A 254765-nucleotide genomic window follows, 5' to 3' on the forward strand; every position below is an offset into this window, starting at 1 on the left:
CCAGCCCACACCGGGGTGGGAGACAGCAGAGGAGATGCTCCCTGCTGCGGCATGGCGGCAGTCAGCGGCTCGCGATTTAAGAAACAGATGAATATGAACCGCGTTGGAATGCCTTCAAAAATCTGCTAGCACTCTCCTCCCTGCAGAAAGCCGAGTAAATCCCTTTCGCATTTCAGGCTCCTAGCGAGACCCTGAAATATTATCAGTGCTCTTTGACACTCTACCTGCCCCTCATCCCACCTGGCTTTCTACAAAACACATTTCCTCTGCTCTCAGGAAGAAAAAAAGTCAGGTTCATTCAAACTCTGACACTTCACTAACACCGGGGTGATCGAGTGTCCTCCATTTTACTTTTGGTATTTTAATAGGGTTTCCTTTTAGACCCTTAATGAGTTTTTATTCCCCTTTGTGTATCAGACGCTTCAGCCTGACCGACAGTTTTACTCACCCCATGTGCAGTAATCTGAACAGCCAGGACAACCTCTTATTCCTGTGGCAAGGCTTCCTCTGCCAACATTCCTTGTTCCTCGCAGCCAGGAGGATATTTTGACCCTTTCCTTGCCGCCATCCCATCCATCTCCCAGCCCCAAGAGAGGATCTTCCTGGGATGCAGCAACAGGAACATGCCCAGTGCACAAGTGCATGCAGCTCTAATCAAGGAAGGGAAAAAATAAATGAGATACATGTAATAAATAAATAAAATATGTGATTAAATTACTACGTTGTTTATTATTAACACATTTTAACAAAACAAAAGCTCAGATGATGTGTAGGCTGGCAGCCATGCTGGGTATGTTGCAGCTTGTGCAATACACATTAATGAGCAAGGTCCAGCTGCAACAGCCCCATTTATTTCTGACACATCTCAGAGCTCGGCACAGTGTGAGAACAGAATGGGGATAAAGACATGAGCCCGAGCTGCATGGGAACAAGGCTGTCCCCACTGGAGCTGGCTTTTTTGCTGTCCTTTATCCATGGGCTCGAGGGATGCCACGGTGAGGGCTGCAGGACCCTTGCTGGGATGGGTACTGAAGATGTGTCCCCTGGGTGCCAACCTCTGAACAGTTTTTTTGCTCAGTTCTGCATTTGGGGACAATCTCAGTGCCCTCTCCCATCTGCAAGGTAAGTGGAGTGGTTTTAGGCATTTCTTGTGCTTAATTACACAGGTCCAGGAGAGTCATATAGTTTAAAAACATATGCCATTAAAGGTTACATATTAAGCATGGCCTTGGTTTTTTGATGTTGCAGAAGGCTTAGCCTCATCTGCTTAGAATTAGGAGGTTATTATTCTGCGGAAGCTAATCCAAATTGCCTGTTATCCATAGGCAGAAAATTAAAGGAATATTTAAGCCCATTCTGCAGATTACAAACTTGGTGGCATAGCTCTGCAACCAGTAGTATTAGTATCTTGCATTTGATAGCTGCCAATAACTTAAGTCAACTGTTTAACATCTGGCATTACTATATAATGTCTGGCTTAAGCTGTAACCTTTTTTTTTTTTCCCCCTGCTTTTAGAAAAGGTTTTTCTGCTTTGAGAGTCTTTTGATTACTAAAGCCCTTCCTAGGACAGATTTATCCCGTGATTTAACATTTTGTGATGGAATCTCATTTTGAATCCGTTGAGTAATTGGCAGTGACTTCGGTATTAAACTGATTCATGATGTACATCCAGGCCCTGAAATAATTCACCGTTACTGTCTTTATAATCGAAGCTCCTTTCGGCCCATTAAAAACTATTGGAAACAGCCTCCTGATCTGCTTTGATTAAAAGTAAAGCGCAGAGGATTGGTAACGATTACGGATGGCCTGCCTTCCCCGTGGGCTCCTCGCGATCCTCCTGATTCCCGCACAGTGCACATCTTAAATAACAAACAACGAGTCTGCGGGGCAGGAGGCAAACCTGGAGGGCCTCAGTGCAGGTGGTAAAGGGGAAACCAGCACTAGCAGCCCTGGCACCCCATGAGCAGAGCCCTGGGATGAGCCTCTGGGAGGGCTCGGCATCCAACCCCGAGCTGTCCGCTTCACACCTCACTCTTCCCCCGGCCCTTGGCAGGGGCTATGATATAACAGGTTTTGCATAGCTGCTAGACATCTTCCTAATAGTATCCCCTGTGAATTCTAAATTTCAGTCACAGCCTCTAAATTTTCATTAAGAGCAGTCACACAGAGAGAATGATGGATTAGATTTTATTGTTGGAAAATCTCCAGATAAAATTAAAGTGCTTCTTTCTTTTCTGAAACCTTTACCTTCCCCCTGTGGTGCCCTATAAATAAGGTATCAAATAATGTTTGTCCTTTTGAATTCTGCCATCTTACATGTTTCACGCTCGCTCCTGACCGCTTTCCTTCAGCGCCGTCACTTGGCAGCTGCAGCCCATGGACACGCTGCCTCGTGGACCTCGCTGTGTAACAAAGCAGCCTGGCATTGTGCTCCAGTAGCATTTCAGGGGCAGATGGGTTCTCCCAGCCTGAAAGGTTCTGCCTCGCCTTGCTGAGAAGAGGAAGGGTTTCCAAGAGGGTCTTGGTGAGACACAACTGCCCTACGGGCTAGTGCCAGAGCAAAGACCCCCGGCTGACTGTCACTGTCTCTGTAACTGTTTCCCTTCTTAAAAAAATCCTCAGAACTCTTCTTGTGCTGGTGGAAAAACCATACCTCAGCCAGGAACCAAACAGAACAGGATCTGAGTCTCATCCTCTCTGTTGCATTGTAATGTCAGCCCAAAGGAAGCAGTGCTGCCTTGGCCACTTGCAGCAAAGGAAAGAATCGTCGCGGAGTTTATTGGCAGCTTTTATTGGTTTGTCTGTGCCACGTTTTGCAGGCAGCTGTGCCAAGAGAACGCTGGGGCTTGCCAGAGACGAGGCCTCAGCAAGGTAGAGGTAAGCCCAAGAGAAGAGTGAAAGGCTGAAAGGAGGAAACCTTGTAAATTTGGTACCAGCGAGGATGGAGGGGGGCCAGAGCTGACCAAAATCTGCCATGAAATGAACGAGATCGCAGCCTTCCCTGTGCAGGAGTCACAACACCCACAGCTGGGAGAGCGGCCAGTGTTATTTTTGGGCAAGCTTTATCCGAGCAGAATCCAAGCAGAGTCCCAGTGAAGAGGAAGCAAGGGGGAAAGGTGAAGGCTTCTTTTTAGTTTGGAGAATGTGGAAATGAGAAGCCATGGAAGTGCGATGCAAAGAGCTGGAGCAGCTCCTGTGGGCCTGAATACCTGTGGGGCATATGGATGAAGCAGATTCCCCACCTGGCTGTGGGACAGCAAGGCCAGCATTCTGCAAATTCTGCTCAGCAGGGCTGGGGGCAGGATTTGGCTGCTTCCCATAAGGTCCTCCAGGAGGCGGGGAGCAAGGGGCATAGGCTAGTGCAGGACCTTTAACTCCATTTCCATTTGGGAAGGAGGTGTTGACATTTTAAATGCCGTGAATGATAGATAATTGGCAGTGTCTTGGATTCATGAATTCACTGCAAAGCCAAAAAAAACCCTGCTGCTCTAGTCTGTCCCTATCCCATGCCCAAATGATAGGGTGGTGGAGCAGCTGCAGTCCCACATGTTGGGCATGAAAGCCCTCCTCTGCCTCCCTGGGCTGCAGTGTTCTGGGTGAGAGCTTTGCACGTGGGGCTGAGCTCCTCACTTGTGCCAGGCATGAAAAGCCCCGCAAGGATGAGGCAGGAGCAGTTCCCAAATGCAGCGCTGAGCTTTTAGGGCTGCCCCATGCCGTTGCTCAGAGCTGTGAAGGCAGGAAGTGGTCCTGCCACAAGAGATTCACACCCTGTGGATTATGGAGCAATCTGCAAGTTGTTTTGCCAATAGATCCTAATTTTCTCTCTCTCAGGCTAATCTGAATCTGAGTTTCACTTAGATAAGCCTCAGGACGTGATACTGAAAGAAACAGTTCAAAGAAAGCATGGCCTTATCTCCACCCTGCATTCATTAGAATACATCTTTTCCAAAGGTACTTTACATAAATACGTTAAGGACAAAACTTGGCTCACCTATAGGGACTCCATGTTATCAGTGAAGTCAGCAGGAGGCTTTTAGCTGGCCAAGAAGAGCACTGCTGCTGCCCTTAGGGGAATGCACTGAGAGCCAGAATCCTGGGATTCTATTCCAGCAGTACTCCACCACACCAGCCATCCTGACATTTTCCTGTTCTCAAAACCCAAGTGATCAATGCTGAGTAACCGCGGGGGGATTTCTCAAGCTGCTGTGAAAGACCTGCTGCTTACTGACATGAGGAAGTTCACCTTGGAGAACGCCAAGTGAACGCCGTGGTGAGCGTCGTGCTCTAAGGGCATATTTCAATTCGAATAGAAACTAAATGCTTCACAGCAATAGGGAAATTATCTTCAGGAAAACCATCAAACTGAAGTTATGCCCAGGTAATTAGCTGGAGCTGTTGCATTACTGTTTTAACGTGGAGATTGGCATGAACCTAGTCCAAAGACCACCATGTATTGCTATATCAAGAAGAAATATCTTTCCTCTGGAATTCCTGATGGACTTTGGAAAAAAAAAAAAAAAAAAAGCAACACAACTCTTTAAGAAAAACCATCCCAAAAATGTACTTCCAATTTTTTTTTTTCCTTCATCCAAAATAAGGTTCTGATTTTTACCAACAACAATAATGCTAAAAAAGACCTGGATTACCTCGAAAGCGATTTCGCTTTCACTCCATTCCTTTTGCCCCTCCACAGGGAAATCCTCAGTGCACTGCTTCCAAACATTAATGAACACCAGTCCTGTCTCTGTACCTTTCAGGCCCCGATTCACGATGATCATCCATAAATATTACTTTAAAAACTTTCCCGAGGAGTTCCCAGGGGCTGTGAGAGCAGCCCATGTCAGGAAATGTCAGATATTTCTCCCTCTCCTCCCTGAGATGCTGGTAGCATGGTTGGAAAAGAACAGATGCGTTAAATGCCGGGAGATTTACAGCCCCCCCACCACACGGGAACCATAAAACGACAATTTGTTCAATTTCAAAAGCAGACCTCTGCCCGTTGCAGGACCTTTCATCACTGTTTATAAAGCTAGGCTTAAAAAGCCCAGGGTCTTTTATGATAAAAAGAACCCAAGATTCGTTTTTCAAGCTTTGCAGTGCTGGCAGGATGGAGACGTGCAGCTGCAGGAGCATCCTGCTCTGGGCTGGCTCCTCCCTCCCTTGGGCATGGAGGTGTGACTCCCTTGGGCAGATTTTGGGTAGCGGGGCCAAGAGAGGTCAGAAATCCTGGTGGGGCAGGCTGAACACACACCAAGGTTGCTCCCAAATTCTGTGTGAGCCTTGGGTGACTGAGGCAGTCGCATGACAGTTTGAAGAACTGCCCAAACACTTGTAGACTGGAAGAACCGTCCTTCCTCCTGACCCAGGTCCTCCACCACCTCTATGACCACCACCATGTAGCCAGGATGCCATGCAGCTTTCCTGAGCCCTGTACATCCCCAGTCACAAAGCAAAAGGAGATTTTAGTGGCTTACTCAGATAGTTTCCTCACCTTCCCAGAGCCCCGTGGGGTTTAGATTTGGCCCCAGACCAAGCCCTAGATCACCCCATGTCCATACCTGAGGCGTGTGGTCTCTGTAGCATTGATTTGGCTATGAATTTGGGGCTGAGAGTTCTGGCATCTCAGTCAGAAGCCAAGCAAGAAGTGAAGCTGGGCTATCCATGTAATGGATGAACAAGAGCAGAGCTCTGCATTTATTGCTTGAGCAGTTTGAAGTGATTGTAATGCAGCCAGATTTATTTCTAATATACAGTGGTGGGCTTATTAAACTTCCAAAAGAGCTCTTAAAGTTGTCCTCTGGGGTTGAATGGCTGAACACAGCTACCTGCTTCTCCCAGGCTGCCGTGGACCAGCCCTCCTTTCATGCACTTGGTCCTTCCTCTCAGAAAGAGAAGATTCCCCAAAAGCACTAAGGGTTAAACCTATGGCCTGCCTTGTCCAGTCCCCCTCCCTTCTCCTCCAGTTTGCAAATGGTAGAAAGGAAAGGATTAAGGAGGAGAGATTTATGGGGTAGCCCATCATGGAGCCTCAGTTCACACTTTGATGATGGGGGACAGCCCCTCTCCAACAAAGGGGCCGTAAAGCATGCCCACCAGTGAGCTATCTACTGGGGAGAGCCAAATCCCTCCTTGGATTATTAAGGGCTCTGTGAGTCCTTGGAAAGAAAGGCTGCACTTTTTTTTATTGCTGCGTTATTAATAAAGAGCTGGTGAAATACTTACTGCTGCTCCGTAAATCTTCCCGGGGCAGCAGTAGGTTGCACAGACATTTGGGCTGGAAGGAAAGGGAGGGGCCACTGGGTTTGACCTACAGCCCCTATCCCAGCTGTGTCCAGTGCTCAGGACAGCCCAGCTCCACTCCTAGCTGTGCACAAGGAACTGTCCTCGAGGTGTCTTCTCATCCCCAGGATGCCAGTAAAGGTCTCCACCTCAAGCCTTGCTGGGCTACGGGGTGGCCCCAACCCAAGGGTTCTTGGAGCCAGTGCGGAGGGCTGGGAACAGCAGAGCAGCAGGGACCAGCATTGGGGATGCAAAGCTGGCTACCAAGCCCCAGTCAGTAACAAACACCCAGCTCAGAGCTGGGACTGTTATCTTGCCCTATGCAACTCATGCCCTCAGAATGCCACCAGATGTGGCAGCTCCTTAGGTTCAGTACAGCTCACCCAACAGCGAAGAATAGGATGGCTTTAAAAACAATTTTTTACCCTTATACATATGTGTGATATGTATGCAATTCGTATATGTATAATATAAATATTATCTATATATACACACATAAACAATTATATATACAATTATATATTTATATCATATATTTTGGCAAGAGAGAGAGGAATTCATGGGCAAACACAAGTACCACCTTTACAGTGAGAGATGGCAAACACTGAGGTCAGCCTGGTACCACCCAGCAGCTGCTGCTCACTATGGGCTCAAAGCATAGAACCCTAGAATCCTAGAATCATTCAGGTTGCAAAAGACCACTAAGATCACCAAGCCCAAGCCCAAAGCATCCCCACCATGCCCATCAAACCACGTCGCTCAGTGTCACATCACACCAGGGGGCTTAGATGTGGACCTCTCACTTTACAGATGCTTTGCTCACATCGTGGGACTGACCCAAGCCAGCACCTAGGATCACTTACCCCTGCAATGAAATGCATTTCTGTCCTCTTCTGAAACAGCAATGGAATCTCTGCTTGCAGGAGGGTGACTGATGGAGCATGGCACATGGTGCTGCCCCCACGCCAGCACCTGCTTGGAATGAACACCCCCAAAAAGCTGCCAAAACCTGGAGTGCTGGCTGCCTTTGGGAAACAACAGAAATGAACAGAGCCTCGTGACTACCACTGCCATCCAACACATGACAACAACAAAAAAGTTTCCTTCCTAATTTCAGCTTCTGGTCGTAAAATTTTACTTTCATGTAACAGCATGAAATCTGCACAACAGGAGCAGGGGATTTTAATAAAAGGCAGAGTTGATGTAATACCCAAGCCAAGGTGTTTTTATAAGCCAGAAGAAGAGAGACAGAAACACAGAAGGAAAATAATTTTCTTGAATTCCTTCCAGAAAGGAATTTTATTTAGATTTGCTTTAACCATACTGAAATTCTGCTTTTTCTTATTGCGTAGGTTTGCTCCACTTAAAAGCTGTCCCTCTTAGCCTCTCCATTAATGCCAGCAAATCCCAGCCCCTCATTTCTCTTTGTACCTCAGCCCCAATTAGTTTAAAATGTTTGCAGACCGGGAGCCATTGCCAGTGCATGTGGGGCCGTGGCTCTGAATTGCCCCAAATCCCAAACCAGTGTGATGCAAAGAGAGGTGCAAAGATGCAAAGTGGTAAGGAAAGATGCACAATACTCCTGGAGGAGCAGGGAACATTCCATTGGGTGTCCCAAAATATGAGGCTGGAGAAGAGAATAATGCCTGCTGAAGGGCCAGGAACAGCTCTCAGCTCGGTGAAAAATGATTTCCCAATGCCCCCTGCTCTGGGGATTTTATGAGGGAAGATGGATCTTCCTATCTGTTTTCCTTTCTTCTTCATTTTTCAACTCTTGACCTACACTGCGAACAGAAACCTCCCGAGTGCAAACCTTCAGCAGAGGAAATGCTTCCTCCAGTTCATTTGTCTTCAGTGCAGCTGAGATGCACGGGGCTGCAGCGATGCACTCCCAGCCCTGCATCATCCCACATCCTCCCTATTTGGTTTGCAGCACCTCTAACTGGGATGGAAAACAAGAATCAATGCAGACATCAGACATGGGTTTTAGGTGCCTTAAAACCCATGATTCCCAGTTCAAGGGAACATACTGCCACAAGGTGCCTTGCTTCCAGCATCACTCATGGTCCCTGGAAACCAGCACAGCAACAAGAGGGATGGGGACAGCACAGTGTGAAGTGCAGCAGTCGGGGAGTTATCCCAAACTGGATGGTTGGGAACCACGGCTTCTGCAGGAGGAAATTTCTGCCTAGAATTATGTTTCAAGTGGAAATAAGTAACATGCGTGAATCTTGTATAATTCTGATCTGTGGTAGGCTCTTTGTTGCATTTTAGGCAGCCCCAAATAGACATTGTCCTGGGCGTACAGAGCAAGGATGGGGCAGGAGGGAAGGGGAAAAAAAAAGGCACGTCCAGCCCCAGCCTTTCTCCTCTCTCCCTGTAGTTTCCTCCTGTTTTTCAGCATGGCAGGGCTCAGGCACCGCTGGGTGGCACTTACACAGCATGAATTTCAAGCTGGATGCTTTGCTGTCCATGCAAAGCAAAACTGCTCGAGCTGTGGAAATGGCCACAGCAGCATCCCAGTTGCTGTCCCCCTTTCAGCAAGATATTTCCCTTCGGTTTACAGCAGCCCATGCTCCAGGGGATAAAACAACAACCACCACTGTTATTCTTTATGAAGGCAGCGAGAGGGCTGAATAAGACAGGCTGCATCCAAAGCACAATATGAGATGAAAAAGACATCCAAGCTCCATGGCGCTAGATAAAACAAAGCGCACACAAAAAAAGAATCAAATGCTGAAATATGTATTACTTGTGGGTATGAATAGAACTGTCTATGTTTGCCTTGGAGACAGGGGGAAGGAGGCCAAGCAGTTTCATCTCAGCAGGTATTGCTTTTCAGCACAGAGGCACTGAGTGCTGCAAAGCCCTCCTGCCAGCCCTGCAGCCCCATGTGCCGATGGGGAGAGGTCACGAGTCTGTGCCCACATGGAATATGAGGTGGGTCCTCACCATTCTGGGGTTGGGGGCTTTGGACCTCTGAAAGCAATGGGACGACATAAGGTAAGATAGGGTGATTGGTCTTTGGGTGAGCTGGGAAGAGCAAGGAGCTGGAGAGCAGGTAGCTGTGTTAATGCTGGAGCACACAGTGTGCTCAGGAGGGGGCACATCATTATAGAGGAGCTGAGGTGCAAAGCTTTGCACCTTCGTAAATGAACAAACACCAAGAAGAGCTGTGTTTTCACTCATGGCAAAAGTTGATGTGGAAATGATTAAAAACAAAAACAAAAACAAAATAACAAACAACAGATATTTCAATGATGAAAACGGAAGAGGCTGGAAATCCAGTGACTCTCAGAAAATGTTCTTTTAAATCAGTTCAGCATCATTTGCAGCCACCTCCCTGGCTCCAGATATGAGCCATCTCCCAGCCTCAGCCACATGCAGAAATCTGGAGTCTGACAGTGATGGATCGTGGAAGCAGCTGATGAATGTAACTGCCTGTGGGAGGAGTGGGAGATGCTTCCTCGTGAATCCCTTCCTCCTGAACCAGGCACAGGCCACGCCAGGGTCACCTATCTAGTGGTTTGGGTCCCAACCTTGTGGCTGCTGACCAGTGCTGCAAAGCCAGGTGGTCTGAGGGATGTTCCTCCAGCACCACCACCGTGTGCCTCGTGCACTGGGACTGACAACGTGGCTTTAATGATATGGCCATAAATCATTCTGCCTATGGCAGCTGACATGAGCAGTGGTGCTGGGAATAGCATTGAATTTTCCAGGTGCAGAGAAACCTACAAGGTTGACCCCTTGTTGGCCAGCTGCATAGCAGCTCCAGTGCCACCAGCCACATCTCTATCAGTCCACATCTTGTAGCACAGAAGTGGATGTCAATGAGACCCAATTGCAATAGCCACCACTGGATGAAACCCCCAGTCCATGGAAGTTCAGGGATCTCTGTGCCACAGGAGATGCTCTGGGGGCTGCAGAACACCCAAGGAGAAGCAATTGGGCAGCAATATTATGCAGAAATGGGATACGTCTTGTGACATATCAAAATGCATCCTGTTCCCCAGCCCTAATAATTCGGGAAGCTCATTTGCAGTCCTGGGAACAACTAGATAGCAATTTACAGAGCCTGAACACACTTTTCTGCCTGCTGGCCTTCCCCAGCCTCAGGCATCCATCACTCTCTCATCTCTCTGCAAGCAATGCTGCAATAACAGACAGGGTCCTGCACCAGCGTGAGTACTAAGCTGCACACAGGGATAGTGCTCCAGCAAGGAACCTGACTGGGATGGATTCTTCCTGCTCCCATGGAAGGGAAATTCATGTTTTGAGCTTGGAGGGCTCTGGGATAGGGAAGGAGCTCCTGCAGCAATGGGCTGATGGCTGCAAGCCTATTAGAGCATCACCCATCCCTGCTGCCTGTAGCTCGCGTTCAGCCTGCTTGCATTCACCTTTTCCACCACCTATTGCATCCAGCAGCAGCAAGACCTAGTAAAAAAAAGGGGATAAAAACCAAAAAGACACATGCCAATGCCCCATCATCAGAGCACAAGGCCTGCTGGCTGCAGATCGAAGGCTTTTGATCTTCCCTGACCGTTCCTTTGTCTCTGCAATAGCAGTGACAGGAAAAGCAGCTGGGCAGTGCGGGACTTTGCCTGATAGAGGGGTTTCACCTGATGCTGGAAACAATGCCATCCATAGAAGCCCACATTGTTACCTTGACATTTGGAAGCAATTACCTGCATGTTATGTAAAACTTTTATTAAACGACTGGAGAAATTCGGTAATGTGTTAATCATCGGTTGAATGACATCTGCTTAATACCAGAGATTTTTGAACTGCGGGAGAAGGGTTCAGCAGTTCAGAATGATTACCAAAACATATTGCTCCTTTTTTCGTTCTCCTATGTGTTAATTTTTCAGATTTATTATCTTAGGCTCCCGCGTCTCGTATTTTCACTACATGTCAACATCTGTTATATCTCTGCGTTTCGCAGCTCTTTAGTCCTTGCCCCATGAAGCCTCAGGCACTGGGATGAGAGATGCAGCCAGCCCTAGCCCAGGGCTTATGTAATTTTCCAAACCAATCCTGAGGACAATTAACAGGGAAGTTTGGCTGGAGGAGGCAATTCTGGTGTCCAGAGGGGATCGGCAGACAGACTCAAACTCAAGGAAACCCTTGGGTTTAAAGAAAAGACCTGGCTGTCAGGATGAGTCTTGGGAACAGCAAACTAGTTCTTTGAGGAACGTGGTGGGTGGAAATGTGTCATGGAGAGATGCTCACACCTCTCCCACTCCTTTCCTTTGATCCAGCAGACCTGGAGTCACTGCGATTTCAAGGCACACAGCAAATCCCTTCAGGGATGCTCATCTTATGGAGATGCAGTCCAAGGGAAAAGGGGGGCTCTGTGTGAGCCAAGGGTCTGGTGCCGATGTGTCTGTGGAGATCTGGAGCCTACAGCCTGGGTCTGGCAGGGAATGGCTGCCCTGTGCGGATGGGAGACTGTCCCCACTGCCACTTCTGCTGTTGGTTCACCAAAGCCTCCATCCAGTCCTTGGCCTCCTCTGGGCTGTCCTTCTGCCATCACTCCCTACATGGGTGAGCTGCCCTGGTTTAACACCTCTCTAAGGCAACGCTTTACTTTCTGACGACTTTGCAGATTGTGCCTTGTCCCAGCGGCACTCGGGTCCAGGCCAGATCCCAGCCAGATGCCTGCTGGCACTGGGATGGCAAGGGGCATCCCTTCTTCAAAGCTGTACATTCTGGTAGTGACATTGCTCCTTCTGGCTGTGATGTTCCTGCACACGTCCAGTGATGGAGGGTCTTGGATCCATCTGCAGTGCTGTTCTATGGCACACTGCATCTTTTCCTGGGTAAATGCCAGTGGCTGCACGAGGCAGTGCATTACCTCATAGCCTAAGGCAGTAGAATGGAGACCAATGCCCAGCTTTGCTGGATGGGTGCAAGAACGGGCAGCTGCCCAAAAAACATCCAGATCGTTCGTAGGGAGAAATACAGAGTGTCTCACTGGGTTTGTATTGGGCGTAGAAGATGTACTGGCCCTTCACTGTGACTTTTATCCTGCCTCTATGAAATATATGGACATGCTAAAGTACAGCAGCACCAGGTGCTTGCTGTGGGATGTGGTTCAGCAGTGATAGGAATCAAAGTGCAGCAACGACAAAGATGGATATCCATCTTTGAAGCTCTTGTAGGGAGAGTCCACTCTAATATGGTTTCATAGAATGCCTTTTTGCAGGTAATTTCCATGCTCTGTGCTGGGTCATGTTCCACAAGATATGTGCATTATATATGAGCAGAAAAACTTTCAGCTCCCAGCTATCAAGCCACGCTGCTAATTTAAGCTTTTTTTATTATTATTTTTTTCCCTCACCCATAATCTGCTCCTTCCCCAGTAAAAATTACGGATTCCATTTATCTTTGTTTTCTGAGGGCTCCTACACATCCCTGCGCCCTGTCTCCACATAATGCTTCACGTAATGCAACCTTTCCCTCTGCCTTCCTGTGTAGTTTGGGTTATTTTTGTAACCTTATGTATTCTATTTGGATGGGTGGGAAATAATAAAAGGCACATCTTGAAAGGCCAGCCCTGTAAAAGACCAGGACCTGAGCACCTGATGGAGCAGTAGGTGTCCCTTTCATTGCTGGGAGTTGGACCAGATGGCCTTTAAAGATCCCTTCCAACTCAAACCATTCTATCATTCTGTGGTTCTCAACTCCCTCCCAGTCCCTGGGAAGACAAAGCAGTTAAAAGAAGTCATAAAACTGCTGGGAGAGCTGTACATCCCCAGGGCCGTAGCCTAGGATCCATCTTCAGACAGCAGAAGGGTGCTTTGGAGGGATGTGCAGGAGACTGCAGCACCAGGCAGCTATAGCTAGGGATGCCATTCCTGCATGCTGCTATTTGTTGCATTTGTTGAAAAAAACAAAAAATCCCACTTTTTTAATGTTTTAGAGGGCAGTAAACCAACTGCTCAGAAAGATTTCCCATGAACAGGAGAAGTTTCCTCTAGAGCACTGCGTGCCCCCCAGCTCACAATTCAAGGTCTGACCTCCCTTACAGGACCATGGCCCCTCTATCCTGCAGCATCTCCAGGAGGAAAGCACAGCTCTTTCAAAGCCTGAGAAAGAGTACAAAGAAGGAAGATTAACACCTATGTAAAAACTCAGCCAATGGCAAGAGTTTCTGGGAGACTGCAGTTCAGCCTTTCTTTTTTTAAGTCTAGCCCTCAAGGACGCTGCTCCTCACTTAGAAAGGATTTTAGAGCTCTGAGCTCTGGCAGTAGTTCTCCTAATGCACAAATGTTTGACCTTGGATGACACCGACCTGCCAAAAAAGCACGAAAAAAAAAAAAAGGTGTTGCTGATATTTATTTATTTTATGCTCTGATTCCTCATTCATCATCAGGTAAATTCGCTCTTGGCAGCACCGGCAACTTCCTTAAACGCAGCCAAGGTGACCACTAAAATTAGCATCAAATCCCAGCGACGCTTTACATCACGCTCACGTTATTTTTCACGGGGTGTTTTGCTCTTGTTGCGGCTCCGGGGGGAAAGACCTTAATGGGGGCAGTGCCCCTATGGGGACTGAGTGACCGGCACAAGCAGCCCCCAGCATCCCCACAAAATTCCTGTTCCACTGGAGATGTTCTCTCGCCTCTTGCCAAGCTGCGTTACGAAAACGTCTGAAGAAACAGCATCGGCTCAGACCTCAGACAGTAAAACACGATTTTCTTTCTCTCTCATAAATTTTTGCTTAATGAAAAGTCCTTGAGGAGCTCATTTCTCTGTCGGGGCCAAGGAAAATAACCATGTGCGTGGCTGAGCAGCGCCAATAGCCATGAACGTGAGCAACGCTCTGCGTGTCCTGGTGTTACTGAACATCTGCATCTGAACTCCTCAGAGACCTCCAGAGAGGGGAGCAGAGGGATGCAGAGCACTTCACACTGGCTGTCTCTGATGGTGCTGTCCTTGGAGCACCCAATGCTCCATTGCCATGCTTTTCCCATGGGCAGAAAGCACAGACTTCTCAGCAGACTATCATCTTGTTTGGTTATGGCAGCAAGCAGTAGGGATATTTGGAGAATACGGCCCAGGTTGGGTGGTGCTGGGTGGATGGACACATCCCTCTCAGGTTTTGAGCTAGAGAAGCCAGGCAGGTGATGCTATTCTGCATTGTAATTAAATGTCATGGTCTAGGAGTAATCACAGCTCATTGAAACACAGTCCTGGTAACAGTGAGTGCTTTGCAGAGCTTCAGGGCAAGTGCAATGCCCCAGAACCTGGCAGCACAGTGCCAGGAGGAGTGGTTTGGGATGTGCCCAACGGCTCTGTAGGCCTCTGTACAGTCACAGCCTCACTGCTTTATCCTAGATTGCATATAAAGAGGAAATTGTTCATGCTAAGGGTGGTGAGGAACGGCACAGGGTGCCCAGACCAGTGGCGGTGCCTCATCCCTGCAGGCACCCACAGTCAGGCTGGACAGGGCTCTGAGCACTGATGGAGCTCTGGGTGTCCCTGCTCAGTGCAGGGAATGGGACCAGATGGCCTTTAGAGGTCCCTTCCAACTCAATTCTATCATTCCTCATCCTCTGAGGAAGTTGCAAGCACAGATATACTTAAGCTGGGAAACAGAAGAGGGTCTCTAATCATCCCTTGCTGATTCCCCCGGCTACATCTTCCTGCCCAAGGATGTGGTGGGGGTGGGTTAATGGTTGGACTTCATGGTTGGTATTTTCCAATCTGAATGATTCTATGATTCATTCTCCCTTGTCCTATCTCTGTCTGCCCATGTAAAAAGTTGTTCTTCCTCCTCTTGTTTATAAGCTCCTGAAGGGCTGCAATCAGCTCCCCTTGGAGCCGTCCTTTCCCCTGCTGAATAACTCCAGCTCCCTCAGCCTTTGTAGCAGTGACCCTTATTTTTCCATTAAAAAAAAAACACAACAAAAACAGACTAAAAAAACCCAAAACCAACCAAAAGAAAAAAAAAACAAAAACAAAAACCAAAAACAAGGAAAGAAACATTAAAAAACCCACCAACCCCAGCATTCAGCCAACAGGTACAGCCGCACTAGAGGGCAGTGCTGCCCGCCACAAGCAGCGGTGCAGGGCATCACTCTCCTCAAGCAATAGGCAGAACTAAATCGATCATAAAAATAATAGAAGCTCCTTTTGCTAAGCTGCAGCATGACTGCATAAGAAGTGCAACAGCCAAGCCTCTGTCTCAATATTGCAGTCCTCATGCACAGACAGCTTCCCCTCACCTTGCTGCACCACCCCGCAGAACCTCATGCTGGCTCTGCAGCTCCTGTCCCACTGCAGCACCCCAAAACATCCTGAGGATCTGCAGCATCTCCCATCCTGAAAGGTGAGGGCATCTCCCCTTCACATAGCCTTGTGCTGGGTATGAACGCAGCCAGGGCATTTCTTGGGCTGGTGATGCTCTGAGCTTTCCTGTGTACAGCAGGGCTGTGTCTCTCGCTCTGGGTTTCTCTGTTTCAGGTGTGACTTTTCTTCAGTTTCCTTTCACCAATAGATATCTATTAGGAGAAGAAGAGGGAGAATGTTTTCATTTCCCTCCCTGAAACCATGACTTCCACCAGGACCTCTGTGACCCTAGTGAGGTCAACGAGGGGTGGGGGTTCATGGGCTCAGAGCACCTCTCCCATGTGGCTCACACCCACCCACCCACGGCAGTGACAGAGGGACAGACCTACTCTGATGTGCACTGTGCAGACACTGCACGTGACTGTGTGTCCCCTGGCAGCCAACTGCCCCATTGCAGATTTGGGACCCAGGACAAACAGCTCCATGATGTTTAACCCCCGCCCTCCTGCTGCACTGCACAGCCCCCACGAACAGATCCTATCTGCTGGAGATTTATTTCCAGTCTTCTTTTCAAGACATGATGTCAGGATTACAATAACCTGACTAAGGCAAACACTGGATGGAATTACTATTGTGTTTATCAATTTCCTACTTCTTTTCTTGTCCTGATTAATCATGGGACGGCGCGATGGAAAAGTCCCGTTAGAGCAACCTGTCCCCCAGCCAAGGCAGGGCTGATCTGTCCATCCACCACCATGTGTTTCATCCAGCCTATTTTTAAACAATCCCCAGCGACAGGACTTCTTGAATCACAGGAGCGAGAAATGGAAAAGACCTATTAGCTCATGCTGTCTGTCTCCTGGCCAGTGCAGGCTGTTCCCTGCAACCCCATTTGCAGTGTTTCAGCTTCCACCTTTCCTTCCCTTGGGAGAGCACTCTGCTGGCAAGCAGCTCGCACACTCAGGTTTGCTTGATGTCATGCTGGAAAGCACAGATCTCCAGCACTGGCCTCAGCTGATCAACTGCACTTTATTCCTGAGTAGGGTAAGCAAGTGTGTGCGCTGCAAATAAAAGTCAAATGCATTGTGCAACAACAGCAGGGTGATGCCACCCCACATCAATGCCCAGTGATGGGCAACAAAGGGGCCTCATGGAGGAGCCCTGCTCAATATGGAAAGGGATGGAAATGTGCAGCCCTGCTTGGGGCAGAGGGGTGCTTGCACAAAGCCTGCACCCCAACAGCCCAGCTTTGTATGCACCCAACAGCTCAGCTCTGCAGTGTGATGGAACATCAGCCTCCTTCTCCATTCCTCACCCACCATGAGAATGGATTCTGTGCAAACAGATGACAAAAAATAATTTGGAAGCTTCTCAATTCCTTGCCTGCGCTGACTGCTGCCAGCACTGCTGCACCAACAGGACCTGGCATGGCTTGTGCCAGCTGCCAGGACCTGCCCTGCTCAACCCCCCCACTTCCTAGTGCTGCCTCCATTCTGAGGGGTTGCAAGCAAGACTGACAGCCCAGCCATAGGCAGGCTAAAGAGCCTGCTAATTGGTTTTTAAGCAGGAAGAGCACACACCTGCCTGCAAACCCCACCAGCTTGCCTGTGGTACATGTGTGTGCCTGCTGCATCCTCTGTGCCTGCACCGCTCATGTCTGCAAAGCCCCCTGCAAAACACTCAGACCCACAGTGCTGGGGGCTGACATGGATGCTAGGGGCTCACATAGGTGCTGGGGGCCGTGCCCTGCAGCCGTGGTTCTCGGAGCTGCCTTATCTGCTTTGAGTAATCAAAAATAATTGGTTGCTCTCCAGTGGACTGATCTAATAGCAGTACGAATAAAGTTATTTTGAACAGTTGTTCATGAGTTCATCTCCTGGAAAGCCTCAGCACCAGCTGTTGCTGTGCTTTTGATTAAAAAAATAATATATATATTAAACTCAAACTGGGGATTATCAGAGCTAAGCACGTCTCAGCCCTCCCTCCTCCCAGTGTCAGGTGCCCAGCCAGGCTATAGACTGCTCTTTGTGTGCAGCTCCTTCACCCCTTTCTCTGTGAGCTGGCAGCGGTGCAGTGCAGATTTGGCTCCTTGCAGTGTGCTGGGCAAGGGATGCTGGCACAGCCCTGGGTTTGCCAGTGCCTGGGGCTGGCATTCATGCTGATGCAGAAGGTTTATCATGCAAATGGTCCCCGAGGCCTCCGGCCAAGTCCATTTGTTAATGGTCAAACTATGGGAAGCTGGTTAGGGAGAAGCAAATTGAATTAAGCACAACTGGGGAAAGGGGGGGGAAGAAGGGGGGGTGAGGAGTGAGATGTTTGTGGAGGTTGGAGGGTACATGGGGACAGAAGGAGACCTGCACTGGGCACCCATGCAAGGAGGTGCAAAAGGGCTGCATGAAACAGGGCACATCTCTGAAGATAAACAGGGCATCCTCATGTCCTGGGTCACTCCATCCCTAAGGAGCCCCAGCAGCGAGACAGCAGCCTGGACTGGGGCAGAACAAAGAGAGTAGACATGGGGGGAAGTTCTTGCTGAGATAATGAGAGAGAACCACAAAATCACAGAGCATCCTGAGTTGGAAGGGACCCATAAGGGTCACTGAGTCCAACTCCTGGCCCCACACAGGACCACTCAAAAATCAGATCATAGAATATGGACAATGAAGATCTAGACAACAAAGAAGAGTTTCAACTCAGCTTTCCATACCTAATCAGTTATGCAGGATCAGTTATCCCCCACATCCACTCAAGGAGCTCCCTCCCTTTGAATAAAGATAGCTGTAAAAGCAAAACGATGAACACGCACTGATAATTGTGGCAAGGTCAAGAAAGCAGTACTCAGTGACTGAGAGGTGATAAAAGGAGAACTGGCAGAAAAACATCTCAGTGGTAACAAACGCTGAATACATTCAAGGCTGAACATCCAGTCTTGCAGCAACGCTGTGCACTTGTATGGAAGGGGATGTGCAGTTGGACCAGCAGTCCTTGCAGTGCTCATTGAGTTAAGATTAAGTCACAGTGTCTCAGTTTTCTCAACTCCTTTCCCTGACTGCAAAAGCCAGGCAGCAGACCCAGCTCAGAGCAGGTTTCTGGATGCACATTTTGCACCGCATCCCACTCCCTTGGCTTTCTCTCCGTGGCTCTTATTTTCCTTTTCGGCATCAGCATCTAAACATCTGGGTCACGGCGGAGCTTAGAGCTGGAAGCGACACAATATTACGAGAAAGGATGTTTTTGTACTACTTCCAACCTTCCCAGAACAGAGAACTGCAGAACCCCCTCCACAAAGGCTGCTTTCTTCCTCTGCACTACTTTGAAAAGATGGGTGAAATCCTCACTTATCGCCTCTACCACTGGGGACGAGACAGAGACGATCAGAAAGGAGGGGGAAGGAACCATGAAGAACACAGCCAAGTGCTTTTCTTTCTTTTCACTCTCCTGTGTGTTTACTTATTTTAGCTTCTTTGGGTTCAAGCCACATATTTGGAGCGATTCCCACCTGCTCTGTACTTGGGGACCATTCTACAAACATCCCCACAGACAACTTTCTTCTGTTTCCCCCCTGCTAAAATGTCGGTATCTTGCTGAAGTGCTGAAAGAGAACAAATCTGAGGGTTTGTAGGGATGTTTTGCTGCCCAGCACCCCACAGGCCAGGTACTGAGCATCGCTGCCCACCCAATGGGCACAGGGATGTGTCCTGACCTGCACTCCTCCACTCAGGAGGGTTGGGGCTCATGGCACTGTGCCGACACCAGAACCGACACAGGTCTCATCTGGCCACCTGCGGTCCTTCTCTTGTCCCCTTCTGGGACCAGAGCTCACCTCTAGCCCGACCAGGACACACTTTGAGCCTTTATGGAGGTGTTGCCAGCTGGAGTGTTGCTGCTCGTAGCAGGAGGGATCTGTGCTGTGCAGCCCACACCAGTGCCTGGCCCATGCTCAACTATGCTCCATGCATCTGAGTGACGGCAGCCCTGTGCTCTGCCCCTTCTGCAGACCCCCACAGCTAATCCCCAGCTGCCCAGGGCAGGACTCAAATCAAGGATCTGAATCCTCTCTACCTCTCCCCCCTTCAGCCCATTTTTCCAGCCTTGCAGGGAAAGCCTTCGGGGTGCCCTCATCTCTCTGCATTCACTCTGTGCTGCACCAAGACCTGCATGTCCCCACACCTTGTGCAGCTCCAACTATACTGCTCTGCTCCTGCATAGAATCATAGAACCATTCTGGTTGGAAAAGCTCTCTCAGATCACCAGTCCATCCCCAAGCCATCCCACCATGCCTACTGACCATGTCCCTCAGTGCCACACCTCCACTTCAACACTTCCAGGGTGTAGCAATTGGACAGATCAATATGAAAAGGTTTTTTACCAGAGGTGCAACAACAGAAGGATCAGCACCATACAAAGGTGTTATTAAGAAAGGGAAGAAAATCACTTACTTGTATCAGAAGATTCAAGGTTCACAGGGGAAAGCTTCACCAGGGAGGGATGTCCAGAAAAAGACCCCTCCCCAGTGGCAGTCAGCCCTTAAATGGGGTCTAAGAGAGCTGCAGCCAGGTTCCACCCCGTCTGGTCACGCAGCTGAATTGCCTTCGCCTCTGCTCCCAGGATTGACCAGGTCCTTTCCCCAGGTGCTCAATCAGTGGTTGATGCTGTGATTCAATAGTTCCCATACACAGGGACATTAACCCCTCCCTCCCACCTGCCTGGGCAGCAGTGCCAGTGCCTGACCGCTGTTGGGGAGAAGCAGCTTGTCCTAATAAGCCTTCTCCCACCTCACTGTCTATCATGGGGTAAAATCCCATGCTAAGAAACTGGAAACACCACATTCTCTTGTCGTACAAAGCTACATCCCAGATCTACTGAAATCTGTCATACAATCACATAATGGTTGGGTTGGAAGGGATCTCCCAGCACCACCCCTGCCATGGGCTGGCTGCTCCCCTCCTTCCCCCCCTCTCCAAGCTCAGGCTGCCCGGAGCCCTTCTAAGGCCTCAGGGACTTCTAGGGATAGGGCACCCAAACCTCCATAAACAGCTACAAGGAGATCTGCACAGCACAAATAAAGCCATGCTGAGCTTTTTGCTGCTTTCAGCATCCTCACAGTAGTACCCACAAGCACAGCATCCCACTGCAGCCCAGCTCCTGCCGTGACCCCATCAGCAGAGAGGGCAGCACCGTGCATGTTCCTCCCTGTGGTTTCCATCTGTACAACTGGGATCAAACGGGGCAGAAGCCTCAAGCCCAGCCCTGCTCCTGTCCCATCAAAGAAAACTGTCCCAGGTATGGGTGAACCACGCAACGTTCCTATTGCAGCACATCCCTTCTGCAAGCAGCCCAAAAGAGAGAGTCAGAAGAACATAGTTTATCATATACATAATCTCAAAAAAAAAAAAATAAAAAAATAAAAAAAAAAAACACAACAAAACAGCCCTCGTCTTCTAGATTCCCAGACAGTACACTCAGCATCCTCATGCTACTGATGTAATCTTGGAGGAAGGTCCTCTGGGCCCACACTCATGGAGCAGGAGCAGTGCTCGGAGCTCAGTGCAGCCCTGCATGGAGATGGGCACAGCCCCAGCCCTGCACTGGGAAGGTCCCAGTCCACCTCCACAGCTGCTGGTGGTCTGAGTGCTCTTCAGTGCCCCTGGGAACAGGCAGAGTTCAGTGCAGCTCCTCGTGAATGTCTCTATCCTCTGTGCTCAGCTGCAGGGAACGTCAGCCAGGAAGGAAAATGTCATCATCACTAATAGGAATAAAAGCATCCAAGCAGGTAACAGCACAAGCAGTGCCCACCCTCAGCACTGAGCACTCTGCAGCCAGCTGAAAGCGCCGCAAAGCAAACCTTGAGCTGAGGTACAGCAAGCAAAGCACGAGATAAGGCAGTGGAGTTTTGCCAGAGTGTATATTTGACCCAAATTGTTTCGGCTGCAGCTGGGTGGGTGATTCACTGCGTGCAGCTCCATCAATGGGCTTGGCCTGGCTCTGTGTTTGTGACTTGTCTCCGGAGAGACGGAGGGTTTCTGTGTTTTGTTTGTATGGATGCCTTGGTTATCCTGGGAACCGTGACACGCGCGGTGGGAACGCTGGCTGCCTGCTCCTGTGGATGATGCACGTGTTGGGCCCGGCTCAGACCTGACTGCACAGCCAGCCTGGAGCCCTCCTGCCCACACCTGACCTCAGCAGCTCACAGCTTCACATCACCCGGCCCTGAGCCTCAGCTCATCCAGCAGCAGGAATCACCAGGAGAGATCCTTGTGGTGCGTGGATGGAGAACGCAAGGGCTGTGCTGGATCCCAGGGATCCCTCAGTGCGCTCTGTGGGAGGACAGGAGGAGACAGGCATAGATAGGGATGCGTGAAGCTGGACACCCAGCAGTACTTGTTCTGCCTCAAACTCCTCTTGCCCCCGAAGGAAGCAGGATGCAGTAAGTGAGACACCTGGTCTATCCATGGGCAGAGAATGGGACAAAAATGCACCCCAGGACAGACCGGCCCCATAAGGACTCACATGGAGAAGTGCCTGCAGATTCTGTCCATACAAAGCTCAAATATTCCACTCCCAAATATTCCTCTCTCAAGCGGCTCAAGCACGGCCTTTCTGCTTTGGCATTCCAACAGCTCAAACCCCAACATTTTGTTTTCCTGACCAGTAAGTCTAGAAGTATCTTCTGCAGCATGGTGAGATGGGGACAGCAGCCACCATGGCTGGGATGCACCCCGTCACTCCCAGCTGTTTTTTGGGGCTCTCACTTTCCCTCCAGCACATCACCACCACCACCTTCCCATTGCTAAGGCAGCAGACGGCAAACAGACATGAAAAAATGCTGAAAATGCAACAAAAATGCCACAGAGTTGCTTGTCCTTTTGGATTCAGTTTTTGGTCAACTAAATTGTTATTGAATGAGAAAAGCTTTGTCAAAAATGTACTCTGATGAAGTGCAGCAGGGGCTCTGGCACTGTTTCCTCAGATCCATGGAGGTTTTAATCCCTGGGTTCTCTAAGAAACTGAGTGACACATGCTTTAAAGAGAATATATTTGCTCCTTGGCATTTCATGGATGTCACCTTTTAAAGGCTGCTGCCCGCTTTCAGCCTGAGCTGCTGGTACTGCTTGGGGATGGGGTGGGTCCTTCATTACAGAATCACAGTCATTCAGGTTGGAAAAGCCCTCTCAGATCCCACCATGCCCACCGACCACATCCCTGAGTGCCACATCCCTGTGGTTCTGGAACATTTCTGGGGATGGTGACCCCACCACATCCTGGTGCAGCAGCGACAGTGCCTGACTGCTCTTTTGGAGCAGAAAGTTTTCCAATGGGATCAGGGAAATCTGGAGCTGCCCTGGAGGAGGAGGGCAAGCAGGCACAGCTCGCTGCAGTGTGCTGCTCATGGCATTAGGGAAATACACAACTTATTTACTAAAAACTCAGTGCTATGCCCAATTTTATCCATTTGCTGCAAGCAACAGAAGCAGGGCTCCTATATATGCCCTGCTAAAGAGCCTGGAAAAAAAAAAGCCCCAAACCAAAACTGTGGCGGGCATCCTTGTGGCAGCTGCTGTCTCCAGCCTGACTCCGGATGCGGAGGAGGATCCCGGAGGCACGAAGGACAGACGCTGCTCATCAGCCCTTCCTTATCTCCTGCTAAAGTCCTCTCTGTTTGGATAAGCCAGGGCTGGAGAGAGCAATATCTGCGGCGGCGAGGAAAAGCCGCTGGCAGATCTCTTCTGGCCTGGGAGAGCCTCGCTCAGGGAGATATTAAAGGCTTTTGTTTCCAGGAGCTGTCAAAACCCTCACCTTTCACAAGCACTAAAACGACCAGGGGAAAAAATATATGCGAGTGGAATAATAATTTTTAACTCATAAATTTGAGCTCGTAAATCAAGGATTGAAGGAGCAGTCGTTGTAATGTCTCGTGAGTTAACATTCGAGGTTTTCTTTCACCTGAGGAAAAAGAAAAAAACACCCGGCTCTCTGCCCTTCCACTCCAGAGTCGGCCATAAATCTCGTTAATGTTACAGCCCTGCTCTTAAACAGACCCAACGCATGAGCATGGGGAGCAGATAGCGAGATGGGGCGATTTCAGAAGCATGGCACAGGGAGGAAAGCTTTAAAAAGGCAAAAATCCGACAACCCAGAGCCAGAGTGATCCCTCTCCTCTTGGAATGGCAGAGGGCACATCCTGACCTCCGAGCAGCACTTTGCAGCTCAGGTGGTGATGAACCATATGGGTGAGCTGAGGCACCTCCTGGAGACCCCACATTTTGCTCACGCTAGGGCCAAAAGCAGAAAGGAAGCTCCTCAAGCACTGAATGTTTTGTCAGCTTATCTTCATTGCAGGTGCCTCCACTGCTCTGTCAGTTTGAGACCCTGTGCCATGCATGCAGCTCCAGCAGTGCACTGGGAGGAGGGAGGCTGCAGGAGGAGGAGGAGGAGGAGGAGGAAGGCATTGGCATGCAGAGCACAAGTGTGTGCGGGGCACTCGTCTGCCTAATCCAGAGTGTTCAAAGCGGCGGGCGCAGCTGTGGCCGTCTGAGCTCCAACAGGTGACGGCTCAGCTGTGCTTCCCTCGGGCTCTCCATCAGCCCCCGCGCACACTGCTGGCTCCAGGGGGGGCTGCTCCCCACGTCTCCGAGGGGCCATTGGCTCCTTCCTGCCCTGCGAACCCTTCTAAGCGCAAATGAGGGCTGCCTCCTGCCCTGTGCAGAGCAATGGTCCTAAAAAGTGCTGGAAAGAGCTGCTGGAAAAGCAGGAGGGAGCTCCTGGGTCGTGCTTACGGAGCAGAGGTGGTGAGCAGCATGCTCCTGTGCAGCTGGGGAAAGGGCAGGGGATGGCTGGGGTAAGGGCCAGCTTCGTGTGAATCCCCGTGGCTGTAATGCAAGGACAAATAGCCAGAGCAAATCCACAGCTCTGCTCAGCCCCTTCAGCTGGGAAGTGCTGTACTCCAGGTCACTGCTGCAAGCTCCCAGTGCACCCAGCAGCAGGAACACAAGAGGCTATTGGAGCAAATGCAGCCATGCAGCATGGCTGGTGCAGCCAGAGGGATTTTTTGCTCTGCTTCCAATTGCCCATTTGCTATCTGGAGGTTGCAGCAGCAGAAATGAGCATTTGGCAGCCAGGATGCTTCCAGGAGCCCCTGGCTTTGCCCAGGGCATCCCAGCCCACACCTATGCCTGCAAGGCCAAGCGGTGGCTGCTGGAATAGGAAAATGTGGGGCCAAATTATATACCTGTGCATGGCTTAGTGGAAGTTGCACACTGATGCCACCCCAAGAGAGACACAAATTTCCCTTATTTATATATGAAAAAGATGAAGCACAGCTTGAAATATGTCTGCCCTTGACACGGCTCAATGCAACCTGCCAGATTGGCGGTCCTGTGAAAATACCACTTAAAAAATAAAACAGCCCCTGAGCCATCCCTTTCCCTGTGGTGGAGGTGGTGGGCAGGTCTGGGGATGCTGCCATCACAGCAGGGTCCAGTGCTGACCCCCTGCCGCCCCTCCAGCCCTGTAGCAATGCAAGCAGCCCGCTGACATCCTCCTTAATCCCTCGAGCTGCGACTGTCTGAGCAGCGCCGTTATTCAAGTGGCCTCCAGACCCCTTCCCCACTGCTAATTTCTACTCATCTGCATATTTTATTGAAAATTAAAATCCTTTTGCATTTTTCCCAGGGCTCAGTTGTGAAAAATCTTTTAACGGAGCCCTACTTGACTCCAATTAGTTGGGATAACAAAGCTTCCGCTGTTTGAGGATTATTGACAAATGCACGAGGAAAAGAATGCCGAGAGAATAGCCTATTAAAATGACAGCTTTTTAAGCCTGGAAACAAAAAGCCCTGACGATTAACAGTGCTGAGGAGGCACAGGAAATACCGAGCCTCAGTTTTTTGCTGGCATTTCAATTGATTAGCCTGCTCGAGCCATTCCTTTGTGTCCCACTCCTTAGTGGGTTCTTAGTGGGGGCCAACTGGTGCCCATTGATGTGCCCAGAGCCCGGTGCCCATACGTGTGCACAGCTGGGACACAGAGTCCTAGAATCACTGAATCAAAGAATGGTGTGAGTTGGAACGGACCTCTAAAGGCTGGTCTCACTCCCTGCACTGAGCAGGAACACCCACAGCTCCATCAGTGCTCAGAGCCCCGTCCAGCCTGACTGTAGGTGTGTGCAGAGATGGGGCACCGCCACGGGTCTGTGCACCCTGTGCCGTTCCTCACCACCCTTAGCATAAATTTTTCTTTATACACAATCTTAATCTCCCCTCTTTTACTTTGAAACCATTTCCCCTCATCCCATCACAGCTCCTCATCCTGAATCCACCCAAACCAAAGCTGGCAGCAATCCGGCTGCCCACGGGTGAGCAGTGCCAGGGCACAATGACACCAGCGATGGCTTTACCATAGCAGCGAGGGGAATCTGGGTAAGAAAATGCATCCACAGCAGTGATGCAGCCCCCGCCCTGCTGAGCCCCTGCTGTGAGGCTGCCCCCAGCCGTGGTTCCCATGGGCGCCCGCAAACCTGTGCCGTGCAGCTGCGCCCATGGCACAAAGGGACTGAGGAGCATTGAGAGCGGCACAACTCTTTCGCTGATCACTCCTTAATGGTGTTTCATATTTCCACCCCCCCCTCACCCTTCCCTTATTTATTTATTTTTTTTTAATAAAAGAATAGTGGGGTTAAAAATGAAGCGTACTTGATAAACGGCCGTGAGTGTTATCCCCAAATAAATAAATAAATAAATAAGCGAACAGAGCTTTTTTTCTTTCCTAGGTGGCTCGGACAGCTGGCTCTTTAAATATTAATCAGGGGCTCATTGATATGCAAATATGCAAAGAGCGAATAATGCAGCCGCAGCTGCACAGCCCCCAGCGGCCCCGGCAGTGCTGGCCTCCTCTCCACCATGAATGGGAATATCTGAGGACACAGGTGCAGGGAGCCGACCGCGTGCTTAATAAGGTAATTTGTGAGCGATGCTCTATAGAGATGAACCGGAGCAACGGAGCAATCTTTTACCACTCGACAGTATCTGACCACCAAACAAGGTGTTAATCTTATAATTGTGCTGTTGACTGTTCCCTAGCACGGCGTTCCTGGCCTTCTGCCCTGACACTTGGCCAGTTAAAATCAACTGAACTGACACGTCGGAAGCGTGCCAACCGATCGGCGATAAATTATTTATTGTTCTATTTCCAAAATAACAAGTAAACAGGAAAGGCAGGGCATCCCACGGAGACAGCCCGCTGTGTCGGAGTTGGGCTTGGCTGCTCTCTGTGCCCTGTCCCCATGCACTCACCTCCTCCTGCTGGGGAGAGACCGTGTCCCGTCCCATCTGATATCCACTGCAGGGTCCAGTGGTGCCACCCCGTGTCCACTGCAGCAAGGCGGGCTCTGTTTTGGGCTCACACCTCTTGTGCAGCTCCCAACGCTCACACTTCTCCAATGAGCTGGGGACCAAAACTGCAGAAGCAACACCAGTGCTTGCAGTGGACATTGCAGCAGGTGGCTGCTGGCTCCCTCAAGCACACGGAGCAGAGAGGACAAGAGGGTTGGGGACATGAGCTCCAGTGCAGCACTGTGCTCACTGCCATGCCTTCTCTCCCGTGCAGCTAATGGATGCCCACAGTAGGGATCAGAGGGTCACAGGGCTCAGTGCTTTGCAGCATTTCCAGCCCTGTTGGTCCAGGGCACCGTGTGCTTGCAGGGCACAGCAGGCACATTTTGCTCTCTCCTGGAGTTCGCTATAGCAGAGGTGCTGAGAAAGGGACACAGTGCCTGCACTATGGCATCCTACCCAATCTCGACCCCATCCCAATGCAGCCTTTGGGACTGGCCCTTCATTCCCCATTTCCACACTTCTCGCTCTGCACGGGGAAGGGATACACATCCCACTGCCTGGAGCAGTGCTGGCCCCGGCCTCAGTGGAGTCCTCGATGGGGCTACTCTATCCCATCAACACACGAGAACGCTTCCTGCCCCAGCGGGGAGCTTTGTCACCCATCTCTAGCAGCAAAGGGAAAGCAGCTCAGGCAGCAGATACAATAACCACAGTCCGCATAGCGCTTTAAAATTTGCCTCCTGTGGTTGCCGTCCTCCTCTTCCCTGCCAAGCTTCCTCACCCGGTGATGAATGACCTCGTCTGGGTACCGCCGGTACCAGGCGAGCGCAGCTGCGGGGCTGCTTTCCAGGGCGGGCGCTGCAGATGGCCGCTCTGCACCCACAGCACAGCTGCACGCTGGGGCTGCCACACCATGCCACAAAGGGACAGAACACAATGAATGGGAGCAGGGGAACGGGCAGGGAGGGATGCTGGGGGGTCTCCAGGAGTGGGTCTGTGTGGTGAGGGCTGCACACACGGCATGGTTGTGCCCAAAGGGCTGCATGGAGATGGGGAGATGCTACTTACAGAAAGCGACAGCTTCTCATCCTCCTGGCTTCAGTTCTGGCTTTTCTGGTGCTGGTGCTCAGCCTCTGGTTCCAAGTCAAGAAGCAAGCTTGCATTGCCTATAAGCAGGTCTGTGTTGGAAATGCTGCAGACAATGCCCTCCCAACAAGATATTTTTTTTGGAGAAAAACCTGCTTGAACAGTAAACCTCAGAACTTGCCCAATTACTAAGCTAAACTGGAAGCAACTCCCAGTTTCCCATGGGGAAGGAGACACAGAGCTGCCCCCACCTGCAGCCTGGCAACATTCAGCCCTCCCGTCCAAGCCAGGAGTTCCTGCACTGTGAATCCAGGGCAGAAAATCTGCACCCAGGCAGCACTGGATGGCTGCAACAGAACCAAGGGCGTGATGGGCTGCACCTTGCAAAATCATCTCAGACTGAAGTCATTTATACTCATTGTGCCACCTCAGAATTTAGTGCTTTGCAAAACCATCTCAGCCTTTTACAGCGACTATTCCAAGAGGTGAGAACACTTACTGATTTGCCTTTTGTTTCCAAAGCCTATCTACCTCCTTCAGGATTTCAGCACTACCATAATTGTTAGCATCTTTCACAGAATCACAGAACCATTCAGGTTGGAAAAGACATCTGGGATCCTCAAGCCCAACCTCAACCTATCCCACTGAATGTGCCCCCAAATGCCACATCTCCATGGTCCTTGAGCACCTCCAGGGATGGTGACCCCACCACGTCCCTGGGCAGCAGTGCCAGTGCTTGGCACCGTTCTTTCAAAGAAGTTGTTCCTCTTACCCAACCTGAACATCCCCTATTGGCAGCAAAACTGGGTCAAAAGCTGCAGCGTGGAGACTTCACATTCCCACATAGCCCCTGCCCATGACTTCAGAATGGCCACAGCCATGGCTGGCCCAATTCCCACTGCGAGCCACCTGCCCGATGTATTGCCACTGGAAATATTGGGAAGGACTTAAGCATATACATCCCTAAATGCTTTTTCAGCTGACTGGATTTTGCTTGGTTAATCCAAGTTTGTGCGTGTACGAAGAGCAGATATCGGCCAGACACAGTGCATACGGATCTATTTGCTCCTGTGCATTGCAGGGTGCAGCTGCTGCCAGCAGCCCCCATGCTTGGGCTCCTGAAATCCACCTGCAAATATGTGCCCAGTCTCTCTGCCTCAAGTGGGCAATGCCTGGCTGTGGCACTGAGCTCCCCAGGATGCACTAAATGACAGACTGTGCTCCACCGTCTCCTTTCAGGGCTAAAATAGCTCTTCTCAAAGCAAGCAGCAAAACATGCACATTCAGCCCTAAAGCGTGGCCTGCCTCTGCGTCTGTCAGCCCAGCACCAGGGCTTCCTCCTGCTTCCCCATAAAGCTGAAAAGCACCCGGCCTGGCTGCTCCATGCTCGGTAACGAGCAATTATTTCCTTCTAAAGTAAAATGAAATAGGAACCATTCCCATAATCACCTACTGGATTTTATCAGCATGTTTGGGTTATGCTTTTGCCCCTTCGGCTAATGCCTAATTGATTCTTTAATCTCTACAACGCTTTTATTGACTGATACAAGAGCGATTTGGTCGATTGGCGGCAGGAAAGCAGGCTGCAAACCCGCCGAGACTCACGACATGGTGCTGGGATGACCTCATCCGAAGCGAACGCTTTATTTGATAATCTATCACTTATTTATTATTCTAACTAACCGCTTGCAGGTGGTGTGATTTTAACATAATTGTCTCAGCAATAGTTAACACACGCGGAAAAGCTCAGCGACATGCAAGCTTATCCCGAGCAGCTACTGCAGAGGAAATCGGGGGAGCGGTGTGTGGGGCAGCACTGCATCCCACAGCTGCTGCACATCCACTGTGGGCATGAGAGCACGTCTGCGGGGAGGAAACCGGAGGCTGCAGAGGATGGGGGAGTTGGAGGTCGTTGGTTGAGTGCTTTGCTGCTAAGAGAACAGCCCCGAAATCCCCCCTACAAAACAAGATGCCTGTCTGCAGTATTGCTGTGGAGAGCACAGGGTCTGCCATCAGGTATAAAAGGAAACTGAGGCACTGCTGGAGCACAGCCCGGCTCCAGCAGCGCTGATGCCACACGTCCAGGGCTGCCCTGTGCCAGGTGCCCCCTGGACAAAAGGCACCAGGAGGGGCAGAAACCCCAGTGCTGAGGAGAACATGTGGCTCTGCAGCCAGCTCCCTCCTCCCCATTGCCCTCCTGCAAAAACCTGACCCTGCAGAGCGTTTTTGGCAGTGACACGTGAGGCAATGGGACATGGAGACAGCTGGGTGTCCCCTCACATCCCTACATGTCTCCATGATGGGACTGCCAAGCAGAGCAGCACGAGGGCACAGGGAGACCCGAGGGTTCAGGCTGGCACAACCCATACGAAATCCTGCACAAACAGTGCGGGTTTGGGGGTCATTTCTAGAAGCCACCACGTTGCTTTTTCCCTCAAACTGTGGCATTTTGAGTGGCAAGTCTCCACAACCCTCCCAGCCCCAGACTGACAGAAGGCACAAAGAAACCCTCACTGCTTCATTTTTAATCTTGTCTGGAAAAGTAAGGGGGGGGTGGGGAGGTGGAGAAATAATTTTTTCACTAAAATAAAAATTGATCCATAATGAAAATAGATTTCTAATGGGAAAAGTTTAGTGCAAATGGAAGCTTTTAAAGATCCTTTTGACTGACAATAACCTGAAGACCCTCCAGGAACTCCAGACCCAGAATAATCAGATTAAATGAAAACTAATATACGATCCTGAAATTCATCCCATGCTGCTCTAAACTTATAGCAGCTGGGTAATTTAGCCTACAGGTTTCTGCCTCATGCCCAGCAGTTCACACTGAATTGTTTAGCCAAACTTAATCTACTGGGAAGGAAAAAAGCTCTTTCCTTTAATATGTGTTAAAGCAAAGCCAGCTTCTAAAGGCAGATTGGAGCAGGGGAGGTGTGCCGATAGATTTTCTGTGGGATTTCATAGACTGCAGCTTGGCTGTTTTAAAGCAAATAACCACAAGTTATACATGAAGGAGGAACGTGAGCTCTGTTTGGAGCACGGAGCTGTCAGTGCAGGTAGCACAGGGCTGCCCCTGCACAAAGCACTGGTGCTCGGCGTTACCTTGTGCTGCTAATCTCGGCAGAGAGCTCAGCTGTCCTCCAAAGCGACCTTTCTTATGTTTGGAGACAGAACTTCAAACTATAAATCCATCATTAAAGACTTTCCAGCTGTCTGAAATTCCCGTGGGAGGGCGAGCGCTGCGTGTTAACACACGGCACAGGTTTCCATCTCACCTCCAGAAGACAGCTCTCCTGGAGGGCCTGGAGACAGGAGGGGATCTGTAATGATGTGAGAGCTCTTGCAGCTTTGTATTCAACAGAGCCTGAGCCAAAGCTTCATATGGCTATAACACAACCAAAGTGCTCCTTTCCTTTGGGGACCCCCGACAGCCTGATCCATCCTCCCACATCCCCCTCCCTCGGACACCTTCAGCTCATGCTGAAAGCCCCACTGCTGGGTTTTCCCAATGACTTATCCACTGGGGCAGCGGGAGCCCCAGAATGCCAGGATGTGACAGGCATGCAGCAGCTGCACCAACGGCTCTGGTGGGACCTCAAGAAGGAACAGGAGGGAGGAATGGGATTAGATGTAACCCCAAATCAGGGAATGGGCCAGAAGAGCACAGCAAAGCCAAAAGAGCTGTGGGGGCAGCCAGGAGCTGCCACATATTATTGTCCAGATCCTAATCCTGGGGCCATGAGGTTGCAGACCCCTGCCCATCCCCAGCAGCACCCAAAGGACCTGGCAGCAGCGGGCTCAGAATTATCTCTCAAGACGGATTTACGGTGTGCTGATGTGGGAATGCCACAAAGCTTTATGTCCAGCACATAGCTCAAGGAAAGTAAAAACCTCTCCAAGAAAACTTCCAGTCAACAGATAACACAATGTGGTTCCGATTTCCTAACCCCCACAAAATAATTGTTTCTTTTCATTTTTGAAAAGTTTTGTCCAAAGGGAAACGTTTCTAATTTAATCCCCTGCATCCACCTTCCTCGCTGCCTTTGAATGTATATTATCTTCCAGCCAGCACTGCAGCGTGGAGCAAGAATTTTAGATTTAAAAAAAAAAAAAAAAAAAAAAAAGCAACCTTTAAACAGCACAATGCACAGCAAACAGGAATGTAAATGACGGTCTGGGTTCCATTATCCCTGACCCAGAGGTTGGAAACCAAAAGAAATTAATTAAAGCGGGGCGGGGGGCACCCTGCGTGCTGCCGGCGAGTGGCTGCAGTGCAGAGCTGCCGCGTCCCTGCGCCCTCGCACCGTCACTCACCGGACGGACCGACCCTGCTCGTGCAGCTTGTTTGCATTAGGGCCAGCGTGGAGGGGAAGCAGCCAGCAGGGCTGGGGCAGTAAGGGGCTTTTAGAAAAAAGGAAGCTTTGGATGGAATGAATGAGGAGGGAGCGCCGATGGCTGCAGCCATGTCAAGGGAATCTCCAATGGCCAGAGATAGGCATAGATCAGGCTTGATGCCAGTGTAGCCACTGTGGGCTCCAGGTGTCCTCATGTCCCCAAAATACTGCCACGAACACAGTGGCCATGGGCTGCCCGAAGCCCCCAAGATAGGATGGGCTCCAGCCATTCCCTGAGCATCCAGCCCCAGTGCTGAAATTAAGCCATGTGAGAGCTAGGAAAACAAGAGGTGAAATGCTTCAAATAACATCTGGCAGGGAGGTAGTGCAGGCAGCTCCTGTGCTTGCACAGGGCACAGGGATGCTCCACAGGAAGCTCTGCTGTGCTGGCAGTCCCTAGGCAAAAAACTCAGTGCTTTCTGGAGGGCCATTAGCTATAGCAGGCACTGAGAGATGTGAAACATCCTCCGTCACCCTGACCTCAGCAAACGCAGTGCACATCACTGCCCTCAGCCCTGTTGCTGTGCTGGGGGGGAGGAGTGACACTGAGTGACACGGCATCTCAGCACTTACCTGTCTTTCTGCACAGTAATCCAAACAAAACGTTCTCCCTATTGTTTGCAGAGGAATATCAGGTTTGAACTGGGGCAAATATTTAGGAAAACACAACTGAGTCATAAACATTATTTACTGTTTGGAAAGTGCTATCCATGGCTCCAAGCACTGGGCAATGGGCTGTGCACCTCCACAGTCATAACCCTGACCAGCTGCAAGGGACTGCGGGGTGGGGTGAGACCTGCTGCAGTGTTGCGCTCCCCTTGGTGACAAGGGGAGGTGGGAGCACGCGGTGTCCCCACAGCATAAGCTGTCCTTAGCCTCACCATTTCAGTCACTGTTGGTTCTGGGGCTCAGCAAGGCATGTCTGGACACCACAAGACGCTGCTTCAATTTTTAACACTGTTAGGTAAAAAGTAAAGATGAGTGAGGTTCCCTGTGCTGCTTTCTTCAAGCCTTTTTCAGATCTATGTGCTGAGTAGTGCCCGTTCAGTACACGTGGTCCAAAAGTGGGTAGAAAGGCGTGATGCAGTGAGCCTGCAGCCACAACCTGTGCAGCCACCCCCCTGCCCTGTCCTGGTATGTGGGTCAGGCTTGCCTGCACATTTCTGATGTTTTTCCTTCCAAACTGCACTCGGCCACAATGCTGAGCTTCTTGTGTCAGGAGGGGACAGACTGGTCTGGATCAAATGAGCTCGTGGACAGCGCAGGGACAAAGCCGCCATCAGTCCCCACACGGCCTTCATGTCGGCCACACGAGCGCCGATCTATTTCAGAGCCACGCTCATCCCTGCGCCCGTGGCTTGCGCTGACCCCAGCCGGGTGGCTGAAAGCCTCTTTGTGTCCTGCCACAACCCCGACCCAAAGGCACAGGCTGTGCAGCTCCAGGCACACAGGCCATGCAGGCCACAGGCTGCTCCCCGAGCACAACACAGCCGGGTCCTGAGCTCCACCAGCGCCCAGAACGAGAGAAAGGGCCCGTTATGAAGCCCTGGGCTAAGCAAACAGGAAAAGCAGCCCAGCGCGGCCGCGCTGCCAGGCCGGGACCTACTCAAACAAAACCCGTTTGAGCGCGGCCGTGCTGGCGGCAGACTCAGCGACTCCAGCCGCTCCTAAAAGCAGGCCCTGTCTCACAGCCAGCCTGGGCCCGGCCGGGCGCTGCGGGCTGCACAGGGCTGTGCTTGTCCTGGGGCACAGCCGCTGACTCACGGAGCCCACACAGCACGGAGCTATTTCGGGTTTCTCAGCAGACCTGCGGTTTTTCTGCAGGCAATCCCAGGGCTAGAGATTTTATGCGTTGCGCACGTCACTTTGAACTTTTTTTTCCCCCCTTTGAGAAGAAGTGTCTGCAGCAAAATGTGCTAACAAGAAAGCAATTATTGCCACAACCCGTCGCTTCCAGCTGTTCACGCTCTGCTTGTTCCCGTCTTCCCCCCATGTCCCTGGTGTGGGCTCACCGAGTTGCACCCACATGGTCAAACCACTGGGGGTGACGTTAAACACAAAGCAGGATGAGGGCACGCTCAGGAGCAAAGAATGGGGAATGCGGGATTGCCCCATCTGCCCCATCTGTCCCACACAGGATTCTCCCAGCCCAGGAACGTTTTCCCTCTGTGCTGCAGAATCTGTGGCTCCAGATGCAGATTGCTGCCTTCTGATCAGGGGGTGCTGAGCAGGACCTTCCCAAGGACAGGAATGTCTGGAAGAAAGCAGCTTTAATGGCTCAGTGAATTGCCTGAGGCTGGTGTGAGCTCTGTGCCAACAGCACATGTGGAAACTGCAACTGGATGGTTTGAAATGGGATGGGATATGGGAATGAGCATGGATTAGGATGGGACAAGAATGGGGACAGGGTAGGATGAGGGGGATGTGATGGTGAAGTGCCCTGTGCCAGCCCAGTGCCTCCTCTAGGCGAGGTGCATTGAAAAGGGAATGGCTCCTCTCACAGCTTCACTGTCTACATTCACACTGAAATCGCCATCAGTGCAACAAGTGTCTTAAAATGCACAGATTTACATCTGTATGAGTCTTGAGTGTGGCCCTGAGAGCTTTTTGTAAAGTAGACAGCACTGAGAAAGGGGAGGGAGGCTTTACTTTTACCTAACCTTTCCCCCTAACATACATTTGATAATTTTTGTCCATTTTGGGTCTGTCTGGCAATAAAGTGAAATTCCAGCATCAGCAGAAGTATTAAAATCCACTTCACAAATGCTTGTTGCAAATCTGAAATGTGTCAAATTGGACATATTAACTTGACTTAGTATTTGTTCATCTTTTTCCTGACTCTAGAGCTGATGATTTTCTAATGGAGCAGCCTGACAAAAGAAATCAATCATCAGGCAAGGCCACGAGAAGAAAGACAAACAGAAAGGAAGAGAAAGATGAGAAAAACCAGACCACAGCAGCAGGTGGACAGGTTGTCTGGAAACCTCCTGTAAAATATGTGTAAACAAGGATATGTGAAAAAAAAAAACACAGAGATAGGGAAGAAGTGTGATTTATAAGGGAGCTGACGGCTCTCCCAGCTGGTCACTCTGAACCTGTCTCACTTCCCTCCATCAGTCCCGCTCTGGGTACGGCCAATTTCTGTCTTCATAAAACTTCCTCAGCCCCTGGAGGTTGACAGGGGGGAAGTAGGGTCCGATCCTCTTCCGAATCCACCATTTGCCCTGTGCAGCATGCGTTCCTCCAGGCTGGCTGAATTTGTACTTGAAATGTTCCCCTCGGATCCACCTGCAGGGAAACAAAGCAGAGGGTGGTAGGAGGGGCTGGGCACCAGTGCTGTGGGTGATGGATTGGATCCGCATTTATGTAACTTCCCTGCCACCACCATCAGTGATGCCAGTGCTGACCCCGCTGGCTCCCTGGAATGCTATTTGAGGATGATGCACGGGAAAGGAAAGCCTTCACACACCATCACTGTGTGCATAATCCAACACCGCACCATGCTCCACACCCCTCTCTATGACCAAGTTGAAAAAATAATAATAAGACACCAATACCATTTCTTTTTCTTTCCCGAAAGCACCTATGAAATATTTCTGCTGGGAAACCTGTGGCATGCACACTCCCCATGTCCCTCTGCCCCAGCGAACGGCTGCTCCCTTTGCTCCACTGCTTATTAGCAGGGCTCTGAGCGCATCTGTTTTCTGGCCGCCCTGGGAGTTGACAGAAAAGGAGATTTTAAAGCAGTGCAGAAAGAAGCATTCATCAGCCTCGCAAAACACGTTTGGAGGCTAACCATGCCGCTTGGTGCAGGAGCTGTGTCCCGCTTGATGTAGGGCATGCTGACAAGGGAAGGAGTAACACCCCAGTCCTTCAGCATCGGGGTCCCTGCTTGCAGAGTGCATCGCCGCATTCACTGGATAAGTTCATAAAATAACCCACAATATAAAAATGTCAAAGTCATGTCAGTGCTCATTTAAACCCGCTTTGCTTCACTACTAAAATACAAACCCTGCTACTGAGCAGGGCACTGCGCTCACGCAGCTGCTCGCTCCCGGGCTGCACCTCGGGACGCCATAAAGTCAGCTCCTACTGCTAAAATAATTAGGGACGACTCCTGTACATTGGCCATTAGCACTCACCTGTGTAACACACTCACATGGGAAGCAGGGGAGATTGCAGACGGCTGATAAAACTACAGACCAATTAAAAGGTCTGCCGTAATCACATCTTGACATCTCAATTTAAACCTTGATTGGCACCCAGATGAGCAATACAGAAATGATTCTGCTAACAAAACACATTAGCATGCAGCTGTTCACCACTTGCTGCTGATGGATCGTCCCCTGGCTGTGCCAAAAGCAGAGCAAACACCTCCAAGTTTCACCCTCCTGCAGGCAAAAAGGAGTGACCCAAAGTAGCCCAGAGCAGCGCATTTGGAGCTGCACAGAACAGCCCTCACCCAACAACTGATAGGGACTGGGAGACAAGGGATGACGGTGGTGAAGGTGTGCCCCATGGCACCCCTGGTTCAGGGATCCTGCAGCTGTCCACTCTGTTACTGCTATGGCTGTTTTTACACCTTTTTTTCTGAGGCTGCTAAAAGTCAAATGGAGGCTGAAGTGTTACTCCCACAGTGTTTGCTTCTCAGGAGCACAAAATTTCCTGTTAATAATTAGAGCAGGAAGGTTTATGCAGGCTCAGTTAGCCTGCAGACTCCTGTCTGAGACAGATAGGAGGTTTAACAGCTGCGATGCTTGGTTGCTTGCTTGAATTCACAAAACACATCTACCATCCCCAAACCTTCATTCTACCATCACTGGCTGCCTAGAGAGGGGCAAAAGCAGCTGCTCTAATCCTGAGCTATCATCATTCCAGGAAGCAAACCACTCATACTGCTCCTCTCAGAAACCTGGCAAATAGCACCAAATAGAGGCAACTATGTTCCCTTTTTCTTGCTGGGGATGCAGAGTGTGCAAGACTGAGGGCTTTGTCTGAGCGCCCTGGGCAGGGCTCAGACACCTCAGTACTGCTTGGACCCTAAAGTACCTTCCCCTACACCAAGGTCCACCCAGGACCCTTCTGGAATGAAAATCTCCTTGCCCCTCCTGAATGGGCCTGCCTGCCCAAATTAAGCAATATCTATCATCTGATTTGGTATGATTTTTCCCATATGTTCTCTGTCTATTAAAATGTTTGCTATCAAAGGGATCGGCATGTAAAACTAGAACCGTGTGAGCATTAAAGCAACCACACACAACTGAAGCTGCATTTTTGTGGCAGAAAGTTTGCCTTTCTATCTGAGCATGTTTCTAGCCCTTATGTTCAGAGTCCAAACAAACCTGAGAGGTCTCCGTGAGCCCCAGCCCCAAACCAAACAGCCCATTTGTCCCACCGTATCCCACCTGCATCAGGATGCACAATAAATCCTGAGCTGCTCACAGCCTGTGAAAGCTGAGAAACTGCAGCAGAAAAACCTCTGAGCACAAAACACCAGGACATCAAGGCAGAGCATCCACTGCCCGTCCTCCCTGTGCCTTCCTGGGGTAGGGGAGAAACACAGAAAGCTTGTAACCATCATCAGTCTTGACTCGTGAGGCTCACTGATGTAAAAACTGCAGCATTTAATACTCACTGGAGCCCCTCGTTTCAGGGCTCATAGAGTTTACAAGCTCCCCCACTATTTATAAGCTACCTGGGTGCCTCATTTCCGAAGTTTCAGTTTGCAGTCTCTATGTTCCCTCCTCCCTAATGCAGGGAGCAAGAACACCAGGGACCCACCAAGCCAGGGCTCACAGTTTGCAAACATCACCTGGTGACCTGCACAGCTGCAACCCATACAAACCTCATGCACACAGAATGAGGAACTGCTATGGGCTGCAGTTTGCCTTACAAAAAATGTTAGTTTTTTGCTTCCTCCCCCCCCCTCAACTTTGGGGCTCATGCAAAGACCTTTTGGGGTAGTGGAAGGAATCCAAAGGTCCCTGAGGCTCCTGTGAGTGCAGGACAGTGCCAGCTTGCAGAGCCTTGCTGCTCAAGGGAAACATCTTCAAGAAGTTTATGAGGAAGCTGCTTGATTTCATCTTTGTTAAAAGGAGACTGATGCCCTCTGCTCATACCAGAGGGATGAGCAGTGCTCATGTTTCAGAGGCAGTCAGGAAGGTCAGGGAGGCCATTCCTCGCTGCAAGCACTTTCCCAGGATTTACCAAGTGAACACAACTCGAGCTCTCTCTGACCTGCTGGGAAGCAGTGGCAGCAGCTACACGGAGGAGGCATCCAGCCGAGCCCAGATGAGGTCCAATAGGAGACACCAGAGCAAAATCATCCCATGAAAAGCGTGATACGGTCATAATAAAGCAAACCAGACACTCCTCCTCCAGGAGACTGAAAACCCACTCTGCTATGACAACAGTAGGATGCAAGACAAGGGAAAAGAGCATCCCATTGCCAGCTCCACTGCAGAAGTGAAGCAGCCACACGTGTCCCTGTGCCATTGCCTCCTGGGTGAGCACGTGCCCTCCATCGCTGCCCGCACCAGGCAAGGCTTCAGCCCCGGGAAGGGCAGAGAGGCTAAAAATACTTTGCATTATTTTTTAAATCAATATATTCATCCCAGCAGATGCCTGGTAGCAGCTGCGCTGCAGCACTTTTAAGATTCGATCATATATCAGCCTATTATGACATCTTCCAACTGTACGTGTTAAAAATTAGCAGCAATATTGGAGTTGTTGCGAGGGAGGGCTAAATCTCCCAGACAGCTGTAATTAGTTCCAGAGGGTGCAGCTGTCTCCCTGCAACAGCTGAGGGGTTCGAGGGAAAAAACCAGAGCCGGTGTTTTCTGTTAGAATTAATGGCCTGACAGGGCAAGCCGGGGTGGGAGAGGGAAGAAAGAAACCAAAACACGAGGCGTCCTTTCGATGTGTTGGTTTTTTTTTTATCTCAAGGTTCCCCACTTCACTGTAAATCAGTGAGCAAGTGGCAGTGGAAAGTACAAATTCATTAAAGCAGCAGAGCCTCCATCACTGGCTCTCCTGCTTGTTCTAGCCCCATGAGCAGCAGCGATCATAAATTCAACTCAGCCCACGAACCGCTCGCAGTGTAAGGGCAGTTTTATGGGTTGTTTTTCCATGTCGCTGACTTCTCTTTCTCTGAGGTTCCTGAAAGGTCTGGCCCTTGAGCTGGAGCATCTCATCCTCAAAACTCTTGGGAGAGGGCAAAATGTCTTGTTTTGCCTCCATCTGACAAATTAGAACATGATGTGATAGGGACACGCTCTGGTGGGCACGGTGGGGATGGGTTAATGGTTGGACTTGATCTCAGAGGTCTCTTCCAACCTTAGTGTTTTTATGACTCTGTTCTATGATTCTTAGCAAAGCAAACCTAGTGGGAAAGGAACGTGGGTATCTACCAGGCTTAGGCACTGCCTGGATTCCCCTGGACATGGGGCCAGCACACAGTCTCTGCAGGTGCAGGCATGGAGCAGATCGGTCCCCACCATGGAGGTGGCTCTGTTAACATTGTCCCCGTATGTAGGGAGCAGCAATAAAACCCAAGACAGCCAAAAGAACATGTTGGGACTCTTTCACCCCTGAGAACTGCATCACTTCCCAGGACAGGTCTCATCGCGGGTAAACGGCTTTTCATGGGAAACATACAAAAAACATCTTTTCCTTGCAGAAGACACCTACAACACATACTTTCCCTTAATCCTCTGCTTCCTGCCTTCCTTCTGCACCACACTCATTAGTTACAGGATGACTGTTGCCCCTGTTGGGATGGACTTCTGTTTGTTTGTCCTATTTAAAAAAAACACACTTTTTGGTCTTTTACTCTAAAAAAGCACCACGACTTCCATAGTGTTCCTAAAACCAACTCGACCACCCCAGGGCTGAGCCCAGAGCCTTCCTCCTCCCACGCCATCCTCTCCCCAAGGTTTTGGGGAGGTCTCTTTTCCTGCACCCAAGGGAGCAGCTGCTGGTTTGCATAATTTCTGATTCTCTTCTGTGCTCATCAGGGCTGTAAATAGATAGTTTAGGACACAGCCCTTCCCAGTCAGGTAGCATCAAATTGGAAGCACTGCCACCATAAATAACACCGCTGCGACAAATCCAGGGCTTCGGCTGCACGCTGGGGCTCTTCCAACAGAGCGTGACTATAATTGGAATAAAAGTCCTTAAGTGAACATGATTTAATATCAGAGACACTGAACACTTCAGGTCCAAAATAAAATCGATACTTTTTTTCCTCCCCCTGTAGGCAAAGCCCCGTTTTTGTTTTCTCTCGTTGTTGCAGGCTGTTTCCATGACGGTGCGTTAAACACTTATTAATTTCTCAGCCAAAGCCCCACCATTCAGATTTATGACGGCGGGTGTTTTATGAACTATCCGCTGCACAATAATATTTTGTAAATCTACATTCCACAAACATCACTTTGCTTGAAGTAAAGCTTCACACTCAGCTAGGCCGGGTGCTCAACAATGCCCTCATTTTTAATCAGTCACCTGTTTCTCATTTTAAGTTTATCACACTTGAAAAAATACTATAATTTCTAGAGTTGTAAAGAAACCTACAAACTTTGGTCTCAGAAATTTCATTTCGAAGGCATTAACTCATTTTGAAAGTCCCTTGGCTATTTAAGGTGTAGAGTTTCCATTAACAGAATAAACTCCGCGGAGTATGGAGCGTAATGTTCTTATGGAAAACAGTCCCTTCCCCTAATTATTTAGTCTAGCAGGGAATGAAAATAATTAAGTCTCAAAATTCCCCTTAGAGTGGAGGGGGAACTGGGAGGAAAGCAGCTACTGAAGGGAGTGGAGTGGCGATGGCTGGAGGTGGGCATGAGCAGCATTAAGGTTTGCAGTGACAGCCCCACACCACCCAGCGCAGCTTTGGACCCTTCCATAGCCCAAGAGCTCTGGAATTCTCTCTTCTTCTCAAGTATTACCATTATGGCTCAAATTTAAGGTCGTTGCTTGCGACTCGAATGAAATTACACCACCAAAAAGGCACTGAGAATCTGCACATCCAGTGCTCAACTCAATGCTGCTAAGGAGTTGAAATTAAAAAATAACTGAATGGCTTGGGCTAGAAAGGTTCTTAAGGATCACACACTGGATGCCTTGCTTATAAAATCACAGAATGGTTTGAGTTGAAAAGGACCCCTGATAATGCTTAATTAATGCTGTCTGGTCCCACTCCCTGCACTGAACAGGGACACCCACAGCTCCATCAGTGCTGAGAGCCCCATCCAGCCTGACCGTGGTGTGTGCAGGGATGGGGCACTGCCACCTCTCTGGGCACCCTGTGCCACTTCACACCACCTGTGGCATAAAGACCTTCTTCCTTATAACCAGTCTAAATCTCCCCTCTTTTATTTTGAGGTCATTTCCCTTGTCCTACCATAACAGACCCTACCCTGAGTCTGTCCTGTTCTCCAACTGTTCTCACACCACAGTGTTACCCATTATGGACAGCATTCTCTGGGTGGATGGGGGTGCAGGAGGGACTCTGCTTCAGGGAGCTTAAAATCCAGTGAGGAAATGGCATTTCTGAAATGCAGGAAGAAAGCTCCAGCAAGGCAGGGAGGGAGCCTGCCTGAGCAGAACGAATGCGGGAGCAGAAGGGGCTGCCAGAGCTGCTGGAGTGTGCCGGCCATGAATGGCAGAAGTGTAAACTCAGCAGAATTGGGAAGGGGCATAAAAACTACAAAAAAAAAAAAAAAAAAAGAAAAAAAAAGAAAAAAAAAAGAAAAAAAAGAAAAGCAAATGATCAGTTTCCATGTGCTAGCAGGAAACAATAATGGAAGAAGCACAAATAACAAACAGGGACTAAGTCACGTCCTCACACCTGGGTGCAATGCAGGGAAGCCAGCTCAGGTATTGGGGTTGGCCCACTCAAATCAGAAACATGAGCAGCAAACAGGGTGAAGCAATGCGTTGGACTCCAGGCTGGGCCAAAAGGAGCATTTGTAAATTGTTATTTTTATTTTAAGCCACCCAAAAATACACTAGGCCCATGAAAAGCTTTTAAAGCAAAAGTAATGCCAGAGCAAAGGCAGCTGACACATAAAACCAGCACTGGATGCTGATCTTTTCCTACTATAAACTAGCTGCTAAGGAGTGAAAACAGAGTCTGAGCATTGGTTAGAGCAAGGTACTGCATGAATCAAAGCCCTGTTTGCCGAGATATGGAGCACTGTGTGCAGTACACAGCAACACACTGCTCTGCCATCGCTGACCTGCCTGTGCCCCTTGAAAACTCGGCAGTCACTATCCTGTAAGTGCTAACAAAGATAAAGATTTGCTGTATTTTCATTTTAAATTCCTGAAAATACAATTTCCTCACCTGTCACAGAACACACTAAAAACTTATAAGCTTTTTATATGTTTTTAAACACCACCGATGCCAGAACACACAAAAGAGGTGCAGACCTTTGTGGCAAAGCCCTGAAAGATGTGATGCACGTCTCATTTCTGAGCTGCTGTGATGTTTGTAGTTCCGGCTGCGGTGAGAAAAGGGAGCAGCACTGCTGGCACTGGGCAATAAACAGCTCTGGGATTACGGAGAGCTTCTGTCGCCGCCGAGCCCTGCTCACTGCCAGCTGCCACCAGATGGTACCCACATCTGGCTGCTGGCACTGGGGGACACCCAGCTCCAACTGGGGGCTCTGACACAGGGCCAGCACCATACAGGCCTCCAACGGCTCCTCCAGCACTTCGTACCCCACCATGATCTCCCAAATGCTCCCCAGAGGAGTCCTGCAGGTCCCAGAGCAGCCCTCTCCCAGCCAAGCAGAGCTAAAATCCCTCATAAACGGTATCAAAGTTGTACCCATCCATGCTAAGGGACATGCTGGTATCTCCCAGCACGCCTTTTGGAACAGTAGTTAACACAGGCTCTCCAAGAAATCTCCTGGGCTGCAGTCAGGATGTAATCATTTGTGTGCATAACCTGCTGCCCGTGCAGCCCAAGGAGCCATGGCACAAAAACCTGGACTACACACCCAGACACAGCATACAGGGAGGGCTGCACTGAGAATATGGGCTCTGAAAAGGGAATCCATACAAAATCCCAAATAACTGATCTTACAGCAGTCTCAGCTCCTAACTTTGGAGGGTGTCACCATCAGCCTGCAGTAATGCTCTGATGGGGCACTAGTGCTGCACGAGACCATTCTGGCTGCTTGGGCATCCTCAGAAACGTGGTTTTAAGAAATACTCAGTTGGGACACTCACTGGTGTCTCAAGCTGTGTATCTTGTGGTCTTTTCTGTATACATACATATATACAATCTCAACATATACTGAATCCCATATCCAAGAGAAAGCACTTTGGTAAAAGGTGGAAAGAAATTCTTAATGTCTAAGCTAGAAAAGTCTCCCCATAGAAGATTTTGGGGACACACTATGTTAAAACTGAAAAGCACAGCTCTGCTTCAAAAGGAAGCTCACTTCACATGGTGCTGGGAACCTTAATCCCTGTTTGTAATGCATCATGAGAACCTCAAATGGAAAACATTAGCAAGAGCATAATATTACTTGAGTTGATCCAAAATTCCCTTAAAATATTTTTTCAGCTAAAAATAACTTCATCAACAAAATAGACACTTTTGTGTAAAATTTCCTTTTGTACAAAACCTTGTGGTTTTCATCTGTGCTTTGCACTTGATGATGTTTGCTTTGTCACTGAAAATGCAAACAATTCCAAGACAAGTGTCAACAAAAACAATTATTTTTGCAGGACTGTTTCATCTTTGAAGTATCCCAATAGGCTGCTGGAAATGGTATTTTTGATCTGACCTTGCAAAGAGATCATGGCAAAAAATCTGAGGCTGTGGGGCAGGAAACCACCGTGGTAGGTAGGATCCATGTCCAAGAGAAGCAGTGCTGGGCGCTGGGAAGGGGCCAGCCATGTGTCCCTTGTCCCCATCATGGTACTGAGCACCAGATCTCTAGGGAGACAAGTTATTTAAACTGCCCTATTAAATACCACCCGCGTGGCATCAAACACAAAGAGCAATCAACCAACAGGGATGGTGATTCAACCACCTCCTTGGGCAGCCTGTTCCAATGCCCAGCCGCTCTTTCAGAGAAGAAATTTCTCCTGATATCCAACCCGAAACGCCCCAGCACAATTTGAGGCTATCATCTCTCATTCTGTGGCTGGTTACTGGGAGACCGACCCCCACCTTGCCATAACCTTCTTTCCAGTTGGAACGCTTATGCTGAATGTGCAGCCCAGGTGCTTTCTACCAAGAAGCCTGCCCCAAGCACTTACCGTGGGGGATCCCTGTCCGCAAATGGGTTTGCTGCTATCAGAGACAGGGCCTCCTCCTCCTGAGCCAGCAGCTTCCCAGCCAGGTGGATGATCCACTCGTTCTGCTCATATGTCTGCAAGAAAGAGGATGAAATACAGATGTGAGGCACCTTTTAGCTTTAATTAAAGAATTAAACACATCTGTGTGATCACTGGGCAGGGAGTATAGTTGTTGCAATGGCAAATGAGAGATTTGCTGGTGCTGCACGATCAGACCGTGCAGGGTCCAAAACCTCAAGGCTGAGACCCACTGAGAATTCATCCATCACTTCAAAATATGTTGCTTTCCCTGTTGTGCTATCAGACAAATAATAGAAGTGAATTCTCTATTCCTGGATTCTCAGCTACCTAGACTACCTCCAACATCTGTGCCATGCCCTTTTTCCTGCTACCACTGAAACCAAATAAATCAGCCCTAGAATGCTGCAGCCCACATAGAGCTGCCAATTTTGATTCCGTATTTACCTCCCTCCATGAATGACAGCTCCTCACCCCCTGCAAGGCTCCATAAAAAGCATTTCCCCTTCTGGTGACTTTCAGTGCCTTATACTCATTTTTTCTCCCTTTTTTAATGTGCACCTAACTGGATTTTTTAATGCAAGCAGTAGGGGACACTGTGGGAAAGCTAAACCCAGCATTTGTACCTGCAAGAGTGTGACTACTGCAGAACATCAATGCAAAGTTACTCTGCAAATCTTTTACAATGGCAGTTTGTTATTTCCGTTGCTAAGGGAAATGGCAGAGAAAGGAGACGCAAAGCCCCAAATTCTGGTGGGAAGCTCCATCAAGCAGCAGTGCTACCTCACAGAGCTTGTGACCTGTGCTCATCACAAGCTAAGAGGAAAGCCTCAGATATTTCAGACTACAGCTTTGTAGAAAGTTTCCTAGTGGCACTGCCTGATATGCAAGGAACCTGCGGGTGAGAAGCCAGAGCTGCACAGAGGACCTCAATTCTTCAGAGCCTGCTGCAAACCCACAGGGCTCGGTGATGGCGGAATGGGCTCCTTGGCTTGCCCGCTCTCCAAACCATTAATTAGCGGCTCCATGCGCACGAGAGTTGGACTTCTGGTTTGTAAAGTGTTTTTCTTATAAAATTTACAGCATGTCTGGCCCCAGCAAGGTCTGCGGTGAGAAATTTCCACCCGGCGCGGCCCCCCCTGCTCCCCCGGCACCACGGCCTGGATACGGCGCGATGCTGGGAGCACTGGGAGCAGTGGGGCTGTGCTCACGTCTGTGCTGCTTTACTCATTACCCAGTAAAGTGATACGGTGGTGAAGGGGGAAAGAAAGAGCCCAGGTGATTTGGGCTCCATCCAGGGCAGCATCGTGGAGGTGACAGTTCCTCTCTGTGGCTCCACTGGGAGCAGACTGAGCAGACTCTGTGCTGAGCTGCTATACCTATCTGTGATATTTTGGATGGGAGGGACTCACCTGGCACTGAGCAAAAACGGAAGAGTCAGAGCTTGAACCACCAAAAACTTTAAATACAAGAAGCCAGGAGCTTCTTGTATTTAATGACACTAAGATGTGCATGGTGGGTCCAGCTTTTGGTTTTGGATCTTTGTAAGTGGAAATCCTACAGCATCCCTGGCCATTTCAGGTGGAAAAGCCAAGGGCAAAGCACACCCCCAGGCATTTTCCTGCTGTTGTTGGGACAGGAACACTGGCACTGGGACCAGCATACAACACCAGCATCAACACAATGAAAAGGCATGAGAAAAGCAGCTCCCTGAACCAGGCTTTAGGCAGAACACATCATTGGGACTGGATTTGCTCCTTGTCCCCATCTGTGTGCATCGCTGCAGCCTCCCCATTACCATGCAGCAATGCTGCACCCATATTTCTCTGTAACCTTTTCTATTCTCCAGCATCTCCATAATGATTTACATCCACCAGCTTCACTGTTTTCACATTTTACCAGTGTATAAACACAGAATTCTCACCTTGAATGCATTCATTTACATACAGATGTATTTCATAACCCTATAGGACTTTAAGCCCAATTACCACTACTGCAGCAGCAGCAGCAATGAAATTCTGCAGAGATAATGTAAAAGAGAATAAAATAATCACAAAAAATATATTAAAAAAACCCAACACGCAGCACTACAGGGAACACATTCCCAACTGAAATAATAATAATAAGAACCCTTTTCCTCCAGGTTTAATTGGTCATTTAATGGAAAAGGACTGTGGATTAGTGTGGCATTTTATTGAATCTCAGTCCTGGCACAGGCGCACAGGAGGAGGTAACTCTGAGATGCACATGTGGAAACAGCTGGAAACTTGGCATTGGAGCCCTGCATTATGATTTTGCATGGTTGGGAGCTCTGCATGTTCTCACATTGGGTGGATGGCGGGGGAGTTTGCATTTCCAGGCTGTTGTAAGGGGCATTTCTGGCACCACAGCCTACCCATATTGTGGATGCAAAGCAGTAACTCCACCACTGGGGATGTTTTCACCCAACACTCATATTTCTGCTTACACTGATGTTTAGGAGTGACCTCAGCACTCACTATTTGGAGAAGCTGAGCTATCAGCTAGAGGAATGAACCATATCGCACAGAAGGAACAGCACAACCAACACAAAGCTTTGCTTTCTTAGAACTCCATCTCAGTGCCTGCTGCCATCCTTCTACCCAAGAGGATTAACCAAGGAAGGCTAAAGGCTACACCATGTCCCACCAGTTCCCATCACCTCCCAAGGCCAGGTTCCATCACCTCCCATCAACTCACCCTCTTCCTAGGAGTTCCCCAAAGAGGCAAACCATTCCTCTGCAGTACTGTTCTCACTGTACCATTTAAGTGGGCATTTTCCCCAACCCACCAAGAGCCACCCCTTAAGATGCTTTCCCCTCCAGGGAAGCGTCCCCAGAGGGAGACAACTGACCCCAGCGAAACAAAGAAAATATAATTCCTACATTCTGCACATAGACCAAACCACCTGAATGTGGCAATGGAAAATGGAAGTCAATCGAAGTCTGTGTTTTTAGGAGGGGAAGGAAAGGAAATGTAAAAGGCTGTGCCTAGTGCACTGTGCATGGGGTTTAGGTTTTACTGCCCTGCACACACCTCCTTCTGCACGTTGCTGCCATGCAGCGTTTTCCTGTACCTCCTGGCTGGAAGACCCAGGTAACAGACACTGGAATACAGTATTTTATTAAAATATTCATCTCCCTTCTCTCCATATCGGGTTTCTTTTTCTCAGCTCTCCCAGTGCGTGCAGGAAGGTGAAGCCTCCTTTCCCAGCTCCCCTGTCCCGCTGCTCACATTTCTGTTCTCTCTTTGGGAGTCAGCTGAGTTGCACCCATAAACTCATCCATCACATCTGGCAAACACACCTTTCTCCTAGGTGCCCCACAATTGCTGTCATTTAGTGGTAGTACATGCCACTTCAGAGGGCTTTTAGGACACGGTGATGTGCAATCTGAAAGGCACACTGGCATCCTGTGCCCTGTACTCAGTTAACACGAGGTAACACAATTCCCAGTTCACTTCTTCACAAACACATGAAACAAAGTGATCTGAATTTTAGCTGCACACCTTCTGCACAAAAACCATCCCGACACCTGGATACTTTTGGAGTCACTTCAAGGTATAACAGAACACTGAGCTTTAACAAACAGCGCTGAGATGGTGCTGGGGTTGTTATTTTCTGTCTGGTTACGACCTGGTGAGCAGCACAAGCATGTTTCTGCACTGGCCAGACGCAGACCCCACTATGGAAAGCTTACACAGTCTAAACAGAAGAAATATCCTTCATGCCACAGGAAGGAGAGAAGAATCCCTTCCTTTGATTTTTCATTATTCAGAGCACTGAAAGCTTTCCACTGCTGCCCAATGGTGAAGAACACGTCTTGTTCTACAAACAAGGTGCTTCTGCCAAGCCTGAGGCATCCTGCTACCAGGAAAAGTGACCAACTCAAAGCCCCTGAAGCATGAGCAGTATTTTGTTTTCTGGTTGTTACTTCTGACCGATGCTGAACCCACCACAGGCTGCTGCAGATCTGCCCACAGTGCTTTCTGTACCAGTAGCACAGCATGGCTCCATTTGGGGTTGTGGTGATGGAGCCCCTACGAACACCCACCGTAAGTCAGATGATTACAGGAGTGCTGCCATCAGCTGGAGGGCACACAATGCTTGAACAATCTCTTTCCAGCAAAATCGAGATCTCTGCATTAAAACAACCAGTTGCAGATTCTGCCATTGCATTATCTTCCTGTTGGAAACTTTTTTCCTACCGCTTAACCTGAATTTTCCCGAGATTAAATCATATTCTGCCACTTAGCCCATTATTTCCTCCCTTCTCCACAGGGACCCAGAAAACAGATTGTTACTTTCCACTTTGCGGTAGGTTTTCCTACATCCCAAACCTGCTCTGCTGCCTTTCCTCCTGCTCCCAGAGCATGCAGAGCTATTCTCATGGTCGCTGTGGAATCAAGATTCTGTAGGCCCCTCTGTTGCACCCGTGCCAACTGGCTGCATCCTTCCCAAATTAGGATGCTTGGCTCAGGAGGGGGGCTTTTCACTTCTATCTGCTCAGACCCAGACCTGCAGCACCACTGGGGGCTTTTAGACCTCTTCCTCAATTGTAAATGGCATACTGTATTTGAGTAATAAAATTAACATCACAAACATTGCTTCCTGGAAAATAATGCCACGTTACATTACTTATAATCAAGGCACTCTGGTAATTAGCAGCCAACTGCTAATTGCAGCTCAGAGCAGGGCAGCATTGGCTCTCCCTGGCTCCCCCATAGTGGGCTCACAGCACGTCCTGCAGTTACAGCCAAGGTGGGAGCTGTGCAGGAGGACGGCGTCGTATGTCAAGCGGTGATGAGGTGCAAAGAGGAACCTGTCAGGAGCAGCACAAAGGGATGGTAAATACCTTCCCCCAAACTCCTTGGACTTTTCTGCAGCCTGTCAGAACGGGATATGGCAGGTCCTTAAGCGGCTGCCTCCAGCACCAACCCCGCGACGGCGGCAAACAGCGGGGTGAAAAAATCCAGAACTTCTAAAAACAAATTAAACCTAATCCAGAGGCTGAAGGAACTTGGTTTTATGGACTCCATAAACTACTGTATGGGCTTTGTGGAACTCACCCGACTGCACAAACTTCTGCTGGGCTTTTGGCTTCTGGTTCCTCATCCTTCCTACTGCCTTACCAGACTCGATCTGAGCAGTGAGAAAAGGGGCAGCCAACAGAGTACTGGGCTGCATCAGCAACGGGTGGCAGTGGGGCAGGGAGAGAACTGTCCCCCTACTCTGCTCTGCCCTTGTCCAGCCTTGGGGTCCCTGGCACCGAGAATTGTGGAGCTGATGGAAGGGGTCGAGAGGAGGGCATGAGGACACACAGGTTGTGGCACCTCTCCTACTGAAACAGGTGGGGAGCCAGGGGTGTTCAGCCTGGAGACTCCATGGACACCTCATGCAGCCTTGAAGTACTTGAGGAGAGCTTATAAACAGGAGGAGAGCAACTTTTTATATGGGCAGATAGTGACAGGACAAGGGGGTATGGCTTTAAACTAAAAGAGGGGAGATTTAGATCAGATATTAGGGGGAAATTCTTTACCAAGCTGCAGTGGGAGGCCGTGTGAACACCCACATCTTGCTATGGAAAGGATCTGTGGCCTCGTGGCAACCTCGCAGCAGGAGGAGACAGCACATCTCCTGTGCACGAGCACTAATTACTGCTAATCAGCCGGTGCGGACAGACGCCTTTGCATGTGCACGGCCCAACAGCCCCCAGGCTGATAGGTGCACTTCAGGGAACCTCCTGGTGCATTAAAAAAATAATCATAAAGATGCAAATGAGGCTGTGTTATTTCCTCTTCCTGCTCGTCCCCAGGCTGCCCCATACATCACTGTCACTCAGTGCACAGCTGCTGCCCGCCGACAGACAGGGCTGGTGCGTGGCAATGTCTCTCAGCACCAGCACACACTTGCCATGATGCTGTAGTATCAGTGCCTTGTGCTTATTTGGGCTCCTCGGGCCGTGGGCATTCTGATCTGGTGGAGGCATCCAGCCCATGGCACGGGGTGGGGCTGGGAGGGCTGTGAGGTCCCTTCCAACCCAACCATGCTGTGATTCCATGCTGGAGTGCTCTTGAAAAGCAGGAAGCTTTAAACCAACAGCTCCAACTTCTGCACCGTCATTTAGTGCTGAGCAACGCTGCTGGCCAGAGCTTTAACCTTTGCTGTCGTCTTGCTGAGGGATAAGCATACCTAATGCAGATTAAATGAAATTCCAGCACACAAAAAAACTAGCGGGGTAAATATAAAACCATAGCCAAAGAGCGATGTTATGTCATCACTGAGGAATCTAAGAGGCATCTAAATGAAAATACCACAAAGAAAAAACAGTGAAGTTCGGGGCAGGGGGAGAGAAAGAGGAAGAACGCCGGGAAGGAACGTGAAAACAAGGGAAGAAATGGGGCTGCTCACACCACTGCCATGAGCCCCAACTTTGTAACACTACTCTACATTCTCCTGGTCATGCCATTTTGCAGAAAAGGCTACTGGATGTTAACAAATTAATTTACAATAATTCCCCTCTTCTCTTCCTTAATGGAGACCCATTTACCTGTCTGTGGCTGCCAGGTGAGGATGCCACGTCCCTATGCTGAACAGAGAGCAATGGCTGCCCACGTCAAGGACAGGCACTACCTCCATCTCTTTAACTCTTGTTATTGCTGAGAAACAATTAAAAAGCCTCACAGCAGCAGACATCCTTTAGGAATACAATTTTTTTAAAAAACGTAATTAAGTTAGCTGAGGCTTCAAATATCCACCACCCCCTGTCCCAAGCACATTGTAAATTCACATGGATTGCTTTCCCTGGTCCAGGGGATGCACGTACCTGGAAGGCCGCAAACCACATCAGCCAGTCCAGGCGGTAATGGTAGGGTGAGATGAAGCATGGCCTTCTCCACAGGTCCCCAGGCTTGCACTTGAAGTCATACTCCTGCCAGACAGCAGCGGGGTCATTGGGGTCTGGGCTGGACGTTCCCTGGAGGATGACTTCAGTTCTCTCCTTGGTGATGCTGCAGAACACAACATCAGGTCTGTTATCTGTCTCAAGTCAAGGGTAGACGTAGCACTTAGGGACGGTGTTTAGTGGGTGTGGTGGTGATGGCTTGGGGTTGGACTTGGTGACCATACAGGTCCTTTCCAGTCCCAATGATCCCGTGATTCTATGACTTTCATTCTCTTCGTGGGCCAACTTCTCTCTTTGGCATAGAATCATAGAACGGTTTGAGTTGGAAGGGACCAACTTAAGGCCATCTGGTCCTACTCCCTGCACTGGGCAGGGACACCCACATCTGTGCTCAGAGCCCCCTCCAGCCTGATCGTGGGTGTGTGCAGGGATGGGGCACTGCCACCTCTCTGGGCACCCTGTGCCATTGCTCAACTGCCATTAGCATAGAGCTTCTTCCTTATATCCAGTACAAATCTCCCCTCATTTAGTTTTACACCATTTCCCCTCATCCTGTCACAACAGACCCTGCTAAAGAGTCTGTCCTCTTCTTTCTTACAGCCCCCTTCAGATACTGGAAGGCTGCTAGCAGGTCTCCCCAGAGCCTTCACTTCTGCAGTTGGCTCTTAGGGCACCACCACCACCAGTCCCTATGCTCCTTCCTGGTCACAAGAGAGGTTTCACAGAGCTATTCCTCAGCAAGAGAAGGAGGTACTGTATGAACTGCTGCAAATCAAGCCAAGGAAAGCAGAAAGGAAAAAAAAAACGCCCCTGAAACACAGTAGACATTTTGAATCTGCGCTGAAAAGCACTCAACCTTATGGCAAGTCACACGCATTCCCTCTGCTGCTGGGTTTCACTTTCTCTGCACAGCAAGGTGTAGGACAGTGCAGATAGCAAACTGTCCAGGCCATGCTAAGCCCATGTGAAAACACGACTGTTGAGTTTCCAATGAGCTGGCAGTGATGCTCCATCTACGCAGAAGAGCTGATATTCCTCACAAACACAAACTCTGCCTTATCCAAACCATGCAGCTCCTGACACCCTTTCATTTTTCATTTCTTTGGTCCTTCCCCCTACAGCCCTAAAACTGAAACTCTGGAAACACACAGACACCACCTTCTCCCTCGATGTTTTCCAGTGATAGATGCCTCCAGCCCACAGAATGCTGCGCATCTCAGCTTATAATTGTTACCTCCGTTTAATAGATTTCTGGATTCTCCAGCCAAGTTCCATATTGTACACTGGGCTGAGTTATGAGCTGTGGCCAGCTGCCCAATGGTTAGAAACACACTGTAAATCAGGGACACCAAATTACTAATAAAAGTATGTTCCTACTGTGCGATTCAAAATATGTCAAGTTTCACATAATCGTATATTCATTATAAGCTGCAATCCTCTTTTTATTGGTTTACATAGGCTGGAATTACAAACATATTACAGCAGCATTTCATCACATGCTCTTTAGGTTCTGGTAACTGCTGAAGCAGAAACCATAGACTGAAGAAGAAAACTAACAACAACCCAAAGAAAACAATCTCCCGTAGCTTCACCGCTCCAGCCTTCAAAGAGGCTCAGGGGTTGTTTCTTTCTCTCTGAAAAAATGGAGAAACTTCAGTGTTTTCCATAACCTTTTAGCACTGGTATTTTTAATTTTTTTTTTTTTTTTCCTCTAAGTTTGTTATTTTTCCTATAATGTCTGCAGTTCAAAACATCGGAGACAACAGCCTATCCATGTGATGTCCTGCAGGTGTGCTCTGCACCTCCAGAGCTCACAGGGGGCTCTGCTCCTCCCAACCTGATGCTCTCCTAAAAGCCTTATTACTGCTGCTCCTCCTACAAGACCTGCTCACAGCCCACCAACCCAGAGCAGCCCCTGGGGAAGGAAGGCAGCAGCACAGCCAAACCCAAGATGCGTGCAGAAAGAACTGGCTCTGTTGTCACCTCTGTGGTGGCACATAAGCCATTCTGCTCATTTCACCTTGATGCCCTTTGCCTTGTGTTCCCCAGCTGCAAGCTTTCAGGACAAGGTTGCCTTACTCTGTTGGCTAGTTCTCCATAAGCATGAGGTGTTTCTCAGCATTTTCACAGGTGTTTTGATCAAGGAGAGGCAGTGGGACAGCACTCACCATGGACTGCAGGTTGCCTAAGCTTGCTGGCCTGTGCTCCAGAACCCAGACTCAGGTTCCTAATGCAGGTGGAGGTGCTTCCCCTGTCCAGCCCCATCTCGCAGCCCTCAGTGGGATTTCCTGAGCTGACAGCAGCAGCCAGACTGCTGAGCCTGTCCTCTCCATCTGTCTTGCTCTTTTTTTTCTTTGAGCCCATTTATACTTTTGTCTCCGCAGTTTCCTGTAGCAATGAATTCCCCAAGTCACTCGTTGGAAAAAGCACTTCCTTTTGTTGGCCTTAAATCTGCTACCCAACAGCTTATGTGAATATTTACATGAGGGACAGCGAACGTGCGCACGGGAAGAGAAGTTCACCATAAATAAAGTGGGCTGGTGATGGTGAGGAATATCCACTGGATGAACTCTCTTATGGATATTTTCATCCCGCTATTACATCTGCTCCATCAGTATAATGAGCTCACTAAAAGTAGCTCAAAGAAAACAAATTATAATTCAGTGGGAAAGAAACCTGCTCCTTCTTCTCTTTCTCTCTCATAAACAGATATTCCAAGTCTACGGCTACTGGAAAGATTCCTGTTTGGATTTAAGGCTATTGGACCACACTTCTTGCTGCTGACAGTGGAGAGCTATATGACCCTGCTGGAAGGAAGCTCTATGAGAAGGACATGGGAGTCCGGGTGGCCAACAGGTGACTGTGAGCCAGAAGTGTGCCCTGCTGGCCAAGAAGGCCAATGGGACCCTGGGGGGCATTGCACAGTGAAGCCAGCAGGTGAGGGAGGTTCTCATCCCCTCTGCTTTGCCCTGGGGAGGCCACAGCTGGAGCACTGCACCCAGCGCTGGGCTCCCCTGTCCGAAGCAGACAGGGAACTGCTGGAGAGAACCAAGAGGTCTACAGAGATGGTGGGGGCCTGCAGCACCTCCTGAAGGGGAAAGGCTGAGAGAATCAGGGCTGTTTAACCTGGGGAAGCGAGGGATCTCATCAATGCTTAGTAGTATGAGGAGTGGCCTTATAAGGAAGGACATGATTGGGCACGGTGCGGATGTGTTGATGGTTGAACTTGATCTTACAGACCTTTTCCAATCATTTTATAACGATTCTATTAAATATCTAAAAGGTGGGAGTCAAGTGAATGGGGCCAGGCACTTTTTGGTGGTGCCCAGCTACAGGACAAGCATCACAAATGAACGCAGGAAGCTCTATGAGAAGTTTCTTTACTGTGAGGGTGACAGAGCCCTGGAACAAGCTACCCAGGAAGGAGGTGGAGCTTCCTTCTCCACAGATATTCAAAACCCACCTGGACGTGTCCCATTGCAATGTGCTCCAGGGAACTTGCCTTAGGGAGAATTTGGACTGGATGACCCTATGGTTCTGTAGCGTGCCATTAAAATGCAATACCTGCCAAAAGCTCCGTAGGTGTTGACTATCCTGAGGGGGTTGAAGGACGTATTCATAACCTGTCTGGAGCTGAGCAGGTTGATGACGACAGGCACGCTGAGGTAGGCGATCAGGAGCCCAAAGGAGATGTTCACCACCCTGCGGATGTGGCATCCTGGGGGGACACGAGAGCAGAGCAGAGGGATGTGAGTGCTGCCCACAGCCAGCTCTGCCCCGCAGCCAGGAGCAAACAGCCGGTGCTGCTGCCAGCTGCTATCGCTGAGCAGATCTGCCTTTCTCTAAATAGTCTGAGAAAGGGCTAAAAAGAAAAATGTCTAAAATGTGAGATTAATCATTGCCTTGGAAGTGGGGAAAGAACACAGCTGGCACCTGCACCTTGCTCAGCATCATCTCCTGGGCTGTATCTAGCTCCTACCACCCAGACTCGTTTCTGCCTTTCCCTCTCTGTCCTTATCCAGACCCCTCTCCTCCCTATGTAGTTCCTTACCCCTTATCATTAATGCAGGAGCAGTGCTCTGTTGGCCGGGCTGCATTCACGTGGCATTTGGAGTTAGGGAGAAACCTGCTGCAATCAGACAAATAAGCAGCGGTGACCTCTGAAGAGCTCCTATGTTTATGGCCGTTTTTAATTTGTTTAACATTAACAGCCAACGGATCAGATTCAAAGCAATAGCACACAGCTTTCCCCTTATCTCTGCAGGAGAGGGATGTTTATTTGAACCCCTCTCAGAAGCTATTAATAATTGTTTAGTCTGAGAACATTTCTGGAGCAGCACTGGATTTGGAAAGGAGCTCGCCAAGATGCCTCCCCCCATCACTCTGCTCCACTGTGGGGTGCTTGGGCAGCATTTTGTCTCTTCAGTGAACTCTGTAGCTGCAAGCAAGGATCAGGCTCAGCCCCAGAGCACTGCACGATCCCTTAACTGTGACCCAGCTCCACGAGTCAGTTTCTGGCCCTACACACTGCTTGTCCTCCACCTCCTGCAGTTAAAGGACTCACAGGACCCTGCCCTTCTCAGTCCTGATGCTGCAATTGTCACTGTACCTATGGGGTGACAGCAACGTTGTCACAGAAGGAAAAGGGCTTACTACTGGAGAATACAGCGAGGATGGAGCAAGACTTGGGAAAGGCCATGAGCCAACAGGGTCTGGATGAGCAGATGGGAGCCAAGCACTAGTGGTGGGAATTGGAGCTCCCAGTGGGAAATACGCACATGAGGATGTAGTCAGATCCTGTTAAACCAGGTCACAAGTGGGACACCCTCCTGTCTTCTGCTCTTGTGACCCAGGGGTGAGAGTTCCTCTAAGCCTCTTGCCACACAGCCCATCAGTGCCAGCTCAACAGCCTCTGCTTTGTTTGCAGAAAAACATGCAGAAAACCAAATTCACACTGAATATTTATCCATATTGCTTTAAAATTCCTCCCCAATTTTTTTTTGTTTGTTTTAAATTCCAGCACAGGGACACATTTACAATCCAATCCCAACCAAATATGTAATATAGGACACAGAACACTTAATGAAGCTACATCAGCCTTGTGGGAAGCATTGCCTCTGGCCAATAAGCTGCATTTCTTGGTACGGGAGAAAGGACTAGAGACAGATGCTTTGTCTTGTTGACATTTTTCACTCCTCTGACAGATGTTCAGTGTATTTAAAAATGAGCATCTGTGATTGTTGTTGATATTACAGGCAATTTGTCGCTAGTAAGCGGTTTACAAAAACACTACAAATAAAACTGTACATCTGTTACACAGCCCCATGAAAAATACCCCCGTGCTGCTTGTGCACCTCCTGAAGCCAGGCTGTTTGAAAACTCCCTCCAGAGGGAAGCATCACAGTAACATGAATCCCTGTTGGTAAGCTACAAACCCCCTCGTATTTGCTTTCTTGTGTTCCTGGTATGAACAGGAGTTTGCCTCCATCCTACTTCTGGGGAATCTGGGATGCTCTGGGGCAATTCCCTCCCTGTAGGCATAGCCAGGAGCAGCTGCTCTGCTCTCCTTTCCCAAGCAGGATGTTGAGCTCTCTTTTCAGCCCGTGGAAGAGCTGCTGGCCCCACAGTAAATCAATAATCAGTTCTGCTCTTCCTGGAAGTCCAGCCCCATCCTCAGTTACTTATGCTCTGATGCCCATGGGCTCCTTGCCCCAAAACTGCACTGGGTGTTTCATCTTTGACTTTAAATAGTCAAAATAAAATAAAACAGATCACAAGTGAAATGGTGCAATTCTACAGTACTTATTTCAAGTTGGAATCTGATGCTGGCTGGTGAGCACAAAGCCAGGAACCCAGCTGCGTTCCCTATGCAGGCAGCACTGTACCTGCACTGGGACATGCCCTCTAGTGGCACCGACACAGCACAGATTTACAAACCAGCTGCTGGCTTTGCACACATCTGTCAGGAGTGCAACGTTCAGATAATATTCACATCCCAGAGGGAACCGCGTAGGGGGCAGAATTTTCTCCTTGTCCACTCACGTTTGTTCCAGAAAGAGAGGATAGAAAGCCTTTGAGCTAAGCACACCTCTTTGCCACTTCCCTCCTCCCCAGAACTCACCTAGCCCTATGGGGGGTTGCTCACTGCTGCCCTGCAGCTGCAGCACACGCTCCTTCACCCCCCCACGCCCAGAGCTGAACAGGAAGGCCAGGCTGTGGTCATCAAAGCAGGCGATGCTGGGCACGATGGTCAGCCAGTTGAGGAAGCTCAGGTTCCCACTGATGATCAGCAGCACCTAAAGTGGAAAGAAGGAAGCAGACGGTGCTGTAGAGTTTGGAGGACGCCTCAATAGCTCCCACCTCTTTGAGGATTTGTTGAATGCAACTCCCTTAAAAACAGCTTTAGAAACGCTTGGAGTGGCTCCGGTCCTCAGTCCAGCCTGGTCTGAGCAGCCCTAAACACACAGCAGCAACCAAAGCTCTCCCCTTGGCTGAGCTGGTGCTCCTCTACCAGGGGAACTCAAGTGCAAGTGTACTGCAATGGGAAAGTGGCACAAGACCCCCTGCTCATCACACAGCTTTGGGACAGGTGACCCAGACAGGTCTCACCATGCCATACCTCAAGGAGAAAGCAGAACTCCTCCTGCTCCCAACCCCACACAGCAACAAGGGCTCATTCATCATCCCCATGATGTCCACGTATCCATGAAATCAATGTTTCTGAAACCCTTCAAAAGGAAATATTGGACTTTCTAATTAAAGAGCAGCTTTAAATATAGAAGCATGCTTTTTTTTTTTTTTTAAGAGGCGTTTTTAATTTTAGCTTTTATTGCCCATTTATGAGAACTTTCTTCATGTGTGAGGAATAGAAAGTGGAAAAATGTGTGAGCCTCTGGAGGAGTCTCTGTAAATATTTGTGTACACTGGAAAAAAGACCTTTTGTAGGTACACATTACTTCTTCTTGCTATTACAATGTCTTGAAAAACAGAAGGAACCTTCTTGCACCCTAGTTCTCCAGCAAGTCCTAATGAGTGCACAGCAGTGGTGTTTGGGCACAGCCCATTTGGCCTTGGCCATGAAACATCTTCGCAGCATATGGCTTCATTTTGCAGCCTTCCCTCAGCTGCATGATGTCACTTCCTTGCCATTTCCATCCATGAGCTGCAGTGAAGATGCAGCTGCACCTCTGCTCAAGGTACACCCCAAGCTCCACAGAGCCCTTCATTGCAGCCCCATAAACCAAGCACACAGAACAACTGCTGGTTCTCCTCTGCAGCACCCAGTTCCTATTGCAAGCAAACCATGCACACAAGTCTCTGTAAGCACAAGCAATTTCCCCAAGCACAGCGCAGAGATTTTTGCTCCTTATCAGAGGGTGTGCTGCCCTACATGTCATGTTCCATTCTATCTGCCCCACTGAGTTCCTACAGCCAGCAACCAGTCCCATGAAGATGCTGAGAGCTGATCCAAAACTCTTTGCCAGCACAACAGCCACCAGTCCAATCCTTTCCTTGCCAGAGTCTGACTGCCTTGCCATCGAGTAGGAATGTGCTGCAAGTAATGCAGGGTGCTGGTGTACAGCAGAGTATGGGAACCCACACATAGAGACAGGAAAAGCAGCTGATGACTGCTCAGGACTATTTCAGTTTTGAGAACTATCTGGATTCCTGTCCCATAAGTCACATTACTTAGAATTTAGCCCTGGCTCTGCTAATTAACTAGCTGCTCTTCAGACGTATTAAAACAAAAAGGAAAAAATAAGAAAGAAGAAAGTCCCATCATCTTACCCACAAAAAAAAAAAAAGACAAAGCTGACTTCATGCATTACATATTGAAAAATAATGCTCTGATGTAATAAAGCCATTGAGTTTGCAGACTTCAGAGCAACTAATGAGAACCTCCCACCTTCCAGCTGGGCTGAAAGCTGTAACTCTGATTGGTACCATGATCATTCTATTTAAAGAACACTTCTCCATTACACAGCTGAGCTTTATCCTCTCATGAACTGTTCACTCATGATTTTTAGTGCATGTAGTCAAGGAAGACTTTTCAAGACAGCAGGAACAACGATGCCCCAGCAGCGGGGACCATGCTGCTGCCAAATTGGGGTCACCACTGCCTGCCCTCAATCTCCCACCAGTGAAGAAGTGATGGAGTTTTGGGGGAATTCTGAGCACTGTGGACACACGGATACCCTGCAGAGGAGACCCAGTGAGGTGACCCAATGATCTGACCCAAAGACAAGCAGACCCAAATGGGAGTTGGACAGGGACCTTTAAAGGTCCCTTCCAACTCAAATAGTTCTATGATTCTGTGAACTGTAGACAGCTGGAGACTCAAGGGAAACATCAGATGACTGCTGGTGAGCTGGAGACCATCAAAAACTTCCCATCTCCCCCACAAAGCACTCCTTTGAGTCTGCCTTCTTAACATACACAAAACCCCACGACGAACACCACCAAAAAGCTACAACCCAAGTGGTGGCTCCTTGGCTGAACCCTGGGAGATACCATGAAGGCTGCAATGTGTTTTATGCACATTCCTTCCAACTGCCCTTGGCTCTGAGCGAGGCATCTCTTTCTGAACAGAGCTCTTCTGGGACTCATGGGGAGCAAGGGCTCTGTGGGAGCTCCACAGCCTTTAGGGATTACCCAGGGCTTGTTATCAGGATTTTGTTACACTCACATAACATGAAGAGGCTCTACTGCAACATGGACCAACACAGTTTGGATTTGCTAGGCCCCGTGGTAAGACACAGTTCCTGTTCTGAAGAAATCTAAATCTAAGACTACAGGGCAAATAAAATTAGAATTTAAAACAGCTGTGTAACAGGCAGTGAAGGGAAGAATTTTAGCACCTAATTTCAACAAGTCTCTCTGGGGAATCACCTTACAGAAACTCAGTCAAGATCACCTAAGGACTCTTGCAGCAGAGCCCAAAACAGGACCAAAATCTCCCAATTACAAATCGAATGCCTTAATTACAAGTCACCCCAAAATACCTACATGCCCAAATGCTAATGCCCTACGGTTTACTCTTGAGGGCTCTTGCCCAACGTGCCCAGTCCTCCCGTGAAAGAGGCTCATTTTTGTGTACTTGGTATCCTGTTGGGGCCCTATGCTTGAAAATAAGAGGTGGCCACCCAACATACAATTCTACAATCCAAACATCACTAACACACTCAGTTCTGACCTGAAGACTTTCAGCTTGCATTGTATTAAAAATATGTACAAAAACTAATAAAAATGACAGCAAATAAATGTTAAAAACCTTATCATTTATGTCCCTTTGAGATTGGCACTTTAAAAAAAAACAACACAGTGACTTGCAAGTTACAGTTTGCCAAGGCCCTGGCAAGAATTTGCAGCAGCAGGTCCACATAATCCTTAAAAAAAAAAAAAAAAGAAAAAAAGAAAAAGAAGAAAAAAAAAGAGATCTGACCAATTGCAGTAACAAAAGCCCTGAGCATTATTTAGTAAAAACAAAAATAAATTAACTTATTTATCCTGAGTTGGATAATTATCCAGGACTATGAGGAGGAAGAAAGCATTTAAATCTGAATTACCCACACATGTTGGGTCTTGAACGTAACATGTTGTACTCAGAAGAGTAAATAAGCTCTGCGTTCCCCCTGTGACCCGTACGCAGTTTAGCTTTCAGTTCAATGCATGTTAATCAGCCTGCATTCATTAGCACACTTCTCAGTTAGCCACTTTGTTAGCGAGCCCCGATGCTTTATTTCCCATTTGATTTGCCTCGCACAATCACAGTAATATCAAGAAAATCGGTCTCCACTTTGTCACTTCTGCTGAGGATTGCTTTACAGCTTTGCACGGAGCGACTGGGTGGTCCAGCAGAGGCTTTGCTCAGTAGTGATTCACCTCTTTATTGCTTGGAAGTCAGAAGCAAGATATCTTATTTCCACCAGCCCTCAAAAGCAGGGGATTCAAAAATAATACAGGTTTGGTGATTTCTGGTCTGTGGGTGGAACCACGAACCCGACACATTTTTAGCTGCAGCTCTCCCAGCCTTGAGCCAGAAGGCACAGTAATGCTACCCCTGCCTGAGGGGGTACACAGTGACTCCCAGAGCTCTGTGCAAATAAATTCCAATGGCACCCCTGCTAGGAAGCTGATGACCAGGAAAACAGTTATTCACAACAAGGAGGGCTGGCTGTCCCACCAATGTTCCATAGCAGGATGCAGGTGGTGGCTGTGAGATCTGTCCAGCCAACATGAGGGCTGAAGTTCTGCTGAGCAACCACTGCTTTCTGCAGCACCCCAGGGTCAGCAGATCATTTGTGATTCCAACCAGTGCTTGCTTTGGCTAACAGTACCCACTTACAAAAGTCTTTGTTTTCACCATAAAACGCCCTTAGCCTCTGTGCCCTGCCCTCCTTACTGTGGCAAAGCAGAGCTGGGTCTGTTCCTGCTTGCTCTCAGGAATGTTGGAGTCTATCTGCAGCACAACTCATGGTAACACGGTTCAAAGATCTCTAAGAAGGGAAACAAAAAGCACGCATGTTCAGTGCTGGCCAATTTGAGGCACATCCCCAAGCTTCCCAAGATTTTACTTCCCCACGGACCGAGCACTTGAATCTCTGGCAATCATAGAATCGTGGAATGACTCAAAGGATGGTTGGGTTGAAAGGGATCTTAGAGCCCACCCACTTCCAACACTCCATTGTGTGATGGCTGCCCCCCACCAGCTCAGGCTGCCCAGGGCCCACCCATGGCATCGGGCACCTCCTGGGATGGGACACCCACACTTCTCTGGGCAGCACAGCCCGAGCCTTGCTGCCTCCGAGGGAAGAATTTCTCTTCAACATCTGACCTAAATCTCTACTCTTTTAGTTTAAAACCATTCCGCCTCATCCTATCACTATCAGATCATATAAGAAGTCGCTCTCCAACTTGTTTCTAAGCTCCTTCCGAATACCAAAAGCCCACAGTGAGGTCTCCCCAGGGCCTTCTATTCGCTCCACAGCAGAGCTGTGCTGCAGCCTCCAAGAATCTTCATGCCTTCCCCTGAATCCATTCCATCAGCTTCAGGAGATGTTCAGGAGCCACGGGGCTGCAGGGCACAGCAGTGCTGCTGCTCCACTGCTGATGTGTGCAGTAACTACAGCCTATATGCACTGTGCATCATGCTCACACCAAGCCAGGTACATTTCTATGGAGAGGTGGGAAGGTGGAGGACAGGCTGTGATCTCCCAGTTCTGCTCTGATTCCTGTTTACCAAGTGTCCTTCTCTTGCTGGAAGATATTTAAATGTGCAATTATAACAAACAGATGGTATCAACCCCTGTGGTGATTTTTAAAAATTTTTTATTAAAGCACAGTATTAATCACGGTAATTGGGTAGGAACTTTAAGGTTATAAAACTACAGCATGTCTAATGAGCGAGCTCCTTATAGGAGGAACTGAGGTTTTTAATCTAATAATGTCAGTTTTATGGATTATGACTGGAGTTTTATGAAGTGTGATATGAAATACTGTGGATTCATGGCTCTCACTGGATTAATTTGGAAAAGTAGTTTTCCTGGTTCTAGGCCCAAAAACAATTATTCCTTACATTTCTGTCCCCTGCACTGTTACCAAACCCCTCTGTCAGAAAATGGGCACCTACACCCATAACTTTTTTACAGGTTAGACTTCTTTGTTTGGCTGGTTTTTATTTTTTAAATCACGGATTGTTACAAACACGCAGTAGGTATGAGAAGCTCAGATTCTCTGCAGCAGACTGTATGTTGGTACAGAAGGAACAACGGGCTGCACGCCACTAAACACGGTTGAGGGCTGTTAAGTAACGGGCACAGAAGAGCAAGAAGTGAGGTGCCCATAAAGAGTATGATTTTTAACAGAAGAAGCTACCCAGCCTTTTCTGCTATCCCAGGATAGCAATGCAACAGAATGAACCAATCTCTTCACAGAAGCCCAGCTCACTGATGGATCCAGAACCACAGTACCTTGGTCCCAGCAGGTCCCCAGGGTCACACCTTGTAAAGCTATAATGGGTTGAAAAGTACCACAATAGTAGTGGGGTGACAAAGCCTTCAGCTACAGCAAACAAGAACAAGCCCAAATGCAGCAGCCACAGAAATGAAAGAAAAGAGCTGCTTACCTTTTGAAGGCCTCAGGCAGGGATCTCCAGCAAAATCCCCTCATCTTCACTGCCAACCCTTAAATGAGGTCTGGGAAGGGGTGGATCCTGGCTGCACCCCTCCCAGTCACTCAGGTGCATTGCATTGCAATGCATGCACCTGAGCTTCCCTGGGTTGGCCCTGCCTTCCCATCAGGTGCTCAATCACTGTTTCAGGTTGTGACTTAGCATTTCTGCTACATAGGTGGACCAGATCAGCAGGTCAGGATAATGATGACCCCTCTATCTACTGGACATGCCACTGGATCTCCAAAAACTAAGACTGCTCTTCAATGAACTTGCACGTCACCAAGAATAACTTAGTTGTTAAAGCTAGGCTGTATGGCTTTATGAAGGATCTGAAGCAAAGATGAACCATGCTCCCTGAACCAGCTGCATTTGCTGCAGCAGGACCAGCTGGTCCCCATCCCTATCTCTCATTGAGCACACTGTAGCTCCACAGCTACCTGTTCCTCTTCAACCCACAGCTCCACCAGCAGCCAACCTCCTGCTCATACAACAGCCTGAAATTCAGAGCACTGAAAGCCGGTCCTTCCTGGAAGAGATAGGGAGGACAAGCCTCAAAAGGCAAATTTGGTTTTCATGTGCCTCCAGTTACTTGCGTACCGTGAAAACACAGCCTCCCACAAAGAAAAACAGGCTATCATTTCCCCATCTGGTTCCAGTTTGAAAAATACTTATATATGTAGTTTTTCCCAACAGTTATTGTAGGCATAGGCAAAAAATTCCCAATAAATGACAACAGCAAGAACATTTAATTTTCCCTATTATTAATTTGATCTCTTGTTAACTTCTTAACTCATTATTTGGAGGAGGATTTAATCTCTGCTTTGCAGAGCACAGAAAAAATACACAGGAAATAATTACCTGTCCATTTGCTCTCTTTTACACAGCAGAGAAAACAGTTTTGTGAATCCCAGAGAAATTCAGAAAGCTATCAGGAGGACCAGGAGAAAAAGAAGCAAAGGGAGCAGTGCCAGTAAGATCAGACAGAGCAGCGGCTTGCCTTCAGCTTACTTTTGGACAGGCTGTGCATTAGGTGATCTCAGCCTAACGCACATTATGAAGCACAGCCCACGTGCATTTCTGTTTTTTCTTTAAACACAACCTGCTCCTGCTTTCCCAGCAGAGAAAAGCCAGTGAATCACCCTGAGCAAGGGCACGGCGTGGGCTGCGCTCTCACTGCAAGCACCTCCAACTTCCTCCTCGTAGCAATTCTGACAACCAAGATCTATGAGTTCGTGCTTTTTTTTTTTTTCCTTCCCAAACACAGGGCTCAAGAAGCCTCAATGCACTTCCTAAGCTCCAAACAGATGCTCTCCCTTTCTCCATCCCTTACCTGCTGGGAGCACACCTAACCTCAGGACACTGGGCACCCCTCAGACACCTCTGCCAACAATTCCATCGGCCAAAAAGGGCAGAAACACCTTCTCAGCTCACTGGGAATACTGTGGAGTCAGGAAATAGCCCAAATTTGCTATCCCAAACATGACTTCATAGGCAAAGGCCGTGTGTTTCCTTCCCACAAGATGACAGGAGGGAACCCACATATTATTACCACATTTAATACAGAAATATGACAATAATAAACCTCAAGCCATGCCTTGCACAGTTGCGCAAACGCCGTGCACCTCCAGTTGGTGAGCGATCCCTCTGCATTATGCAAATAATTCATTTAGAGCCAGAGCAATTAGCTAGAATTCAGTGTAATGTATAACTCGTACACACAGAGATTTTTATTTTTCTGAGCAGCCAAGACTGGGCCTTAAACAACTAAATAAAAAAGACCAAGATTTATGCCTAAAAAAGAGGCACATATTTATAGTGTGTACAACCACTCAACAGTTTGGCTCTCTCCTGAACTTATAAATGTATAATGCAAATATTGATGAATAAACTAAGTACATACACACAAATGGAACCCTGCAGCAATCTTGACTAAAACCTGTCCGGGAGCCGGGGCAGATTTTGATGCATTCCAAATTGTGCTGTAAGGGTTCTGCAGCCCCCACTCAGCACCTGCTCTGAAGTTACAAACAGAATTGTGCAAAAGCAATTGGGAACCCAAACCTTCCCACTCGTGCGACAGACGTGACATTTGTTCTTCATCTCTGTGCAAGGCAATAGGAATGCTTCAACCCATACTCACTTAATTTGCAGCCATTTGAACCACCTACTGCAGTTCCCACCGCTGATGGCATCTGAGGGCAGAGCGTTTCTAGGAAGAAACACAACTTCCAGACTTTCAATGGAAAGTATTTTAAAGAGAGGCAAGAGAGTTGAAGAGGAGTGATGGTGTTCTTGCATACGGCCCTCCCCAACAGCCTTGCAGCAGAACGTACCCCGAGCTCAGCACACGGCCCCTCCAAGACTGGGGCACAGGAGGGAAGCCCAGTGCTGAAGGGTTAAGTTAAACAAGCATCTTTTATCAACAGTAAAGCGCGAGGACTTGGACAAGTTTGCTTTTCTGTTCTGGGAAATTTTATACATTTAACTCAATTGCCAAAGAACTGTGTGTGAATTTGGGATCGGTTGCTTGCTTTGGGTCTGAAACACACCCTGCCTCCCATCCTGACCCGCGGAGTTGGGATGCCTCTGAATTTCTGACTTTGACACATTTATTCTGCTCCGCAGCTTTCTTATGTAAAATACCTCTCAGCGTTGCTCCATCCATCGCCTCTTTCGCTGCAGGCTACAGAACTCCCTGTTAATACATTACAGGCTAAATCACTGCCGAAGGAGTGTTTATGCAGAGTGTTGGAACAATATAAAATGAAAGAATAATTTTACAGAAGGAGGAAATTTTTTGCTACTCTGCTCTGAATTATCAACATCTTTCCATCCCTGACGGTAAAGTTACTTCCTAAAGGGGGAAGCTGTCAAAGATACCCAATGGCAGAAGCCTGTCAGGACCTCCTCTCACTAAAGGGCAAAGAGCAACAACAAGCAGCAAACCCCAGCCAGCGTTCCAGCAGCATCCTACAGGCAGAGGACCCATCTCAGCTAATTCCTTCCTGATTTTACTCTAATTTGCTCCAGAAAGCTGACTTGACTGGCAGGTTCTGCTGGGAGGAAGGAGGGCTCTCCAAGGGGTGAAGCTGAGTCCTTCAGGTCTCGGACAGAGTTCCTGCATGGAGGAACCCGCTGGTTTGCACCAGCATGAGATCATGATCTGGCCCTGATTCAGTGCTGAGAAAACCATATGAGCATATAATTACGGGGCCTTGTGCGGACACTGAAACAGGACGCAAAGCCGAGTTCCTGATTACTTATGGTCATAAAGGAGACCATGGAATCTTCTGCAGAGCGGGGTGCAGGAGGTTCAGGGCCCAGGGCCCAGCCAGGATGGGGCAGCGAGAGCCCTGCAGCATCCACAGACCCCACAGAGCTCTGCATGGCTCTGGGTCATGCTTTAGGATCCATCCACATGACAACAACAGCGCTGTGCAAAACCAGAGAATTGTTACTGCAGAGCACGCCTGGATTTCTTCACTCAGCGCTCACGCAGCGCTCGCTCCGATTAGCTCATTTCATCAATAAAGTCAAACAGCACGTTAAAAAAGTCCTACGTCTATTAACGGTCCAAGCATTTCACTAACCAGCTCCGTCCTGCTCATTAAAAGTGCTTTTATAGCCCACATCGTGCTGAAGTCCAGCCCCAGCGTTATCTCCAGATGAGTTGTGCTGGATGGGGACAGCGGGCTCTGCTGGTGCAGGATGAGCAGAGTGGGGAGAAACACTTCCAATCAGAACTGGAGCATCTATCGAAATGGGATGTGGGACAGACCCAGCTCTGGGCACCTTCCTCAGGAAGCCAGGTCTACCCTGCTGCTCCATGGCAGCGTGAGCAGCTCCAATCTGGTACTCAGCTCCGTCACTGCTGGAGGCACTCTGACACAAGATAAAACAAGGGAAGTAAGCTGGAAGCTGACCCCATAAAATAATAGAATTATTTTTTTTTCCCATTAGCACTGTATGAGGCATTCTTGGAGTGCAGCAACAGAAGCATTTAATGAAGAGCTCCTGCCTGCTGTGGTTACCAACCAGCATCTGGTTTGCACTATGGGAAGCGAGTTTCTTACTAAAAGTGATTGAAGAATGCATCCATGAGAAATTGTTTCATAGCTTCCTTTCAAGCTGGTTTCGGATTTGTGCTCGCCACCTAGTAAAGAGCATGACAGCTTTAAAAAAACAGCACTAAATATAACCACGAATTTTGGATAGCGCCGGGCTGGGCGATGCTTGCCTAGTCAAGTTGTTCTGGGAGCATTTTGCTGCAGGTTTTTATTTTTCCTCTCTGCTGAGGTCTGCTACAACCTCGAATATTAAGACATCATAAGAAAAATTCCAACATGGTAATTCATCATTAAGAGTCACAGTTTTCCATAAGGTGCAAATTTAAGGTTATAAAACTGTCAAAAAGGCAAAAAAGTTACATGGGCTGCTTGTTCTGCTGGCTGGATGCACTTCTGGAAACGGATGCAGGCTTTGGAGGATGGAGAGCAGTGCACGGCTGCAGGAGGACCTTCCCATCAGCTGCAGCAGGAAGCTGATGGCCCTGCACCCAGGCACTGCACGGACAGACCTGCACCACGGTGTGCTCTGGGCAGATCACAGGTGTCATTTCATTTGCCATTTCTATTGAAGAGCCAACACGATGTCCTAATGTTAAAATACAGGGAAAAAAATATTCAGCAAAAGCGCTTTTTGCTCCAGAAGAAACAATCCTTGTTTGGGCTCTGTCTTCATTTTAATAGCAATCTGGAATAGGCTGTCAATAGGCATAAATCCCTAAGTTGTTCACAAATTACATGGTGAAGTCCAAAGTTCCACTGTGGTAGGTGCTCGATGGTTACTTAATCATCACTGATGAAGTAGGACACTATGAAGACCAGAAAGTGAGTCCTTTTTCCAGAATACTCTCCTCTACTAATTGGGAGATTCTCCATAGAGATGTGTGGCTTCAGAATTCCTTCAGCAAGAAACAATCTGATTTAAACCCTGCTCCCTCAAATCTTGGATCAGTTTGAAGTCACATGGAACTGTTTATATTCCTTGATTGAAGGAATGCTAAAATACTTCTGGCAAAAATACTTCAGTTCCTTTTCCACACACAGTTGCTGCCGGCTGCTTTGAACTTTTTTTCTATGATATTTGGATGAATCTAACCACTGCAGAAATAAGAGTGAACCCCACCAGAGAAGGAGAAAAATCCGTTGTGATAGAGAACTTTGGTACAATAGCTGCCCAGGTCCTGATAAAATATGGATCAAGTTGTACTGAAGACAGAGTATGGGGAAAGCAGTGTTCTTTGGAACTAATCTGGATGGATGGGCTGAGTACCTCCAATTTCAGACAGCCCTGGCACACGGGGATGGGAGCTGTGCTACAAATCCCTTTCAAAACGATTCAAATCCAAGGTTTTGGTTTGACCAATGCTGGAGCCATAGCAGCCAGCTGCAAAAGCTAGACTGGGGCTCCGCTCCCTAAATTCAATGCATTTCGGTCCTGACATTGGATCAAACTCATCTCTTCCTTTGAAAGTAAAGAACACGGCCACTTCCTCAAGCACAGGGAAAAAACCAATGAAAAAGTCAAGGAGATGTCACATCTGATCAGCTTGACGCTATGGCGGAAAACATTGGTGGCTTCCCTGATTTATATCTTTCTGCAGCTACTTTCTTTACCTCATTAAAGCGCATAATTTCGGTAACTCTAAGCTCTTAGCAACATCTGAAGTAAAATATTTGACTTGGGTTGGCTACTCCGTGTCACCGGGAGCCAAGGCTGGGTGTATTTCAGCACGGGGGGATGACCTGGGTTTTTCCACCCAACCAACCCCTCTCAGCACGTTCGGAGCTCTCACGCACCGCACCGCGCCGAGCGCTGGGCTGTGGGCTTCTGTGAGCTCAAGAAAATAGGAAACAGTTGTGGTGTGAAAACGCACTGAGAAGAAATAATCCAGTGCCTTGTTTGGGGCTGGTGACCATTTGATTTTAATAAAGGAAACCTGTAAAAGCCTCGGGGATAAAAATAAAATATTGAATGGAAAAGCTTTGGTAGAAATGATATCTTTAATAACATGGAAGAAAAAAAGGAGGAATGCAAGGAAGGTGCAGAGCAGTGCCTTTGCATCTCCATCTGTGAAATGGAGATTGCTGTGTATGAGCCTTTGCACCCAGGCACCGCTGACGTGCAGCAATCCTCCATTCCTACAGCTCTGTGCAAGGGCTCTGATGAGCCACAGCTCGGGTCCTCTGCTCCAGAACACTCTCAAATTGTCAGCATCCACACTGGCAGCTCCTGGTTCTGCCAGCAGACAATGGGTTGAGAATGGTGACAAACCTATGGTGTAAGCAGGCAGCTCGCTGACACGCTGTACCGCAGACCTCAAATCAAACCCAAAATGCCCCAGTGCTGAATGCAAAGCCTTTGTTAAATGTTTAGAGGGCAAAGGAAGGAGGAGGAGAAAAAAGGCATTTTGCTCATGTTGCAGATGGTAGCTTAGCATCCACAAGCTGTCAGTGGTAGGGACTTAAGTAAACAGCAAATGAAATGTACAGTGGGCAAAACCAGATACGCTTAAGAAAACACAAAATGTGTTAAATAATGTGTTAAATAACACTTTTTCGTGCTGCCATCTGCAGCAGTTTCTTTTCAGCTTTTGGGTGCCTTGCTTGTAATTTAGGTGAAAATGGGAACGAGGTGTAAATGATGAAATGATCAAAACAGATGAACGTGGAGCACAGGACCGCATCACAGCTGGGGATGGTGGGCAGGAGGGAGCAGGAAGGGCTGCAGAGCCCACGAAGCTGCTGGGTGCTCCTATAGCCACGCTTGGATTTTGTTTTGTGTGCATCTGTGTGCCTGAAGGAAACTGCCATAAACTTCCCGCAGAGGAACTGTTTGGCACTGGATAGTCATAAAAAACACGTAAAAGAAGCTGCAGCCCTGTATTTTGCCTTGTAGGCACTGAAAAGATAAGGCTGTCAGAAGGAACATACGCAGAAGAATAAAGTTTGCACCATTTAACTGCGAGGTAGCTGCATGCACACATGGCATACTGGGGTTTCAAAAGCTGCCTGAGGAGCCTGTCTCCTACAGGGAGCTTTGAAGATCTCAGCCCTAAGGAGGCTGGGGCAGTGGGTATTTCCTGGTAGTATCACACTACTTTTCCCAGCACAGATTTGGCTGCTGTCAGATGGGATCACATGAAATGCGGATCCCGAAGGATGCTGGAGAGGAAGCAGAAAATGCCACCCACTTTCAAGGTCACAGCTGCAAGGGGATCCTTGCTCACGCTGCTGCACTGATCACTTACATATGAGATGAACCTTGGAAGAGAAATAAAAATATACATCTATTAGAATATTCCAGGAAGAGCTGTTGCAGGACAGCCACACTGCTGGCAGACTAATGTGGCAATGAGCCTCTGGATTGACAAGAGCCTAATGGCAGCTGCGCTGTTATCAGGGAAGGATGCACTCTTGGAAAAAAAGCTCCTTGAGCTTTTCCAGCTCCAAATAATCTCCAACAGAGGATGAGATACAGCTGCCTGTCCATGAGTAAGTTCCTATGCTCCAAAGTGACTCATTAACAAAAAACGAGTGCAGCCGCAGGGATGATTTTAAAAGGTTACTCATTATTCATCAGCAAATTAGATTTGTCAACAGACAGTGAGAGTAACAACTCGGTATTGCCTGGTCCTGTGATTCAAACAACTTCATCCAAACAAGTGGAATAACATGCTCCTTTGAGCTAGGTGTGGGGGGGGAACAAGATAGGGCATGAAAGAAGCCCAGAGCTGATGGAGTCTGAAATTACAGCCATCAGAAGGGTGCACTACATCAGAAGCAAACAGGATCCAAACACGGCAAGCTGCATGGAGCTGAGAGATGTGTGGAGCTGTGCTGCTCCAGGTTCCTGCACATCAGCACAGCACTCTGCTGGTGTTGGTGCCAGGCTGCAGCAGGGTTGGATGTGTTCAGGAGGAAAAAAAGACACCCGTGTATGCATGGAAGTAAGGAGAGAGCCTGGCCCACATCCCCAGAAGGCCCCGGGCTGGTGGATACCTACACCTTGACCCTATGGACATCAGTCTGACATCGTCTGGTTGTTTTTAGTGGGACATCATAGCTTAATTTTGACTGACAGTGAGAAGGAACTCTCAGGGTTACTATAAACTGAAATGTTTCCAAGGGAGTGCCAAACACTGAGAGCAGCCTCCTAACAGCCAGCTCCACTGCTGCAAAACCGGGTGGCTGAGCAGAGGACATGCCACAGGGCACTGATCTCCCAGTGCACAGATAGCCCTGACATCTCTCCATGACGTGCACCAAGGAGTGCAGGCACGGTCAAGGGAAGTTTAACGAAGCAGCAAATGACAGCTCTGCCCATGCACTTGCTGTGGGCTCCCTGCTGGGTGTCACCGTGCTGCTGTCATCCCGTGGTGGCACTGATGCTGTCACTCTGCTGCTGACACCATCAGCAGGACATGAGCACTGCCAGCCCAGCACTACAAAGGGATGCAGCATGGCTCCCAGCACGCTGTGAAGCAGCTCCTCGTGGTGTCCTGTTGAGAGCCACACAGCTCCTGGTTTATCCCTCTGACAACAGGTCTGTCCTCAGCTTGAGATATCTGTGCATATTCATTACCACATCATGCATATGTGGGATTTCTCCAAAGGTTCCCTTTCAGGATCTCCACATCCCTTCTAGGACAAAACACAGAGAAGAGCATCTCTATACAGAATTATCTTCCCCATCAGTCACCGATACTTTAAATAATGGCACAGATTATTTTGACAACCACTGAATACACAAAGGTTTCCACTCCACTGCACAACGCATCATCCTGCCAGGAGGAGAAGCATCAGAGAGAGAAGAGTACGTCCCAGAGCCACCAAGTAGAACCATTGCAAGGACTCTTATCGGGCTCTGGACATGTGCAGCATTTCATCTGGCACTCACTGGAGCTCTCATAATCTTTTCCTTTATGATTAATATTAAACAAGTCATATTCCTTATGGAATTTCCTAACTGCGTCTGTTTATATTTTTCTTTACATCATACTCAATATTCTGAGATTGTCTCTCTTTTAGTTTTTTTCTCACATTCATATGTTTTTTCTCATTTTATAAATTGGGTTTCTTGTTTAGTAGTCATGACAACATCTAACTGTGGTGGTTACATCACAGCTTGGTGTTTTTTTTTCTCCCCAAGCTGGCTTAGAAAAAAACATATTCTTTAAGTAATTAGAAGTATAAAGTAAAAGGTGCAAGTTCAATATTGGCTCCTCCTCCTTTCCCTCCAATGACCCACTTCAACGGGACTTCCCAGCACGGTGGGTGAGGACTCATTTGGCTTTCATCCTGTAAAGTCTTATCCACTTAGTTAACTTCAATGGGAATACTCAGAGCACATCAAGTGAAACACATATGTAAGTCTTTAAAACCTTGAGGCCTGCGCCTGAAAGGCGGAAAGCAAAAAGCTGGAGTTGCATTTTCCTTCCGGGCATTGATCTTTGCATAACTGCTCCAGGGTTGGGATGCCAGGGGGATGAAGGCAGAGATGTCCCCCTCTTTGGGTGAGGATGGGGGATTGCCACGAGATGCTGCATTTCACTGTTATAAGTTGCATAAGACTGCGTCACAGCCCACATTTGGGCACTAATGCTGTGATGATGCTCTGTTGTTGGTGATACAACATCCCACAATACTCAGTAGCAGATAGAATCAGTGTTGGAAAAGACCTCGAAGACCACGAGAGCAAAAGGGAAGAAAGGAATTCAGACTTTCGAACAAATAGGAACGTGCTAAATTTTAGTCTCCTCTCACAACCACGCTGAATGGCGATGGGCAATGGATTTGTGTTCATCAGTGGCAACAGATAACCGAAATTCAATCATACATTTTACACACTGGATATAAAACATCAGTTACAGAGAGGGCCTGCCACACTGAAAGCAACGCTCAACCAAGTAGAGGCAACGAGGAAGGGAAAAGGCCGGGAATGTAACAAAGGCAGATGAACCTTTAATACGGCAGAACCTCTGGGAGCCCTGAGACACTGAGTCCAGATGTTTGGAGGTCGATGTAACCTGACTCCAAGAAGGAAGAGGATGTATTTCTTAAAATTCCCTGTTGTGCTTTAATTTACTGCAGTCTTGCCGAGGACGCATGTGGTGATCACAGGTGGAGTTTCAGATTGACCATAAACATGAAGCTGGGGGCAAAAGACTGGAGCCATTTAGGTTTGGCTGCCAAGACGGTTGAGGTACAGATTTCCATAAAAACATCTCCCTCCCCTTGCGCTGCACTCCAGTCATCAGTAACTGGGGCCAGAGGAAAAGCCCTGCAGGCACCAAAAACCCCCTGCATGATAGTGACAGGGACCAGAGGCATCCCACAGCCCCAGGGGTCTCCAGCTGCTCACTTCTTAGTGTTGGGTGGAGAAGGGGATAGGCAAAGGGATGTAGGATGGATAACAACGTTTTTAAACTGGCGTTCGTATCTACAGTTGTATTTTTTCTCAACAGCCATTGGAAAATGATCTCCATCCTTCTTTAGGATCTTTTTGCTGTCCCTAAACACTTTGTGGAGACACAAGCCAAATCTTGGCCCTGTAGTATCTCTGGCCCCATCCCACCTGCCAACCAAACCAACAAAACAGGGCTAATTTGGGTGCACTGGGTCTCACAGTGCTCCCTCCCCCAGATCCTGACCCTTCTACCTTGGCTTTGCTCCCCTCTGAGGTTTCTGGCCCCAGTACTGACCAGCTTTTGATTGAGAACTGGCAGATTTACTGTTGTGACTACACAGGGATTTGAGTGGGGATTAGAACTGGTTTTCAAGTGTTGGTTATGGAATAAATGACATTGTTGATGCAATAAAAGCAATCCCTGCCCCTTCCCATTGTCCACTCCTGCCATACTAATTCCCAATCCAAACAAACAGTGCAGTACAATTTGTTTTTATGGAAGAAATTTTTAACTTTATGTTGACTGCGCTCTGAATTTGTTACTTCGTTGTTGTCTGCATCCTCACCCTCCTCTCTGCTTCCTTTGCTTGCAAAGTGAAAGAAATCAATCCATGGCACCTAGCAAAACCAACTGCTATGCTACACAGGCCATAGTTTTGTACTGAACATTTCCAAACTGCTCTAAGGAGCTAGTGTTCATTTCGTGTGCACTCCTGATAGACTTTCTCCACAGTTTCCCACAGTTCTACCTTGGGTAGAAGGCTTCTGCAATTCTGTGCTATGCACACATGGCTGTTTCAGTTACCTAGCATCAGCTCAGTGACAACATGTTTCAAAGATAGGAACAAGCTTTTCAAGCTTTAGAGGGCTCAGATCCTTGGATATTTATTAGCTGAATGAATCAGCCTCTGGGATTTTCTCTTTCATCTCTTATAAGCAAAAGTCAAGAGAAGTGCCAATGTGATGAGCAGGGAACATTGTTACAGGCCACTAGCTGTCTCAGTCTGCAAAACTGGCATAACTCTAGGGTTTCTCTGTCCTTGCAAGTTTTTCTAATTAAAGTAGGGTGTAAACTTAAAGTGCCATTGCTCTTTCTGAATAACTCCATATGGAGACACCAATCTCAGAACAAACCTATGTTGCTCCTGTTTTGCTTAGCCCATCTTCAAAGTGGGTTGTATGCATGAAAAACACCTCCTGCAGACAGACAAACCTGTGTGCTACTGGGAGAGACCAAAGCAAACCCCAAGAGTCTCTTGGAGGACAGCAATTGCAGCGCGGTGCCGTGACACAAGCACTGGCTGGGGCGAGGTAATGTGGAGCTTGACATCAGCCACTGACTCAGTTTATGGCAGCAGACAGAACCTGTCCTTTTGCAGAATGCCAACAGCATTGCAGTCAGGGAAAGTGAGATTAGGGGCTGCCAAGTGCTGGAATTGCTGCTGACCCCATCGTGCTGGTGGGAAGCTGCCAGCCAGGCACTGTACACTGGAGCATCTCGCACCAATCGGAGACCGCTCTGACTCACTGGCTCCAAGAAAGCCCTGTTTTCACAGGAAGATGAAAGCACTGAGTGACACAGGTTTCCTGCAATTTCTAGCTGTTGCATCTCCGAAGAGATAATGCCTTTGGAGGTGCCTGGGGAATCAGATAAAACAGCTGTGTAAACTGCGTGTGGGCTAAAGCATCTCAGGGCTGCATCCTCATCCCAACACTTCCAAATCAAAATAAAACCTCTCTGGAGGCAGCATCATTACAGAGAAACATTAAAGCCAGCAACTTGGCCCAGAACAAGCTAATGAGTTATTTTCACCGAAGCAGGTCACCATGAAATCCACCCTCAGCGCTATCCTTAAGCAGTGTGGACAACACGTTTCAGCATTTTGTCCTTAAGCTGGAAGTGCACAGGATCCATTTTAATGGTTTAAGTAAAAGCATGCACTCTTTGTGCAAGGGATACTGGTAGGACTGGTGTCCCTGATCAGCTGATGTAGGGTGTATATACACAAAACTATCCACATAACCTCAATGCATAAAAAACATCCCAACTTAACCTGGCAGAAAACAACTTACTTTAATTTGCAAATTAAGAACAACAAAAGAATTGACGACCTGGGAAGATAGTAGGTATCATGCAGGAACACAGGATGGTCTCAGTGGACTTGGAGATACACCGGTTTCAGCCAAGCGAGCTGCCTGTAGCTGTTAACTACACTGCAAAATCCTTCTCAAACACAAGAAAATGCACCAAAAGCAACAGCCCACTCTCCACTGCTTCCACTTATCAAATGGCACATTCTGTCTTCACGTGTCTGCATTTGACACTATTAAATGACTCTTCAGAATACATCTATTATAAATTCCCATTAAAAAAAAGTTCATAATCTGCCATCTGTTTCCAGTTAGACTATTCTGATGCCTCCTCTTTTTTTTTTCTTTCGGATTTCAATATAAAACATTATTTAAAGGTCCTTGCAGTCTAGATGGCAGGGGGAGAGAAACCAAAACCCCAACGCCACCGCAGTTACATCGCTGAAAAGCAATGTGACAATTAGCAAAGACCTGGTGAGAGCTGAGGGCTGGGAAGATGCAGTGTGAGTCGTTCAAATCAGGAATACAGCACAATGTGATTAAACTTGGAAGAGCTTAAAGCCATTACTCTGAAACTGTATAAGTGTACAGCTTAAGTAGACATTTGACACGTATTAATGGGTGAGTGCTTTGGCTTGTGCAACGTGATGGATCATAATGATTTAGTTAGCATTAGCAGCTACACCTAAACAGAAATAAACAATCATCACTGGAAATGTAACAACAGAACATGTTCAACATCGTGTCATTGAGCACAGTAATATCTCTGGTTTACAGCCAGTCTGGCTCTTATTAGACAATGCTTTATACGTACCTTACACATACATGCAATCACATGTGCAACACATCCTTTATCTCCCCTCCTTGTTTGGACACAAATGCTGCAGCATCGTTCAGAGTGAATCACATCTGGAAAGTGCAGATGTTCTGAACCTATTGCAGCCTTGCCAACTCATATAGTTACACTGACAACATCACCGTAATTGATTTTTCTCTTCAAGCCCAACCACCTGGAATTCTGCTACAGCACTGCAAACACAAGGATTCTGAATCTCAGAGAAATCTTAAAAATCAAATGCAAAATTAGAACAGGAAAGAAAAACAAAAACCAAGCCTGCCCTAGAGCCCTGTGAGCCTAAGTGCTCCACAAGCTCTTCCCTTGGCAAAGGCAGGCCCACATGTGTGGATGTCAGCCATGTCATTTAATACGGCTCTGGAAGGTGTTCATGTAGTGCGAAGAGAACAGCCTACACAGCAAATGGGAACGAGCACCCTGACAGGCTGTGAGGCAGGATGAACACAAAGGGCAACCACAGTCTGTCGCATTATACTGAAGCAAGCCCTGCAATTTGGGGTTTGATTTGTGATCTCTGAATGCAGGGCAAGGCTCAGCAAGGCACCTGACTACAAGGGCTACCTCTGCGGTCCCCAGGTGCTTGTAGCCTGGTGTCACCATGTGTGTAACACTGACAGGGCCGGCACGAAGAGTCCGAAACAAAACTGAAATAGCCCTGCTGTGGGGAAGCCAAGTCCTGTGAGCAAACTCACGCTGATGTGAAACACAAGCAGGGCTTCTGGATGGCCAAGCACACTCAAGCTCTTCCTGGCCCCCAAACCAAGAGCCCCAGTCAACAGTGAAAATGAATACGGGCCTTCCTGCTGCGATTTTATAACCATGGTCGCACTTCACATCGCTGGGGCCTCCCATGCAAATCCGATTTCATAGCTGGGTGTAAAAGCTGCCTCTCAGGTTTAATAAGCAAAACCACTATCAGTAGCAAAGGTGAGACAACGGGAGCCTGGGCCATCCCAATGAGAGCCTCTGAGACAGGCGCAGCCCCGCTCTGCACAGAGCGCGTCTCAAGGACAACCGAACACAACCGAAGGCTGACAGCATCCCGAAGAACCACATTTTATTTTCAATTTAAAAAAACAACAACCCACAAACCCAAGGCTGTGGGATCCCTCCAAAGCTCCTCTCCGAGTGCCAGCAGGATGACTGATGGTAAATCACACCAGCTCCAGGGCTCCGTGTCAGACCGCTGCCAGGAGACTCCGCCTTTTGGAGTCACTGACGGTCCCTTTTCCAATTAATCAAGTTCCCATACTGATTAACAGCATGATTCATGTCTCTCGTTAGGCGCATTCTGTAACAAACAAGGCTGTATTTCAAGGCCGCTGGCTTAATGGTTAAAATAAATACCTTCCAAATTTCTATTTTCAAGTAGCTGAACCTTTTCCACCTTTACAACTAATTCAGACTTCCTTCAAATTATTTTTCTAAGTAATATAACAATTTGTTTTTCATTAGAGCTTGTCAAAGCCGGCCTTTGGTTTATTTTGAGAGAAACCAGCGCTCTCCAGAAACTGTTTAGTACAATTTGAATGACGCCCAAAGGGGTTATTGCAGCCACAATCAAAATAGAGTTTACAGCACTGGCTAGGGGTGACACTTTATTTAATGATTTAAAAAAAAGAAAAAAAGAAAAAAAAAGAAAAGCCCCCAGCCCCCTGAATCAGAAGCTAATTAAATGCACTCCTATGGCTAACAGTAAGTGTTTCTAAGTCACTCCGACTACTGCAAAATGCAAGAGCTAAACTTGTTGCTAACTAATACCAGACACCATTATACGAGCAGTGTTATTTACTGATTTGGGGTGGTAGGCACTGGTATTCTTGTGTCTGGTATGGCAGCCTCGCCTTGTGATAGATATTATTATTTCACATGGATGTGAAATCAAATATAAGAGTGATTAAATGGTTTGGGTTCTGCCTAAGTTGGATCTTTTTTTTTTTTTTTTAAACAGCTTGGTATTTAATTTAAGGGGGTTTAAATGCAATGGAAAATCTGGCCTGCAGCTCCTTTGATTTCCCATGCCTTTTGTTTTGCTGTTGCTCGAGGATGGGGACGGAGGGGATAGGGATGGGCACACAGGGCCAGTCCCAGGGACCTGGGGCTGCAGCAGTGACTGCCATAGTCCCAGCACAGAGCTTCAGGGTTCCCAATAAGTTTTTCAAATGCTCTCCCTTCATTCTCCATCTCAGACCCAAATCCAAGCCAGATTTTAAAACAATTGAGCTATAAAACTATTTTCCAGCGGACCATTTCTCCCCTAGCAGCAAACTAATGCTCTATTGTTAATTTTCCTGGGACGTTTTCTGTTTCTTGTTGCTTTCTAAACCACAACAAAATCAACGCAATTTGGACTTTCGGGATTACACATCCACCATCTGCCTGCCCTGCTTGGGACCGCAGCCACCAGCCTGGGGACCGCGCTCCCTCACACCTGACCTCGCTGGAGATGTGCCACCACGGAGCTGCTCTGCTGCAAGTGAAATCAGGAGCAGGCCTGGGGACACCTCATGGAGAAATACTGTCTGCATCTCTTCTGTGGTCTTCAAGCTGGCTCATGTTGCCGATCTGCAGAGCAGATGTCCGAGTTTTCTGCCTCTTGTCCACATCATGCAGCAGCCCTGGCGTGGCACACAGGGCAAACGGGGCAGCAGCTTTATTTTCACACGCACGGTTCCTACAGACATCATACAGGCACTACTTTATGCCAGTAAATACAAACAACCTCCTGAGCAGTGCAAATACCCTATAGGTGCGTAACTAAAGCAGAAACGAGGGCTCTGATTCTTCTGACGCAAGCCTGGGGTTTGTGCAACCCTGACAGTCCTCCTGGAGACACATCTGACTTACACCAGCGTAAGAAAAAGAACAAAACCAAGCTCATATCTGACAAGTGAAAACAAACACTGATTCAGACACTTTCTGCAGGAAAGGGGTGGGGGAGCTGTTTAATTTTTGTTCCTTCTATCTGGGCCGCTTCTGTGACCTCTGCTACCTCCTAACTTAGCAACACAATATGTTGCAGCTGTGGCACTGCAGCAGCCTGATTTAATTTGTGTGTGTGTGGCTCGAGGGGCTGTTCATCCCTCTAAGGTCTCACAGCATGGCAGTGGCAGTGGTGGGGGGGCTGGTCCTCCCCAAAAAGAGGGGAAAAACCCCTGCTTCGCTTCCCATGCACAGCTTTGGAGAGGAGATGGGAAAAGGATCACCTGCATCAAAATTACTAGAAGGCTGAGATTTGTCCAAGCTGAGAAAAAAAACAGAAGAATATAGATATTTATTCAACAACTGTTTTCTGCTTTAAAATAATAAAAATAAAGACAGGAAAATGATGAAAATGCCTTTCTGTCCCTCTCTGAGTGTCTCCATCTCAGACAGGGCCACATGTCCCAGTGCAGTGCCTAGCAGAGCAGCAAGCAGGGTGCTTTCCCAGTTCTCTGGTGGGGCCCTGGCCCTCCCCCAGCACGTAAAGCAGCTGTTTCCATAATACAGCACTTCAGACCGACCCAAGAGCTGTGCCAGGAGTTTAGTTGGTCAGCTCTCTGAATCAGACTGAGGGGTTTGGCTGCTGAGGGCTTTTATGTTTCCTTTCCACAAGCTTGGAATTCAGCTTTGCTCTTGGCATTGTCATTTCTGCCTTTCACACATGGCTCCTGCTGAAAACACCCTCGGACAGCCCTGAATTACACCCACTGCCAAGCCTTTGTGGGATGAAGACTGGTGGCAGCTCTGAGGCCCCAGCAGGACTTCTGCTTTACTCCAATCCCCTCCCAGAACCGATGCCCCTGGCACCTCCTGAGCCCCCAGGCTGCACGAGGACGCTCCATACACGAGGTGCCAGGAGTTTCCAGGGGCCATGGAAGAGATCAGGCCCCCAGATCTGATTTGAATCCAAAGTGATTTGAGGTCTAAAACCCTGGAAATCCCAAACCATGACTACTACCCAGAACAGCTCCCTAGAAGCAAAGGAATGACCCTGCTTTTCCAACAGTGCTAGCTTTATACTTTCCACTTACTATTTTTTTGTGTGTAATAAACTATATATTTATTTATTTTACCGTTGTGATACTGAAGCTCCTTCCCACCTGGCACAGCTGAAACTGCTCCACGGCTGTAGAAAACCTCAGCCCCTCCTGTGCCGGCCCTACAAGCACTCGGATCCAGCACTACCTGCCAGCTCATGGGGGCAAGGTGGCTTTCTCCTCACTTTTTGGCTTCCCTCTAGCTTCCCCTCATCAATTCATTTGCCAAGCAGTGTAATTTTACAGCCTGCCTTAAGGAGCCAAGAAATACGTTTGCTGGTGTAAGCTGTGCGTTAGACATCATGAAAAACATGCAACTTCAGGGTTTTAGGAGCCAGCGACGCAGAACAGCGAAACAACCGCAAAGCAGCAAGGAGACGGTTTTGCACCCTCTCTGATTTCACTCCTGGACCCTCGTGCTTGATGCTGGCCGTGGGTGGTGAGCAGAGGGATGGACCCATGGGGGTGATGGGTGGTGGAAGGGTCCTCTACCTGATGGCACCTGGTTTGTGAGCAGGTTGTGAGCCTCCCCCACCCTGCCTTTCCTCTCCTCATTCAACACTTCCATCCTCCTTTCCTTAAAACAATGAGCTCCTTAGGGCTCTGGCTTGATGTCTTACAGAAACTAGAATGACAGTGTCCAAACCTCACCTGTGGCCTCCAGAAAGTCTAGGACCGTTTCTAAGATCTCTTCTTGGATATAAGAAAGATTTTCTTTATGCTAAGGGCAGTGAGGCAGTGGCACAGGGTGCCCAGAGAGGTGGCAGTGTCCCATCCCTGCACACATCCACAGTCAGACTGGATGGGGCTCTGAGCACTGATGGAGCTGTGGGTGTCCCTGTTCAGAGCAGGAAATTGGACCAGACACCCTTTAAAGTCCCTTCCATCTCAAAGGAGTCTATGATTCTACAGTTCTTCCATCTCTACACGCTAACAATCACATTTTGGTCGTGATTTGTCATGAACTTTGGGGTGCTTCAAATCTACATGTATATATTGTTGCTCAGGTCCCAACACTGCTACAAAATCAGCCTACTGATATAACAGGACCCTGAAAGAAAGAACCATCCGTTGAATTTCACAACTGTTTACTGGCAGCTGCTCCAACCTCGTGCAGCATTCCCATGTCCATGACACGCAACAGCCTCTGCTTTCTGCCCACCTTGTACCAACTGTACAGTGAACTTCCAAACATCTGGAGACAACTGGATTTCCCCAACTCTTGCACTTCCAGCCCATGAAGTGACAACACATTCAACAGTCACCATGCAGGCACATGCAGTGAAAACAAGTTCCTCTGTGTGAGTTTAGAGAGGGTGTCTGAAACCCTGAACTGGGTGCCGGAAGATTGAACCTAGTAAGGTTAGGTTTGAACTCCCAACATGAGCATCTTGATGCACAGTCCTGGCTCAAAATGCGTCCGTGCTCTCCACAAACACCACAATAAAAGGCAGCAAAGAGCTTTCAGAATTCAGTGAACTCTCACAAACTCTGAAGACTGTTGGTTATAATGTGAACAAGAGGCCAATTCCAACTTAGGCATACTTGGAGGTTTCTGAGGCTCAAGCTGGACATCTGCTGCAGACCCAAGCAGGGAGGAGATGAGCTGTAACTCTCTCCTCCAGCTTCATTCCTGGCAAAGACAATTTGCAGCAGTGTTGCTCAGTACATCAAATCTGGCTTACGAAGCTGCTTACAATAAATCCCCAACGATACTGAAAAGTTAAATGCTCATATAGCAGCAGCACAGGGGACAAACTGCTGACAGGGCCTGGACATGCTGCATTGAGTGCTTGGATGATGTTTTCTCTCAGCTCACTTTTGATCCTGGCAAATGTGCTCTGGGCACTGTGATTTGATCCAGAACGTCTCTGAGTACAGATGTCCTGTGAAAGCTGCACCCATCACAAAGCTCTCTCTCTCTCCAGCCCAATGATTAGCAACAACAAACGATTTTTCAAATGGGAACTGGCCAGCACTCAACATACTCCTTGATTTTGAGATCAAAAAAGCAGCCAAATGGAAGATTTCTGGAAATTCAAGTTATGGAGGACTCAGATGGGAAGAAGCAGACCCAAACCACACTCCTACTGACAGCACTGAGTTCCCAGCAGTACCAGTGCACGTGGAGCAGCAGCAGGACATGCTGAGCCTGCAGCCTCATGGGCATAACTGCACAGCAATCCACTGAGCCTTCTACCTTGCAAAGGTGAACTGGGAAAGAACAATAAGTTCACACTTGGAATTACAAAAAAAAAAAAAAAGAAAAGTCTTTTTAAAAGCACAACTTCTTCTGGGCTCCTGACAAAGCAATATTCTCCGGGCCAGTTGGAATCTGGAAAAATACACTTACTCAACCTAGCCACCATGACTCCAATAACAATTATAAAATGTCCAATAAAACTTGCATGTAATGTCAATTCAAATCTTGAAAAGCAGAATTAAGTGGTATATCAACATTAAACTTTATTGCTTCCTTTGCAGAGCAGAAGTATTGTCAATAAAAGTCATTCTGAATGAAGAAAAGGGCAGTAAATATTAAATAAACAGGTTTTTGTTGAAATGCTATAAATGCACCAGAGCTGCATTTTACACTGGGACCCTTTTTTACCTTTGCAGACTCCACTCGTGATAGAATAAGTCAGTAATTGCAAACTATCAATAAAGCACCAATTAAAGGGCGGTCAGATGCATGCATTTACAGTATGTCATTATGAGCCTCTATTGGATGCAGTTTGCTCTCTCAGATCCCAGTGGCTTCGCCTGAAGTCCTCAGCACACAATCAGCAGTGCTGCTCATTAGGGTCCCGCAGCACAGGACCAGCCCAGCGCTGAGCAGCCAAGGAAGGCATGAGCGAGCAGCTCAGGCTTTGGGAAAGCAAGTTTCACTGGCAGGGATGTGAAGACAAAGCAGCATCGTCACAGTCCATTAAACTACTATTTTTCTATCAAGGCAGAACTGAGCAGAGCAGAGCAGAACAGCTCTGAGGCTGCATAGCTGTGCCAAAGACTGCAAATCTTTGTTTTCCGAGAGGCCACTCACCGTGCTGCACTCTGGTCCTCTCTGAGTCTGTTTGCCTTGAGAAAGAGCCACTGTCATCCTCCCTACACTTCTTCGTGTGCAGAACTATTCCTACTTGCAATTCCGGTTCACTAATCCAATTTCAGCAGCTATCTCCCCCACCCTCTGTTCCCTTCCGAAGGAGCAGCTGGCAAAGGATGTGTTGCTCTGCCCGTGGTGCAGAAGCAGCTGCCCTCACCTTGCCCCAAGCCCCCACTACAGCAAAACCTGGTGTCAAGAGCTGTGCCAAGCAATCGAGGTTCTATGCTGCTTGTTTGCTGGTACCCAGCTCAATACTATGAGCTTGGGAAGCAGGGGAGCTGGCGGGCTCCTCTGCGAGTGCACAAATCCCGCAGCTTTTATGTCAGCCCTTTAAAATCTGATCAGCATTTTTGTGGTTTACCAATAGAGTTTATAAGCTGTTCTCCAGTTTAATCATCACACGTATTTACAGGAAGCAGTAACAGCTACAGCATATGAATTTTACGACGCTGGAGTGATACTGAACAAAGGCTGCAGTAAATGGGAGCTGTGCTGCTGCACGTCAGCGCCGCTTCGCTTGGGGCTTTCAGTTATCCTGGAGCTCAGAAGGGAGAAATGAGATGAGGCTTTGGAAAGCATGTGTTCAGAAGCTTCTTTCCTCTAACTTTTGCACATTTATTTATTTCATGTGAAAAAAAAACAAAACAACAACAACCCACAACTGAGACATGAATGCCATTAATCTCTGAAGAAAGGATTTTTGCTATGAATCTAAGCTCAGTAAACCTGATGGTTGTAAAAAAACAGGACAAAACAGAACAGCCCTTAATCATTAAATATGAAACAAACAAACAAACAGAGAAAGATGTCCATAAATATCAACTTTCAGAGAAAATGCAAGTGTTCAAGCTCCATCTCTGGAAGCGTTCAAGGCCAGGCTGGAAGGGCCCTGGGCAGCCTGACCTGGTGGGTGGCAGCCCTGCTTATGGCAGGAGTTGGAACTGGGTGATCCTTGAGGTCCCCTCCAACCTAAGCCATTCTATGATTCATCCCGACCAACCACAGCCTCCTGGCCACTGCAGGATCAGCCCCTGCACACTTGTCCTGCGCCAATGTTTCTCTGCTGTTCACATGAATGGGAAATGAAGCAGAGGCCAGGGAGCACCTCTCCAGCAATACACCCAGGGCAGCCCCACCAGCGCGAGTCACCCCAAAGCCAACTGTGAGAGCTCTGAATCATTCTGACTCACTGGAGCCTGAACTCCTGACCCGGCTCTTGCATCAGTTCCTCTGCTCCAGTTTGGAAACATGGGTACAGCAACCACCTCGCTGCCACCCAGCGTTCCACTGCAGGTGGTGGAGTGGTGCAAGGGGTGAGGCTGCAGCTCACATGGAGACCCTGTGGTTTGCTGGGAGGAGATGCGACCTTAGGAAGCAACTGCAGGAACATCTTACCTGGAAAAGGATCTGCAGAACGCCGTGCACCATGCACATCCTTCGTCCCATGAAGATGAAAAAGGGCACCACCAGCTCGATGAAGTGGTTGAAGAGGGTCTCAAACTGATGAAACCAGCCTGGCGAGCGGTGCATGAAGTAGGCGATGGGGTTGGGCACTGGCTGGGTCTGAAAGATGAAAACACAAAGTCAGCCCCAGCCCAAGGGCATCGCTGAGATCCAACAGAACTGTGGAGTCATTTCTTCCCTTCCCTGCGCTTCCTTTCATTTTAGAGGAAATTACTTCATCCAGACCTTTTTCATGCAAAACCCGGGAATTTTTAAGCCAGTACATCTAATAGAAAACAAGAGTTAATCTTCTTCCTTTCTGCTATAACCCAAATCATTTATCTTCTGTTGAACCCCTGTTCCTTTAATATTGCCGTGTGGCACGTAGCTCCACACCAATGGATGTTAAATCATTCTGCAGAAGCACAAGAGATGGGGAGAATAACCGAGCTGATCCAGAAACAGAGAAAAAGATTTTCTTGGGGTCACACAGAAGGTCAAACGGAGACAGGAATGGGAACCAGATTTCAAAACCCTCGGAGATACTCTTTCAAAATGTTTAAATTTGAAATAAATGTGGTGGCAGAGCTGCTTTCCAAAATCATAATTCGGCAGAGGAAAGTCTAATTCTTCTAAACATGCTATATTGGTTTAAGGTATTTACATGCTGGCTGTGGGACAATATTATTCTTCTGAATTTTTTTGATGCAGGGAGATCTTCCATCCAGTACAACAAAGCTGCAAATTTTACAAAGGCAGCAATGTGATATGTTAATAGCAGCAACCCTCAGAAACGCTGCTATCTAAAGCAAAAAGAGAGGAGTTAACAATTTACCTTAGCATGTCTGACAAGCTCAAACTCACCAGGATTGTTTTAAAACTGTCAGAAAAACAGAGAGGATGAAGAGGCAAGTTTTAACTGAAGGAGACACAACACATCTTTAAATTATTTGTAGCTAAATCAAAACTACAAACAAAACAGGGAAAATATTGTACTAGGCATGGCAATCGAGCGTGCTTCCACTGCCAAATCCCACAACTATTGTAATTCCCCATTAGCGAAGCTGGGACTAATAAACGTGTTGCTTTCCATGGGCTGGAGGCTGCTGTAACCCCTTAGGACAGGAGACCGCATCCTTCCTTCCTCGGACAGCGGCAGCGGATGGAGCAGCCGTGGGGTCACGGAGCGCTGCGGGGTCCCGGCCGCTGTGGGGGTGGGGGTCAGAGCCCCCCCAGCCCGGGGGGACGCGGCCCTGCAGCCACCGCAGCCCCGGTTCCGGTTACCCTGTGCCTGCACGATGGCTCTGGGGCTCCCAGAGCTCTGGGGAAACTCACTGAGACACTTCGTACCGTCAGCACGAGCTGCTGTGAAATGCTTCCACCCTTCCAGAAAGGCAGGTTGCTTTCTTGGCTGCTTTCACTTCTTTTTTTTCTGAAGCGTGATAACCAAAATTGACCTCATTCCTTTATCTTTTTTTCCTAAAGTGCAGTAACCAAAACTGACTTCAGGCAGACTTCTTTGATTGATTTTTTCTCAAATGTGTTAAGCTAAGCTGACCTTGATAAGATAAGAATCCCACAGGTTGCAGTGTTTAGGCCAAGAGGAGCTGCATGAAGGTGGCACTCATGCTCACGCAACCCCATCTCCCTATGTGCTGGGGAGAGCCTGGACACTCCTCTGTGCAAGCAGCACTTGCAGCCTGGGACCAAGAAGAATGGGCAGTATTACACATGCAATCACACACGTAGTTACAGACGAGTTAAATCCCAGTGTGATCACACCGAGTTGTTGCACATTTGATCAGGATTTGCTGCTTTATTTCAAAGTAAAGGCCACTGCCAGCTCTTGACCATGCCACTCGGTGTCCCCAGCTGCATGTGCGCCTGCCCCAGCCTGATGCTGACAAATGGACCAGTGGGGCTGCTCCTTCCCCAGGCCAGCCACAGCCCCTCTGCTGCTGTGGTTTGTCACCCCAGGCATCGTCCCCGTTAGGGACAGAAAGAGAAGCCTCTTCTCTAGCGGGGACAAAAAGCAGCATAAAGTGATCACAGAATGGTTTGAGTTGGAAGGGATCTCTAAAGGCCATCTGGTTCCAATCCCTACACTGAGCAGGGACACTCACAGCTCCATCAGTGTTCAGAGTTCAGCCTGACCGTGGATGTGTGCAAGGATGGGGCACCACCACCTCTCTGGGCACCCTGTGCCACTGCTTCACCACTGGCAGTGTAAACAACTTTCTTCTTGCATCCAATCTCTTCTCCATTAGTTTGAAACCATTTCCCCTTGTCCTATCACAAAAGACCATGCTCAAGAATCTCTCTTCTTTCTTACAGCTCTCTTTTAGGTACTGCACCATTAGTCAGGAACCTTCCTCCCCACTGCAGCAGCTGCTTCTCTACACCTCCAAGGTGAGCAAAAGATGAGGACAGAGGAGCATCTCGTGTGTCCCAGCTCTGAGTGGAACAGCTGCAGGGGGAGGGTGCGGGCGGCGAGCACTGCGTGTGTGTGTTCCTCCCGATGCCTTCCAGATGCTGTGAGCACAGCGTGGGCTTCCCAGGGAGAAAGCCGGCTTTGCTCATTGCTGAGGCTGGAACACAGAGCTGGGAAACTGTGTGAAAGCGAGGGCGATGCTGGGAAAGCTTGCTGCTGGCTGCTGGGGTGCTCGGGGAGACCTGCAAAGCACAAGTGTGCTGAACGCCTCTTGGTGCAACTGTGTCCTCTAACAACACTGTCATAGCCTGGGAGGAGGGAAATGCACTCCATCATCTCTTACCCTGCTCCTTTCACAGAGGATTTTTAGCTTTGCACTTTGGTTCACGGCTGCCCCACGAAGAGCAGCAGTCTAGGAAGCAGCCAGCAACTCTGTGCATGGGGAATGGTGAAATCCTGACACAGAAAAACGCAGCACCAGCTCAGATGCAACTGAACAAACAAGGCCAAGGATGGTGCACGGGGACCTGCTCAGCACAGCCTCCAAGCAGCCACGTTTCTGGGTACTCCTGCACAGCAGAAAGCGTTTTTAAATAAAAAAACGATTAGCAAAAACTGGCTTTATGTGTCAACACAAGGTACAATACAATAAACCTGCCTGCCTCACACCTCTGGCAGCCAGAGAAAAACTGCACTGCAAACGAGTACTGAAACAAGATTGGGGAAAATTAATTCCATAATTCACAGGGCAGATTTGTGACGTGCGACTTCGGCGCGATGTTCGGCAGGGGCTGCTGGCCGTGATAAATGCATGCTGGGTCGCCAGCTATGGCATGTTCTCTGGCTTGTCTCTACCAGGTTTTATGAGGGCTGGTAACAGATTCTAAAAATATGCACAATAAACTGTTTTTTCTCCCTAAGGGGTCCATGGTTTAATTATGTTCTTAGTGAGAACCATTAAAGCGCTAAGTACCTGAAGACTCCTAATTTACTAAACTATACGCTACTAAAACCCAACAGAAGGCCATTATATACCAGAGCAAATGCTCTTCTCTGGGACTGTAAATGCACGTGGGCTCTCCTCTCAGCCTCCCCATTGGCACGGCATTACACAAACTCTGAGAGAGCACTGAGGCTGTGTCAGATGCCCCATTTGAGCTGAGGGAGATCTCCAAGCTGCCCTACACACGTGCATGAAAACAGCCTGTCCTTGAACAACACGCTGCCAGGCCAGGGCTGAGCATGGCATACTGTACCATGAGTGGTAAAGTGCCCATGAGAGCATCGAGTTGGAAAGAGCAAAGCCTTCACTCTTGAGACAAGAAATGAGCACATGAACTGAGCTCCTGCTTTCCTTCCCTTCCCAAGCACTGCAGATCATCTTCTGCAACCTCAGAGGGAGCATCCTAAAGCTCAAGTTCTCTTTCAAAAAACAGTAGCAAGTTACAAAGGAATTAATTTCAAAAAGGTGAACAAAAATCCATTATTCAGTCTGTTTGTATGAAGTAAAATTGGGTTATCTATTGATTTTGACTTCAAATTAAAACAGCTCTAAGGACAGCCTTCCAAACTATCACCCTGGGTGCCTATCATACAAATGTGACTTTGTGAAAACTAAAGCAAGTCATAAATATCCCTATGCACTCTGGACACTATTATTTGTTTGCACTGAAAAGCACTTACTTAACCAAAAAACTCTCAACTGTGAGTGCATTTATCTGCAGAAAAATCTTGAAAAAGGGAAGGAAATAGAACAAGAGCAAACATGAGTAAGTGGTGAGAGCACACAGCTACTCAGCCAAAAGGAGCAGGATGAGCTTGGTGCAGTCTGAGGAGAGGAAGACTTCACTGCAAGCAGAAGGGTGTGAAGAAGAGTGGTACCCTGGAAAACCAGGTGGAGAGGTATGGGTGGATGTTTTCCTGAAGGTCTGCGTAAGGTAGAGACGAACTGCAAAGCACACTTCTTCAGCTTCCCAAAGCACTGAGGCATGAAATCATCTTCTCAGCTTCAAAGGAAAGCTCTCAGTTCTCTTGCACTTTGGACCTAAAAAAAAAAGAGAAAGGATTCTCCGTGGCAGGGTGTAATTTGATCGACGTGATCCAACAGGCTGTTTCTCTGCCAGTCTGTTCTGCTTCAGATCTTGACCCTTCCTCCTTACGCATCTGCAGATCAAAGCTCCTCTTTCCAAAACCTGTGCAGAGATGGCTTCCCAGCCCCGTGCAGGAGAGCAGAAGGCAGCGAGCAGGAAGGAGATAAACCGGGTCGCTCCCAGCTGCTGCTATGTGTGGGAAGATGTGTGTCTGTATTGAAGCCTGAACGTCTCTCGTGATGCACGGTAACCAGCGGCTTCTGCAAAATGCCCTTCTTCATCACGGGGAGCTTACAGAGAGCTGCTGCTTCCCAGTCTGTACGGCTTTGTGGTGGGCGCACTACACGTGCAGCAAGCTTGATTGATGAACAACGGTGGTTTTGCACAAAGATACACATGTAGGCAAGGGCTTAGGAAGGAAATTGAGCAGCAAACTGCTCGGCTTCTTGTGCAAATCCCAACTGTAACTCGTGCTGTGTGTATTTTATACATGCATGCATGCACACAAGTCTCCCCATGCATGCTCCTAGCACGCTTGCATACACAATACTGATCAGATAAAAATAGTCCCTTTCAAACTTTCCAATTGCTGCTGTATCACCCATCAAAATAAAATCACAAGAAAAAGCTAAAAGCCATGTCTCTCTTCAAACACAGACATCCAATGTCTGCGTGGGTCACCAGGGGTCTGCTCTTCAACAGCACAACATCAAAATAACAAAGTTTTGGTAGATCTGTTAAAAAGAAGAGTTACCTACACGCTCTCACTGGGCAGCGCTTCCCTTGTTCAGTCAATAGTAATATTCAGTTCATAGAAAAACACACTGGAATCTGCCTGCTTCAAGACAGCAGCGCAAGCCAAGAAGATGTGTGTTTGACTCGGTGCCAGCACGACCATAAAATGTTGGCAATTTAGTAGAGACATAGTGCCGCGCCACTCTCCCAAAGGACCTAAATAAACTTCAGATGTAGAACATATATTTTTACTTTTTATATATATAAATCTGCTGTTTCATTTTTAACTCCTTTCCCCAGCCTTCCCTCCGTCTAAGGTTTTTCAAAGCTGAAACAGGTCCCTAGATCTCCCGACCGAGAGAAGCTTCAGCAATGAAAAGTTAAAAGCATGAAAAATCAGAGAAATGATTCACGTCTGGGTGTTGGGTTTCTTGGGGAACGATGGCTGCACATGCGGCCACAGATGCCGGAGGGGAAAGGGTTTGGGGAGAAAATTCTGCTGTGCAATTTCATGCCTCTGCGTTATAAAACATCCCGAGGAATTTTTTCATGTTCCCAAAGTTATATTTGCAAAGTCACCAGCGTAGGTGAAACCTTCCTGCCACATCTGTGACATTTAGCTACGAAGCCAAGCTTTGCTCATCATGAGTCAGCCCCAACTTACTGCAAGGAGCAGGGCTGGCTCACAGGGCTGTATTTTACCACGGGTACACCTAAAAGCACAGTCTGAATTCCAGCAAGTTGGGTGGGGGCAGAAGGATCTATAGCAGCACTGTTTGCTTTTCCAGACTGCACCCTACCTCCTGGTCAGAGCTATCCTCCAGTAATACAGACCACATTTCCATGCCCCACAGCATACCTGTTTATTGACACTGTTCCTACATCGCATGCCTCCGAGCTGCTTGCTGTATATAGAGTTAATTGTGGATGTATTACAGATTCACCTATTTATTCTGTACATTCTTGGAGGGATCCAGAGCTAAAATTACACAAGGAACTGCTGAACTGTTCAGGCTATTTATTTGTTCAAAATCCCTTTAAAATAATTAGTGGGGCCAGGAACAGACATCTTGGCTCTGGTGGGGCCAGCAGAAGCTGGTGCTACCAACCATGGGTCATCACTGCCTCCCAACTTTGGGGGAAAATCCTGCTTATGGGCAGCACCACATGGGTCATGCTAGGCTTGGGATGGACCAGACTGGAGGGCATGCCTGGAAGAAACAGCAGCTGAGGGCAATTAATGCTTATCAAGAAGCTCCCATCTCATCAGGGCTGGGACAAGGGGCTGCATTTCTCTAGGTCCCACCTCTCACTGGCAGGGATGCACACCAGCACCCCATTCTCCCCCAGCTTGGGCACAGAGCTGCTATCAAATGGGGTTTTCCTGGCATCTCCTGCCCCAGGATGTCTCTTCCAACCTAAGCCATTTTATGATTCCCAACACAGCCCCAGCAACTCTTTCTGACGGAGCTCGTGTTCCCATGGATCACCAGGCAGGTCACTCACCAATATTTTAAATTGCCATTTAAGAGCATATTGCAAATGTGATCCTTTAATTGGTCACTGTTATGGCTCTCTATTAGAGAAGACAAGTTTTTCCACACAAGGTAAGCCTTTGCGAAAGCACTGAAAATGTTTAAAAACAACCCAGTCCTGATATATTTATTATATATTTATCTATATATAAATAATTTCATGAAAAGGAACGTACTGAGTGGAAACTCCATTTAAAATGTGATCCCAGATGGTGGCAAAGCTCTAAAATTGCAAGGCAACATGTAAAGAAAGATTAACGACCTCAAACAGGCACAAATTTATGAGGTGAAAGCCCCTGTAATCCTAGAGAAAAATGATACCAAACGTTAGACTAGACAGCTAGAAAATACCTCTGCTTAGTTCATGTGGCCTCTGCCATTTTACATTTTCTTTTAATATACCTTACTTTGGGGTTCATTTAGTCTTTCCTCCTGTAGGACTGAGGATTGCTTTGGTGCATGAGCATGCCAATGGATTTACCAGCTCCCATCACATACTCTGTTATTAGCAACTGGTAAATCAGACGGGGGGCAGCAGCTATCCTGTGCCACAGCTTCTCAAACAGGCCATGTCCTGCCATGCAATCAGCAGCCAAAAAGAGAACAGGGAGCCACACGTCAAGCTTTGTCATCACTGTGAGACCCAACACTCCACCATCCAGTAGGGAGGAAGACAGTGCTTAATATTTCCAACACTAAGGTTCACACATTTCCTTATTTTCCCGAGAACAAAAGGAAAGGATGCCGACACTTCATCCTGAGGAGTGCGGGTCACTCTAGAGATCAGTATCTTCCATGCCATTAACTCTAGGTGGGGCACTGTGGGTCCCACAGCCCATTTCCATGAGATATCTGGCACCTTAAAGATCTCCAGAATCAATGAGGTACCACTAGCATAGACAAACAGCCCAGTGTACTTCAAAGGCGCAGGAGATACAAAGTCCCACAAGGAGACCTTGAAGCTGGATGAGCTTCCCTTGTCCCATGTCACGCTTCCATCACCGGGCGGCGTATCTAGAGAAGACAATTCTGTCCAGTTCCACCTAGACTTGAGTGATGGCTGACAAAGCTTCACTACAACATTCATCTGTGAGATTTTTCAATGAACTACTATTTTCTGACCTTTCAGTAAAGAGTTCCTGGCACTCTCTCTGTCACAAGACAGCCATGGAATGATATCAAAATTAGCATGGTTTCAAAACACTTTGCAAGTGGTGTCCTGAGGCCAAACGATAGAGCCTCTGAACTGTCAGGGGTCAGGAAAGCGTTTAAGATTCAATTTGAGTTTAAGTATTAAGATACAGATCACAGACTGCCTTAAACATCTGAAGGTGAACCTAATCACAGAAGATGGTCAGAAGAGGAGGAAGAGGAAGAAAACCTGTCTGCCACATGAAAATACAATGACAAGCTTGCATTGAATTAGGACAAAGCATAGCACAGATTTCAGCCTGCTCTCCCTGCAGAAGGCTTACAGGCAAATTGTCTTTCAGGTCTCTGCACAAATCTGCTATGCCAAGTACAAGTGCAGTAAGGGGATACAGTGCTAAGGGGCACAATCCCCTGCTCTACCACCCTGCCAACACTGGGATACCTGCAGGCACTGGGGCAGTTGCTCAGTTAAGTTTTGTCTTTCTGCCCTCATCAGAAGCTGCCAGATCCTGCACCTCCTGCAGCCACAAAGCCCAGTGGTCTCCTGCAACTTGCTTTTGGACGGTTTTCCTGAGATTCCAATTGGGCTGTAAAACCAGCTCTTTGCAGCAGCTGTCCCATCAGCTGCAGCCATTGCTGTTGCAGTCCCATCTCTGCCAGCAACGCAGGCTCCAGGCCTGGCTCTCACCTGGCTACAGAGCAGGAACAGCCCCAAAGAAGGATGCACAGCCTCCTGCTAGAACACAAAGAAAGGCAGGATGTGCAGAAGGAACCTTTGAGTGGCTCTGCCATGACATCTGATGGTCTCATGGAGGCTCCGTCTACGGGACATCAGCGTTGCGGAGGCTGGAGGCTCCCCAGCCCTCCAAGCCATTGCCTGGGGAGGAAATGCCAGGTTCAATTCCTCTGGAAAGGCAGCTGTTTCTGTGGGTATCCAGCCTCCAACATGGTCATTTTTCAAGCAGCTCACAGCTATGAGCGATCTGCTTCTCCATATGCGGTGCCCCACACTGCGAACCATTGCCAACCCAGGCAGTGCCCATTTTCCATCCACGCACTGAGACCCACACTGTACACAGAAGTCCATTCTCTCCCTTTGGGGATGTGCTTTAAAGGACAAATCTGCAGCATTAGAGAGGGTGGAAGAACTTTCCTACGCTATGCCTGCTCACGAGACCCAGGCAATGTGGGGTTTAATCCCCCACTCACTACCCCAATGCACAGTGCTGCTCCGCTGTGCTGAGGCTGCTTTCATGAAGGCCTTCATTACTTCACCTTTTTCCTTTTTATAAGTCCACTGCTAAAACCAGAATCGTATCTCCTTCAGTGGGCTTTTTTTGGGTGCATGCTCATAAATATGATGTTCAGCACCAGGCCAAGGAACACATAGGCAAAATCAGAGGGCGGCAAACACCAGCAAAGCCACGGCTCGTGCCTGTGTTTGGATTAGGCAGTTTGGCAGCCCGGACATTTACAGGGTGTTTTTTTTTCTTTCACGCAAGAGAGTTACAACTAGAGACAAACAGTGGGATCTTTCATGAAATGTGTTCACAAAGGGTAAATTGTGCCATTAGGAACTCGCTACCTGGATGGTCATTTGAATTCTCCGAACTGGAACACCACGTTGCTGCACGCCAAATCAAACTGAAGGGGAAGGAGGGGAAACTCAGAGTCACAGGCTGTCTGGTTTAACTTTCCAACTATGAGAGAGGGAGAGCTGAACATCATCTGCCTCAAATAAGTGTGTTTAAAACAGCCCTCTGGTTTGAGCAGTCACTGTTACAAGTGAAAGATCCAAGGAGCAAGAGGGGCTGAGGGTTGTGTGAAAGGGGTCCTGGTAGGGGTTGTCTCTGTGAGTCACCCGAGCATTGCTGAGAAGACTTCAATTCACGTCACAAAAAGAGGGAGAAAATCACAGAATTGAACTGTTGCATTAAAACAAAACCAAAATCACTAACTCTCAAGAGATTTCAGATAAAAAGTAGACTGGAAATCACCTTAGGGACTTGGGCTGAAGATATAACTCTTCTGTTCTATGGTGGTGACTGGCAATCACCCTGACCAGATGTTTTTGCAAGGCTGGAAAGGGTGATCAGCTCCCATCTTCATGGATGCATACAAAAAAAACTGCCACTTTCTGCACTTAAAATGGTGCTTCCATTACAAAAAAAAGAAACTGGCTCTTCACTGCACTAGAGATGTTCAAAAACGGATGGCTATCGCCAAGGAAATGCATGTTTCGCCTAACAGTCCCATCACAAAATCATTAAATAACCTGGGGCAAGTCTGCTGGGGTGGAATTTCTTGCAATTACATCAGTGAAGTCTGCTCTGCTTATTGCATAAGTGAACACCAAAAGGCAAGCAAGAAACCAGATTAATATATTATCTTCTCTTTAGAATCTAGTCATGAAAGACAAGATGAAAATAAAGGAGGCTGAGACTTCGGAAACCCCAGGTACGGAGCCATGGAGAAGGACACCCAAGTACATCCCTGCGCAGAAAGAAGACACCTCTGCTTCTGCAGACCTCACCCCACTGCTTTAGACATAAAAACAGACATTTCTAATACATCTTCCATACATTTGTCATATATTCTTCCATCCCATTTTTCAGCAGTAAAGCCTGACAACTCTGCCACATTGCTTTCCAATGCACTGACAGACCTTGCACGGTTACAGTGAAGATTTCATATATTGTTTTTAACATGCGGTTTATCTTATTTCCATTTTCCTCTAGAAACAGCATTAACATAAACACCAGGATAACTCTGCCCATTTTTGTCCACGGTATTTCAAAAACTTAACTCTTTCTGTGGGGCTGAAGGAGTACAGCTCGTGAATATGCTGTAAACAGGTCAGGGAATAAAAGTAATCCCTTTGCTTCCTGGGGAAAAAAAAAATCTGCCAAAGTCTGTGTCTGGAAAACAGAAAGTGTCACCTTCAGCATTAGCAACTCTTCCCTGTGTTAACAGCAAAACAGGAAAAACAGGTAGCTGTTCCGAGGATGCAGCCAAAAGCTCAGCAAAACCTACCTCTGTTTGAAGATTTCTCCCTAGTAACAAAGGATGTAGGCCGAAAGAATTTAGGACAAACAAAATAATTTACAAGAAAACCCTTTGCCACAAGGAGCTGATGTACAAACTCCTGAAAGATGTGAATGAATCCAGCCGCCAGTTCTGCTCTTTTGGCAATGGACTGCACCTCTGCAGCCATTGAAGTATTGCATCTTCTTCCTTGGAAACAACACGTTGGGTTTTTTTTTCAGAAGGTTAAAGTAGTGACTTCTTGCAAAGGCAAGAAATTGATAGAAAACAATACTGCTAAAGCCAGGAAAGAGGCTGAAACATCTTCGACCATTTGGACAGAAAACTGTGACTGTTCTGTTTGTTAACACACAGCCTGATCAAGGTCTTCCTTGGTTAAAAATAATAACCACACGTGTTTTAGGCACCATTTAGGAATGGAAAGTTCTACAGCACGTTCTCAACAACTGCAGTGGTTCCCCTTCGGGCACAGAGTGCAGCACCGCTGCCGGAACAGTCGGACCCTTTAGCCTGGAGCTCCGTGAAGCACTGCCCTTGTGCAATCGCCCCGCTTGTTTTGTAAGTGTGCCTTGTTTCTATGCCTTCCTACAAGAAAAGTAAATAAATTCTGCAGACAAATAAATTCCACCCAATAAATGTGTCGTCCGGCCGTCCCCATGGACGTAATAATGCCCTCACACTTGTCCTGCGTTGGAGGGAGTACAAGTCATGGTTATAAATAAGAACACGGTCCTAGGCCAAGTGCCTCATTTCTCATAAAGCCTTTTACCTCCTTTCCTAACGAGCGCAAACCCAGCACGAGCTCAGGGTCTGTGTGACAGCAGGCCAGCAGCGGCACTGCTCCCTGAAGAGCCATGCCCAGGCATGGAGCAGAGCGAGCTGCCGGCTCACCGAGGGCCATTTTTAGGCTGCCCTCTCTCCACGCGTCAACCAGGCTGTCCCTGGCTGTGGCCGGGCCCTGCTGGCTCTGCAGGGCTGGCTCCACACGCTGGCACACACCCCGAGCCCCTGAGGGCGGCACAGGCTGCACTGAGGCCGAGGGAGCGTTTGTCTGCTGAAGTTAGGTTCTCGCCGGGTATTTAATATTCCCCGTCATGCAGGCCTGTTTCTCCTTGAGTCTGCCTGTCAGTTAAGCCCGGGGATGTTTATTTTAACGGCCACTTGTGGTCAAGGCTGGTGCCAGTTGTACGGCATCGGTTACGCAGATTTAACACTGGGGACTCAGCCCCCGGGTCCCAGAGCACGTTAGGCAGCCAGGGCTGCCCCGTCCTAATGTAAAACAACTGAACTCTTCCAGCAGCCCCGGTTGGGCTTTAACCCTTGCAAGGGAGAGCCCTGCTGCCTCCTCAGCGCTGTCCCAGTTGCAGCCCTAGGATTTTGGGCCCCCCACTGACATCTTGCTGGCAGCAAGGAGTCTCATGGGGAGTGACGATCTCAAAGCTGCAAGGAGGAATGGAAAATGCCTTCAGCTGCTGAAGGATGCAGCTTCTACTGGTGGGAAGGGGGAGGGTTCCATTGCTTTTGTGGGTTATCTTTGCCTCAGAGGCACAGAACGACTGGGAGCAGTGCCCGTGGTGAGCACAGGGTGCTCAGTGCTGTGAAACTGACGCATCCCCTGCCCCAGCAAACCAGCAGCACAAAGCTATCGCCATTCCCATCCCAAAGACAGGAGCTGGTTGCTACTGCAGGGCAGCATTCCTAAAACCCAGCCCAGCACACACTGCAGCACTGCAGCGCTGGTTCTCCAGTAGCTGAGTGCATTCTCTGCTTGTGCCTACACACGCGCTGGGAGGATGCTAAAATGTTAAATAAACCGTGGCCTGCAGCAAAATTATGCATCATTTTTGATTGTCTGGACTGTTTCCAAGATGCTAATCAGTCCCAGATTAAGTCATCAACCAAACTGATGAGCAATCACATTCTGTCAGTACAGCTGGACATCATTACTCGGGAGCTGATCTTTCAGCAGAGATGGACGATGGCTTTTTTCCATTGATCAAACAGCACAAGGGAAGCAAAGGATGGCAGAGGGCCTGAGCTGAGTGGCCGTGGTCCCTCCATGCCAGCAGCTCTCTGCTCAATGTGTGTTCCCAAAATTTGCCTCTTACCAGCCGGCTGCTGCCCTGTGCTGGCTTGTGCCACCACTTGGGTACACAACCAGCTCCACACAAGTGGATCTAAAATTAAGCACGTGTTGCAGCGTTTTGCTGAATTACTTACTGCACATGTCAAGAGGCAAATATGGAAGAACATCAGCGCATATGAGTGCTTTAATCTGATGATCACAGATACCATTAATAGCTGCGTGGGACAATAACAAATAGAAACACACTAATGGTGAAGTGCAGTGAAAATCCACCATGTTTCTCAGTATCACAATGTTCAAATCCCACGTTCTTTTGTTGAGAACTTGTTAATGGACAATTGTAATTGTTATGCACAGTGCAATCCCACTGATTTTGCAGAATAGTGAGTTTGGAGTTAAAACCTGCCTAGACAATAATTTAAAACAAGCAGGACATTCTAGGTATCTACCGAGGTGCCATGGAGATACGTGTGAAAGAATTAATTCAAAAAACTCATTTTGAACTTCTTGCTCTGCAAATAATGACATATGAAACAATACGTAATGCTGGGAATTCTACAAGAAGGAATTCCTTTAATGTATGTTTCAGTACAGATTAAGAGGAAACAAGCTGATCAGAGTGGCTATCAGGGAACTGATTCTTCTTACAGATCTCAGGAATGGATAACACAGCTCCACGTCTCCAACCAATTCCTTCCCTGCGGTTTTCTCATCTGCGTCAGTATTTCCATAACCAATGCGCCGAGTGCTTTATTAGAGATATTGGAGGGCTTTGCCCCTCCCAGGCTGTGCCAGTGCCAGCACACATCTGGCAGCCACACGTGCCGAGAACGCAGCCACCCCGCGCCTGTTCCCCCATTTATAACATTTATGTATTCTAAAAGCGGTGATCTTAATAGAAAGACAAAGAGGTGAGAACATAACTTGCCATGTACAGCTGAGAATCTCCCATGTGTTACAGATGTGCCTGGAATGCGTCCCTGAAACCTTCCTCCAGGAACCTCATACATCTGAGGAGTTTGTCCCCACACTGAGCGAAGTGCCTGCTTGGTGCAAAGCACCGTTCCTTTGCTGGTGGAGCTTGGGCCTCCCTCGTGCCCTGTGATCAGCCCACTGCCAATCCCTGCATTTTCAGACTGCTAACTTTCTGATGGCTCTATCAGCTTCCGAAAGCAGATACTAAATTATATAGGAATACGAGCAAAAAAAAAAAGAAAAAAAAAAGAAAATAAAGCCCTACAAAATAGACCAGCTACACTCTCACCCAGCAAAGCCTCTTGCCTTCTCCACACACTTCCACTTAAACACAAGAAGTGCTGCAATATCCCAACAAATTTATTCCATTCTGCCATTCATCTCGTAAGGAAAATGGTCAAAAGCATTTTCCGAAACACCCAAATTCACACAGAGGTGCAAGGAAGGGGAATGATGCAGTTGAAGGCGCAGTTTGAGCCCTAGAGGACAATGCCAGAGGGTGGGACAACAACAGGGCTTCTTTTCAATTTGCTCCTCTGAAAAAGAGATGGATGGAAACCATCCGCCTCAGGGCAGGTGAGCAAGGCTTGCTTCAAACAGCAGAACGGAGCTCAAGCATTACAGAGTCACAAGCAGCAAAAAGCTCTGCTGATAAAACAAGAACACAGCTCAGATGCTTCTTAATAACACGCTGGGAACGTGGTGGCAAAGCTGCACTGTGTTAAAATTCAACACTAATTTAAAGTCTTGTTCCTTAGTGCAAAAGCTGGAAACACGCCCAAGTGAACGGCGGAGGGAAAAAATAATAACCAGACCAATTGTATATTTCTCCTAGAAATTCCATGTCATAACGTACCTCACAACTTACACTTGCAGGGTCCAATTTCAATAAATCAACACAGCGTGCAGAGTAACAGTAGCACAAGTCTCTCTCTCTTTCCATAATACACCCAGGTAAAATCACCGTGAAGCGAAGAACAAAATGCCCATTCTTTCTGGTGCTTGGCAAGGGGACAAATTACTTTCTGCACCTCTCTGTGTTGAAGGACTAGTTATTAAATACAGTCTGAGCTGCCTTTCCAGCTGTACTTAAATCAAGGACAAAATAAAGCTAACGCGACTGTCCACAAGAAACCCAGAGCAAAAGAGCACAGCAATACAGGCCACCCCCACACGTCCCTGCCTCCCCACTATGTAAATAACCCCGTTAGCAATGCAGAGCAAAGCCCTGCAGCTCCCTTAACAAAGCCACTCACCACTGCCCAGAGCCGTGCCGTGTGCCACAGCTTTCCCAATAACACCGCCTACAATTTAGGGATTATTCCCAACATCACAGCGTGGCCATGAGAATAGCACTGCCAAGAATGAGCAAACAAGAAGGTGAGAGCGAGCTCCCAGCCATCCCCTTTGGTCACACTCAGTGCGTTTGCTGAAGGGAAAGCAGTGGCTGTGTTTGTGCAGCTTTTTGCCTGGGACTCGATGCTGAATGCTGTGGAAATGGCCAGGAAGCGACAGATCAGAGCAGAAAGCCCCACGCAGACACAGCATAAGCTTGGAGGGAATGAGGCCCAAGAAATGACATGCCCAGCACAATCCATTAACCGAGCCATCAGAACAGCAGAGAGGTCTGTGAGCTGCCTGGCCCTCCCCTCTCCACTGCTGCTCCTTTAATGACATTTCATGCCACTTCTGCTATGCATCCCTCTACATTTCCTTGATAATCCCTCCTCTTGGCGAACGCGGGAGCTGAAACTCAAGCTGGCGCTGTTGCAGGATGGGGCTGTGCAGCCATGTGCCCCCCCGGGGCAGCTGCTCTGTGCCCTTCAAGGGGGCAGGTGGCCAAGTCCTCATCTGGGGTCCTGCCAGCTCTGCTCTAGAACAAGGTCAGCAATGCACCAGCACTCACAGCCTGAACTAAACCCCTCCGGGGGCTGAGGAAGTGACTCCATCTGTGGCACATGGAGGGATGCAAGAGCCAGACCCTGCAGCCTGCCCTTTCTTTTCCAGCTCGGTGCCAAAGCTGAGGGCGATGGGAGCAGAAAACAATTCTAATATTTTCTACAAAAGCTTCCAAAACATAAGATTTCCGCTTCTTTTTTTTTTCCCCCTCAAATTTTTTTTTCTTTGTCTATTGCTACATGTGCAACATTCCTTACCTACATAAATGTGATACAGTACCATCATAACCAGAACGTGCAAGTGGTAATGAGTTCAATGAGTTCAATACCATGTGCTAGCCCTGGAAATCTCCTGGAAGCTGTGGAAGTGGAAGCAGCAAGAGACACTGCACAGGCAGTCACCCCACACTCTGCAGTGAAATGCAAAGATTTGAGGATCAGACAGTACCATAAAGACCTATTGCATGGAATAAAGCCATAGGCCCATTGGGGTTTTTTTTGTATTTTTTTGGGGAGGGGGAGGGGGAGAGGAACAGAAAACAGTGTGCCGTGCAAAGGTAATTCGGATTTTCCATTACATTCTTCAGTATATCTACACATAGGCAAACCTTCCCCGAATAACCGCCCAACTATTTGTTGTTATTAAAGTACATCTTTAGCTTGCCACATAAAACACCTCTGAGATTTTGTGCCTTCCATAAAATATTTAAAAAGTAAGCTTCTCGCCCACACAAGCAGCTCAGTGCATTCAAAGTATGCGGCAACGCAAAAAGAAGAGTCCTAACCTACGCATCAGTGATTAGCATGTTTCCAAGTTGATGCAGTAATTAAAACAAAATTTAGATATAAGCTAGGAAATAAAACTTTAGATGTTTCAATGGCAAGTACTGCTGAAAGATCTCCGTTCCAGGGAAAGGAAAACAATGTCCGACTTAGAAGGACAAGGCCAAGAGCTTTGAATGTACCTAAATGTGTCCTTATTCCATGGGATGCGAGACCCCAGCAAGCCACTGACACAGCATGGGCACATCAGTTGTTATTATTACCCTTCTTCCTTACTGGGGGCGAGGAGGTGTTCAGCAACCTGGGATGCTGCTATCAGGAGAAGGACCACAGCGACTCGTTCAGGAGGAGGCAAACTACATCACTGCAAAGGGAACTCAAAGTCAGTCTGTTTTTAAAATATGCACGGATTTTTTAATGTATATTTGCATGAATTCCTCTTCTCAGCACTTTGATTTCAACATCCAGCAAACACTTGGAAAGGCCGCCATTAAAAAGTCAATGTTGCACACTTTGAAGGGCAAAACAACCAGTTTCCAAATTATTTGGAGACTTGGATGAATTAATACATATAGACAAACGAGCCCAGGAGAGGAGCAGGGGTAAGTCAGCGCTCGAAGGACTTATTTCCCAGGCTCCCCAGATAGGTCACAAAGAAGTTAATAAGAAAGTGAAAATTATGCCGGTGTTGTTATTCTGGTTGCATTTAAAGAGCGTTCCGAATTATTAGGGACCTCTTTGTGCAGAGCATGCCTATAGGTGTCAGCTTGCAGCACGCAGACCGGGAGCCTGTCGCAGGCGTGCGCCTGAGGCCGTGCAGCTGAATGGGGCAATGTTTTCTGCTCGCCCCAACGCCGGGCCGGCCTCGAGCAGCACGCCGTGTTGTTGGAAGGAACCGGATCCCCGCGCCCCTCCCGCGTGGAACGGCTTTAACGAGTGCGGTTCCTGGTGGATATGGAAAAACTAACATGGGCTGCTGCTGCTCGGCGGAAGACGGACGCCTGCAAGAAAAACGCGAGCGGCTGTAAGGAGGTGCTCTGCAGATAGGAGGGTTTGTATCCAGCCCACGGTGAGGACCCGCATGGACCACCTCCTTCAGCGCCCTTTGTGTGATGGCATACAACCGCATCGCTGCTCTGATAAATGGCCCGTTTGCACCACCGCAATGGAAAAAACTACAAAGTTGGGATGGAGCTGAGAAGCATCTTGTAGTTCCTGGCACTTTCTGAATCAACAATTTCATGTTTGCTTCAGTATAGCCACGGCTATTTGCTGCCTTGCTTGTCAATGTGCCATGCCTAGAGCAGAAAGAAATGGAAATAGAGCAGTCAACAACAAAAAACATGGCTGTGGGGATGGCTGCCCAGAGTTATCTCAAATGAATTCTAAATGCATATTTGCTGTGTGCTGGACTCAACCCAGAGGTGACACTTACTTGACTGTCAAGTGTTGGTGGAAGATGACAATCATTGCATCCCTCAGTATCACATGAATGGAGCTCCTGAGCTCCCAAGAGAGATCACAGAACCTCCAGGCTAGTGAACATGGGCACCTACCCGGGGGCTTGGCCAGAAAAGGAGGTGTGAAGAAATAGCATTCATCATCTCAAGGCTGTGTGAATGGCAAGAATAAAAGAACCAGAGCAGACTCATTTTAACCAGCAAGTCTGTTACTGCTCACTGTTCAAAGAGAAGAGGCAGAAGAACTGCCCAGACATGCTGGACCGTGCAGCATTTGCAAGGAGGTGACAGAAACCCAACTGAAAGTGGAGGCAGGCCTTCCTGTGAGGGCGTCCTGAGCCTTCTGCCAGCAGCATTTGGGTGGCCCATTTGCAACAGGAGACATCAGGACGGTTCCCCTCACTAGCACGGAAGCCAGCAGTATGTGCTGGATGCCAGGAGAGTGCCTGTGGTCCTGGAGGGCTGAGAACAATTTTGCAGGAGGCACTGTGAGAATGTGAAGCACAGCTGGACCCTAAGGGCCTACAGAAACCAGGGGTCTATGGAGACCAAGGGCTCCATTCTGGCTGGACCACGCAAGAACGGGAAGGGTGATGCTATGCAGGCTAGAGCAGGAGGATGATTCAAAGGCACGGTCCCAGCTGAGGAGCTCTGGCCCAGCAGTAACAGCAGACAGTTATGGACTCTCCTCCATGAAGTGGTGCTGCATTTCAAGTCTGGATGAAGAGACTGTAAGAGATGTGTGTTTGGTCTGAGCAAGGCCTGCACTACGTGGTTGAGCAGGACAGCACATGGGGTCACTATGAGAACAGCAGGAGGGGCTGGGAGTGATGGGCAGAGACCCAGGTGAAAGGCAGCAGGATGGCTCTGTCCCACTGCTTGGCCAGAGGGGTCAGGATGGGGCTCACATATGAATGGACCCCAAAGAATGGGACTGGGGCTCATACCCAGCGTCAGGAGAAGGAACCAAGGACCAAAAAAGCAGAGGGTTTCCCCAGAGCCAGCTGGCCCGAGATGAGAGCCAACACGGGCTTCAGTGGCTGTCCAGTTTCTCTGGTGCAAATCTCCTACCTCATGGATGCAATCCAGGTCCTGCAGAGCTAACGAAGCAATAACTTTTTCCAAAAACAAGAAATGTTGAGAATGCCAGTGTATGAGGCTGCTGGAGACTGAGGCAAAAGGCGAGGGCTTGGAAGGGAGCACGTCCGCTCCGGCGGCCTTCTGCAAACAGCAGCAGCCACAGGGATCAGCAGCTCCTGCCTACAGTCTGCCCTGTCCTACATGCAACAGTGAAATTGGAATTTCATCCTTCATGGCTCCTTTGTGGAAAAAAAATTACAGTGTCAAAGGCAAATTATGAAAGCCTAAAGCTTTGGGCATAAGCTCCCCCAAAACGCCCATGTCCCCATCACTGCTGAAGGCAGGAAGTGATTAAGGAGCTGCTGCACGTTGTTCTGCTCTTCCAAAAGGTTTTCAGCTTTTTCTCAGTATATGTTTATGCTGTCTATCAGGCAGCCCTCAATGCAGGGTCATACATCTGTTAATCAAATGAAAAACGGCAACTGACCAACAAGAGGAAGAAGTAAATTCAGAATAACTATGACAAAAAAAATGCATGAAACCAGATGAAATTTCTACAGGCATTCAGAGAGAACAAATTAAGAAAATAATCGGGTGCAACTAAATTTTATGTACGTTCTATTAATGTATCATGCTATTGATACATTATTATTAAAGCAACACAAATTCACTGGCTTCTAATATTCCTAAAGCGTCACAAGGAAGAGGAGAACAGCAAGGCTGGTGTACAGCAGTGGAAATGCTCTTCCACAGGGGACAAGTTCTGCTCCCACGCACAGTGCAGGTGAGCGACCAGAGACACAGCACTGCAACTCAGCCTGAGCCCAGCACAAACCGTGGGCACGGCAGGGGAGGGGTGAGGGGTGCCCAGGGCTGTGAGGCCGGTGGGTGAGGATTTCTGTGCATGGGAGTGGAGGCTGCTGGGAGTGCTCCCGCAGAGGGCAGCAGCGGCTGTGTGTGGTGCTGCGCTCCGGAAGCGTGGGGAGGGGGGATTTGTCACAGTCCGGCAGCAATTCTGCATAATGGAAGCTTAAAAAAACCCAACAGGGTGAAAAGAAACCTCCATCCAATCCGAAATGCTGAGAAACAACTTCAAAATTGCAACGGCAATCGGCGTATCCCTGATTATCGGGTAGAAATACATGCACAGAATTCATTCAGAGAGGAATTACCCCACTGACAGCAGCGTACAGCTATGTGCTGATGGCGTGAGGCATCCGTGTTGCAGGAGGGGCCCTGCTGCATCTCTGACACTTCAGCCAACATTCGGCCTCCTGCTGAGCTGCTCAGCACCCGGCCATCCCGTGAGGCTGCCATGCCGTGGGCACTGCAGGGAATGCTGTACCATGCAGCATGGGATGTTTTGCTCTACTGCCTTGTATTCCATTAAAAACCATCACACTGCTACTGTACGTGATGTTATACCAAAATACATATCCCTTTGGTACAAAATTGTTAACAGCAATGTATGGATCATGCCAAAGAAAGAAATACAGACCAGTGCAAAACTAGCAGTAATTCACTTACTGGCAAACTAACAGTTGTCAGGGAAAGGGTTAATTCTAGCAACATTGGAGCTTTATTGTGTGCACAGCCAGAATTAGCTTACACTACAAAATGAAACACCGTGAAACCTGTATTGCATTAACGTTAGTGGAACTACATAATAATTTATGAACTGGACTATGGTTTACACCACAGACAAACAATCACTAAGCAGGAGGTCTTAGGAAGCTGAAGGTTAAAGGTGATTGCATATTACCTGCACTTCCCTTCAATAACTCAACACATGACTATTAGCCTGGTTTATCTGGCTCTATTAAGAAGAGCCGATGAAAACTTTTAATCTAATTCCAAACGGCTCCAGGCACTGGGTAGATATTAGCTCGTTTTGTTGGGAGCACTGAAATAAAACAAGGGATGGAGTGCCCCATCCCCAGCCCCCATTTGCACTCATGCTGTGTGCCATGGCCATGGATGTCCTGCTGGCTGCAATGAGCCCAAGTGCAGCAGGCAGCACGTGGCAATGCGCTGCGTCCTGGTCAGGCAATGCTGACATCTGCCACCAGAAGCCCTTCTGCTCCAGGAGCTTAATTGCACCGCTGGTTTGTTACGTGTAGAAGCGTTATTCCAAATGGTTTCACTGCATCCATCACCTGCCCTGGATATCCTTGATTGCACAGCGCATCCCAAAGAGCTGCAGCAGACCCTTCTGCAAGGAAATCCCTGTCAGAAACCACAGCCAACTTGATACAGGAGGCAAACTGCCCCGTAGACTGCAGCTCACACCCTGACACCCTCCTCCTGCACCCGTTTTGCTGGGGCTGGGAGCTGTCCTGGTGCAAGGCCAGGGAAGCCAGCACCTAACGCAGAGCAATTCAGTGCACTTTGCCCTAAAATAGCATGACTTTGGCTGACAATAAATACTGACCTTATGCTCCTGCCAACAAAGTTTCCGAAAATAATCCTTTCATGGGTTTTATGTGATGGCAGCTGTAAGCATTTCAAAGCACGAACGTTAACAGAGGGTTTTCCTCCCCGTTCCTTTTTAGCTTGGCAATGCTACAACTAAACAATAGGTTTTACTTCTTGAATAAGCTCTATTACATGGTTACTGCTTTATTATTTGTCTTATTTGTTTTACCACAGTGTCCATAGGTCTGAAAGAAGACTGGGATGCTGTGGCACATCACTATTTAACAATTAGGACAGAATTAAGCTTGTACCTCACCATGCCCCCCTGGCCATTCCGTGGGTGCGTATGTGCACATGTATTAAAGGAAAATAAACAGAACTAAAATGGAAATCCTGGAAACAGAGTATTTATTTATTTGCACTGCAAAGTCAGAGGCACCTATTGCCTGAAAGCCTCTCTGAACAACTGTTTAAGAAGAACAAATTTGGGATGTTTAAGTAACTTCTAACAGAAATAAACAGCGAAAGTCCAAAGCAGAGCAAAAATATTGAGTAATCACCACAATCTGTCAAATCAAACGTAACAAACGAAAGGCCTTCACGATAGCGACTGCACATTCTCAGGGTTGCTTGGTCTACGCTGCAGCCCAGCGGGTTATTTACCTTTCCAGGCCAATCCATCATCCCCCTGACATGGCCAGCAAATACAAACAAGGAAACTCCGCTTTGTTGCTGAGTTGTGGAGAGCACCAACAAGCAGGCTGCATTCAGAGCAGGGAGCCCCAGCCTGCCCAGCGCTGTGCTGGGGGCTCCAAGACGCGGCACTTCCTGAGCTGCTCAGGAAAATGGGAATCCAGGAACAAGGAGAAGATGCTGTCAGCCTCCGGCCGCAGCTGACACAACACAGCCGCTCCGTGCCCCCGGGACAGTAAACAGCCTTTGATGCAGACAGACACCAGAGTGCCCCAGGCCCTGTGTCCCTGCAAGCCACGGGACTGTGGGCAAACTTGTGGGTTTTGCAATGACCCGAAGACTGTTCTGAATAGGATGGCACAGGCAGGACAGGAGGAGGAGGAATTGCGTGCACCCTGCTTTGCAAACACATCCCTTCGCCCCATCCCAGACACAAGAGGTGTGGCACCAACATCAGCATCCTGTTCAAGCAGCAGCCACCACCTAAATTTGGATCGAGCCATACTAGTAGCTAGCCTGAGCCTACTCATAGCCCTGTTTGCTTGGTTTGCAGCCAGGATGATGAGCACAAGTGGGTCGGCTGTCTAAACCCCAGGTTACCACCATGGTCCCTGGGGTGCTCAGCCCCCATGGCTTGCAGTGCCCATAGCACCCTGTAATTCCAAGGGCATGGGTCACCAAGCCTGAAAATACAAAGCTTGGCGCTTAAGACAGGCCTAGGCCTCCAGGGCAGGTGTATTTTTAATTTAATAGCTGGTCTCGCAGGTGTAAACAAGATGCAAAAGGTAAGGGAGGTCATCAGCCACATTTCTTGACAAACAACTTTGGAAGGCTACAGACATCTCCCCCACCCCACACTGTTGACAAAATATTATTTATATTTATTTGACAAAATATTATTTATATTTACATTTATTTGCCTGTGTGCTGGAGCTCAGGGCAGGAGCGGTTCCCAAAGGAGGAAACAGTGAGCAGAGCATCGATACTGGGACTTCCACACAGGGAAGCTCAAACTGCCTTCAAAATGGCTCACTGCTTACCCTGCAGCCCTCCTGTTCCTCTGTGCCACTGCATCCCAGCCCCAAAGCACAGCTGTGAGGTTCACCCACGCTGCAGCTCTCCAATGCGCTGTTCTACTGAGCTGCAACCAAACCTGCACCCCAGTGCCTGCAAGGAGAAGACAACAGGCAAAGAGAGAAACAGCTGCACCTACAGGGTCAGAGCTGCCACAAACAGCTCACAAACAGAGCTAGCAAAGGAGGGAAAACGTTAAGTGTGGGATGGTAAATTGTAAATTGTATTGAAAATGGAGTTTTAGGACTTAAGAGGGTACAGGGAAATACACAATTTACCAGTTGGAGGCTTTTTCTTAGTTTTAAAGAGATGTGGTAAAGAAGTGCCAGGAAAAGAAAGCGGCAGAGAAAGGCAGCACAGCATGACGAGGGTGCAGGAGTTAAACCATCTGTGGGCACTGAGCAGCGGCGCCAGGCACGGGGACATCGGCACCAGGGGATGGGGACAGTGGTGACAGGGGAGAAAGGATCCTGTTTTCATGGCAGCACTCCTGAATACAGAAAGAAAACTGCAAGCAAAAGGCTGCAGAGAGTCATTCCCACGTCACTCATTAGTGGCATTACTGCTGTCCAGTGTCCAGTTTTACTGCTGTAGAAATAGATGGGAAAAGCACTGGCTGAAGCGTGTGCACCAAAGAGAGGGGGGAAGGTGCTCACTGAACCCCTGATCCTGAATCCTTTGCACAGGGGCACAAGGGAAAGAAAGGGAAGAAAATGGAATCAGGTGTGACAGAGACTCACAGATAAACGCAACGGATAATCCGGTCCCTTCCACAGACCTCAGGTTGTGCACTTCTGTGCAAGGAAAGGACCACGTCTCTGCTTGATGAGAACACGGCGATGCGTGACTCTGCAAAGCAGAATCCACCGAGGAAATACAAAATAAAGCAAACCTCCACCTGCCAGCACTGCAGACAGAAGCAGGACGTGGGAGCTGAGCTGTGTGCAGGGCACCATGCACAGCCTCACCTCACTGCTCTGAAGCTGCGTGTGATCTCCAGTAAGAAAATAACGGGTAAATTAGAGCTACTGTAACGGTGCAATTGTTTAGACATAATTGTCTAAATAAAATAAAGGACTTAATTAGCAGCATCATCAAAATGAAAGGCATATTTGAATAAACATACTGCTGCTTCAGTCAGAAGCAATTAACATTTTACTTGATAAGAGTGATCCCAGCTGGATGCAGATGTTTTCAATAACGCAAGCATTTTTTTCCTACTTAGAATAATTAAAACCACTTTTTTCTTTTTCAGAACCTCTGCCAACATGTGCCCAGGGGCTCCCTTCGGCCCAGCCTGCTCCCACAGCTAAGGCTGCCACAGTGCAACCCAGCGCCAGCAGAGCTGCCCCCATCCTGCACCCCACTTTGCTTTCCAAGGCTTATCTCCATTCATCAGCAGTCACATAAACACAGCAGTTAAACTCCAGACTTACACCTCAACAGAAATTGTCTGTTTTCATACAAGCATTAAGGTCAGAGCAGGTCTCTGATATCCCCAAGTCCAACCTCAACCCATCCCACCGTGACACCAAACTGTGTCTCCAGATGCCACATCTCCGTGGTTCTGGCACACCTCCCTGGGCAGCAGTGCCAATGCTCGAGCATTCGTTATAGGGAATTTTTCTCTACATCCAACCTGATTTTAGTTCTGCCAAGGCACTCTTGTTAAAGCAATTGTTATTTTAAAGCAAAGATCGTTGTTTAGACTGATGTTAACAACAACTGAGTATTTCATATCTTACACCCATCACTGACACGGGTGCCTGGACAGCAGTCAGCACTGCCCGCAGACCCACTCCTATGCACACTGAGGACCTCAGGATTCCTGCATTCCCTTCAGCTGTGGGAATGAACCAAGCACTGCCGAGCTGGGGCACACCCAGCACCCCTGAGTGCTTGACACTGAAAACGGAATTTATGCACTTTAAGAATTGGAATTCTGCTCTTTTAACCAGCAACACACGTCAGAACCAAACCCAGCTCCTGCGCAAAAAAAAAAGCAGTGCACTCTGAGCCAACTCCACATGGACAGCCCAGGGCTGGGATGGAGCCCCGTAGGGCAGACTTACACAGAAACAACAGAAAAGCAAAATAAATAAGAGCTGTGACAGGCATCCTCTTAAATATCAACGAGCCCTGCCGTGATACTATCTGTTTAAATTACAGACCACAAATCACATCGATGTCTGATGAAAATTAAACACGTTTCCCTGAATCGAGGAGCCGGAGCTGTGAAACTGCTTCGTGTCAGATAAAACAGAAGAGGCAAATTAAGTAATTTCTCACCCGTTAATAGACTTAGCCATCAAAAAGTTACAGGAGACAGACTGCGCTGGGCTCCTTATTAAAGCCTGAGAGCCGAAAGCATGATTTCCTGATCCTACATGTTAATGAAAAAATGAGTGGAATTTATGGGTACTTTTGAATTTAATTAAAGCAGGGTCTCCAGCTCTTAATTCCGTTCTTCCCATGGTGGGCTGACGCGACACTGGAGACCGGGGCCCAACCAAAGCCTGCTGCTGCCTCCCACCAGTGTCTGCCCCACTGCTTCTCAGGAGCTGTGGGGTCTGTCTGAAGCTTTGGTTGGTATTTCCAAATGGAGACAACCGTCACTAGAGAAGATGCTTAATGAGTGTATGAAGGGAAGCCATGGGTGCCCTTCTGGCTTCAGGAGGGGAGGCACAAGGCACAGCCCAGCCTGGCCCCCTGCTCCACTGGAGAGGGCTGCAAGGAAGGGGCAGGCAGGAGGTCTGTGTAGTGGTCTCTGCAGCACACACAGATCTGAATTCCTGTCCCATCACCAGCAGAGGAGCACAGCAATATTTCACAAGGCAAATTCGTTTCAAATGTTGCTGACACCTGATTCGATCAGTCCTATGAAATAAAAATGTCTCCTGGCACACGGCTGATTGGTGCAGGTCAGTGGGCTGAGCAGTGCAACCTCAGTGCATGTGCAGTGAGCCCCAGAAATGAGAAGCAAAGCAGCCACTCTGAAAGCAATGGCAAAACGCCCATTTCATGTCAAATGTCAATGCAGAACGCTTGCCGACTCCTCCAGCGGTTTATTATTAGGGATGAAATCCCTCGAGGTCCATCCTGAGCCATTTTTCTGCTACCAGACTCAGTTCAGCAGAAAACAATAGCGATTGTGCTGACCAAAATCCAGCGGAGATGAATAGCAGGAAGGTGCACAGAACGGTGCATGATAGGCTCTGCAAAACAACTCCAATTACACAACCCCCACTCAAAACATCCTCCTTTCAACTAATGTGAAACGACTGTGGAAAACTCTGGTGACCATGAACAAACACAACTGCTGGCCAGGCTGCGGGCGGGCTGGGAGCCCAGAGCATTTTAAGAGATTTAAAAGACAGCGAATAAACCACAGGAGATCATTTCTGAGGAATGGATCTGTGGGGCAGTCCAACCTGGAGCTCCCCCCATCTTGCATCTGCTGCTCCTGTGCCACCTCTCACTTCCTCCATGCAGGGACCAGGGCTCCCAAAGCCAGCTCCTGGTTGCAGGAGGACCCTGGGTTACCGAGACCCACCTCAGTAACACAAAGCAATCTATTAGCATCAGGGCAGCAGAAACATTATTTCAGATCAAGGATGCCCCTTTGACACCGTGGCAGAGCACTGTGAATGATTCTCTCCTAACCTGTAATCCTTCCAAACCATTGCTTGATGTCCTCATCCCTGCACACACCCACGGTCAGGCTGGACGGGGCTCTGAGCACTGATGGAGCTGTGGGTGCCTCTGCTCAGGGCAGGGAGTGGCACCGCACGGCATTCAGAGGTGCCTTTCAACTCAAACCATCCTAATGTTCTATGATCCATTAAGGAAAATGTCACAAGACAGTGTCACCATGCCTCAGTGCCAAACATTAACATTTCTACCAGGGATAGGGGCACAGGCCCAACTCACCAGCAGAATCTCCAGACATCCCTGTTCTCACTTCGGAAGCCAAAAATACAAAGGTAGCCAGACAGGCATTGGAATGCATTTCAGGCCATTTAACAGCCCAGAATCTTTCACTGAGTCCTATGACCATCATGTTTGCTTTTGGAAAAAGGGTCGTGCTGCACCGTAGAAACCGTCAACATGGACTGCTTGAATGTTACAAAGCTTTCATTTGAGGTCTGGCTTTTATTTAAACTGCAAAGCTCAGGGGATTCTCCAGCACCACAGAAAATTATTTTGAGAAAGTGCATGGAAGTCATGCTGCTGAAAAGCAGGAGCTGGACCCCAAGGGCAAGGAGCCCAGCAGGGCTCTGCAGAACCCGCACCCAGCTCTCTGGGTACTGCCTGCAGCTTAATGGGAACTCCATTGGGCTGACATGGCTTGCTCTTTTAACGGGGCTCTTTCCAAAGCCATTACTCATTTACAAGGGCTGTAAGGTTTTATATGCGTGTTTCGGTGTGGAGTCCAGCAGAGCTGCTCCTGGCAAGGCTCCTGCTTGCACAAAGCCTGTCCAGGAGGGCTCTGCAACACCCTGAGACTCCTCAGGACCTCCAGGGGTGCTTCCATTGCTCCTTCACCCTACACATGCTTCCAGAATGTGGTTTTTATTGAGGGCCATTTGCATGCCCATGCAATTAGGTGCCTAGCAAATTCTTTAAGATCAGAGCCCCTCGACAACAGATTTTGTTGAAGCTTAAAGAACAAAAAGGCAGTATGGCAAAAATCCAGCTATGGGGCATTTCACCTGAAATAATAATAAATGGAAGCCATTATATTTGATGACATTGGGCTTCAGCCATATCTATTAATACTAATTAATAATCCTATTAATTAATGGGAACTGTAAAAATCGAACGCTATTAGGCAAGGATTAAGAAAGAAGTCATGCAGTTGTAGAACAAAAACTATCTCCTGAGATGGGTCTGATGAAGCCTCCAACCTCTGACTGTGTTCTGGGTTCAGTGCCCTGTAAACACCCCAAAATCCACACGTTCCCATCGCTGTGCCAGCTCCCTTCCCTGCAGGCATACACAGAATCACTTACTTCATGCACTCTGGCTGAGCTTTGCTGCTCGTTGGAAAGCAAAGGGAAGAATATAAAGGTAAAAGTACATCAATTACCCCAAAACTTGATGTAGCTCTGACTCTCTGCCCTAGTTCTGGCCAGGGCAGCTTGTATGGGTTCATGAATTGCTCTCACCTGGATCAATCCATCTGCACGCACTGCAAACCAGGTCAGCGCTCCCTCCTCTTCCCTTCCCTTCTGCCCCAAATTGCATTTAAAGCACAAATAATAATAATAAAACATCATAAAAATGTCACTAGACAAAGCAAATAAACCATAACTGCACAACCGCTCGCTGATATTTTGTACAAACTCCTATAAAATTAACTTTTACAACTTTTACTGGCAACTTCAACCTCGGTCGAAATTATTCTCTGATTAGTGTGCCCATATATCTCAGGGCAGGCAGTGACCCTCATCCAATTACGTTAAGAAATTGTTTGCACACATCCAGGCCCCACAATTAAAGCTGGGACAACGCGCGCCCAGCTCCCAGGGCACAAACGTCTCCCCTGTGATTTCTGATGGATGATTTGGAATGCGGTGGAAGAGATTTGCTCTTTTCATCCGCCCCCTAAAATCAATCATGCACAAACTTTTACAGGCAGGGAGGGTGTTGGGACGTTCTTTTTTTTATTTTTTTGGGAAAAAAAAAAGAAGGAAAAAAACAAATAAAAATACTCAGCATGCACATTGCTGGCTTTAATTTCCTTGGGTAAACAGTGACTGCTGCCATGTTGGGGAGGGCTGGGAAGAGGACGCATACCTGAAATTTAGGCTCATTACTGCTCTATGAAATATGTCTCCAATGTCAGCCTTGGTCTGGCTGAACGCAGGACTTACCATGAATTACTCCAGTTACTCCATCAAAAGTGTCAGTGCACAAGCGGCTGTGGAGTTTAATTAGCCTGGCCCGCTTGGAACAACATTGCACTGAACAGTAAAATGAGATTATACTCATGCTGAGCAGATTTAGCTTAAACAGCCCCAAAAGTATTAAAAGGGTGTAGGGTGAGGACTGATTGCGAGTTTGCAACTGGAACGGATTACAGCCAGGTTCCCAGACTGCGGGGGAATGGGTTTCAGTGCGCTCCGTACCTGCGTGTATCACATTGGTGGCTGGAGGGTTCCTGGAGCACAGCATGGCCAACAGGGCACAACGTGGCACAGGGTGCTCACTGCTGGAAGCTGCAATGCAGGGGGCTTGGAGCCATGTAGGACTGTCTGGTCACTGCTCCCTTGTACTGGGGCAATCGGCCGCAGCTAGGGGTTGGATCCCCAAAATCTCCCATTCCCTCTATTCGGGGCCTATGGGTGCATCCTGCACCCAAACCCAAGAAACTTTCAACCCATTGCTATTAATTAAAAATGTTTTTTTTTTTAGGGCTAGCAAATGGAGTCTTGAATTTGCTCTGCTGTAAACAGTTCCTCCACAGGCCAAGTTTGTAGAGATTAATAGAAACAAGTAGGAAAAATCCCTACACTGCATAAATGAAGACTTGCTGTTGACAATGCAGTTGAAAGCAGTAGCTCAGCCAACATACAAGGAGCGAAACTATGCCCATCATTCCCCAAAAAGGATGGAACTGGCTACAAAAAAAGCAGATCTACAGAAACCAGCAAGATCCAAATGAAGGAGTAAAGGACGAAGAGGCACAAGAGCCCTTCTCTTGGACCATGATTGTAAGCAAACAGCATAGGTGTGCGAGGAGCAGCAACGCACCCCACTGAGGCTGGCTGAGCAATGGTCTGGAAATCCATGCCCCGAAGCCCTTCTCTGAAATGCATTTGTTCCTCTTCCACCATCCTTCACTGTTAATGAGCACCAAGTGAAATGAGGACACGAAGCTACAGCTGATTGCAGAGACAGTGAGGGGAAAGCACAGGGGCCAAAGAGGAAGTGATGCCGAAAGGAGATTGTAGGAAATCCTCCTGTCCAAAGAATGTGAAAGGACAGGGAAACGGGGAGGGAAGTGTGAAAACAAGAAAGGAGAAAAAGGCCCAGCGATGCCCTCATGTACTCCGTGTGCAGATGCTGCCCAGGCTGCTGTCAGCAGGGATGCACAAAGGAGCCTTCTTCCGAGGAGAGGGAAAGCCATGCAGAACATTCACCGTGGCTAATTCATTTAGGAGCCTCAATTACAAATGGGATCTTGTGACACTGCTTTATTTGTAGCCTTTTTTTTTTTTTTTTAATAAACAAAAGCAGATAAGAGGCATGACACCTCTAATGACTTCACAATGGCTCTCCGTGGGGACCTGCCTGAGGGTCCCATTAGAAGAGCTCCAAACCTGCTCTGCTCCAGGTTGCATGCTCCCTGCCTGGGAACATCACTTACAGAGCCACAGAGCAAATATCAGAAGGCAGACCATCTCCTGTTACTTTTTAAAGCAGGGCTTGCTGCTGAGTAGTTGCATTCAGGCAGTAGATGCCCGGCGTTACTGGACAGAAACCAGAGGAAAAAACAATGCTGTGTTTTTTTTTTTTTTTTTTTTTTTTTTTTTTTTTTAAAGCTGCAAAGGGAAAACGCTGTTGTTTATACACCACAATATGGACAGATTTACACACTAACAGCCACATTAAAATAATACAGGTCTGGCACAAACTCACAAAGAGCAACGCCATCCAGGGCTGCCTGCAAATGTGTCAATGGGGAACCAGGGACCTCCACACCAGAGCCAAACCCACTGAGTGCAATCACTGCAAAACTGTGATTTGGGGGAAGGGGGCAAACCCAAACTGCTCCCCTGAAGCAGAAGGACTCTGTCCACAAAGGCAGTGTGATTAACCTCACGTCTGCATGGGATAATGCCACCATTCTTCCACCTACCTCAGCCCTCCTGCAACAGCCCCGGGCTCTATCCTTCCACAAAACGGCACCATTTCAGTTTAAGAGAACAAAGGGTATTCTTTGAATGAGCAAACTGGAAATCAGCCTTTAATGCCAGGAGTCTTACCCCACAGCGGTAATTCCAAGGGTAATTCTGGAAGCAGCAATTCATGAAGGCCATACCGTGGGACCGGTTCCTGAGCACACGCAGGCAGTTTGGGATCTCAGTCAGGACCCAGGGATTGTGATCCCATCGGCTGTGCCCCGAAATTCGAGGATGGAGGAGAAGACTCTGCTGTCACTGCCTGAGCTCAGGGTCCTGCAGGGACACTGCTCCTCTTGCATAGCAACACAAGCTCTACCAACATGAGCTACTTTTGCAGTAGGCATGGAAAGCCCACGAAGAACACAAGAGAAACATGCAGTTTTCAAAGAAACTGGAATAAAGGTACCTAACCATGAGCCCTTGCTTTAGCACAATAAAACAAGCCCTTACTTTCTCCAAAATGATGGGTTTGGGATGCCCAGTGCTATGGGAAGCACTACAGGGCACTCCCACAACCTAAACCTTCAGCCCAACACCTGGAGCAGCCCAACCTCTGCATAAGGCCAGGGTATCCTATCCAGTCGTCAACATTTCTTCCAGCACCTGTGGGTTCCTCCCTCTAAACCCTGCTCTCCTCCCAGTCATGTGCCAGATTTCCCTTCCTATCATCCTGTGTTTCAGTCACAATTAACCAGCCCTGAGCTGGGGATGCCTTCATGCATGAAGGTCCGTAATGCTCCTATCTTGCAACATCAGAGCTCTCACACATGGAAGTATTTATTACACCAGAGCCCTGCTGCAGAGCAGATCAGATGCTTACCTAATAACACACAACCAAGGGCTGCACTGGTAGCTTTAAAGGACTTTCTTTCAATAAAGATAAGGCTTGGATCCTCATTGAATGTACAGATTCCTCTGCAGCCCTGACCCAATGGCTTGAACGACAGCACGTTGGTTGGATCTGACACACTGACCAAACGAGCTTTGTGTGAAATACTTTAAATGGGGAATCTTTCCTGTTTTGCAACTAAACATAGAGCACATTCTTGAGCAAACTTTAAAAGTTTCCTACATCCACTAAAGTTGGGCAGATGTACAGTAGTACAGAGGCAACTTGAATTTGGTAAAATATAAGCTGTGCTTGGAACTGAAAATCCATGCTGCACAGCCAAGGAATGCTGGGCCTCAGAGAGATGGTTTGCTCCTCAGAAGATTAGAAAGTATTAAATTTCTGCTAAATCTGAAGCAGTAAAATTAAGTTCAAACTCCGAGGGAAGGGAATAAAAATGCCGATGCATAATTGTTTTGTAAAATTTGTGTTTGATTTACTTGAGATGGGCCATTTTATAGCTTATCAAAAACAGCTGGTGTTGTGGACATACATCCATGGTCCCATAACATGGATACAATTTATTCTGTGAAATCTGTAAACGAAACAAGACAAAGCTCTCAATATCTTTTATAATAAATTCTTTCAGCAGGTAGAGCTGAATTCTGAAGCAAGCTTTCAAACGACAGCCAACCAAGCATCAGGCTCTCCCAGAAGCAGGCTGGGCTTGAGGCTACCCGTTGGCAAAGGAGAATCCTGAATCCTCTTGTAGAAATGGGGTCTTATAAGTGGCACATGCATATGTTTAGGACAAGAGGTAATGGCTGCAAGTTGCACTAGAGGAGGGTCAGGCTGGATATCAGGAATGATTCCTTCTCCTAAAGAATGGTCGGACACAGGGAATGGTGGGGTCGTCATCCCTGGAAGCATTCAAGAACCATGGAGATGTGGCACTGAGGGACGTGGTCAGCGGACATGGTGAGATGGGCTGAGTGATCTGAGAGGTCTTTTCCAACCTGAATGATTCCATATGGCCAGCTCCCTTGGAGACATCCATGAAGGAAGGACCACAACATTGCCCCTAAGCACAAAGGCACTGAGTGCAATGCTCTGCTGGTACCCAAAGCCAGGAGGACACAGAAGGAGGCAGCTCTCATTGCTGGTATCAGGTGCTAAAATCTCCGCACCTTTAGCAATGTAATACATCTCCTTCAGTCACCTTTGAGACCAAAGGCAATGGTTATGTTAACAGCAGGAGAAAAACTTCAAACCGTATCAGCCATGGTTCCAAGGAGAAATTCACTGCTGGTCGTTGCTGACTTTTTTGTGGCTTTCAATTCTATCCTCCAGTAGTGCTGTCTGAGGAGAGATTATACAATTTTACAGCTGCTTTACCTCTAAATACAACTTCTGGAAGAAAAGAGTAACTTGGCCATTCATCCCAAAGGGACCCTAAACCCAGCTCTGGTGTACAGAAATGCAATACCCATAAAACCAGCATGTTGCGGAGCCTCCTTAACCAAACACAAAAACACCTATTAAGGGTCCATGGGGGTTCATTCTGACCGGTGTGAAAAGTCCTGAGGAGAGGTCAGGGCTCGCTACCGTGCAGGCTCTGTTTGCAGCAGGACCCCAGGGGCACACAGCGACCTGCAGCAGCTCCGGGAGGAGCAGACAAGCCTGCAGGAAGAGCACTGCAGGCATGGCTGCACAGGGAAGGGTTTGATCAGCCCCCACGGGGCAGAGCTGTTTGGGGCCACCAACACAGCCCAGGGCCACCAGTGACCCACGCAACCCCGCTGTTCCTCTCAGCAAGAGACCTGCCCCACTGAACCACAAAGGGCTGCAACAGTGTCCCTGCAGAAACCAGTGCTGCAAGCACCTGGAGCTCCGACCACCTCCTTCCTTTCAGTGTCTCCAGTATCCCAGGAGTTCGGTTTCACTGAACCACTCTCACTGTCCGTGAGCTCCTACAAGTAAATGTGTCCACAAAATGCCGCATCGCATCTTCACCACCTGCAGCATCCCCTCCTGCCTTACAGACATGCCAACTGGAACAGGCAGCCCTTTGTTTCTGCACCAGCAGAGCCTGTAACCTATCCCAACCCAAAGGGAGCCATTTCTTTGGTGTACGCTGTAAACTGAACTCGAGTGCCGGAGAAGCAGTAAGGAATTCCTGAGTGTTCTTCCGCAACCCCCAGCCACAACAACTCCTGTATAGGTGACATATGAGATTTCGTAGAAGAGGAAACGTTAGAAATCTAGAGGTCAGGAACATCTTAACTCGCAAATTAAACTCATACCATACTCAGTGCAGAGGTGACCTCACTAAAACCCCTTATTATTGCCCCCAAAAGCACTCTCTGAAGGAGACAGGCTGAAAGTCTTCAAACCCAGCACTAACCCCTCTGAGGTTTGCTGGAGATGAATGGCATGAAATGAAACCAGGGCTCATCCTTATGGGACACTCCAGGAGGCAGCACCTGAGCTGCTCAGGTATTTGAAAAGTAAATAAAGCAATCACTCGCCTTCCACAGCCCTGGCAGCAGCTTCTCCTTCTATCTGCAAACAAGAAAACCCATCAACCACCATCTCAGAAGCATACTGTCGCTGGAGAAGCCTTGTATAACCACGAAAGTGATGGGATTGCTCTTAGTCATACTGCTGGGCTTGCAGAAGCAATAAAACAACAGAATGCAAATCCCCCAGGTGCAAGAAGCTGCAGGGACGTGGTTATTAATTACAGCTGCCTTCTGTATCTCCCGAGGTGACGGGGATCAGTTCTGTGGCTGCAACGGAGCTGCCAAGGGCGGCACTGAATGCTGCTGGTCCTGCTGGTGGGAAGGATGGGAACAGCAGGCAGACATGAGCAGAGGAATCTTCATGGTCAAACGTTTTGCAGACATTAAATGCTTTAATGTAAAAAAATAATAATTGTTTTGTGATGGCTTATTTCCAGTTTCATAAAAGGGTTCTGGCTGATGACAAATTCACAGACCGTAGCAAAATGCTCTGACTTGACAAAGTAAAGGATTTCCCCTCTGAAACAACATGTGCAGGGAAATGAGGGGTTCAGCACTTCCTCCAGCAGGATCCATCCCAGCCACAGCAAGCTGCCTTCCAGCAAAGCCACTACCTGACACTGAGGGCAGGAAGAGCACCTGGCAGTAGAGCAGAGCGTGGGCTGCCTGCCTTTGCAGGGCTGCTCCAGGCACTTTCATAGCATCCCCTGTGCCACTCCAACAGCCCCTGCAGGACCTCCCCAAACAGCCCTAGCACTGGGACCAGAACTGCTGGAAGAAGGTTTCCCCAGTGGCAGCATCCAAACCACGGTCAGCACATGTGGCCAACGGTGCAGGAACTCACAGGGGCACCCATCCATCAACTTTAATCTCAGCAAGTTACAAAGGAGAGCTGCTCTCTCTTTAATAAAACCAAGGTTTAATTAGTAAAGTCAAGTTTGACCGGCTTTGAGAAAACTCCCCTTTGATAACTACACGCTACATTATCCTTTCACTCCTTTTGGCAGAGAAATGAGGTTACTGCAGTTTGCTTTGGCTCCTGCTCTCTCCTGTCAATCCCCTGGGCACTCAGATAGTTCAGGCTCTATGCTCAATAGGAGGAGAGGCTGTGATGTGTCCCCCAGCTGTGTATCCACAGGAGCAGTGAGCAGGGTGGAGGAGCAGAGGCTGAGCCGGCATCCCACGGGCACAGCCCTCAGGAAGTGGCTGTGCATCTCATGGGGCTCTGCCTGTGTTTGCTGGAAATATTCTTCAAGGTGATTTGCACCAGCTTGATGTGTAGCAGCAATACAAAAAAACCCAACCCATAATAATTATTATAATTATAATAATTAATGAGGGACATAAGTGAAGAAACATTTCAGCCTCTTCTTCCTCACGTTTGGCTCCCATGCCCATGCTGGTGCTCCCAGTCCTCTGGCTTAGAGCAGAGCAGGACAGGGTTACAAGGTATCTGCTATATTTGATATTGAAAGGCTGCTAAAACCCCAATTAATTCTATGAATTAAAATATTTCACTTATTTGCCTGGAGGCCAAGAGTAACACATTCAAACAGATTTCCATTGGGGGCTGCTCACAAACCATTAATTGCGACCACTGCCTCAAGGACTTACCCGTGGTAACTCATTCCATACAGCGTGGGCCACCCCCCGCGTGGGATTCTATTTCTCCTCCTCAGATGGATGACAGGAAGTCCTCTCAAACAAGACAAAGGCTGTCGCAAGGCCCTTGGGCTACCAACAAACTGACATCTTTGCAGAGAACGGTACCATCAGAATAGTGGGTATAGCAGCCGACCTGCACTTGGTAGCTCAGCACACGCTCTGTAAGAGCATTACTTGCAGAAGGGGATTTGCTGAGCTCCAGCAGTTGCTTCTCCAAGGGAACGGGCGGCACTCCTTACCCCCAGCACTGAGCGTGGGGAGCGGTGAGCTTGTGTTACTTCAAATGGATCCAGCACGACAGTTCGGAATTCAATATTGTCTCAGCCTAATTGGACAGGATCCAGCTCGATTCTGTCAAACACCGTGATTAATGCCAGAGCAATAAAACCCCTTTTAGCCATTGAGACGTTCGGGCTGAAAGGGAAGAGGAAGAATATGATCCTCTGAAAATATAGATAAGTCAGTTCATGAATGCGTGTGAGATAAGAGCCGTTCTTAATACAAACATTTCCACAGTGCCTGCAGGAGCAACTACTCACTATCTGTGCCTTAGCAAAGGAACTGCTCAGAGGTAAAAGCTTTTGCTGAGCACCTCGTGCAGTCAGACTGCTCACACTGCAGCATGATGTGACAGCACGGCTATGAGGAAGTTTCATTTCTTTGCCTCGAGTTGTATGGATCCCACTTGAACACTGCATGGCTGAGCCCCAAAGCCATGGAGCAGAGCATTGGGGCACTGCGACAGGAACAGTGGAATTCCATGGCTTCAGCCGAATTAAAGCAGAAGAACAGTGGTTTCATTTGGTTTTAAATCAGTGGGAAAAAGATCAACACTGCTTTTCTCTGTGTTCTATTACAGAATTTGCTGTTTTTGCTCAGAAAGGTGGCGGTGCTCCATCCCTGCACACCCACAGTCAGCACCCACAGGACTCTGAGCACTGATGGAGCTGTGGGTGACCCTGCTGAGTGCAGGCAGTGGGACCAGACGGCCTTCAGAGCTCCCTTCCGACTCAAACCATTCTGTGCTTCTGTGATTATTTTCTTGCAGCACAAATGGTGGTAGAAAAGAGGATGGGGCTACTCTACATGGAAAAGAAAAGGGCAGCGACTTGAAATGCTTGAAAACATTGATCTTGTCACGATGTTAACAGAATGAGACACAAAGCAGCGTTTTCAGTGATCTGATGTGCTTTTAAGGTTGAAAGAGCTAATTCACATCGAGTTAGCCTCCCAGCTTTTATGTGTAATACATACCAAAAAGATAAGCAAATTATATTGCATTATATGTAATTACAGAAGCTCCTAATTACACGTCACAGTTTTAGGCAGCCCAACACATGCCATGCTCTCCAGAACGGCAGTTCCCGAAGCAAACAGTAAATCAGCTTTTGCTTGCCACTGACTTGAAACTTTAACCTATAAATTAAATTAATAAGAGACAAAGGCTTCTTTTGTGCATTTGCAAGCCTGTAGGATTTTACAAATAATAGGCCTGGAAAGTGATTTATACTCCAAGATTAAAGGTCAGTTTGGCACACACGACTGGGGAGCAGAACGCCGCGCATCGCTGTGAACTCGTTTGTGCTCCCTGCAGCCATGTGGGATTGCTGGGAGCAACTTGAGAGCTGCGAGTGGGAAGAAATGCAGTGGGCAATTGGGTGGGGGTCTGCCAGCTCTGCAGTATGGAGGGAATCGTGCGTAAGAACTGCATCGGCCACTCAGCCCTCTGCATTGCTGACATCACCTGTGTGCTGTAGCTCCACACAAATTCAATGGGGAAAGATGGAAAACACAGAGCGTTAGATGGAGACGGCATCAATTCAAAGAGAAGAGAAGTTATGCAAATAGTGCAAGCCATTCTTCCTGCTGGTATAAGTTCAATTTGTGACATTCTGTCACCAGCTGCTCTTGTTCCTGGCCCAGTTGTTTCTGGGGGAAATAAGACTTCAAGTGGAATTTAAAACTGTTGATGTATGCAATAATTAAGATGGTATTAACCTGAGAACTAGAAGAGTTTCTTACGATTATTCTCACAAGAAAAGTAAGAGGCCAAAGGCAGAGAAAGGACTAACATGGGCACCAGTGGGAACATGCAGCTTCTTTGGCAGAACTTCTGTGCCTGGTATTTTGCAGGACACAAATTCCATATTTCACTTAATTCCTTAGGAGAGACTTCCTAAGTCACAGAATGACCTGGGTTGAAAAGGACAATGATTATCCAGTTTCAACCCTCTGCTATGTGCAGGGTTGCCAACCAGCAGCCCAGGCTGCCCAGAGCCACATCCAGTCTGGCCTTGAATGCCTGCAGGGATGGGGCATCCACAGCCTCCTTGGGCAACCTGTTCCAGTGCCTCATCACCCTCTGGGTGAAAAACTTCCTCATTCTTTAAAGAACATAACACATCCAATGGTCATAGAAAGAGATGAAACTGTACCACATGCTCATAATCCCACAAAAACACAAACTGACCTCCAAAGAAGAAAGCACCAGTTTGTAAGCAAACACCCTATTTGTTTAAAGTCTATCGGCAATTAAAAGCATGAACTTATTTTGCTTTCCCTGGAAGGCAGACAGCAGTGATGTGGGCTGTTTTTTTAGGTAATTTAGTTGCACACTGGGGCACTGCACACACCATTCTGTAGTTGATATCATGTGAAAACACGTGTTCAAATTTTTGCTTTCACTTGGATTCTGGCCCTTCGAAAGCAAACATCAAAGAGAAGAGCTCTGAATTTTGGTCGACACCAACAGTTTGCACCACCCTGGGGGTCTCGGCAGTAGGAGAACCACAGTGGTGGTTGGTCCCATCTGAACATAGGAAGGTGGGGGTGGATGTGAAGCACAACTCCAGTGCAGGAGATGAGGATACACAGCATGTCATGTCCACACGTGCCAGTGAGGATGGTAAAAAAATCCAAATAATTATTGCCATGGCTTTCATCTATTTGAGGATGCAGAGATCGGGACGTGTGCTGAGCAGTTCCATGCTGACATTGGGGCTGGCACTGTTTGGAAGAGGCCAAGGAAGTAATCCTCATTCGTAAAACAAAAGAGAACAGGCACACTACTGGGAAAGGCTGGAAAGCTCCCAGACTACCTCCTGTCTTGTTTCTGCCTTCCAGGTAGCACTAAAATTTGTGATCTTTCTTCTCTTCGCAGATTTCTTATAACACACCATTAACTCACTGATAAATCCACAATGTAAGCAATTATCTGAGCACTTTCTCTGTTACCTGCAGAGCTGATACACCTTGTTGGCCCCAAATGTTGCGCGAGTAGCAACCTGCCCCAGGAGGCAGCAGGAAGCAGTGGGCTCCAGCACTCTTGGGGGAGAAGTTGGCCAATGGGATGGATGCTATGCATAGGGAGAGCTGGTCAGGTGTGTGGAAAGGCCTTTATGGATTCATCTGATCACGATGGAGAAAGACCAAACAGGTGGAGAGGGGAAGGAAGAAAGAGGGGAAAAAAAAAAAAAGAGAAGAAAATATTGAAGGCAAGCGATGAGGGTCCTGGGTGGTCTGTAAACGAGACTGAAACAGTGGGAATGTGTAATGAAGAGATGAAATCCAATAGTTGTACAGGAAGCTTTCACCAGGCTTAAAACAAATCCTTAAGAAAAACAGAAAAGAATCCAGGAAGAGGAATTGTATTACTGCTGAAAACAGTATTGGCATATCCCCAATGCATTCACAGCGCGTGACTGACAGCTCTGCACGAGTCCCAGCAGAGCGGGGGGCGATGTCTTCCTATGCCTCAAAACCCTCCAACGGCTCCCAACAGAAATGCCCAGGAGGCATTTCCACTAAACTTTCACTCTTTTCTCCAATTTTGCTTTAATGCTACTGGAAATTGGCTGAAAGCTGTGGCAGCAGTGGGTGACCGCAGTGACAGGTGCCACTGACCTGCTTTGCTCACACCAAACCAGAAACCCCGCAAGCTGCTGACTTCATCTTTGGTTGTTTTAGCACAGTTACCGTTGGTGAAGAAGCATGCACAGAAAAAATAATGTTTTCAAACTGAACGGAAAAGATAAGGAAATGTGCTGTGCTGCCCTCAGTAGAGGGGCTCTGCCTGGGTCACTGCTGCACACTCAGTCCAGCCCTAAAATTTCTGCCACTAGAATCACAGATCAGCTGAAGCTGGAAGCTCTGAATGCTGTCTGGTCCAATTCCCTGAGCAGGGACACCCACAGCTCCATCAGTGCTCAGAGTCCTGTCCAGCTTGACTGTGGGTGTGTGCAGGGATGGGGCACCACCACCTCTCTGGGCACCCTGTGTCATTCCTCACCATCCTTAGCAGCTTTTTCCTTATGTCCAGTCTAAATTTCCCCTCTTTCAATTCAAAACCATTTCCCCTTGTCCTATTAGATTCCTCTCAGAGCTCCTCTGAAGGCTTCTCTCTCAGCACCTGCTTACGTCCCATTTCCATCAGCACTGTGTGGTTTCCTGAGCACAGGCTGAGAGCACAGGGCTGCAGCTCTGCCTTTTGTTTTGACAGCTCACTGAACAGACACTCATCTGCACCTCTCCTAAACTCACTGTGGGGATCCTGATCCCGATGGAGAGAAGAGCTGAGCTGACGCTTGGTTTCAGGGGGTTGAGAACCCAGTCACTATTGGTCTTTGATGTTGGCTGCTGGGGATAACACAAGGCAGAGTGCTGGTGTGGTGCGAGGCTCTGGAAGGCACTCCATGCCTGGAATAAAGCACAGCTTGCAGGTTTTCCCTACCAGCAGGGACAGCACTTTTGTTCTGCATTAACTCCCACGCCATCAATTATGTTGGTTCTTCTGCAGCATCCTCAGACTGCAACAGACCTGTACGCTTTTTCACTTTCCAAAATACAACACAACTGGGAATACATGTCACTATTTATCAGTATGTCCTTTCAATTCGCAGCTTTATGAGGAAGGCTTCACTTCTGTAAGCTCATCATTTCTTTGCAGTGTCCCTGAGCTCTGCTGCACTTCCAGAAGCGATCATCTGCAGCACAGCCCAGACCCCGTGCTAAACCCTTCCCAAAGAGCTCAGCTCTACTTTGCAGGCCCTGCACCTCCCACCAGCACCCCTAAGCAATGCAAAGCAAGCAAAAACCCATCCTCCCCAGTGCTTCCACCCTGATCCTTGCCCCAATGTTCCACCCTAAAAGCCATCAATCCCTCTCTTTTTAAGCAACCACTATGTTTAACTGTTATCAGAACAACAGAGCTCAGCCCAAAGTTGGGGGGAACAAATATTTCCAGCAAACTTCATTCAAACACAACTTACAGAGAGAACACCTGGGATTCATCTGAAAACCTGTCTCAGATAGAGACCTTCCCGCAGAGCCTGATACAAAATCCAGATACACTGTAATAAGCTTTTGATGTCGTGTTGACATTCATCTGCCAATACTATTGCTTCATGCACTTACCTTATGATGGATCTTGTTACTTAATTGATCGCAGGCAAGGTCAAGAATTAGCCCTTCTTCCACTGACATCATGCAAATCACCAAAACCCAGAAGAAAGCACCTAATCCTCAGCTTCAGACCCACGCTAAGTGGCCCTTCAATACGTGTGAAGAGGCACAACTGGTTTTTCAATTATGCCTCAGAAAAGGTCATTTTTCAAAACTTATGACCAAATGGAACAAAAAAAAAAGCTGCACAGAAGTGTGCTTTTCCTTCTGGTATCGGCTGCCTCAGCGCAGAGAACAGTTTGTTTTTGCAACTGGGAATGAACACAACCTGCACCATAATCTGCCCCGGGCAGAACCGCGTGTCCCTCTCTCTGCAAAGACTGAACAGTGCCTTTGGCTTCTACAGGACAACTGCTTTTGCTCCTTAAATCACAGAAACCCACCTGCTGGAGCACAGATTTTACCATTTCAAGTAGTGATGGGCAGTGTGCAGCCCAGGACCCACTGCACACCCGCCAGCTCCACGGCTCTTCTCCAGCCCTCCCCTTGCGAACCCTCCGCGTTTGGGCCAATTCTGCAGCAGCTTCTGCAATGAAGTCCATTTTGGATGAGAAAAAGATTAAAGCAAACCAAAAAAAAAGCACTAGAACTTCTGGGTGGGGTGCACAGGCTGAGGGCTGGTGTGGAAAAGCAGAGCCCACGCAGAGACGCAGAGCCGCCTGGCAGCACGCGGTGTGCGTCAGTGCTTTACTGTCAGCACGAGGATTTCGTAAGGCAAAATTCTCTTTACTGAAAGATGAAGAAATCACAACTGGCAGCAGAGAGGTCACGCAGTGCCCGTACTGCTCAGCTCCAGCCTCCAATGTACACACAGCCAGGGTTCCCCACCTGCGTTTGCACCAGTGCTGAACACCGAGATCACTCCTGTTCACACCTCACACCCTCGTACTGCCTTCTGCTTTAAAACCCAGAGTCACACATAATCACTAAACATCCTGAGCTGGAAGGAACCTGTAAGGATCACTGAGTCCAACTCCTGTCCAAATAGCTGCACCTATTTTGTTCTCTGTCAGTGCAGCTGATAGCCTGGGCTATTCTGATTACAGACCCATTTAATTTCAAGTTGGTAACTGATAATAAATTTCAGTTCAAAGCAAGTATTCATCAATCCAAACTAAAATCGATTTCAAAAAGACTTTGTATTCTTAAGGTACAGAGCATACAGCATTTACCTGCAGCCCTCCAGGCTGTGAAGTGAGGATATGGTGTCAGGGGCATTACTGGATCTGTACTCCTCATGGCATTTCTACTGAGTAAGCTGGGAAATAGTTCATACCATAGAACCCACGATTCTATGAGCTTACATCTCTACCAGCCTATGATTCTAAGACAGAAACTATTTTCTTGTTGATAGTAATTTGTTGACAGCTTTCCTCTTTGCTTCACAATAGCTAGGAAAAAAAGCTAGATTAAAGTCTTACAAGATCCAATACACTGAAGAGAAGGGAGCAAGGAAATCAGGAGGCGTTTAAAGAGCAGCTCCAGCCTCCTTATTTCTCACCCTTATCAGCACAGCTATCAGTCAGCAGCCCTGTAATTAGGCACAAAAGACACCATGCTCCAGAGAGCTTCTCTAGGAACTGGAGAGCTGCTGGAAGCTGCAGCCGTGACTGACAGCCTCCATTTAAGAAAAACAGTTCCAGAATAATTAGCAATAATTTGTACAAATCAGAAGAAGTGACCTTTATGCGCACAGCATCTTACACAAAGAACAAAGCTCTACTGCAGCAACACTGACAGAGTCAGGAGAATTGAAGCACACCTTTGGTTGGGATTGAGCAGCTCAGCACAGTCCTTGGAAGAGTTCTGCATGGGGGTACCCTGAGCACCCCGAGAGTAGGAAGGAAATCCTGGATCTCACTCCCAGTGCTGGCAAAGACTTTCCTGATTTAGGGGCATTTTAATTATTTTATTTTTTTATTCATCCATCTCACCTTGAGGACCCTTCCAATCCATACCATCCTATGATCCCTGTCTCAGTGAAAGGTTTGCTTGCTTGCATGACGCTCAGAAACTCTTTGATAAAAGGTGCATCATTCAAAACTGCACTTAAATTCTTTGCATTAAAAGAAATAAAATACAAGTTGCTCCAGCTGGGCACAGAGAGGTTCCCTACCCGGTGCGTACCAGGGCTGGCACCTGCTCAGAGAGAGTGACCCTGGAACACATGTAAGCACCCCATGGGGTTATGGCACAGAGCAGAAAGGAGGAGGCGATGAAGGCGGCTGCCCAGCGGGGCTCCCTGCTCCCTGTGCAGCTGCTCCAGCAGCTGTTCTCACCAGTTGGTGGCTGGGTTTTATGAGATATCTGTCTGTAATTAAAAAGCAACAGTACTTTGGCAGCCACCATAAAACGCATCGCAGGTTGCATCCCGCAGCATGGAGCTCCATGCTGGGTACGGGGAGATGCGATGGATGCAACCACGTAAGACTTCACCGTTTCTAAAGCCCAAAGATTTTCTCCTTAGCCACTCTGCCAAGACCACCACCAGCATCCCAAACCCTGGCTCCATTTGGGTGCAAGTCAGAAATGCTCATCTCCTGCCTTTGCCACTCAAACCTCCCTGTGAAAAGACATGTGGCTGCAAGGTGCTCGGTGCTGTGAGGGTGTTGGGGAGCTGCAGGTCTGGGAGGAGGTCCTAAACGCAGGGCTGGCACTAAGGGTTTTCTCCATTTGGAGTATGTTAAGGCACTGTGCCTGTGCCAGCAAGGCAGCACACCCAGAATGAGAGCGGGGAAGGCCAGAGAAAGGCTGATGGAGCTGTGAGAGCAGGTCAGCGTTCCCCTTTCTGGTACCTACCTAGGCTGAAAGCTGCTCCAGCCCATGCCCAGGCAATACCCTGCAAGCTGCAGAAGCACCTGCAGCAGCCCAAAGCCTCCTGTAACTGCAGGCTGCTGCTAGGCTCTTTGCAGAGGGCTCCTCTGCAGTCGGATCTGTGCCATGTGCTCCTGTGGAAGCAGAAATTGAGCTGCATTCTGTAAACCACTGCACATGCATTTGTAAACCATTGTGTACATAGCAGAGAAATGCTTAATGATGACAAACAGACCTACAAACCAGAGGCAGCTTCCCTCCGTGTCAACAGCAGTATGATCAAGTCCCACTGTGCAAAATCTTGCACAAGATAAACAGCCCCCTAACCACAGCCAGCAGTGAAACGGCTGCAAAGCCAAGGAATGAGAAACAGAACCCAACGAATGCCAGAGCCCAGACCCCCACCCAGCACCTCCCAGCCCTGCACACATCTGCAGGTAGCAAGGCAACACCACTTGAATTTCTCTCCATCAGTGTCTGTCTCCATGCTGCAGCACACGGACTCCTCAGGGATCCGAGGGGTGTTGCATTGGTAGGAAAATACCTTTCCTATGTAAACCATGCGTTCTGCCATTTCCCTCTCCAAACTCCACAGCGTCACAGATCGTAAGCCCTCAACACAGAGAGGCTTCATTTGGGGAACAGATCTCCATAAAGGTTTGGACTAAGGCCCCGCACATCAGAAAGGAAAAAGGGATGAAAATTACGCTCCGTTTAATTACCCGAGCCGTAACAATTTTTTACTATTTCACACACGACTCCTGACACAAGTGGAAATGTTATTTTCCACAAGCATGGCTGCTGGTCCTACTGCAAATAAATAGTGCGGGGCGCGCTCAGTGCGGGAGATGGAGGCCATGTGTTCTCATTAATTCTCTTGGCAGAGGAGCACATGTAGGTTTTGGACTGCAATTCCGGGCTGGAACACGAGAGCTGGGGTGGCCAACATACATCACACAGACTCCTTTTGGCCCAGCTCCACTACGGCTGATCCAATACCCAGTTTTATCATCCTAATGACGAGCAGATTTGCAGCTGCCTCCTCCTCTTGCAGGGGTATCTTCAGCCTCACCCTCAACTTTCTCTCACTGACTGGTTGGAATTTGGGGACCTGCACTGTAACCTACCTGGAACAGCTTTCTCCCTGCCATACATCCCTTGTCCTTCTCAACTGGATTCATGTGGCTGCACTTAAGGAGATGGGCAAAGTTCAGGCTATTGCAAGCCACCAGCTACAGGGAAACTTTACCAGGATCAGATTATGTGGACTTCTGAGGACTTCAATAAGCCCCAAATTACTGGAACTTCCTTCTCCACCTCATACTAAGCCCAGGGTCCCCAAAGTATTTCCACTCTGCACCGTGAGAACAGGGCATGCAGAGGACTCAGCTCAACAGGTGAATCTATAGCATTGGTAGAAGAATGCTGGCCTCTTTCAATTTCCCTTTATTACAGCTTCTTTGGCGTGGATTAAAATAATTGGTATTGATAATGTGATCTGCCCCCTGTTCACAATTACTTCAGTGGGGATCCTGCCTTATGGGTAGGATGGGAATGGTCTTCATTAGCCTTCTGGGTTATAGAACTGATCCTGGTTTTCATTTGAAGTCTTGGGGATTATGCAGGCTGGCTGCTGCAGGATGGGGTACTGGTACCTGGTAAAAATGATGGAATTTTTCCTGTTTTGGAAAGAGGAATCCTGATCCTGTAACAGGATTGGTAACTCGATCTGCAGCACTCACACGCAGTTCTTATCACACAATTGTGAAAAGGGAGATGCTGTATGAGCATCCCCAAGGCTGCTGCTCAGTGTCTCCCCTGTAAAAAGCCATCCATAGGCAACACCTTGGAACACGTTCTGCAGGTCAGGGAAGTCAGAATCCATCAGATTTAATTGGAAAGGGAAAATGGTTTCCAGACGTGATGATGGTCTACTGAGGACATCACCCCAAAGGTCCACCCCTAGGGACAAACACAGCACAGAACCCACACCAGAGATCAGGGCTGATCACTGCAGCTCTGTGCACACAGATGTGAAGTGCTCCCTGCTCCTCGTATGGGCACAGAGCACAGATCCCCAGCACTGTGACTCAGTGGCTCCAACACTAACTGCAGAAGGGCACTGTCCCTCACAGTACTGCTTATTTCGTAGGGAGCCAGGACTTCCTCAGGAGAGAGTCCCTGTACACAGCAATTTCTTACCTTTTGATCTCTGTTTATACAAAATGCAAATGCAAAACTATAGGTAAAAACAGAGAGGAAGCTGAGCTCCCTCTCCCTAAAATCAAAGAACAGAGCCAGAGTACAAACCACAGTTTATAATCAGAACGTAACGCAATCACTGGAGCAGATGTCAGAAAGATAAAGCTGCATAATTCTGAACTGCCAACGACCAGTGCTCAGCATCTTGGATAGCACTGAGATGCTCTATTTCTGCCTGCATATGCCTGAGTTTTGGAATAAAGTGAAATGTTGGCAGAAAGCACGCAGCACAGTGCTACGGGAAAGTCCTTCCTGTTCTTCCCTTTCCCTGCTTTTACAAAGGGAGTTCTCTGTGCAGTTCACATTTATCCCCGAGAGTCCACGGCAGTGGGGGAGGACAGAAATTGCTCTCTGAGGACTGTTGTTGGGAAAAACAGCATCAATGAGCTGGCACATGAATGCTGACAGCATGGCTATAGGCTGAAGGCAACAATAAAAGAAGACCAACATGGAGAACTGCCTGGTAGTACAGAAAAATCCACCAAAACAAAGCAGGCAAGGAAAAACAGTTTTAAAGTGCAAATTGCTCACCTCATAGTGATAATTCATGCAAGTTAAGTCTCTCCAGCAGTGATCCCCTCGAATTTTAATCAATCCCTGGAAAAACAAACACAAAAAAACCAGCATTAGGAATATTTGATTCAATCTTGCATGCCAAATTATTATCTCTAGATGTCGGCAGCTCTGGTTACAGCACAGGGACAGCACTACCAGAACCAGTTGGAAGTGCAAGGCTGGAAGAGGCATCACCCTGGAAATTCATGGCACATCTGTACCCAGAGCCCAGATGTTGTCCCAACAGGAGCGGGCTCTGAGCAAATGCTCTTTTAGCTGCCACATGGCTTCTGATGGTACCTGCACAGTAGGAGGGCTGCTCGGAGCTCAGCTTGCCAGGGAAATGGAAAGCATTCATTTCCAAACACACCCCTGAGCAGCAAAGCAGGAGGTGCTCAGGACCTCACTGATGGATGACAACAGGGTTGGGCAGTGTGGCTGGAAGAGCACCCCGAGAGCTGGCCTCAGCCCTAAGAGTGCGTGGTGGAGCGAGGAGCCCATTCCCAAACGTTTCTGTTACCATCTTTAGCCACTTGCCTGTTCCAGTGTGAAACATTTAGGATAAGGAAGAACTGAGGCCAGGAAAGGTCCGAGAACTGGGCTCTGACACTGCTCTGAAACAGAGTGAAAAGTCACCTGCAAACCTACATACGGCTGGTTTCGTGACTTTAAAATCCAGACCCAATTCTCTCTATCTTTAAAGTACTCCTGTAGGAGAGGGAAGCTGGCACAGGACCACGCAACTTCAGCAGCCACCTGAGCCCTGAGCTGGATGCAGAGATGCAATCAAAGTAATTAGAGAAACAAAAGAGGAGAAGGGGAAGGAAGCTGACAGATCTAAACACAGATGAATGTGCTAATGACAGGCCTGCTCTACCTCGGGTTAGAGGTTGGCAGTGAAATTAGCAGGTAGCAGAGGCTGTGCACACTGATATTTCAAGGCAACAGGAGGGTGACATTTCCAAACCAGTGGGTCCATTCCAGGGCTGGCAGCAATATTGGGATTAAATTTCTTTGCCTTGGTGATGAGGACTAAAAAGGAATCAGTCGGCCACGGCAGGAAGGACACCTGGGCAGGGATGAGCAGGAAGCCCTGCAATCAGCCCATGCCAGCCCCAAGCTATGGGGGCTTTGATGTACAGCTAAAGGTCTCTGATTAGGATCACAATATCCCAAATTGAGGAAAGCTTCGCTAGTCAAAAGACTGAACCAGCTCTATCATCTGCATACAATCAAGCGCTATTTGCCTACCTCTGACATTGCCCCTAATTGTAATGTTCCTGCCTTCTTTAGCAGAAAAATCTGCTGAGTTTCTGCAGGACCCAATGACCCAATGCTACCCTTGTTCCTTTTTCTTTTTTATTCCTTTTCCTGACAGCTCAGAGGAGGAGAAGGTCACAGTGCTGTGCTACAGCCCGGCTGAGCAGATTCATCCAAATTCCATAGAACTCTTCACTCGCAGCACTGAACAGTTTAGCAGAGCTCAGCAAAATCCCAAAGTTTAGGGAGCTGGGTACCCCCAGCAACCGCCCAGAGCTCTCAATAAATATCCACAAATACCCCCAAATCCTCAGGTGAGGCAGTGAGAACTCTTCTTGAGCTTCTGCAGGCTCTGCCATGAGCAGATCACTTAATGTTTTGCATTCTGTCCCAAACACGTGCCATCAGATGATGTAAATTAGTTGTACCTCAGACTTAACCCAGTGCTGACTTCCTGAACCAAACACGATGCACAGGAATAGCTACAAGATCATCAGACACAAACTAATAGGAAATCTGCACCTCTCCTGGTCTGAGCCTCACAGCAGATGATGCTTCGACGCATGTCACTGTGAATGAAGTGACCCCACTGCTTTCAGCAGGGCTACTCACAGCCTGAAGTTGTATCTGGTGCTTGGATTGAGCAGATTTTGCCCATCTGCTGCTGCAATTTTTTTTTCTTTTGTTCCTCCATTTCTCCCCTTTTCCAAAAATGAAATATTTTTCATATTAATGTTAATTGCAGAGGACAGTAAACAGGAACCATCATGGACTCCAGCAACTTTTATCATTTTTAACCAGGAATGGGCCTGGGGAACCCAGCAGATGCCTCAGCTACAGGACAGCATCCCCAATACTAACTGCATGCAGGGCAGCCCTGCAAGACCCAGAAAATGCAAGCTAGAGAGCATCATCCCTAAGAGCCCTCACAACAGGGAGGTGGTGGGGTCACCATCTCTGGAAGCGTTTGAAAACCACGGAGATGTGGCACTGAGGGCCATGGCTGGTGGGCACGGTGGGATGGCTTGGACTTATTTGAGAAGTCTTTTCCAACCTTGAAGACTCTGAGTCTACGAAACCGTCAGTGACAAGAAAAACACCTCATGAGAGATAACTGCTGCCAATGCTACAGGGAAAAGCTATGTGTTTGCAACCAGGTAAAAGGAGCAGAGGATATAACAGTGAGTGATGCAGCAATAGGACAGCCCCTCCAGCACCACCACCAAATAGCCAAGCGGAGCTGGTCCAATCATAAAAGAGGGGAGCTGCAGGATGGGAAAACGGGCTGGGGGCTGCCCTGGTAGCGAGGGCTGCATTTCCCCTCATTCCTGCTCCAGGGCAGCACAGGCTCCTGGCAGCAGCAGCTGTCCAGCCCCCCCGACCTGCTGTGCTCACTCAGCCCCTGGGATTGTTTCTAGAGTTACAGGATGCAGTGATAGCATCGGGCAGGATGCGCTGCAGCCGACAGCGCTGTCAGGGCAGAAAGGACGCAAAGAAAGGCTCTGTGCAGGGACCAAAGGACAGCTATCTCTGTGACCTTCCCCCCGCTTTGCGCGAGTTCTTACCGCGCTCTGTTATTCTGCCCAGATAATTAAAGCAAGGATTCAATAGAAAAAGGCTGTAATAAAACTCAAAATCTCTCCTGCAATGAGTCACGAAGGGAATTAATCACGTTTTGTTTACTATAAAGCTATCGAACAGGAAAATCACTTCAAGCTCTTAATATCAAACTGCTTTCAGCACAGAACGTTTCCATGATAATGGGGCGCTTCAGGTCCTTCTCACACCACTGCTGTTCCCAGATCCCACTCTGGGTTCTCCAGTGGCTGAAAGAACCCAGACCATTGAACAGAGTGCATCACTGATGCCCGAGCTCAGACATCCCCACCGTGTGCTCAGGTGGAACCCATTGGTTCACACCCTGCCCCAATGACATGGATTCTGCTGATTTTTATTTTTATTTTTTTTTTATGTTTGTTCACATTCTTCTGAAGATACAAACAGCCTAAGAAATGCCATCTTACATCCCTGTAACCAACCCGAGGTTCAGCCTCACATCACACAGATTGAACAGAAAGGCTGCACAGCCCGAGACCTCACTGCAGGGCAGATGGAGTGATGTGAAATAAAGGAAACGGGTCCTTGAATTAGAAAGCATAATGGGGTTTGTCTTCTAATTTAAGTACCAACAAAGCAGGTAGATGTAGAAAACACACAGGAGCTGGCGAGTGGCTGCACTGGGTAAAGGGAAGCTCATGTTTTGCATTCACTGTGCTGGAGAGGATGCTGGCACTGACAGCACTTCAGTCTATGGGGCAGACAGAACATGGACACCAAAAGAACCTCAGGATGGAACCATCTGTTGGCCACAGCCTCTTTCAAAATGCACTAAGAGCTCAAACTGTCTAATTCCTTCTGTGCAAAAGCTGCCAGGATAAGCACGCAACATCAAGTGAGGCAATGTCTGCAGGGGTTGGGGGTTACTTATTTATGTAATGCAGTAAGAATAAATAAGTAATCCTGGGGCAGGCAGGCAGCACAGAGCCATTGCACACCCATCAGCCCACAAAGCTGCTGTGCCTGCCTGTGTCCTGCAACACACTGGGGCACAGCAAGCAGAGGGGACTGCACACAGCCCAACCACTGCCAACACACTGATAACTGCTTCATCCTCAGACAGCAGCAACCAGAGAAGCATCAGGAGAGAAGTGGAATAAAAGGATGCCTGAGGTCTCTGTGAGCTCAGGTGACGGAGGAGGAGGGAGAAGGAGATGAGGATCCTCACATCTGCCAGCATCTCCCAGCCGCTGGATTGCTTTCAGCCTGCTAACAATTTTCCCAAGCCATTCCCAAGATTTCTCTGTATGTATGAACCGGCCTAAAATCCACAGCTGCAGCAGATTATGCTGCCATAATACAGATCAAAGTATAGGGAAAAAAACCTATCCCTCACTCACCAAATGGCAGGGGCTTGTGCATCTCTGACGTACCTGAATTGCCCTGTGTTAGGGCAGGGACCAGGAGGAAAAGGAGCCTGAGGGCACGGGACAGCATCAGGGTGCATCAGCACTGGGAGAACCCCCTATCATTTGGATCCAGACTGAAAGCATCACACATGGAGCGTCTGGGGCAGACACTAAGCCGAGCTGGGATCCCATTGCAGCCCCCACCCCTTCAGCTGCCACTTATAAGCAAAAGAAAAGGATAAAGGGAAGTGGCCCTTCCTCAGCTCAGTGCAGCCCAAAGATTTCAGCTTTTAAGCCTGTGATTGAGATTGAGCCCCACAGATCAGTGGGTGGCAGCTGAATTAGGAACAGGCCCTGTGTCTCAATGCATTAAGGCCACATTGGAGGCAATACCTGTGAGAAAGACCAGGACTTTTACAAAGGGCTTCTCCAGCGCTTTGAGGCCATGTTTTGGGAGCAGGATCTGACCAATACACAAAGTACAAGAAAATTTATTTAGACAGCTCTGTAGCCTCAAACCCTCCTTGGCTGTATCCGTCCCATTAACACAAGAGCAATCTCAAACCTTGTTTTTTGATTGTTTGTTTCTTAAATAAAAAAGAAGAAAAACTCTTAGGTCGTACCAGTTCCACCAAAGCCAAATTCAGCATCATGTCCCCTTCTATCTTCCCAACTTTATTTTTCCCCCCGGTGTTCCAGCATCCCCACATACCACATCCTTTTTGATACAGCACAAGCATTGACCCATTAGCTCTGCACTAATTGCTTGTGGCTGGAGCCGTCCATGCTCACAGGCAGGCACTAAGCAGAGTATTTCCTAGCACAGCCTCTGTTAACCCTTGACTAGCCAGTCCTGTGTGTGGGCTGAGTTATTCTGAAATAAATAGAGAAGATTTTCCTTTCAAGCTGCCACATTTAGAAGTTCCCACATTTTGCTAGCAGAGCTTTATCTAAAAACTTGAATTTCTGCACCTATTTTGACACAGGATGGGAGCCTAGTGGGGAAGAAGGAATGATTTCCAAAGCATTTTTGAGTTTTCCCATCAGATCAAATAAAAAGGGGTACATTGTGCTGGAGGGCAGGGACACAGCGTTCGAAGTTGACTTGCTTTCCCCAGTGCTGGAGGTGCATGCTCACAAACAGCCCCAGCACAGGAGGACACCCGCAGAAACACTGCTCTGTTTGCACACAGGGGGTGTGTGCAGGCACTTTCAAAGCCCTCTGTATCAGAAGAGAAAGGTGTTCAGTGATACAAATTAAATAGAAGCCAAAGGGAAGGAAACAGGTGGTGAACTGAACCAGCAATTGCCCTTTTGGCCCTGTGGCCTTGCTTTGAATCCAGCTCTAACCAGAATTATTAAATTCATACCAATGGGACGGGGCTGCAGAGCCCCTCTGAGCAGCAGCAAGGCCCAGGAAGGGGGAGCTGAGATCCCGCTGCTGATTTACTGCACAGCCGCAGCACCTGCCCCTACCACAGCCCTGGGTGTGCAATTCAGGTGCAGCACATCTTGAAGGAAAACTACATTTAAGACTTTTTATTATCACTACTTATATTAATAGTATCCAAATGAAATGCCTTTTTTTTTTTTTTCTTTTTTATAATGGTTTTAATCACCAGAACCACCCTGCTGTCCTGTCCCTGCACACACCCACAGTCAGACTGGACGGGGCTCCGAGCACTGATGGAGCTGTGGTGTCCCTGCTCAGTGCAGGCAGTGGGACCAGACGGCCTTTAGAGATCCCTTACAGCTCACACCACTCTTTGATTCTATAACAATAATTAAAAAAAAAAAAATCTTGCCCAACAAATTCTTAGCAGAACCCATGTTGAATAAATCCATGTTCGTGCCTTTTGATGCAGGACTTGGACTGACCAGCATGGCATCTACCTGGTTCAGTTCATGGAAGTCAGTAAGCCTCCTATAAACTGTAGCCTCATTATTTATGACCAATGCACTCTATTTCAGACCCAATATATTCTATAGATCCCATCTGTGTGGATGGTTGAACACATCTGCTAAGTTTGCCAACTGGCAGCCAGGGCACTTTGGGGGTGGAAATCCAAATCAGCCCTTTGCTCCCAACGCATCAATTCCAGTCTCATTTGATTGAGTACTTCACACACCTCTTCTTGTTCCCCATCACTGGCAGAATACACAGTAAGGGGGATTTCTGAGGAAATTAAGCCATAGAGAGGAAGTTTACCAACAGCTTTCCCACCCATTACAAGGCTGATGCCCACCTCGCAGCAGGCTCTGCTGGTCAGATTGGACAGCTTTCAGAAGGAGCAGAACACGACACAGAGGAGTGATCCCATCTGCCCTTCTCGTCCCCCACATGCAGACACAATCGACACAAACATTACCACCAACATGGGATGTGCACGCAGCCGTGCAGTGCATCCCTCAGCAGCATGTGGCTCCCTGCTCCCTCCTGCATTCACTCTTACAATTCTTCTAACGAGCCGATCCTAATTAAACGCACCAGGCAATGGGTGCTTTGCACATCTCCGTGCTGCACGGCTGCCTTTCAGCACCGGGCTCTTTGGCAGTGCCAGGTCAGATGGCAGCAACAACAGGCAGCCCCTTCCATCCCACAGCCCACCCCACAGACAGCTCTGCCCCGCTGCACCCCTCTCCGGCTGCTGCACTTTGGTGATTCAAAATGAAAAAAAAAAGCTGAAATAATTAAAATGTCATTCAAGCACTAAGCCGATATGAGTCACTGCTACAAAAAATATTTTAAAAATTCTTTCAGGAGTGGGGGATAATTATATTCCTCCCTATCTATTGATTTTTCTCTACAATGCAGATGTCAGATTTTCCACGGTTTTTTTCCTTTTTTTTTTTTTTTTCTTTTTTTTTTTTTCCCCCCCTTTTTCCCTGGAGTGAGTGTCATCGAGGAACAAAGCGCTCTTTGAGACTTTTTCAGCCCAAAATTAATTCTGGAAAAAAAAAAAAAATAAAAAAATGGTACAGACAGACCAATAGCACGGCAAGAGAAAGAGCCTGGTGACTGCGGCTATGTCTGCAACCCCTGCATTGATGCGGCGGGGAATGGGGCACCAGAGTTATAAATTTAGAGTCCACCCAAAGACCTCCATTCTGTGACTTCATGATTCAAACGCTGGCTGAAAAAGGAAAATATCTCAGAGGACGACCCTCAGTTCTGGTATTTTAGTTTTTCCTTGTAATATTGATTGCTGCCAGAGAAAATCCAGTGGAGCACCTCACATCTCACACAACTGCCCACCAACCCATGCTCCATCCTACCCACAGATAACGTGGCTTTCACTTCTTTGAAATCCAAATCTATACAAACCCATTTTGAAGACAAACCAGCCATAATTTAGACCCCAAACTCACTGAAGAAGAGACATTCCAAAGCCAATGCCTCAAAGCAACTCTGCTCCATGGCAGACACAGCTCTCCAACTCAGGATCCGACACGAGAGCACTGCACGCCTGCTGAGATCTTGCTCTGCACACAGAGCCCCTTTGCTTATAGAAATGCTGCACAGTGAGGATGTGACACAGGTATTAGGCTTTTGGGAAACCCTCTTCTACAACTGACAGCAGCAAGCTAAAGCTCTGAAAAGAGCTGGCAGCTGGTGCTCCTACCAACCTCTCCTTAAATTAGCAGCTGGTCATTCAAATCCCTCCTGTTTCTTCCATGCAAAGAGAGAAACAACGGGCTGGAACAACACTTCCTTAGCCAGAGAATGACAAGCACGCGCTCCTCAGGTGGCACTGCTGTTTATAGCTTTGCTCTGTCAGCACCACTTGAGGTTCGAGGTGATGAGCTTCCCAACATCAGCAGGCTACAGGACAGGGCTCCGCAATTAGAATCACAGAACCATTAAGGTTGGAAAAACCCTCTCAGATCACCAAGTCCAACCCCAGGCCATCCCACCACGTCCCCGAGTGCCACATCTCCACGTTCTCAGGGACAAAAACCCCATCACCTCCCTGGGCTGCCTGTTCCAATGCCCTGCAGCCAACTGTACAGCCCACCTGTGAGGGAGCACAGGGCCATTGCTATGCACAGGGGGGACACAGAGCCAGTCTCACGTGTGGGGCAGCTCCATGCAGACTGGGAGACCAGAGAGCACAACAGTGCTGAGCAGGAACTCAATTTCTGCACAAAGCGAGCAGAGTGCACGTGAGCAAACAGTGCAACAAGATAAATGGATGATGCAATGAGACAAACAGATGATGCTCTGCTTGTGGAGGTTTTGATGCATCGTGAGCCTGTCTCAGCTAAACTGGAGTCACCGTGAAGGCACAGAATCCCAATGGACTGGTGTGTTTCTGGAAGAGAAATCACCCGCGTGAGCTCCTGCTCTATTTGCTGTTCTTTTTCCCCCTCTGCTATCAGAAAGACCCTTTGAGAAAGCAGCACGGCAGCAGCAGCGTTTGATTGACTTTGAAGACGAGCTGTAAGCAGTGGGTGAAAGGGGTTCTGAAAAGTCCTTGGCATTAACGGCTCCATGCCTTTTAGAGGCACTGAAGGAACAACACGTCTTCCTGCCAAGGGCTATTACTAGACAAATGGAGAGAGATCAGAAGCACAAAGGAGGTTGCTAAGGAGTCAAGTGTGGGATCCCTGCAGAGAGGAGGAGGCTGCAGCTGGGACGGCAAAGGTCAGAACATTGCAGACATCATTTTCCAAAAATTCCCATGAAGCCCCAGCGCCCGAGTCAGGAGTCTGGCCCTTCCTCTGAATAATGAGAAAGCCATAAAAGAAAGCTCTCTTTCTTCCCTCCTACCCACGCTAATGTAATAAAACAAATTAGAATAATTATTCTCAATTTCAGAGCCATAATGCCCAGGATCAGGGCACGCTTGTCACTGAGATGACAACTACATCCGTTTGATTCTTCTTTTTTTTTTCCTGTATTTACAAAGATCTCCCAAATTCCAACTTTTATTTCATTACATCTAATGCAATTTTACCACAGGCATCCAGATTCTGTTTTCTTCAAAGTCTTCATTACTTCTGCCAGAAAGTTCATCTCCCTTATTAGTTAATCACATCCCCACCCTTTCCAGTAACCTTTAAAATGCCACCCACGTTATGACACTTTTTGAGGAATCCAGGCGAAAACAAGAGAAATGCAAAGAGATCAACACAAACCACTTCGATTCTGCAAGAAGCTGCTGCAGAGGGTTAAAAAACCCTCAGTCTAACTGTGAAAAATAAAATGAAATGTAAGAGATGCGACAGCGAACGGTGTACTCACTACTCACAATCTGGAGATAAGGCATCCCTCTCCTCTGAAAGCACATCTGAGTGTGAAGGATGGGCAGCACTCAGCAGGAAACAGATGAGAATTTAGGGGAAGAATTTATTGCTCATTATTATAAACCTTTTGGCACCATTTCTTCCCCAAGACTCCGGCCTTAAATGATCTTTCTCCCCTCCTCTACTCATGTCACAGGGAAAATACCTTGTGTGTGCACTTGAAACAGGAAGGATTGACGTTACTTTGCACCAGGAAATCCTCAGGACGGCTCTGCACTGCAGCCCAGGGTCTGAGCTGCCCAGGGAGAAGCTGCTCTGATGAGCAGAGGGCAACAATGGACCTTCGTGGTCATTTTGGTGCACGCTGATTGCACCACAGCACTGGGGAAGGATGTGCATCAATCCAACAGGCAGCAGCAAGAAGGGACAGGGATCCCCCAAATGACAAACTTCTGCCTGTGCTCACACATCTGTAACGGGGCATGGTGGCAACAGCTCCCTGTGAAGGGCTCTCAAATACAAGGAGAGGGAAGAAAAGAAACCCTTCCCTGTGTCACCCCATCCCTGGGCACCTGGGATGCTCCTGGGGATGGTGAAGTGCAGTGCTTTCAGCCAGGAGCATTCCCAGAACTGTGCAAGGGATGCTGAGGAGGGCATCAAAGACATGGGACACAGCAGCTTCAGTGACAAAAGGATGGGACTTTGCTGGGTTGTGCACTCACTGTACATTCAAGTCCTGGGGCAAAGCTGAGACTTCTCCTCCAACTGCCCCAAGGGTTCTGCCCCACTCTGGGGGGCTGAGCCTACACGGCCCCGACCCATCTGCACACAGACCCCAGCTCCAACACCTGCATGCACCAGTGATGGATTGGCAGCTTTAAATCTGAATTTCCTTGCTTTGGGCACTTTTAAATTAAAGTGGTAATGTGCTTTAAATCCTGTTTCCCTGCTTTTCCACTACACTCTTCAATCCCTTCCTCCAGAAACTAATCAAGATGTCTCAGACTCACTTATGCTCTGCTCCAGCCACCTTCCCCAGTAACTTATTCCATATGTCTGTGATCCTTTGCAAGACGCAGCTCCATCTTAATTCCCCATTTACTCTCAGCTTTCCAACATGCCGTTACACCTCACCACATTTCCAGTGCTGATAATCATTCACACAGAACATCACCAACAGCACCCAATTAGTCCTAACGTGAGCATCTCAGCAGCACTGCGTGCTCTGTGATGCTGATGGAGAATAAAATGCATATTAGAAAGCTCTGTGAAAGGGCCATTAGCAGTGCAATGAGGCTGCTGCACGTGCATGGGCTCACTTGCTTTGTGCCTATGAAGGGTCACTGCTCACGGAGTGCCCACATCTCCTGACTGCAGCAATGGGAAAACAGCCCCGAGATCACGCCCAGCTCTGCTCTGCAGCTGCCCAAGGACTGGGATCTGACAGCAGACCCAAGTCCAGTGCAATCTGTTGGGGTTGGTTTTGCCACGGAACAGCAGCAAGAAGCAGTGAGGACCTTGGGGCACTGTTCTGCCATATCCATACTGACTCTTGCTCAGTGCACACATCTGGATGGGATCGGTGCTGCAGCACAGCAGTCACAAGCTTGGCTGTATGTAACGCAGGGAACTGCACGCTCCATGTCAGCATCCCACAAAGAAAAAGTCTGGGAGGGAAGAGGTGCAGGAGTCGCTTTAGTTGGAGATGATGAAAATCCACCTAAATTCAGGCACACTGCCTCTGATGGCAGCAATTCTCTGCTGTGAGGCTTGACAAGTGATGTGCAATGAACAGAGACAACTCTTGGGAATAACCAGAGTAAACATCACCGAAGCCACAGGTTGCATCAAAGGCATCAGCCTCCTCTACAGATCCGTAGGCTCATGGTCCATCACCTCCATCCCTCCGCACACGTTTCTGAAGTTACCATCATGTATCAGTGTTACTACAGCTACACACGCAGGTGCTGCTGAAAATTGAGTCCTCACATATCTGAGCAAGCGTGCACACATGTAGCCTTTCCCTGACACTCCAACTAACGAAGAAACAATTTTACAGCTTACAGATTAAACCGCTGACGGCTCTCCTGGCTCGAGGAGCTGCACGACGTCCCAGCAGCATGCTGTGCTGGTGGGCATGCATCAGCTCAGGGCTGTGCAGGTCCACCAGCAATTCTGCTGCCTGCAAGAGAGAAAATAAAACAAAAAAACTCGCCCATCAAAAAGCCCACAGCCTCACACGGTGCCTTGGCCTTGAAATGCTGGGGAATGAGGACAGAGGCAGTGCTGCCCTGCTCTGCTTGCTTGCCTCAAGCCATCAGAGCACAGCCACACCAAGACAAGGATCTTAAGTCACACAGCACTTCTGAGACAAATTAGCAGCACGAATCTGTTTGCACCACTTACTTCCTACCATGCTGCTCACTCGCACAAAGGGACTGCTATTCTTTTGCCTCTGCACGTTCCTAAGAAGCATCCGTCTTTACATCCTGCACTAATGGATTATTAGGAAAATCAAACATATAGATTGAATCACATAATTATGCCTTTTAAAAAGCCAGCAATATTTGAGATCAGCCCAGCGCTTGCTGCCAATCAAACTCCAGCAGCAGAGCCTGAACCCACTCCTTGCACAGGAAGGCAGAAGGGATGATTTTACCTCTCATACTCAGCATCTCTCTTAATGAAGCCCAGCTGGAAGTCAGGTATGGTGCAGCAAGACCTGCTCCAAAGGCTTCTCCAGAAAGCTCAGGGCTGCTTCCACCCTGGGTTGCTTTAAGGCAAGGCTCCCACCAACTCTGTGGATTTCTGTGGTCAGAAGTATAAAAGCAGATTTCTGCTGCAGTGGTTCTCAACTAGCAGGTTGTAAACAAGGATGTGGGGTGGTAGGATATGGGAAATTTTCAAGGGGATGATGGATGTTCCCTGGGGGCAACAATAACAACAGTCATACCAATTTGGGTTGGGTGAAAGTCCTTCAGATCTAGCCTGTGTCCTTACACTTAGATTTGGCATCCAGCAGCTATTGGGCTTGGTCTGTTCCTTTGCATAATTGTAGGCACACTGGCATTTACTCTGGTAGAAATCCCAAGTGTTTTAATGCGCTGGTTGCTAGAATTCTGAATGGAAAGAGTTCCTAAATGTGATGCATTGAATGGGGAAAGAAAAGAAAAAAAGAAAGGGGGTGAAATGGGGCTGAAATGTGAAATCCACACTCCTCTCCTGTTCCTGATACAGGAGCTGACTTCAGAAAAAAAGAGAGCGATGGGATGGGAAACTGAAGCCCTTTCCTGGGGTCCATCACAGTGTCAAAGCCAGACAGGCCAGAACATTTCAGACGAGCTTCAGAACTGCACACAGCATTGTTCACCCACCCGCCAGCACAGGGAGGGAGAAAGAAAACCAGCCCAAGGGAGGGCTGCGAGCTGGAAGATGGCATTTTGCAGGGAAATCCATGCCCAGCTTGCTCAGCAGCCCCCAGGGAGCCGTGCAGGGAAAGCCAAACTTCCCGTGTGAGACATAATCCCCACCAATCCCACCCCTGGGAACTCTCCCTTCAGGCTGCATTTGTGCACATGTTTCAACCCCTGCCCAGATTAGCGAAGAAATCAAAGATTGCCTTGGAGCAGGTGCACCTGCACTGCAGGAGGATGCTTGGGTTTCACGCATTAAACTCTCGTCCCAGTGCCTGCAAGCATCATTACACCATCTGAGAAGGAAACGTACACGTGTTTGGGCCCCAAAACATTAAAGATACCATCAATCACTGATTTCCACTTGCTTGCATAGATCCCCCTTTAATGACCTTTCCATGTTTTCCTCTCCCATGCCTGTTAGTGCCATACCAGCAACCAGCACACACAAAGGACGTGAGGGGCAGCACTGACTGCAGAGTGCCCTCTCCAAAATAACTGCAGATTTATGACTGGGGAGCAGCACAGAGACAACGACAACACAAACTTCATGAGCTCAATTTTCCATTACAACATGCCTTTCTCATAGTTCAGAATATATATTACAACTGGAAAGAGCAAAGCACAGAGTCTCATTTTATAAGGAAAGCAGGATACAAACTTGGTAGTAACACAACATAATCCAGCTGCAGTTCCTTTTGCTCAGAGCATCGATTCTTTCTGCAATCAGTGCCACAGCTGAGGAGCACTGAGGCCACAGGAGCCAAACATCCTCTGCCTGAGATGGAAACTTCTGCAGCCCTGTTATTTTCACGGAACATCACTGCTGATAAACAGACCAAATATTACACCCACAAGTGAAGTTCTTGTAGGAAAAAATAATCTGCATTCAAGTAACTCACACTCAGGACTTTGTCATTTCAGAGGAGTATCAGGTCACCTTAAGGGATCTAACCCTGCAGGATGGGCACCACTCAGCCCCACTCAAACCACTGCAGAGGGTTCTTCAGGTAGGGCCCCTCCACTCCCCCAGTGTGAGTCCCCAGGGTCAGCACTAAGGGCAGCCATCCTGTTGGTGCACTTTGGGTCTGCAATAACAACTGCAACAACTTTTGTGCCCTCAAAAACACAATGAAGATACCGCAGCACCAAAAGTGGGCTACCAAAAGTGCCCATCATTTTCTGCACAAAAGAGAGGACCAGAAATTTCAGTTATGAAACACGGATGCATGTGCTGCTTGCAGACCATACACTGTGCTTCTTTTGGTTATCACTGTTCCCTTCAAACATCCGTTATTCTTATTAGTCAGAAGAGAGGGATAATTAAGAGCTTATTGAGTTTGACTATAGTTTCAAGCACTTCAAGAGCTTGGTGTGACAGAAGGGCTTTAGAAAAAAGAGACCCAGGGATGCCCTACCGCCTGCAACACTTCTACAACGATCCTAAATGACAATCTGGGGATGTTTTGAAGCATCCACCACTCAGCTCCAGATCATGAGGTAATGCTCAGCCCCACCTCCAGTTTAACAACGATGTGTCAGTTCCTGATGGATTCTTTTACAAGTGACTTGGGAATTTCCACTGGCACTTGGACAGTAACGAAGCAATTGTTCCCTTTGAAATCAAGGAGCAAAGAATGACATTTCAGTAGAGCACACACAAAGAAAAAAGAAATAACTCAGCGAAAAGCTCCCAGGAATTACCCGCTGCATTCCCAAGCATCTTATCAAAGAGCCACAATGGCCTTCAGCTTCACTTCCTTTGAAAGTACCAATCCCAAGAGCAGCACCAACACATCGATGCATAGGAGTAAGCACACGTTTGTCTTCCTTTAAATAAGCACTAACAATAACGACTCTGCAAAACAGAGCAAGAAGCATTTCCTACTCCAAGCTCCTTCCTTCTCACTAGAAAAGTCCTGAACTGGAGGACTGCGGTGCTCTGCCCCAGGGACAGCTTCTTGCTGGGATCAGATGTTCCCACTGCTGCCATCTCAGCAAAAAAAAAAACAAACAACAAAACAACCCAAAGACAAAACCCAAAAGCCCAACCATAGAGCCCCACTCACCGCTCCCAGCATGATCCTGAAGATCAGCCAGCGGAAGCCCCAGATGACGATGCTGGATGGAGGTGTGGAACGGGGCAGCCGGGACAGGGTCCAGAGTGGGCAGAGGAACATCCCCAGGAACCCAGTCTCTAGGAGCTGTGACTCCCATCCTGCAGAGAAATGAAAAGGAGAATATTTGCTGTAGAAGTCCTGTAAGTTATCCTGCCACCAATCTTTAATTCCCAAGTGTGAAAAAACCCTTCCGAAACATAACCCAAGGGAAGGTGGCTCCCAGCTCTGCCCTCGTGTGCACATCACACACTGACCTTCCTACATGAAATCAAGGTGCTTTACACAAGAATGTGACCTTCAGAAAAATACACCCCTGTACATGCATTTCCCAGCAGTTCTCTCTCTAGTACCTAACACTGTTACCTTTGCATGTTGCTGTGGGTTCCGCTGCATATGCCAACACTTGTGTTATTTACAAGGTTACTTCACCCGGCACAAAGCAAATGCATGGGCTGTTATGAAGCAGAGAACAATGCAATGTGCAAAGTGACCCAGAAAATGACATGCTTTTGTCACGCAAGCAAAACTATGTTGAGCTTACTTTAAAATATCAGAATCAGCAGGACTGGAATCTTATTTAATATACACAAAGTTTCTTTTTAATTACATTTTGATTTAAGGAAACACCATTCTTCCTCCATCCATCCTGCGCTTCCTCAAACAGATCCTCCAAGTGCCAAAGCCAGCAGTGCTGGGAGGAGAAGCGACGTTCATTGTTAAAAGCAGCTGCACCAGGAAAGCAATGGCTGACACATGACTGAAAGGTTAATTGTTACCCAGCCCGGCTGCAGACAGCAGTTGTGGGTCGAACTGGCACCACAGCTCTGCACTTCTGCCCATACAAGAACCCACTGTTGGCTGTGCTTTCATATGTTAATGCTGTACTCCTAGCAGATACCAGTGTGTGTGCAGGACATCGAGGATGGCATCTCCAGCAGCCTCTGACCTGCACGCAAATGCAGTTTTCTCTGTTTGATTTTTCATCACAACTCCCAGGAAGGTGTTTGCAGGCATGGAGAAGAGCACCAAAGGACAGAGCAGCACACAATGTAGGTCATACCCTAAATTCAGGATTCGTGCTTGCAAAGCAAAGCCACAGCGGCTTCCAGGTGCCATGGAGTTCAGCCTACCTTGTGCTTTGTGCCCCAAAGCAATGAGCTCGTGGGCCTGGCACTGCCACACGGCACAATGCAGCACCGTGGGCACAGTGCTGTGATGCCAGCAGGGAGGTGAGCACTGTGGGCCCGCAGCGCGCCAGGCTCCAGCTGGTGGTGGGGGCTGCAGACCGTTCTGCTGGCAATGCAGGCTGGCAGCAGGCACAGCTGAGCTGGCACCAAGCAGAATTTTGCTGCTTCGCCAAAGGCAAAGCACGGTCACAGCACCACTGCTGCAGACACCTCCATCCAAACCTCCTCTGCTTGCAGCTAAATCCCATTCGTCTTCAGCTTCTCTGTGCCCACCAACAGCAATGGGCAGATTTGCTTCTGCAGATGGAGCTTTAGCATTGTGCTAAGCTTTACTCTGCTGTTGACTGCCATATCAGATTCCCCAAGCTCCTGCTAAAAAACAAGACTAGGACGCAGATAGGCACGAAGAGCCTCTGATTTATTAACAATCCTCTTCCTGATGCACTCAGATCCACTGCTGGCCATGTGGTCACAGGGATTGATTTCCCATGCTAGCACACATAGCAGCCACATGCCTGCCCTGGCTCTTCCACAGCCTCCATCCCTCCCCTCCCACCCTGCAGCCCCTTGCCCACACTTCTCCAGCTTTGCAGCAGCCCATCCACTGCTGTTGCTCGCCCCTTCTGCAGCTTCCCCACTTCTGTCACTGCCTCTCGATATTACATTTTCCCTTCCTGCTTTGCTTTGCACATTGAGACCAAGCTGGCCCTCATCTCTCCCCTGTACGCATCCTCAATTCTGGCTGCATCCTCCTGCACAGCACCGTTTCTTTCTCTGAAGTCCCTCTCCTACTTCTGTTGTGTTTTAGCTTAGAATCACCAACTGCTCTCCAAGCCTTCAGCTCAGACAAGGGAAAACATTCAACAAATGTGAGCTGTTTTTAGCAGAGACTCAGGAGTGGCTGCAGCTTGTTATTCTTACAGCCATAATCACGTGCAAATAAAATAGCATTTGATGCCACTCCACGAGCAATACACATCCTTGTGATGGTAGGATTATCCCAGCAGCTATGAGCACTTGGTTTTCTACCAAACTTACAGTTAAGTCATGAAGACCTCCAAGGGCAACCAAGCATGCTGCTCACCATCACTGCATGCACAGCTGCTGCCGAGTGCTGCTGCAGTTTGCACATTGCCACCTTTGAACTCCACTGCTGAGGCCCAATCACAGCAGAGCCTACAAGGAATCTCCAAGTCTTCACAGGGAAGTCCTCAGGAGAAGTCCAACCCCAGCCCATCCCACCATGCTCACTGACCACGTCCCTCAGTGCCACCTCTCCACTTGAGGACCTGCAGGGACAGTGACCTCCCACCTCCCTGGGCAGGGATTCTTTTTTCCTAATATCCAATCTCTCTTAACACAACTTGAGACCATCACCCCTTACTCTATAAAAAATTCATGTCTGTAACCTGTGAAGACCTAAACGGTGAAAAAATCATCATCATGATGAAATCCAAATAATGCCATGCTTTGGGGAGCAGAGGGCACACACTGGGCACTTAAATGGAGCAGCATAAACCAGACGCTGGCACAGCATGGGATCCAGGCACCAGCACTGGAGAGACACCAAGGCACCACGCACAGTGCTGAGCAGAGTAAAACCCATTTTACAAACAGCAGCAAAGCCCAGAGCGCTTGCAGTCACTAAAGTCATCTCAGAAAGGCAACAAGGCAGCTCGCACCCAAAGCCCAAACCAACGCTCCACTGATGCGGGGCTGAAATCAGGGCTCACCTTGGCCCCGTCCCTCTGGCCCTGGCGCACACTGATACTGCTGGGAACGAAGGGGTCACGTTGTTGACCCACCTGCTCCTGTTTTCTTCAGTTGGATCTAGTCAAATTTCAGCAGCTGCAGCGCGGCACAATGCGCCATTGTTATCTCCAGCACAGCAGGAGAGGGAGCCAATTTTTTTTTTCTTTAGGAAAAAAAAGAAACAAACTAAACTGCCAATGGTGGCTGCATTTGCCTCACACACGTTTCGAATGTTTGTTCCATGCTCCTAACTTGATGCAGCAAAAAATCCATCCTCTGGCATTTTCGGAAGGCTGCGCTGGGGAAGGGAGATGGGGACAGGAGGATGGCAGGGAGGAAGAGGAACCACAGGAGGAGCCTCACTGCGTTCCCCAGGACAGCAAACACTCTGGCAGGAGCACGTCATGCACTGCAGAAGACATTATTGGTACTTAACATGTAAAAATAAAAGGCAATTTGGTATGAATGGGCACCAGGAAAATCCAAAGCAGCACCGTTATCTCCCTATAAAGAGTATTATTTCTAATGGAACACAGATTATATAGCACTATATCATTAGGGTTTCCAATTGTCATCTTTATTATTTACCATCAAACGCATGATGACAAAAAACACCCGTAACAGCAAACTGCTTCTCTTTGTGTGTACATATCTGCACACAATTTATAGAGGCCGTGCCTGCACAGCACAGCCAAATGCTCCTGCCATGTACACACATTTTATGGCTCTCTTCACAGCCAGCACACAGCAGAGCCGTGCAGCGCACAGCGCAGCTGTCCCCAATGAATATTGGGTGTCACACTCACTGGCAGTCAAAGCAAGGAAGATACCCAATACCGACTTAGGCTGGAATTAGATTAACTGCTCCTGAGTCTCTCCTCCCTACCTCCCTGAAATTTAGTATGATATAATTTACGCTGCAGCATTAAAACACCTGTTGAACACGGCATGGGTTTGGCTGACGGCTTCAGGATATTCTGATTAAGGACGGCACGTGCAACAACCACAAGCAGCTCAACCAACAGGGGCAGAGCTGTGCCCAGCACTGAGCAGTGCACCCCACGGGCTGCTCCCACACCGCTCATCCTCAGAATCCTCCCTGCTGGTGCTCCTCCTGCCCCCCATCCGCTCCCGACCTCCCGCTTGCAGGAGCACAGAGCCAAGGAAGGAATGCAAAAAACCAGGCTGACAAATACTAGCTAACTTTGAAGAGCTGCACTGTTTTGAATTGCTTCACCAATAGGCTCTCTAACAAGTTAAAGTGCTAATTACAAACGTCAGCCAAATACAAATGCTATTTTAACCTTCATCGTGCAATACCATCCACACTAAAACCCATCACACCATTATCACCAGTTCCAGCTGGGTTTGGCTGTCACGCAGGGCTGCCTCCCCTTGGCTTGACTCCCACCTGCTGAACATGCCCTTCTCACGACACAGAGAAGAACACTACCAACAAAGCCCTGGAGAGGATAAGCAGAAAGCCACAGGAGCAGCACTATCTAATGCAGAGCACGCACAGTTCAGTGCCAGGAGCTTGGGCTGCAAGAAGGAAGATGCAGCAGATGTTCAGAGAATCACTCTGACTTTCTGTGCTGAAGCCCACACCACCGTTGTTCATGCTGTGCATGGCACTGCGAGCTGCTGTCCTCCAATCTGCCTTCTCTGTGGTCATTTCTCTTTCTCCAGGACTACAAACTTTCCAAAGGAGCACAGACTCATCCCCTTGCTCTCTGGCTTTCCAAACAGCACTGAAAAACTGAGTAACAAACAGTGCGCAGAAGAAATGTTCAAGTTTTGTCAGGCTTAAAAGGTTTCCCAGGGCTCCCTATGAAAAAGTTCACTGGCAATGCCTAATAGATACACCACATCTCTCCACAGTTACAAAGCCACTCTACAAACATGGAAAACCTGCTGGTAATGTCACAGAGCAGCCCTGGATCTCCTCCATCAGCAGCAGAACATACACGCAAGGCTCAGCTTTAACTTAATTTAGGTCTTCCAGCCACCCAAGAAAAGCCACATTCAGGGCACCAAAACTGCGTGCAACTTTCATGCACAGGCATTTTCCAAAATCACAGCTTGCAACTTAGAGCTCTGACAAGTCAGCTCATTACCACCACCTGTATTTTCCTTTAAAATTCCCTGAAATCCCATGCACATGGATGTGTCACAGGCAGTGAAACTCCAGCCCCAGGCAGCCATAGCACCCTGCATCCCCTTTGCTACAGGGCAACACAGCAGAGCAAAAAGAACCCCTCCATTCTGTAGGGTTCTCCTGCCCCCCAAAAATCCCAAGTGCAAAAGATGCTGACCTCAGAAGCCTATCTTAACCAGGACGGAGAAAGGAGGAATGATTAAAAAAGGAAGAAATCAGTCCACCACAGTTCTGAAGAAAAGACAATGAGGAAAGAAAGTGATTCATTGCTTCTCAGTCTGGTGGTGCCTTCACTTAAAGCCCTCGGAACAAAGAATGAGCTCTGCCAGCCACCCGTCCCTTGGGGTCTCTTTTCAGAGCTGTGACAGCCCAGGCTCAGGGGGCTGCAGGACAATCCTTGGGCATCTCATCCCGGGTGAGGGCACACAGCCCTGCTCCTTCCCCAGGACACGCTGCAAACACCCCAATCCCAAGATACGCACCAGCATCCCACAGCCAAACTCTGCCCCATTCATTTCTCAGAACATCACCACAGGTACAAAGTGTTTCAGAAGTGTTGCTTGCCACAGATCACAGACTAGAGATGCTTCACGTTTCTGGAGGTAACAAAATAGTTTTCAATGTCGCTGGAAGATTTGGAAAAATGTTATCAATAACTTTTGTTCTTAAAAGTATAAACCACACGGAAAAAAAAAAATTTAGCATAAAAACTTTTAAAAGCTTCCAAGTGCTCTCCAGGGTAGTCATTAGAAACTACTTAGGTAACAGGAGGGTGATAACAGTGAGTTAATGCAGCGTTAAATTAGCCCTCCTTCCATGCAGAACTTTAAGTGACAGAGGAATCAGTTGGGAAGATTTTTATTTTATTTTTTAAATAATGAAGTTAATGGATTTCCTGTTTTTAGCTCTGTGGGCGGCTGTCATTTTGAGGGATCTGTACATACTGTATTTAATTACTCTGCCTTAAAGTAACAAAAATACTTTCATGTGTTCCTATGAACCCACCAGCACCTCCCAGGCACGGCCACCTAGGCGAGGAGAACAGCCAGCACTGCCCAACAGTGAGGGTGGACTTCTCTCCTGCTCTTGGCCTTCCCAGCATCAAACCACCCTTCAAATCCCTCCCATGGCCAGCTGCCACAAGGCTGGGCCACACAGTCTCATAAACTGAGGGCAATGAGCATCAGGAGGGGCTCACAGAGACTTCTCAGGGCTTCTCACCATCCTGCTGCAGGCACGACGGAGGTTGGTGCTGGGTCACCCAACAGCAGCTTTGCCAGCTCCCCAGGACTCACCTCCTGCAGCAGGGAATTCTCCCAGTTGCCCCCTAAAACACTACTTATTACAAACAGGGGCAATGATGGGCAGCAGTAAATCTGAGCAAAGGTCACAGTGACTTGAGAAGGAAAGCTGAGCATCCTGCAATGGTCCACAAAGCACGAGCCACACAGAGAACTTTGTAAATGAAATGGTGAAGGGACTGAGAGTGAGAGGAGATGACGAAGAACAGAGCAGGAACAGCAGCAGAACAAAAGTGGAGGCCAGGAGCAGTCAGTAGTTGCTATACATTCCAGTTCTGCGACTGGAAATGCCTGAAATCCATGATGCAGTGGATACTGAAACCCAGGAAATGAGTGCTCATCTCCTTCAGAGCAAGCTCCCTCTTACTGTGCTTTTCCTTCTTAATTTGCATCAAGAAAGCCTTAATATGAATAGAAAGCCAGCAATTTCCACTCTCGAGCAACCTGTTGAAGACATTTTATTTGTTCCTTATACAGACAGGACCCCTGCAGTACCGTGCCATGTGCCTGCAGAGCTGAACCACTAAAAACAGGTGTCTGTTGGGTGTTAAATCTATCTTCAGGCTGCTCTGGCAGCTTAAGAAACCATTAGCAGCTGTTAACATGGTTAGCATGGCAACACAGGAGCCTAACAGCTCAACCAGCCTGCTTTCTTCACCATTTCAAAACTATCATTTCCCGCTTGTACACTTCAAGCTAGAGCAAATTAAAACCAACACCATGAAAGCACCTAGCAACCACTTCTGCTAGCAGACATAAAGCAAGTCTTGAGATAAAAGTGTAGCAGACAAACTTTTCCTATTGTATCATGTGAGATTCCTGCTGACCTTAAAAGCTCACATCTTAGCCTTGTGTGAGCACATGTTCTAACATCAGCATTCGCAGGAGATGACAAATACCCACTAAGGGACGACTGCTCTCATCCAGCTTCCCTGTCAGCTTGAATTACATCTCTCATTTAAGACTTCTAGCGAGCGTAACGCCTTTAAAATACCAAGGAGGAAAATAACCTCAGCATCGAGCCCACTAACCTCAAACCAGAGCCACTCACTTCAACGTACGTCTTCTCAGCAGAGAGAATAAGACCACGGTAGGTCACAGCCAACTTTCAAGTTGAACATGAAATGCAATCCTGGAAAGCCAGGCCCTGCTGATAAGGGAGAGCCACAGAGGAAAGCAGAACACAGTGGCACTGCACACTGGCTTCCTACATGCTGCTCTTACTGCTGCACAGGCCAGAGACAACTGCCATGGTCGAGGCGCCCCCACTGGGGAAACCAATGCTTTCCCACCCAACCCACCACCAGATGCCTACAGACCTCAAGGTTTGCTGCTCACACAGCCCTCCTCCTACTGACAATGAGAATCTAACCCAGCAGAGACCGTGCTTGAGCCACCAGGAGGGGAAGGACCGAAGGGCTCATCCCCTTTGGCAGCAATAAAGTCCAGGAACTACTGAAACCCCTATGTGGGGCTTTGTTACATTCTTTCTGCAGCTTTTACACTTGTGACCTTTAAAGGCCAAACAAAAAAAAACAAAAACAGCATTGGACAATATTTATACAAGACAGCACGACAAAAATCACTGCAATATCTCCAATATGAATTTTCTGATTCTCAAAGGGGATATGCTTTGCCCAGAGCTAAGCCTATTTCGAGGGATTACAGTTAGATAAGAAAACTGATACTGCCGCATCCTTTAAGACATCCCCTCAGCCCCAGCAAAAGAAATGGGACTCTCCATTCAGCAACATCACTCTGAAGTAACTCAACTAATGAAACCCCAGTGATGTAACGCGGCTGTAATTCAGGAATGGTTTGATCCAGGCATTTTTCAACATGAAGAGCTCAGAAACAGCCAAAATGACTAATGGGACCTCAACACCCACAGCTTTAACCTCGAAGAACAAAGGAAGAAAGAGGGAGCAGGAGGAAGGAAGACCAAACGTGGACCTCAGGAAATCAAAAAGCTGCTTTCAAAACCCATCTGACTTTAAAAAGATCTGATGGATACGTAGGAGGAAGCAGCAGTTTTTTTTTTTTTGCAATTATGGGACAAGTGCCAAAGAGTCAACGGTGTTAGGAAGTTGTTCTCTCCCTGCACAGTACAAAGGGATGAGCAAATACATAAACAAAGAGAAATGCTGATGTCCAGAGGCCTGAACTACGCGCCAAGTCTTCAGAGTGCCGAAATCCCACTGCTGACACAAAGAAAGGGGTGAACTACATCAGCAATCACTGAACCCAGTGCTGGAACAACTAAGCTGACATGCAGGACGTTGAAAATTATAAACAATAAAAGAAATCAGAAATACTTCAACATAATTCTTTCCAGCCACAGCGATGCTTGCACTGCGGGTCTGTAAGGGGCCAAGTGGAGCTGCCTCAGCCCCAAAGCCACCATTTTCAGCTTCAGCAAAGAAAAGCAAATCAAAACACTACAGGTCTGCAGCCAAGATTTCACACGATGACCCCTCCTCCATCCCGCAGAAAGAGTTACAGGAATTCTCTGCCTCCATCATAAGGCCCATCACTCTGCATCAGGACACACTGTGGGAAAATAAATAACTGCAGGAGACTGAGGATCTCGGGTCATTTCTTCAGGCTCTCTTCTCAGCCTGTCAATATCCAACTTTGGCCCTGTGGGTGCACAGCATCCACCCAGAGACGCTTCCATGGGTGTCAAACATTGGCATGAAGAAGTTTGGCTCACTACAAACAAAATAACAGGAATCGGTGCCCAATTATAACGTGAATTTAAAACACAAGTTCTGACATCAGCTGATAAAAATGGTAAATGTAAGTCAGGTTTCCGTTGATTAGCAACCAGATGCAGCATTCATTAAGGGTTGCTCTTAATAACAAGCCATTACATTTCCTTGCAACACGTACCGACATTGTTAAGCTTGGAGATCTCAGATGCTGGAAAGAGCTGGGACAGACGGCCTCATTAACAGAGCCAGCAGCTGCTACCATCGCTGCAGATTCCATTTTTAGGAATAAGCAACTTTCAGCACCAGAAGAAAACAAAAAGACAAAGCAACACAGAGCACGGTTATTTATTTTGACAGCTGTGGTTTTGCTGTTTTAACTGTTTAGGATGGTTCTAAAGGAAACCCCAAAATGCATTTTGTAAAAGTAACGAAGCCTCGCTGAGCACAGCCCAGCTCTGAGCAGGGGCTGGGAGGCCCCAGGCACAGGTTGTGGGGCTGGGGACAGAGTGTGACCCCTGGGGCCAGTGGGAAGGTGACATAGAGCCCCTGGGGGGGTCAGCACTGGGTAACCCTGGCAACAGGCATCCCACTGCCACCACACAGGTGGCACCAGCCTGGTTGGAGCAATGCAGCACAACAATGGCTTCATCATTTTTTTTGTGTTTTGTTTAACTAAATACAAGATTCTATAATAAGGGCTCCCTGCATGCTCAGGACGGAGGTAGAGCCTGCAGGGGTCCCCCATGATACCGTACCATCACCACCAGGGAAGGGAGCAGGGAGGCAAAGGCAGAGCACGGAGGAACCCAGGGGGAGAAGGGGAAGAGAAAAGCTTTCAAAAGTGTAGGCTGCCCCAGGCCCCCGCAGCTCTGCCAGCCTTCCCTCACATGCCCCTCCAAGCAGTTGGTGAGCCCACATTCACCTGAGACTGCAGCAGGTGCACTCAAGACCTGAGCTGTCATGCTCAACTGTCAGGAGAACAATTTGATAGAAGTGTCAAGGGAGCGATCAAGAAAACCTTGGAAAGGAAATTAAAACATACATGTTCTCACAATTACAATCCACTTCAAACTTGTGCTAACTGAAATCTGTATTTACCCAATGCAAAGTAACTGCATAATTGCACCCCTCAGAAATGTCTACAAGACTAAACATGTGCTACATGCACTGCGGGAACAGCTGGTCCTCCACTGCTGCTTCAGGACGTCCACTGCCTCAGCTCACTGCCCCTCCTCTGTCCTCTCCTAAGCACTGTGCGTGGCACTATAATTCTCCTTACTGGAAAAGGCAATTAGAATCAGCTTACCTGGATCTTTCCAGCTTTCCATTATGACAAGTGAGAACCCAGTCCTCCGGCTGGCACAGCTGGCTGTGATCCCAGCACACAGCCTTGGGCCTGAAGGACCAAACCTGAGCCCACTTTTCCCACTGCCACTGACTTTCCCTCAGCTGCAGCATCTCAGCAGTTGTCACCATCCCAGCAATGCCTGAAATCCAGCCAAGGTGACTAAGTCCTCTCCAGTGCAATGCCCACAGCAACATGCAACAAATCCGCATTGAGAATGCCTCTGCACAGCTTTACTGAGATGACCAAGGGGCACAGGGAGTGCACATCTGAGTTCAAAAGGAAGAAGAGCAATTATCTGCAAAGTCTTAACTACCCTCCAGAAGTACAGCAATAGCTTTTCCTTGCCCTCTATCTCCCACAAGACACAGGAGGTAAAGCTAACTAACTACTCACAGGTGCCAGCCACTGCTGGAACACTGCAGTAGCAAAGCCTCATCACCTGCCCACAAGTCACATACAGTGGCAGCACCAGCAGGTTCAGAACCGCAGGGCTCTTGGTTCCCTGTTTTCTGCCCCATCCATCAAATCAATTTCCCTTGGCAGGGAATTAAGCACACTAATTATTTCTGTCCCTGGGTATTCCACCCCCTCCAGCTACAGCGTCCAGACAACTGTTGCCACTACATCTGCAGAGCAGGAGAGAGCTATGGAGGAATCCTGAAACTCCTGACACAGTAACGTGATGAAGCAATAGCTAATGCTTTAAGCTTTACAGTTCTATTTTTAAATCACATTTACATCCCATAGTCAGTAACAAAACAGCAATAAAAGACAAGCCTAAACTCAGCCCCATCTCCCCTAGCCAAAAGATCATAAAAAAAGCCCACAACAAAAACAAACAGAAACCAACCACCATCACCACACTCACAGGATGCAATCTTACATTTCAAACTTTCTAACAATTCAGCTGGCAAGGCTTCCCACCCACCCAGCCCCCCTCCCCAGGAATGCATTTTTCAAGGCATTAGTCCCTTCCCCACTTCATACAGCTCTCAACAATCACTTACTCCTCATGGCCTCTGCTACAAACACGATCAATTGCACAGTAAATTTCTGAAGGTTTTCAGACCACAGATTTTGCTCCATTTGTAATCGCAAACTAAAACTGTAGGAGCATGAAGGCAGCTCACCCAAACTGACAGCTATGGTTTAACCACCACTTGTTTGGTGCGAAAACCAAGCAGCGCTCGAGGAAGGGGTTTGCATGGACAGTGCATCGACAAAGACATCCCAGTGCCCACACAGCTTCTGGTCACGGTTATCCCAGCAAAACAACATCCTTGCTCCTCTAACACCTTATGCTGCAGTGCTCCTTAGCCACATAACGAAGCACATTGGGCTGGGCATTCCTGCACACATCCACCTACTGCCAACCGTAGACCAAGGCCATACTCTGGCCAAGCCGCATACATCACAAAGCCTTCCTGTTAAAGGAGAGGAGAACAGTAACATGTTTTGCTGCAAATATTACCATTCGTCAAGTTCTGCTGAGAAGCTGCCAGCTGGAAGGATTCCGATTACGATAACGTAACGCCGTGTGCAGCAACATTTTCCTTTCTCCCCCTGCCACCCCAGCACAGCGAGCTGTGATGGTGCTGCCTGCAGCCTGGGTGGTGAATTTCCCATGCGGGTGACATCAGATTCACTCATGAGGATATTCTGTAGCATGTAATTAGAATTTTTGCTTCTAATATGAAAAAACAAAAACAACAAAACTTTTTTGCCTTTTAATTTTTATATAAACCACTGAAATCAACCACATTAAAAAAATCACACAGGATAGTGACAACTGATATTAAACAGCTATTCACATATGTCCCAATACCACAAGACTCAGACACCCGCTCAGCTCTCCCTGCTGTAGGAAATCCAAATGACTTCAGTGCATAAAATGAAACATATGAATTAATCACTGCTTTTTCTGCCCTCAATCCACAACATTATTAATTCAGGCTGAAAATACATGTGCTTCAGAACAAAGAGTTACCCAACAAGGGACTGTGCAGCTCGTACGCATTCAGCAATGCAAAGCCAACCTGGAAATGCAGAATCGCAGGTCCTGCTTGGAGGGTTATCACTGAAGTGGTTATCAGTGCTTCAGCAAAGCTGGGCAAAACATCCTGCTTAAATCCTGCTGACATCACAAGCGAATGGAAACACCTCTCAAAGAGATGCTCGAAGAAAGCATTTCCTTTATGAACAGAAGTCATTACCCACTCTTTGATGCGAACCTTCAATAATTAAGGAGGGACTCGTCAGTAAAGCTGAGGGCTGGAGCTTCCTAAGTGGAAACATGTGGGAAGGTAGCCCAAACACAGGGAAGGCTTACTGCAGTGATTTATCACACACCTGAGGCTCTGGTGTGCTCACACCAATAAGTCCCTGGGTGTGAGGGAGGGGGAAAAAAAAAGTTTTATTTAAAAATCATTTCAAACACAGTAAGTGGACCAAGAGCAATTCTAAGGCATCTGCATTATTTGTCAAAATAATGATGCTATAAAATAGCCAACGCTACATGTGGTAGTGTTTAAGAAAAGATGGTTTACACACACAGTTATTTTGCTCTAATAGATGCAGCACTGCTCAGCAGACTGGAGAGCCCTTTAAAGAGATCGACAGCTTTTTAGCATGACAGGGTGCATCACTGCAAATAACTACCAGAGAGGATAAGTACAGAGAGTAAAGATGAAACTTCTTAAAACCTCTGCAAGTGGGGAAATCAGTCCTGCAGCTCTTCGATATGCATTTATACCTATGGAAAGTGAAATATTTTGCATTCACCATGATACAGTGAGTTATTTCTATACTGTAAAAAAAAAAATAAAACCCACCAGCAAACCAATAAAATCCAATCTCTTGTGATTTGTTGCATGGCTTCCATTCCTAGGCTTTGGCTGCTTCCCTGGATGAGTGCTCCCACTTGGCACAGAGCTCAGATGGGCACTGCACTGCTTTGCAGGACGGATGCAGGCAGCAATGGGAGCACCTGTGGCTGATGTCAGGAGGGGCTGAGCACAGCAAGCACCAGCTCCAGGTCTGTGCTACAGCTTTCTGGAGTTCAAGGGACTGCAAAGCCCTCCTGCAGCACCAACCAGATTCTCCTCTAACAAATGCATGCTCAAAGCATGGATTTTTTTATCCTTTGTTGGTAGGGCCATCTCTGAAGCAGGGCATAACAGAACAGTGCCAGTGCACACAGCTCCCATGGGCAGCAGCAGCCCAAGAGGCACTGCCATATTCCAGCAGCTTTACAGCTGCTGCTGCTGCCCTGGGGCCCCAGCAGCATGCTGATTATTCTGGCTTCCTTGTGCGCACCGCCAAGGACACAAAACTGAAAACCCCACGATTTCCAAGCACAGCTCCAGCAATAAAAGAAGCTGCTGGTAACCAGGATTTAGAAGTGAAATAAAACACTCAAGAAAGATATCCGTGTACAGGCTAATTTTCAAACCAGAAAGTGCTGACCCTTAAAGAGTGACATGTGTCGTGAGTCTAATTTCATTTGACTTTAAAGTCACAAAGGAGAAGTTCAAAACACTGTTTGTAGCCATAAGTTAGAGTTAAAAGCTATTTAAAAAAAATAAAATACACACACTGATTTCTTCTGGATATAAATCCAAAAGGTAAGATTGCGCAACATCAGTACTCCATATTTAATAATAACAAACAGATGGGAAAATATCATAATAAATTACTATAACCGTCCAAGCTGTGTGCCAGAACGTCTTGGCCAAATTCCCCTGCTTAACTATCTATATACCATGCACAGATCTCAGAGGACTCCATATTCCCACAGATTGAAATATATGCATGAAGCCACTTTCTTTAAAACAATAATAATAAAATCACCTCGAGCTCCACTACAGGGCTGAGAACACAGCAAAACAAAAGCAAGGATTTACAGAGCTGTGCCACATCACAGCACGCAGGCAGCTGCAGGACAGATCACAAGCCCAGCACCCTGTGAGAAACACCCAGAAACGTGGATTTATCTCTGCTCTGAGGTTTGATTCACTCCTATGACAGGGGACTGTCTTAAAGCCCAAATGATGCTTCAGATGGGATCTCATCTGCTATGTGGTACGGACACAGGCAAGACAGCTCTTCATGTTAAAAACACTCCAACCTCCTTCCCAAGGGTTCAACAACCACCACAGCTGTGAATCCTAGAGCCTCCTAGGACAAAGAGCTCTGTGACATGTCTGCAGATAGGCACCAGCGTGAAAATCACTGTGGAAAAATGCTGGGCAGCCCTGGGCAGAACTGAGCATCACAGACCACAGAGATGCAGAACTCCTGACATTCCTATCCTGCATCAAGATTGCACACTGCTTATTACTGCACAAATTATCTTTCACCCCCTCTTTTGGAAATTCCAACTCCTCCCTGAGAAACATTTGTAGTAAATTGCAAATCAAGAAGTAACCTCAAACCTCTGCACCTCAGCTACCTGCCCCTCTGTAACCCAGAGCTGTTTAGTCCACTTTTAATGGCGGTTATATCACCCAAAAGCCCCAAAGCACAGAAATCCAAACCCCAGAACTAAAACATTATTCTAGGCACCGTACCTTACCCAAAAACAGCAATCACTCACTCTTCAGCAGCAGCTTTACATGTGGATCTGGAAGCACCTTGGGGAAAGCCCTGTCCCCATTTTATGTAAAGACAAGGTCAGCACACAATGCAGAGCACACACCTCGTGCACTGGCAGCGGGGTGCTAAAGCACAGCATCCCCATCCACTGCCCTTCTCAGCACCCAGCAGCATGCCTGCAGCTCCAGGGCCAGCACCTACCTAGGTTTTGCTACCAGTTTCCCCAAAATGTGAGGTCTTTCATTGAGAGATTATGATTCAGAGAACTTTGGCGTGCATGCAGGAACTTCACCACAAATGGAGATGAAAATACAAGAAAGCTGCAATAAAAACGCCAGCTGTTCCGAGCCAAGGTGCAAGAGCCAAGGCACTGCCAGCACTGCAGAGCTGGAAGCTGTGAGGTGGAGCTGACTTTGAAATCCTGACACTTATCTCTTTTGACTAACATAAAATATGTACCTTGGCTTGTGCTCGCTTCCTATATACAACTGGGAAGAGGATGGCTTCACACTGCGGTTTCACCCAGTTTAGAAACGGAAGAGAAACCCATGAGAAAATCATTTCTCTAGACTAAAAATAAATAAATCTTTTTTTCTTTTCCTCTTTTAAAGGGTTTAAAGGAACATGGTGGATGTGATCAGGAGGTGGCCAAATGCATTCAGCTAGGTGGCATTCTACTTAAAGAAAAAGTTGAGTCCCATAAATTGTACAAAGATTTAAGTTCATAACAATGCACGGTCATCATTATGTTTTCTTCCCACAGATCAGTTTGCTCAACAAGGGACAAGGTAAGAAAATGCAATTGCTAATAAGCCTAGGGATAAGATCTCAATTTGGTTTTGAGATGCTGCAGTTCCAACTTTTCTTGCATGCACAAGCACAAGTTTTGCCCTACATGGAAGTGACTTCTACATTTCTCCACACTGTCACTTTGCACTACAAAACTTTGCTTTTTAATTAAAAGACAAAAATATTAACTTCATTTTCCTGATCCAGAAATCTCTCCAAACCACCGCATTCCCACAAAAAATTTCCATCTCAAGCATTCTCAGACAAAGGAGCCTTAACAAGAAATCCCTGGGCAGCTCCTTTCATGTGGTTACTTACTTTTGCATCAGTTTCTGCAAAGACAGTGAGGAGTGACAGCCTGTTCCTGCCACGGGGAGATGAAGGGCTCCAGCACTTCAGGAGGAGATCAAACTTGACCTCTGTCTCTCATTTCATTACCCAATGCCAGCACTTCCAATAGTCTTTATACGTGGAGGGAACATAAGGAATGCAATAAACATCGAAACAGTTATGCAAAGAAACACAAAGCATAGATATGTTGCTTCATTAGCACGCAGTATCACTGAGCAGCCAAACAAATACTCCTAGAAGAAATAAAGAACATAATCTTCCTCTTCCTCCCAGTAAGAAAAAGGGAGACAAAAGGAACAGCCCAGAGCACACAAGGACACGTGTCCTGAAACCGGCCCTTTGTTCTATTGGTCAGGTCACTGGATTTAACTGGGTTTTAATGCTTGGCCAAAAACAGTTCCTGCCAGCTACAAATGGACAGGAATACTAAAAGGCTCTTCTTCCTTCAGGAACAGCATTTCCATTTCAGTGCTGTTAACGGTCCTTCTACATCTGTGGCTGCACACTTGAGATCTTGCAGAGACACGCAGAAGATGTTGCAGTTCTGCTGATGATCCTCAAGAGTGGGGTTTTTTAGAGCCTATGCCAATTAAAAAAAGACAAAATATCTACATTGCTTAATCCAACCGCAACTACAGTGCATTTGTGGCCAAATATTCCTAGAAGAAAGCAACCGAAATCTGTGGAATTCCAAAAAAAAAAAAAAAAAAAAAAAAAAAAAGAAAAGCACCAAACTCCAGTATCAAATCCAGCATAAAGGATCAAGAAGAACCCGATAAGTTGGTCTCCGTACAGAGGGTCCAAGAGTCAGGGCCCTGCTCTCACTGACCCTTCTCACAGGTCCTCACACAGCCTCATTCCCAGCTCTGAGACACCAAGTCCCAAGGCCTCAGTCCTTCCGTTTGCAGTTCTGCCATATACCTGGGGAACAGCCGCCCAGGGCCAAACCATCCCCAGTGAGAACAGAGCTCAAAAACTTTCATTCAGAGCTATAATCATCCTCTATAAATTACCGCCATAAAACTTTCAGGTGGTGTAGATCAGGTCAGAGAAAGGGCATTTGAATGGTTAACCAGACAGAGATAAATCAGGTGTATGTTAGAAATGACAGCGTGATTAATGAAAAAATAAAAACGCCAGCAGTCCCTTGGATGTCCTTTAGTTTATTATTATTATTATTGCTCAGGGATTATTCTGAACATCAAGGTTTATTTAACTTCAGAAAAAGATAGAAAAATAAAAACAAAGCTCATCCTGCCCTGCCAGGCTCAAACTTCTGATGAAGGCACGCCTTTGCCCATCTCCCATCCTCCTGCCATCAAAAGCTTGGCAATACTGCAATGAGTTTAAGTAGCCCCTTGCTGAGAGGTGTCAGCTGCTGAAGCCAACAGTGGAGCTAAGCCATTGTTTTCCCTGGATTCTCCCCAGCTTGTCCTTCTTGCTAAAAACTTCACCATCTCCCACGTTTCAGGTGCATAATACCTTAAGGTGGCCATTTGGCTTGCAGCACAATCACAGCAGACCTGATTTTTTTCTAACGAGCAAAACCAAGTAGATGGACAATGCTTGGGGCTATCCCAGCTCTTAGCACATGTGACAACTGGTAAATATTGCAGGGAGAACAAGACTGCCATTTGTCCAGGTTGGCAGCAGGGAACAAAGCGGCTTGGACACGGTAACGCAGTGAGCACTACAGCCAGAAGGAAGGCACCGCTCAGGAGCAGAAGAAGCATCAGTAACCCATAATGAGGCAAAGAAAAAAAACTGAGGTGCTCTGCAGTCACCTAAGCTCTTAAAGAAACCTCATTTCAAACAGCTGTCAGAGTTTTGTTATTTTAAAAACAGAGCTCAAGGAAAAATAATCCCATAGCAGAATATTTACAAGAACAATTTTTGTGGCTGTGGCGTGAGGTTAGCCTTGCAGGAATACTTTGCTCCAGTTTTGCAGAGGGAAAATTCACAATTCTGTTCAATTAAATAGAAGCAACCAAAAGAGATAGGAGGCCTCCCAGCAGTGGGTGCAACTGCTGCAGCCTTTCACTACCCCACAGCTTAAGCAAAGTCAGGGTGCTCCCTCCTGCCCCGTTACCTTTCCCAAACCCATCTGCAGCCCTGGACCACACGTCCCCGTTGCTGCTTGGTGCTGGGTCAGTCCTGAAGGCAAGCAGAGCAGTACAGCAGTCAGTGGAGCTCTGCTGAGCCATGTGCAGAGCTGAGGAGCTGAGCGCTGAGGTCGTTAGCATTCCCAGGGGCTTTTCCAAGGGAGTAGGGAATTAATCACACTTGCCCGGCCACACTTCAACTGGGTAATTACATTTGACCTCCTTAAGCCCCCCAAACAAGTGGATATTGTGTTCAGGTTGCCCTGTTTAACGTGCTGCCCACGTGCATTATGAGGCCATGCTAACCCTCACCCGAGTGGTGGGAGGCTGTCAGCGGTGGGCAGCACTTCCCTCACCTGTTGTGAGCTTGGAACAGGCATGGGATCCTTTGGCAAAGGAAATGCCTTCCTATTAGACAAACAAGCAGCAATCAGTCCAAGCTGGAATGTTTGGACATCAGTCAAATCCTCCTCAAAAACGCTGAGCAGGATCAGAGCCAGAGCTATTGTTCAGCTGCACCTCTCTGAACAGGATACTAAAAATAGGTGTACCTATATATAAAAGAACTGACATATCCCAACCTTGGTTTTGCTTCTGCATAGAGAGCTGTAACTGAAAAAACTGCACCAAGTCACAGGTTAACAGAAAGGCTGATGATGGGGATGCTGCCACGAGATAAGGAGAACCATCAGCTTCATAACACACACCAAGTCAGCTCCAGTACTGAGCTCAGGTGTGTGTTTGAGGAGATGCACTCTTAAATACAGGGAACCAAACTGCATTGTCATTCTCCTATCACTGAGATGCCCAGATTTAAAATAAAGACACAGACATTTTCTTCAGCCAGCCTTGTTAGAAGGATTAAGAACTAAGGAGACATCAATGCCATGGCAATAAGCACACTAAATCCCTCAGATGGAAAAAAAGCTCCCAGAATGGAAGAATGTATTTCAGAAGAAAAGGCAAAGGCTATGACGCCTTGAATACGATACACTGGCTACTTGCACACTCAAAAGCAGATGCTGTGCTTATAACTGCCAATCACTAAACCTGCTCCAGCCAAGCCAGGCACTGCCATGAATCCAAGACAGATCTGTGCATGGGTCTTGGCTGCTGTCACTGGACTCTCATCAGCTAAAAGGCACATTTAAGCTAAACATGAGCAGCACAGACTCCAAAGTAGGATGCAGGTCCCTCGGCTACACCACAACACAGTCGTTAAGTACAGACAGTGTTTTCCCAAGCCATGATGGACAAGGATCCGACTTCTCTGCTTTAAAACTATGTGGAAGAAAGTTTGATTTAGCTCAACCTCAGCAACGCTCTAAGGCAAGAACCTGACTTGAGGAGAGCCCCACTCCTGCTCGGCACCCAAATCCAGCTTCACTTTTACTAAGGAAAACCTCTGCCTGCAGAAAGCATTTTTGTTTGTTTCCTTTTCATTAAAGCTGGGACAAAAGTCAGCCACAAGAGCTGCGGAGAAACAATCTGCTTAGGGAAAGGGCTTCCCAGCTTCTGCAAGACCAGCGTTCCCATTCCACCCACTTACATTCCTGGATCAAGAGAAAATAAAATCACATCCGCGGGCCGGCACTGCTTACACAGGTCGGCATCCAGACAACATGGCAAACCACTGGGAGAGAATTACTTGTGCAGGGAAATGGTGCTTGGAGAAGTCACACACTCCTTCCAGCATCGCCATTTCCATCAGTCCTTGTTAAGGAGTGTTTTATCCCTTAAAATCATTTGCATAATTGCCGCAATCAAAGGCAGTACTTTACAGTAATGACTTTAATGGCAGATTTTTCCTTAAACATTCTTTTAAAGAGGTGCCTCCCCAGGCTGATGCACCCGCATGTGGAGAAGTAAAGGCAGGAGGTGATGCTCGGGAAACGGAGGAGGGCTGAGCTGCTTTTTGGTTTGTGCTTTGTATACAGATCACTTTTTGATGCTCAAAATGTATCTCACACCAAAATCATTTAAACAGCAATCTAGTGCATATATGGAAAACACCCCAATTATTTTTTTGTTCATTTTGACAACATGTAATCATGTTATGGGGGAACCTGGCTCCTTTCCAGGCTAAAAGACTAAAATAAGGTCTTCTAAGTGTGTCCATGTCTCACCCTCTATGCTTTCCCTGATTATATGTTAACAATAAAGTTACAGAAATATAAAGCCTGTCAAGCTACATTCAGTGCATATAGCTGTGGCTCGTGGGCACTGGGATGTGCCATGAACACCAGCACAGCCACTGCAGCAATCAGGCAACACAAACCCAGCAGTAAAACATTAAGTGCAGATTACAAATTGTGCACTGTTTCATGCTGTTGGATCAGCAGCTGCTGACATCCACAAACAGACAAGATACCCCACCAAAAAGACATCTATGAAGAGAATTGGAGGTCCTTTCTCCAAGACACCATGTTTTTTGGGGGGAGGCATTGCATGAACCCGGCTGAGTAGGGCAGCACAGGAGTGCAGAGGAACGTGCACAAAGGTGACAGCTGCTCTGCATTTCTACAGCATAGGACTTGCTGCAGCAACTTTAATGAGCTGCTTCAGCTGAAGTCCTGCCTGATATTCCCTCAGCCGCACATCCACCCAAGAATACTCAAACAATAGCTGCAGAGCTTCAGTAGCATTGTAAATGTATATTTAAACAGGCAAGCACCACTGGCCCAGCTCAGAAAACGAAGCCAGACTTGGAGCTTATGTGATGGCTCCAAGGGGAAACCAGCAGCAGAAGCCAGCAGGATTCCACTCTTGCTCCCATGTGCCATCCAGAGGTGCGCACCTTCTGCATTACCCACTGCAATCCCCAGCATCACCAGTGGATGCTCTGCACATGAAGCTCTCCCAGGGTCTCAGAGCATCTCCCAGCTCCAACCCTCATGCACAGACCTGGGAGGAGGATTCCTGCTTAATTGAGGTTCCCAAACAAGAGAGGCCCAGATGAAGGCACGCTGCCCTTTAATGCAGGTCTAATTACATTAAAACAAAACGCTCTCGCGAACATGGAGAAAGGCTGGGGAGAGAATCAGACAAGCTATAAATTAAAGCAGAGGATATGAATACCATGCAGGCTGCAGTGTTAGGGTTAACGTGGGTCTGGAAACAGTTTAGGGAAAACCTGGTGTGACTAGGGGCCAGCTCCGAGTTTAGTTGCTTTGGGCTAATCGTTTCCTTCAGGCAGGCTACTCCAGCACACTAATAGGTTTTAATAAAAACTTCCAATTGGGCCAGTAAACCCCTCATTAAGCTGTTTTTAAAGCATGAATTTAAGAGCGGCGAGGGTAAAAGGTCACGAGGAGTATTTAATTCACAACGGCTGGCAAAAGGTGCTGTTGTGATTGAAAACACCAGAGTTCAAGTGTCCAGGGCCACATAAACATCCGACTCTGTCACTAGACCTGGTTAAGTGACAGCTTGAAAAATAGATTTAATAAGACAGAGAGAAAAGTTTCCCACTCTTACACGAGAAATAGGAACAGCAGATCACGGTAATGGCCAGGAACAGGAACAGTCACTAAGCCAGCCCAGCCCTCACCTCGCAGCAGGGAAGGACGAGGAGCAGCACTGCAGCTATCTGGGTGCCCAACCCATTGCTGCTCCCCAGGTCTCAGTGAGGCCTCGTGCTGCCATCAAGCCAAATTCTCTAGGAATGCCACAAGACCAGGAAGCGTTCTGCATCCCTGCGAATTTGCTCACCGTGACGCTTGGGTCATCTCAGCCCCACCAGCAGGCACTGCAGCTGGGTCTGCAGGCATGAGCAGCTTCACTTAGGGCACAGCTCAGCCCACGCTTAGCCATCTTCATGCCCTGTAAGTTAAGTTTTAGCCCTGCGCAAGCGAGGTTTGCCCCAAGTGCTTCCAACTCTCGTTTTCCTCTGCAGCCACTTCTCTGCTCACGATGTAGTGCAACTCACAGGAAAACTTCACCCCTGCCTTGGAAACGCACACTCACAAAGGAGAACATCTCAATCTCACGCTGCGAGAGCCAGAACCCCAGCTGTGCACTCTAACATTTCATTTTATGTCAATGCACATCTAAAATTCAAGATCCCTGAAGACCTTTTAAAAGAAAATTCTCTTCGGAACAATTTGCATTGAAGTACAGAGTGAGGATTTAACAAGTAATGGAGAATTACATACACTCCGCTCTCAACTTTTTATTCTACCTCTAATCAAAACACACTTCAGCTTAAATTTTGAGATAATAGATGCCATGTAAAATTTGGGAGCAGGCAGAGATAGGGACTAAACTATTTGCTTATTCCATGTTTAGAGATTATAGAAAAAAATTGGAGTTTAACTCGACGTTCAGAGAACCTCTAATTGTCTTCTCCACACCAAGATTAACAAGATATTTCACTGCAAGAGGAAAAAAGCACTTTTGCTTAAAAAGTTTCCAATTCTAGCCATACAGTTGGCCTGCACAGAGTGTAGAAGCGAGGCTCTCTGGAACCATCCCCAAGGAAACATTTGCTTTGGCTCCAAATAGGACACTTTTGTGCATCAAGAGTCAAATAAGATCAGCTGTTTCCCAATCCTTTCTATTTAATGAGCCCATTGATAGCCCAAAGGTAAACAGGCACATTTCTGATTTTTTTGTCCATGTTCCTTACTGGGAATTCAGACTGCTGCTCTGAGAGGTATCTGATGACCGCAGACAAAGCAACGTGGAATCAGAACCTCCCCAAATGGTTGCATCACTTTCCCACACCACACCTGCATTGCTGCTCTACTGGGAGACACGGCAGCCTGCAACAAACTGAGATCTTCGCAGCCTTTCTGCAGCTCTGCTCGACTCTCTTCTTGTATCCCACAGCACTGCAGCACTGCTGCAGCACTTCAGACCATGCATTGCACTGCCAAGCTGTCTTCTGAATATCTGGAGTTACTTAAGGTAATAAGAGGCAGAACAAAAGAAAGACGGCAAGAAACCCCGGACAGGAGCATCACCTTCTTCAAAGCCTCTGTGAGAGCAGAGATAATAAATCACTGCACAAACCAGGCCTGCATGTTGAAAAACCTCAGGATATCTCAGACGGAAGCACCACCAGGAACTCTTGCTCCAGAATAACACATCCTTGCTCAGAAAAGGCCAGAAGTAGCCATGTTGTCAGCACCACAGATTGGCTGAAGCAGCTTTAGTCTTATTCTACACCAGAAGAAAAGATGCCCTTAATTTTAAGGAGAAGAGCAAAGACTTTAAGAAGAATAACGAGCTGGCCTTGCTGGTTGTAACATGATGGAAAACACAGCAATGGCAGCAAAGCAGCAAGGTCCTAAGCTGCAGCAAGTGAGAATTTACTCAAATGCAATGGCCGTGGACACAGAAACAAAAGAAGAAGAAAGCTGCTTACCTCTGCAAGGCCTCAGATAAACAGGAATCTCCAGCAAGACACCCTTGCCTCCACTGCCAATCCTTAAATGAGGTCTGAAAAGGGGTGGATCCTGTCTCTACCCCATCTGGTCACTCAAATGCTTTGTACACACCTGAGCTCCTCTAGGTTGGCCCTGCCTCCCCATCAGGTGCTCAATCACTGTTCTAGGCTGTGACTTACAAATTCCACTATGCTGGTTCTCTAGCAGATCTCTAGGTTCTGCAGCTAACAGCCAGAACTAAACCTGGCTCTGAGGATGAGATTTATGCTGAAAACAGTGCTGCCATAGGAGCCCAGCTCTCCTGAAGCAGCCTGCAGGTGTGCTATGCTGGGGGCAGGCAGCACCTCCATCCATCCTCAAGGCTCCAGCAGCCCCATCTCAGGAAGGAGGAAGGACCAAAGCATCTCCAAGCACTGCAGCCAGCACGTAGTCCATGCTCAACCTCCAGAGCACTGCATTGCAGAGAACAGTATGAGAAGGGGCCATTCCTACCTCCTGGCCAGGAGCATCACACACCTGAGCAGCACAGCCCCGTTAGGACGGACGCAGCACGTGCTCATGAAACACACTGTGCTGCAAATAAAGTCAAATGTAGAACAACAACAAGTAAAGCCAAGAAATTCCTGCAGCTCAGCTAATTTCAGATCAGCTCTATCCCTCAGGCTGAAGCCTACTCCAGGTTCCCAGCACAGAGTACCTCTCAGAAGCAAACAGCCCAACATGGCTGGTGCTCTGCACTGCAGAACCTCCAGCACGGCGCCTTGCAGTCCATTCCCCATACGAGGTGTGTTTTTAATAACTGTTACCTGACAGCAGTAAGAGCAAAGAGCAGAAGCTGTGGCAACACCAGTTGATCCCATTTGGCCTAACAGCTTGTTGTTATTTCCAGACTCCGGAGTTCTTTAAAATTCATAGGGACAGCCTGCAGTTTTAATAGAGGCTACCAAAATCTATCCTAAGATGTATCAAAAAAAAGCACGCTTCCTGGAGGGGAATAGGAAACAGTCAGCATTTACAAAGATCTCTCCAGGAATTTTTATTTATTTATTTATTTATTTTAAGATCCTGCTTTGAAGTAGATGCTACCAAAGAAGAAGGCTTCCAGAGCTCAGCAATATTTAATGTACTTCTACAGCAATGGATGGCAGTGTTGTTGTTTCAGCTATATTATAACAAAAATATTGTGGTTTTCCTGTATTCTAACAAAAGTAGCTCGAGATTTACATCTCATTCATCTCACTCAGAAATAGTCCCTAAGCCAAAAACAAGGAAGGGAGAAACCCTACTGCGTACAAAGGGCTTCAGAAACCCTCATAGGGTGGCTCTCCAGTCAGGACACAAAGAAAGGACAAAAACACAGAATGCCACTCGGGAAAGGCAGCTTTTGTAAAACCACTGGTGAAAGCAGGAAGCGTACAGAAGATAAATAACTTGGGTTAAAATTACAATGGGTGCACTCGCTAACACAATAGAAGTATGGATTCATATGGCAAAGTCCAGCTAGTTAAAATATCCACACCAATTTGGAGTGATTAGCATAAATACACAGACAGGAGAGCAGTTCTCCATACTCCTCTGCTTCTCTGTTTGGTGAAGCATCACCTCAGTGGTACACACACAGTAAGTGCACCTGAAACTTGTTTACATGACCATTCAGAACAAGGAGAAGATGAAAATCCCTGAAGAGGATACAAGGAGGAAAAAATTAAAAGGCAGAGAGTAAAAACAATCTTAAACGTAAACATTTGACAGAGGGAGAAAGATTAAGTAAAAACTACATACCCACAAATGCACCAATAAATTATTACTGCGGATAATTTTCTTGTTTTTATTCACTTACCAAAGGAATACCTGCAAAACAAAACGGAGAAAAAAAGCAAAAATAATTAAAAACTCAGTTAATTGCTCATAGGGACTTACGCCTCAAATTACTTTGAGTGCAAACTTCACACAGCTTTTGGATTTCAAACCATCTGCTAAGGAGGATGGCTGTATGCCTGCCCCACGTAACGCACAGCCCGGGGCACCATGTGGCCAATTGCTGCTCTGGCTGCCCTGTGGCCTGAAACACCAGAGCAAATTCAACTCCTTTTATGGGGGGGAGGGAAATTAAGCCTCACCTTTGCTTTGGCGTGATGAACTGCTCAGAGTGCTACAAGGCTGCATGCTGCACGGCCCAGGGCACTGCATGCTGCACGGCCCAGGGCACTGCATGCTGCACGGCCCAGGGCACACCAGGTGCTTCCCAGCAGGAGGCAACCCAGCTGCACCCACACCATGAACTCCACAAAGCTCAATGCGTCGCTGCTTGCAGAAAAATCTTACTGCAAACCTTTTATCCAGGTGTGCAAACTTTATACCTACATATGCCTACTTTGAACAGTTCCAAAATTCATGAAGCAGCTCGCTACGTATTTCACAACAGTTCCCACGTGGGTCTACCAGCATCTACAAAGCCGTAACTTTAAAATGCACAGCAAGTTTTCACTTCGTTAATAAACACAGCTCTTTATAAAGCTATCTGTCATGAAGGGCAACCCAGCATCACTGCTCTCCACCACAGTTGTGGTGCACCGAAACAAACTCGCACGAACCATTCTTATTTCTTGGCAGAAGGAAAGAACCCCCCGAGGCTCATTTAAAACACACGCAGACACACACCAAATGAGGAATTAATAAAATACTGTATTCTTCCGAACCACATTCAGTTTTCTGACGTGTGTCTGTTGCTGATTACATCAATCCAGGCTCCGGGACTTGTCATGTGATGACAGGCAAACACTTGTGAATTTACTTCTCTGAAGATGTTTGTGATGTAAACGCCAGCGAGCCCAAACCAAACGGCCAGCTCTGAACGCTAACAGCAGCAGTGCTTCTTGCAGGGCTTTTTTACAGGTATAAGCAAGCAGGTACCTAAATCCCCTAAACTTCAGATTGTGGCTTGGAACCAAATGACTGTTTTTCCTTCTCTTCCTTGCTTACATAAACAGAAGTGTTTCTTACATAGCATATACGTCTATCTCTTGTCTATCACCTTGTGCTCTGAAGTCTGAAACGTCACCTAGAGATAATAACAAGTGAAAATATGGATTTGACAGAGAGTTCGGGAAGGTGTCCATGAAGTGACTTTTGATCTGCAGATTGTTAATGCCCAAAGTTTTGCAAGTTCAAAGTATGTTCCATTCGTATTTTCTAAACCAAAGAAAGGTGTGAAGCCATTCCTGTTCATTGGTGAGAGAAGCACTGTTAATTAGCCACAATTCGTCATTAGAGACAAATCTCATGTCATGCTTGGAAAGGCTATAAATATCAGCTGGGAATCATAAACACTATCAAATACTTGGGGTAAGTTGTTTTCATCACATTGTCACACTGATTAATTCTAGCTCTAGTGTAGATCCGTAGTGTATTCCTGGAAAGCAAAACCTCACAGCAAAGTGTGGTTTGAACTACAGGAAGCTGCATCCCTCCCCACCAACACATCCTCCTGCATGGAGTCTCTTAATAAATAGTCTTAAAACAGATAGAAAATCCACATTTCCCAATGCTTGCTAGGAAAATGCATCCGTGTTTACAACCAAAAAGTCATTCTACCCACCACTCATATCCTGGCACTGCCCAGCCCCACAGGGCCCCTCCAACCAAAGGGATTTCCACAGGCAGGATAATTCACGGCTGCATCCCCAGCCTGCAGCTGGTGTTAACAGCTTCTCTCACTGCTCTCCACAGAGAACATCCTCTGCAGAAAGTGAACCCAGATGTCAACTTTCATCTCTATTATGAATCTCTTATTCTCCGGACTGCACAGCTTAGGATGGGGGAGAAGAGTTTTTGGTTAGTGCAGAGGCAGCTTCTATTTTCCTCCAGGATACAGCTCCAAAACCTGCAGGCATGCTGCTGCCACAGCAGCCCCTCTGCACAAGAGAAGCCAGGTAGAGCCTGCAGATGTAGTGCTGCTTTCCTGTAAGGGATGGAAGGTGACACTGCTGTCCCCACGTCCCCAGCATTGTCCAGGCATAGGTGGTGGCAGCAGGGACAACACCGCTCTGACAGAGCTCAGAGCTTCCTTCCAAAGTTTCAGCAAAAGGGAACATTGGAGAAGCTTCTGTCACAAGTCCATACACTGCAATAGGGGAGAAAAAAGGGCAAAGTTATAGAACTCACTGCTGCTATCCCACATGTGGCACTCCTAAAAGCAAGGAGCTTATGTGCCCGAAAGTGCATTAGGTAGTTGCAACACACCTGGCAAAATGAAGCCATAAACACTTCAGGACAAAATCCATATTTTCTCTATATGTTTATACACACACACACACACACACAGTGCCTCGCACTTGGGAATCCACTTCTCCAGGGCACTGCCTCCAAACAAAGCCAGTTGGCACACATCACTTCCAAGAGACCAACTGTCCATCAAAACGAGATGACGGAATTAACCCAGTGCACCATTAATTTCAGAACATCATTAACTTAAAAGTGTGGGGGTAGGAAACCTTATTGACAGCTGGTTTCAGTTGCTGCCAAGTCTTCAGCATTGCACAGCGGTTGTGGGGGGAGGAAATAAGCTAGAATGGCAGTAAATGAAACCACTCGTCTGGTTTCTGGATTCACTTTATTGTGGTCGCGGATCTCTAAAAACTGGGATCCTGTGCTCTGTAATTACAACATCCACATCTAAATGGAAGGAACGGGGATAACATTATAAAAGGGGGCTCGAAGGGGAGGATTACGCCTGGGTGTGCGCCTGGAGCTGGGAAAGGTGCCCGAGCAGAGCTGGGGAGGAGCAGTGGATGAGAAACCAAGGGTGCCATGATCTGTCCCTCAAGAGGCAGGGAGTGAGGCTGGTGAGCCTGGTTACATGACCACACACACATTAGCCAAGCCCCGGCCTTTGCCAAGTTCGCAGCCTGTGCTCATTTCCAAAGTTAAAGCCATTATGCATCCGTGCCTTGCATGACAGCAGAACTGGCCAAACTAAAGCAGTGTTTGCTTTGGTTAAATCCTTCCAGTGCCAAAAACAGATGCTGAAGCAGCAGCTTCAAGAAGCCCATTCTGAGCCGCTTCTTCCACCAGGATCAAAATGGAAAACACAAGAACAGGAGCAGGAAGCAGCACTGCACCCACCCACAGCACACCCTGAGCAGAGCCAGCTCAAAGAACAGCACGTGCAGAGCCAACACACATAGGCACTGATGGAAAATAGGAGCATCAGCTTGGTGCATTCACATCCTGTAATGCCAGGCAGCTGTGCTGCAGCATGCTGATGCACAGGAGGTGCAACACAAAGCTGCAGGCCTGCTATTCTGGGATGTTGCAGCAGAAAGGTTTTGTGTTTCAGCTCGCAGACATTGATAGGTAAAATCTGAAAACTGCACTTCAGTAACTCCATTCCTTGAGGAAATCAATCATTTCATTGCATTAATCTCTAAAGGTTGCCCCCCCAAAACCCTCTCACCAGCCATTCTGCAAGTAAGATTCCCCATTAAAAGCAGTTTGCAGTAAGGTTATGGGTTTCAGTGGAAGCATGGTACCAAGCTCATAAAGACATGAGTAATTTCAGTTCAAGTTTCCATCTCCTTTATACCACAGCGTCTTCTCCCAGGAGAGCTTTGTTTTTGCAGCCACTTCCCTCCCATTCCCCAAGACAGCACCACTGTTTATCCAGACAGATCTGGATGCTCCCTCCAGCAGCAGAGCTCAGCCCTGCACCTCTCTGGTACTTCGCGTAACCCCAGCCCAGCAAAGAGCCTGCACTACTGACAGCAAGCATTCTCAAAAGTAAACGTCCAGGTGAAGACCCTCAGGGAAGTCAGCAAACAGCTTCCACCAGGCCTGAACCCCTCCCTAACCCTTGGTCTCTTTTCAGCTGCACCAACCTCTACATTCACATTCTTTCCAACCACAGCTGTTGGGGAACTTAGATGAGTGAAGCAACACAAACGTGTGCTGGACCAGGCAGGGTGCATGAAGCTATTTGGCAAGTTACAGCTTAAAAAAAAAATCATGAAAAAACATTATTCATTCTTTTCCTAAATCTTTCAGCTGTGGAATCAATACCCAAGTCTGCATACTGGATACAGCTGGCAACTGGATGTGCCAGATAATAAGCAATTAAAAAAATATTTGTCTCAGTCTCTGGCAAAGCCCCACGGTACATCCGACACCACACAGCCATGCCACCAACCACAGCATGATGATAATTCTGGACTCTTGTTTTCTCATCAACTGTGATTTGCAGAAGAGATTGCAAGCTAGAGACAGTTCTTGCAAAGGAACCAGAGCGATGTCATTAACTGCCCATACACAAGGCTCCCTGCACAGCTGCCCTATTCCATATCCCACTCTGATCACTCCTGAAGTTTTACATTTCTTCTCATGAACTCAAGTTTAGGGCACATTCAGACAGAAGCAATGGCTGCGACTCACTGAGGAGGCTGAAGGTCACAGCCAGACACTGAGGCTGCTGAACACAGAGCGCTGTGCACAGGGACGCAGCACTGTGGCTGCACACAGGCCTGCATGGGACCCTCAGCACAACACCCGAGTGCATGGTGAGCTCACAGTGCTGTAAGGTTTATTAACTAAAAATAAAATAAGAAATCATCTGGAGGTGCTCTTATTGAGTAAAAATAAACCAGTAATTGCAGCGAGTCAAAACACTGTATGCTACCGATTTCAAGGATTTACATTCCTCTTCCATTTTCTTCTTTTTAAATTTCTTTGAATTCCTACAAGCATTCACATTATTTAAATAAGACTCACTGCAGAGACTCCTCTTGCTACAGAAATGTACAGCCTATTGATGCTGCATTGTCCCATGCTGCAGTTGCTCAACAAACCCTGGCATGCCATTCCACCAAAACCACTTCTCTTGTTTTCCAGTGTGTCCCAATGGCAAGCTGCACTTGCCACGGCTCAGTTCTCCTCCAAGAATCTATCCATGGAAGCAGACAGCGAGCAGAGCTGGTGCGGCACAAGACTCCACTGAAGCACCTCATGACAGCGCGTGGGGCATTTGGCAGTGCTGCTCACAAAGAGCTCCTCACTCCTGGTCCACTCGTTGCTGGACCTGTGTTCTCTATCTCTGCCTGCCTTTGCAGTCCTTTCTCACAGACCAACATACATCCCTGGGAGAAGATAAGGGCAGGGATGCTCTCAAGCATCCTGGGACATCCAGCAGCACCTGCACTCCTTACTCCAACCCAGGCACTCACTCCATGGCAACTAATCAAACCACTCCAAGAGAGGCAAGCAGCAGCTTCACCCCGGAACACACATTTATGGTCTCACAGATGGAGGAAGGAGAACAGCAAGTGCCAGTTGACTGAGCCGGCCCCTCGGGTGGCTGCTGAGCAAAAGCCAGCCCAGGGCAGGGAGGGGAGACCTTAACACGCTGGGGGGGATGCTAAATGATTCATTTCTGACATCAGCCATGATTAAATTTTAATCTCTCAAACAAAAATATGGTTCTCATTAGCCTCATTAGTTCCCAGTTGTACTGCAAGGCAACAGTGTCACATGGTATTAATCTTTGTTTTCATTAATATGTCATATCAACTGCCCGCGTCTGCTCACAGCATTCTTTGAAACTGATCCGCTCCCTCTCTTCTCTAGGAGTAGGAAGTGCCAAAAAGCAGCTTCCTCGACAGGAAGGATGACCCCCTGAGATCCTTCAGCTTCGGGTTTACGTTTCTAGAGATAATCTTTTCTTTCTGGGGAAAGAGGGAGGGAAGTTTGGAATGAAGGGACGCTAGGCTGTGAGCCACAATAACAAAGAAATTCCTGAGGTTTACGGCCAAGGCAAGGGCCAGATAAAGGAATGAGATATTCCACATTTACTGTTGTTGTTGTTGTCATTGGGATGCTTGGGAGAGCTAGAAAAATAAAGCCAGGTTGCAGACAGGGTTACTTGCTAAGCCTTAAATGAAGCCCAAACAGCTCCAACTTAGCGTACACATCAAGGTGATATTTGTTCATGACCTGTCTGAAAACTTGGATGCCTTTTTAAATACACAAAATGGCACACTGCATTCAGGCACAATACTAATTTTTCGCCTGCGTTTCAAATTTTAAAATCTGAAAAGCTGATGTTAATTAAGCCTTAGACCCTCAGTACAAGCCTTGTATTACTTCCAGACAGGCAGATAAAGCAGGAGAGAGACCAAGGTCACACAGCTAAGTACATCCCAGCATTGCTGCCTATAGAAGAGGCCTCAGCAAACTCCCCAGCTGAACCAGGCACATCAGTGAAACCCAGGACACACAAGTCCCAGTCCCTGCTGGCACATCTTGTGATCCTTCAGCATTTGCTTGCTCAGGAGTAGCCAAGAAAGCGTTAGTGAACTACTCATGCTGCTGAACATGCATCAGCCCAAACGCATCAAGCCCGTGCCCATACCTCCATTCACACATGAGGTGGCTCTGGTTTGCTGGACACTCAGTGGATGATTCTCCATCTGAATTCTGCAGAACTGGTCTCTTCTTGTCATAAAACAACCATCCCTGCAAGCACTGTGCCCTCATCATGAGGCTCACAAACCAGCACACTTAAAAAGGCAAACAAAGTTTGCTAAATCCAGTCCATAATTCACACAATGGTTGATTGACACGCTGGAATAAGAAATCTAACTTACTCTGGATAGGATGTTGCTAGACAAAAACATAAGTGCTTCAGATTATTAAAAAAATAAGCTACAGAATACAAGAGGAAAGAAAAGGAGAAGTCCATCTGATGGTACCAAAGCCCTCCTGGAGAGGGAACACCACAGCCATGAGCATCTCATCAGCCCCCCAGCATTTAATGGAGTTCAACCTGAACCATTCACCAGTTCATCTGCTTGCAGACAGAAGACTGTGATTAAAGTCCTGCATAGGTCAAGTGGTTTTTAATGAGACCTATAAAACACAAAACCTCCACGATGTACAAGCCTTTCTTCTTCCTCTATTGTGAATGAAATTCTGAGGATGGTAATTTAATTGCAATTAAATTATATGCCTCACAGACACACTTTCCTGACCTGCAGTATACCTGTCCCTTCATTAAGTATTTAACATTAGAAGACAAAGGCTATCAATATTATGCTCACTCAGCTAAACATGAAGAAAAACAGGCATCTGGGGCCAGAAAGACAGATGCCTGTCCTCTCCTCTGTGCTCCAGGAAAGCAGGGGAGCATCTGCAACTTCCTGGAACCCACCATGACACACAGGCTTCAAAGGGCACCTGCACACAGCTCAGCTGACCTGCCACCACGCTCTAGCTTTGTACAGTGGTGAAGCACTGCTCAGATTCATTTTCACTGCAGGAAAAAAAAAAAAAAAAGAAAAAAAAAAATAGCTTGTATAGCATTAATTTATCCTAGATATCTGTTAGCAGCAGCTCAACCAACGTATTCCACAAGGGAAGAAGGCACTGAAAAGAACACTGTAGCCACCTCAAGCTACAACATGTTATTTATTGGCTTGTTTAACATATTCCCTGGAGCTCCTGTAGCTCTACCAGAATCTCAGTTATGAAGGGAAAAAAAGGTAATAGGATTTAAAACCCCACAATTCTAGCTTTTGTATCACATCTTACACACCGTACCGCCAAACGCTCTCTAACAGCGGACAATGTTTTGTACAGTGGAGCAAGGCAATGGTGATGGGAAAGGAAAGGGTTTTCAAACCACATCTGAATGTCAGTTGGGGGAGTGGTTTGCAGAGGAAAGAACAGAAGAAGGAACAGGAGATCAGTGGCAGAGTAGTTTAAGAGTTTGTTTATATAAGAAAATGTAATAGCTCTCTGGAGACACCTTACTGTGGGATAAAAGTGATTTTATTCCAGAATTATGAATTCACTTTGGAAGTGCATTAGTTATTCTGGTAGAAAAATGTTTCAACTTCTGCTAGAACACCTCTCCCCAAGAGCCCATCCTGACAAAGGACCTGTTCTGCACAGCCCATCCCTGCAGGCAGCGGCTGCAGCAGAAGCCATGGGGAAGAAAACCACAAATGGAGGTTTTGTGAGGTCACCTGCAACACACACTTGTACTTTTAAGAAGGGACAGCTTTTCCCATTCCTGTTGAAATCTACTACAATCCATTACATTCATGTTAAGGAGGGAGGAAAAGGAGAAAGGCAAAGACATTCAGAGCGAACCTGCAGAGCTCTATCATTCTTCCAGGGACTCAACCCAGACAAGCAGGACTAGCAGACAACAAAACACATACTCCCATAAAAACATTTACAGGCACCTCTAGATTCATTGAATAGTTCCTATTACTGCTGAATAGGGACCACTTTTTGCTGTTGCTGTTTTACTGAAGTTAGGAATAGTCTGCAACGCCTGCAAGAAAACCAATGCAGTGATCAAGCATTTCATCCAACCTGTGGGTCAGACTTCAAATGTTCTTTTGTGCTATTTCAGTGTTTAGAAATCCCGATGACCCCTTTCTGGCTCAAAAGCAAAAGTTCAGAACGGCAGAGGGGGAAATAAATCCAGTATCTCAAAACAGACATACTGAGCTTGTGATACACGCTTGGTACCATTACACAGCCAGAGAATACATCCAGATTTAGTCTGAGAAGACTCTGAATATCACAGCTGGCGTGGGAACAGAGTGCTCGGAATTACAAAAGCTTCCCTGTGCACTTCACTTTAAGATTTGGCAATCTTGGTCCTGCATTTCACAGGCACCAAAATTAACATGATTTTCTCCAAATGTTGGCCTAGCTTTGAGCACAAATTACATCTTAATTCATACAATTCACCTGTGCTTTGGTGGAGACAACTGTGAACTTGACAAGTCAAGGGTTTACCAGGACAGAGCCTTGGCTCCAGTTCTCAGTGTTTTTAGGCTCCCAAAGTAATCCTTATCATGGGAAATCTATCACAAACATCTCATGCCAACCTGTTGCAGGAACAGCTTCCTTCCCTGCATACACAAGCTTCTAAAATCCATCCTGCACTGAAAGAACCAGGCACCATCCAGAGAGGCAGCTCCATTCCCCAGCAATTGGAGCTGACCCTGCCATTGCCTCCAAGGATGTGACCCCCAGTGCTGGGACACAAGGAACCACATTCTCCCCCCCAGACACCTCATTTCCCACAGTCAACAACTAACCTCCTTCACCATCTAGGTAGGCATCTTTCTTCTCCTGGACCTTAAATCCTGATTTTTTGTCTTTTCGTTTTGGTTGGTTGGCTTTTTTTGTTTGTTTTTTAAATCAATAGGTGTTATAACACACCCAAAGGCCCAAGCTGGTCCCTTACAGCGCAGTTGCAGCAGGCTCTGCTCCCCCCCAGCTCGGAGGCAGCAGCACCAGGAGGCAGGCAACGTGCCCGGCCTTCCAAAGGGGACGGTTTGCTCTTCTAAAGCTTCCTCTGACTCTGAGCCCAAGCCAGCTGGGCAGCAGTTGAAAGACTTGATCCTTCAGCAGCGCCCGGCATCTGGAGCCTCCAGCCCAAAACAAATAGAAACATTTAAAATTAAAACAGAAAAAAAAAAGGCGATAAAAAGAATAAATTGTTCCTCGCTGGCCTAAAGAGAACTCTTCCTCCCTGTCCCCCTGTATATCCTTGAACTGCTTTCCCAGTGTTGGCTGGACAGGAGCAGCCCGCAGCCTGTGCCCAGCAGTGCCGGCTTGCAGCACTCACACCTGCAGAGCAGCTCTACAACCAACCATGCAATAATGGGGCCATGAGAGGAGCTGCTTCTTTATTTCAGACACCTTCACTGAGCTGTCTCATAATTGCTATCAGGAAATTCTGGCAATGTTATCCCTTCCCCTTCTTTATAAAGCTGCTGTGGTCTTCAATAGACCACAGAATCACCGAGGCTGGAAAAGATCTCTAAGCTCCCAACTCCAGCCTCACCCCATCCCACCATACCCACTGACCACGTCCCTCAGTGTCACATCTCCACGGCTCTGGAACACCTTTAGGGATGGTGACTCCACCACTCTTCTGGCAAAGCAATTTTTCCACATGATTCAGGGAAGAATCACACCTCATCAAAACCTCTCAACCTGCCCAAATCTGTAAGACCAAGTTAGCAGGCCACGTAATACCATCAAAACCATCATTGACACAGAGAGTTTCAAGGCTACTCCAATACCAAGCTTAGCACTGTTACCCACAACCCCAAAGTCTGTAGGACTTCAGGCACTGCCAGCCTGCACCAGGTGCCATCAAACCCTCTGCAGGGTGCCAAGGACAGACTTAACCCACCCCTTTCCCTCTCCCCACCTTCACTTGCACTGTAAGCACCCAGCCGCCAGCACCCCTTCTCCAGGGAACTGAATGTCACACTACATGCACAACAATAATGTGGTTTACATCACCCAGTGACCCACTTCAGAGGATCTAATGAAAAACTGTAACCACAAAAGAATGGACTGTACTGCTGGGTTGCTTTGATTCCTTTCTCCCACCCCTTTACATGAACCTAATTTCCTGTCTAATACATTCAATGCCACAACTAAGAGAAATTGGGGCAGCACTTCCCCCCCACCTTTTTCCCTCTCAGCCCTTCCCCCAGAAGAACCCAGCCCCTTCCCACACTGCGTTACTGCTGGATACCAGGAGTAACCCCCTCATGTCATTGTCACTTTTAAATTCCAAATCTGAAGTATGAATGAGGCAAACAAAGAAAAATAATAAAAAGGCCTTATCTCAAAAATCAATGCACAATTCCTTTCAACCACAACATCTATAGAATGCAAACTCTGGCCTCTCTTGCATTCCTGTTGGTCAACCCATTGTCTTCAGAGCTGCAACAAGACCTAAAGCTGGGTGGTGAGCTTTAAAACCCCCCAGGAAGAGGCATTTGGACACAGTCTGCTGGTTACTGGTGGTTCAGCTCCCCATGAAAGAGGCTCCCCTCATCCCACTGCTCTTCCCTGTGCAGGCTTGGAAGACAACAGAATGGTCACTTAAACAGGCATAACTGGATTGCTTTTAGCCAAACCTTGGGAGTTCTGCAGCACTGCCATCCCTCCAGCTCCTGCAGAGAGGAGGTCCACATCTCTGCTGCAAGCATGGAAAGCCACAGGGAGCAGAGGGGCAGTGCAGAACATGCCTGCCCAACAGGAGGCTGAGATCACACCCCAATCAGGGTGCTTTTTTGTTTGAAAACTGTAATGAAGTTACACCACTGTACAGCCATTACACCAGAACACTGAGTGCTCCAGAGTGCCTTAAGAGCACTAAGAAAGCTAAGTTCTTAGCTAGCCTGCTCCTGAAGGGCAAGATCAAACCTTCAGCCTGCTACAGCTCTGCAGGTCCACCGTCCATGCCTTACAACTTGAATAATGTTGGCAATAGACAGGTATTAGTCCCACCCAGAATCCTGTATCTGTGGAAATGAGCAGGGTGATGCTTGAATCCTCACCCTGTAGAGAATCTAGAAAAATAGGCAAGCAATCTTGGAGTAACTTGGAAACGAGCAACAGAAAACTGTCTCCAAACTATTTTTCAAATTGTGGCTTTCTTTCGCAGTCTGAAGTTCATGCTGAGTTAAGAGCTCAGAAAACAGAGCTTTTCAGAAAACTGAAGCTGTTATCGCTCACCCACTTACATACCACTGGGAGTAGGATAGGAATGAATGGGATGGGACAAGACGCCGGGCTGCTCAACCACATACAAATCCCTAAAATTAAATTCATTGATCCCTTCTATAATGAGGGTGTCCAGTCACATGCTGTGGAGCCAGAACATCGCAGTGACACAGCTGGATCACATCCAACAGTACAGGCACTCTTCTCGGCAGGGCCTTCCAGCTACTCCAAGTTAGCCTATTGCCTTTGCTCTAGCAGAGGTGCAGGTACTTAAAGAGGTGAATTAATGAAGTTTGGTTTCCCAAGACCTCATTATTTTAGCCAGCAACTCTAAGGCCTTAAAAAAAGCATGAAGACCAGCTGAAACACCTCCTCTGGCTGGAGCATGCTTTTCTTTAAACCAAAATCTGCTCCATAGACCTTCTCTGCAGCTAGGCAATGTGCACTCCTTCTTCTTCTTTCCTTTTTCTTTCCCACAGGTTCTGCATATTTATTTTGAGTGCTCCAGCTCTCTGGATAAAACTGAAAATTGATAAACCATCTCAAGGGAATTCCCTTGCAAAAGACAACGTGCAGCACAGTATTTTGTGCAGCCAGTTCTCTCACAGAGAACAGTGGCAATCAGGACTGATTTTCTGAGCAAAAGAGAGCAGGAACATGCCCATAATTCATTTCTGCTCAGTGTCTTCCTTCTCTCACATGCATCATTCCTGATCAGATGACTAACCTCAAATAGTAATAGAAAGTCAATGGGGACAATAAACTGCAAGGAATTACAGAGAAAAGCAAAGCAGAGAGATTGTTAACCTACCAGATCTGTCCAACATTGACCAATGAGAGGTAGAGGATCCACAGGACAGCCATGAGGACCATGTTTGCACATCCAGTTATCAATATAAAGGCTGAAATCACCAGACCAAGCATGGAGATGTAGTCCAAGATGCTGTCCATATCTGACCAGTCCAGAAACCAGATGATTGTCGGGGCATAGCTGAGGGCATCTAGGTTTATCTTCCCTTTGAAATACTTTTTGACATTCTGCAGGTATAGCTTACATGGGAGCAGGCCTTTCTCTCCTATCAGCTGCTTGTTTTGATGGTACGCCACCAGGAAGGCCACAACTAGAGAGAAAACGAGGAGAAAAAAAAATATTAGAAATCAGATCTACAGAAGTATATTCATGTCTTGGGAAGGAATTTGTTACATATCCTCCTCTCCACTAAAACACAACACAGCCATTTCTATTTAGCATGATGTAAAAGGCAGAGGAATTCCATCTACGCTTTACACCAGGAAATGGCACAGCATCTGTTTTGAGATAATTCTCTCCCCAACTGCTGCAAGGGATGTGCCATTTGCCACAGGCAAACTCAGTAACACACTTTGGGAAAAGCTGCCTGCAGCCAAGGGACCTGACCCACCAACAAACAGGAGGCTCAGCCCAACTGCTGGACTCAGCGTGACCCCTGGTTACTCACATATGCTATTCATCTCCTAATGCAGATGAGGAAAACAGCTTAATTGCATTGCAGATGCAGAGTGAAAGTAATGCATTAATTTCAAGACTTTCAGAGGGAATTAGCTTCCCACAAAACAATGCTTGTGTGGGATACACCAGGAAGCCCTCAGCACAGATACTGGGGAGCACAGTTTAAGCAGCCAGATGAATGCACACAGTTCCTATGCAGCAGCAGAGACAGCTGCACCTTCTGACCCTTTTTATTTCAGTTTCACCAAACACGTTGCAGTGTCACAGCTCCACCATGGATGCTGGCTCTGCTGATTTACTCTACATGCCCTGTCCAGTACACACAGCCCACGGCAGAAGCAGATTTTATCTGCAGTGTTTTGATTTCAGTGGACAGCCTACTTCCCATTTTTATAAAGCATTATCTGTGCACCTATCAAGCACTGGAATTTGTCCTCACGCTGAATACACTTAATATTTCACAGTACTGCTAATGAGACCAAAACACACCATCATTCATCCAGCAGCGCCACAGTTAAGCACTGCAACTGCAGAAGATGGCAGTTATGATATGGGTTGACCTTCTGGATCTGGTAGGCTGGAAATACAGAGACTTAATATTTTCCCATCCTCTAAACTGCTACTATTTTTACAAGTTGCTGCAGCTCTCCCATGTTTCATATCTACACTCTCACACTGGACAATCTTAGAACAGCCAGATGCTTTTTTTAACAGCACACAAGCAATTTAATTACAGATTGTAGACCTAGAATTTGATGTTCTACAGAGAAAGTTGGTCAGCTTCTAGGGATTATCTCATATTTTAGGAATCTCCTCCAGTTACCAATTTGCAGTTCACAAATGCAGTAATCTCCATTTCTCAGAAAAAAAATAAAATAAAATATGAAGGCCAACATTTCCTGATTAAGCTCCCAGCAGCTCACTCACCCTTGTCACAAACACAAACCAAACAGCAGCCACGTCACACGCAGCAATAGCTGAGGTCTTGCAAAATGCCAGTTGGTTTCCCCCCCCCCGCTCCCCTTTTGTTAATGATCAAATCCATTTCCTTCCTTATCTGCACGCTGGCATTCGGCACACAAGGATTTGGGTGCTCATCTGGTTGCTCTCTCTGGGAACGCCGGCAGAAATGTTGTGTGAAACTGAATCCCAAGTTCAGGCCTGGATCCCCATTTCCCAAAGTCAGACCTGCAACCTCAGGGGGCAAAAACAAACATCCCACTGCCCCCAGACACACAGCACGGTCTCCAGTTCAGTTAATCCATCTGCTTGCTCCATCTCTTTGCCCACGCCGTGTATTTTGTCCTCATTTTAAAGCCACCAAGAGACAACCCAGCACCCCTGAGGTCCCTGGGAAGGTTCCCACTGATGCCAATGGGTTCTGAATCCAAGTGTGAACGCAATCATGTCGGGGTATCAGTGGCTGCGTCTTCTGCCCATCTTTTAGAAGGACCTCACAAGTGGATAAAGACTCACAGAATATTCTATTCTGTTACTGACTAAAAAAAAAAAAAAAAAAAGCCTGCATTAAAGAATCAGTTTAGGACAACAAAGCACATATTTCACATGTTAGAGAACTCGTTTTTTCTACCAATACTTCTTTCTGATTTCTGCATAATCAGAGAGCCTATCACACCAAGCCAGTGGGAACATAATGCTTTTGATCCTCAAACAACTTTATCTTCCATGTGGAGTTAAAAAATAAGTAAATAAAAAAATTAAGACCAACTACATCACAAACTCCACACCACCGAACGCTCCAGAACTGCTGCCCCAACCCAGAACTGCTAAGCAGTTTAAAAAGAAAAATCTAAATTAGACCCCTGTGCAGCATGCAAGATAAACAAGGAAAGGGTAATTTAGGAAAAACAAACTATAGCATTCAAAGTACACATTGTACGTACAAAATACTGCAGTCTGAAAGCAGACAAGACTGCATTATAGGTTGGCACAAACTGCACATCTAAAGGCTGCACAGACTGGGCTCCGAAGTGGCTTCCCCTCAGAATACCAATTATTTGCTGCACTGATGACATTTTGCATCTAATGACTTCATAGCTAAATCCCATTAGCAACCGCCCTTTGATTCTGGCTTACTCAGACAAAAAGTCCCTTTTGCCCCCAGAGCCTGTGCTTTTGTTCCTCTTCCTTAGCCCCTATTCTGAAGCCTCTCCCCTTTGGCCTTGTGTTTGGGGGTTTTCCACTCCCCATCCTCCTACTCCCTCCAGGTAAACATGGTCAAGGGAGTTTATTTCCACCTGGGGCTCCTGCTGGCACACCTGCTGCACGGCCGGGGCACGGGGGCAAGGTTAACTGCTGCCCTGACACAGCCATCCTTCCCCACACCACTGCTGGGAACGACACAAGGTTTTGGGAGGGCTCCCAAGGCAGGGCTTTCTCCTGCAGGCTCCCAGCACAGCTGAACACATCCCACATTCTCTGAATTCAGAATAAAGCTCCATCATCTTTCCCATCATCGTTGCTGCTCACTGCACGGACTTATTTTTTTTCCCTCCTTACCAACACTGCCTTGATTTGGGCATCTTCATCCCATGCCCATCTCTTCTTTCCCCCAAAGCAGCCTGCCTCACTTCTTTGTAGATTGAAGAACCCTCTGCTTCACAGACTCCCATGCTCCCTCCCACTCAGGAGCCTCTGACAGCTCACATGGAAGCACACTCCTCTACCTGCTGTCAGCTGATCTTTACATAAGTAATGCATGTAGATTGTCACCAGCTGCTAATAGACCTTCACTACTTATCCTCACCTCAGAAGGTGCCTGACTGTACTTTTCCATTAGCTCCCCCTCCACCTTCTCCTTCCGTGCTCCTCTCTCCCCCAAATGAAGGCGTTCCTTGTTCAAACCCACATGCTACCAATAAACACAACTGGAGCATGCAGCACAGGAATCACCCATCTGAAAGGATTTGGTCTGTCCACATTGCCCTGTCACCTCAGTTCCTTTCCCCCGGTCCAGGCTCAGCCTGTCATGGTAGGAGAATGAGAGAATCCCATTCTTCATGCTCTGTAAAGATTTAAAGATGTGAAACCTAAGACTTTCCGGTCATATGGCTTTCTCTCCCCCTCGATAAAAGAAGTCTCAACTTTTACTTCAAGCTCAAACCACAAGAAGAAATGAACCAAAAGCACTGAGCTTTGCATGAAAACCAAACTACCTTTTGCACACAAGAAAAACCTGCCTGGAGCCATGTATCAGTTGCACCTTTGACCCAATGGGGCATTCAAAAAAAGCCCTATGCTGGCAAATGGAGGTTGTACTGCTGACAAGAAAAAGGAGCAGAATGTTCATGGTTTCCTAATTACCATTAGTTTTCAATTGATAAATTCCCTGGCAAAACTCTGTAATACAAAAGCAAGAACCTCTAGCAATAAGCAAAAAGCCATAACGAAGTTGAGCAGCTTCTTTTCATCCCACAGCCCTACAGCCACAGTAAACACAACCAGCCCCTTCTCAGCATTGTTTTGTTCCATTGTCATTAGCCGCAAAGCAAAGGACTTTGGGGTGGCTGTGCATGGGGACTTTTTAAGTGCCTATCTCTCCATTGTCTCATTGAAATAGCGTGAAAGCAAATACAAAAGGCTGTGGCACTGCTATGAAGTTGCCTCACCTAACCCTCACTCAATGCCATGCAGGCAGCAGTGCAGCCTCCAGTTCTGAGAAGATGCATCTGCTCCAGAGCAGCTCATCTCTGCTGTTCCTGGGAGGCAAGCTCACTCCTTCCCACTTCTTGCTATCATTTCCCTCAAATTAACACTGCTTGCTGTCCATTCACTTTCCTACAGTGCAAACTTGGTCCTGTGCAGAGTTAAACAAGAGACACAGAGCTCACTAGCAGACACAGCACTAACACACTGCCTCTGCTGTGCAGCCTTGCCAACAAGCACCACACCAAAATAAAACCTTTCGGGGAGAAATGGCATCAGAAGATGTACCACAATAGTGAGAAGGTTGTTGGAAACCTACTGGGAACCTTTTAAAATAACTGAGGGAAGAGCAGGGGAAAGCAAAGGAGATGGCAGAGAGAGGGGAGGAAGGACACCGGGGAGAGACAGGAGCCCACAGGAAGCCCAACTCCCCCAGGAAGGCTTTGGATTTCAGAGCTGGGAAGAAGCAGCACAAATCTCCCGTAGCCTGGCTCTGGGGAAAGAAAATGCTACTATTAAACAATACATGAGGAGAAGGAAGATAAACTGTATTTACATACTAGCTTTTATTTCAAAGCACTCCACAAAGCAAAGTTGAAATTGGGAAGGGTGGTATCTAATTACCGAAAACTTCTACATCTGCAATCTGATGATGGTAATCATCCAAAAAAAGGGCACTTAAAATGATTTATAAAGAGGGCAAAGGGAGAAATAACACACATTTGTTGTCAGAAGCTTTGGGACCAGCTCTTTACTTGTAACAGAACTTCCACCAGCACCTCCAAGGCTTTGTGTACTTATCCCTGCGACAGGGAACATACACAAATGAAAAGGCTTCAGAAGTCAAAACTGCGCTTCTCCAAGCCTCTGTCCCATGAATTACAGACTGTAATTAGCCATGGAAGATAGGTGTTAATAGTGGAAGTCAGAGAGAGCAGCACCAGCGCCACATAAAGATGCCTCTACAGAATCAAGGAGAGGAATCTGGGCAGCATGGCACAGCACAGGACCTACAGAATAGTTCTCCCTAATGTCCCAGGCTGGAGCCTGCTTTACTTCCCACTCCTCCTCCAGAAGTGTTTTGCCACTGGGTCTGCCTATATTTACTTGAAGCGAAGAGCTCCCAGCTATCAACACACCTGTGAGGGCTGTCAGCTGTAAGAGCTTACATCACCCAAATTACAAATACACCCTTGAAGTTATTCAAAACAGAACTGCATGGACAAGTGCTTTATTTACCTTACTGCTCAGCTTGGAGAACCCCAATGGCCTACCCTAATGCCAAGAGCAAGCCTTCAAGCACATTCAGCTCAGAGCCATCTTGCCCTTACTTCCCATCCCTGAGCAGCAGGTGGGTTTGCTCACCAGCCTCCACGAATCAGATCCTTTCCACCTTCCCACCTCCAACCTTCCTCCCAAGCAGACTCCTTGCCAGGGACTTCCCAGGCCATGGATGCTTCTGGAAACCCCCTTCAAATAAAAAAAAATGAAGATGAGAGCTGTTATAACCAAAGGGAGTACACACAGGACACTTCATACCTGCCTAGCTCTGCCTGTCCTCCTTCCAGAGGTGAAGATCCAAAGAGAAGGCATCTGACTTGCAGCAGGCAACTCAGCAGGCTCAGGAGTGCCCTTGTGCAGCCAAAAGGAGGGAGGGCAGAAGCACCAAGGATGATATGGAGACCTGTCACCTCCACATCACTGTGCACATCAAATCATGCTTCTCTCTAATCCTCAGGGTCCTTCACTCTCTCACCCTTCCCTTTGCACTCACCAGGCATAACGAGCTCCCAGCTCCACTAATTAACAGGAGCTGCAATCAACAGTGGTGACCACTTTCCCCAATAGTTTACTGCAAAACTCTCCCCTCTCCCCTGAAGGTTTTGTTCCTGAACACAGCAGGAATGAAAGGGTTACATCTAAAAAGGTGAAATGAAAGAAGGGGAAAAACATCCCACAAGTGAGGAATGTCAAACTGTCACAACGCCATCAGCCGTTTCCTCAGCAAGTCTGAGTCTCGGTGTGCACAGGATTGCCGTGTCTGGGAAAAAATAATCTGTCAGAGTAAATGGTTCCATCTTCAAAAGAGAGACTTGAAGAGGTGCTTGGCACAAGGGCTTAAAATTGTTTTCTGCTGTTTCTAAAGCCAAGCTCACAGGAAAGATCAAAAGGCAACCCACCTTCCCTCGAGAGCATCCCACCACAGCCATGCCACAGCTCTGCAGCCTCTGACAGAGGAATCTGCCTGATGGCAAGTTCTCTCTCAGACATAGCAATCAGTTTCCTCCCCACAAACGTTTCAGCACAGCATCTCCCCCACACTGAGATCCGAGCTGGTGTCCCAGCAATGCTGGGGACAACCAGAGCTGGAATCAGACCTGTCTCAAACCTGCTCACACACCTGACTTTGGGTCAGCTGGCTGTTATTCAACCAGGACAAACAGCAAAACTCACTGTTACCTGACTGCAAACAAACAGAAGTTTCATAACTTGCAGGTAACTTCTCTTTTCTTGTGCCTCTCCCATCACAAAGGACAGACTCCTACCCTGTTCCTTCCAGCCTCCACTTCTGGCACCTGAAATTCTTCTTCTGACAGCACCTCTCAACACTCTGCGTTGTGGAAGCATTAGGGGATCATCTCTCACCACCCCAGGCATTCCCACTTTTCTCCTCCAGAAAAAAGAAACCCAGTTCCTCTGCCTCTATTTGCTCACTGTGCTTTCAGTCAGTAGCCTTCCATCTCAGCTTCATTTTCTCACTTTCATTTTTCCCCTCTCCCTTTTTCCATGCTGTAGCCCCTATCACCCTAAAACCAATGCTTGCTCTCCACCTCTCAGCACTTCAGTTGTCCCAGGTGAGGTCTCCCATTCACCTGAACGCTCCATTCCTCTAACATGCTCCTTGCCATCTCCTGGCTCTTCACCCCCTGCCTGCTCCCTTCCCATCCAACACACCACCAGCCTACAGGGCAGCATTTGTTCCAGGATGTGATGTATTTATAACCCCAAATCCACGATCTGAAAGCAGCAGCCCCTGCAGAACACACAGCAGAGAACGCTGATCAGTTTTTCATAAGAACTGCAAACTGAGCTATGGGAAACTCAGCAGTCTGGATTTACACACGGGAATATCAGAATCGCTTTCATTTTGACTGAAAGAGTCATAACCCCGCATTTCACCGAGAGCTGAAACCAAACTAGAAACAGAGCACGTGTCAAAACCATACAAAACTACAACTTCTGCATGGTTTTGATGCAAAATAATCTAAGCAGGCTGGCAGCCTACAAATCCTAACGATTTTGTGGACAAATCTGGGGCAAGTTTAGAATTTGTAACATAGTGTGTTACATGTCAGTTTAGGTTTCACTGCGAATATTTTTTCAGCAGAGCGGTAGCAGGCTCTGAGCTCTTGGTATAACTTGCCAAAACAAGAGCCAAATGCGTACAGCTGAGTCGGAAACTAGTTTCACCATTTCAAGTTACTGGCAATTCTTGGACCGGAGGGGACATCACAGAATCACTGCAGCTGGAAGGGATCTCTGGGGACCATGTAGCCCAATCCTCTGCTAAAGCAGGTGCCCTACAGTAGGTTGCACGGGGCCCAGATGTGGTCTTTCTCTGATCCTACATGCAGAAGCTTCTTTGCTTCAAGTTCTTCTGATGAGCTGAGGAGATCCTCTTGCACTGCTGCCTCACAATACGTGTTGAGACCCAGCTGTGAGGACAGGTGTTGGCTTTGGGGCACCCCTTCCTCAGCGGGACAGGAGCCCCCAAACCACCCCGAGCCCACCCAGCCACCAGTGCTGCTCACGGGGCATCAGGGCCTCGTCCCACGTTTGGGCACAAGAAGCGGAACTGAAAACAAGCTCTCCCATAACCCCCATGGAATCACACCACGGTTGGGTTGGAAGGGTCCTCACAGCCCCACCGTGGCCACGGGCTGGCTGCCCACCGGCTCAGGCTGCCCAGGGCCCATCCGCAGCCTCGAGCACCTCCAAGGATGGGGCACCCATCGCCTTCTGAGCGAAGGATTTCCCCCCAGCATCCTACACGCTTCACTCACCCCTCGGGCTTCGAACACAAACCCGCACCCCGACGCCCCGTGAACAACCGGCGCTGAGGTGGGGCTGAGCGCTGCCCGCCCCGCGCTGTGCCCGGGCTGAGTGCGAGTTCCGCACCGCACGGCCCCGTTCCGCACCCACCCAGCGGACTGCGATGGGTCCCGCAGACCTTCACACCGCTCCACCCGACCCCCGGCAGCTCTCAGAACCACGAGAAGCCCCAAACCCTCAGGAATTCCCGCGGTTCTGCTGGCAGCGAGCCGGGCCGCCCGCAGCGCCGGGCCGTCCCCCACCCGCTCCCGGGAGAGAGAACGCGGCGCGGCGGCAGCGCCCGGACACTCACGGTACAGCAGCGCGACGGCGCGCAGCAGCACGATGCGGGTGAGCCAGAAGGTACCCGGCGACAGCGGCGGCCCGACCCCGCCGCCCGCCGACTCCGGGCCCGCCGCCCGCCCCGGAGTCTCGGGGGCGCCGCTGCCGCCCGCCGCCGCCGCCCGCCGCTGCCTCAGCGCCGCGCTGGGCGCCGCCATGTCGGGACCCGCAGCGAGCATGCGTGCGGCCGCCCCCCGCGGGCCGGGCAGGGCGGCGGGCGGGAAGCAGCCCCTCAGCGCGGCCGCTGCCGTTCGGGTTTGGTTGCGGGTCCCCGTGGAGCCGGGAATCGCTCGTAAAACCATTGCAGTAGGAAAAGCCCTCTCTGATCCCCGAGTCCAACCCATCCCACTGTGCCCAGTCCTCAAGAGCCACATCTCCACACCGATTTTATGACTATAGCCATCAAACGCTTGACCCCGTGTTCAGCCGTGGATATTGTTTTTAACCAAACAACGTTTCAGTACAGTGTCCCCGGCCGCCGTTTAGAAGGTTTCAGAAGAGCATCCCATCCAACTAAACAGCGCATTGCTGAGCTGTGTGCTGCGCTCTGAGAAAGTATCTGTTATCAGGTGTGACGCTATGCAGTGCTTCTCAGACTGTGCACCCATCCCTTATAAATGCCTCTTTTGTTTTTCCAGTTTCCCATCACCGCTGCTTGCATTGTTCTGTCAGAAGGAAAAAAAAAAAATAGAAAAAAACACAAGCACGACATAATGGTGCATTGTATAGGCAAAGAAAAATAAGTTATTTGTTAAGGGCTGCGGGTGGACTGCAGTTTTGCTCTCCCTTCGGATTAGCCACGAGGTTTGGCTAGATAGATGTGAGGAGATGGAAGCGAATGGTTTCCTTTGTGGGGTCTGTATGAAACTTTTACAGCAAATTCCATGTTAAGTGGCAATGTCTGTAAAACAAACTGGATAATTGAGGAAATTGCTGAGGAAAAGTGGAAGGCTTAGGCTACAGATTTAGCAAAAAGGGAATAATTGGAGCTGGGGACGCGGAACTTGATCGGTTTTCATGGCGAGGGATTGCCCTGAGCTCTGCAGCCCAGGCTGAGACAGCAGCGTGCCAATGGTGCCTTGCAACGATACGAGCTGCAAGGTTTTAAGTATATTAAATTGCATTAATGTGTTGTTACTCTAAGGGACCGATCCAGCACTCATAAAGGGCCGTAGGAGCCTTCCTTTAGCCCTACTGGAAGATGGATCAAGCTGTAAAGGAAAACGTGCCATAAAATGGTGGATTAGAATGCTGAATTACCTTCCCTCTGTTCCGCAGTTCATGTTGGTGCCCAGCTTTGTGTGCGGTGTCGTCTTGTGTTTGGTTTTCTGCTCACTTTTTTTGTTGTCAGCTTTCATTTTCATGTTGTAATTTTTGTTGGCTTTCCCTCTTCTCGAACAAAAGTATCAGAAAAGAAAACAATGTAAGAACCCAGCAAGTAACACAAACGAGATATTTAAGAGCCAGGCTCTGCGTCTCAAAGGGAAAGCGATTCATAAATGTCAGGCCTGCAGGCAGCGCAGAGGCATCATTGATGCTGATCTTCATTCAACAAAATGCGAGCCGCCACGTCCCCCCACCCGACCCTATTTTGCTGTGTTCCAAACAGCTGCAAAAGTGTCAGAGAAACAAGCATTTACTGTCACAGCACCCAGCAGCTGTCCCCATCAGCACCTCAGCCCTGCTGTCCCTGGCACCCTAAATTACCCTGTGTTCATTCAGGTCCAGACTTTCTCCCCCTCTGGCTGCCAGGAATTGGGTTTAAATAAAACAGAGCGAGTGAATGTGTGCAGAAATAACTATTTTGTAAAGAAGCATTAACATTTGGGGACTCCTCTAAAGAAAACATACATTCACTTATGTATAATACAGTAATAGGCAATCCCACGGAGCGTTCAGCTGCATCTGCTGAATGGGAGGTGGGATCTCACGAAGAATTTGGGAGCTTCCTTCTACTAGTTAACATTTTTCCAGATGTAATATTTTTTTCCATTAAAATCTCTGATCTTTCCCTGTGGAAATCTGATCCTTAACTCCAGGGTTAGCAGGATTAGGACTGAAAAGGATTTTTGGAGGAAGAATTACTTTTTTCTTATGGTATTTGTATGGCGTCTATCACAAGGGGAGGGGGTGTTGATTCAGAAGTGGGATTCCAAAGCGGTACCATAGGACAAACAATTAATAATCACAGTAATTATATGTAATAAAACTGTCATTCTCCATTATTCTGAGAAAATAAAATAAAAATGCCATCCAGTCTGCGTTGTGCAACGGGAAAGAACACATCTCTTGCCACTGCATCACCTGGCCTTTAAAATCTGATTGTGGTGTCATTTATCGCTCTACAGCAGATTTTGTTATGCTAATGGTATCTTTTAAAATTTGGATAGAAATAATACCTTGGCATATATTTTGCTTTCCCTCAGTTTTAGTCCCTACACACATTTTCTGAGACCGAAAGAGAAACTTGTTCAGGTTTGTAATTGCCCTCAGTCCAGGTCCTTGGCTGCCAGGACCGCGGCTGCGAGCGCTGCAAGGCAAAAACTCCATGTGAGCCACGAGTTCACATCTTCCACTGAGATATTAAAAATTAATAATCAAAAAGGCATTTGTCAGCGAGGGCTTTTTGATTTTCTTTTAGCAGAAATTTCTCTCCAGGCCAAACGCGGCATGTGAAGATTTTCACAGAGTGCTCTTTGAAATGAAACCTTCCTAAGAGGTTCATTTCTTTACTGATATCTCCTGCCATGATGAAATCTAGAAAAGGACTTGGGATTCCCATGCACTCCTCTCCATGTGCCTTTTCAGCAAGGGAAGGTCAGTGCAGCCCTGCCTGGCACAGGTGTGCTGAGTTTCTTCATCTCACCAGGTAAATGTTCATGGGTTGGAAAGGAGCTGCCAGGAGACACATTCCTGCATTACGTTTATCCTGCAGCTGTCCAGAAAAAGAAGGGATGCATGAGCTCAGAGCCCCATTAACGCAATAAAAACTAATATTAAACTAATATTTAAGCCCCTCTTTCTTCACCCTGCTCTCAGCAAACTGCAGCAGCTGTGCAATGAGTGCAGGTTTGCTTCCAATCATTGTGATGCAAGCCCCGAGCCCCAGCTCTTCGCAGTCCGTGGAAATGTCTCTAATAATGGGCTCTGGATGAGGCTGTAACAATACAGACTTGTTCTTGCTGCAGTGGGAGCACCGTGTCTGGAACGCAGGAACTCTGATGGGAGCACACGGTTGTTTTCCACTCCTGCTGTGCAGGTGACACTGAGAATTTTGAGAGCAAAGCTAAGTCTGGTGGTGGGAGCTGTGGAAATAAATGCCGGAGACCGAATACTCCAAGTGTTAAGTAAAAATTGCAAAAAACTTCTGTCCATTTTCATCTTCCAAATGGATCCAACTCCTTAGGTTTCCAAACTGTCCAAAGCAGCATGGCTCACTCATGTGCATGGATGACAGATTTCAGACCACAACTGATCAAGCAAGCAGCTGAGCGATGTAAATCCAGTGTTAGATTTGTATGAGCAGACAGCGGTCTGTGCTGGAGCCTTTGCAAGCACTGTAGGATTGGACCCAATAGTATGGTTCATTCTGAGAGCAAATCTCTTCTGCTGCTGTTTTAATTGAAATTAACTGAAAGCTACAGCCCATCTTCTCCTCCCTGTTAGAAATCAGTAGCTGTACTGAAAATGACTGAATTTTGTTTTGCAGAAATCCCTGAGCTGCCGCTGAAATGCCGTATCCTCTGGGCAGAGCATTAATCCTGCAGATGTCAGAGGCTTACTTTAACACGATGCATAGGTTACTCTTATCTGATTAGGGATTGTTTTTTCTTCTCCCTATAATGTTCTTTTTATTTGCTCTTCGAAATTCCCATGTAAAGTCTGCTTGCAGTTCAAAGGTAGCCAATTTTTGAAAAATGATAACCTCACCACTCGATCAGATTAAGCCACAGAGCCCACTTTTGGCTGCAACCCCCCAGCGAGGGAATGAGTGCTGCAGAGCATTTCCCACTGTGTGTTCTTGTACGCTCTGAAAACGCATATGAAAATGACTCCCCTCTTTGATGCTGAGATGAAATGTCCCTTCCCCAGTGTTCACGGGGCACTGACAGCCCTGCAGCCAGGACGCTGCCATGCAGGATCAGGAGATGTGCTGCAGAGGAACCAGGACTGGGGTCAGAGTTCCTCCACCCCGCAGTGACTCTGAGAGTTCCCAGAGACAAGTGACAGTGTGATGGAGCCAGACACACAGATGTGGGATTTACTACTTGATCCCGAGCAACATTGGTGTGAGCTGGCCAGGAACTTTATCAGTGTCAGACTTCTCAAAAAATGAAGAAACACTGCCAATATTGGCAGGTGCCTGACGGAGTCCTGCTGTAGCCACCCTGTCAATAAAAGCTTATTTATCCCTCCCAAATCATCCCTAAACCTGCCCTGTTCAGCACACTGTTTAAGCCTCCACTGGATTACGTGAACCTCAGTGCTCCCCAAAGCAGACTGTGCAGTCTGTTTCTCCTTTGGCATCTGAGGCTTGGTTTAATAGGCATGGTTGAGGAAGTAACCCCTTTCTTCTGATAAAGGCCAAAGGGTATCAACCAGGATATGGCATGAACCAGGCAAACAAAATCACCAAGGAAGAAACACGTTCTTCTACAGAAGTGGAACTGCAGCGTGACTGTACCTGCCCCTTGTCTCAGCCCCTGGTGCCCTTCCCTTTCAGATGTCTGTGCTCCTCCCAGCCAGCTGATAGCCCAGATAAAACAACACATGGTGTGGAATCACCACAGGACCCATCCTGCAGCTCCATCCTTTGCCCATCCCTGGGCAAACATCCTCAACTCTTTGTCACACCAAATACGGACCTGCAAGATCCCCAAAGCAGGTGTGAGGAAACATGCCCTGCCCATCCCTGGCTCTCCCCTTCTCCTACCCATCTCCAGAATAAGAGGCAGCGGTTCCTGTTGTTCTCCTCCTATCTGCTTTTGCATGCGGGCCAGGAGGTGCATCTCACTGCCCCAGGCAGCACTGGGGAGCCAGGCAGGACAGCAGGATGTGAATGAGGAGAAAAGCAGCATCACTGATCTCACATTCCTCAGGGCTGCAGGATGACCTGGGCCTGAGGGCAGCAATGAGGGGAGCACAGCTCTAGTTGCCATTCCTCACCCCACAGAGCCCTCCCAACCCTACAATGACAATGGGATCTTCCCAGGGAGGCACTGCCAGGAGAGGCTGACTGCAATCAGGGACTGAAAGCAGTGATTATTTCTTTGGCTCAGCTGCCATTCATTCAAAGAATGAAATACAATTTACCTGACTCACAGAAACACCATGCAACAAATTTAGTAGGGAGCCACGAGACCCCACAGTGACCGGCATCATTTCTCAGCTGACATAAAGAGCTCTGCTGAGTGTCCCACAGCACTGCTAAACCCACAGCCCCAAGAGCTTTGGAGTAGGAAGAGACGTTCCCTCACCCCTCGCTCACACCGTTACCCTACATATGGTGTTGGGAGGCTTTAAGACAGCACTGTTTTAAGCGATGCTTTGGGGATTTACATTTAAAAATCTCTGACTAAAAGTAATTCATTTTGCAGCTCTGGAAACGGAAAGCTGAAATCTTGAGAAATGACATTAATAAGGAAATGAGAGAGTTTTTAAATAATACAAATTCCTGCTTTGCACTTCATTGAAATATACCCACTTTCCCATAGGACAGACGCACACACACACAAGTGAAAGCACTTTGAATTCAGAGCGCACGCTTTATTTCAAGGTGAGAAAACATTGCAGGAAACAAAGGATGCTCACAGCCACATATTGCTGCTATTGCCCATTGCTGGAGCACAAGTCTTATTTTTCCCTGTAAATCTTATACTTGATCCTATTTTTCCAGAGGGAAAGAGAAGCTGAGGAAGGAATAAAGCCGGAATTCGAAGCACTGCTTTCTTCCAGCCCCAATTACAGGGCTGGATTCCGCGGCTAATTAGAATCAAATGCTCCCAATGAGTTCTGGGGAAGCACGGCTCGCACTGAACTCGGCCCAGAGGCTGCGGGAGGAGCGGGGCGGCACCGGGCGGCTCGGGACGCACGGAGCATCGCGTTCCTCTCCTGGTAACCGCCGACCGAACAGCTACAAAACAGGGCAGGGAGCAAAAATCCAGTGCACCCCAACCGCACCGAGACCCCGCTGCTCCCAGAATAAAAGGACCTTTGCGCACAGCCGGGGCCTAAGCACAGCCCCGCCGCCGGGAATCCCCATCAGCCCCAGCGGTACCGCACAGCACAGGGTCCAAGGCGCCTTACAGCCGCGCAGCGCAGAGAACGGAGCAGCGAACCGAACCGCTCCGAGCGGCAGCGGAGACTCCAGGCGGGAACGCGGCGCGAGAGCAGCGCGGCCCCGCACCGCACGCACCGCCCCGTATGGAAATGAGCCCCGCCCTCTCCACCAATCGGGAGCGGCGCTGGGGGCGGAGCCTCACTGCCGCGCCTTAAAGGCGCCCGTTGCCGGGGGCCGCGTTTTGCACTGGACGTGGAGCGCGGCAGCGGACGAAGGGAGCGGTGCGGGGCGCCGGGACTGCGGAGCGAGAGTTTGATTTTTTTTTTTTTTTCGTTTTCTTTTTTGGCTGATTTTGCTGCCTTTGTGCCTTTTTCCTTTTCTTGAAATCATATTCTGCTCGGTTTTTGTATTTTTATTTGTCTTTTGGTTTTTTTCCTCGCCTTCTGGGAGCCTGCGGAGGGCTGCGCGGCACCGCTGCTCTTCTCGGGGCGGCTCAGCCCCGCGCCCCCTTTTCGCCTCCCCCGTCCTCTTCCCCATCCCGCCCCGCTCGCGGCCACCAAATGCTCAACATGACCGAGGAGCACGACAAGGCGCTGGAGGCTCCGTGCAGCCCCGCGGGCACCACCAGCTCCATGTCCCACGTGGACTCGGACTCCGACTCCCCGCTGTCCCCCGCCGGCTCCGAGGGCCTGGGCTGCGCGCCCGCGCCCGCCCCGCGCCCCCCCGGTGCCGCCCCGCTGGGCGCTAAGGTGGATGCGGCCGAGGTGGACGAGCGCTTCCCCGCCTGCATCCGCGACGCCGTCTCGCAGGTGCTGAAGGGCTACGACTGGAGCTTGGTGCCTATGCCCGTGCGCGGCAACGGGTCGCTCAAGGCGAAGCCGCACGTCAAGCGGCCCATGAACGCCTTCATGGTGTGGGCGCAGGCCGCCCGCAGGAAGCTGGCCGACCAATACCCGCACCTGCACAACGCCGAGCTCAGCAAGACGCTGGGCAAGCTCTGGCGGTGAGTCCGCACCGCGCATCTCCGCGCCGCCGGGGACGTTCCGGGGGCTTCGCTGCCGTTCGCGCAGCTTCGCATCTCTCTCACCGCTTCTTTCATGCTGGTTTTTTCCCTTTCTCTTTAACATTTTCCCTTTCTTTAACTTCTTTTTCTCTGTCCGTCTTTGCCTGTGGAGCGGTTCTCAGAGCGCTTCGGACTCTTCAGCCCTTGCTCGTTCCTGCTCTTTCCAGTGCTTCCTACACCCCCGAGAAATGCTGCTTATTTTCTTACTGCTTCTTTTACAATGTCTTTTTCTCATGTACTTTTTTTTTTTTTTGCTGGCTGGCTCGCTTGCTGCCTAACAATCTGTAAAACTAGACAAGCCGATTTTTAGCTATAATTTTGCTCTGCTTTCTTACTTCCCTCGCTATGAGCACCATTACCACAACTGATGCAAACTTTTCTTGCTGGGCCGTGTGCTGCAGCTGCACCAAACCCGCACTGCTGCTGCCTGTTTGGGCTCCTCGGCAGTGTACAAAGCAAGATTGGGGCTGGGGGGAGATTTAAGAGAAAGGATCCCATTGCTTTGCCTTTGGGAGTTCTTTGTGAGCCCCACACAAAGCTGGACGTGGGCAGCACTGCGAGTCGTGGTGGTGGGGTGGCATTTGTAGGGTGAGTGTGGGAATTATATTTGGCAAAGGGATGAAAAGTGGCATTTTTAAATGGGATGGGGGGGTATTTTGTCTGATTATCAATATCGGTAAGGATGTGCTTTTTTCTGCCTCTATAACTGATATTTTAACAGATTTTTGCAGTATGGTTTTGGTTTTTTTGCTGCTACGGCAAATTTGTATTGAACTCTTTGGTCATTGCAGTGCGGATGTGAGTCAGAAAATAAACTGAAAACTTTATAAGGAAAAGACATTAATTTTGGATTTTTCTTTTTCCTCCTTATTTAAAAAAAAAAAAAAATCAATCCCAAACCAGTTTGTTAAGTGAAAATGAGAAACGTCCCTTTGTGGAAGAAGCTGAGCGGCTCAGGGTCCAGCACAAAAAGGATCACCCGGATTATAAATACCAGCCCCGGAGGAGGAAAAGCGTGAAAGCTGGGCAGAGCGACTCTGACTCCGGGGCTGAGCTCAGCCACCACGCCGGCACCCAGATCTACAAGGCAGACAGCGGGCTGGGGGGCATGGCTGATGGCCACCACCATGGCGAGCACACAGGTAAAGGGTCCCGGGGGGCTGAGAACTGCATGTTCTGGGGGTGTTGCTTTGTGACTTGAACCTGCCAGTGGGCACAAGACCGTCTGCATGCTCAGAGCCTATGCAGTGTGGGACTGAGGGGCGTCCAGAAGCAGAGCCGTTGCTCTAAGAGCTGTGGTTTTTGTATCAGGTTGTGAGTGTGGCCATGCATTTAGTTACTAAATGCAACTGGAAATGCATGAAGTGCAAAAAATGACTCAGATTTTGTGTCTAGAGAGGGGAATTAATTGTGACAGTACGGGTTAATAATGCATTGGTCACCTGAAGGGTGCCTGGGGGCGCGGTGCCCCCTGAAGCTCCCCGTTTCTCGCAGTGCTGTGAATTGGCACAGGGTACGTGTTGACAGATTCCAGGAGGATTGCGAACGTCCTGCGGCTGCAGGCGTGTCTGCGCTCTTGCCCAGCCTGGCTGGGACCCGGCCCCTTCCCTCATGGCTGGAACAGCATCTCTGCTCTGGGGGAGCCACGCTGGCCTCAGGCCATCTGTGTATAGGGGTCCTTCTGCTGTGAGGGTGACCCTGCAGGGATGCAGCACTCATTGGTTTGTGCTTCTTGCTGTGAACTGTTGGCTCTGTGAGCACTGTATCCCAAATTGAGGAAATAATGGGGAGTGAGGGGAAACATCAGCCACCTGCAACACAGGGCTCTATTTTAAAGTTGCCCCTTCTCCTTTTGCATTATGGACGGGGAGAAACATGTGGTTTTCGGCTTCCTTGAGAGATGTTTTGTAGTTGCTCTCCTTATAACTTTCCTGTCCCTTTGTCCCCAGGCCAGCCCCATGGGCCACCCACGCCACCCACAACCCCTAAAACCGACCTGCACCATGGCAGCAAGCAAGAGCTGAAGCACGAGGGCCGCCGCCTCGTGGAAAGCGGCCGCCAGAACATTGACTTCAGCAACGTGGACATCTCAGAGCTGAGCAGCGAGGTCATCAACAACATGGAGACCTTTGATGTGCACGAGTTTGACCAGTACCTGCCACTCAATGGCCATACTGCCATGCCGGCTGACCACGGCCCCAGTGCTGGCTCCTACAGCACGTCCTACTCCCACTCGGCAGCAGGCGCCGGCGGGGCTGGCCAGGTGTGGACTCACAAGAGCCCGGCCTCGGCATCGCCGTCGTCGGCTGATTCGGGCCAGCAAAGGCCGCACATCAAAACGGAGCAGCTGAGCCCCAGTCACTACAGCGACCAGTCCCACGGCTCCCCTGCACATTCCGACTACGGTTCCTACAGCACCCAGGCCTGTGCCACCACCGCCTCCACCGCCACAGCTGCCGCCTCCTTCTCCAGCTCCCAGTGCGACTACACGGACCTGCAGAGCTCCAACTACTACAACCCCTATCCCGGTTACCCCTCCAGCATCTATCAGTACCCCTACTTCCACTCCTCACGGCGTCCCTACGCGACACCCATCCTCAACGGCTTGTCCATCCCGCCGGCCCACAGCCCCACTGCTAACTGGGACCAGCCGGTCTACACAACCCTGACAAGGCCTTAAAAAGGATGCGTGGAGCCCCCCCAGGGCTTCCCCGATGTATGCACTAATGAAGGAACGAAGAGGAAGAACGTGGAGTGCCGCGATTGTTTCCCAAGTGCCTCCTGAGCCGCTGGGAACTCTGCTCGTTGCGACTGGGTGTCCCCTTGCTTTGAAACTCTCCAAAAGGACAGAGCTCTATTTTTCTTTAATTAATAAAATTAAAAATAAAAAAAAAAAAAAAAAAAAAAGAAGAGTTAAAAAGAAATACTGAAAAAGACTGGTGATTCCTTTTGAATAAATGAAGGACAAAACCATTCGACTCCTCTGTGAGGACTGAACTTGCTCATTGTGGAAGCTGACAAGTGCAAAATGGGGTGGGGGGGAGGTGGGGGGAGAAAGGAAGAGACGTTGGAGACTTTCAGGGTCTGTTGCAATGTGGGAGACGGACCAACCTTGAGGGCAAGAACTCACCCGGACCAAGGCGTACGGAAAGCGAAACCCCAGCGATTCTGCGTAACAATCTTGTGGGAACAAGCGAGTGTGGTGGGACCAACCAATTACATGTCTGAAGTGTTTGTTTTGTAGTCGAGAGTTCTTCTAAGCAAGGTTTGGCTGTAATTAACATTTTGTTTTGGGTTGGTTTTTTTTTTTTGGTTTTTTTTTTTTTTGAAGCTTAAAGTGTTTTGTTTTTTTTTTAATCTGTTAAATATGTATTTATGTTCTGTATTATTTTGTCTTTTAATTAATGAAGTAATTTTGTGCAGAAAAAAAAAAAAGTAGAATTTTAAAAGATTTTTAAAGATGGGGTGGGGAGGGAGCATCAAAATAGTGGAGATGACACAATAAAATGGTGTTATGAGTCTATAGATACTCTTTGGTTTTCGGGTTCTTTTTGTTTTGAACCGCTCGAGGGAGGCTGAAGGCTGCAGCCTCGCACAGACCTGGTCATGAGCAGGGAGCTCCACTGGGAGCTGCAGCACAGGCAGCACAGCGCTCAGGGGTGCTGCAGAAGCTGCTCCCTAAATTCGGAGGCTCACACGACCGGCCGGCAGCAGACAGCGCCGTGTTTTCCTGCCTACCTGCTTTCAGGCTCTAACATTGGATTGAAGGCATTGCAAATAGTTGTACGCTTTCAGAACCAGGACTACTTTATAGGAAGATGTAATTTAATGAGGAATTATCAACTTCTGCTTTGATTTTTTTTATTTTTTTTTTTTTTTACATTTTTTTGGCTTCTAGGGACCAGGTATCATCCATCAAGCTGTGAAACTAAAATCTTCTCCACTAAAAAAAATGTTTAGGTACTTAGTTTTAGACTAATATTTCATTGATATATTTCTACTTCTTCCATTGTATGCTGAGCATATAATAACCATCTATTTTATGATAACTTGTGCCTTTAAAAACTTTGTAAATCTAAAAACATGTTTCAGACGTTATCATCTTTTTACCTTTTCTACGTTTCCTACTCTTTTTCTAAAAATATTTTTTGCATATTTCCTTTTGGGAACGTGGGGGTGGGGGAAAAATACAGAAAACTCGTTTTTATGCAATCTATTTTTCTGTATAAAGTTTGAAAGACTTTGGCTGTTACTTATCTGTTCTCTTCACTAGCTTCTGACTAAGCAATGCTAACTTTTGTACAGATCAATTTGATAAAATTAAAAGTGGCTTTTTATCAAGTCTGTGTTATGTTTTCTTTCTCCTTGAGCCCATTGCTGTGGAACTTGGAATATTTCTGAAAGAGGCTATTCAGAATAAAACGTTGACCGAGGCTTTCTGTTCCGCTGTTTCCTTTTTATCTTGTTTTATTTTCTCCTTGTTGCTCCCTTTCCTTGTGTTTAAGCTGTGCCTTGCTGCAAGATTGCCTTTATTTTTTTATACTTCGTCAAGGAGTGTATTTCCATGCAAATAATCCCAAGGATTTCATAGGATTTTGTTGAGACTGCTCACGTGAGAAAGGCTTTGCAAGGTCAGACTGCATGGTTTGAGCCCGAGTTCATTCTGTTCTGTGCAGCACGTAGGAATTTTACAGTAACAGATTCTGTTTTCTGGTTAGTGAACCCATGTAAATACCTCTTAATTACGATAGCAACAAAATTATACATTACACATGGTGGTTTTTTTTTAATCCAGCCATTAGAATAGTTACATCTGTGACTTTTTTTGGTTATGTAGATGATGTTGCAGTTTGTTTTCAGCGGTTCAGACAAACGGGTGCAAAGTTCCCAGGCTGGGCCCAAACTGGGAGGAAGGGGCTGGGATTAGAAGTGCAGAGAAGCACGCACTGGGCCTGGTTGTGCTGCAATGCTGTGGAAAATGTTTGAGCATGAGGATAATAAATGTGATGACAATTAATGAAGCTTAAGAACATTGACGAAGTCTGAACAACAGAGTCCCACAGCAAATCTGCTTGCAGCCTCGCCAAGACCTATCGTGCCAGAGTGTCTGTAACTGGACACCATTTTCTCTGTGCTCGTTTACAAAACTTCTGGCAAAATGACTTTATTACACCGTAAGCCAAAGCTGCAGAGTAACTCTCAGAGCAGACTTTCTTTTCTCCTTTATCCTCCCTCCAGTTGCAATGTAAGCTTCAAGTCTCAGTCTAGTTTGTGTGAGAAAAATTGATGCCTTTTGGCTTTGCCTGCTCTGTGCGTTGTTTCGGGACTTCCATTCCGAAGTGCCATGCTTGGGGAAGGAAAAAAGAGAGAGATGGGAATATAAGTGCTTATCTTTACAGTCCCCTTGATGTTTAATAGCAGAGCTCACAGTGACTTCACTGATGTCTGCATAACTCTGAGGCAGAGTCAAAATGTCTGCGTTGGGTAGCAGTGCACATCACTCAAAATACCGACACTGAAAATTGTTGGCTGACACCCACTGCAAACCTATGGAGTAAAACTCAAAGACGTTACCAGATGGATGCTCACAGAGGTGACGGGCAGGGAAAGCTCCTTGCCCTGAGCAGTCTCAGTGACTCTGACTTCAGAGCGTGCTGCAAATCTCCCCATGTTCATTTCCCATGCTTAGTTTTGCACTCACATCTCCAAGAACGCTGATCTGTGGTACAAGTTACATACGGAGAAGAGCATTTTGCTTTGAAATCTTTGCTGTTTGTACAAATGCATTTTCATGCATTGTTCCTTTTTTCTGTGTGCTGTGTGGATGAAGCCCTCAGTACGAGACGTGATTTTCCCCGAGCTGAATTCCCGATGTGAATGGCTGCATTGTGTGCTCCCAGCCTGGGCTGGTGGCTCTGTGCTGGCGCGGATCTGGAATGTCTCTGCACAAGTCAATGAGATCAGGTGAAACCAAGGCCGGCTTTTGACCCCCGGCTGTCAACAAAAAAGGGTTCTCAAGATAATTACAGGAACATACAAGTGATAATAGTTCCTCTTCTATTTTGATGCAGGGAGTTATAATTGTTGCTATTTATCTGGATTGCTCGGAAGGTGCTGTTTAGTAAGGAAGAGGAAATTTTATAGCCCATATCCACATTGCTTCTATATGGAGGAAAAAGTCCCTTCCTATCCTCCTTGTTGTAATTTTTCCTGGAGTTTTATACATTTTTGTTACACTTTTTTTACAGTTAGTTATTCGATTTATGGCAAAGAAATTCTTATATGGTGTCCCCCTGGCAGTGCTCAGCTTTAATAAACCTCATGTGGGGCCATCACACTCCTTGCACTCCCCGGCTGCAGCCCACAGCTCTTGCAAGAGCAAGAGGAGCTCTCAGGGGTTTGTTTTTCCCCTTTTTTCTTCCATAGGGAGGGCTGAGCCCAGCTGCAGTGAAAAGCTGGGGAGATTTTGGAAGCAGGAAAGGGATGGAAGAGCTGAGGATGAGAATGAATCTGTTCCTAAGGGATGCTCCAGCATTTCCCTGCTTTCAGCCTTTGAGAGGCTCAGTTCAGCTCCAATTGATATCAGGTTCTTTTAAGCCTGCAGGCCGATCCGTAAGCAGGAACTCAGCAGCAGAAAGGCTCCAAGCTCCCGTTCCCATGGAGTCCTGTGGAAGCAGGGATTTTTCCCACATAGCTCCTGGCTCCACTCTTCCTTGGAGGCTCTGGATGATGCTTCTAGTGCTGTGTGAGCTGAGGAGAACCAAGTGGCTCCTGGGTCCTTCTGCTGCACCACTGCCAGCCGAGCTGGACTGCCATCACCTTGAGAAGCCCTCGTGCCCCTTAGAGGCAGGAATTAGGGACAGCACCAAGCAGCCAAGCACAAGGCTCTGTGAGGGAAAGACATTTCTCAGATGAGTCAGCAGAAGCTGAAAATAATCCCCCAGAGCCCAAACCACAGCAAGCAGTGCTGATGACAGCTTGCTTCATCCTCCTGCCGCCCTGCAGCCGGGTTCCCATCCGCTCTGGGTTCCCATCGTGGGGCTGAGGAGTGAAGGGTGAGCACAGGTCACATCAGTGGGACTGTAGCCAGAGCTATGGTCTGAGTGGAAAGTAAATTCATTTTGTTTCAGAGCTGTGCTGCATGAGGATTGAAATGGAAGGCGATGCTTTCCGACAAAACCATGCAACATGCTGAAAAAAAGGAGTTTTAACAGAGCTCGAGGAACCCGCATCTTCTGCAGCCTGGGGGCGCTGGGTCCTGCCCAGGAAGGATTTGGTGCTCAGGTGGCAGCAACCAGGGCTTGGAAGAGTGTCTGGGCGCTGCTGGTGACCCGTCAAGAGGTTCCCATATGGCTGCGGGCACAAGCAGACACGCTGTGTCACTGGCTTAACTGGAGTGTTGGTTTTGACCTGATTTAGTGAAGCCCATGGAAAAAGCCCGTTGGACACACTTATTGAGGTCTAAAAGCCGCCTTCTTTCAGTTTATCTTAAACCAATTAGGAATGAAAAAACAAGCCGCTCCTAATCCAAACTCTGAGTGCCCCTCCTGCCTCCCACCACCCGCTGTCGGGGCCGTGTTGGTTTAGGGAAAGCGATGCAAAGCGCGGGTGGCTGCAGCACAGGTTGGGGAGCGCCTGCTCTGCGTCTCCCGGCCGCGCTGGCACCGGTTCCTTCCCCGTATTTGTTTGTAGATGTGAACGCAGGCAATATTGTGACTGTCAGAGACGTGATATTAAAACATTTACCCAAAATACCTCCGCCTGCCTTTCTCCTCCCCTCGCTCTTCTCCCTCCTCCTCCTCCTCCTCCTTTTTTTTTTTTTGTGCATCTGAATTCACGACGTAGTGATGGAGTCCTTCACCCAGGAAAGGGTTAAGCGTTTTGAAAGGTCTTGTTTGAGGTAGAGTGAATTTTAACCACCACACACATAACGAATGCGAAACAGCCTGAATTGCTGGTGAGGAGCCAAGAGCACAAGAGAGGAGCTGCTGAATTTTAATGATTCATTATTGCATGGAAGGCCTTTGTCTTCCTTTATCCGGTGCACAATAAAAGAATTAATTGGACAGAAAATGGCAGGGCAAAGAACTGACAAGTCATTAAGGGGCTCTGAATGGCTGATTAGGTGCACATTGGGGGTGGAATTTCAACTGCACTGTTTCAGCAAGGGCTCCAGAATAATAATGGCATGGCACAGTTTATATTTTGTATGCAGTACCAGAAAGGCCTTTATGTCGGCATTGTGGTGCTATTTATTATGCTGTCTATTTAGCCATTGTTGGCATTGTGTTTGCAATAAGAATGCACAAACAAAGTTGAGATTTTTTTTTTTTTTTTCATTTAACTTCGCAAAGGCAAAATAATTGGGAATCAAAATCTCGCTCCGCGGATAGTTTTATTAATTTTTGTGTGTGTGTGTGTCCAGAAACGGCAGTAAATATTTAGACTTGAGAGAAGCAGCTCCCTTTGCAGAAAGGAGAGGAAGGAATGGGCTCCTCCTGCTCCTGCCGGCCGGGGCAAGAGCCTCGTGCAGCTGCAGCACTGGGTGCCCATCGCTGCCTGGGAAGGACACAGAGAAACATCCCACATACGGCTCCTTCAAGCCGGCTTCTGCCAAGGTTTCCTTCTTGTTGTTGATGTTAAGCAGTTGCCTGTGAGTTGCAATAAAAGCCACACACACAGAAGGGAGGGAAAGAATAAAAAAAATCTTTCCAGGCACACCGGGTAGGTGTGATTTTGATGAGGAATGCGCTGTTTTTTTTAAGAAGAGGTTAGCAAATATTCAGCAGTTGAGTGTCAGCTGTGTTCGCAGCTGGCTGAAAGTTTCATGGAGAAAAGGAACTTCACCAAAGATACGACACTGCTTTTCCTGAAAGTGAATTCATGGCAGCCTGATGAAAATTGAAAGCCGTCAGCTTCATGTAACCTCGACATTTTTACACATTGAAGATTATTCTTTTAATCTCTCTCAGAAGCTCACAGAGGATAACTCCACTTCTGGCAAGGTCCTTCCTGTCCTCAGGATCTGTCCCGCATTGGCGATGCTTTGATAAAGAGATGCACACCCACCCTGCATCCTGCTCTCAGGCAGCGAGTGCCTCTCATGCTTGCAATGGGTTGGCACGGATAAACCACTGCTTCCCAAGCACAGAGGAGCAGAATCACTGATGTGCCTCATCCAGCTCAGCGCCTGGCCCCTTCTCATGCTTCTCTCTCTGTTTTTTTCTCCTGGGTATAATGGGTTAATAATGGGTTAACTATATATATATATATATTTGAAAAAGTGAGAGAGGATTTGGGTGTCAGGGAGATGGATGAGCTGCAATCTGAAACTTTTTAGGTAAGAATAAGTGAAAAGGAAAATGGGGTTATTACAAAAAATGCCATTCTCAGTAGAATACAGCCCTTCTGCAATAATATTTTAAGAGGTAGTTAGCAGCAATCTTCATTTGGGAAAGTAAAGGTGTACATGTCAAACAAAACTAAAATTTAAAAAAAAAAAAAAAAAAGAAGAGGTGGGAAGGTAGCCTGTTCCACTGGAAATTGTGATGTCCCTCCTGAGGTTTCTGCTTCTTAATACTGTGAAAGTGGAGGAACAATCTCTGCCGTTTGCACTGTGGCTGGGAGGGAGGCAGAGGGGAAAGCTGCTCTCGGCTGACAGGGGCAGCTCTGCTGGTCACCAGATGGAGATGGGGATAGAGCTGAGCAAACCTGATGAGCAAACCCACATGGACAAGGTTTGGGCCGGAATCCAGATATCCTCAACATTTGGGAGAAATCAGATCTGCGGAGGAGGAGCTTGGAGCGACGTCTATCAGAATGAAGTCAGGTGAGGGTTTCAGAGCCAGATCCTGAACATCCCCAAAGATCCATGTGTTTGAGCCCTGGAATAGTTGGCTGAACTCCACGTCTGGTTATGGGATACAGAGAACTTAAAAATGTATCGAAAACACTTAACAAAATTCCCAGATGGAAGCAAGTTTGTTTTTTTGTAATGAAAATAACTTAACAAAACATCTGAGTAGTAGATGTCTGTGCTCTATTTCTGGAAATGCAGAGAATATGAACACCCCACCAAAAAATGCTGAAACAATCAGCCCTAAGTAAACATAGATGTTCGAATTTGCTTTAGAGTAGGAAGGAAGATAGAGATGTCTGCATGGAGGAGAGCAAAGGTCTGTCTAAAAGTGCATCCTCTAAAGACCTGCGCAGGTTTGCAAGGCAGAAGAGAACAAAACCCCCCTCAGAACACAGAAAAAAACAGATTTTACACAGCAGCCCTCCCTCTCTGCCAGCCTCCAGCCATCAATAGAGGATGAGGCACTTTTGCTGCAGGAATGTTATGGCCAGAAGTGTAATTATCTGCACCTGAAGACCTCTCTCTGGAATGAAAGGAGTCCGTTAAAAGCAGGGAGTATAGTTGAGTTCCCAATCCAAAATGTCCTCAGTGGGCACAATTTTGTCCTGATTTCATGTTGGGGCCCTGTGTGCTCCTGGCGCTGATGTTGGTGACATTTGTCTCATCCCAGTGTGAAAAATAGACTATAAACATGCTTTAAAAGTCAGGGTTTCCTGGTTTCTGAGCAATAAATCCTGCTGTTTGGGCTGTGCTTTCCAAGTGATAAATTTCTAGATCTCTGGGAAAATACTCTCTGGAGAAAGCAGACAATGCAGAAAAGCCCGCAGCATTGCCCAAAATGACATTTACATCTTGGATGGCAAAGCATCCCAGCCAGGACTGTTGTACAAATGCCTGTGGGGAGGAAGGATCGATGGCGTGGTGCAGGTCAGACTTCCCTGGGAAAACCAGGCAGAGATGGGGGCTGGGGCCACTGCATCCCAAACCTGGTGATGGTTCCTATTCCTGTCCAGGCTCAGGGCACCCCAGTCTCTGGGAACTGCCATTTCACAAGGCCATGACCTTGGTTCCGGGGCACCTGGACCTAACCCCAGGATGCAGGTTTTGAGCCCTAAATGGCTCAAATGGCATCTTTTGGATTTTCCCTTTTGCCTAATTACAGGGATTTATTTTTATTACCACTATAGGCTTGTTCCAAAATCCAGTCGGCTCAGCGGAAGCCTTTCATGGGCTTTTGGATCAGACCTATGCACTTGGTGTAGTTTTTGCTATGACAAATTATCAATTATTTGCTGGTTCACATTTAATTATTAACAGAAGCTGCAGATTTGGAGATCCCTGTTGCCCTGAAATCAAAGACAGGGCTCCAGATTTCATTCCAGCTCCTGATGCAGTGGTGAATTCACAAAATGAGAGAAGTGAAACCATGTTGTGATGCTACACGTCCAGCCCTCTGTGTCTGGAGCTGAATAATCACAACATCAGACGTGCCGAGATGGATTTGGGCCAAAATTTCTGCAGTCCATCTCCAACTGAGAGCTTAGTGCACCTCTGTATCTGACATCTGCTCTACCTGCACAGGAACGGTGCTCACTGTGCCTCTAATCACTTCAAACATCGCTGCTAAACACAGGGATTAGGAAGGATTTGAGGCATCTGTTCCCTTGTGGGCTGAGATTCATCTCTCTCAGGGTGTTTGACGAGGGTAAGAAATGAATGCTTTCAGCTTGGTTGAAATCCTTGAATGTTCTTGAGAAGTGCAGAAAATGAAGATACTGCTTACCCTGTTATTCTGGTGGGGTTTTTCTTGACTGGGACGTGTCCCATGCAGCAGCTCAGGTCAGGGGGAGCATGGGAGCACCCCGCAGGGAGGGATGCTGAGCAGGCTCCAGGATGCTCTTTAGGGAGCAGAAACATTTTTATTCCTCTCACATGGATGAGTTATGCTGTGGACTTCATTGGAGTTTGCATTGCCTCTGGAAAGGGGTTTTGCTTTTCCTTTAAGCAGGCAAGAAGTGATTCTTAGGACGTATCATCCTATCTGTACATCACACCATGAGCTCACCCCAGCCCAGAAATGCTCTTTTTGCCCAAACCCTGGAGCAGGGCACATAGGGACAACTTCCTCATAGCTTCTTCTTTTACAGTAGGGCACACAGAGTGAAAAATTCCTACAGCTTTGCCCTCACTGTGGGCTGCTGTCTGTTCTCAGGTAGGCTCAGGTCTGATTTAGTCTCAATGGAGCATGAGGAGGGACATGAGGAGGGACACAGAGTGCTGTGCTGCTGTGAGGCTGATGGTCATTGAGCACACCGTGCTTTCTCACGCTGACAATAAGCCATTGAGAAGTGAAGCACTAACTCGCTCTCTGAATGGAATGCCTGAGTATTCTCCTGAGCAGGAAATGCTCGTATACAGGGATTTCAGAAGAGACCAAGTTCTGGAATAAAATCTTCACCCTCGGGACACCTGTCCCTCCCTCAGAAATGTAATTCAGTGCCATTTCTGTAGGTGTAAAGCTCCATAGCGGCAGTTAATATATGCATACTTCTGGGTTCCCTCATTACCATTTCAGTTGGCTCGTTTACATAATAACACAGAACAGAAGATCATTTGCATAAAATTAAAAAAAAATCAAATAACTGAATGTTGCTTTTATTTTGAAAGGCGCGGAGAATGAGCCTGTGAAGTTATTTATATCCCCGAAAGTACCAAGCAGGCTAATCGGCAGGGAACCGTGCTTTCTGCACAAAATGGGACTTGACCACTTCAATTTATTCATGAAATATTAGCTCACTTAGTGGAGGAGTATTTTTAAGCAGCTGGGTTGGAGCTGACGGGAAATCCCCTCCCAGCTGCAGCGGGATCAGCGCGACGCGGAGCCAGACAAAAGTGAACTCCCCCAGCTCGGGTCCCTCACCGCACCTGAAGGGACTGGGGAATGAGGGCTCTCTCCTTGGTTACGGGTGGCAGAGCAGAAATATGCCTTTCTCTTCTGCACTTCTGCTTCATGGCCATTTACCTAAGCTGTGAGTTTCCACCCATCCCCTCCCCATTCTGTGATGCTCAAGCACCTTCAACCAGGAGATGGAGCAAAGCTCCTTACTGACTTCCCAGGCTCCGCGTTGCATCTTCACTTCTTCTCCTTCTCTTAGCTCAAGGGCTGAATGGGAGCATCTGTCCCTTCTGATGGGCTGCTACTGCAAGTGATGCAGCAACAGCAACCCGATTTCACAGCAAGCATTCCCCACCCAGGCAGTAGAAGCCGCGTGCCCGGCCAACAATAAGGCTGTGGGTTACATGCGGGAAGTGTGAGCCTGCCGGAGCAGCATAGCGTGTGCCAATTTGGTATTCAAGGCGTGTGCAAAATGGGCATATTTGCATGAGAAAGGATTGTTGGGAGAAATCTTAGGCCAAATCCTATTTTCATTTATGAGTCTCCGAACATGCAGTATCTCTAGAGACACCAGGAATGTTACTTAAATTTTGTACAAACATGATGAGAGTGGATCCTGGCTGAGAGCCGATGCTCTCCTGGATGCTTAGCACCCAAAGCTCAGTAAGCACTGAGCTCTTTAGTACAGTACTCCTGGAGAAACCATCACCAAAATCAAACTATAACATCCTGCAGTATGCCAGCCCCTACATTTTTAACAATGGTGCAAATCCTTCTGTAGGTTATTGGGGTGAGCAGTGCGGAGCTTGGCAAGTTCCCGGAGCGCAGATGGCCGCAGGGCTGGAAACACAACCCCAAAGCACCTCCTCTATCTGCTCTTTGGAGAGCAGCTCTGGGCTGTGGGAGTACTGGGGCAGAGGGACAATGGGACAATGTTTGTGTTGGGATGTCCCCATTCCACAGCATGATGTCCTGAAACAAAGCGCTAGCACAGGCATGTGAGTGGCTGCCCTCTGCCCCCTGGTATGCCAAAAAGAATATGCATTGTTGGGTATGGGTGTGGTGGGTTTCAGCACACTGAGACTGCCAGACTTGGACTTCTGCCCAAAATATTCACATAGCCTTAATAACTGAGTTCCCCTTTTCTCATACTTTTCCACATACTCACCAAGGCTGAGGTGGTCCCTCCGTGTTGCTGGCAGTGCAGGCTTGTCCTGGGGCCTCATGGAGCCCTGTGGTAGATCACAACCATGGGTGACACTTTGAAATTCTGCTCTGAGAAGGCTGTAAGAGCTTGCACTGGGAAGGTAACACACAGCTTTGGGATGGGCACTCCTCTGATGTCCCATCCAAATTTGGCAGCCTGAGCACAATGTCTGTGGTATGTCTGCTCTCTCTTCCAGGTATCTACTCCTCCCATGGGAGAGCAGAAGACTGCAGAGGTCTCCAAACCAGGGGTAATTGGAGGAAACAGTAAACTCACTCTTCCTGGGAAAAGCCACATGTGGAGCAGTGCCCAGCACTGGGATGCTGAAAATTGGGGTACTTGAGGAAAGGGGAGGTATTGCTCCAGAGAGTCCCACAAACATCCTTATTGCAGAGTCAGTAAAGTCCAGTTATTTATGATGTTTGTGTCCTGTATTGAATAATCAGAAAGAAAAAGTTGTGGGATTTTTTTTTTTTTCCATATATTGCACAGGGAACTTTGTGAGAGGCTCCTGTCAGCACCCAGCAAGGATGCCCCTGTGCAGGTTTGTGCTGGACTGGCCTTTTCCAGGTGATGCATCTCAGACACAAATTGTGCTGGGGGAAATCCATAACAGAATTTCATAGCCCACTGTTTTAACGAATGTATGGAAAACACGGAATGAAATTGCATAGGACCTTTCCAATACACTAATATTTTGGAACACATAGATCATGCATGTGGGAATAGTCCTGGCCCAGAAACAATGGGTATGACCCAAATAGCTCCAAGAGACAACTCTCTGAACACTGCTTGGAAGCTGCATTCAGTAACAGGCGATCCCTCGGAGCTGAGGAAGTGGGACATCCAGCCTGCTGAGACTCTGTTCTTGCTGTGCAGGCTTTCAGGGTCATTGGCAAGTGCTTCTCTGTGATACAGGGCAGATGCTGTGTCCACTAATGATGAGAAAAATAGCTATGAACACTGTTAATTGCCAGAATATAAGCTCACTTCTGCGTCTTCCAACTCCCTTTTCAGCAGAGGCTGTGGATGACACTGACTGGTTTTCTTTTCTTTATACACTCAACACAGCCATAGAGATGTCTGTGAGGCACCCAACACAACCTGGGGTGATGGGAGGATGTGCCCAACCTAGGGCCAGTGTTTTAGTGCAAAAAGCTGAGAGTGTGGCACAACCCCTTGTGCTGCCCAGGCCCTGCATTGAAGGCAATGCCCAGCCTCAGAGAGACATAGCTGAGCATTTGAGCAACGCCTATGCTGCTGCTATTGGGAATGTACAGCTGAATTTGCAAGGGAAATCGTGTGTAAATAATCCTCATTACTGAAGAAGGCTGTCCCCTTACAGATCAAGTTCACTTGTTATTCTGATCAGTTGATAAGCCTCATTTGCATAATTTTTACTTTCTTCCACACTTCAGCTTTGCTATTACAGTTAGAGTGGGGTTTTATTACTCTTATTAATGTCGTTACTGTGTGCGATCATCCTGGCTGGAGGTTCGCTGAATGTGCTCATGCCTGCTGATGGCTGTGGGTGACCACATGTGGGCTCTGGGCTCTGGATGTAGGGCCAAACTCTTCTTCCTCTTGGTGCTGCCTGCAGCCCTTGGCACTCAGTTTGCAGCTCTGTAGCTCTGGAGGTGCCCTGTTCCTTTACTAGTGCAACAAGAGCTGTGCAGCTGGTTCTGTGGAAGCCCTTGGAGCCTTTCCTCGTTGCCTGACTGCTCTTTAATGCGAAGGGGCTTTTTCTCCACTGTGATCATCTGCTTATTCTTTCCTCTGAGAAGGAATGATAGAGATAGCATTCAGTCATGAGCATGGGTGAGATGAAGTGACTGCTGCCTCCCTTCCAGCTCTAGTCAGACTCAGGGATCTTTTGAAATCAGTTTTCCTCATAGCTTTCATTTACATCTTCAAGATTAACAAAGCTAAATTGTGTCAATTCCTACAGAGGAAGAAAATACAGGCTGATGTTGCTGGCTCTGGTGCTGGATCATTCCTTGGATGAGAAGGCACCAGTGCCATATCCTTGCCCGTGTTATTGTCCTCATTCTCTCCCACTTTCTCACCCCCACCATCCCCAACTCAGCTGAGCAGTGCTCCCTATTTGCACTGGCTGTGTCCTCATGGCTGAAGTATGGGCACAGTACAGGAGGAGACACGTGGATGAGAAGTGAAAGTGAGGGGCATGGATTTGCATCATTTGCTCCATATAGAAGCTGCTTGGAGCTGTACCAAGGCAGGAGGGAATGGTTTCACAGCTCTCTTGGTGGATATAAATGCTTGCTATTGGGCCCACAAAGGGATATCTGTGTGTAAAGTTTGGAGGATGAGGCCCTTAAAGCTCTGCCTTTTCAACCTTTTAAAATCCTGTTCCTCCTTGTGCAAACGCAGCAGCATCTGCTGCAAGCTAGATGGCCACTTTTTATCTATTAATTACTATTAATTACACACACAGCCTCTATGAAACTACCTGTACTTCTGCTCTTTCCTCTCACTGCAGCGCCCTGGGGTCCCTCCACTCTGGGTTGGGCTGAGGCTGTGGTAGAGCACATGAGGCCTATGGGTACCCAGAGGTCATGGCCGCCTGAGGCCCACTGCCACCCTTAGGCCATGGCCACTCGAGGCCTGCTGCTGTCTGAGGCTTGTGGCCGTGCCACCAGAGGCCTGCAGTAGCTGGAGGCTGGGCTGTGGAGCCCAAAGGCTGCGGTTGCCTTGCAGGTGTCTCTGTGGCTCCTCCTGAAGGAGAGCCCCGTGCAGCCATGGTGTGAAAGTGTTGCTGCTGTGTGTTTGCATGTGGCCCCCAGGCAGGTCTCTGGGCAGGAGGCAGGGCTGGGCTCCCACCTGCGGGACGCAGAACCTCATTTACCCTCCTGCCCCAGGCGTGCTGCCTCTGCCCGACTCCCAGACCAAGGCAGTGTGGCCATGGTAACATATGTATCCCTCTGCTTCCTGCTCAGCACTGCGGCCTGGGCACAGAGCCGGCTCTAAGGGTGCTGCCTGAGAGGTGACTGTTCTCTGCCAAGGCACAGTCCTTTCATCTGGGACAAATATTTCATATTTTGTTCTGTTTTTTTTTTTTTTTTTGTGAGGCAGGCAGCTGTAACTAGAAGAAAAAGGGATGCAGCTCAGGGACAGAGCAGCTCCCAGAGGGCCAAAGGCCCCAGACCCACTCTCAACTGGGGCTGAAGGTTGGGACATCAGCCGGCACCAGGGCCGTGGTGTCCATTCACCCATGGGAGAAGCTTGCTGTGCATTTAGGTGTCCACCACAGAGCTTTAAGTGTGACAGATTTCCTCCACTTCCTGGGGACAGACATGACAGTCACTTACTGTTTGCATCTGTTTCTCCAAGTGAATCACATCCTTGGGCTCCAAAATAGCTGTGGAAATTTCTCCCTAGGGACTAAGTCACCCCAGAGAGGAGACAGGAAAACAACAAGCTAAATATTAAGTGTATGCTTTAGCCCAAAGGCAGTACTCAGGGTAACACATTTCCCCCATATACCCACCTATCATGGAATGAATGAAGTTATTTCAGACATCCTCAGCAAACACAAGCCTACTCAGTAGTTAATCTTTCCCCCTAAACTTGTTAAGTCTTCTCAGTCGAAGGAGATGGACTTAATAGGTATGTAGACTGGTTTAAAGGACTGCATTTCCCTTAATGAAGTGAATTTAAATAGTGAATTATTATTAGGTATGTTACTGATTACTTCAGGGCACCATGTATCCTGACTTACCAGCCACATACCTACAGTATCTTTCCCCCTGAGCACCCCAGGGGGTGAAATCACTGCCCACTGTGAATCCAGCTCAACAGGTCTGAAGATCAGCAGAACTCCTCTCCATCTCATGAATGCCGGAATGTATGAATTCCAGCTTCCTCCAAGATGCTTTGAGTCTTTGTTGGAAAAGGGTTGAACCCAATCCCTACCAAGCAGCAGGGACTTCACATGGGAGGAAATATGAAGAAGGCACTGGTCAGAACACCAACCTCATCATATTCCAGTGACGTCAGATGCTAAGTCTTTTCTCGTAAAAACAATTTTGTGACATTCAGAAAATTTGAGGCAGCTTCCCCCAGTATCTGCATCCATGGCTGGACAAACTCGCAGCTAGGCTAACACATCACCCCTGCCACCACCCCCCGTACAAGTCTCTCTGTCCCTCCTGCCACGCAACATTTAGCACAGTGGATTCCCCTGTGCCAGTGTATCTGGAAGGGATATGGCCTCTCCCAGCCCCTTGGCTGCTCCCAGCACACTGCAGGGCTGCACACTGGTGTGCGAGCTCACTCTGTGCTCTGTTTTAGGAATACCTACATTTTATTCACACTGATCCCAGAAACCATCAGTTTGCTACAGACTTTCCCCAGGAGAGCATTGGCTTCAAGTCCCTGTTTCTCACTGAGAGCATACGGGGCCATCAGAGTTTTCCTGAATTCTTTCTTTCTGGATGCCCTTTTTCTCTTAGGTGACATTAATGGAGCACTTTGTCACTCCACCCCACTTTAATTATTTCCTCTGGAACATTTTGTGTTCAATAAACTAGTGTGCTCCCAATGTGAGGTGAATCTCCTGCAAAGAGAGTGAAAAAAAGCCAATCCTGTCCTCAGCAGACTGCGCGCTTGTCGCCAGCGCCTGCCACCCTAATTACGCTGTGGAAGAATGCGCACATGGCAGAGGTCCCTGAACATTTCAGGCAGGATATTGCCTTCTCCTGGATGCAGCCTCTTTCTCTGCTGCAATAACATTTGCTATAATAAGCTGTGACTCCATTTCGGAGAAGGCGTGAGCACAGCGTAGACATTTTGGCCAGGCTGTTTTCTTGCATGCTGCGGGGCTGTAGACCTATCTCCTTGATGACACTGACCTGGAGTATTTATGGGGCTCTCCATAGGAACAGCCCTGTAATAGGGTGGTGTTTTGGGGGAAACATGGCCCCGAGGTTTCTATGGAAGGTGTTGTTCTCCTGCCTCCACCCATGGGGCTGGACAGCCAAGATGGCTCCAGGCAGCTGCTGGGGCTGCAAACCATCCCTTTGTCTCTCGCAGCCGTGCCAGAGCTTGGGCAGATGCCTCGTCCTCTGCCGGACACCAGCCCAGCCTCCTCCTCCAGCATTCTCCTCCTGCCTGTTCTGTCCCACTTTGGCATCTGGGCTGGCTCTGCAGGACTGCAATTCTCCTTCCTTTGCAAAGTTGCTCCTCTCCCTGCAAAGCTGTCCAGAGCCTTCTGGCTGTCATCCTTGTCCCCACAGCTCCAGTCAAGTCATGGGCACTAGAGGAGAGCAGCTGTCTGGAAGGCTTGGGAGCTGGAGCGCTGGCATGGTTTGCATGGATAGGCTTAGTCTATATGGGGGAAAGTTCATTGGGTTTGTAGAGCTAAAGTGTGGAATTAAGTTGGATCACCTTTGGGGCCATGAGATAACTTGGATTTTTTATGTACTGAACCCAAAAGTGAGTGCTGTATCCATCTGAAGAGGATGAGTCCATCAGTATTTCATGGGGTGTTAAAAAGCAACAAACATTTCTTGCTAGTACCTATTCCCAGTCTGTGCTTTATACAAGTTCAGTTTCTGGACTTTGGTCATTCCATGCTGGACCCTGATTGGTTTTGTAGGCAAGATCCTGCTCCCACCCTGCATTTTGGCTGTGGGGGTACATTTTTGCCCAACTTTCTCAGACCCCTTCATTGTCCTTTGGTTACTTTACCTGAATTTACTGGGATAGCTGTCAGCTCCCAGCTGATCTGGGGTAGATGGGTTGCTATTATTCCAGCTTCAGGGAGCAAAGCACAATTTCAGGAGGAAATGTAGCATGTGCTGCCATCCCATCACTGTCCAAACTTCTCCAGAGCGAGAGCGCTGCTGTCCCTGCACTCTTCCTGCCCCAGTGCTTCTTCTTCATCAAACAAAAAGCTTTCATAGGCAGATGAGGTCCAGATGCTGTCTGGGAACAGTGTAAGAAGCTCTTTAAGCACTCTTGATTTACACAGAAAATCAGGTGAGCAAAAGCTGTTCCAAAGGGGACTCAGTACCAAACTGCAGGAAAGGCTCCTGTGGACCCCTGTGAGCCTTGGGTCAGGCTCTGTTTTCGGGACCCATAAATAGAAGCCGAGTCACTCAAATAATCGGGACCTGTAAGAGCCATTCATAGCTGCAAATTAACAGCTACCACCAGGCCCATCTGTGCACGCCCAAGCCCGGGTCGGATTCCTGCTCCCTCTGTTTAACCTGATGACCATAATTACACACTCATTTATACACCCAGCGGCACCTGAATGCTTTACAAGACAAACACCTAATCCCGCGTGGAAATTATAGCCACATAATATCTCTTTTCATTATTTGCTGAGGTGTTGAGTCTGATTACAGCACACACTGTTTGCTTTGTACCAGGGCAAAGCCCCTGTAATTTCTCTGCAAGTCAACATCATTCCAGCAAGGAGGCTGAAAATCTACAGGCTACTGTGCAAACGAGCTAGCAAATATTAATCCACAGTAAATGATCTGGGAGGTGGAGGCAGGGAAGGGGCAAGCAAGGTTATTTATGTCACCCCAGAGATTAATAATACCAAATTAAAAAAAAAAAAAAGAAGAAGATGAGGAGGACAAGGGGTGTGAAGCATTCCTGACGCTGTCCCTGCTCCCTGGAGTAGGTTCTGCAGTGCTTTCCTGGGGACTGCTAGAGGGGAGAGACCTTGTCCTGACGTGTCTTGGAGAAGGTTACTTGAGATCTCTTTGACTCGCTTTCCCCATCTTTAAATCTGGAATGTCAATGCTTTTTACTTCCTCAGGGCAGTGGGTGAGAGGAACGGATCCTCAGTGCCACAGCTACAAGAGGCACAAGGTGTATTTAGACCAAGGAGTATCTTTTTAAAGTGCTGTTTTCACAATGAAAGGGGTGGGAGGACCATGACATGTGGGAGAGCATGGACCCTTTCCTCTTTATCAGGACAGCAACAATCACTGTGGTGAACTACCTTTGCTGCACTTTTGCTCATCCGAGGTGACAGGGAAACCTCATGGCTCTCTGTAACCCCCCCAAAAAATCCACTTTCCCATCTCTGCATGGTGCAGCTTCCACCTCCCCAGTGCCCTGTTCAGGATCTGCACTGCAGGCAGTCCTCAACAAGCCTGAATCCCTCCTTCCCCAGCCTTGCACCCTCAGAACTGGGGAGATGGACTCCCTCGTGTCTGCAGTTCCCTTCCAGCACTGCCCCTTGGCTCAGCACAGCATCCTTGGTCTCCCCCCAGAAAAAACACCACCTCGGGCTGAGGTGCAACAGGAGTGACGTTGTCTGGAAAGAAAGAAGGATTTGCTTTAACCTGTGGTTCGTGGCTTCGCAACCAAAGCATACAGGAGGCCTTTGGGCCAGACCATACCCTGGCCCCCTGCCAGGCGATGGGCCGAGCACTGCTCTGCATCTCAGCCATGAAAACTCCTGCTCTGCAGCTCCCTGTGGGTTTGTGAAGCTGAGGTCAGGCTGCTGCCCTCTGCCCTGGGGCCAGCACAGAGCAGGAGGGGGCTTGCTGTGAAACCCAGCGATACCCGGCACCCAGTGCGGCTCCGCCGGTGGCACGAGCAAGGGGTGACGTTATTGAAATCCATGTCAGCAGGGTGTTAATGAAGGAAAACCAGGCCTGCATATTGCATCCCCCTTAAATCTTTGGGAAAACGTGTTTGCGTGCTGAAGGGAGGAGGGGAATTTTTGTTCCCAGAGGCAGATGGGGAAATGGGGAGCAGCGGGGCCCTGAGGACCACAGGACCCACACTATCTCCAGCACTGCCTCCAGAGAAATGTTACTTAAATTACAAAAAGCAAACGGATGCATCTTGCAGCAGGGTGAGCTGAGCCATGCTGGCTTCATGCAGCAGCCCCACTCGTGCTCACACAGTGCCACGTGTGCTCCTGGTGCCCGCATGGGGACGGGGCTCGGTGCCCGGCTGAGGCTCAGCCTCCCCGAGACAGAGAGGCAGGAGCTGTGTCTCCAGTGCTCAAGTTTTTCTTACAGACTCCTAGCTGCCTTGCCAAGTGTTATAAAAATATATCAGTGTGAGCCAAAACATTTAGCACTCCACTTATTACTTTAAGGTTATAGGTTAAACAAATTCCTTCTCAGAATTTACTGTGTTCATTTTAGCTTCACAACACAGCCCTGCTAGCGGTAGATATATTTCACACTGTAATACCTCCCTTATGTATTGGAGGGGGGGAAAGGAGAAGAGGAAAGTAGCTTTCTAAATTTTTATGTGAACAAAAGCTACTATATAAACTAGCTGCAAACAAGTCCTTTGCAAGAGATAGTTTGTAAAACTCATTTTCCAGTAACTAATAAACCAAGAACGAAAGGTAAAATTTGTTTTTACCTTACCTAATAATTTTTGCCTCTATTTTTGAGTTTTGTGCATAATCAAGTCTAAAAAAAAACCCAAAGAGGCCAGTTCATGCACCAGCAGGTGCAATTATTGTGGTGAGCGTGCACCTCTCTGAGCCAGGCTTAAAGCTCTCCATGGTCATGCACTGTCAGGGGATGTCTGCCTGCTGCAGTGCTTCCATCCAGTTGTAGGCTGGGCAAAGAGATGGCCCGAGAGTGAAGACTTGTGGTTTCCAATGGGCAAGAAGTGGCTTTGCAGCTGGGGTCCATCCAGTCCAATGCAAAATTTTCACATTTGCTTCTCTGATTTATATAGATAAACACATGTCTGCAGTGTGTCCTTATTGTTCCTACCTCCTGTCAACTCTGGGCAAGTTACCTGCTCACCATCCTGCTCTGGAGTGGAGCCAATGCTTTCCTCCAGGGCTGGAGGGGTTAAAATGCAGCTGGAGACCCTTCAATGGAGGAAGGATGCAAAGAGCACAGATACCAAAACTACAAAGTTTGAGGTTGTAGGGAAAGAAAACTGAGGTTCTGGAGCTGCTCTGCTCTCGGTTATCCCACAGCCCTGCTCCAGGGAGCTTATCCTGCCCATACAGCCCCATGCACATTACTTGCAGAGTGAATGGGCTCCAAGCTGCTGGCCTTGTTTCTATGGAACAGCCCTTAACAAAAGGGAAAAACAAAGTATTAAGTCCAGTTCATGTTTGGGGTTTGGATTTCATCTGGGAGGGGAGGGGAGCGGGAAATCAGACATTGAGGTGTCATGTATGCGAGCTCATAAAACTGGGCCAGCAGATTGAAGATGGAGGAGCTGGGGGACTGTTTAGAGGTATCCGTCACATAAATGAGGAGGTGGAGGAAGTCTGGATGATAGTAACCCCATATTAAAAAATTCTGCCCTGTCAACAAGCGAGGAACTACATGGTGGAAATACGCCTGTGCTTGTTGAACTGTGAAACCAGATGTCTTAGAGCAATAACGATCACGCAGGAGGAGGGGAGGGCCGAGTGGAACACGTTTGCGTATGATTCAGAAAAAAAATACATGCTGCTACAGCCGTGGTTTCAATTAAAATGGCTCAAACCAAATATTGTTCCTATTAATGGGATGTCCAGCTGTGACACCACCATGCAGTATCCTTGCATATTCAGAGCAGGCAACATCTGCAGTGCGATCCCAGCATCCGTGCTGTGGAGCTGCAGAGCTGAGAAGTAGCTCACAATTCTCCTGGTGGCTCAGCCTCAGTGAGAAGGCTCTTGTAGGAAAAGGGGGATACAGAGGCACAGGAGGGGCAACCTGAGCCTACTTCCTAAGCCTACTTCCTATCTTTGGGTGTAATGGGGAGTACAGCATAAGGTAAAATTTTGGACCCAGTGAAAATGAATCATAGTTACTGCAATAGGAAGAAAGCACTGTGGGTTCTCCCAAAGAAGCACTTTGATTCCTAGCAGCATTTTGGAGTTTCACTGCAACCTGTGTTTGAATGACCTCCGAGCTCCAGTGCTGGGATGGGAGATGATGAGTTGAGTTTTGCAGGATAGGAGCTGCTGCCACCCCTGTAGAAGCGTGTTGCCTTGTACCCTGGAAACGCATTACCCAACAAAGGGGACAGACAGGCAGTGAGCTGTGTACGGGATGTGGGAAGAAGATGTCTGCGTGTCAGCCCTGCATGAGGGGCCAGCAGCGCTTGCTGCAAGCATTTCACCCTACTAATGGCCCCATGCAGCTCCTGAGCTTCTTGTTCTCTGCTGCAGAAATGGGCAGCAAGCAGACCAAATGCAGCCAGGGCTGGGGCTGGCCAACAGGACCCAGGGAAATAAAGGTGTCCTTGAATGAGGACAGCCATGCTAACAAGGAGGCAAAGCACTGTTAAGGAGGTGCCAGTCCTGCCAAATGCAATTAGCTTGGCTTGACTCATGTGAATTGTCATCTTTCATATGATTTGTGTTTTGAAAATGAGACTCAGATGTATTTTTGAATGGCTGCGCTTTGGTGAAAATGTCTTAAATGAGAATTACAAGCAAATGTTAGAATTATATAAAACAGGATTGGCATGCTGAGTTTGCAAGCTGGTTCTTTCTGAAATCCCTCTCATGGAGTTCTGTTCTTCAGAGATTACTATAAAATGTAAGCCATGCTTTGGTGGCAAAATCAGAGATAAAACCACAGCAAGACTTGGGAGACACATGGAAAAAAAGCTGCCAAGTTCCTCATGCTGCCAACATCCTGCCCAGCACTGCTCCCCTCCTGCGTTCATGTCTACATGCTTACATTTGATAAATGTCAGAGTGGGAAAATAAAATAGAAATGCACGTTAATATTTCTGGATAAATGCAGCTCTCTCAATCCATTCCCAGAGGCAGGACCATCCCTCTCTAACTCTCATGAGGCAAAATGTATCTCCTGCAGGGGACAACAGTGGTGAAAAACAGCAGAGTTGGTGGATCTAAACAGGAGGGTTGGTGGCGTGTGAGTGGAGGGTGGCTGAGATTTGTGTCCATCCAGGGGAACCTGAAATCAGGGACTGTGCTTGTGTGAGGAAGGCAAGTATCATAGTGTGCTGCAGATGGATCCTGCTTGGGAAGGTGAAAGGATACATGGGGAAGGAAAACTGAAAGCAGAGACAAGGGAAGGCAGAGGAGAGTAGGTGCAATTGGATACTGATATGAAACCTGTAAGAAGACAAACTATGTCATGGGGAAAAAGGGAAGGGTTGACTTTCAAGTGATTAAACATGAAGAAGTAGCTTGGAAAGCATTGCACTCTGTGTTCCTGGAAAAGCAGTGATTCTGGGGAGAAAAAGAAGAGAGTGTGCAGGCATGTGAGGAGGCTCAGGCATGGGCTTTGAACTCTGGTTCCTCTCTCTGAGAGTGAAGGAAGCAGCAGAGGTGATGGAGGAGCAGTAATGGGATGGAAGTATGCATGAAAATTGCCCTTCAGCTGACAGCTCCTCAGATTTGTAACCCACAAATGTGAAACACTTGCAAAATGCAGTGAAACACAATAAATCACAGACTTTGTGATCCGCTGAGTCACAAATCTGAATTCTGAAGTCACAGCCTCCTGACGCTGCCAAGTGGCAACCCTGTGAAGCTGTCGATGTGTGACTGCGGGTTTTGCAGAGTACTGCTGTGGCTTCTGTTGACCTCTAGAGACCCGTAGATCCTGCAGCATTGCTGGAGCCTCCTCAGAGCTCCATGCGTCCTTTGCAAGAACTGTCCCAGACCTTTCCTGCAGCCTTTCCAGAGGGAGGCAAACCAAACCCTCCCAAAACAATTCAGAGTTCTAGAGGCATCCAGGAGCTCTGCAGAGCTTCTCAGCACCATCCCAATAGCAGGAGTACAAAGTCTCCCAGAAGTCTTTTTGAGTGCCCTTCCTAGAACTCTTGGAGTTTTCCAGACCCACACTAAACCCCGGCAGACCTCATCCCAGAGGCAGGTGGGAGCATCTCTGGACATACTCCGGAGCCATCTCAGACAGCCTCGCTCCCAATGAGACGTGTTAATGCTTTTCCAGAGCCGTCACAGAGCTTCCCTGGAGCCTTTCCAGCGCCTCTTGGATGATGAGAGTCGGTGCAATTCAAAGTCACAGCTTGGCAATTTCCTAAACTTGCAAGTCGGCAGTTTTGGAAGTCACCAAATAAAGGAAACAGCTGTAAGTGACACGCAGTGAAGCTGTGTTACATTAGGAAACTTACAGAGACATGTTAACTCATGTCAAATTAGGTGTAAAATTGATCTTCACAATTTCCCTGTTGCTGTATGTGTCATCAACAGAGAGCAGAGTACCCCAGGGCTGCCATCACATGTGTTTGTCTGCACGCGGGATATGATACCGGATCTAAACAGCTGCTTTTTTATCACTATAGCATGCACTGGGAGAGGATTCGAGCCTGGAGCATAGAAAGCCCGATGGTGCAGATAATGCAGAGTGCGCAGATGTTAGCAGTGAGAGCCTGGATCGTTCTACACATCCATCAGCACGTCAGTAATGCTTTGGGTTTGCTGGGACAGCTCTTCCCAAAGTCAATGTATGGACCTGTTCCTTCAGTGTGGGAAAGAATCAGCAACGGGGCCCAAATCCTCCTTTAAACCTAACTGGGTCACTCCTTTTTCTGCCTTAACTTCCACTTTTAGACTCCTTTAAACCTGCTTCTATCCTCAGCTGAAACTTGTTCCCTTATTTTGTAGCAGGGCCCTCATCTCCCCAGCAGTGAGGAAGGGGGAGATCAGGCTTCTCTGAAATAATGCATTTCAAGAGGAGGATTTTTTATGGAACTAATGATGGGATTTTAAAAGACAAAATCTTAGCCACAAACTGGAGGCACAAATGCAGAATTGACTCTTCTGATTCCTTCTTGCAATTAAGGTTCTCCTGACGCTTGAGCAGTGCAGCAGGTCACCTGGTGGGGCTTCCTAAAGGAGATATGATTTCCTCAGCCGAGAGGCTGTTGGAAATGTCTCAGTTCATCCCTCACTTTTCTATAGCACAGAGATCTGTTTGTTGCTTCCCCAGTGCTATTCACACTGGGCACCTATGGGTGCTGATGTGTTAGTTCTGTGTTCACCAACTTATCCTCCACACAGGTCTCATGTCCAATCGGATTTATCCAGTTTAAGTTCCTCTTCCAGTGGCAAAGCACAAAAATCTGCAACCTTTTTCATTTAACACCTGAGCCCTTGTCTCCCCAGGCACCTCTCTGCCTCCTGGAAACACCACTGCTTTGTCTCACAGCAGCACTGCTTTCGCGTTCCTGGTGGAGGGGTGTTTCTGCAGGCATGGCTTGGATGACGTTTTTTCAGCAGGACAAGGAGCACAGTAATGTCTGTCTGCTTTTCCTGCTTGTCTAGTTCTTAGAAACCACATGTTCCTCCTTCACCAGCAACTTCGTATTTATTAATCCGCAAAACAAGGCTGTACACTTTTTGCAGCAGCAGTGGCGAGTTGGCCGGCATCCAGGGAGACCCTTAGTCACTTCATTTACGCAGGCTGCAATAAGAGGAGGGGGAACCCGTTGGGGAGCAATTCAAACATTCAGACGCCTGCATCGAACTCTCATTTCTACCTCATTAACTTTACAGTTTGACAACTTCACAAGCCAGGGACTTCTGTCGTGATTGCTGCTGTACGGCCAAGTTGCAGACACCTTCTTTCCTTGTGCAGACTTACTTCACCTATGGTTGCAATGGATTTTCCTGCCCGTGCAGGGAGTAACTCCCAACTCCTGGCTGGTAGGGTCTTCCTGTGGGTCACAGCTCTGTTTGCAGTGCAATTGCCTGCATACTCTTGTCACAGCCTCTGCTGCTCCAGGTGTATGCCTGGCAATGGTGTTATACACCATGAATATGTCCATTCTTGCTGTTGTCTAGACAAAGGAAAAGTAAGACTTCTGTCAAAGGTAGTTAAAATGAATTAACTAAGCTTGACTTCTTTTCTCTCTGGAGATGCTTCTTCAGCTCAGTGTGATTGAAAGGATGTAGAGAGTGGAATACAGGGTCAATAACACGAGCTGGTTTGACAAAGATGCATTAGCACTGGATCAGCCAGTAGATCTGGGATCAAGCTTGGCTAATTTATGTACATGTAAGTGCAAGGTTCTCCTGCAGATAAATCTGTGAGCAAGGCATGGAGGCCACTGTCCTCATGGGCTCTGGGATTTCATCTTCTTTCCACTGTTGGCTAAGGGCTGTCCCAGGTGCTGCTCACTCACCCACCCAGTCCTGCAGGGAGCACCAAGCCCTGGGTGTGATGACCATAAGTAGTTCCTCCACTGTGTCCTTGAGATGTCCACTCCCTACTTCTGCAGCATAAGGCTGCAGCTCAGCATTAATGCCAGGCAACAATTTCAGTGCATCTGGAAACTTATAGCCTGCCCTCACTGTCAAAGTCTTCTAGAGGCATGCCCATGTGTAGGCACGAAGTGGGAGAGAGCCCAGTGCTCTCTTCCTAAAACAGAGCCAATCTCAGAACACAATGTCCGAACTAAAAGCTATGGGGTTTTTTTTTTTTTTTTTTTTTCCCTACCTTGTTTTTCTTTTTTTCTTCTTGTCTTTCAATAAAGAACATGGCTTAAAGGCACCCAGGCAGAGGCCATCCTGGTGGAGGATTGGAAATACAACTTTTGTGGATTTTTGTGGATTCTGTTTATAGGGATGATTTAACATTTAAGAGCTTCCAAGAGCTTGCTGCACAGCTGCTGGTGGGCTCACCAGTGCCTTGTGGCATAGCAGGTGATCCTGAGCTATAGGGGAATGAAGCTGGAACAGTGCTTTGTTTTACATCTTCATGCTTCAGTGCTCTGCAAAGCTCTAATTAATGGGGGTAGGGACAAAACTTCCCTTTTGGGCACGGTGGCCCCTGGCACTTTCTTCTCAAGCAGTTGTCCTGAGTCTACTGAAGACGAGGGAGACCCGACCCGATTAAATTCCTCACTCAGACTCAGCATGGGGATTCCTGCAGCTTCAAGGCAAGCTGTGCATCCGTCGCAGCCTGGGCTTCAGCTCCAGCTCTGCTTGGTGGAGACAGAAAGCGATCAGCTTCAGATGATAGCTCAGAGCCCTGCCAAGGCAGCTCGGCTTTGTCCTCGGTGAGATGGATATCACCAAGGCGGCAATTCAACGGTGCAATCACTGCACATTGACCTAGTTTGAGTTTTCAGACCCTTTCAATAGCTCAGACTGATCATGCACACACACACACACAAAAATGTATAAAAACCAGGAGTATAACTGGAAAAATGTATTTTGTATGACATTCCCTGGCCCACTCAACAATGGAGGCATAAGAGTATCTTTCCAGAAACCTTTCCAGGTCTTGTTCAACCCAAGTACCATCTCCCGGAGCAATTACATTGGCAAAATGGAAAGGAAATTTGTTTGGCTGCAGTAGGACTGCTCCTTGGGATGAAACTGGTTTATCTGAGAGATCATGGGGAGGTCACGAGAGGGGACTAAAGGGGAAGGTGAGAAGGAGAACATGGCTGAATGTCATACAGTGAAGCCTTTGTTTGGTGATAAGGGCTGAGAAGATGTGTCTTCCTGGTAACATAAGCAAATGACAGGATAAGGTCCTACCTTAACCTGAGAGATGTGAACTTGGGCCAGGTCCACCTAGTGGAATCTGCATAGCAGAATCTGTCTTGCACTCTACACCACTAAGAGCTGCAAGGCATCCTGCAGGTGCGGAGTTAATTGCTGCCTTTCCTAAAACATGTTTGCAGTGTGTAGGTGGCTTCTCTTCTCGTAGCAGATAACCCAACGGAGATCTGTTCTGCAAGTTCAAGTCAGAGAGGTGATCCCTCAGCCTTGTACTGAGGGTCAGCGCGAGGCAGAGTCGCCAGTGGGAGCCTGTAACCAGGAAGAATCAAAAGGGCAGCATGTTTGCACTTTGAAAGATTAAGAGACAGAAGAAGATAAAACACATGGCATAACCCCCTCTAGTTATAAACTGCATCTATTTTCCCTTTCCTCTAATAGAAGATCAAAGAGGCCTTTGATGAAATTAAAGCTTTGGGCCAGCTCTTTTGATGGCATTAATTGACTTCAGTCCAACTTACTGCAGGTGAGAATCTGAGTTTATCTGTTTAAATAAAACTGTTGCTGTACAATAGGTTATAAACTTGTGGAACTTACTGATGCAAGATTATTGTTACAGCAAATAGCTTAACAGATGCCAAAATGCTTGGGCTTGTGTATATGAATTAGAACAGAAAAGGTCACGGCTGTAACAAAAACTAGAATATCAAGCTGGATTAGTTTACCAGAAAATGAACAAAGAGAAGGTGCACTTGAAACAATCCACGGAACCCCTCCAACACTTTGAAAGCAGCCCTTATTGCAGCCACAGTTTACTGTGTGGCATTGGTTGGGCAGAGGGGTTGGGCATAAAATACCCACCAGGTGAATTTAATGGAAATTCTTGATCTTCCCTGAACATGAGCAGATTGGTCTCCTGATTGAAGCTCGTTACTCCTTTGTTATTATTTACTGGGGGCCCAGCTGGGAGCTGAATACAGCATTCCTGACTTTCAGTTCACCTTCTGCAGACTCCCGACTTCACCCCAAAGGGCTGCTCCCAACTCAGTGCAGCTGAGTTCATCTGATGAAAAGAGTGGGCACAATTCATCACAGTTGCCTTGTTAGCAGAAAGTAGTGCTTTCTGATGAATTAATGCTCCACGCGGTGAGCAGCCTCTCTTGGCTGACGGCAGGCATGGCTTGGGGCATGTGGCTGTGCTAAAGTGGGCAGCAGGGTGCTCACTGGGTGCCCCTTTGCTCCCAGCAATGGGGAAAGGACCTCAGCAAGAGCCTCCATTCTGATGGCTCGGTGCCATGCTCTTGCCTAGGGCGCTGCCCCTGTCCCACGTTAAATCATCACACAGGCGGTATCCACTCATGCAGCAAATTAAACCTGGAGAAAGATGTTTCCAGTTGTTCCAAATTAATTGGGTCACACGGGCTGAATCCTGAACGGCCTCCCCGTTCCCGATTGTGACGGCACGGCGGTGTGCTTGGGACAGCCCCAGCCCTGCTGTTGCACCCCAGCACTGCTCTGCCAGGTGCCCCTGTGGTTATGGGAGTGCCAAACATCCGGACACTTGTTGCAAAGCACAGAAATGGGATGAATTTTTTGTTAGCAGCAGAGGGAGGAGCAGTTCATTACACAGTGGTGGCACATCACTGTGTTTGTTCATCGCTGTCTCCATTGTGCTGCAGCAAAGCAGAGTCTGGAATAAGGAGCACGTTTACAGAAAGAGCATTTCACCTTAAAAACATGTCCAGTAACAACAGTTTCAGCTCCATTCATTAATCAGCATCTATCTTCTGTGCTCCAAGCAGGTGTTGTTAACCTGCAAGAGATTGGAGGAGATCTCCCTTTGTTTCTCTCACTGAGCTCTCTGCAGTGCAGTGGCAGCCATCCCTGTGCCCGATGCAATGTGGGGCTCTGACTGCTGCCTGCACTCAGCCTCTGGCTCAGCACTCACCTGCTCCCATCCCACTGCCTTGCCAACTTCGGACAGCAGGTAGCTGGGAGCCAGAGTGCAGGTTGTGCACAGACAGCCTGTCCTGTTATTTATTTTGCATGCTCCACCAAGAGTTAAAGGAGAAGAAAACATTTGGCTTTTAGTGGTTTACAAAGCCTCATTACAGCTGAAATAAAGTAACCACTAAATCTTGTGTGGTTATAGAGGTCAGTGGAGTCCTGGCATGGCGGCGCCAGTCCCGAGGCAGGAATTCCTCCTTCCTCCAAGGAGCAACGTGTGGAGGTGATGGGATGGCAGGAGGCTCCATGCTGCTCGTCCCATGGCAACGGATGGCATGAGGGCTTTGAAGCTTCCCTGGCTGTTCTGTGACATAAGCAGGTATTGCTTGGCTGTGCGCAAGGATGGAGGGGAACCAGGAAAAAGGCAAGGCTCATAATGATATTTTTCAAGATGTTCCATGCTGGGGTGTGTTTGGATATGTGAGTACTGGGTGGGCATTACCCACCTCACACCTGGAGGCACTGGGGGATGCCTGTCTGTGATGTGGGTGACAGGGGTGATGATGGCAGGGGTGATGGATGCCACTGTGCTCAGAGATCTGTGGTCTTTCCAGCGGCTGCCACTTGTAGGAGAAGTCCCCAGCTTCTCTGCATGCATATCTCTGGACTGGATCTCCCATCACAATGAACTGAAATATTGCATTTTCACAGCAGTCAGCACTGGGAGGGCAGTGCCATGGAGGCCATTCTCCACCCAGAGCATGGCAGATGGTGCATCCCATTGGGCTAGTGGCTTCCAGCACTGCACTGAGATGCTCAGGGGAAACACTGGGAGAAAATTAACCCTCAGGAAGGGCTGGTGCTCACATTCATTCAGATTTAAAATGGCCTTAATTCAATTTCTTGCAACACGCGGCCAGTGAATCAAGCTGAGCTGAATCAATGGCGCTTGAATTCTGAATGAAATGCTCTGCTAGGAGTTTTAGGGTGGCTGAACTGATCTGCTCTAAATTCACATCTTTAATTAACTGGAATTAATTTTCTTGAGTGCTGCTGCAAGCAAACAGAGCATTCGTTGACTTAAAAAGAAAATTCCAGACCCTTCTCTCCTATTCACTTCTGTTCAGCATGCCACCAGCATAGCAAATTCAATAAAGCTGATTTATTTAATAAGTGTACAATAACAAATTAAATCAAACACATTTAACACAAACAGATGATGCACCTCATTTAAATGTTAGATTCTTAATCAAAGCTCGCTGGATTGTGTTTTGTCCTTTTATTGGCTTCCCAGTGCAGCACGGTTGTAAAGTTGTTTGACACGTGCTCAATTACTACTCCCAGTTTATATGGATTACCACTTTTTCTCCTCCACATAGGCTCACAATGAGGTGGACTCCCCACACTGCCAGCATGCTGCAAGGCAACTGCTGCTTTGGGTTCTTCAATAGCAGCTCTTATTGCTGATCCAAACAGTGCAAATCCAGGTGTTGAAGAGCAGTGGAGATGGGGCACTTAGGGACGTGGATTGGTGGGCATAATGGGGATGGGTTAGGGTTGGACTTGGAGTTCTTTTCCTTAATGAGTTTGTGATTCTATGATTTACTGGGGCAGCAGCAGCAGCAGGAGCAGCTTGGAGAGCTCGATGTGAGCAGCCCCTGGAAGTGGTGCTCCAGCAGATGCAGCACCTTGCTCTGTGGGACAAAACTCCCCAGTGCTGTAGATAATGCAGTTTTGCTATTAGCAACTGCTCTGCTCCTGTGCTTGCTTCCTGAGCCATGCATCAGTCAAAAAGGCGAATGAAAGGAGGAGATTGTTGAAAGGAAACCTCGCATGAGGAGCAGTGGTATTCCTTCATGCTGCTGACACGCTGTTGACACAGCCCCTGATTTACAGCCTTGGGAGTCCCATGCAAACTGCTTCAAGGACAGGGGACCAGCTAAGCCCCAGGAAGCCGGGCAGAGGCAGAGGACCATGCCAGGGTTCAGGCAAAGTACTGCCCACCCCCAAGATGCTTTGTTGTGAAAATAACCATCCGACTTTAATTGCCAGTCTCATTTTTTTTCATTATTCGGAAGACATAACGCTCTGTTCTCTTTGCTGTTTGCACTGGCAGTGCTCCATATAACGCAAGGTTCAAGAAAGGAATATAATTTCTTGCCCTTCCGTCTCTCATTTGTTTGGGCATCATTTCTTACTAATCCCCAGTTAATTACTTGAAGATGATGGCTCCCAGGAATGAAAGAGCACTTTTGTGCCGGCTGTGTTTTAGCACTTGCATGTCTTCGTTTCTCCTGCTAGCAGATGAAGTATAGCAAGCAGTTCTGGCCTTGCCTTCCCCTGGGAGATGCTCTACCACCAAGTAAGCCACTGACCTGTGGTGTAGTTGGGTCATTTTGGGTCTTTCTCTTCTTTGTGGGTTTGTTTATTTATTTATTTCCTCAAATAGTTTCCAAAAACATTGGTGGGGATTAAAAGGACTTACGAAACCTTGAGATTCTTCATGATGAAGGAACACAATTTTTTGGCTGGTCCCACACAGAATATGTCAGCTCTGCAAACTGAACCTCTGTTTAAGCTGCAGGGGTAATGCTATTAAGAAACAGCAACAGTATGTTCTTATTTTCTTTAAGAACCTGACACTTGGGAATGGCACAACGATTCATAGTACTCTTCAACTTGTTTCTCTCTCCGTGCATTGTGGTAAGCAAATCCTAAATCCTGCCCAACAGCATCCATGTGCTAATTGCTGAGAAACTGAAAGAGGAATGATTTACTGAGGCTAAAAGGAGCACCACACAGTGTAAATAATAGAAATGAAGTGATGGAAATGAAGTTAATTTTTAAAAAGCTTTCATTTTCAATTTGTTTACTTGAATTACCATAATGCTATGGGAAAATGGTTCATTTGAGCTTGCAAACATGCTTCCATAGATACCTGAGACGCTGCAGTTGCTCACCCTGAGTGTCTGTCACTGTTAGAGCTAGCTACAGGACACTCATGGGTTACATAAAAAAGTCCTTTCTTGGCATGACAACCTTTCTTTTTTAATATCTCACTTGTAATTTTGACCTTTTTTTTGGCAAAAGCTTAGAGCAATTATTTCAGAGCAATTTGAAGTTGTGCGTGCTCATAAATATCGCCTAACTGCTGCTGCAAGGGTACTCAGGTCAAGTTACTGGTGATTGCCTAATATCCACAATGATATTTTGCTGCTCTAAATACCAGAAGGAAAACACACTCTGAAGCATGCAAAATCCTGTGATGAAGGTTTAACCTGTGCATTAAAGATGATTAAGAAAGAAGACAAGCAAATATTTCCCCAAATGGCAAATGAACCACGATTCAGGGATGTCTGAGCATTGCAGCAACAAACCTGAACACTGCAGAACTGCATCTTCTCTCGAATCTTTTTAACCATGCAGATTTTTGCATTAGTAGTAATGTTTTCTGTAACTGGATTTTAACCTCTGCTTCAGAGCATGGGCCAGCATGAATGGTTTAATCCTGTATGAAAGTAAACTCCTTGCTTTATTATACACTGTGTTTATTTTCTTGTCTGACACAGAAAAAGCAAACTTTCTCTGTTGGCTGGATGTCAGTAACCCTGTGTGACTCTCACTGATGCCACTGAGTGGATCATTCCACTTCCTGGGAGAACCCATTTTTGAGTTTACTGGAGGACTCCAAGTATCCTCTGCATACATTTTACTGAATCCTGGGGAGGAAATTTTCCCTCTGCATCATCCTGGCAAAAAAGCTGGCCACACTGCCCTTGACATTTCCTCCTAGAGCTCTGTACTGTCCTCCCTCCAATGAGGGCAATTAGCTCTGAAATACAGCAGCACTGAGAAATGCCTGGGCCAGAACCGGTTGCTGGGTGTGCACAGATACAGAGACACAAACACCTCATTTCTTTTTCACTGGCTTATTGCTCTAATGGTTATTAATTTTCCCATTCTGAACCAGAGAGCTCACAGAGCAATGCTTTTCCTTCTGAAGGCACGGAGAACCTTCAATGTCCCTAAGCACGTGGTACTCTCCTGGATCCCAACCTGTATATAGAAAAAAATAAAAAAGAAGGATGTGAGAATGCTCAGAGGATGAAATAATTACAAACAAAACTAAGAATATCCATTATGGGCATTAGATGCCTGAGAAATGGGATAAAATTATTATTATGGGGTTTAGTAGGAAATCTTCTTTAAATCTTCTGGATACTTGTGAGTCTCAGTGAGTTCAAGCCTATGGCATCCCTGTAGAGAGCAAACTCAGCATTGAGGTGGGGATGGCATACAGCAGAACCCGGCCTCACAAAATGTGAGATGCATGTGACCACACAACCATCCTTCCTCCCCTTGGGAGACCCATTGGCAAAGTTGGGCAGAAGGAGTAATTAATACTGGAAATGGAAGGCAAATGAAATATTTCTGAGTAGGTGAAGGAAAAGGGAGAGATGGCCTGGAGGTGCTGACTTGTTTCTTTGCCCCAGGAGATCAGCGCTCCTCCTCAGGCACAACCATCTCATAATGAGCAAATGGGCACACGAAGACTGACCAAGGAGGGGGCTGCAATGATGAAATACTAATGGCACAAAGGAGCAAGGAGTTAGGATTTTTGTATGCAACTCCCACTCTGTCTTTCAGCTCTCCTGGAGGAGAGCAGCCATGAGGTGCCGTTAACGGCAAGGAAGGATTTCTCTATTATTCCTTCAGACCACAGGGCTGGGAAGAGCACATGGAGTAATTAATTTTGACTTACAGAAGCTGTATTAAATTGGATAGAAATGGGTGAAAATAGGATTAGGAATGGAGTTTAGCCAAGAGCAAACAGAATTAAAACTCTCTAAGAGCAGGTCAACACAGCTGATATCATTGATGCAATGAAAGCAGACAGCTTGGGACATTTTTGAGTGGTAGTGTAATGTCAGAAATGGTAACCTGCCTACTGCCCTGCTAGATCAGGAGAAGTAGAAAACAAAAAGTGATTTTATTTATGTATTTTTTTGATTCGGTTTCTGGCTTCTCTATCTGGTCTGAGCTTACTGGCTTCCAAGGATTAATTTTGAAACAATTGTGCAGAACAAGCAAGAGCCTCCATAAACTCCAACCGATCTAAATGTGCAGTGTGCTTTCAACACATGCACCAAAATCTAATTAGTATGGGATTATGCTTGTCACAAATCATCAGAAATGGAAGAATTCTTAACATGAAAACCAGATCCTTGCCCTGAAAGCTTTCTCCCAAAGCCCAAAGACAAACCATGTCCAGAACCTTTTCTTCTACCAGCTGGGGCCACGTCCCCAGTGGTAGAGATTTATATGTTTCTGCTGGCAGTGATCTCGATCTATTGCTGGATATAGAGAAATATTTGGGCTGGAGGGCTGGGATTAATCCAGAGTTGTTGTGAGGGAGTAAGCACCCAATATTCTGGCAGGATTCAAGCTGGAAGCTTTCATTACCTCCCTGATGCCGTTGGCAAAGGTCTTGGGTGCATTTTCCATCAGTGCTTTATTCCAGTGTATAGAATCATAGAATCACAAAGATTGGAAAAGCCCTCTCAGATCCCGGGTCCAACCCCAACCCACCCCTCCATGCCCACTGACCACATCTCTCAGTGCACATCTCCATGGTTCTTGAGCACCCCCAGGGACAGTGATTCCACCACCTCCCTGGGCAGCCAGTTCCAAAATGCTACAGGCTAAGCTAGACCAGATCCTGCTCCCACATCATTTCACAGGGCCAGTCCTTGTGTAACCCAGAGCTGCGGCCACCTGAATTTGCTGAGTAATCTCTTCAAAAATGGATTCTTTGCTTCAGCTTCAAGCCCCAAGTCCTTTGCCAGCATTAACCAATGGACACAAAGCTTCATGTTCCCCCTGTCTCCTGGCGTCCAGGAGCAGGGGCCAAGCAGGTGGCAGTGGGATGGGCTCTCTGCCCGCTCGGTGGCTGCTGTGGGGCCGCTTTCATGTGGGAATCCAATTTCTGCAGCTACCGGGAGCCACGCATAAACATGAATTTCAGTTGTTTTCTCTGGGGTTTCCATGGTTTCTGGCACTCGTTTTTGTCCTTGTTCTAAAGTGGATGCTCTCCTAATGTGTTTTCTTTGGTCTGAGGTAGTACATAGCATTGCTAGGAAACCTCAGATGCTGGCCAGAGGAGCTAGCTGTGCCGGGGGCTGCGTGGGCACAGTCATGGGTCTGCCCCTTCCTCCCGTTTGCCCACTGTGGGAAGGGCAAGCAACAGAGCAGAGCCAAGGCAATGGGTTGTGCCTTGAAAAACAAACAAAACCACTTTAAACATCCTTCTGCCAGCCGACTGCACAACCCAGAGCCATGCAGCGCGCTGTGCCGAGCCGGGGCGGTCAGACAGGTTCCACCCTCTGCTTTGGGTGCCTTTTCTTTGCCAGAAGCTTTCTTTTCTCTTGTTACTGTATAATTCTGCAGGTGTTACATCACATCCCAGGCTGGGAAGATCAAAGAATAGCGCTGGCAAGCAGGACCCATTCGGTGCAGCCATGCATGCGGTGTGCCGGGGCATGGCATGGGATCTGCAGGAAAAAAACTCTTAACAAAAAGACCTTCAAAGCTGCTGGATTGGAAGGAGCCAGGGAGCTCTGGCTTGGCTGTCTTTGGCCGGGTGGTGCCTACTGGTGATGGTTTATGTCCATAGGATGTTTGCCAGGTCGTGTTTGCTTAGGTGCAGAGCCCTGAAGTCTGCCTGCAATTGCTGGCTGCAAGTGAGAGGCAAGATTGTCCCAAAACTGTGCAGAGAGCAGACCTGTTTTGTGTGGGTGCTGCCAAATCTCTCAGCCTGGTGCTCTCCATGAGTCCCTTGCACGTGTTGATGTGGGCACAATGTTGCACAACGTACTGTGGAACACATGGCTGAACAGTGCCAGGGGATGCACTGGGAGGACCACGAGCTCTCCAGTGCCCAAAACAATTTGCAGCCCCTCAATTTAACTGGGGCTCAAGCACTGCAGTGCACTGTCGAGGATTCCCCATGCTGCAGAGGCTTCTTGTGCTGTGCTGTGCAGGTGGGGATGGGTCAGGGACTATTCTCATTTTCCAGCGTCTCAGGAGCAAACTTGTGTCCTCCCCCAGCAAAAGGTGCCGGAATCTGGCCCCTGCTTTTGCTGCAGCAGCAGGGAGGGAGGCAATGTGATTTTTCATCTTGACAGCATCTTGTTACTGTTAGTCAATCTAGATCTCTGTCAGCTTGCTTTTCCTTCCTCTGTGCTGCATTTCGCCTCCTCCCCCTTCCTCCTCCGAAGGTAACTGTGTCTCCTACTTAGGCATGCATTCCTTTATAATAAGGTATTATGCCTCTATTTATATGCATCTTAGGTGCAGTCTGAGGCAGCTGCTGCTCTCCAGGGCCCTGGGTGAAGAGCAGAAAATTGAATTCAGCCTGGAATGTGCGGGTGCAGTTGGCCATCTGTACCCAGCGAGGGGCAACCCTTCCCCTCTGTGCAGATTTAGCGGCCAAGAGCCTGCTTGGAGTCCTACCAGACCCAGAGCCTGGCATTGCCCCGGGACTGGGAGGGTGCTGACAGAAAGCTGTCTCACTGGGCACGAACCTGGCTGCAAGGGATGCTTAGGCTGAGGAGTGTAAGCACAGCGAGGTCGAGGCTGCCCAAGTGTTTGTCTGTGAGATGGATTTGGGATTTTGGCTGCTCCCAAATGACTGTGCATGGTCTGCATGGCAGATGTCTGGAAGCCTGGGCTCTGCCCCCTCTCCCTGTGTCCCTGCCTTGCTCTGCCATCCAATACCACCGTGACGAATGCAGCACAAGGACCCAGCTGGACGGAGCTGAAATGGTGCATTTCAGCAGCCCTTTTTGGATTAAGCTATTATGGGCTGGACTGCTTGACCACGCCAGCTCTCAGTAATGATTTTCAAAGCAGTAAAACCTTTTCCATTGAGGGGACCTTGGTCTGTCCTTAGCAGCAAGGAGCATTTGTGTGATGCTAATGTAGCTCTGTACGGGCAATGGGAAGTGCTTTGCTGTTTGGCTTCTCTCCAGACTCAAATCCCAACCTTGGTGAAGCCAGTGTGGTTACTGCCATAGAACACTGTGCTTCAGGTTCTGCAGAGACTGTTTCACTTGAAAGATGACTTAGTTCATCAAAGAGCTAATTAATGGTCATGCTGCTGTGTGGGAAGCAGGCAGGGTGAGCGGGGCTCTGACATCAGCCCTTCTGCCCTGATTAGCTCTCACTCAGCTTGCACTAATAAGCCTGAACTTTGAACCCCTCAGGAGAGGGGCATTTGCCTCTCTCGGGCTTGATATTGGGGGAATCTGCCTGGGAACAGCAGCTGAGTTATCTACTGGCCTGACAGTCCTTCTTCTGCTTTCTTGCCATATTTATTTGCAGTCAGGATCATAACACGGCCCAGCTGGCAAAGGGGGGGGAGAGCGGCTGCTCTGATTACTGGGTCAGAGGAGCAGATGCTCCAGCCTCTGCCAGGAACCAGCAGATAGCCCCCAGCACCCTCCTGGCACCCAGTGCTGCTTTGCAATGCTGCATGGGAGGAGATAAGCTGCAGTGGGATGCGTTTTGTTGAGGTGTAAGGGATGCTGCCCTGACCTGCAGCTGGTATTCGGGCTCTGCAGGTTCAGAGGGGCTGCTTGGACAGACTGGCACCAGAAGAGCCACAGTGGTGCTTCTGACATAGAGAATAGCCCCATGTTGTTCTGGCTCTTCCAAAACCATGGAGTTTTTTTGCACGCTGAAATTTAGGAGCGTGCTCTTTTTTCTAAGGGATTAATTTGCAAACAGCTCAGTAGGCTGTTTTTGCGTGATCAGTGATATGTGGCTTAGCAATGAGCCCAATCTTCTCATCTTTCCAGGAACGGAGGCTGCCTCTGTGCTATTCAACTGATTTAAACATTCCTGATGTGCAGGAGCGAAGGTCGATTCCTGCCTTTTTGTCCTTGCTCTCTGCAGGAATCCCAAGCTGCAGACCCCAGTAGGAGTGAGCAGGGAATTATGGAGGTGTGCTGCAGATTCCCCATCACTTGAAGCCTTTAACCCCAGGTGTTTTCCGACAAGCTCTGCTCTGGCTCACAGAGGAGCTATAAGCTCAGTGTAGAAAGGAATGTCCTGTATTATGTGTGAAGTCAGACTTGACGATCATAATGGCCCTGTCTGGCTGCAGGAGAATAATGTCCCATGTGGGTTTTCCTCCTCTTTCATGTAGAACTTTTCTGGAGGAAGGCTCGCAGTGGAGGTGAAATAGCAGATCAACACCGAGACAGCAAGCTGAGGCTGCAGGAAAAGGCTCAGGGGGGAAATCAAAGGGAAGATGTCTTTGTTACCAACCCAGCTGCAACTTCCTGTTCCAGCCAGAAAATACCCGAGGAGGTGACTTGTCAGCGGACTGCATGCCTTTGCCTCGCCTCTCTTCCCCATAATAAATGAATAATGAACTTGTGGGGCAAACACTGAAGGGCAAGGGGAAGGTGGAATTCCCAGAAATTATTGTCCCTTGGTTAGCACAAAGAGAGCCTCTGTCCTTTACTACTCTGATTCTTATAAATAGAGCTTTACTGTGAAGGAGAGGGCTTCCCTCCACTGAGCACGAGTGATAAACCAGCATTTCTCATCCACTGGCACTCCTCTCGGTTTGGAGCAATACCTTTGAACTCAAAGCATGACCCACACCCCACCCAGGGTCAGTGAATTGGTCTCCATCAAGGCTGTTCTTCATGGTTCCCCTTTCTGCTTCACCTGACTTTTGTCCTGCTGCCCTGAGCTCTTTCCCCACAGGGTTTTGTCATACCTCGTGTCCTCGTGTACCTCGTGTCTTCTGCTGTGCTGGAGAGTTGTATTGTGGATCACTAGTGAGGAAGGCTGGTCACTCTGCCTTAGACCAAATGGGATGTTTTTCTGGCTATTTCTCCTTTATACACAAACTCTGTAACCAGAGTTTATTTCACACCGTCACCAAAGTGCAAAGCAGCTGGGCAGGCTGTGCTCCTTTAGAGAAGAGTCTACTGGGCCACCAGCTGAGCATGAATCACAGCCTGATGGAGAAAGGGTGAGGAGACGTGGTTTGGCCTCAGGAAAAGAAAACTGGAAAAGCAGACAAGAGCAATCTTCAAAAACTGCTGCAAAAGAGAAAGGGAATGATCAGTTCTCCACACGCACAGAAGAGAGGGCTTAAATTTCAGCAGAGAGAGGTTCAGCCTGAATTCTGCTGAAAGCTGTGATGAGGGGAGGATGGCAGGGCAGAGCAGAGCTCTGCTGTCAGGTTTGCCTACTGAAAGTCTCTGGCTGGGGATGCATCCTGCAGCAATGCATGGGGCAGCTTTGTTTCCATGGGGCTGCTGATTTCACCCAAAGGGTGTAGCGGGAAGCCCAGCTCCTTTCCTCTGGGCTGGAAATCATTTATTCTTGCACCCAGGTATGTGTTGATTACCTTCCAGCAGGCTACACAGCCTCGCTCTGCACTGTGATTCTGTTTCCCCTCAACCTGAGGAAAGAGGATATGTGCTAACAAGTCAGAGTGGAGGAAGGCTTACATTTCAGCTTGCTGTGTGCTAATCCACATCCTCTGCCCCTAAATCCTCTTAACCTCCACGTATTTCCAATCACAAGCATTTGCACCAAACGCTACCGGAGCAGTAGAAGACACCATAACTTGAACCCCACAAGCTAACTAACCTGCTAAAACATTTACAAACAGACTAAATGGTGATAATTTGATCTCCAAGTATCTGGGTGCTGCTCTCTTTCTTGCCCCACCTACTGTTTGATTGTGCATTGTAATTCCAGGCTGTGCTCTGTGTACTCATCTTTTGAGAAGGCTGTGACCAAGTAATCGAGGCTGTCATCACGCAGAACCTGGCTCAGGAGGCAGAAATCTCCCCACTGTTCTTTTTCCATTTCCTGGCTCGACATCAGGGGAAGAGATTATGTGATCTGATAGGTAAAATTATCCCATCAGAGGTGAATGTCCTAATAAAAGGCTTTTGCAGGCCTGGTTGTATGATATCCCTGAGAAGGCTACATTCATTTGGAGTCCTTTATTGAAGGGAATGCTCAGTCCCTATGGAAACCCCGCAGGACAAAAGGTGATTCTAGCTGCTAAAACACCACAGCTACATACACACAGGTCAAGGATGCAAAACTGTTGCATTTGCCTGATTGGGAAAACAATAACAAAAAAGGAACAGCAACAAAACACTCTGATGTTGGCTGCTTGGCTCGAAACCGAGAACTGTATTTTCCCAGCTGGTAAAAATCTGGGGCGACCAGCATGGCTCAGCCTGTTTGTCCAAAAGGAGAGGAAAAATTCTGGAAATCTGTGTTGTTTTTTTGAACCTGATCGAGTAGGAGACTTGATCAGGTTCAGTGAATCTGGAGAAAGAAAAATAAAAGTCTTTCTGGGCATCCTCCTTCAAGACCCCCGCCTCTCTCTTGCTGTTTGTTCACCTGTTTCCTTTTGTTGGTGGGATATGAAAGGAGCTCTGAAAAAAAAAAAAAGCTAACGAAAGGCTTTTTGAGATTTACTGTGCATGGTTGGTGGGTGGCTGGGGACTCCCTCCCTCAGCATGGGGGACTGGTGGGTGGGAGGAAATGAGGAGAAGCAGCTTGGTGCTTGCACTAGAGGAGACATGGGTGATGGGTGGAGCGCTGCCTTTCCCTTTGTCATCTCAAATCCCTCAACTTCAAACCAAGCAAAACCCTCTGCAAAAGTCTGGGTTTGTTCCTGCATCTTGGGGAGACAGGAGGAGATAAAGGCGAGCACATTGCATGGCTGAGAAGTGTGTTTTCAATTAAAAGAAGATAAAGCTCTAAAATGCACAGTGGGTTAAGCATTACAGTAAGAAAAGCATTCAAGCTGCTCTTCCATTGAGATGTAACCAACAGTTTATGTGTGTGATTGCAGGCAGGTGGTTCCTGTTCATATTAAAAATGTGTAATCCAAGATCTCAGAGGATTTCTTCAGAGACAATCTGGACAGACCTGGAAGCCCAACATGCCTTTTAAGCCCTAAGTGTTTTCCCTTCACATCCCAGCACTCTCCTTTCCAAGCACTTGGCTGCCAGGGCAGGATCATCCCACCGCGTTCAGGGAGGGGACAACCTGATATCATAAATCCAGAGCCCTCCATGTTCTTGAAGCCTTCAGGGAAGCCCAAACTGATCCCCAGGGTGGTGGTCCTGCCTGCTGCTGTCTGCATGCGGCCCTGTCATGGCTTTCTTGGTAATGGGAGTACCCTCCCATGCCATCCCATCTCATGTCCTGCCACCCCATCTCACACCATGCCTTGCCATTCCCAGTGCCCATCCATGAGTCACACGAGGGGATTGTTTAGGACACTGAGCATGGGTCTGGATGGAGCAGTTCTGCAGGTGCTCTCCATTGCCCTGCCCAGCTCCAGACATACCCGACCCCCTCTGCCTCTCCCCTCTGCTCTTGGGTTTGTTGTTTTCAGCTTCTCACCACCACAGCGCCAACCCCTCTCCCTGTCACACAAAGGAGAAGAAAAACACAATAATATTTCAGAAGAAGGCCTGAAGGCTCTATTGCAGTTGAACTTGATCACCCAGGGGAATAAAAGAATACCACATGCGGAGATCTTTTACTTAACATTGCGATGTTTAATCTTGCCCAGTCAGCAGTTTTTGAACATATTCCAGGAAAGCTTTTAAGCCTGATAAAGCCGGGGCTTTTGCATTTTCAAGTGATACTTTAGCTACAGATGACATGCTCTACTTGTCATTTGGCTTTAAAGAAGGTAATTAAAATCTTCCTAAGAGTACAGTTACACCAGGGAAAGAAATAACGTAAACTAAAATAAAAGGAGAGAGAGAAGCCCACAAAAATGCAATTTAGCAGATGAAAAATGTAAAGGAAAACTGTTAAAAGATAAAAGTATCAAATGCACAATAGCAATTTGCTGAAGGAGGACTGATGATAGGGGAGGTACTGAGACCTGCACAGGGCAAGGCTAGGGAATTTCCAGCATATTTTATTTGCAGTCTTTGGGCCACTGGAAGCCACAAGACAGACACAGAGAAGACTGAAAGCTCTGCAGCAGTTCTGGCTGCAGTAAACAAGCGTGGTTCTGGAAGGTATGAAGAGAAGATAAAAAGCAGATCCAGATGTGATCTGGACCCACTAATGTGTGGGTGCAAGCAGAGCTTTTCAACGACTCTGAGGGCAGTGACTCCTACAATGGCTGCATGCAATGAGTCAGGTTGGGTTGGAAGACATAGTCTCCTCTAGATTTTGAAACTGAGAGGTGATGGCTCTCAAATGAAGCCAAGCAGGCTAGTGAATCCATGAGATCATTCCCCCAATGGAGGAAAAGATGCATCTCTGCAGAGGGGCTCCTGACATCCACTGCCAACACTTAGCATATTTCTCCCCAGAAGGATCACAGCAAAACCCTCTTCCATTCTGCTTCCAGAAGGCCAGTGCTGTGCTATCACTGCTGGTTTAGACCTGTGGGGAGGAAAAGGAGCGTGGCTGGGGTGTATCATTCCCGAAGACCCCCCACTCCCAAACAGCTGGAATAGTTCAGAGACCTTCCAGTGTAAAAATGGGGAAATGAAATTTTCTCCTAGGATCACATCAAGCCTGAATTGTTCAACAGCTTCTGGCATGCTCTGCCGTCAGGAGAGGCCTGCTGATGAGTTCAGCAAACAGTATCCATCTCTGCGGGATCAAATGTAAAACAAGAATCCTGTTTGTTCGGGTCGTGCTCTGATACCAGAGCAAACAGAGCAGCTGGTGGTTTGGAACCTATAACTTCCCTCATGACACCAGGTTCCCCCGAGCCCATGCATTTATTGGTATCATTTGCTGCTATAAAATCGACAGTCTTTCTGCGTGTTTGCCACATGTAGTAGTTTTCCTCTGTTAGTGATTATTATTCCGTGTTTTCTGTGTGTTCCTCCTGCAAATGCCAGCTGGGAAGAGAGGCAAACTTTGTCCTTGGACAGAAGAACAAAAGAAAGAGTATTGTGACTAGCCCAACTGTGATATACTCGGTTTTTATGGCGATGAGTCTCATGTCTGTGCCTATAATAGACCCTTTTCTGTGCTAATAGAACACAGTAGGTGCCATACCGACGGACATCACTTGAATCTGTTATCCAGAAGCCATGCTTCATTTATTCTCACATTTAATGTGGAATTATAACACTACAAGGGAAAAAGTAGAAATAGAAAGTCTTCTTTTATGGCTGATCATGCACAGGGCATGAGAAGTTTCCACTCGTGGTCCATCTATAAAACCCACCCTATCTTTTTTGGGAAACAGGACCTGTCCAACAACAGGCAAGTTTATCTGGTGGGGGAGTGATGGTGCTGGGATGCTCTGGACTGAAGCCAACCCACGTAGCATGGGGACAACCTGCCTCCTTGGGGTAGAAATGCCACCATCAAAGACATTTCAGCCTGATTTTTCCCTTCCTCCACCAAACACCCACCTCTGGCTCCAGATGGAGTCATCTCCAGGGTTACATCTAACAAAAATTCCTCCCTGACCTAGAAATATTCAGAGAACTTGAAAGCTTTCATATCCCAACAGGCTCAATTTAGCACCTCGAAGCCTCTGCTGGCGAGTCCCAGCAGCAGGTGCAAAATGAAGAAAACCCAAACCCAGAAGCCGACATACCATACTGCTCCCAAGGAGACTGAAGGAATGGGAGGAAAGCTGCGTGCAGTAGCTGAGATGAAAGATGCTGCAGTGACTTTCTGCTGACATGTACAAATGTGATCCTGACTATTAACTTTAATGACCTGCCATTATGTGAGGGAAAAAGAAGGAGGGACCTAATCTTTTTGTAGTTACTTTAATTGCCACCCTGTGGTCTTGTTTCGTGCTGCTGGTTTTGCAGTCAGGTGGGAAAAAAAAACAACAACAAACTCCTCTCTGGTACCTCAGATTTGGGTTTTCTCCTGTCGCAGCTGTGCAAAATTCAGTCACCCATGGAACCTAGAAAACACTTCTGCATGCTTAAATGCAACACATAAATGAGAGCTTCCTTCTTTAGTATGGATTTAAAATGACCAGACTGATGCTACAGATGAGCCTTGGTAGTTTAAATATAATTGAGACCTTAAACAAACTGAGACTTTGCTAAACTTGAGTTGCTGGAACTGTCAGAGGCCCTAAGCAGTGGAATGGATCACATTTCCTTGTGTGTGAGGAAGACATGACTGTGTGAGGGCTGTTTACTCCAGTTGAGTGCTCTATTAAAATTAATGAGACTAATTTGCTCCATGGAGTGGCTTACAAGGGTCAGAGCTGCAGGACTGGGCTGAAGGAGGACTTGTGGGGCATGGCATCTGCTCTTGTCTCTCCTTTGGACTGGATGCTTAGGAGAATGATTTGTTTTCTTTTCCTGAATCTCTATCTTTTTTTTTCATGAAAAATGCAAATTCCTTTACTCTGAAATGTGTAATGAATTTCTGATCATTTTGCCCAATGATTAGCTTTCGAAAAAAAAAAAAGAGATAATTCTGCAAAAGCACTCAAAGGTCTTGTTTTGACACTTTTCAAAAAGCACCATTTCATTTCTTGTTTCAAGCTTCCCTTTAATTGCATAAGTGGTTCCAAGACATTTTCAAGAAATCAGTGAAAGGAATGGTTTCAATTTGATTGAAATGCAACTTTTTACATGACCCATTCCACCTTCTCTTTCAGTTTGTGATTTGCCAAAAGATTGAAAAACAAAACAAAAAACAAGCCTGGTTTTGATTCAGCCCCAAATGATTTTTCCCTTAGTTTTTCAAATGGGCAAGCAAAACCTCTAAACCCCTCTTTGCATACAAAATCCTAACACTCCCCTCAGTGCCCCCTATATGTAAAATATGGTTAATGTTCCCTGTCTAGTGGAAGGACTGAGAGAACCTTGGAGATCCCCAACTGGAAGAACCCAATGTGTCAATGGAGAGCCTCATCCTTCTGACCAGCTCTGAGAGAGGCAGAAGAAGAGCAGGGCTCCTGCTGCATGGACACGCTGTGCATTGTGATGGCTGCACACCGCCCTCAGACAGGTGCCTGTGGGGCTCGGTGGGTTTTATCCTGGCAATAGGCACAACCTGTACACAGGCTGCACGCTGCTGAGCGGCATTCAGGCTGCACGCCTGGGCTGTGAGCTGTTTTGAAGTCTCAGCAAGCTTAGCTTTTGATTCGAGGCTGAGCTTTTATTGCCACCAGTTGGGGGAGGCCTTGGATGGAGGGGAACGCGCGGCGGGTGCTAATCTTCAGCCTTTGACTTGTGCCCTGTGGGGTGGGAAGCGTAGAGAATTGCAAAGTCAAGACCTATTGTTACGTGCACCTTTCTCCCCACTGGTGCAACCTCTCTTTCCTCACTGTTTTACTTGAGTACTTGAAGCTACTGAAACAAAGTCAAAGAGAAAATGGATAGTATCTTCGGGACTCCATAGAAACAGAGCAGCTCCTCTGGGAGAAAGATCACATAGTTTGGAGGATTATGCTGGAAAGTGTTTAAAAGAAACTCCGTTAGAAGTAGGAGGTACCAGAGATGACAACTCCCCCTTCTCACTTGCTATTTTCCTGCTCCGTTTTGCAGAACCTTGTGATGTTTTACAGTGATCTTTGAATGAGAAAACAGGCATTGGGCTTAACCAAATCCAAGGAAGCAGGTGTACTGATCCCTCTTGCCCAGGGATGTGATGAGGTCACCGTCCCTGGAGATGTTCAAGAATGTGGAGACGTGGCACTTGGGGAGATGGTCAGTGGGCATGGTGAAATGGGCTGGGGGTTGGATTTGGTGATCTGAGAGGTCTTTTCCAACCTTGATGGTTCTCTAATGCTATTCTGTGATTCTGTTGTTTCTCTGCATTCCCAGGAGAGATGCCTGGATGCCTGCCCTTGCCCGCATAGAAGAGCAGCTCTGTCCTACTTTGTTCCTGCTACCCAAACCCCAGAGAAAAGCAATTCTCCACCTGCAGACACAAGCTGTGAGCCCCCACCCAAATCTGACCTCCAGTTTCAGGTCTATAAGCCCACTTACAGAACAGTACAGAACTAGCTTTGGTCTGAAATGTAAGGCTGTGGCCAAACAGATCCAGCACTGAAACCCTGTGGAAGATTGCAGGTCATGTTGTCTGTTTCAGATGAACCAAGTGCAAAATAGATGTGAATAATCCAAATGTACCAAAACAAGAACTTCTGTCAAGAAAGTGCTAGACAATTCCTTAGCTGTGCTGCAATAGGGTATCACTAGGAGGCCCTCTACCACATCTTGTCTGTGCTCTTTGCAGGACATTCTGAACATGGGGTTGTGATCTGGGCAGCACATGCCTCTCCAAAGTGTCTTCCCTTCTCTGTCATGGCAGACAACATCAGCAGGGCTGTGAAGAGGGGGAAGGGGTGAATGAAAAACCTGGAGCTCTTGACATGAAAGTGTCCAAATGTCTCCAGGATCATCAGCTCCCTTGCTGCTAACTGTTTGACCCAACAAAAAAAAACAAAAAGGGCATAAGTCCTGAAAGCTGAGCACTTCTGCTCAGGGTTGAAGCACACTGATAGGGAGATCCTTCCATTTAATCAGCATTCAATATTTTTGAAAGCACTAATGTACTGATTGCTATAATTGAGTAAACCCAGCAGAAGGGGAGTTTTGTCTTGCTTTTAGTCCAAACTGCAGGCCAATTGAAAAAAACTCAGCTAGAAAAAGAATAAAAAGAGCTAAAAAAAGGTGCTGCATGTGTAATTTATCCAAATGCCATTGGACACTTGGGAAGGGCAGCATAGAAACCAACATTCCTGTCTCCAGTGAGCATTCCATGGAAAGGCACTGAGAAGAGAAAAAAAAAACGGCCAACACACAAAATACGTCAAAAGGTTTCTGAAGGCTGAAATTTGCTCTTCAGAAAGGCAGTGCTCTCCCCCAACCTTCTTCCATATCATTACTTGAAGACGCCAAGTGACATCTGCTACTGAAGGTGGGAAGGTAACATTGGGAAAGGTCCGGTGTCTCAAGCTATTGATTGAACAGAAAGTCGCTGTCACAAATGTCACCTGTAGCTGTAGTAGGCAGTCTGCTGTTCCATGGGTCCTTCTCCCTTTCCCAAATGCTGTCAGCACAGCAGCAGCAGCGCTGGAGAATTGCAGTGACAGATCACCACAGTGTGTTACCCTGCTGACGTCACGAAGGCTTGACCTCCAGCCCCTTGTGAAGTAAATCCTGGCGGTCAGCAGGTGACTCACTGACAACGACTTCAAAGGAAATTTGATTCCTGAGAACTGGGTTTTTGTTTTTTTTTTCCTTAATCAAGGTACTTTCCATTTCTATTTATTAATCAATTACCAACCAGAGCTATTGTGATAGCCAGCCTAATGACTTTCCTTCTATTCTCATTCTTGTTTGCTCTAGTATGAAAAACTAATTTAGAAAGAAAACTTCAATGAGATTGTGTTACAGTGTCACAAGGCAAGGAAAACAGGTTGGAAACCGGCCCCTGTACTGATGGGTGCAGCAAGGACAGGGAATCGAACCCGGAATGCGTGGAGCCCATACTGGGATCTGCAGAACCCAAGCTTGGTGAAAAGGATATTATTTGACCAGTTTTGAGTTTACTTAGCTCAGGCAGTGAAACTTGTCCAGCCAGATTGTTTCTGTCTGCCCATCATGTAGAGGTTTGTACACTTTCAAATAGAAAGACTCAGCTTAGAGGAGCGCTGCTTCAGCAGAGCAGAGACATTCCCTCAACCAGGAGAACTGGGTCTCTAATTTCTGTGTGCTTCTCTATAGATCTGCATTTTCCAGGGATTCTCCATGAAAGATGTGCCTCTGAAAATCGAACTCTGTTAAGGTGTTTTGGTGGCTGAAGCTGGCAGCGCTCCCACTGGTTTTGAACTCCGTGGTTCAGCAGAGCAGCAGCTGTCTGGTCTGCTCCTTTTTATGGATTTTGTGGCTGGCCCAGTTCTGACCTCCTCAGCTAATGCTGAACCTGGATCAGGGATGATATTTTGGCTGCACTCACTTGCACCTTTGTGGAGGATGCTGCATAGTGTGATAAACACCTGTGGGCTCTATGGGGGCACAGAGAGTGTTGGCAGAACTCAGGCCGCTTCTAAGCAAAGATTGCTGCCATGTTTTCTGTTGCAGAGTACCCTGAAATAAATGAATACAGTGTTGTCTGTGAGATGGGGCACCAGCTGAGCTGCAATGCAGCTGCAGGAAGATGTGCAGGCACCAGAGCCCCAGGTCAGAGCTAAATGAGATACTGGGTGAGAAACTAAAGGGAAACACCTGCGTGTTAGCAGGACCTGGAATGCTGTCTGCAGGAAAGTACACCAAATCTTTCTCTGTGGCAGAGTGACAAAGGCTGAGCATCAGCTGAGGAAGCCACATCTGTCCTCCCCAGAGCCCGTTCTGCTTCTCCTGCTCCCTGCCACAGCCCCATGGGAAGGAGAGCTGGCAGCTGGCCGGACCACCTGTGAGGGCAGCCCCTATCACCCATCACTCCCTCCTTGGGGACAGCATCCAGCTGTGGAGCAGGGCAGCGGGTGCTGGCGTGGGTCCGAGCAGCGGGGTCAGCCGGGGAGGCAAGGGGCCGCCCGGCCCCCAACACTGCGCCTGTTGTGGAGGGGGATTACCGCGGGAATTAGTGCCGGTGGGGAGAGACAAGCTCTCGGGCAACAACTGTGGGTGTCCTTTCCCCCATCCCTTCCCAGGGAATCTGCCAGCCCTGCCTGGCGGGAACGCAACCCCTGTGTGTCGGATCAGCACAGCTGTATGCGCGCCACTGCTAATCCGTCTGCACAACACGCCGCGCGCCAGCTGCCCGCCGTGGGGCTGGGGGCCAGGAAGGTGCCAGGGTGCACTGTAGGGCCACCTAGCTACATCTACAGCCCTTCACCCATGGGGAAACCTGGCCATAAGTGGCATTTTTGGGTGCTGGGAGGTACGGGAGCCTCCAGTACTTGTTGCTCATCATCTTCCTCACTTTTTCCTTTGGACATTCTCGGCACATCTTGTAATGCAGCCTGGCCCTCTAAGAGTTGCAGCCTCACACTTGCAAACAGGCGGCAGTGACACTTCCACGTTCTCCACTGTCACCTGGCTGCTTCCCATTGGTTTGCAGCAGCACGCACTGCTCCAGGATGGGCACCAGGGGATCAACACTGAAATCACTGATCCACCTCCCAGGGCACTCTCAAGAAAACACTGCAAGAGCAGTGTGAAATGTTTTCTTTCTTCCCATTTCAGAGGTAATTAGTCCCTATGAGTTAATTTCCCAGCCGTTAGGGTTGCAGATGGATTGCAGATCCACACTGCTTGCTCCGGATGAAGATCTGCTCACAGCGCCGTGCTCTCAGCTCCAGAACACGCAGCCTGTTTGCCTCTGATTAGGGCTGCTCTTGCTTTCCAGCTTTCTGTCACCACGCAATTGTTTTATAACTTGATACCTAATTTATTTTAATGACAACAAATAATTTGGCAAGTGTTCTCCATCCTTGTTCTGGCAAAACTGTGCTCTAAGATTGATCAAGCTGTTAATTTGGAAGACTGGTTTTGCCTTATAGTATTGGTTTGGGGTTGGCTTTTTGCTGGTAGAAACCTAAAGACATCAAGGAAGTCTTTGAAAGCTTCCCATTGACACCCCTGCCTTTCTTTGAGAGCTGCCAGAGGAGCTGCCCTGCCAACAGATTCTATTGGCCAAGGGGTGGGTGATGAGCACAGTGCTGGACTGTGGCTATCCCTGCCTCGATGGGAAACAAAGTGTGGGGAAATCATAGAATTCTACAGATGTCTGTGTTGAAAGGGACCATTACAGGTCATTTGGTGCAACTCTGCAGGCAGCAGAACCCGTAGGGTCTGCATGGATCAGAAAAGTGAAAAGCCCTGAAGGGGGCAGGAATAGTATTTATATTATTTATAAGAGGTTTTCTCCCTTTGCTACAGGCTTTGACCATCTCCTGGCTGTGCTCTGGGCTGTAATGGTTTGCTCAACCTGCAGATAGGCTGATGGTCCATAGAGATTCCCTCTCCTGGAAAAACACACTCCTTATTTC

The 254765-nt window shown here is 47.9% G+C and overlaps 2 protein-coding genes and 1 long non-coding RNA gene across 6 annotated transcripts; 1 reads left to right on the forward strand and 2 right to left on the reverse strand.

Annotated features, from left to right (window-relative positions):
* Positions 1-14625: 14625 nt before the first annotated feature.
* Positions 14626-24419, reverse strand: LOC128079223 (uncharacterized). Its single transcript, XR_008206042.1, has 3 exons — positions 20014-24419; positions 18282-18352; positions 14626-15786 (listed from the first exon to the last, which is right to left on the reverse strand). It is a non-coding gene; the product is annotated as an uncharacterized LOC128079223 (long non-coding RNA).
* An 11004-nt stretch (positions 24420-35423) lies between these two features.
* LMF1 (lipase maturation factor 1) lies at positions 35424-195261 on the reverse strand. 4 transcript variants are annotated; one of them, XM_052679640.1, is made up of 11 exons: positions 195054-195261; positions 186305-186614; positions 173795-173805; positions 148219-148367; positions 133240-133305; positions 85747-85914; positions 57762-57936; positions 55205-55358; positions 51563-51746; positions 44664-44776; positions 35424-35675 (listed from the first exon to the last, which is right to left on the reverse strand). In XM_052679640.1, the coding sequence occupies exons 1-11, from the start codon at positions 195259-195261 to the stop codon at positions 35501-35503; spliced, it is 1713 nt and encodes a 570-aa protein (XP_052535600.1). In that variant the 3' UTR covers positions 35424-35500. The 4 variants fall into 4 exon arrangements, with proteins under 4 accessions (XP_052535600.1, XP_052535603.1, XP_052535602.1 ...); XM_052679643.1 differs by lacking the exons at positions 173795-173805; positions 195054-195261 and having other exon boundaries at positions 186305-186439; XM_052679642.1 differs by lacking the exons at positions 173795-173805; positions 186305-186614; positions 195054-195261 and adding an exon at positions 160961-161039.
* A 6358-nt stretch (positions 195262-201619) lies between these two features.
* On the forward strand, positions 201620-206766 carry SOX8 (SRY-box transcription factor 8). The gene is made up of 3 exons (XM_052680204.1): positions 201620-202365; positions 203329-203567; positions 204375-206766. The coding sequence occupies exons 1-3, from the start codon at positions 201923-201925 to the stop codon at positions 205103-205105; spliced, it is 1413 nt and encodes a 470-aa protein (XP_052536164.1). The 5' UTR covers positions 201620-201922; the 3' UTR covers positions 205106-206766.
* Positions 206767-254765: the final 47999 nt, after the last annotated feature.

The sequence above is a fragment of the Tympanuchus pallidicinctus genome, unplaced genomic scaffold (assembly GCF_026119805.1).
Source record: "Tympanuchus pallidicinctus isolate F22 unplaced genomic scaffold, pur_lepc_1.0 scaffold18, whole genome shotgun sequence".
NCBI classification, from domain to species: Eukaryota; Metazoa; Chordata; class Aves; order Galliformes; family Phasianidae; genus Tympanuchus; species Tympanuchus pallidicinctus.

Excerpts from the sequence above, each read along its gene's own strand:
- LMF1 (XM_052679640.1), bottom strand. The coding sequence starts at position 195,261 with ATGCTCGCTGCGGGTCCCGACATGGCGGCGCCCAGCGCGGCGCTGAGG. Across the intron at positions 186,615-195,053 it reads CGCCGTCGCGCTGCTGTACC|TTGTGGCCTTCCTGGTGGCG; the intron begins GTGAGTGTCCGG and ends TTTTCTCTCTAG. Across the intron at positions 51,747-55,204 it reads ACCTACGGAGCTTTTGGCAG|CATCACCAAGGAGAGAACTG; the intron begins GTATTGCATTTT and ends TGTGTTCTGCAG.
- SOX8 (XM_052680204.1), top strand. The coding sequence starts at position 201,923 with ATGCTCAACATGACCGAGGAGCACGACAAGGCGCTGGAGGCTCCGTGC. Across the intron at positions 202,366-203,328 it reads ACGCTGGGCAAGCTCTGGCG|TTTGTTAAGTGAAAATGAGA; the intron begins GTGAGTCCGCAC and ends ATCCCAAACCAG. Across the intron at positions 203,568-204,374 it reads CCACCATGGCGAGCACACAG|GCCAGCCCCATGGGCCACCC; the intron begins GTAAAGGGTCCC and ends CTTTGTCCCCAG.